This window comes from Nyctereutes procyonoides, unplaced genomic scaffold, assembly GCF_905146905.1.
Source record: "Nyctereutes procyonoides isolate TBG_1078 unplaced genomic scaffold, NYPRO_anot_genome, whole genome shotgun sequence".
Lineage (NCBI taxonomy): Eukaryota > Metazoa > Chordata > Mammalia > Carnivora > Canidae > Nyctereutes > Nyctereutes procyonoides.
Window position 1 is genome coordinate 1,868,544 of NW_026575118.1, and position 288,116 is coordinate 2,156,659.

At 40.0% G+C, this 288,116-nt stretch overlaps 1 protein-coding gene, 1 long non-coding RNA gene, 1 other non-coding gene and 1 pseudogene across 7 annotated transcripts; 2 read left to right on the forward strand and 2 right to left on the reverse strand.

Moving 5' to 3' along the window:
* Positions 1-59,816: 59,816 nt before the first annotated feature.
* LOC129515520 (ADP-ribose pyrophosphatase, mitochondrial-like) lies at positions 59,817-61,589 on the reverse strand (annotated as a pseudogene).
* A 209-nt stretch (positions 61,590-61,798) lies between these two features.
* LOC129515523 (uncharacterized) lies at positions 61,799-69,431 on the reverse strand. Its single transcript, XR_008665592.1, has 5 exons — positions 69,367-69,431; positions 64,015-64,210; positions 63,312-63,392; positions 62,524-62,553; positions 61,799-62,164 (listed from the first exon to the last, which is right to left on the reverse strand). It is a non-coding gene; the product is annotated as an uncharacterized LOC129515523 (long non-coding RNA).
* Positions 69,362-189,461, forward strand: PCGF5 (polycomb group ring finger 5). Of its 5 annotated transcripts, XM_055334412.1 has the most exons (11): positions 69,426-69,439; positions 119,603-119,648; positions 121,917-122,210; positions 140,225-140,321; positions 149,087-149,142; positions 149,256-149,315; positions 151,935-152,083; positions 167,261-167,359; positions 169,992-170,081; positions 177,734-177,793; positions 183,739-189,461. In XM_055334412.1, exons 3-11 carry the CDS (start codon positions 122,099-122,101, stop codon positions 183,784-183,786), a joined length of 771 nt encoding a protein of 256 aa, XP_055190387.1. In that variant the 5' UTR covers positions 69,426-69,439; positions 119,603-119,648; positions 121,917-122,098; the 3' UTR covers positions 183,787-189,461. The 5 variants fall into 5 exon arrangements, with proteins under 5 accessions (XP_055190388.1, XP_055190387.1, XP_055190389.1 ...); XM_055334413.1 differs by lacking the exon at positions 119,603-119,648 and having other exon boundaries at positions 69,362-69,439; XM_055334414.1 differs by lacking the exons at positions 69,426-69,439; positions 119,603-119,648 and adding an exon at positions 94,633-94,687.
* A 47,685-nt stretch (positions 189,462-237,146) lies between these two features.
* LOC129515551 (U6 spliceosomal RNA) lies at positions 237,147-237,253 on the forward strand. Its single transcript, XR_008665596.1, has one exon. It is a non-coding gene; the product is annotated as a U6 spliceosomal RNA (small nuclear RNA).
* Positions 237,254-288,116: the final 50,863 nt, after the last annotated feature.

The following is a 288,116-nucleotide window of genomic DNA, read 5'->3' on the forward strand; positions in this document are numbered from 1 at the left end:
TTACAGCTAGAGGCTCTGTCATATCACTCCTGGCAGCTGGGGCAACAAGTCCTTCTCTGAAGGTGGCTCTGGGTCATATATCACAGCATCCACCTAGATAGCTAGTCATCAGCAATGCCGAAGATTCAAGTAACTCAAGGGTGTGGAGATGTACGTTGCACTTGATGATGTTAGTTTGGTGACATCATGGGTTAGACTTTGATTTTCTAAGGGTTGGAGAATTACTGAAAGTGGAGTGATTCAGGAAGATATGTACACAACTCTTGTATTTGAAGGGGTGCTCAGCAATGAGGTAGAGGCTAGAAAATAGAATGTGGGATAAGTGAAGGATTTTTGTGGTGTTGTTTGTTATACTATAGAAGAGCTTCTTCCCTGCCACCCAGTGGCTTTCCCATCCTTGGGTTCCATGAGACATTCCCATATCCTTAAAAAAAATTATCCTTTAAATGCTTAGGCTATGTGAAGGTGATTTTTTTTACTACTTGCAACCAAAATATCTGTATCAGACAGGATTTTATCAGAGAGATACTACCATGAGTGCTATAGGGTAAGGGATTTATTATAGTATTTAGACTTTATATGATGGTAAGATGTGTTGGAGAATCTTATACAAGGCTATTGCCTCTCTGATGTTGGGTCAGAGCTGTAGATCAGCAGAGCTGGCAAGGAGGAAGGAAGAAAGGGAGGGAGGGCATAAGGGAAGGAGAGAGAAAAGAACAACAAGAAATGAGGAGAGCAAGGACAATCTAGAACCCCTGAAATGTAACCCATGAGGACAAACTACCTCAACTTTGATAACCTGAGTGACTATGAGAAAAGCCAATACCCTTTGTCATGGAGCTGCACACACACATGGCCTGAACCTCAGAGAAGCTAAAGGAGAAAATCGAGCAGTAAGTGGAGGAGCTGGAAGCCTGATGCTGCCCCATACCGACAAGGGAAGCACAAGTCCAGTGGCAACATGAAGGAGCTGCCAATGTACCCAGTGTAGAAATGGCTGAAGCTTCATTTGTCTTCAAAATCTCATCCAAATTTCTCTTGTGGCCAACTCCAATCTCAAATCATATGGAGAAGTAATTTGACTTCTCTAAATATACACAATAAAAAGACACAACAGAGCCTCAGATAACTCAAGGGTTATGATTTCCTTACAGAATTACTGTAAAGGTTTGGAGATACTACATATGTGTAAATCTCACAGAATGACAGGTGTCTAACTGGTCCTCAATAATGAGAAGGGAATGATAATGTTGTTAATGATACTAAAAAGATAACTCGTTAAAATGTTAATTTATGGATTCTTTTCTTCATATTTTCCCTTATATTTTAAGCAGATAGTCCTAATTGTCCCTAAAATATATCTTCTTAGTACTAGAATGGCCCCTCAATACTATTTTTCTTTTGCAGCCACAGGTAGTCTTATGAATTCATTCAATAAGTGGATTGAGAACTTCTCGATCATCTCCTAAAAGACAAGTTATAGGTCCTGGACTTCCTCTTTTTTCCCTTTTCAGTCAGCTTGGTCACAGACCTGGAGTTCAGCTAGCTCTGGTCGTGCAGATAAGGACAACATCCTGGGAAACTAGTGGAAGGAGAAGATAAAAGGAGCCTAGAGCCCTACAAGACTACATGGAGGAGATAAGCCTGTGGAAGAGATAAGCTGCCTTGACTTCTCACCTCCATGCTGCCATTCAAGTCACCATCATACATTTGTGTCTTTTATCATAATAACTGAGTCCATACCCTAACTAAAACACATTTTCTAGCATTTGAAGACCTAAAGCGAAATTGCTTGAAGTCTCTACCACTTTTAAGTAGCTAAACTCATTGAATAGATGTTTCCAGGAGATGAAGAAATACTGAGGGGCTTGAGAACAAGGGGAAAGAGTGCTCTTTTCTAGAAAAGAAAACTGGGGTCTTCAGGATCCATGAACAGTGGGAAGCCTCAGCCCACTCTCTGGTAGAGTCCCAGGAGGTAGCAAGTATGAGGGGGAATGACTGCATGCTGCCCCAGGGAGACTGGACCCTGGTTCACTGGCTCTGGATCTCATCATAGAATATCTTGATTGGGGCAACAGAGTTGCAGATGTCAAGAACCATTTGGACTGGGACAAAGAAGGTCTTAGCAGTAACCAGTCAATTAGCAAAGGGGTCATGCTAATGCTCTGCCATCAGAAGACCCAAGGACACATTACCCAATGGCAATCCAGGTGGAACCTAAGGAAAAACTAAGACGTATTTCCCATTAACTTGACAGGATGAGGACTCTGAGATAGATACAATATTATTTTAAAGAAAATACAGAAATGTGGATGTTTGTGGATACGGATTCAATTTGATACATCATAATTTTTTTTCATAATTTTTTATTGTTATCCAAGAGTCACACCAGATTTTGTGTTTATCCCAGAGTAACCCCTGGGACTAGCTTAGCTTCAGGGACTAGCTAAGGTTGATTTGCAGAGTGACAAAGACTGGGGGAGGCAGGGCAGGAGACACTGTCATGGTCTCAGGGACTGTGGCTCTAGAGCTAAGTAGTCTTTTCCTTAGTTCCTAATGCCTCTGAAGTCTACCGGTCTACCGGGTTACCCTTCTCTTGGTTACCCAAGTGCTGAGCTTGATGCAAACAAATAGAGAAAAAGTGGTTACTCAGAGTGTCCTCCATCTCAAGCTCCTCCTTGGAGCAGTGAGGTCCAGGGTATCAGCATTACCAGACATGTAGGGGTGGTCAGGGCCTTCCTTAGAATTACAGAAGTGCCATAGCCAGTAAAGACTCTAGAGACCCTACAGCATACCTTTCCCATTACCCAGATGAGCAACCAGGGCCTACAGGGAAGCCACTTGCCCACATGTACACAGCTAATTAGAGGCAGAGATAAGACAGAGACCAAGGCTCTTGATTCTCAGAGTAGTCCTTGGTTTTTATACATAGAAAGAACTTAAGGAGAATTTATTCCACTGATATTATTGGGGCAATAGAAAGGAGAATTAAATACACATATTCCCTTTCCATAATCCTGCCAAGGAGCTGTACACTTTCAGTATTCATTTCAGCCCTTGCAGTCTTAAGCCCTTAAGCTCTTATGTTGACATCATCAGGAGCAGAACTCCACAAGAATGTAGGAAGGGATGTGGAAGCTAAAAGATGCTGAAGGATGGACTTCCAGAGAACTCATAGGGAAGCAGACTTCCAGGATATCTCTCTCTCTCTCTCTCTCTCTCTCTCTCTCTCTCTCTCTCTCTCTCTCGCTTTTGTAGGCATACAAACCATCCCCAGCTAAGGAAGGCACAAGAAGGACTAGAAGTGCCAAGCATCAGACCAGCCTGGAGGGAAGAGATCCCTCTCAAGGTAAAATACTGAAACTTCCTAGTGGTCATTGCCACCTGAAAACCACTGAGATGCTTTGCAAGTTACAAAGGGCTAACAAATTGTGGAGAGTCTCACCAAAAGGGCCTGAGATTTTATAGCCCCAATGCAGGTGTAACAAACAGCTGGAGAAGACAAATAAAGCTGCTTCTTGGCAGCCAGGTGCACTGGTCCCAAGAAGCAGGGTGGCCAGCCCAGCTGTCTGTTCTTAAACCTCTCGCTCTCTCCCTTTCTGTCTTTCTCCCTTCTCTTTCTCCCTTCCTTCCTTTCCCATTACCATTCAATAACTAATCCAAAAACATGTATTTGCATTCCTTCTATGTGCCAGGTACCCTGCTTAGATGCTATGGTTACAAAGACAACCTTTAGTCTCTGCCCTAGAGGACATTGGACATTTTTATAGATTATTCATTCATTTATTCATTCACTCAGCACACATTTATGAGCTGCTGGGTTAGGAAAAATACAGCCCCCTGGGCCTGGAGCTTACACTGTTATATGCCCTACACAATTAGCAACTCTTTCCTACCAAGCATGTAAAGAAAATACATAGTTCTTCTAAAGATTGATTCTAGAATCATCTACCTTTCCCTTTCTTTATCCCTTTCTCAATTCCTTTATGTGTGTGTCCACTAATTTTTCTTCCCAAAAAGGGAAATAGCTTGTGCCTGAAATTCTAAACTCCCTGATTTCAGAAAAGGCCTGGGAGAGTATAAATAAGCATATGAATATTTAGCAAAAATGACTGCTATGTGAAGCTCGAAGCACTGTTGTCATAATGCAGAGCCTGCTTTAATCGCAGCCACAGGGAAAGCATTTGTTGCTGTCTTATCACACAGGAATGATTTTCCCATTGGCAATGGCAGCCTGCCAGCTGGCTGTGGAGCCAGTGCCTTCTTGGTCCTTTGGGTCACAATATCAGTTGGCATGCTCCACCACCGCCAGGCGCTGACATTTCTATTTTTGCAGGAGGTGCCAGGTCAGGAAGCAAAACTGCAGAATCACAGACTAATTCTTATTTACATTGAACATGAATCTCATTTTGGCTCAGAAGTGTATGAATTTCCAGCCATTATAGCTGAATACATCAGAGATGGCTTGGAGCTTTGCTGATTGAAGTCAGCTGATAGTCTTTGGATCTTATCATTCCCTTTAAATTCCCAAGGTGGGTGGTAGAGTGTCTCTATAAATCTACAGTAACTTGCCATTTCTAAATAAAGCAGCAGCTCTGCTGAGACACCACTTTCATCCAAGCCCAGCTCAGAATGAGTACAACAAAGCAATGGCTTGTGTAGAGAAATTGAGTCTTCTGAAAGAGGGGTTTGGAACCATCCTCAGTTGTCTTCCCCAAAGAATGCTGCCAAAGGCTCCTTCACACCTTTACCTGAGACAATTCATAGCCATGTAAACTCCATGATAACTGTGTCTTGGAAATATTTTAACATTAAATTGGAACTCCTGACTCTAGCCAAGACAGAATAACAGAGATAAGATTTATTTTCCCACATAAAACAAAAACTGGACAAAAATATATGAAGTAAGTCTTTAAGACACTGAACATCAGACAGTAAAGGATTCCTGAGAGCCAGGAAACAAACAAGGTAAGTACTATGATTGTGTCAGCTGATTCATTTGAGAGACTTCACAGGTTGCAATTCAGGAGTAAGGAAAACACAGGAAGAGTGCATTAGACTCCCTGAGTTGAAGGATGGGGCTGAGAATCTGCAAAACCAGGGCAGCAAGGGTTTGCATGATAGAATCCTGGGAAGGAGAAAGAAGCATGTAGAGAGTACTCTGAAAATCTGAAGAGAGTATCCTCTGAGTATTCAGCTGACTAATAATCAGTGCATGCATGTGAAGAAACTACATGAGGCTGAGGAAAGAAACACCCCAACAATCACGTACACATACGCATAATACCTGTTCCCACAAGCCAGATTGGAAAACTTCATGATTCATGAAGCATTGGGTAAAGTACACAAAAGATTCTTAATTCTGTAGTGGGTAAAAAATTAGCCCTTGACTGAGCATTGCTCCAGTCTTGCACAATAAGTCTTAAAAAGCAAGCCAAAAAGATGGAAATACATCTAATTGAATCCCAGGGACCAATTATTTCTTAACTGGATCCTAGGAAGAAAAAAAAAGTTTAGGAGTATTTATAGGGATACAAAAATATCCAGCACCCAACAAAATAAGTTTCAGAGTGTCTGGTATCCAATAAAAAAATAACCAACCATGAAAAGAAGCAGAAAAATATAACTTGTAATGAGGAGGATAAACAATCAATTAAAATCAACCTAGAGTTCACACAGGTGTTAGAATGAGTATACAAGGACATCAAAACAGCTATTATAACTACATTCCATATGTTTGAAGTTAACTAGAGACATAGAAGATTTTTTTTAAAAGGACTCCAATTTCTAGAGATGAAAAGTGCAACGTGAGAGATAAAAAAATACTTTGGATGTGATTAATGGCAGATCAGACATTGCAAAAGAAAAGATTAGTGAATTTGAAGATGAAACATAGAAACTATTCAGAATGAAGCACAGGGCAAAAAAAAAGATAATTTTAAAAATGAACAGAGCATCAATGAACTATAGACCAATTCAAATAGGATGATATAAGTGTAACTGAAGTCTGGAGAGGGACAGAAAAAAATTTAAAGAAATGATAACCAAAACATTCCAAATTTGATAAAAATTATAAGCCCACAAATCTAAGAAGGTCAACAAGAAATTTTCTTTCTTTCTTTCTTTCTTTCTTTCTTTCTTTCTTTCTTTCTTTCTTTCTTTCATTCTTCTTTTTTTAGAAAATTTTTTTAATAATAAATTTATTTTTTATTGGTGTTCAATTTGCCAACATACAGAATAACACCCAGTGCTCATCCTGTCAAGTGCCCCCCTCAGTGCCTGCCACCCAGTCACCCCCATCCTCCGCTCTCCTCCCCTTCCACCACCTCTAGTTCGTTTCCCAGAGTTAGGAGTCTTCCATGTTCTGTCTCCCTCTTTTAAAGTACATCACGGATCACTGTAATCAAATTGCTCAGAATCAGTGGTGCAGAGACAATCAGTGGAACAAAGAGAAGAATAACATCAGGTTTCTCTTCAGAAACAATGTACATGAGAAGACAAGGAAGTGACAGATTTGACATATCAAAAAAATATCTTTTAAATTAGAATTCTATACCCAGAAAACATATCTTTCATAAACAAAGGTAAAATAAAACCTTTTCCAGAAATAGAAAAGCTGAAAGAAAAAAGCACACCCACACTACAAGAAAACTTGGGAAAAATTATACCAGAGGGAAATATCCATGTACAAAAAAGAGAGCTTCAGGAATGGGTAACCACATGGGTCAACAAATAAGGTTTTTTTAATTATTATTTAAATCTCTTTTAATGGATAATTGTTTAAACAAAAAGCATAACAATATAGTATGGGGTTTATAATGTGTGTGTGTACACATGTAAAATGTATGACAATTGTATCATAAAATCTAGGAAAGGAGAAATGAAAGTATATTGTTGTAAGGTTCTTATAGAGGAGTGAGTTATGGAAACCAATACAGACTGAGCTCCTACAAAATGTCCTAAACTACATGAACTCATAGAACCATCACAACGATCTTGTGAGAGGGGCTCAAGACACCATTTCCGTACATGTGTATGTATGTGTGTTCACATGTGTGTGTTTATCTATCATTTAAACTAAGATGCGATTCACATGTTTAATAAAAAATTAAAATAATAAAGCAAGTTGGAAGACTTACACTACCAAACAATAAGACACATTAAGGTAAAGTAATCAAAAGAGTATGGCACTAACACAAAGATAAATGAAGCAAAGAAAACACAATCACACAATATAAGATTCTATTTAAGCTCTGAAAACAGAAAGCATACTGCCATTGTTCTTCCTACCACATAAATATAAAGCAATATGAAGGACCTAATTTCTAACATATCAGTCCTATCAACAATTGTAAATGGGTTAAAATCATCCATTAAAAGGTAAGAATATATTCAATTTTGCAACATACTGCAAATATTCAAAGGGATTATTCAATATTTGCAATATATTCAGAGCTATGGAGATAAGCAGTGGTGATGATGGCACACTCCACCCTCCTGACCTATGTACTTCCCAGAGGCACCTCCTAACACCATCGTATCAGCTATTGGGATTTCAACCTATGAAATGGGGCAGGTGGGGAGTCACAAACATTCAGATCAGAGTACAATTTTTTTTAAGTAGGCTCCACACCCCATGTGGAGCCCAATGTGGGGCTTGGACTCATGACCCTGAAATCAAGAACTGAGCTGAGATCAAGAGTCAGCCATCCAGGTACAAATTTAAGGACAAATCTAGAGTTGAGCAGTAAATTCAAGCCAACTCCCTACAACCCTCATAGGCTACCCAAGGACACCATTTGGCTTGAGCCTAGGTCTATTTAACACCCCAACCTGGGTTCTTATTACTCCACCCCCTCTCCCAGCCACTGGGTCCAATGGATGTATCACAAATACCTGCTACATGTCCTAATGTTACTCCTTGGTGGACATCACCACTTGATCATATTACTTTTTATGTTGAGCCCATACAGCTTAACTCTGCTTTAAGAGAGAGTGCAGAGATTTCAAAAGGTAGCAATATTCACAGTCCCAGCCAAGGGTGGATCTAGGTCTGGTTTCACCTGGGGTGGTATTGACCGTGGAGCCTGGGGTCTTCATTTACCCCTCTCCTGAATGTTCCATTTGTACTCACAATGCCAGTGCTCTCTGAGTGACACCCTTCTAAGTTCACTGCTTTTTCAGTGATGATGGAAAATGGCCAGTGATATGTTTTCATTTTATTTTTTTCCATCCCAGAAAAGCCCCTAAACTCTCCTGTCTATAGAACCCCTACCCACACACTAGGTTTCACTGCTTATAGGTATTTGTCCTGACCCAAGGTCAGCCTGGATTTATATTTGAAGTTTCCTAAAATGTAGAGAAGAGGAAGAGGAAGGAAAACGATATTATTGTTGTTGAATGCCTATCCAGGAGAACAGCAGAAGGACCCTTTTTGGCTTTGCCAGAATTAGCATCGCTAGATAAAATGGGAGATTTATATCCTGCCGGTTGCCAGGAGAGCATGCCAGCTAATTTTAGCCCACTGTGTAAATATAACCAGCACTGGTATGCAGTGGCCTTTAACATGCACAAGGGTCAGTGATGTCCTGCAGCAGCCAGAGACCGGCCTACAAAGCTCCAGCATCAACTGAACTTCCTGGGCCCAAGGACCCTGCTCCTCCTGGTGTGTGTATGGGGGTGGGGAGGCAGGGGGGAGAACAGGTACTGATTTTCCCCTCAGAAACAAGCTCAGAGATCCTGACCCCCACACCAAGCAATGGCCCCCTCTACTTCTCCAGGCAGAAAATGGCCCAGCAAAGGCTATTTTTAATAAGGTGGTGTCTTTAACAAGTTAATAGTTAAATGAGTTAATACATGTAGAACCTTTAAGAAGAGTTCCTGGAAGATGATTAGGGCTTAGTAAGTGTTAACTCTTCTTTCATTGTTGCTGGATGAATTGAAATCACAGCTTCACATTTACTAGTTGGATGACCTGAGGCGGGATCACCTAGCCTTGACTTTCTCATCTGCAAACGGGCACAAGGAAAAGCCCTACCTGATAGGGTTGCTGTTGGGATTAAATGAGTTGAAACACATCAAGATCATGGCTTCTGCATGGTGCCCAAGTGTATCTGGGGTGTGGTGGCCTCTGTTGTCATTTCTGCAAGATTTCAAGAATCTTTCCATCAGCAGTCACGCTGACAAACCTCTCAGCTTAGATGTTTCCAGAAGCAGTTTCAGGGTGGTTAAAGAAATGTAAGAGGGCTGTATTGTGTGTTCATTGAGGCTACTTTTTTTCTGTATGGCTCCTGAAATTAAGACAATGGCAAAGACAAAAAGAGTTCTAAAATATGTAAAAATGCATAAAACAACCCTAGGACCAGGTTCAGGGTTCAAGGAAAAACATTTCTAGATAGTTTTTTGTTTTTGCTTTTTTTTGTTTTTTGTTTTTGTTTGTTTTTTTGTTTTGTTTTGTTTTGTTTTGTTTTTTTTGCTTTTCTTTTCTTTCTTTATCTTGTTTCTGGGTGGGTTTGGTTTGGTTTGGTTTTGTCTGGAAGGTCAAAGAATAAGGACGGAGTTATTGGCGGAGGGGACCAGCCAGGCGCTGTCCTGCTCCAGGGGTGGGGCCGGCGCATGGTGAGTGAGGGAAGTGAGAACAGCAGGTTACTCGCCTGTGGATCCTGTGAACCCAAACCTGAAGAACGTGCTGACAGGGCTCAGATAAATGGATGGATGACCACCCGAGTTTTCCTCATTTGTTTAGGTGTACATCACATTTCTTTTTAGCAACCAGCTAATCCTGCTAGCTATGTTTCTGCTCTGCCTAATATTAGTTTGCATTTCCTGAGCCAGTCAAGCAATTGGTATCAGATAGTGACTGGGGAGGAAGTTGGCTCAGAGTTTTAAAACTGGCAACAGAACAATTGCAGAGTAAATCATCCTGTATTTAAATGTAGAATACTGCCAGGTTGTTTCCTTTTTATGGAGAAGCATTTCTTTTAGGTAAACTGTGTCTTGTATTAAAAAAATTATACTCCCAGGAGTATACCCTCATTTGTAGTTTCTTCTGGGGGCAAAGATCTCATTGTACTGATAGAATTACTATGTATGGTTTTTGGCAAACTCCTTTCACTGCGCCTCCCTCCTGCCTCCCAGGGACTCCCAGGCGTGCTGCGGTCACACTGTGTTCCTGTGTAATAATGGGCTCTGGCAAACAGGCACACAGTTCTCCTCTCTACCTGAAACTCCAGTATCAAGGGACTTAGCTTTATGGCTCTGATGGAAATAAGCACAGAAATCAGACAGACTGTTTAAAATCCTACTCTATTATTAGCAAGCTGTGTGACGTGAGGCAAGTTACTTCATCTCTCAGAACCTCTAAGTAGGAACATGGTCCTTGCTTTACATGCCAGCTTTTAGCTTAATAGATGTTAAGCCTCACAACACCTCTGTGAGGTGGGTATTATTATTAGTCATACTTTACAGATGAGCATACCAAAGCCAGTAAGTAATTCAAAAGTCAGGCCTAGTTGCTTACTAAAAGCTTCCATAATGCTGTCTGTGAACACAACCCAGGGCATGATGGATTGCCATCACTGAGAGGACACAGATGCATGGAAATTTGGTTCCACACTCCAAACACATGGCACCAGTACTCACCACTAGTGGGAGGGAGAAGGGGGGAGAAGAAGGGTTGCCTCCCTGCATCTGTCCTCTGACCTGTCTCCCTTCCTAACCCCTACTCTGTGTTGATGACAGTTTTTCTGAACTGTAGGTGATTTAGCTGACTAATGTAGCTATTCCTTGTAAAGTAGCAAATTTTTCATTTTATTTCTTCTGTGAGCAGGCCTTGCTGCTCACCCCCCACCCCCAGACTCGCACACACAGACACACGAACACATGCACTACTTCTCCCCACTCAGCTCCACCTCCCTGCACGCACACTCAGCCATGGCCATGGGGTGGATGAGAGAGCTTTCTTTGCAGTGATGCTAAATGGAGGTTTCTGAGGGCCCAGAGCCTGACACCTTGGGTTAGGCCCATCTGCAGTAGGAAGTTAAAAGCCCAACACAAAAAGAAGCAGAGATCAGCGGAAATGAAAGATGCACAGGAGGCAATCCAGGTCAAGTCAACCGATGGCCCCTCCTAAGTAAAAGGCCGCCAAGTCCCTGTGCCTGAGATCTCTGGTGTCTCCACACCATGCTCTCCTGAAGATTGCTTGTTTACTCCTTTTTCAGTTCTCTGAGCTTCCCATTGTCCCTCTCTACCAGCTACCTGTGCCAGTCTGGGAAAGCAAATTTGGGTTGAGTATTTGCACCCAAAGGATTCTATTTTCGTATACTCAAGTCTTAACATCAGAAAGTTGGGGGAAAAGGGAATCCTAGATGTAAATACGCTTTTCATTTCTCTAAGGACGACTCTACACTCATTCATTTGATGAACTTTTATCAAATGCCAGCTACATGCCAGGCATGGTGCTGAGTGAGAGCTGGCAATCCAAGGATGACAACATGGTTCCTGCCCTTATAGAACTTTTGGGCTAGAAGCATGAAAATGCATTCAATGTCACTAGTGCTTTGACAAGGGTCGCAGGAAACTCTAGGTGCAGGAAGAAAAAAAAAACAATTCTTCTGGGATTGTTTAGGAAAGGCTTCAGAGACATGGTAACCTTTCTCTGGGGTTTGAAAAACAGTTGGTTTAGGCTTCTGCTATTCAAGTGTGGTCCAGGGACCAGCAGCATCAGCATCTAGATATACAGAATCTGTGGCCATGCACCAGACCTAATGAATCAGTGTCCAATTTTTTAAAAGATTTTATTCATTTATTCATGATAGACATAGAAAGAGAGAGAGAGAGAGAGGGAGAGAGGCAGAGACACAGGCAGAGGGCCGGGAGCCCGACACGGGACTCGATCCCGGGACTCCAAGATCGTGCCCTGGGCCAAAGGCAGGCACCAAACCGCTAAGCCACCAGGGATCCCTCAGTGTCCAAATTTTAACACAATCCCCAAGTGACTGATGCCACAAGAAAGTCTGAGCAGTGCTGATGTAGGTAATGGATAGGTAGCAGAAGAGTAATTTCAGGCAGAGGGACCAGTTTGAACAGAGGCTGCCAGATATGGTAGAGCTTGATGTGTTCACAGGACTGTAAGCAACAGTAGAGAGTATGAGGGATGATATGGCATGAATGAAGGCAGGTCCAGACCACAGAGGGCCTTGCAGTCCACACACAGAGGGCTGGACTTTATCCTATCATCTGTGGGGAGTCAATAAAGTATGTAAAGTAAGAGTGTGACATCATTCTACTACACACTTAAAAATGAAGTAAGAGGGGGCACCTGAGTGGCTCAGTTGGTTAAGCATCTGCCTTCAGCTCACGTCATGATCTTGGGGTCCTTGGGGCCCACGTCGGGCTCCCTGCTCAGTGGCGAGTCTGCCTCTCCCTCTTCCTCTCCCTCTGTGATGTCTCTTACTCTCCCTTTTCTCTCCCAAGTAAATAACTAAAATATTTTTTAAAAAATAGAGTAAGAGACCTTGCTGGCACATGGGTAATAGATGAAGTTTGGACATGATCCCAAAAGGAGGGGAGCCACTGAGAGATTTCAGGAAAGAGAATAACATGATTTGATTGATTTGATGCAATGCAATCTATTTGAAGTCTGAGAGCTAAATGCCTGACAGGTGGAAGATAGATTGGAGAGAGGGTGACACCAAAGGCAGGGTGGCCAACTGGCATGCTCTTATCCTGGTAAGATATGATGATCTAAACTCGAGGTAGCAGTAAGGATAGAGAGGAAGAGATGGCTGTGACAGAGGAAAGGAGATGGAATCTGCAGAACTTACGCAGTGGCTGGAAACTGCCTGCTGGAGTTGGGTGGCTCGAGGATTCCTGGCTTATATGACAGGAGAGAAATGGTGGGAGTCAGCACCAGAACAATGCTAAGTTCTGTCGCAGTCTGTTGAGTTGGGACCCTGTGTGGGACATATACATGAAGAGAAACAGCACAACCCATTAAATTAAGCACAAAATACCTACCTTCATGTATGAGGTCTCTCTTGAAATTCCTCAATTAGAACCATCTTTACTTACTTAGAAAGCATTTAATTAATCCCATAAATAATTAGCTCTGCATAAAATTCAGTGGCTGTGAACTCAGACTCTACAGTGTAAAGCCAGTCTTCCTTCCACCTGTTACCTGTGCATACTGCCCACACAGCATGGGAAGTCATCAAAGGGTCAGCTGAACTCAGGATGTGATTCTGGGACAGAACAAGAGGACTTCTTTCTGTGCTTCCTCAATACTCCCAGATCCCTGAAGTCTTAAGTACAATTTAATTTAGCAAGTAATAATTGAGCATCTCCCATTAGCCAAGCACTGTGAGGGACTAGAGATACAACAATAAGCAAGAGACAATTTTCACACCCTCACTGGGCTTACTTCTAGCACAGGACACAACAGTTAAACTGAAAATAAATGTGTCATATGCAGAAATCTGCTCTGTTCCCCCTTCAAGAAAGGACTTGCTGCCCAGCTATTGGGAGTATGGTTAGCTGACAGCCTCCAGCACTTAGCACTTTCAGGTCCTCCTCAGCCTTCAAGCTAAGGTCACATTATTCTCAGGGTGGCTCCCAGACAATGGCTGAGTGAAGCAGTGGTAGCTGAGAGTGTGCACTTCCTGGGGTGACCCCAGCTAGAGTTGCCAGATTTAGCAAAGAAGAGCACAGGATACCCAGTTAAATTCGTATTTCAGATAAATAGTGGATTTTTTTTTAGATAAGAATTCCCCAAATATTGATGGGATATACTAAAAAAAAAAAATTCTTCACTGATCAGAGATATAAATTTAACTGAACATCTGGTTACCTACTCCCCAGCCAAGGACAGAGCAAGACCACTGTGCAAAGTTCTTCCCATTTTCATTTAAACTCAGACTGTATTCATAGGTGTCTTTGCTCCAAAACTCTTGCTGGGCTAGTGGAGCTTTACCCTGGTCTGATGGCTTTCTCTACACAATCATGATTTTTCTCTTGACAGGTATTACTCCCCAATAAATATTTTGCATTTCTAGCCCTATTTCAGCATTTACTTCCCAGAGAACTTAACTTGCAACAGTTGGTACCAAGAATGATCTGAGAAAGCCAGTGGTAAGATAAAGGTTTAGGGACTGAATCACTCCCACCCAGCTGATTATGAGGACCCCTCTATTCCCAGGGGTAGGTGGTTTGAAGGTAGCCTCTGGCATAAGATGGCAGTCCAGCTATTAAAAGTTTCACCCATGATGAGCTGGGAGGGCATGTAGACAGAGGAGAGCACCCTGATTCAAGCATTTGAAATGCACTTTGAGGCTTGTAAGTATAAAGATAACGGAATTGAATGGTTATCACTAAGTTGCGTTGATACCCAATAGGAGGATAGTGAAAAGTTGAGAATAGTTAGCAACTGAAACTAAGTAAGAAGGGAGTTCCTGCAAAGGAGCCCTTTTACTTGGGTGAGCAGGAATGCTGAAAGTGAAGTCCAAGATTTAATAGCTACTCAACTTCAAAGGCCATTCAATGCTCAATCAAGGCAGGGCTGTTATCCCAAAGTCAGGCCCTGGTTGGCAAAACCTGAGATCATGACATGACACATGGGATGTTCCCTAGACTCCCCTGAACCTTCAGGGGTGACTCGTTTCAATTAGTCAAGAGCTAGCACATTGCTTGTGCAGGAAAATGATACAGAGGGCTTTCCCCCAAAAGGCAACAGGTGGCTTCCCTCTTCCTCTCCTGGACATTGGGGCTACCATCAGGGTTAAGTCACAGCTCAACCCAGCCAGGGATAGGCTAGGCCTGTTAAGGGAAAAAAGCAATCGTAACCCCAAAGACACTGGAACATGAGATTAGGTGCTTGATCAGGGAGGCTGGAACATAAGTTTGAATGAAGGAGAGTATTTAGAATTGGGTCACTCTCTTGAGATACAAGAAACACTCCAAGAAGCAATACAAACTTGCTCTGGGGGTGGATTCTAGATGCCTGAAGAAAGTGATGGCCCATGCTGAAAGGCTAGAATGCCTGAGTGCCATGGCAGACATAGGGGAAGAAATTAAAAGGCTCAGGGAAGTGGACTTGCAGGAATGAGTGTATTGTGTGAGGCCAGAAGGCCAATCAGAAGACACACCATTTACCAGGGGCCCTGAGAATGTGTTGGCAAGAAGGACATGACCAGCATCACTAAGTGGTTCAGTGGTGGCACTCCTCTGGGGCTGACAATAGTAGAGTGTCACTGAACTTGGCTCACTGATAGCAGTGGGGATGTTGGGCGCCTCCAAAGTAATTAAGGCCAGGTGGTGGTAGTTAACCACCAGAAGCCAGGTGGTTGTAATTATCATCACAACTGACAAGAACAGAGTGGCAGCCTAGAGGGCCTAACCTATAGAGAGAGCATCATGGAGATTGTGACTGGAACTCAGCATTCCAAGGAACAAAATAGATAGGCAGCCAACAGAGTGCCTGTTAAATATACATAACCAAAAGGAGGAAAAATGAATAAGCAGAAGGCTGAGGGCCATTTCACCAATACAAAGTTAGGATAACCTTGCCAAGTTGCCACACCTGAGCCAGTTTTCAGATTTAAAGCCTGTTGGCTCACTAGTGGCTAACCCTCTAGGAAGAAGGACTCTACAATACTAGGGCAAGTATGCACTGTAACAATACTAAGTTCTTCCCCCAAAGTCTTATTGCCATTTACTTGATTGACTATGCATTGGAGAAGGAGAAATAGGCCTTCCAAAAACTGTTAGACACAGGATCTGAATTGTCATTGATGCCTAAAGACTGAAACACCATCACGGGCCCCTCCCTGTTTGCAATGGGAAAACATGAATATAAGGCAATAAAGGGACTTCTAACCAAAATATGGCTTAGAGTGAGTCCACTGGTCCATGGATCCACATAGTGGTCACTTTCCCTGTTCCCAGATGTATCATTAGGATTATTATACTTGACAGTTGATGTAATTCCTGTGTTAGGTCCTTGGTCTCTGGGTAAGCATTATCATGATGGAGAAGGTAAAGAGGAAGTCTCAAATTTCTAGTTATGATAAGTAAGTAAAAATGGTATCATACCCTGAAGGGTATAGTGGAGATTAAAGATCTCAGGATGCAGCAGGGATGGTGGTCTGTATCACATCTCCATTTAATTCCCCAGTCTGGCCCCTACAGAAGCCAAATGAATTCTAGACAATGACTATAGACAACTACAAGTGCAACCAATGGGAGCCCTGATTGTATCTGCTATACCAGATGTAGTACCATTGCTGGAGCAGGTAAGTATGGCCCCAGGTATGTGGTATGTAACCACTGACTTGGAAAATGCATGCTTTTCATTCTGAGTTTAAAAAGGCCGTTAGAAACAGTTCACATTCAAATGGAATGGACAACACTATACACTTACAGTTTTGCTCCAAGGTAAGACTAGCTCTCCTCCTTTCATAATAATACAGCCCAAAGGGATCTAGACCATCTGGATTATATGCAGAATATCACATTGATATTGATATATCAATATCCTATTGACCCATTAAACTGATGACATGTGGGCAGCCTGGGTGGCTCAGTGGTTTAGCGCCGCCTTCAGCCCAGGGCCTGATCCTGGAGACCCGGGATCGAGTCCCACGTCAGGCTCTCTGCATGGAGCCTGCTTCTCCCTCTGCCTGTGTCTCTGCCTCTCTCTCTCCGTGTATGTGTGTGTGTGTGTGTGTGTGTGTGTCTCATGAATAAATAAATAAAATCTTAAAAAAAAAAAAAACTGATGACATGTTAAGGAAGAGGTGACCACCACATTGGAAGCCTTGGTAAGACAGAAGTGTTTCAGAGTGACAGATAAATCCTGGTCGTTTTAGGAACTTGACACTTCAGTGAAGTTTTTAGGGATCCTGGTTTCAGACTGTGGTAGACATTCTCTCCAAAGCAAAAGATAAATTTCTGTGTCTTGCATCCCTACTAAAAACAAGAAAGCACAATGCCTGGGAGATTTCTTCAGCGTCGGGGGCAATATATTCCACACCTAGATATACTGCTCCAGCCCATAGAATGGGCCATCTTTAAGTAGGGCCTGGAACGGAAAAGGGCTTTGCAGCAGGTCCAGGCTACCTTTGGGTCCAAGCACAGGTTAGTTGCACAAACAAGTTTAAACAGGTATCCCAGAACTCATGCCACCCATTATAGTTGAGTAGATGCTCCTACCTCAGCTTATAACTATGGCTATGTAGGTGATCCCATAAGACCAGCTGAAGGAGGAAGGAAAAGCTTGACCTTTGTTTGTGGATGAGTTGGCTCAGTATGCAGGTACAAACGTGGGTACAAACCAAAAATGGATAGCAACGGAACTACAACCTCACTCAGCAGTAGCCTTGAATGACAATGGAAAGAGAGCTGCAAGCAGGGCACCTGGTCATCTGCTCTGGAAAGAGAATGGACCTGAGGTTAGAAGACATATAGACTCATGGGCAGTGCTGGGTAGGCTACCTAGACTAGGAAAGATGGCCGCTGGAGGCAAGGAGAATTCAGGATGGATCTTGAAAGAAGGGACAATGAGTACCAGGTGCAACCTGAGAACGAGCTGCGGCAATGACTTCCCTCTTTTAAGTTTCCTCTTGGGAAGAGAGGCCCACCAGAGCCTTGCAAAGGTGCCCCTTGCACAGCATAAGAGGTGGGTTGTGGCAGATTTGCACATGTGCCATTCAGACGTGCCCTTCAAGAGAGGACTCATTGTGTGGCTGTGAGGACTATGGTTAGTGGGCTACTCTCAGCTGTTAGCTCCTTTAGAGTCTACCTCAGCTTTCCAGTCAAGGCCAATCTTTTCTCAAGGCAGCCCCTAGCTGAGAACTGAGCAAATGCGGTAGCCATTTCCATGCAACATAGAACTCCTCTACTGGGTATTCTTCACCCCAGAGATCCCTGATGGCTGGCAGGGACTTTGTGAGATCTGTATCATGATCTGAAAGCCCTTCCTATCCAAACCTGCTTGCTCTCTGCAGTCCATGTATGTCCCCCCAAAAATACATGTTCCTATTCTGATTCCTGGAGTCTGTGAAAATTATTTGGGAAAAAAAGAGTCTTTGCTAATGTGAATAAATTAAGGAATTTTAAGACAAAGAGGAAGCCATTCTGGATGATCCAGATGGACCTGTGAGGGAGCAAAATTCACCACCCCAAAATGTATTTCTTTGGCATGTGAATTATTTTAGGCTGGGTATTTTTAAGAAAGAGCAGGCTCAAAAAGAACTTTTGACCTTCCCCCTAACTGCCTGAAAGAATGTAGATAGAGGACCTGCTCTAGAAAGGGAGCTGTCACCATAGACAACTGCATATGAACTAGGTGTGGTAGATAGGGAGGGATTTGGCAAAGCAGTGTTTGTTAAAATTCCTTCCTATGTCCTATTGTTGCTGTATGGCCCAGCAAACATTTGTTTACCAAACATTTCCTCTTTTTCATCTTGCTGTGAATGTCTTCCTTTCCTTTGAAGTCCCAGGCCCTACCCCCTTCTCCTTAGCTGTGGATGGCATATATGCCTTAAATGCCTGACTGCCTTTGGGGCTTATCGTCTCACGTACATAATTAAATTAAATTTTTTCCTGTTCATTGTCTCACACCAATTTTTTACTCCAGCCAAATGAAACTCGAAGGGTATAGAAAAATTCGTCTTCCCCAATAGACCCTAAATGTAATCACAGGTATCCTTATAAGAGTGAGACTCCAAGGAGAGAGACCAAGGCCATGTGAACCTGAAGGCAGAGATTAGATTAAGGCAGCTGCAAGCCAAGGATGTCTAGGGGGCTCCTAGAAGCTAGAAGATGACAGAAACAGATTCTCCCCTAGAGCCTTCAGAGGAATACCACCCTGCTGACACCTTATTTGTGAATTTCTGGCCTCTCAAACTGTGAGAGAATAAATTTCTGTTGTTTTAAGCCACCAAGTTTGTGGCATTTGCTATGGTAGCCACAGGAAATTCAAACACTCCCCTTTTCTGTCCATGGGTGTCCCTCCCCCAGCCTTTTCCATGCCTAACTACAGTGCTGCATCTGCTTCCTGGAGAACTCAACCTGCAACAGCATAATATGATACAATTAAACTATATGATTAGTGCACAGGGAGAGTACTTAGCCTAGTCCTGGGCAGTGGGAAGGGATGTGAAGAGCAAGGGCTTTAGGGAGGAAGTGACATCTCAAGTGGCCTACAGGATGGGTAGAAGGCAGCCAAATAAAGATACGCTAGAGAGAGTATAACATACTCAAAGTGTTAAAAAAAAATATTCAGTTTGAGGGAAAGGCCTAGTTGTGTGAGGTAAGGGCAGTGAGGCAAGCAGAGGCCAGACCTAACTGGTTGAGAGTGCTTTTAGGTCTTTGTACTTAATTCTAAAAGGATTTTAAAAGACAGTGCCATGGTCAGCATTTCACTAATAAAGATTAATTCCTTTGGCTTAAAAGAATTGCCAGAATACAACTATTCCTGAGAAAGACACCACAACAAAACCTTCTCATGTATCGATGCCTCTGTGTGAACAGTTGTACCAATCCTATCCTAAGCTCGTTTCCACTGGGGTCATTCTGATGACCTCAGGCAGCCCTCTCTTCAAAGTCTGATAAGAACAGCCTTTTTTTTTTAATTTTTTTCTTTTTACGATCTTTTCTCAATCTTGATATAAAGTGCTTTGCAAACGGAGTTTCAAGTCCCACCTTCCATCCAACCACACGGATGACGTTAGTCCCTTGTAAATAAACATTCTAGAGCTTTGGCCACGACCTGCAGGACAAGAAAGATTTTCTACCCAGACAGAAGTTAGAAGTGATGTAGAAAATGGCACAACCATCTGCAGTCTTGGAATCCTCCCCAGGGACTGGGGAGTCAGTCCCTGGACGGTTATCTCACAAGAACAGCTGTGGGATGTGACCGGCCCCCTTGGGGGAGAGACAGCACCCACTCCTGGAAGGCCCAGCCTACACAGGAAATTGTTATCTTACCTCCCTTGGGGAACAAAAAGGAAGCTTTGTTCGATGCAGACATCAAAAACGAGTGGCCTTAGGGCCACATCTGTGTATATTCTCTGGTCCTCCATGCTGCCGCTACTGGTTTGTAATCGAACGAACATTCAAATATCAGATGAGTTCAGGTAACAGCCCAGACTTCTGGGCTCTCTGGTCAAAAAGGATCCAGGCTCCAATTCACCTTCATCCCTGTAGCAGCCAGAATCCAGATGGGTGGTCAGCGGTCACCACCTCCACAAGGGACAAGCCTGCTTCTGTCTACATTATGCCACATCCTCCTGATGTTCTCCTCAACCAGAAGCCAAGGGTTTTGTTCTTCTAACACGAGTAGAAGAAATATTTACCTATAGCCATAGTCCCACCAAGAACAGGAAAATGAATGCTACATGGGGAGAGCCAGAACTTCCAGACAAGTGGGAAAGACTATACAGTATTTTTCCTCTGACGCCAGCCAGTCTCGGCCATTTAATTTATATGTCTTGGTTTAGGGATCCCTGGGTGGCGCAGTGGTTTAGCGCCTGCCTTTGGCCCAGGGCGCGATCCTGGAGACCTGGGATCGAATCCCACGTCGGGCTTCCGGTGCATGGAGCCTGCTTCTCCCTCTGCCTGTGTCTCTGCCTCCTCTCTCTCTCTCTCTCTCTCTGTGACTATCATAAATAAATAAATAATATATATATATGTCTTGGTTTAAATGGGTTTTTTTAAATTGAAGTTTAGTTGGCATACAATATTATATTAGTTTCAGGTGTACAACATCGTGATTCCACAATTCTATACATCACTCAGAGCTCACCATGGTAAGTGTTCTCCTGATACTGTGGACTCTATGCCCTTTGCTCTACTTTTCATCCCTGAGACTTACTTATTTCCTAACTGCAAGTTTGCATCTCGTAATCCGCTTCACCTGTTGGCCCCGCACCCCCGCACAACTCCCAGTTTGTTCTCTGTAATTCCGTTTTGTTGGTGAGATTTGTTTGGGGGCCTCGGCCCCTCCGCTCGCGTCCAGCTCCCCTGCTCTGCCGCCGCCTCCCCTCTGGGCCCCGGAGCGGAGCCTCCAGGCCTTGCTTCCCTGCGGGGCTGAGCTGCTCTGCAGAGCGTGATCGCGCCACGGATACCGCAAGGAAGACAGTTCTTGGGAAGCTGGGGACCCCCAAGCTTCTGGGAAGAAGCCACAGGCAGAAATGCTGGGGGACCTAAGGGAGAACTTGGCCGAAAGGCTCTGGCTGAAAAGGAGATTGCTTTGTTTCAGTTCTAGCGGGTCCTCCCCTGCCCTGACACGCCCGCGCGCCCGGGACACCCGGGACACCCAGCCTCGCGCCAGAGGGACGCGGGACTCCTCTGTCCTGTTGCTGGTCACTGTCCAGCAGGGCAAGTGACCGTCCATCCTGGGGAGCTCCACTCTGACGACTCCCGGGGGTCACCGTGTGGTTCCTCTCGCCTCTCCCAGCAGCCAGCCAGGGGCACCGCTTGGGGTGGCGAGAGCCAATTCCCCGGGCAGAGCGGCCTGCGGCCTGCGGCCCGGGTGGGGGCGGGGCAGGGTGTGGAGGGGAGCGGATCTCCCCAGCTAGGAGGACTCTTATCATTGACGGGGTTCGGAATTGCCAGCACGATTTGGTATTTGCTAATTCGGTTGGGCAACAATGCGGCTTAAATCCTCTACAGAAAGGCCACCGTCTTACTGCCTGGATGCGGGCCCGCGCCCCCCTGCAGTCCCCGCGCCCCCGCCCCCTTTGCCCTGAAGCCCGAGGCCAGCCTGGAGCCCCGAAGCACACCTCCACACCTCCGTAACTTCTGCCTTCGCTGACTGAATCCTCCCAACAGCCCTGACGGCCCTTGCAATCACGCTCACTTTGTGGACGTGGAACTGAGGCTTAGGGCGGGGAGGCGACTTTCCCAAAGTCACAATAAGGAAGTAGTGAATAGTGAAAGGGAATACAAGGGAAGGGAGAGAAATGGGTAGGAAATATCCGAAAGGGAGACAGAACATAAAGACTCCTAACTCTGGGAAACGAACTAGGGGTGGTGGAAGGGGAGGAGGGCAGGGGGTGGGGGTGACTGGGTGACGGGCACTGAGGGGGGCACTTGACGGGATGAAGCATTGGGTGTTATTCTGTATGTTGGCAAGCTGAACACCAATACAAATAAATTTATTATAAAAAAATAAAAAATAAACAAAAAAATAAAATAAAAAAAGGAAGTAGTGAAGGACAGATGCACCGGGTTCACAGGCCCTGGGTTCCTCGCGCTGTACCGTCCGCCGCGCGCTGCGCTTGTCTCCGGCCCGGCTCCTGACCTCGCTTGCTCCCGGCCGGGTGGCCACAGTTTTCTGTTTCAGCCTTGGCTCATCCATCGGCAGAATAGTGGGGCGCCTCTTCCCCGACTCAGACCTCTATTTTCCTTCTCAACCAAGTCAAGAATTCTGCCTCTTTCCATTCAGCCACTAGATTTCCCCAGGAAGATCCTCCACCTAATCCAACCTGGCTAGGAGGAGGTCCTGATATCTTGAGGGGGTTAGCCCCTCCTCTAGGACTAGGACTTGAGCAACATGGAAAGGCACCGGCGTGTATGCGGGTGTGAGTGTGCGGTATACATGTGGAGGTCTGGGGCTGTGAGTGGCAGGAAATGCATCTTACGGAGACAGAGGATGTAGGTAGAGAGGCAGGGAGAGACCTAGGAGTAACAGACCTGACTGGCTGCCCTTGCCCACTTTATGAACATTTCTTCCACATAGATTCCTGCCTGGAAGACCATTCCCTGAGTTAGTCTCTGCTTTTCCTGCCTGATGCTATTCAGGAATAGTTCCTTTGTTTTGCTGCTTGAATATTGTTGTGCTCCATCCTGCAATGCATTGTCCTCCATTAGCAGGATACAGAGGCACTCCTCCTCCATTCTTCACTTGGTCCTCTCTCCCTTGTCCCATACCCACGACCTTGGGGCAACAGGCCTGGGCACCTGCGACTCAGTGCGGGGAGGATGGCTCCTTGGGTACCAGGAGTGCCAGTGTTCTAATGTGAAAGAATGACCTGGGATAAAGGTATAATTTAAATGAACGATGCCATTTAAGTACTACAAAATGGTTTTAGAAATGGATTTTAATTTCGTAAGTAATGCATATTCATTGAAGAAGAATTAGAAAATCTATTTATGCAAAAAGATAAAATCTCACCACACATACAGGGAACCGTTGATAATCTCTGATCGCATATTCTCCAAGGCTTTTCTCATTAATATGATTATGTATGTTACATATGTGGTTTTATAACAAGCATAGCACATACATAGTTTTGGGGCACCTGGGTGGCTCTGTTGGTTAAGTGCCTGCCTTTGGCTTAATTCGTGATCCCAGGTGCCTGGGATCAAGTCCCATGTTAGGCTCCCTGCTCATCAAGGACTCTGCTTCTCCTTCTCACTCTCCCTCTGTGTTCTCTCTCCCTCTCTCTCTCCATCTCAAATAAATAAAATCTTTTTTTTTAAAAAAAGAAGTACATAGTTTTATAACCTGCTTTTCTAAGGAACTGTTTATTATGACTTTAGTATAGTTCAATCATTTTCCAGAAATACAGGTTTCCCTATTATGCTCTTTAAGCTTTTGTAATCTAATGCATCATTTACCAAATAACCATCAGGAGCAACAATTAATTTTTTAAATTTATGTTTCTGTCCTAAGAGTGGCCTATTACATGCTGGGTGCTATAAATGCACCATTTTATGTAATCCCTACATTAAATTGATTTCATCACTCTCATATAGCTAAGGACGCCTGGGTGTAGAGAGGTTAATTTACCCTCTCAAGATCACACAGCTGGAAACTGGGAGGTTCCACTCTCGTCTCTGACATCAAAATCAAGCTGTTTCCAAATTACCAATCTATCAGTGAACCATGACTTGACTTAGTCCCAGTAGAACATGTAGCAATACCGGTCCTATGATGTAGCTGGAAAAGCAAGTACCCACCATTCCCATGGGGCCCATCCCCAGCATCTGATGTGAATGTCTGTGACGGAGGCCCACGTGGAGGACCAACTTCAGTCTTTGCTGATAAGCCTTCTCTGTAGTATACTGGGGAAACTGAGGCAGATGAGCAGGCTTATTAAGAGGCAGAATCAGCTTTGCCCTGTTGTTATAGAAAAAAGTAGGGAGATGCTGTCATCAATTGGAGCTCCACTGACTAAAGTTGACTAGCAACTACAGCAGCCCTAAGAGAGGCTCCAGGGAGTCCTCGGTGAGCACCCTCTGGCTCTATTAATTCCAAGTTCTCCTTTGGAAACGTATCCCTTCTATTTCTTGTAAAACTTCACAAGAAAACAGGTGAATTTCCCAGTGGTTGCCCCTAGATGTGGTCTGACCACATTCTGAAAGAGCAGGATAGTTCCTCCATATTAAGAATCCTTTCTCTTCAATGAATGAAACCCAAGAACGTATGTGCCCACTTGCAGGCTTTGGTGTTTCTGTCATAAAGGTTAGAAGATTAGCACTCCATAACATTACCATCTCCTTGCAGGGGGAGTCATGACTTGCTAGAATGACAGTCATTTGTTTCCTTCAATGCTACAGTCAACTCTAAACTATTTTAACATCTTTGAAGAGAATTAATTAGCTCTTCTGTTGATACTTCTAAAGCACTTTAATGTAGGTCTGGTTTTAACTCAGCCTTTAAAAGAATTTCCATGGCAGCCATTTAACAGATAACAGACTTTTCAGGAAATGCCCAATGCTTTGTAGCATTTGAAAGGAATCATGTTTGATGGACAGTTGTGCAATTAAGAAATATAATTACTCATTGATAAAATGTACTGTTGGTGAAAAATCCTTTTAAAAAAATGAAAGGTAGTCTTATAATTGATTTTTTTTCTTAGTCAGAAATCATGCCAGGGCCAGTTTTTTTAATTATAAGGAAACTTTAAAGTATAGGGCAGTACTGAGTGCCAGGAAAATCACAAATTATTTAAAATCTCCTGAGTGAAACTCATGATTTCTCCTGATGGCAAATTCCTATGTCCAGCAGACATTTTCATTCCAAATCTTCTAGTTTATCCTTAAATCAGATGTATTGAAAGCCACTCGGTATCTTCTGTATACCAGGGTAATTTGGCTATCATTAATTTTAAATCTTCAAATCCAATTCCATATGACAGGTAGTATAGTAAAGCAGCAAAATACTCCCTACTTTCAGGTTGATAAAATTAAAGTTTGGGAAGAATTGACTGATCTGGGTAAAAATCACACAACTGTAAGAGCCAGAACTAGAATCTGAACCTGGGTCTTCAGCCTACACTCAAGCTGCTCCTGCTATGCTAATGGGCAGCTGTGAGAATGTAACCCGCTGCAGTCATACACACACCTGCCTCTTCTCTTATCCTTGTCTCTACAATGAGAGAATTGTTCATTTCAGGCCTCATTTCAGGAAACTGGGCCTGCAGTATGTATTACTCAATAATGATATTAAAAGCAAGATTACTGAGGCACCACTGTGCCTTATTTGATCGGAATGAATAATATATGGATATCTGTATTTTTAAAGCTTCCCAAGCCATCTACCAGTAGGAAAGAAGAGTTGAAAAACACACTTAAAATCTATGAACCCAATTCCATTGGCCTCTCCTCACAGATCTCATTTTCTGCAAACCATCTTCACTTTGCCTTTGCTGCCTTGGGACTCATCCCTCATAATTAACATGGAGTAGCCCCATAAGACACCACCAACTCCAGGATAGGACTGTGGCCTGTTTCCTTCCTGTCAAATCTCTTCAATGTCTTCTCACTCATTCAATATTTAGGTAAAAAAAAAAAATCTAATGACTTTTTCTAAGGCTAAGAGAGGTCTGTAGGTATAACTATGGAGGCAAAACACATCAGTGTAACTGAAAGAACATGAGACATCAACAGGCCTTTCCTTAAATCCTTGTGACTTGATTTTGGCTAAGCAATTCCCTCTCTCAGAATGTATAAAATAGGGCTAATCATAGATACATCTTGGAGCTGTTGGGAGACCATGAATGGGCATCAGGTAAAAATTGGACCTTCTTTTCACCCTGCCCAGTCAGTGTCACACTCAGAGGAAACAGAAATCATCTCCAAAATACCTTGAAAAGCAATGTATATTCGAATAGAGGTCTCTTTAAAGATGACAAACAGGCCAACAAAGGGCACTGCACGTCTGACTCAGCCATGGACTTGAAACCAGACTGCCTGCATGTAAATCCTGGCTCCCTCATTTCCTGATTGCGTGTCTTTGGACAAGGTTTTTTTAGTTCATGTCTATGCCTCAGTCTGTTTGTCTGTGAAATGAAGGTAATAATACTATTTACCTGACAGGACTAGAAACTTATGAGAAGTAGAACCACTGAGATAAAACAAGTCTTTTCGAGGCTGATTGTCTTGCTTCTTAGAAACCTATCTCCAGGCACCTGTTTACGGCTCAGGTCATGATCCCAGGGTCCTGGGATCGAGCCCTACATTGGGTTCCCTGCTCAATGGGGAAGAGTCTGCTTCTCCCTCTGCCTTTGCAGCTCCCTCTGTTTGTGCTATCTCTCTGCATGTCAAATAAATAAGTAAATAAAATACTAAAAAAAAAAAGAAAAGAAAATAGAAACCTATCTTGATTATAGGTAGGCTAGACAGCTTATGGAATTGAGATGCAGGGCCTGTGTCTGTCTCCTTCCTCCTTCCTCCCATCCTGATCACTGCCCTTGCCTCTGTCTTAATATCCAATTCCAGTGGTCTTGAAATTTGAGGGCTTATCCTCTCATATGGCCAGGGTCTAGGGTCTCAGGATTAAATGTATTACTAGATGTAAGGAACAGTGCCTGATGGGGCATCTAGGGGGCTCAGTGTACTTAAGCAACTGACTCTTGGTTTCGGCTCAAGTCACAGTTTCAGGGGCATGAGATTGAGCCCTGTATCAGGCTCTGTGCTCAGCGTGGAGTCTGCTTGTCCCTCTCCCCTCCTCCCCCTCTGTCATCTCCTTGCTCATACTTGCATTCTCTCTCTCTCTCTCTCTCTCTCTCTCTCTCACACACACACACACACACACACAAATAAAAATTTTTTAAAAAAATAAAAAAAAACAGTGCCTGGGACATAGTCTAGAAAGTGCCATGGTAATTATCCTTAAAACTCTTTACCCAAGTAAGTCTCCAAAATCCCACATCAGGTGACAGCTGCCCCAGTCCTTCATCTCTTTCCTTCCCTAAACCTCCTGCCATCTCATCTGTCTCTCAAACATCACATTCCCTCATCCCCATTGGCTCAAGCTTCTTCACAGGTAATGTGGTGTACCCCTTCCTCTACTTCCTTCATTTCTTCAACCAGCATCCCCAACCTGTATTTCTGTCAGCCTCATAGACATCGTCAAGGGCCTGGGGAGGCAGAAGGTTGTAGGATATTTTTGTCTCACACACACACAATATTATATATTTATGATGCCTGACACCAAGTGGGCACTCCATAAGTATGAGCTTCCTTCTCACTTTAATATCAATTACAGAACAGCAAGGGCAAAACGACTCATTTCAGGTGTTTCTGGAAAGTCTGATACCACCAATTTCTTCACATTCTCAGTGTTATTATACCTACCTGATGATTTTGGTTCTGAAAACCAGAAGCACAAACCTGTACAGGCTCAGGGCACCTGTCATCAGAGGAGTCAGAGTTGTGCTGTTGGAGTGGCAGCCCCTAACTGCAAGAGCCCATTTCAATTTAAATAATTAAAATCAAATAAAGTTAAAAATTCAGTTCCTCAGGCACATTAGGCATATTTCAAATGCCCACTGCCAGATATGACTAGTGGCTACTGCGTTGGACAGCACCACCAAGGAACCTTTCTGACACAGCCGCAGGTTCTGCTGGATGGCATCGATCTCTAGAGGGACAAGCAGAACATAACCTGGGTCCTCAGAGAACTTCATTTCAGGCTTCTAAACCTTTAGCCCTCAGCGGAGAAAAAAGCTGAGCCCTCAAAGGTCAAGACCATTGCGACTGGATATCAGGGCAGAGGCAAGGCCAGTGCTCAGGACGGTGGAAAGGAGAAAGAAGACAGGCTCTGCATCCAAGTTCTATAAGCTCTTAGTCTGCCTAAGGTCAAGATAGATTTCCAAGAAACAAGGCAATGTGCCTGGAAAAGATCTCTTCTACCTCAACCAGTCTACCTCTTGAGACTGAACCTCTTGGGACAGGAACTCTGAAATTATTTCTTGCCTTTTAAAGTAAAGCAGAAACAGGGAGCAATTACCAGGACATTTCAAAAAGGAAAATGTCTGAAATAAGTTATCGGCAAGGTTAATGCAAAAATAAGTTTTCTGCCCTGAATTATCCCGATTATTGCTTTGATTCTCATGCAGAAGCAGTCTGAGAATTTGTTGCCCACACTGGCTTGTGCTTTCTTCCTGCTGTGTAGTGCGAATCACTGGAGATGGGAATGGCAGTCAGCAAGGAAGCTGTGCGGGCAAAGGTGGGTCTGGCAGGTGGCGGAGGATGCTAAAGGGGATCTTGGTTTTCAAGAGGTTTGCAGGGTTCTTTAGAGGTTTGCAAGGCTGCTGAGACTGATTCTCAAAGGCATTCTGCCTTTCTGGGGCCCTCTGCCTCTGGGCCTTTCTTTACCACTGTCTCTGGAAGGTTTCCATATGCAGAACTGACCAAATGGGATTTCTAACTTTTTTCCCAAGGTATTTTTTAAATATTTTATTTATTTATTTGAGAGAGAGTGAGAGGAGAGAGCATGAGCTGGGGGAAAGGCAGAGGGAGGAGAGGGAGAGGCAAACTCCCTGCTAAGCAGGGAGCCCAATGCAGGGCTCAATCCCAGGACCCTGAGATCATGACTTGAGCCGAAGGCAGATGCTTAACCACCTGAGCCACCCAGGTGCCCTTCACAAGATGTTTTTGATCCAAGACTTCTACTCAGGGAGGATCAGAGCCCATACTCAATGGGTACTGGTGAAGCATCAGGGTACCTCTAGGTTGGGATAGCACCTGTCCAAAGCAGTCATGTGTCTGAGGAAGGATGAGGAGGGGATTTACTGCCCACGACCTCTGAGCAGAGCTGTGAGTGTACAGAGCAAGACAGCAGCCTCATTGCCAGCAGCTTAGGGAGACTTCTGAAGTCCCCGCCTCAGTTTCCCTCCTTTTTCTGACACTTTTCCTACTGCCCCACAGCACCAACACACAAGAGACACATCCTGACACTTATATAATATGCAAGGCCTTCTTTAGAAAAAAGGATTGAAAAACTGTGAAACACAAATTAGGAAGAAAAGCAAAAATTTATTTAGACTTCAAATTCCTAGAATTGTAGAAGTTCAAGGCCCTTCCTCTGGGATCTCTTCAGGCAATTTACCAGAAATGCTTACATAGAAATGCTTTCTAGTGGCAGTCTGGCTTTTCCTCTCTACCTAGAGCATTCTATAATGCCTGCAATAATCGGCACTCACAGGAGCCAGACAGGTGAGGGTTTGTGAAGTTCAAGCTTGATTAGCCTCACAGTAAATCCCCTCTGAGTATAGTTCAGAGGATTGTGGATGGTGCTGTAGGTGAGCCCAAGTATTGTAGTGCTCTGTTTTTTCTTTTACAAATGAGAAAATGACCCCAGAAAAGTAAAGTAGTTTCCCCACTCGCCTATCACTTTCAACATTAGGAATAAGAACCAAGTCTCCTGCTCTCTAGGCTGTGTTCTGGCCCCTAAACCACTTTGTTTGATAAGAGGTAGCATCGTGAAATGCGCAGAGCCTGATCTTAGAAGATTTGAGTTACAAATCCCTGACCTGCATCTCCCTAGCAGGGACACCCTGGGCAAATCACAGCTTCTCTCTGAACCTTCGTTTCTTTGTCTCTTGGGCCCATTGTTTGCAATAAGTGAAATGATATATTGCATGTCTATAAAACGTGCTTGGTGCTTAATAAACATTGATTGCCTTATCATTGCTAGTGCCCTTTCTTGGACTGTGCCTCTCTACTGAAGGGTGTGTGTTTACAGCAAGAGAATGCGAACTTAAATGATATACTGAAATGTCTTAAATTGTTTTTTGCACATCTAAATGGAAAGGAACCACATACAGCGTTATATCATTTTTGCAATTCAAACAACCCAGGTGTTGGGTTCCCACAGTAAAAACTGGCTATAAAATTAGCTCTAGCCATCTAGGAAAATAAAGTACAGTAGTAATTTACAATTAATACTTTCTCCATTCTGCTCCTGCTATCTTCATGGCTAGTTTAACGTGCTTAAAAATATGAATTCCAACCAATATTTAAAATACGGGGTATTGATTCTATTTCCTATTTTACCTCATGACAAAAGAGATTTCATGCTGTCATATACACACTCAAGCAGAAAGCCATTTTGCTTTTTCCATTTGTTTTCATTACTTTTTTTCTATATTTGTTCTTTGACACTGTTTGTATTGAAGCCAGGGTTTGCCTTCTTTTCACTTTATCTCTCCATGGCAACAGATAGATTGCAATGCCACACACAAAAATGCAGAATTACAACCTCCCTGCCAGATCAAGCAGAAAGAACTGTATACAGTGTAACCAGTAATGGAAACTCGGGATAGTTAATGAATAAGCCAAATCTTTCTTTTTCAGATAGAATATAAATCACAATTCCTTTTTATATCTTCTCTCTTCTCCCTAGGAAAGATCCCTAGTAGGCCCTCAATAAATATGTGTAGAATGAATGACTGATTGAATTAGGCTATCCCTAATTCTTTTTTCCAAGCATTCACCAGTCACCTGACTAATGATGTATTTGAAAAATCACAACTGTAACTATTATAATTTATTGAATGCTTCAAATCTACTATGCACTGTAGAGAATACTTTACATATATGTGTTTGTTACAGCATCTTCAAAGCTCCATGAAGTGGTCATTATCACCTCTGGTTTGCAGATGAAGAACCAGAGGCTCAGAGAGGTTAAATGCCACTTTCACAGCTAGAAAGTGGAGGAACTGAGATTGGCTCCTTTTAAGTCTATCCAATGCTAGAGCTCGGGTGCTTAGCCTCTCTCCTGGAGTGTGCACCCAGAATTTTGCTGGGAGATCAATGTCATTTCAACAGATCTATTTCTTCCATGAGCTACTGCTCCCACTACTATTTTAGAGGGGGTATACTTACTCATCTCTAATGTGTTCCTTGTGCTTTCTCAGAGATTTCTGACAGTGGCTGTATATTACAATTCCAATTTCCTTCAGTGTCTGGGATTTGTTCGATACAAACACCTGAACTCATCTGAAAATAGATACATGCCCTCTTTCTTTATAATATTTGCCACAGTCCTTTTCCACATTCTTTGCCTAAGATCATTCTCTTTTATGATTCATCCTCCAGAGGAGCCATACCTGCTCTTCTTCAGGATTTACTCCAAAGTCCTGCTGGTTTGTTTTCTCTGCCACCTCATTCAGACCCGCTCTCTCTATTCCAGTTCTGCAGCCTCTATCAGGTCAAGACACATGCACAACACCCCTAAATCACTGCAGCAGTCTCCTGTACATTCTCCTTTACCATCTCTATCCCACACAATTCTCCAACTAAAGCATTTGGGGTTCTTCTGTTTAGGAATTGACTGCAGCTTTATGCCTCTTCAGGACAGGTTCAAATCCCTTTGCTGTTCTTGAACCAGCCCATTTTCTCATTCTTCCAAAGATCAGAACCAGCAAATCTGTAGGTCTCTACCATGGGGCTTACTGATTTCTGTCCCTAAATTTCCTCTGCACCTCTCTTCCAACTGCAATTTCCTCTCTGCTCCTTTCTGTCCAAACTTATCCTTTCCTTCCATGATTAGAGACCTAGCTTCTCTCTACTTCTACCAGTAACTAGCTTGGGATTGTGGACAAGCCTCTTATAGTTCTTTTCAGGCAGTTAACCAGAAATGCTTACTTAGAAATGCTCCCCAAAAGATTGGCTGTCCTGGGCTTCATGGTGCCCTCCTCAATTAAGGCTTCCCTTTGGCTCAGTGTCCAGGAAGTTTTATGTCTTACAGCAAGGCACTCAAGTAAAATTGTAGGCGAACAAGGACCATGTCATCCTTTTGCAAGGTGGAAAAATGAGCCACTTCTCAGGCAGGTCAAATTTAATTTAAAAAAGATCAAGTTTAAATATAATAATGCAGAAGTTATGGATCTGAAAATAGATTCTCTTCAAATATCTATATGTAAGCACCCCTTGAAAAATCTTCCCATTACCCTAGAAATACAAGTGCTCCAGATTGAAGATCACTTCGACTAGAGCATACTTGAAGTTTTTCCTAATGATGAAGTTCCTTATGATTTGCATCTAAGCTTCTCTCTGGGCATCCTGTGAAGTGTAGATTCTGGAACCAAATGATCGGTGTTCAGATCTTTACACTCTATCACTTACTACCTGTGTGAGTAACATTACTCATCCATTCTTTGGCTAAATAGAAATAATAGTAGTATCTCTCTCATAGAGACATTGTGAAGAACAAACGAGTTAGTGCAAGGAAAGCACTTAGAACAGTGTCTGGCATGTATATTAAATATTTAATAAATAGTAACTACTGCTATACTTAGAGAGATGCCATAGCAAGAATTTGAGAAGTCGGTCTTATCTTTATGGTTAAGGAGGAGGTATCTGCACACAGGTGGTAATGTAAATTGCATGCAATGATGCTTCTAAGGAAATTCTTTTGTTCAACAAATGCCTATTGATCACCCACTAATTCTGGGCTACTGGTCCCTTGCCCTGCCAGAGCTAACAGCTTGGAAGGGAAAGTTAAGTCAATGCATGCTATCATGCAGTTAAGGGGCAAAATTATTGGTCGCCCATGCTTGCTACAGGAAGTCAGAAAAGAGGAGAGAAGTTGGGGTGGAGCCCTAAGGAACTGACTATGCTCTCAACGAGGATTTGATCTGAACAAATGTAGAGGAGGCTGAGCATTGTACCCATGCCCAGAGCATCACCGGAAGGAGAAGAGTTAGCACAGGAGGCTAGGTTGGTGAGAGAAAGAGAAAAGGCTCTCAGTCAGCCAACACTGAATCTTCATGAGAAAGAGATAATAATCCCAAGCCAACAAGATGGCAATTGATAGCAATAAATGCAAAGTCCTGTGTTCATGCCCCAAATGTCAGCTGCACAAGTCGAGGAGTAAAGTAATCCTAAACTGATGGTAGTTCATGTGAAAAAAATCAAAAAGAGGGAAATTAGAGGAGATGAGGGAAATGACTGATTGAAAGCTTAATATGGGTAGGAATTTTTCAGCCTGGGCTGAAATTCCTACCCCAGCCTAGGAGGCTAGGAGGCTATGACAAGATCAGGGAGATTTGAGGTTTTCTGTTGCCCTTGAAGTGATTTTTGAAGAGACTATTAGGAGGTTGACATTAGTTTTAAAATAATACAATACAACCATGAGAGACTCTTAACTCTGGGAAACGAACAAAGAGCTGCAGGAGGGGAGATGGGTGGGGGATGCAGTTAACTGGGTGACAGGCATTAAGGAGGGCACATGATGTGAAGAGCTCTGGGTGTTATACACAACTGATGGATTATTAAACACTACATCTGAAACTAACGATGTACTATATATTGGCTAATTGAATTTAAATAAAAAATAATAACACAATACTTTAAGATATGTATTTTAAAAATCTAGTTTGTAAGCTTTTAAGCTAACTTACAACACCTGCCATTCAATTCTAGTAAATTTAACTATCATTTTTAAAAGGACTTTGAATAATACTTGACCCTAATTATAAACTTAAAGATCTTAAAACATTTAAGCTGTTTATAAATTTAATATACTCTGTGATGTTTTAAAAAAATCTCTTTAGTGTCTCACTTAATGGAAGACAAAACCTCTCAAGTACTTAAGTAATTATTTTAAAAATAAATTGTATTTATAAATATGACTCAAATTCTCTTAAATATATTGGTAATATATATACACTTAGTAAGATTTTGCTTAAAATCATAGTCTACATCACATCCTCAGTTGCACATTTTAAACTGAAGTAATAAGGTTGCCCCTCAAAACAATGCTAAATATTTCAAATGTAAATACTAAATGTATGTCAATTTTTATGTGAAAATATTAATATCTTGGGTTTCAATTTCTTAAAACATGTTACAAAATTTTAAATCTTTCCAAAGTTGGGGATCCCTGGGTGGCGCAGCGGTTTAGCGCCTGCCTTTGGCCCAGGGCGCGATCCTGGAGACCCGGGATCGAATCCCACGTCGGGCTCCCCGTGCATGGAGCCTGCTTTTCCCTCTGCCTATGTCTCTGCCTCTCTCTCTCTCTCTGTGTGACTATCATAAATAAATAAATAAATAAATAAATAAATAAATAAATAAATAAATAAAATCTTTCCAAAGTTGGAATGGGTTTAACCCTTAAAGTTAACTATTGTACTATACTGCACAATTTGGAGGGTGACCTTCTAATGTAGTATGGGGAATGGCCTTTTCTGCATGAGATGACAAAATGACCAGAGATTTCAGTGAGGTGATCTACATTTTCTTCCTTGGAAAGCTTGATGGAATGATTTGAAACCAATTAACAATTAATTTTTATGGAGATTACTCTATAACTTCAAAGGGTCCATGGGGTAGAAGAAAGGGAAGAAGAGAGAACAGGAAACCTACTTTCTTGGATTCAAGTTTTATACATTACCTAGTTTTTATTCTTGTCAGGGATGCTTGCAATTCCTAGCCAAACTGACCACTGGACTGGATTTTGCATTTCTTTAGTTCTCAAGGGAAGTGTTTTGTTTTGTTTTGTTTTGTTTTGTTTCTTTTAACTCTAAAAGCCCTTGTACTTGATGGAACAGTCCAATTTTTTTTCACGTATTTGTGACTGATTTAGGATCACAAACAACTCTTGCAATCGGTAATAAGATACACAATTAGATTCTGGATATCTCTCCAGGTTTTGCCTTAATTTTTATCCCAACCTACAAGGCCAGGCTGAGAGCCCAAATCTGCCAAAATTGGTGCAGGGCAGACTGTGTCGATGTCCTCTGTCCAATGCTGCTCCAGGTGATTTTAAAAATCATGACAGCACAATGAACGCCTACCAAGGGCAGCCATCTGGACTGCAAGGTACTGGAAACCAACATTCACAAAGAAGGGTAGAAGGGAGACATGATGACTATCTGCAAAGGTGTGACCAACTATCCCATGGAAGAAGTAGTAGACTTCCTTTATTTGACTCCTGACTTCACTGGATAGATGTAACAGAGTAGCAAAGTCAGTTCAGCATAAGGAAGAATTTTCTAACAATGGAGTTTCTTCCAAGGGAAGAGATTACCTTGGGAGATAGGTACCCCCACTTACTGAAAGTATCCAAGTGAACCTGGGTATCCATCTGTCAAAGATGTACTAGAAGAGATTCTAATGATAGTCAAGAGGTTGACTTAAATGATTCATAAACTCTCTTCCACCTTTCAGAATCTCTGATCACAAAAAAACAGAGTTCACAAAGCTAGATAGCTCATAAAAGGCATCTAAATAGTGTCAAAAACGTATTGATGTCATTATATTGCCCCACTCATGGCCGCATGGGCACGTCAAACCTCCTGATGCTGAAAGCCTTCCATTTTCCTGGGACAGAAAGCCTTTTGAGTTTTACAGAGATTAGAAATGAGATGGTGGTGGAGGGAGGAGGGATGGGGGGGGGAGTTGCTGCAACAGCTGGAAGAAATTAGAGCCACAATAGAAATCAAATCAGTACCACTCTGCAGTTTGGGAGGGGAAGATGGTGGAAAAGAGCTTTACCTCAAGTTAAAGCCCTTGGAGACATAGCACATACGTATACGTATATGCTTGAGTGTTTGAATGCATGTGTGTGTAGAACAGGCAAAAGGAATTTGACCTGAGGATAAGTTAACTAGTTGCAGTTGATCAGGTATAGGACTAAATAAAGCATTTAGCCACTTCATTATTAATCATTATATTTTCCTAATAATATTAGCTAACATTTCTTGAATACCTGCTCAGTGACAGGGGCTATACCAGACATTTCCCGTGTTCTTTTCTGTTCCATATGAGGTACAGGATCGGCATGATAAAGTGATTGGAGAAGACAGGAAAGCCCAAAGAGCATTGCAGGGAGATGTCCATTGACCACTCTTCAGATCACACAATCAAACTTTCAGATTCACTGGCCAGATACCTGGTTTTGAAACTCAGCTCCACCATTTTACCAAGTATGAGAAACTTAACTTTGTAAAAACTTCAACTTTCCTAGATGTGAAATGAGGATAAGTGGCATACCCACTATTTCATAGTGTTAAGGACAAGGCTATAGGTCCAAAATGGAGTTACTTATGTAAGCCCCATGTCACCAAGTCAAGATTTAACTCCATTACAGTTTCAGCCCTCCCAGAAATGGAATCTTAAACCAGTCAGTCAGGAATTACCTGATTAGTACAAGTTAAGTCTACCTGCCTGAGAGACCCCTGGTATCCCATGAAGGAAAGTAACCTTACAATAACCAGCCTCCTTCTTTGCCTAGAATAAAGATCTTGTTCCTGCTCCCTCATGCCTATAAAAGTCTTTCATTTTGCACAGCAATTCAGAGCTCCTTTCTATCTGCTAGATTGGATGCTGCCAGATTCAAATTGATTTTTGCTCAAATAAACTCTTAAAAATTTTAAATATGGCTCAGTTTATCTTTTAACAATATGAAGAGTTGTCAAAATTAAATGAGGAAATGCATGTCAAGTGATTTCTATAGTACTTGGCACACAATAAGTATTCAAGAAATGGAAACTATTCTTTTCTCACTGGGGTGGGGCAAATTTTTTCTCTAATGGGCCACACAGCAAATATTTTAGGTTTTGGGGCCATATGGTTTCTGTCACAACTATTGACTACCCAGTGGCTTTATTTATGGATGCTGAAACTTGAATGGAATAAAACTTTCACATATCATACAATATTCCTCTTTTATTTTTTCAACTTAAAAGATTACAAAAAACATTTTTTTGCCCATGGCCTGTGGGCCATAGTTTATGATACCCACTCCAGCAATCAGAAAGCTCCTGCCTCTATTCCACAGTAGCCACAAGCAAGGCTGCTCAGGTCTCAGACCATGTCACCAGAAGAATACCCTTCCCTCTTGAACATATAATTTCTTCTCGTTGGCTACAAAATGAAAAATATCCTGAGGAAGTGCCCCCACTGTGCTAAATATTGCAAAGGAAGCAGGCTGTCCTTTGGTGCCTCCATCTCCAGCAGAGAGGCAAAGAGTAAACTCATGGAAAGCTGAGGGCCTCTGCCTCCTTACTCTCCCAACATAGCCGTCAAACCCTGTCTGCCTCCCAACTAGGGTGTCTTCATATTCCATTTCTTTCTTCCTACTGCCACAGATTCCCTTCCCAATCTAGATTCCATGTCAACTACTTAAAACTGACCTTTCATGTAACTGGGACTCCATGAATGTTTTTATTAAGTATACACAGATCAATATGAGGAAACACACAATGTGATGAAGCCCCCTTTGTGGACTTTCATGACCACCTTTTTTCCAAAACTATGTTAATATAAGACCTCTCAAATTAATATTTCTGTCCTACTGCAATTTGAAAAGGGATATGCCAGGAAGGCTTTTTACAAGGCATGGAGATGCGCACACACCTTTCCTGGAGAGTAACTTGGCAACATCTATCAAGATATTTAATGTTGCCAATGCTTTTGACTAGGTAATTGACCTTCTAGGAATGTGCCCTGAGGAAATAATCATAGTCATACACAAAAATTGATGAACAAGATATTCATTAACAGCCTGTGTCCCTCAGACCAAATTCTTGGGAAAGACTAATTACTTGCCATAGTTGGACCTCTGGTTCCCCATTCCCCCACCCCTATGCTCTGCCCTCCTGACAGGTGTCTACCTCTGGTCTAATCAGCTATGATGAAAAGGTTTGAGAGGAGAGCAGGATCATTTGATAATCAGGGCTATCCCCTCCAGGGATTGTGGATGGGAAGACAACACTTGTCATATAATATTTAAAAGACAGGAAAATAGTCACAATGTAATGGCAAGTGAAAAGAACAGAATATAAACTGTACATATGATAGATCTTAATTTTTTAAATATAAAATTATTTGAAAAGAAACAGATACTTACAAAAATGAATTATTTGGGAACCAAGCTATATATGTACATATAATCAAAACCTATTTGTGAAGAAACTCTTCAAGCTCTTTCTCTACCCCACAAATATTTGATAGGTGCACCCTATGCCATGCTACACCCATCAATTCTACAACCTGATTCATTTGTGCATATAACCAACAGTTCAGGTGACAGTCAGGATTTCTTCCTTTATTTCCCAAAGGCCATGAAGAAAAGTGGTAGCAATGTAATTTTTGACACAGGCCTACAAGTAGAAATTGCAAATATAACAAATACTATAATTCCTTCAATTATTTCCTAATTAACCTGTAGATATGTAACACAAACACACATATACACTTTAGCACATGGACATTAAAAAAAAAAAAAAACCACCAGAAGGACGTACACCAAAATGCAAATGGTCATTTATCTTTCAGTGATAGGATTACCACTGTGGTTTGTTTCCTTCTTTACATCTTTCTGTATTTTGTAGATTTTTTTCTGCAATAAAAGTGTCTTTCTTTTATAGTAATAAGTGGTAAACATTTTTTTTTAAATTCAAAGGAATTATTGAAGGGTAGCAGAATATGTCACACCAAAATGTGACTGAAGGAGTTCAGGACCCACCATCCCAAAATATGCCGCTCTGGCACATTGACTATTTTGAGCTATAGGCACTTGAAAGACAGCAGTGGTGGAGAGAGACTTTCTCTGAACTCCCCTTATCTGCCTGAAGACCGATTCTCCAAAAGCAATTCCATTGCCATAGGTCCCCACCTCTAGTTTCATCAACCAAGGAAGACTAACTCTTCTCATAGGAGAGGAGACCAGAAGTAGATACCACCCAGACAAACTTTATCCCAAACTATCATACTGTTCTATTCTTCTACGGACCTATTCATCTCTCCTAAATATCAGTTGCTCTCTCCTAAGAAGCCTACATGGCCCTTCCCCTTTCCCTATTAGAGGGTATTTAAATCTAAATTCTAAGCCACTTCAGGGAGTAAATTATTCTTGTCTAAAAATCTTCCATGTATACATAAGGTAAACATGTTGACAAACTTTTCTGCCTCTTGTTAATCTCTCTTTTATTATAGGAGCCTCAGCTAAGAACTCAGAAGGGTAGAATGAAAATGATTTTTCCTCCACCATGGTGGATTTTTCCTCCACTATGGTGGAGGAAAATGTTTCTTTTATAAAGAAACAAATAATGACCATGCCAGATACCATTCCTGAGCACATCCTTCTCTCCCCAACCCCAGTCTTCTCTCTGTTCTTCTGTGTGGGAGGTAGAGCCTCACTGCAGGAGGTAGATAAAGCCATGTTGATTAGCCTAGAAATAGTCTCTGTGCTGATATCTTCCATATACTTCTCCAGATCCACCTCTTCTTTCCTCTGCTCTGTGCTCTGATAGACTAATCTGTATGGGTCTAATCACCAGGCTCCTTTGTCCTCTGGAATCAGTTGGATTTGGCAAACCTCAAGGCAGGGCATTTGCCAGCAGGGAAAATGAGGATCCTCAGCAGGGTCTGCCAAAAGCCACAGCTCCCCAGCAGCTACCAGGCTACCCTCTCTGTTACTCCTCTTTCTGTATGTCCTGGTGATTGGTTTACCCCCTTTTCTCTTCAGGCCTGGTAGTGACAAGTCTCCCCACTGTTAATGCCCCAGAGCCCTGCACCCTTTCTATCACATTCCCTACAAAGTTAAAACCAATCTTTTGTCATCACATTGAAAAACAAACCAAGTGTTCAACTAAAATCCTGGTGGGAACTTTTGATCAGGATTTGACACACTTGCTATTCCACAGTCTGAAGATCTGCCTTGACTTGGACCCTTTCAGAGCATTCCACTCAGGAAAGCACCTGTCTACAATTTTATTCACTTTCTTTCTTTCTTTTTTTTTCTAAGATCTTATTTATTTGAGAGAGAATGAATGAGAGAGAACAAGCAAGCATGAGCTGGGGAAGGAGCCAAATGGAGAGGTAGAAGCCGACTCCCCACTGAGCAGGGAACCCAACATGGAGCTCCATCCCGGAACTCCAATATCATGACCTGAACCTCAGGCAAAATGCTTAATCAACTGAGCCACCCAAGTGCCCCTTTATTCAGTTTCTCCTTTGTGTTTGGCACTAGGAGCATTAAACTGTCTCTTCCGAACCTTCCCAGTTGAACTTCAGGTGTACCTTAGACCGATCTGACATTCTTTTCCTCAATTTGTAAAAGTTCGTCAACTCTTTATGAACCTAAAATATTTTAGAGAGCAATATGGGGATTGCCATCTTGGTGGAGAACATAACATAGGCACTGTGGAGTATGTAGATTATGTAGAGTATTAAAAGGGAATCTTCTAGCTAGTTATAATAATATGTGCATAGTGAGAAAGTTAAATAGTAAAATTTAGAAACAGCTCAAGAAGGTCCTCAAGGCAGGAATTATGCCCTCATTGCTAGGGCTGTCTCTACACAGAACATGGCATGTAGTGATAGTTACATAAATGTTACATAAAAGCACGAGGAAGCCTCCCAAAGTGCCCTCACAGTCAACCCCATAATGGTTCCACCACCTTCCTGGGTCTTCCTTGCCAACTTCAGCCCCATCCCATCACTTCCTCTCACCTGCTTTGGCTTCTTGTTTTCTCACCTGTCTTAATACGTTTGGCTTACTATCATAGATACCATAGCCTTGGTAGCTTAAAAAGTACACTTGTTATTTTTTTGCGTTCTGGAGGCTGAGCAGTCCGAGATCAAGGCACCAGCAGATTCAGTGTCTGGTGAGAGCCTGCTTTCTAGTTCATAGGTGTCCACCTCTTCACTATGTTCTCACATAGCAGAACAAAGCTCTGTCAAGGGATCTCTCTGGGATACATTTTATAAGGGCATTCATCCCTTGTGAAGACTACACTCGCATGACCTACTTACCTTCCCAAAGCCACACGTCCAAATAGTATCACATTGGGGATTAGGTGTCCAAATATGAGTTTGTGGAAGTCACAATCATCCAATCTATAACACCACACATGCTACTTTGCATAATCCACACAATTTAAGTCTTCCAGTTTTCCCTAAACCACAGAAAAGAGTATCACCTCAGGCAGCTTCTTAAGTACAGCACTGCAAGCACCCAAGGAGGCCAGGAACACCAAGGCAAACAATGGCAACAAACAAAGACTCCATAAATTACCCTGCCACACCAATGGGGGAAAAAAGGTCCTTCTATCCTGTTAGACTGAGATCCCACCGGTGGGCGCCCTGAGGGGGTGGGGTAAGGGGCAGCTCTTGGGTATAGGCCAGTGAGATCTAGCTCAGGGCTAGGACTAGATTCACCCAAGACTGGAGGATTTGGACCGTTGGTACCCCTCTCTTAGCTTTGGATTGTGTGTTTCCTTAGGGCACTTTTGATATTATTATCTTCTATTTCCATTCAGGTGTTGATTCTCATTCCCCTTGTTGTAGTTAGATTCCCTGCCACACCACCAGTGGTGCTCTAGTTCTTACAAGAGCAGGGACCTGGACATATACATCTTTCTATGACCCGCGGAACTCTACAGGCGCTTGATAAATACCCATCCAATTAAATCATGACTTTAAACTTTTAAACAAGCCCTCTCCTTATTTTTCCCAAAGTAAGATGCTAATTAATTCGTCTTTCTTCTCTGATAGGTTATCCCAACCCTGAATATTTAGTTACTAATCGCCAAGTAATCTTCCTTATGTGCAAAGAAAGGTATTTCAGCTACCAACGAGTCATGTTTTTAGAGGAGCAGATATTTCATTTTTTATGAAGTACTTTGTATATTATTTCCAATACTAGGCAGATGAAACAGAGCATTTTCTCTGCCATCTAAAGTGAGACGATGTATTCAGAGATCAGCTTTTAAGAATGTGGTTCTCAAATGTGGTACACAAACACTGGTGTCCCTGAGACCCTCTCAGAGGTTCAGCAAAGTAAAAAGTAATTCCATAATACCGAGAAATTGTTTGCCCTTGTTACTGCTGTGCTGGATTAGCACTGATGGTGCAGAGGTGGCTGTAGTCTCCTTAGCTCTAGTGCTCATTGTATTCTTCACTACCACACACTGGCAGTTAAAAAAAAATAGGGAAAAAGGGTAATTTCACTTAAGAATGTCCTGTATGACATAGTAAAAATTATTAACTTTATTAAGTTTTGACCCTTGGGAACATATGTTTTTAATATCCTGTGGGACAAAATGAAAACTACGTAAATAACTTCTGCCTTATAAATATGAAGGTTGTCTTGAGGAAAAACACTCATGCAATTGAATTATGAGCTATGCTCAATTTCTTCATGGAACATGTTACTTAAAAGAATGCCTCACAGAAAACAGCCATAGTTTTTGACAGATATTTTCTCTGAAATGAAGGAAGTGAGCCCATCTTCAAAGAAATAAAACTGACAGTATTTGTTGCCAAAGGTAAAGTTTGGGTTTTTTTTTAAAAAAATTACAATTTCAGGAAATTTGTATCACTCACTGTGAACTGTACAGCTTCTCTCAATGCCTAGAGACTTTGATGAGTTCCATGGTGATATTAACAATAGCATTATTTTATATTGTAGAACAAAATATCAACATTTGGAATATCTACAGGATTCAGCCAATCAATAATTTCTGAATGAATAATTCATTATGTTATATAAATTATGCATGAGTTTAAATTTAAAAAATTCAAAGTGCAAGCTAAATCAGTGGATTTTAGTATAACAGAGCATGAAAAGATAATATGGTTTCAGATTCCACAATGCAACTAACCTCTAAGAAACCACCACTGGGTGAGTTTTAGTGTAGTATCAAAGAAGAATATCCACAATTACCTTAAAAAGGCTATGAAAATATATTAATTTTCCAACTAGTTATTTGTGTGAGGCCAGATTTTCTTCATCTACTTCAATTAAAACAGTATTACAAGAGCTTGAATGCAAAAGCAAATAATCATCCACTCTTTTCTCCTAAATCATACATTAAAGAGATTTGCAAAAATACAAACACAAATCCATTCTTCTTTTTTAATTTAAGAAAATATATATAATTGTATATTTATTTATTTTTTAATTGAAGTTTGATTTGCCAACATATAGTATAACACCCAATGCTCATCCCATCAAGTGCCCTCCTCAGTGCCCATCACCCAGTTACCCAATCTCCCCGCCTGCCTCCCCTTCCACTTAATTCCATTCTCCTCACTAATTGTTTAATTTGGAAAATATAGTTAAAACTGTTTTATTTATATTGACATGCGATGGGCTTATTGTAATTTTAAAATGAACTAAATAGCTTTTTGGAACCCTCAATCATTTTTAATTTTTTGGTCTTGGGACCCAAAGGTTTGAGAACTCAACCTATAGGTGTTCTTCTTTGATCATAACTTACTAGCATAACTAACACGGAGTTACATCTTTAAAATATAAACTGGGTTATTTTTTTATCCATGTGTTTTATCTGACCCTTGCTTACACTGAGGCTCCTGGTTGGTGTTTATGGTGTCATTTCTGAAGCTCACATGGCATGATTGAAGAACATCCTGCATTTCCCTCTTCAGAGGAACGTAGTGCTATTTGAAAATTGGAAAGTTTTGCCTTTCCAGCTCATTCTAAAGATGTTGAATAGGAGTACCCTTCTAGCTTTGTATGTTTTCTGTGTCAAAGACAACTATCTGCCCTTGACTAAATGCTGCCCTCAGTTTCACAAGATTGCAACAATAGGACTGCCCGTGGAGTGGGGCTGATAATAGTCAACATCAACCACATCCATATGTTTCCTTCTCTCTAGATGTATGTAAGCCCTGGAGGATTCTGGGGGCATTTTTCAGGCATGATTTCTCTTTATAGAACAATTTCCCCAAATAGTTTATGCTTGATTCAGTATTCCTTGATCTTGTAGCTTGAGTGAATTGTTCTGTAGAGTCCTAGCCACTCAGAGAGGGTTCGTATTAAAATGGCATTCTCTAGTCTACATGATCCTTGAATTGCTGCCTAATTTCTGATAGGAATTTGAGCTGACAGAAGTCACGTGCTTTCCTGTTTCTGTCATTTGTGGAATGTTTCCCTTCTCCCATGAAACCCTTTTACCACAAGTGATTTCATTTATTGCTCTAGTGAACAGCATATGATTTTTCCTCCAACATCTAATTTGCAAAATTGGCGACATGCATTTCTCAAGAAGGTATTTTTAGAGTCTTTGTATTATTTTTTTTAATGAACTACAGGTATTTATTTCAATGTAACAATTTGGTTTTATTGCCCTTTTAAAATTAAGCATCTTGGTGGATTTTTGTTTCTTACTTTTCCTCTCCCTCTAGATTCTGAATTCAATCATGTTGTCACTGTTATGTCCAAAGTTCACCCACAGCTACTTTCTGTAGCTATTCCTGACCACCACTCAGGACAAAATATAATACATTTCTTTCCTTGCGGATTTAAAGGCTAACTTTTTAAAGAAATCATTTGTATTGTCTAAGACTCTTTATTTCTGTATCTGTCCCCAGTTCAAAAAGAACTGCTACAATTTGTATAAATCCTTCTTGGGGGTAAGTCTCTGGCTATTATCATTTGGCTTAATTTTGTAGCTTCCCTACTTATTACAAAATCTCAACTTTAGCTCATCATTCAATTCAATAAACATGGTTCAAGCACACAATAAATAAGTGCTTTGGGCATACAAATATGAAAGACAATATAAGATACTAGGCACACTGTGGTTTCTGAACTCCCCGGAATCCAGTCTAATGGGGGAGACAGAGGCTGACATGAGTAACTCCAATCAGTACCAACAAAGTGCTTTGGGAGGGCAGCCTGAACTCCAACTACCATAGGGGCATTAATGATGGCAACTATGCCTTAAGGTTTTTCATCACCCTCATTGTGTAGCCCCTGTATCCCTGAGCTACACCAATCTTGGCATCTATTAGGCTTAGGTAATAAGAGAAAGGGCATTTGTACCCACCCACCTCAAGAGGTCATATCTGACACCCTGTACTTCCCAGTGTATGCCTTTCTGGTGGGCTCTTCAACTGTGATCATTCTGCACTGCTTCTTCTAACATGTGCCTGAAATCTCACTCCGCCCCAACGCTGTGGCCATGCCTTCCAGTGCCTTTGGTGCTGGATGCTATTGCCCTTATCACCATTACTGAAGAAGTTCTAGAAGCTGGGACAATATTTTTACCCAGTCTTTGAGGTCTCAGAATGGTTGATTATAGTCATATTTAAGCTCTTATGAGGGCCTCTTTAGCTTAGTCCCCTCAGAGAGGGATTTCATGAAAACTCTGCAAAGTGGGGATGGAGGTGGGAGACATGACTTCAGAGTAACACCATCCGTGTACTCATACATATATTTTTTTTCTCTTCACGGTAAATACTTCACTTTCCTGGAGGAATACTGATCATAGAGGTTGAGAAGCTCTTTATTTCCTCTCTGTTGATCCAGGTATCCTAAAATCTGATTGTCACCTTCAAAGGCCCTTCACCATTTTTCCCAGGAATAGAATCCCCCATGCAAATGGGGGTCTTGATGGACTGCCAGCATTTCTGAGGTAAGTATTCAGATTAGTCCCTTCCACTCCCATCAATCCTCAATTCTCTTGCTAGTGCTTTTCTACCAAGACTTTTTAATTATCAAAGTAATACATATTCTTTTTCAAAAATTAAAATTGTACACAAAATATATATAAAGTAAAAAAGATCCCTATTGTACCCTCTCACTAATCTCACCTCTCAGAGATAATTATCATTTCAAGTTGGTGTCTTTTCTTTTTTCTTTTTTTTTTTGTCTTTTCTGTTTTCATGCACACATACTCTTTATTGTTCACATATAGATTTCTAACAGAATAGTATTATACTGTGCATATTATTTTAAAACTGAATTTTTTTACCAATAATAATATATCACTATCTTACCACATCAATTCATATAATTCTATTCTTTCATGGTATTCCGTAATATGAATATATCATAATTTATATCCATGTTTCCATTGTTTTGTTTTTTCAAATAATTCCACAACTAACACCTTGTATGACCAATTATGTATATGTACATTTTTTACAAATCATGCCAAAATAACATGATTTTAAAATTCTTTTTTTTTAATTTTTATTTATTATTTATGATAGTCACATAGAGAGAGAAAGAGAGAGAGAGAGAGAGAGAGAGACAGGCAGAGGGAGAAGCAGGCTCCATGCACCGGGAGCCCGACGTGGGATTCGATCCCGGGTCTCCAGGATCGCGCCCTGGGCCAAAGGCAGGCACTAAACCGCTGTGCCACCCAGAGATCCCTGAATTTAAAATTCTTACCAATCATGCTGCTCCTCACACAGATGCTTCACCCTCTTCTATATGATGTGTCAACCCTGTCCTTCATCAAGAATTTTTTGTAGCATGGTGATTCTCTGTCCCTTTGTTTGCCGAAATCTTGACTACTTGCCCAACTCTTAGCATAATGCCTAGCATATAATAAGTACCCTATGGGGATCCCAGGGTGGTTCAGCGGTTTGGCACCTGCCTTTGGCCCAGAGTGCGATCCTGAAGTCCCGGGATCGAGTCCGTCGGTCTCCCGGCATGGAGCCTACTTCTCCTCCTCCTGTGTCTCTGCCTCTCTATGTCTATCATTAATAAATAAATAAATCTTAAAAAAAGTAAGTACCCTATAAGCACTGGGGAGGGAGGAAGGAAGGAAAAAGGGAAAAAAGGACAAATGCTAAGCACTATAGAACATTTATTGTTTATTAGCTGATACCTGTATATTTTTAATATGACTTTTCTGGCACTCTCCATGGCAGTAGCTGCTTACAGAGGTCTTAGTTTCATTTATTTGCCAGGCTATAGGTGATGGAAAGTGATTGTAAGAAATTTTTGGTCCTTAGCCTTGAAAGTCCTAAAACCATTTCAGAATTAGGGAAGATTCAAGATGTGGTAGATTATTTGTTAAAAGGACCACCATAGGGGATCCCTGGGTGGCTCAGTGGTTTAGTGCCTGCCTTTGGCCCAGGGCGCAATCCTGGAGACCCGGGATCGAGTCCCACACTGGGATCCCTGCATGGAGCCTGCTTCTCCCTCTGCCTGTGTCTCTGCCTCTCTCTCTCTCTCTCTCTCTCTCTCTCTCTCTCCCTCTCTATCATAAATAAATAAATAAATCTTTAAAAAAAAAAAAAGGACCACCATAATAATTCTCATCCTTTTTGTTATCCTCTCATGTGTCTTTAGACTTGGCCATGTAACTTGTTTGGGCCAATGCAACAATAGTAAATGTGACACAGAGACTTGGAAAGTATTGGCATATTTGGGCTTATTTTTTCTTGTGCCTCTTGGAAACCCTGAAACTACCATGTGAAAAACTTACAATTTGAGCCAGCCTTTTAGAGGGTTCAAGACCATACAGAGTCGGGACAAACCTTCTCAACCAAGGCTTCCTAAATCAACCATTCTGCCAAGCACTAGACATGTCTGTTGCTATCTCAGATCATTCAGGCCCAGCCAAGCTGCCACTTGATTGACCTGATCAAAAAAAGTCACCCATAGCTGACATAGAATCATATAAAATAATAAATGTTTGTGTTTTAAGCAACTAAGTTTTGAAGTGGTTTTTTTTTTATTTGATGCAGCAAAAGCTAATTGATACACAAGAATTTACCAGAAAATGACAGTACAAGAAACAATCATTTGGGTAATATTACACCTTACCAAAATGCAAAACCTTACATAAAACATTAGCAAATTATGTACCATTTGTAAACAGGGTATCATGAACAACTTGAATTATCTCAAGAATATATGGGATTTGCCACTTAAATCATCCCATCAACAGAATAAAGGGAAAATGTTTCTAATTGTCTTAATAGATGCAGAGAAAATGCTCAATGAAATTCAACGATCATTTCTTTTTAAAAAGATTTTATTTATTTATTCATGAGAGACACAGAGAGAAAGGCAGAGACACAGACAGAGGGAGAAGCAGGCTCCCCGTGGGGACCCTGATGAGGGACTCGATCCGAGGACCTTGGGATCATGTGCTGAGCCAAAGGCAGATGCTTAACCACTGAGCCACCCAGGCATCCTTCAAAAGTAATTGCCTTTTTTTAATATATATTTTATTTATTTATTCATGAGAGAGAGAGAGAGGCAAAGACACAGGCAGAGAGAGAAGCAGGTTCCATGCAGGGAGCCGGACATGAGACTCAATCCCAGGTCTCAAGGATCACACCCTGGGCTAAAGGCGGCGGTAAACCGCTGAGCCACCCGGGCTGCCCCCAAAAGTAATTTCTAATAAAACTTTTTGCAATTCCTCGATTTCTCTTTCTTTAGCCTTCTATTAATACATAGAAATGCAACTAACTTCTGTGCATTGATTTTATATCCTGCAATTTTGCTGAATTCCTGTATGAGTTCTAGCCATTTTGGGGTGGAATCTTTTGGGTTTTCTACATAGAGTAACATGTCACCTGTGAAGAATGAAAGTTTGACTTCTTTGCCGATTTGGACTCTGTATATTTCTTTTTTGTTGCCTGATTGCTGAGGCTAGGACTTCTAGTACTATGCTGAACAACAGTGGTGATAGTGGATATCCCTGTTGTGTTCTCAACCCTAGAGGAAAAGTTCTGTTTTTCCCCACTGAGGATGACACTCATTGTGGGTTTTCTGTATATGGTGTTTATGATATTGAAGTATGTTCCTTTTATCCCTATATTACAGAGAGTTTTTATCACGAAAGGATGCTGCATTTTGTCAAATGCTTTTTCTGCATCTATTGAGAGGATCGTATGATGCTGAACTCTAGGAAACAAACTGAGGGTTGCTGGAGGGGAGATGGGTGAGGGGAAGAGATAACTGGGTGATGGACATTAAGGAGGACACTTAATGTGATGAGCACTGGATGTTATATGCAACTGGTGGATCACTAAATTCTACCTCTGAACCTAATGAAAAAAACTTACTAGCAAATAGGAACACAAAGAAACTTTAACTTTTTAATGATTATCTTCTTAAAAACACATCTAAGGGGCACTTGGGTGGCTTAATTTTAAGTGTCCAACTCTTGATTTTGGCTCAGGTTATGATCTCAGTGTCGTGAAACTGAGCCCTGTGTCAGGCTCCACACTAAGCATGGAGTCTGTTTAAGATTATCTCTCCTTCTCCCTCTGTGCTCTACCTCCTCTCTCACATCCACTCTTTCTCTCCCTCAAAAAAAAAAAAAAAACCTAATATCATAGTTAATGATAAAATGTAGAATTTTCCTTTTAAAATGAGGAACAAGATTGGGATGTCTGCTATCACTGCTTCTATTCAATAGCACTCTGGAAGTCCTAGTCAGTGCAATAAAATAAAAAAATAAGACGCAAAAAAATTAGAAAGAAAGAAATCAAATTTTCATCCACAGAAAATATGATTCTGTAATAGAGAAAATCCAAGAGAATCTAAATATGTTACAAGTTTAAGAGATTTAAGCATATTGGCAGGATACAAAACAATATACAGAAATCAATAGGACTTTCCTGCAGAACAGTGGTAACCAATTGGAAAATGAAATTTCAAAAATAAAAACAAAAAAAAAATGGTCAAAGCCCAGTCTACCTCTATCTGCTTACTCATCTTGGTTGTATTTCCATGTGATATGGATGACTAGCCACAGATTTCTAAGTTGCATGAAGGCAGGCACAGTGTGTGATTTGCTCAAGACTGTAATCTTAATACCTGACACATAGTGGGTCCTCAATAAACATTTTTGCCAAACAAACCTGATAGAGTAACCAACTATCTTAGTTTGCCCAGGGCTGAGGGTCTTCTGAGGATGTGGAAGTTTCAGTGCTAAAATCAGAACAGTTCTGAGCAAACTGGAACAGCTGGTCACCCTACATGTCAACAAACCCAAAAGGAAGAGAGAATTTGTGTGTCTGTGCGTACTGACAAATTAAATTCTGTCTGCCTCTGTTGCAGGGAAAAACACCACTCTTCCCTACTGTGTGTCTCTTCTCTGTGACTCTCTTTACTACTCACACAAAACAATTCACTTTTGGCCACCAAATACGTGATTTTTCTCCACACCAACCAAGTCTCTCCAACACCAGCTGGGTGTCCTAAAATTTAGCTCAATTCTGACACTATCTACCAGCAGACAACTCAGATCCTACAGGTTAAGGGCTCAGTCCCACAAGACTGCCCCACCCCCACCCTCATTCCCATCCCCCACTTCAGACTCCAGGCACAAGCCCAGGTTATTGCGTTTCTTCTGACCAACTGGCTATAGATTGAAGATTCCAACAATCCTCTCTTGGGGTTCAGTTCATTGCCCAAGCGACTCACAGAACTCAGAAAAAACACTTATGTTTACCAGTTTATTAAAAGATATGATAAAGGATACAGATGAACAGCCAGATGAAGAGATACATAGGAGAAATCTGGGAATGAATTGAGCACAGGAGCTTCTGTCTCCATGGAGTTAAGGCACATCACCCTCCTGGTGCATATATATTCACCCACCTGGAAGCTCCACAAACCCCATACTATTGGGATCTTATGGAGGCTTCCTCAGGTAGGCACAATCAATTATTAACTCCATTTCCAGCCCATCTCTCCTGTCTGGAAGATGAGGGGGTGGAACTGAAAATTCCAAGCTTCTAATCATGGTTCTGTCTTTCTGGTGAACAGCTCCCATCCAGGACCCCACCCAGAGTCACTTCATTAGAATAAAAGATGCTCCTAGTGCTCTTTTCACTTAAGAAATTACACAGGTTTTAGGAGTTCTGTGCCAAAAACTGGGCAGAGGTCAATATATATATTCTATTATTATACACCATGATTAACCAAGGAATAAGCTACTGTCTTCAGGGCTAAAAAAGAAAGTGAAAGAATTTTCAATGAGTTTGTTTTGGTAGGTTACTAACCAGATCAGGCTAAGCTAACGAAACAATGCCTCTCCATGCTAAAAATTATACAGTGATATTTTAGAATCTAAGACAAAGTTAAAATCACCAAGAGTTTATAGAACTTATACAATTCCCCCTACACCATGCCAACACAATCTAACAGCATCCCAAAGTGAGAAGCCATAAAAGAATTTTCATTAAATTGTAAGTAACTGCAATGTCTTTTTTCCCAAAAGTAATCTGAAAAATTCAAAAGGCCCTGTTGCTCTGGAAATGAAATAATAATGAAATAATACTCATCTGATAAAACAACTACTTCTGGTGAGAAATATAAGTTATGAATTTGCATTACATTCAATACTTGACAATTTTTCTAAAATATCCTAAACAACCACACAGATTTTTCTATTTCAAAGTAATATTCATTACCTTCAAAACACAGAGGAGGGGCATAGTGGCATAGATGATTTGATAAGTAAATAATATAATTTACCAAAGTGTTCTGTCATGGTCCATGATTTACCTGTCCACAAGTAAATGCAAATTCCTTCAGCATGCCTATGTAATTTGTCACATCCAATTGAAATTGTAGACTCCTGCATGGCTTCTGTCTTATTTTTCCTCCATGCCAGACAAGTTTTGATGATTCTGCCTTTGTGATACTTTTCTAATTCTTCTACCTGGTTGATCCTAGGTCTAACATAAGGGGAATAGAAATAGAAAACATATCAACCTATAGAGTTCTCAGATTGATTAGCCAAGCAGTAATGAAAAAGAGAGAACAATACATAAAGTACTTACGATGAATGTGCCAATAAATAAGTTGCCTCATTTAATCCTTAAAATAACTTGGAGAGGTTATTGGAGAGGTAGGTATTATTATCCCCATTTGCTTATGAGCAAACTGAGGCTCAGAGAGTTTGAATATACTGAACAAGTTCATTCAGCTACTGAACTGCAGGATTCAGATTTAATTCAGATTTAATTTGTCTGGGTGAACACACCCCAGTGGCTTGGGTAGTGAGTCTATGATAAATGAATCATTTGGACACACATAATTAGAAAGTGAATTTTCCTGGCTTTAACTAATAAGAAATGTAAGAAAACTAACTTCCATGAATGTGTAATTCTACTTTCAGAGTTTATTATATATATGATTTTATACCTCCAATTTTGGTTAAGCTGAACTAATAAACCATAGATAAAATAAATTTTTCCTGACCCCCTCCCAAAGTAATAAAACTCACCACTTTATGGATAAACGTATTTTCTTAATTTAGCTTCAATGTATATTAGTAGTTTAAGTCGAGATTTTATATTATTTCAAAAATATATCTAATTTAAGATATCTCATTTTGGATCAAATTATCTGATACACAATGCAATGGATTACCCATAAAGCCATAATTGCTAAATAATGTTTCTTTCATTAAATTTTTTTTAGTCTCAAATGCTTAGCTTTATTAAAGCTTACTTTATTCAAGTGATATTGTATTCTATGTTAGATTTAATAATGCTAATCTTATTTATTTTTAGATCATGAGATTTAAAATATGTCATTATAACAAGTTAACAATGCAGTTGTGTATAAAGAGAAATAGAATAGATGAAGTTAGAGAAATAGGCAGAGGTCAGTTTATATAGGGTCTTTTAGGTCAGACAAAGAGTTTGGACTTTATTTACATTCAGTAGGAAGCTATTAACAGATTTTAGGCAAGAGAATAACATGATATAATTTATATTTTAAGAAAAGCACTATGACTATTGTCTGAGGAGTATATCTTAAAAAGGGGCAGGAGTGGAATCCAGAAGGCCATTTGAGACATGTGGTCAAACCGTGTTTGAGGGAAAGACATTGATAACTGAATGGTGGGGAAATAGTGGGAATAGACACCAGGGTCATGGTATCTTATTGGTGGATTGGGTTGGGAGTGGGCTGGATAGAGAGTAAAGAGCCAAGGGTATCTCCCAGGTTTGAAGACTGAGCTGTGGATGGCAGCATTATCTGAAATGGAGGATAAGAGAGAAGTAGGGTGTGTTCCCTTGTTGCAAGGTTTCCATGTGTGTTTGTTTGAGGATGATGTCTCTTCAGAACTTCACCCTACTTTACTGTTCACATACCTTTTGTAATTTTCCAATTGTGGCAGATAGACTCCACAGTAGTCCCCTTGATCCCAACTTCGTTGTGGCCATGCTTTGTATCACTCCTTCCCCTTGGGTATTGATGGGACCTGTGACTTGCTTCTCACCAATGGAATACAGCAAATGCAACAGAATGTACATAAAAACATATATGTGACAACATTATGTAATACTGTTGCCATTTTTCTAGGAAATTCTCCTTGTTAGCTTTAGAGAAGCAAGCTATCATGCTGTGGGCTGGCCAAGAGGGGAGCTAAGTGGCAAGCTACTGAGGGCAGCACCTGGTTAATGGCCAGCAACATACCGAGTCCCTTAGTGCAACAATCTGGAGCAAATAGAATACTTCCAACAACTACATGAGCTTGGAAGCAGGTCCCTTCCCAGTCATGCCCCAGATAAGGCAGCAGCCCCAGTTGATACCTTGATTGTGGCCTTTTGATACCCTAAAACAGCTAAGCAGTGCTCAGATTCCTGGTCCACAGAAACCATGACATAATAAAATGTGTGTTGTCTTAAGCCCTGTATTTGAGGTAATACTGTTAAGTAGAAATAGATAACTAATAAATCAATCTTCTTCAACTATTTTTTGAAAGAAATTATAATCATAACAGGATTCAGGTTTCTCCCATAGAAAAATCCTTATTACTGTTTTGGAAAAGTTGCTTTTGATAAATGTATAATATTTATAAATGTGTAAGTCCATATATTCTCTCCAATAGCATACATAAAAGGGTTGCACATATCTGTCAATTTAACACTTATAGAATTCATAAGCTACAAGGAAATTTGGAGAAGTGAAGCAACTTACCCAAGTTCCTACAGCTAGTTAGTGACAAATTTGGGAGCAAAACTTGCCACATTGAAATGTGATTTTTAGCATTCACAGACCATGTAACCAGGAGGAAAGTCTTGACAATCTTCCATTTTTTAAAGTGTATATTATCAAAATCTTTCAAGAATTCTCCAAAGACAAAAATTTTCTCACCTAGAAAGTATACTGCCATATGTAAATTTAGCCTTAAAAAAAAAAAAACTCAGAGCTGAAGAAAATGGCTTTTATTTGTATTTGACTCCCTATTTCACTCTAGAGTATTTCATGATAAATGCTGTTTAGCTTTTATATTTTTATCCAGGATCCTATTAATACATATGAGCCTTAGTAGGTGCTAAAAATTGAAGACAGCCCAGACTCTGCTCTAGCAAAGCTGCTGGTTTGAAGTGGCATAGATAGATCTGTCTTGGCCTCCTAAAAGATTGTCTTAGAGTGTTTTATTTGATCCCAACAAGAAAGCATTAATGATGATGCATGCACAGTCCCTGGCACAGAGCAAATGTACCTGTTGTTATTAGACAGAAAAGAAATGGGAGGTGCAATGGGACAGTGTGCTCCAATCCTTTAGCAGATGATGAAGCAAATCTCCCCACCCTATTACTTTGTAATTCCCCATAATTTTACTTTCAATAGTTTGTCATCTTATTTGATAACAACCCTGATAGAGGGAAAAGAGAAATGTTCAGCAGAATGCTGAGAGCAACTGGAATGATTCATCAGAGTGAACAATTGCCCAACCATTGCCACGTGTAGAAAGGGGCTGAAAGTTGCACCAGTATAAACAAATACTTTTGGACCAAGACATGGCAATGGGTTAACTCCCAGGTTGAGCTGACAAAACCTGGCCTCTCTTCTTTTGGTAGCTATTTATTGAGCACCTACTGTCCATCAGACACTGTGCTAGATACTGGGAATATAAAAAATGAATAAAGCACAATGTTGGGCTTCAATAAAAATAAATTGTAATATAGTTCTGCAATAGAACAATATATACAAGGCCACACAGAGGAACAAATGATTAACTCTAGTATGGGAGTCAGAGAAAGCATCTCAGAGAAGGTACTGGGTTTCCTTACAGGGTGGCAAAAATATCCTAAAAGTGATTACATGGTGATGCTTGAACAACCTCATGAATATAGTAAGAACCATTGAATTATATACTTTAAATGGGTGAACTATATGGTGAATTACATCTCAATAAAACTGATAGATGGAAAAAACCATGCCAGATATAAGATCAGTGAGTGCTCAAATAGCCTCAATTTTTCACATGTCTCTATGTCCATGCCCTCTGACATGTGACTTTCCACTTCCTCTCATTAAAGAGGTAGATTCACTTCCCCACACATCAAATCTGGGTTGACCATATGACTTGACTTTCCTTTTTTTTTAATATATTTTATTTATTAATTAATGAGATATGGGGGCGGGGGGCAGTGCAGAGACACAGGCAGAGGGAGAAGCAGGCTCCATGCAGGGAGCCTGACATGGGACTTGATCCCCGTTCTCCAGCAACAGGCCTTGGGCTGAAGGCGGCGCTAAACTGCTGAGCCACCCGGGCTGCCCTGACTTACCTTCCCTAAGAGAATGTAGGGAAATGGCTCAGGGTCAGTTCTGAGCCTGAGACTCAAGAACCCTTCCATCTTTCCATTTGACCTTTGCTCCTCTGCCATTGCCATAAAAACATACCTGGATTAGCCTGATAGAAGATGAGAGACACCTGGTGAACAGAAGAGTCTCTTTAATCATCCTATTTGAGGTCATCCTAGATTAGACAAAAGCCAGCCAATTCCCAGACATGAATCCCAGTCATGACTAGAAAAAAAACTCCCTATCAAATCCAGCCCTGTCAACCTTCAAACTCATAAAATATGTGGGTTTCTTTGTTTTGTTTTAAGCTACAGTATTTCAGGATTGTTTGCCGAATTTTCTTGGTAGAAAGAGGTAACTGATAGAGTGGTAAACATTCAAGTGTCATCTCATGAACTTCAAGAAAGAGGATAAGGAATATAGTGAGTGAAATTCAGAGCTTCTTGGACATCTTCTCTTACAGAGAAGGAGAGGGAGGATTAGAATACATACATTCAATTGTATGTGTATGTGTGTGTGCATAAAAATATAAAAATGCTGGTTAAAAGTTGTACAAAATGGTTGGAAATTCTACAGTGACACTTTAAAATATACCATGTACTGGGATACCTGGCTGAGTCAGGATAGCATGCAACTTTTGATCTCAGGGTCATGAGTCCAAGCCCCATGTTGAACATGGAGACTACTTTTAAAAAAAAGTATGAGTAAAAAAGTATTTTATGAATAAAATATAGCATATACTATTTAGTATCTAGCAGTGATTACATTGCAAAATACACTTTAGTTTTTTCAGTATAAAATTTCAGCCAAACAATATCACATCTGTGGTATTTGAGCCAAAAATGTATAACCTTGACCTATTCCTAGAAAAAAATGTTAGAATAACCCAAATTGTGGGACATTCTATTCTAGTAAAACAACTGGCCAGCACCTTGAAAAGTGTCAAAGCCCTGAGAGACCAAAAAAAAAAAAAAAAAAAGAACTTTCCCAGATTTGGAGGGAATAAAGGAGACACGGCAATTAAGTGAAATATGGAATCCTTGGATCTTAGAACAGAAAAAGGACATTAGTGGTATGATTAGCAAATTTTGAACAAGACCTGTAGATTAGTTGATAATAAAAAATATTAAATCAAATGTTAACTTTCAGGTTTCAATAATTGTATTATGTAAATAAGTTCTCAACATTTGTAGAAACTTGGTGAAGGATTATACAAGAACTCTGTGTACTATCTTAGCAATATTTTTGTGAGTCTAAAATTATTTCAAGATAAACTGTTTTTTAAATCAGAAAGTTAGACCAAGGATAATGTGATCACATTTACACACACTTTTTTTTTTTTTAAAGACAAGAGTATATAGAAAACTGTTAGCAACAAATGATTTGTGGACATGCCAGACACTATTCTAGATATTGGTGGTACAGCAGTCAATAAGACAAAAAAAAAAAAAAAAAAAAAAAAAACCTAGACTCACTTGGAAGTAGACCGAAATGTACAAGATAATTTCAGCTGGTACTATTCTATGTAGAAAATAAAACAAGGTGAGAGGGTGAAAACAGATTGGGTAGGCTACTTTATTTTATTTTTTATTTTTTATTTTTTTTGGGGGTAGGCTACTTTAGATTAGGTGCCCAGGATAACTCTCTCTGAGGAAGTATTACTTGAATGAGACCTGACTAACCTAAGGGGCTCACTTTGTGAAGATATGGAAGGGACATTCCAGGCTGGGAAAAGCAAAGCAAAGGCTCTGAGGCAAAAGCAAATAGGAAGTTTGACAGGAAAAGAATGGCTAGACCAGGCCAGGGTGGAATGTGACTGGGTCAGATGATCAGACTGGACTGTATCCAGCACAGGCAGGCCTGGGTAAGGAGTTTGTGCTTTAGTTCATGTACAAAAAGAATTTACTGGATGGTTTTAAGAGAGATGGAACATGGTATGACTTACATTCTTTAAAATGCCATTTCAGGGACACCTGGGTGGCTCAGTGGTTGAGTGTCTGCCTTTGTCTCAGGGTATGCTCCCAGAGTCCTAGGATTGAATCCCATATTGGGCTTCCTGCATGGAGCCTGATTCTCCCTATGCCTATGTCTCTGCCTCTCTCTCTTTCCCTCTGTGTCTCTCATGAATAAATAAAATCTTTAAAAAACATAAAATAAAATGCCATTTCATTTTTTTTTTTTTTTTGTGGAAATTGACCTGCGAGAGGACAAGAGTAGAAGGAGGAAGGCCTGTGAGTACTGTGATTATGATAGGTCTAGAGAAGGAGGGATGGTGGTTTGACAGGGTGGTCAGTGAAGGTGGAAAGCAGGGAATGATTTGGGATATATATTTTGTTGGAAGTAGAGCAAAATTTTGCAGATGGATTGGCCGTGGGAAGTGAAGGAAAGCAAGGAATCTGGGATAATTCTTTGTTTTCTTGTCAAATTATATAGATTTTGGTGCCAGTTAACAGGGGAGATTAAACAGTTTTCTTGGGAGAAAAAAAATCAAGAGTATTGGGGAAAAAATCAAGAATTCTGTTCTAGCTATATTAAATTTGATACATCGGACCGTCATTATTTCAGAGGTTTTGGCAATAATTAGTGTGTGTGTATGCATGTGTGTGTGACAGTATAGTGTATTTTCTTTTAGGAGCTTACATTTGGAAAAAAAAATGAAATAGGTTGAGAGACATTCAAAATATGCTTGGCCAACCAGGTCCCTCAATTATTCAAATAGACAGGAAGCATATTTCACCTGGAAAAGTTACTGGAATGAGATTAATGTATAGGACAAATGGCTCCATCCTAAAAAAAAGCAAGCAGTTAGAGAATTCACAAAGAAAGGCAATGTATTAAATTTGTTCCTATCATGAACCAACCATGCGGGGCACCCATGCGTGAGCCTTCTATAATCACCATCACCCATGTAAATACAGTATCTTTCACGAGAAAAACAGTAGAGAACATGCACATGTCCTTCAGGTCAAGAAAAAGGAACTCTGACCAAATGTGCATGTGGGAGGAGCCAGAATAGTAATTTATTTTCTTTTTTAAAGGAACACTGCACAGGGGAAGCTGAGGACCACAAGAGTGTAGCTATAAGAGGGACTACAGTACAGCGGTCAAGGAGGTAAGGTCAAGGAGGTAAGGCACAGCACCTCCCAGGCTATGCTCCAGTTCCACCAACATTTACTGGTTGTACAAATTGGTTCAAGTTCTGTAACCTTCCCCTGCCTCAGTGATGTTATCTGTAAATCTGGGCTAAGGGCACATAGTAGACCCTGTAATGCCCACACCCTCCCCTTTCCCAGACTCCAGAAGATGGCCTTCGGCTGTCAGACCTCTTTGGGGATTGCCTTGGTTGAGGAAATTGTCTCCCCCAAGTTCATACCTCCTTCCAGGGCAGCCCACATCCAGTCATTAGTCAACAAGAGGTTTAAGGGCCTGAACTCCCACTTCAGAACAGCTGGAAGGGTCTTCCAGCTCCAGAGCTCCATGTGGAGTTGGCTGATGCCTTTGGTGGGCTTTGATTTCAATGCCTCACTCTACTCAATCTGGCTTCCTTCTCCTCCCTCCCCAAGGAATTGTCCCAAGATCTGTCCCTAAGAAACACCCTGCAGTGCTGATCTCTCCCCCTTAGACACTGCTCCCCAGGGAGCCCAATCTGTGACATAAGAGAACCCTCCTCAGAGAGTGACCCCTATGAATAAATAAGTCATGGGCCACCTGGGTGGCTCAGTGATTGAGTGTCTGCCTTTGGCTGGGGTTGTGATCCCAGAGTCCTGGGACTGAGTCTCGCATCAGGCTCCCCACAGGGGGCCTGCTTCTCCCTCTGCCTACGTCTCTGCCTCTCTCTGTGTGTCTTTCATGAATAAATAAAATCTTTTTAAAAATAAAGGAATAAATAAATCACTGTACAGAAAACACTTCAAAGAGTGTGTGTATTTAGTAAGTGGATAGAACCATTACCTATTGTTACTGAGGTGTTTTCTTACGATGTTATCAATGCCTGCAATGGTCTTCTCCCCCTTAGCCATAGAAGGCTCATTGCAATGGCTTGAGTTTATTTCCCATACATTGTATTACATATCAATAAAGTTAACTGGCTTGTCTTGGGTGACAATAAAGTAAAGAAATGTATTTCTGGCCTATTTTATGCTACTAGAATTCCTTATTCTTGATTGTCAGGGGAGCATCTCTGTGTTTGCAATTGGATTATAAAAAACCTTCTCTGTTTATATACATATTTTTAATTGAGTAAAGACAGATATGAACTGTATTTTATTTTATTTTTTTGAACTGTATTTTAATTAGGCTGGGATTACATATATGTCCTGACAAAGACTTCTTCACGACAGGAATTCACATTTATCGAGTCTTCTGAGATGAGAGGAAACACATATCCTCAGCTTAGTCCATCCTGTTCAGGAATAGTTCTGAAAACCAGAGGCATGGATATTAAGCTCTTTTTGTTACTGCATTTTATTTTTCTGGCTCATTCATTAGTACTTGATCCTTAAGAATAAAATAGAGGTGAAACGTTTCCCTTAAAACTAAAGATCCTAAAAACAAGAATAACCAAAGAGCTTTCATTCTAGACAGCAATGAATACAAGGCCACATAAAGTTCAATTTGAAAAACAAATGTGACCCCAAAAAATCAAGTTATACATTAGATTAGACCACACTCTAACACATCAGTAGAAAAAAAAAACCGAGCCTCAAATATAAGCCAGCTGAAAAGTAAAGGCTACGGCTGGTAAGAAGTTATCTTTGCATCACCTACAATTCTTCAAAGAGCATTAGTTGTATAATGCAGCTAAAAGCCACGTATACAACATATACAACAGCTGACTATATTCCTCTCCCAACTAGAAAACCAAAAAGTTTGTGATCCTGATCTCCTATATTTGTCTAATATTATTCCCTGACACAAAGTCTTCATACTAGGAACAGTTTTGTAAATAATCACCAAAAGAAGTTCCCTCTCTGTCCTGTTCAGTGGGAATTCTGGACTATTTGTTTTGTATACACACCCATGTCCACTTGAAGGCCTTAGGCTTTCATGAGACTCCAAGTCACTATTCATGGCAGTTGGAGTCTATGCCCTCCCCGCAGTGGGCACCTCATTTCTCAGCCACAAGTTGAATAAATTGGGAATGGCTGGCATAAAGCTTGAGTTGATCACTGATGTCCACCCATTTCACTTTCTTGGCATCATCACCAGTTTCCAGAGGAAGATGATCCATGATCTCACCTGTGTCATTGTGATAGTTCATAGCCCTGTCTCCATCCATGCATTATCTGTGTTTTGGGGATCATCCATGTAGCCTTTATAGACGACAAAGTGTTCCCGACTGAATAGTTTGTGCAGCTGTTTCTCCAACTCCTGTGTTTCTGCTCTGGGTTTCTATAAGGAGTTCATGGCTTCCTCAGCAAATTCTCTCTTCAATGTGGTACTAATTTTCTCTCCTGGCTCCACCATTCCACCTGCAATGGCCCATTCTCCACAGTCTTTCCTTTTGATGGCTACAAATTGTAAGACGTTTCTCTCAGAAACAGGACGGATCACTCTACTTCCGTTATCCTCTTTCTACCTGGTGAGGATGGGATCTGCAGCATGATTGGGACCCCACCGCCCAAAAAGCCCTCTGCCCACCAGCCCTGTCCAACTGCAGGGTTTCTAGGTCTGCCATTTTCAACCTCATACAAACCATTCTAGCTCCTTCTTTCAACATGCCCATCCTCCTCATTGAATTTGGGAGAGAAGTTCCTTTCTCCCACCAGAGGGTCTGCCCACATGGGCCCGACCAATTCACAACTGGCAGTGTACTCCACAGGCTTGTACTCTGGCCACTCAAGCAGCCAACGTACTTTCTTGTTGGGACCTGGCTTTGCTCCACTTTAGAGCCAGGGTATGGAGACGCAGTGCCATTTGAATGGGACTTGATGAAGCTTGGAGGAAACCCACATGAGGAAGACAGGCTCCAACCAGCCGAGATGTTGGGGCAGCTGCTGGGCCAGGGGGCAACAGAGGCCCCAGTCTTGGAGAGAGACACCGTTACTAACCCTTTTGCCAGGCGGTGTCCAGCCATCTGCTATTGGGCGGCTGGCAGAGATGTTGGTGGCACTCGGGAGTGCCTGATGCTCATGAAGCCAACCATGCAGCAGAGCCATGGGGTAGGAGTTGGGGAGGTAGGCACCCCACCCTTTGCCCCTCCAGGCCAAGTGTGCCTTTTCATTTTACACTGAAAGATTTTGACATCTGGAAGGGCTTCCAAATGCAGAGTGCTGGGGTTGAGACCATCGTCCAAACACCTCCAACAAAATTAGCACACAACCACCGAGGTACTAGCCACTATGGGTAGATTTAGTTCCCTAGGTCCAGAACCACAGTCTGTTTGCGAAAGGGCAAAATGAATGGCAGGGGGGACAGGTGGGACACAAAGTGCAGTGCCTTGTTTGGGATGATCAAAAGCCTGGTGAGTGTGACCTCCAAGGAGAAAGAGAACTCACTTGTTGCACAGAGCATGGTCCTTGTAGGAAATCCATGATGCAGGAGGTGTGGGAGATGCTTCGTATCTTGGGTCCACCATCTACTAGCTGAATGGCTTGGGTAAGTTGCTTAATCTTTCTCTTCAAAGGAGTATCTGCTACAGCATGCCAGGTGCTGTGTCAAGCACAGAAGATTCGATTGAGATCTGGACCCGTGGCCTCTGCTCTTTAAGGATTTCAGTCGGGAAGGCAGCACATACATTAAAAAGTAGGACTAACACTGGAAGAGCAGAGCCCTGGAATCCTTAAGAGTTGAACATAATCTGTTTCAATTCTTGCTTCCCCTCCTTCACTGGGACTATCTTGGGCAAAGTGACTTAAGCTCACTTCAGTTTCCTCAAGTGTAAAATGCAAGTAATATCTATCTCATAGGGCTGTGCTGACAATTAAGTGGGATGTTACATGTAAAGCTGTTAGCACAATATCTGGCCCACTGTACACACTCAGCAATGCTACTTACTATTACTTACTTACCATTATCCTTTTGCCGCTGCACCTTGAAAACTGTGTAGAAAAGAACAGGACAGTTGAAATAATTATGAGAATTGAGAGACTCAGATATGAGGTCAGAGTTAACCTATGATTTCTCTGTGTAGAAAAATTCAGGCTGAGAAATAACAGCATCTAGATCCTAAAGTGATAGAGAGGAGAAGAAGAGGCACTGGCTAAGTCATTATGTCTAAGAAAACAAATCCTAGGGAAGGGTATCTTAACATTTGAAATAAATAGTTTTAGAACAAATGGAGTACTATATACTATAATTGAAACCCAAAGGATAGTTAACATTTCCTAAAGGTTGTTCCATGTTAAAGCAGTCCCCTAAATTATTTTGATGGTCAAATATGTTTGGGAAATTCTACATATTTCACCAATTTCCCTTAGAAATCAAGGATTTACATTACTGTTTTAAAGATGCTGTGACTTCCAGTAAAAACAAACTGATCAACCCTAAACTATTTAATTCTGTTTTATTTAGTATTTTTCAGATTACCTGACCAGAGAATGCTTTGTTTATGCAATAGTTGGTATTATTTTAGGAACACACCTCCTCAAGTTTAGAAAAGTTTCAAAATGTATGTGGGTGTCCTGGGGGATAGATCTCTAACCATTTGAAATTATTACCCTCACAGTGAAAGGCAACCACTGAAAACTCACCCATCACCCTCATAAAGAACCCTAAGTTCAATGAACTACATTTCCAGAAGGCTTGAACCCCAGAAATAGCCAGAACTATAAAGAACAAAAAAGTGGAAAAAACTGACAGCATGGAAACGTGAGACCTGGTCGTCGTCATCGTCGCCGTCATCATCATCATCATCATCATCGAGAATTTGCCATGTGCACTGTACAAAGAACCACCAGAAAAGAAAGATGATTATTAAGGGACACAGTCCCAGGTCTTTAAGTCATGTCTTTTTTTTTTTAAGTCATACATTTTTTTTTCAACTGTGGAATTATTCTTCCTCTGGGCCCCCTGGAAATGCAGTGGGATATGCACTGATATGAAAAGGTAAACATGTTGGAAGAAGACACTTGTAAATTCCTTATTATTTCCAGGCATCATAATGTAATTCACAAGAAACAAATGAAGCAGGAGTCTTGGGCTTGGTTCTAGCTTTCCCCCATCATAGGCTGACAGTGGGCTTCTCAGGGTCTTGGTTTCTCACTATAAAAGGAATTGTTTGGCCTCTGTTATCTGCTAAAGTCCTTCCAGCTTTAACATTTTATGATTCTAGGATCTTTGAAAATTTCATTATTGGAAGGCCAAGGTTGATTTTTGCTATGAATCAAAAAAAAAAAAAAAAACACCACCCAAAAAACAACCAGATGTTCCAATATAAACGACCAGATGCCCAGGGGACAACAGACACTTGAGGAAAGAAAGCATGGGTGCAGGGAAGGGCTGGTATGTCAAGTACAGTACAGAAATACAGTGAGCCGAAGAAGACTTCATGGCATACCTACCTGAAAAGGGACATTAAAACCAGTAATGAGGGATGCCTCGGTGGCTCAGCGGTTGAGCGTCTGCCTTTCGCTCAGGTCATGATCCCCGGGGTCCAGGATCGAGTCCCACATTGGGCTCCCTGCAGGGAGCCTGCTTCTCCCTCTGCCTGTGTCTTCAGGCTCACTCTCTGTGTCTCTCATCAATAAATAAATAAATCTTTTAAAAAAAAAAACAGTAATGAGAGGTTTTGTTTGCTTTTTACCATCATCAAAGAGAAGACATTTAAATCAGACCATTTGATGATCATGGTGCAAAAGGTGCCCTAAGGGAAGGAAATGAAGTATTATAGCTGAGACCAAAAGAATTATTTGTGGGGAAGCCACTGGGGAGATTCTCCTTTCTAAATTGTCGTCCAAGACAGAAAAACAAACAGAGCTAGACACAGAGAATATTCTGGGTCATCCAGGAGAAAACCCTGAAGGAACTGATGTACAATCAGAGAACAAATCTTTGGTCTGTCACTATGAACTATTCTTGGGCCAGAGCTTGCTGGCATGATCCCCATTTTATCAAGAACATCATGGAGGGCAGAACGGGCATGGAGAGGACCAGGCTGATTTCAGGACCCCAGCAGTGCAATAACCCCTAACTATCCTTCCAGCCTCTCTTTGGGAAGCAGAAACAAGTGGTACCCAGAAAATTGGATTACCATGAGCTATCCATCTCTAAAGTGATGCTAAAGTTCAGGTTCCGAAAGAAATCTGGAAGGAAAGCAGAGAAGAGCTTTTCTCTTCTCTTTAAGATGATGATACTGATAAATGACCATAAGAAAATAACTACCATTTACTAAACGCTTTCTGTGTACCAGTCTGTGGCACACTGGTCATTGGTCTGGCTTTGAAATAAAAGAGAAAAATGGGACAGTGACTAACTTTTTTTTTTTAAGATTATAGAGAACTGTGCCTTTTCAGAAATGATTTAGGTAGTATAACTAATGCAACCATATATAAAATAGGGGCCATCTACAATTTCACCTAAGGAATCTGAAGTAAAATATCTAACAATGAAAGTCAAGTAGCCTTTATTTATAGGAGAGGTGAGTTGCAGTTCGTGTGGTGTGATCGAAGGTGTTAGGAAAGTCCAGCTGCTCAAAATATGTCTTCCTGACCCTCTTAAAATACTGCCTGGATTTACACCATCAAAATAATCCCTTTTCAATGTGGTTTGTATTGTAAAATGCACATTTACTTCACATTCAGCTGTTATCATGCTTCCTAGTGAATAGTGGAGCAGGCTGACAACTAGCTAAGGACATCAAGTGAGGAGACAAAGATTTGAAGGAGGAAGGGGAGGGATCCTGTCGGTAAGGGTGGCATTGCTCTAGTCAGTTCCACAGCATGTGGGCGCCTGATAGGTCCCAGATCCTGAGCTAGATCCAAGAGATTAGAAGGTAAGTAAATATGGTTCATTGCCTCAAGAAGCTTATAGTCCAGAGAGAGAAACTACACAAAGATCATGGGGCTGGGAGAGTTCTGGAAAGGGGAGCCAGAGACTCAGAGAGGAAAGGTAGAGGGACAAAGATTTTCTCCCATCACAATGTGTTGAAGGATTGGACACTGTTAAAGGCAGGCTTTTTCTTGGTCCATCGAAATTGAAGCTGGTAGGTTTCATACTCTGCAGGCTGCAGGATGACAGATCATTTAAACCCCTTTAACTCAACGACTTTTTTTTTTTTGTCCTTTGAAATTGAAATTCAGAAAATTTGACTCTATCAGAACTTATAAACTATATTGCTAATTGTGAAGTAGATGCCCCTTGCTAATTTTTCCTGCCCCCTCCTTCTGCCAGAACTCCACAGTGTGCAGTACTGATTGATTGTACAGTGGGGTTGCTGAGGCTGGTGTCCGAGCACGCCGCAAGGAGTGCAGAGGAAAGGCAGCCGGGAGGGGAACAGATAATTTATTTAAACAGCAGACCAGAGGAGAACCATGTTTGCAGACAGCATTCGACGAGCACCCTAAGACATAGTTTCTAGGAATGGACAGAACTCCCATTACCTCTTAAAAGGTTTGGACAAGTTCTTACTCTGGTATCTGCTAGCCGAATAGCCATGGGAAATTCTAATGATAGTCACCTCTATTTATTGAAGACAGACTACATGCCAGGCACCATGCTGTGCGTTTTACCCGGAAAAACATTTAATTCTCACCACAACCCACTGGGGTGGATTCTGTCATTTCCCTTCATTATAGATGAGGAATCTTAAACACAGATAAGTTCAAGGTCATATAACCTAACATTTGTCAAAGCAGGCATTTGAACACATGTGGTCAAATTCTAATGTCCACATTTAGCTACTGTCACACTCCAGTAACCTATGCCTGTTAGGCCTCAGGTCATTCACTTCAAAATGGACATGTCTTGCCTTCTTTCTGACTTTAAAACCTTATGACTCTAATTATATGAATTATACCCATACTTATTATTCTTCAGGTTAATCTGTGTTTCTGAGTAGTCTATCTTAGAGAATTGAAATCTAAAGGCAAATATCTGAAATACTGTCTTAGATCCTAGCTGTACCTTTTGGGTTCAGTCAAATTGGACCATATTACTGACTGTTTCACCAAGAAGGCCCTTCCTCAATCTCCATTTATCGAATTCTACCCATCCTTCACAAGCCAGCTGAAATGCCGAGTTAGAATTCAGATCTATTAGACTGTTGGAGGTGAAGATTTGGGAGAAATAGTTGAGCTAGTTGCAAGGAAAAAATGTAGAATAGGGAAAAGAAAGGGTGGAGAGAGACACTTAGAGAAGTGGAAAGTTAAGAGCAGAGATGTTGGTGACCTGCACCAGCAAAGCCTTCCCTCTTATGGGCAATAGTGAAGCCACCTAAGTTATATTTGCTGGTGCCCAGCTAGTAGACGAGGTGAAGGTGAAATGACATACCATATGTGAAATATCTAGCACAGTGTCTGGAGGGGGAGTGCACGATAGTTCCGAATTCCATGGCCTCCCATAGGAACCTGCTCATCTCCATGCTGAAGACGGTTGCCGTACTTCCCAGGAAGAAGTGTGACAAGGAGAGGTAAGCAGAGACTCCACGGAGAAAAGAGAAGTCAGGAGGGAGTATATTAGAACACAAAGAGAAAAGATGAGAGCTAGAGAATAAGAGAGAAAAAGGAAATATAAGGGAATGTTGGTAGAGAAGTGGACAAAAGGAGAAATGGAAGCAAAAGCATGAAAAGGGAACAGAAGGAAGAAGAGAGTTCTGGGGCCGGAAGAAAGTTTGTTCTGCCCTTGCAGAATCCTGTGCAGAGGAAGAGTGCCAGAGGTTAGGAGGTGTCAGCGGCTTGCCACTGTGCTCCTGACCCCTGCTCTGTCATCCTGTCCACTGGCTTCTGCTTTCTACCACTGGGTGGCCCTGGAGGGCGGGAGCAAAAAACTAGGGGATTTCTTCACTTTGGGAGGCACCTCCAGCAGTAGTTATAACTTCCTTCATGGTTCCAGCTCCCAATGGGCAAGACCTTCATGGTTCTGGCAGCCTCTTGCCTTTGTCCTTCCAGCCCTAGGGGAGGAGATGCATCTAGCAGTTTAATCTCAGGATTGCCTCACCTTCCCTTGGTTGCACTTCCAGTTCTTTCAACACCTTTGTAACTAATTCACTGCATTAAATCATCACTATTGAGTTGCCTGGGAAAGAAAACTTTCATTTGGATTTACCCTGAGTTCAAAGGCAGCTTTCCCAAAGGGACTAGAAGCAGTGGATCTAAAACCATCCCAAGAGTCAGGAAGGGTTTAGGTTTACTTCCCCACTGTTTGATTGGAGAGTGACTAATCCATTCTGTCAGAGTTGAGAGACTCTTAGCCTAGGAATTATCTGTAAAATGACTAGGTTCATGGCCATTAAAGTCTATTCTTTCATGATATTCTTCCATTAATCACCTTGAACCTTAGCTTAAGGAACATCTCAGTTTTATTCCCCCAAGGGTTATCAAGTGCCCATTATGAGTATGGATCGCACACATAGCTAGGTGTGGCGGGGGGGGGGGGGGGTAAACACAGAGGCACGGGGGAAATGGGGGGCATTCTTAGTTTTTAGAAGTATTTGCTTTTTGCAAGATGAGGTTTACAGACTATCAGGAGACCCTCTTGATAGAGTCTCTCTTGAGTTTTTCCAGTACCAGCAGAGCTGCAGACACTCCATGACAATTTTATTCTTACAGTGTTCATCTCTCCCATCCCCAGTGCCCTGTTAAAACCAGGATCCTGTTCTTAAGGAATCCACAGACTAGTGGGGGCACAGAGGAGGCACATGGCTGACCCTGAAGCCAGAGGGATGCCAACCATAGGGGGTGGATTCTGCACAGGGTTTGGGGAGACTGCACAGAGACAGCAGGAGATGCTAGACAAGCTGAGCCTAGGAGGGTTTGACAAGCTGAGGGACCTACTGGGTTTTCTGGGGTTTTGGCAGAGAACAGAGCTGGCTCAAAATCAGTCTCAAAAGAACAGAAGCATCTACGCTATAGTCTGTAGGCAAGGGTTTTGGGGATGAGGGTTGGGCAGTGGAGGGGACGGGGCTGACAGGCGGAGGCCTAGCTGTGGAAGACTCTGACACTAAGGAATTGGGGCTCGGGGCCATGGGGAGTCATCCGGGATCTCGGGCATCATGGGGCAAGGTCACTCCTGGGATGGCAACTTTGAACGCTGCGTGAGGACAGAAAACAATCAGAGAAGCTGGAAGCCGGGAAGAGACCGAGCTCCCAGGCATAGCTTATAGAGGAAGGCTGGGCTTGGCCGCCGCCGAAGGGGCACATTTGAGCTCCTGCTTTCTATGCAGTCAAGGGCAAGATCCCTCCGTCTGTGGGGTGGGGGTGGGGGTGGGGGTGGGGAGGGAAGTGCCCCTTCTACGCTGAACGCTCCGAAGTCTCCAGCCTCAGAAGTTTCGAATTTCTCCTTGCCAAGGTCGGGCCACTACAGGTGGGCGACTGCGAGCTCTGGGCCCACGCGCGCTCCACGTCCGCCCCGGCGGCCGCCGCGGCTCGTCCCCTCCAGGCCCGGGCGCTCCCGGAGCCGCGCGGCGGCTGCTCGAGGAGGCCCGGCGGGCGGCGGCGGCGAGAGGCTGTGCCCCAGTTTGTGTCCAATCAGGGAGTGCGGGCTGTGCCCCGAGCCGGGCAGCAATGCGTAAACAAACCCACGGCAACTCCTCCGCCCCCTCGGCGCGCTCGCCCCGCGCCCGCCGCCGCCGCGCCCGCCGCCGCCGCTCCGCTCTCCGCGCGCCCGCCCCCCGCCGGGCCGCCCCGGCCCCCCCGCCCGCGCCGCTCGCAGCCCCGCTGCCCCGCCCCGCCCCCGCCGGCGCGGGTTCCCTCACCTACCGCCCCACGCGCGCGCGCTCGCGCACCACGCGCCCCGCGCGGCCCGCCCGGATCGTGGCCTCCCGAGAGCAAGGTAAGGGCGATGCGCGGGGCGCGGGCGGCTTCCCCGGGCGGCTTCCCCGCTCGGCGCGGCGCGGCGCGGCCCGGGGAAGTTTCTGGCGTCGCCGCTTTCCGCTGGGCCGGGGGTGGGGGCGGGGGCGGGGGCGGCCTCCGGCGCGGGGCTCGCCCGGCGGGCGGGGGGGGGGCGCGCGGCGCCCGGGGGTCGCGGGTGGCCGGGGCTGGCGTCGGCGCGGGCGGGCGGGCGGGCGGCGCGCGGAGAGGGCCCGGCGGCGCGGGGGGCCGGGCGCCGTGCGGGCGCGGGGAGGGCCCCGAGGAACTTTCTCCTCCCCGAGGGGCTCCTTCCAGCCCCGGCCGCGGCCCCGCCTCGGGAGCAGCCGGCTGCCGGGCTGGAGGGAGACCGTGAGATGTGTTTGAAGAAGCTGACGCAGTTGGTGACGCTCGCGGCTTCCTGACGGGGACCGGCAGGAGCAGCGCCGCCTGCGAGGAGGGACGAGCCGGGGCGGCGCTCGGGCCCTTCCCCCGCCCCGGAGCCGCGCGCCCGGGCGCCTGGTTCGGGGGCCGCGGGCTCGGGGCGCGAGCACCTCGCCGGGGCCGGGAGACGGGCCCGGCAGCGCGCGTTGCTTCCGCTGTGATGAGCTCGGGTTATTATATAAGATGTCACGGAGAGGGAAGGGGCGAGCGGGAGGCGCGTCGGCGAGGGCGCGTGGCCCTGGTCGGGTGGCGGGTGGCGGGTGGCGGGCGGAGGCGGGAGGCTGGGCGGGCGGGACCCACCTGTGCGCCCTCCGCGCCCCCTGCGGGCGCCTGCGGGGGCCGCGGGGGCGGGGGGGGGGGCCCGGGGGGCCCGGGGGGCGGCCAGGGCGGGGGACTTGTCCGCCTCGCTCCTCCCGGCCCCGGGAACACTCGGGCAGCGGCCGAAACGTGCCGTTTCCTCTGCGCCGCCCGGCCTGGCTTCGGGCGTTTGTACTTCGAGACATTTGTTTAGTATTAAGGGAGCTGCGTGTGCGGCCGTCCTCGTACGCCCGGAACGCGTGGCCGTGAGCTCCAGGGCGGTGAATGAATCCTCGCCCGCGGACCGGGCGCCGATGATTCCTGCGGGGTACACCGCGCGCGTACTCGCCGTGCGCCTCCGGCCCAGGGACAGCGGCCCTTCTGCAGCGATGACGCCTGGAGGGGCGGGGGAGAGCCCATGCAAAAGAGCGGCGGCTCGTTTTTTCCCCCTTGCACAATTTTGGGGAACTTTAGGGTGTCAGGTTCCCCCACATTTCCCGAAGCTTGTTTCTCGTTTTGGGAAGGATTGCACGATTCCACCTGGCTGCGTGAGTCGGTGGAAGAGCGCTGATTCGCTGCGAGGCCGGGTCCTGTCTCATTGAGAATTTGGATAGTGTCAGCTGAGGTATTGGGTTCTGAAGCAGTCCTTTAAGTAATTGCCTGCGCCCAGGTACCGCTAAAGTAATTAGCAAGAACTTCAAAAGTCAGTACATCTTAAAAGAAAAACAAGTGGTTCCTAAGTAGGAGTCCTAGTTAAAGATTTAGAGGTGTGTGTTGCGTGTGTGTGTTAAGCCAAATCCAGAAAGGAACTTAGTTTGCCGTTGATACAGAACTTTTAACCACTGTCACCACCCTTAAAGACCAACTTGACTCATTCCCACCTCTCACTACATTCGTGGGATTAAGAATAAAATTTTCTTATCTTGCAGGACTCAAGTCGAAGGGCACCTACGCAGCAAAGTTCCTCTTGATCACCTTAAATAGCTTTTCACCCTTCACCCCAGGGACCACACCCAATTGTATTTTATTTCCCCCATAGCACTTGATCACTACCTGAAATGTTTCTACTTTTGTCTTTAAGCCCTGTTTGGACCAGAATGTAGGCTCCACTGTGGCAGGGATTTTTGCCTGTTTTGCTCACTGCTGTAACTCTACCACCTAGAACAGTACCTGGCATATATTAGGCACTCAGTATTTGTTGACTACTGAATGAATAAATTCTTTTTCCTGATTTCTTGGTAGGTCTGTCTTTGACAGTTGAAAGTCAGTGCCTTTTGTGAGCAAGGCACTAGAATGGTACAGTTTTTTCTTCCAGTTTTAATTGATTCATTTCCTCCTCTGTGCTGTTTAACTGACAGCACAAGCTGGGTTTGAGTATCACATCCTAAGATGCTGAGTGTGAAGAGAGATAAGGCATATAGAACCTTGTCAAAAGAAAATGTATTACTGTATAAGACTGTGGGTGATTAAAAATACCACCTGTGCTACTTGAAAAAGAAATGCAAGATATTGAAATGGAATCAACAAAGTCAAGTTCCCACAGTGTATTTTCACTCATCTTTGAAATACTGATAGTTCTCTATTCCTCCTTCCCCACTGTTTTCACCAACCTCAACTTTGGCTGAGGCTTGGGAAAGTCTTTAGTAAGTAGCACTTAATATGAAGTATTAATTTAGCTAAGTGAATACAAGAGGCCTTACCTCTGCTTTGTTCTTATGAATGTCAGTAACTCCACAAAAGAGTGGATAGAAAGAGTTACTTAAAATCATATTTTAAACATCTTAAATGTACTGTAAAGAATTAAAGCTATAATCAGTGATATAATGGAAGATTTCAAATATAGTGATGAATGCTACCTCCTTAGAGGATAAACTTTAGTATCCTTTTTATTATTATAAATAATAAACTTTGGAAAGTTACTAGTCAGCTTTACTCTTGTAGCAATGTTTTTACAACTCAGTACTTCCAAAGTTAAAGAAGAGTGGGCATCCAGCAGCACCCTTTCCCTACAGTAGTTGCAGTCATTTTCAAAAGCATAATCTGATTTCAAGAGTAAGCTCAGCCATCATGGAAAGTTAAAGCTAAAAGGGACCTTGAAACTACTTAACACAATTCATTCCTTTGTACCAGTCTCCTCCTTTGAGGAGACTGAGACACAGTGCGGTGACTTGTCAAGACTGCAGACAGAGCATGCTGAGATTAGGACTAAGCATTTTGACTTCTTGTTGGAAGTCCCTAAATTAGCCAGAGCTCCCATAAGTGGGGGAGATGTGATTCCTGTCAGCCCACTGCCTGCCTCCTGCATGTGAACTCTCAGGTTAAAACTTTGTTTTACTCAACTTTGTGCCCTCCCATGTACCTTGGACATCTAGGAGCTCAACAAATACTTGCTGATGGTGGTTGGGCAAATGTGTTTTAAGATGAGGAATATACTTAAGAATTGAAAAAAAAAAAGAATTGAAAAAGCATAAAAACGTATCTCTTTTCTAGATTAAAGAAGTTTTTGATAAGTGTCAGACTGTTGGCCTTAATCAACCTTAGAACGTTCTTAAGAATGAAGCTACTATTTCATTTTCACCACTTCAGTTTCAAACAAAATGGTTGTGAACCATACAACTGTGTGTGCTCACTTAGTTCGGATAATTATTCACTGGGAAAACAGTAGGAGACAGGAGTCAAAACATCTGGTAGGTCTTGCCTCTGCCACAGTGTCCAATTAGAAAAGCCTAGACTGGACAACCAAATAGAATTGGGGCTAAGCTCAGCTCTGCCCCCTAACAATAGGGTCCTCTGTAGCAAGTCACTTCACTTTTTTTTTTTTTTTTTTTTTAAGCATTCTCTCATCTCTAAGGTAGGGGTACTAGAGCCTACCTTTGAGGATTGTCCTGGGGCTGGGGTAACATTTGTCAAGTGTCTGGTGTACGCTAGGCCCATAATAAATGGTAATAGCTACAATTATGATTTCTGATTTATGTGACCTTGGGAACAGCTTCATCTCTCAAAGCTTTGGTTTTCTCAACTGGAGCATTGGTAGTTGGGATAGGACAAGGGAGGGTGGAGGAAGAGGGGAGGTTGGGAAGAATTAAATGATCCCTAAGAGCTGATCTATCTCTGTACATCTCCATAGTTTAAGGAATCAATAAAGAATGCACAATCCTCCTGCAGTATTTGTTTAAGTAAAATGAATCATATATATCCTTGAACTAACAGCAGAAATGGTTCATTTCGAGGCCTTCCTAACAATTTGGCATAATTAACTTTGATGATATTAAGTACAATTTCATTCTTTTATATGATGGATACCAATTAACTTGAATATTTCAGCCTCTCATTCAGCTTACTATAGGTTAGGACCGTGCTGTGATGGTGTTAATGCTGGGCTAAGAAGCCTATTTAGTAGGCAGTAGATCACCATCAAAGGTATTCTAAGTTTTGTGTGTTGGGGGGATGTGATTAAAGCTATGCTTTAAGATTAATCTGAGTCAGAGGAGCCATGGGTAGACCCAGTTAGGAAGCTATTAAGATACTCTCCAGAAGAGAAGCAATATAAATTAGGGTGGGAGCAGGTGGGTTAGGTGTGACACCGTAGAAATAAATGCAACTGAATTGTTGACTAATTAGATGAGGAAGTTGAGGGAGAAGTCAAAGATGGAAGCTGAGTGACTTTGGATGGCAATGGCAGGAATTGAAATGGTCGAGAAGAATCACCCGTAAAGGCACTTGCTGGTAGTGTGAGGTCAGTAAGTGTTTGTCTCATTAATGGAAGTCATGACAGGTTTTGATTTAGATATGTTCATATTTGTGTGCCTGTGGACCATCCAGATAGATGGGAGCCATTGCTGATAGAGGAAGATTGGGGCATCCTTATGAAGGGATTAAGTTGTGAGAAAGGTTCAAGATGTGGGTAAGAAGAATAAAGGGCTAGGGCAGGGCCTTGGAAAACCAATATTTGTGGGCTTGGAGGGAAACAGAAAGAGGCTGTCAGGATGCTGAGAAGAAAGAAAACAGGAGGACAGGGAAAAGGCTGGGTAAGGAAAGGCAAGAGAGGAGAATTAGTGGAGGTGGATAGGGTGGAAGACTGGGAAGAGATCTTCAGACTTCTCCAGAGACCATTGTCAGCAGCCTTTGACAATGGGGTTGGGCAGCAGAGATAAGTCAGAGACAAATCAGCCAGGTGCCTGAATGGGAAGGAAGTGGAGTGAGCATAAACCATGATTGCTCTGTGAAAAGCTGAGAGGCTAATGACTAAAAACAAAACAAAAACTAATGAGAGAGGCCTGAGAGTGTAGTGGGTGTTCATGTAGAGGGAGTGGGGAGGCAGCCCTTCGGCAGGCAAGTAGGAGGAGTAGGAACAAGAGAGAGTGGCCGTATGTCCTAATGGCCCAGAACAGTCTCTGGTTCACACCTGTGACCCCAGTTTATTTATGGGATAATGTCTGGGCAGATATTACAAATATCTGGAAAAATAATCCCTACTTTTATTCTAAAAGAAGGTCACTTTTTTGAATAATAAATTACTTGATCACTCAAGGTCATGGCACAGGTAAAGTTACTCATGGAAAAACAGGTATGACATGGAGGCAAAAAGACACAGATTTAGAAAGAGAAGTTGGTTGCTGGGAGGTAAGGTGGCTGCATCTGAAGTGGATCCGTTCCCTTCTGTTGGGAAACAAGAGCAACAACAGAGGAGACCAGCTGATTTGCTGAAAGTAAGTTGGGGATGAGGGGTAAAGTCGGGGAAGGGGAACATATCAGAAGGGGAAGAGTTTGGAGTCACTGCACATGTGAATGCCACAGGGAGCCAGAGGTGGCCAGGCCTAACAAGTGGTAGAAGGAATCTTCCCCATCTTCCTGACTCTGCAGCAATGCTCAGAAAATTGGAAGTGGGGGTGATGTATCACTGGCACTGCTGGTTCCATCTGGGTCCTTTATGGAGTAGGGAGGCAAATGAGACTAGTGCCGATGGGCTGGGAGAGGAGGCAGCAGACAGGAGGGTGGAATGTGTAGCGGTTGGTTCAGCGGGGACGGTGGAAAAGGAGAAATAGGAGAGGATGTGCAGGGGCTAGTAGCAAAGGGCACAGAGAACTTACCGGGTTGTTTATCATTATGGAGAGGTCAGTCATGAGTGACCATGAAAACTCAGAATGTCACTGAGCTTGAAAATGGTGCGGTGTCACAGCTATGAGGCAGACGGTCATTGATCTTCAGAAACTATGAGGACACAGTATACATTGTTATATATTAATTGCATATATATATTAAAGTCTGTTTTTTAAATTCTAGAATACATTTATTAAAGCCTTTCTGTACTTCAGAGTTGGAAAGTACCTTAAAAAATAGGGAAGTTGGCAGCCCCAGTGGCGCAGCGGTTTAGCGCCGCCTGCAGCCCAGGGCGTGATCCTGGAGACCCTGGATTGAGTCCCGAGTCAGGCTCTCTGCATGGAGCCTGCTTCTCCCTCTGCCTGTGTCTCTGCGCCTCTCTCTCTCTCTCCCTCTCTCTCTCTCTCTCTCTCTCTGCATCTCTATGAATAAATAAATAAAATCTTTTAAAAAATAGGGAAGTTATTCCTTCATTTAAAAAATGAGGAAGCTTAAGTTTTTTTTAAAGACTTTCCAGAAAGATTGTGACTTGCCTCATATCACAGACATGTTGGCAGAGCCAGCTCCAGAAAGGACCAGAATCATGAATCTAAGTTTAGTATTGCCCTCTAGAGCAGAAGAAGTAATTAAAAGTATCCACTGAACAAAATCTTAGAAAGCTTCCACTTGGCTTGCCTACTTATTGCAGCTAGAACACCAGTGTTTGTGGGCACAGAAACCCACAGAGGAGAGCTGTGGGGGATCAAGTCCATGTCCTCTGACTTCTAATGCAGCTGGTGGCATCTTTGAGGAGGACCCATGACAGGCAGCTGCTCTTCCCTGTGAATTAAAAAAAACAGATAAATGTCAACAGATAGACAAAATATTAGCTTAATTATTGACGAAGACTACATTGGAAGACAGAGCTTGCTACGAAGTTCAAAATGGTCTTGCGCACTTCCACCCTCATGTAGATTTTGGAACATGCAAGATGGAAGGTTTGAGGCTGTAGGGCAGAAATACCCAGATCTCTGGCTTCCATTGCCCAACTAGAGAAAAAGAGAAGGCAAGATCTCTTACACTTGGTGTCTTTCACTGAAAAACTCCATCCATTTGCAAACTGAGACTAACCAAGTTGTCCCACCTCTATAGGGAAGAATATGGTGTAGGGCAAGAAGTCTGGAATGGACAGGGAATATACCTCCTGTGGAAACCCTGTGAGTGGGAAAGAGGTGTTCTTCCCTTTGAACATAAGGTTATTGACCACTCCTAGGTTTCTTGTTTGCATTTGAGTTAAAGTAACTTCTGAGGCAGCAGGTGCATTTTTACACTAACTAGAAGTAAGCCAAATGACTAAGAATGGTCCTTCATTAGTCAGTTTCACAGCTGTACCTAGTGGAGCTCTGCTTCCTCCCTGGGGATCTCAGGAAACTCACAGACATCACAGCAGAGACCATCAGCTTTGATAACTTGTTTTTTTAATTCAGAACTTTGGAAAAATGGAAAGTTCTCTCTCCTTATAAAATGTTTAAGGAACCCTTAATTGGACATATGGCACTTGGAATTAGTGCTGATTCCATCACTATTAGTAACCTTCCTAATTACCTATTAAATTCCTCAGTTTCCTCATCTGAAAATGTCTATCGAAATTGGGTGAGACCCTGATTTAGGCACTGAGGGTAAATCATGATGACTTTTATCCCTTTATCCATGTCAGCCTGTGTAATAATTTGAGACAAGTAAGATCATAGCACTCTGTTTCATGACAAATGAAGTTTCTAACTTTCTATCCACTTCTCTTTTAACTGTTAAAACAGTAATTTTCATTATAAAATATAACACATAACTTTTGAAATCCAAAATGTGCAGTTCAATGAATTGTTAAAAAGTGAACATCCATGTAACTACTGACCAGCTTGAGAAGTAGAACGATGTAATTTTCCCCCCATGGGAATCTTTTTTGTATATGCTTGGTTTTCTTTTCAGGGAAGTCATGAGTAATAGCAGGAGGCAGTTATAACTCTTGAAAGGTCCAAAATATGTGTTCCTTTTGAGCAGAATTAGATAAAAAATGTAATTTAGTATTTTATTCTGTAGGTCTTTCTTATTTAACTATGAATTTTAATGTTTAGAACAAGTCTCCTGAGTTTTCAGCCTTAAAGATCAAAGTCTTCAGGTTAAGAGTCTTCAGATTTGTGTCTTTTGGATGGGAGTGAAAAGATTGTGATTATTTGGATGTGAGAAAAGTCCTCATGCTTAAATATGTTTTTAACTTTCCAATCATTCCTCCTTTGCTGCCTATCTTTAGCAGCAAAACAGCTAAGATTCCAGTATTGGTGATGACTGTGTGCAGTAGTCAAAGGGTCGTCTTGGAAAACACTTTACCATTATTGAGGTAAATACCTTTCAGTTCAGGCCATTGTAGGCTAGATTGAAGTAGCAAGAAGGAGTCCGTGAAAACAGCTTTATTGCATGAAACATCTGTATTTTCTTTGTTTAATCATAGTCTAGTATTCTGAATTCTTCTTTTAAGGCTAAATTAAAGAGTCAGTAAATAAAAAGTCTTTTGTGGTACACAGAAAAGGATTCTCTTGGACTAGACTTTTTATGATGAGAAAAAGAAAATGATGATAAACATTAAAATAACCAGAAAAGTGGGGATCCCTGGGTGACTCAGCGGTTTAGTGCCCGCCTTCAGCCCAGGGTGTGATCCTGGAGTTCCTGGGATCAAGTCCCACGTCGAAGCCTGCTTCTCCCTCGGCCTGTGTCTCTGCCTCTCTCTCTCTTCTGTCTCTCATGAGTAAATAAAATCTTTAAAATATAAATAAAATAAAATACAATAAAATAACCAGAAAAGTATCTCAGCTGATTTGGTGTATCTATAAAAACAGAAAATCTATTAGTGTTTGAAAAAAAATGATTAAGAAGGTTCCTCTTTTGGGGCAGTTTCTGTGGTGGTCAGATTTCGCTGTGGGGACTCCAGGTTAGCATTTGGTAGGCTGAATGTGTGTTTACATCAGCCCCTGCCCAAACCCCCTGTAATGGAGTGGATGTGAGAAGAGGTAGTAGCAGATGGGAGACATCAATAGGTTTTTGGAGGATGCAAAGCAAACAGATCTGTGCCAGTGGACTCAGAAAGTTGGGACTTAAGTGCCTCAGGGAAGTTAGGAATAGATGCTGGGAAGAAACAGCCAGTTTCTCTCCCAGAATCCCAGGAAGGCTCTGGAATGAGAGGCTCTCTTGCAGGGCTGAAGATCAGGAGGTTTGTGAAAGGGACTAGCCCCTGAGTTCACTCTCTCCATCCCATACAGTAAGATGAAGCCCTTGCTGGAGATGGGACATTTCTTTCTGGAGAAGTTGAAGTAAATTAGCTTTTCTGGATTTAGAGCTACCATGCACAAAAAAAAAAAAAAAAAAAGTAAAGGTGAAATGCTCAGTGAAAACAGGAATTTAATGAAACTCTGCATACTAAACAGTGAAACCCTGAGCTTTTTTCCTCCACCCAGTCCTAGGAGAGTGAGGTAATTACCCACCCAGGCAGGAGAGTGAAGGACTCTTCTCTGTGTATGAAGAGTGCTGAGCTCCAGAGGAAACACCTATGAATGCTGACATTTGAGGGCCCACACTGAAAAAACTGACTGACTACCCATTCTTCATAAAGTGAATCCACCAGGCCCTCTTCCCTCTTCCTCAACTCCATGAGGATGCAGCTTGCAAGTCAACTTTTTAGTACCATATTCTTGAATGCAGATAGACTCTTTCTAGTATGATGGAATGTAAGACTAATATGATGGAATGCCTCCTGGACTGATCCTCTGATGGTGTTTCTTCTCTTCCATCTTTTTGCTCATATTTCTGCTTTATCTTCTCCTTCCAATGATTTTTTTGGGCCACCTTACTTTTAATTTGTAATATCTATTTCTTATTCTCTAATGATTATTTTTATAGACTCATTCTTATTTTATGAATTATAGGTGGGCTTAGGAATATGAAATTTAATATCAGAAGAGATAGAAGTTTTAAAAGCAGTTTGCCTTTAGGAAGTGGGTGTGGGGATGGCAATGAGGCAAACCAGGCTGCTGCCGTATTTTCATGTTAAACATGGTAGTGTTCTATGTATTTTATTTATTTATTTTTAAAAATCTATTTATTTATTTATTCATGACAGAGAGAGAGATAGAGACACAGGCAGAGGGAGCTGCATGCTCCGTGCAGGGAGCCCCATGCGGGACTCGATCCCGGGTCTCCAGGATCACACTGAGCCACCCAGGGATCCCTGTGTTCTATGTATTTTAATGTAATCTGTATGAGTTAGGTTGACCGATATAAAATTAGTAAGAAAATAGTAAGCAGTGCTATTATGTGGATTAGGGAATGATTTATATGTTGCTAGAACTTTAAAAAATATACCTTAAAAGTTAAGAAGTGATGTTTTGATGTTAGACTCCTCCCTCACAACTGGGATTCCAACCCTCTGTCTCTCTCAGAATCATTTGAGGAAACTTTTTAAAAATTCAGATGACTCCCTCTGTACCAAGATTCTTGCTTACTTGGCTTTGGGGGGGTCCCTGGCAACCAGTAATTTTTAAAAGAATCCCATCAGCCTCTGATGCATGGCTCAGGCTAACTCCTAGCTAAATAGCTTGAACACCTTTGCTGCTATTATTATTATTATTATTATTATTATTATTATTATTATTCTTTAAAGATTTTGTTTATTCATGAGAGACACAGAAAGAGAGGCAGAGACCTAGGCAGAGGGAGAAGCAGGCTCCCTAAGGGGAGCCTGATGCAGGACTCGATCCCAGGACTCTGGGATCATGACCTGAGCCAAAGGCAGATACTCAACCATTGAGCCACCCAGGTGCCCCACTTTGCTGCTTCTTAAATGTTTCTTGTATTCTTCCCATTCTCTTCTATTTCTCTGCTTCTCTGTCTCTCGGCTTCTGCTGCAAATCAAATCTTTGCTCTCTCTCAGTTCTGAACTGATACACTCTATTTTAGGTCAGAAGAGTAGGAGAAAAGAAAGGGAGACATGGGAGAGGTCATTTGGATGACCATGAATAATGAGGGTGGCTACAGAGGGAGCCAATATTTGTTTCCTTTTGTTTTATAGAAACTACTTAAATTGATGACCTTATCTTGAATTGCCTCTGGAATAATTTTGGAGCTCCACTTCAAGTAAATTTGAACTTAATGTCATTTGGTTATTTCTTTACCTTCAGTGTTGCCTCTTGGGGCTAAATCAGCTGCACCCTCAGGTTGTCCTCAAGTTCTTTCACCTCCCTTGGGTTCTGTCCCTGCCTCTCCCAGCTGTAGTCTATCAGATGTTCACCAATAGCAGTATTTCCATTTTGTATCTGGGATCACCAGCAATTTTCATGGCTTTCTAGTTTTCTGTGAGGGAACTCTTGGGTGGTTATCAAGCAAGAGATGAAGGAATGTAAAAATTATATTATTTCCCAAGGGTGGGGGTCTTGTTGCATTGAACCTTTGACTACAGAGAATTTGTACATCTAAAAGAAGTGGTGTTGTTTGGAGAAGAGAAACATTTTAGACTCCAAGGGAAAAATTCTTTTAAAAAAAATCTGACAAACTTTAGGTTTATAAAAATATCAGTAATTATAGAGAGTTATTGTTTCCTCTGTACCTTTCCTCAGTCTCATTCCCTGCCTCCGTAGATTCAACTGCTTATGAATCAGGTGTGTCAGTGACTTGCTTATAGTCATTTCACATCAAGACAATGTCCTGCTCCATATAGCAATAGGACTTACCTCTAGCATTCTGTCCAGTGGTAGGGAGCTGTTTTGACTGGTGTCTGAGGGATTACTTCACATTTAGTACATTTATACAGCAAAGCCAAAGTATGATCTATAAGGTGAGGAATTGGTTCATCTCCTCAGTAAGTCTTATTTGGAGTTTGCCCACTTGATGCAAGACTCTCCTAGGCCAGTGCTTTTCACAGTTTACTGTGCACACAAATCACTGTGGATGGCATTAACTGCAGATTCCAATTCAGTCTATCTCAAGTGGGACCCGAGATTTGGCATTTCTAATAAGCTCCCAGGAGATGCAGCTGGCCTGCAGACCACACTTAAAGAAGCAAGGATCTGGCTAGTGGTTCTCAGCCTTTATTGCTTATTAGAATCATCTGGGTGCTTCTTGAACCTATCCTTTGTGATTCTGATTTATCTGGTCTAGGGTGAGGCCCTGACATGATATATACAAGTGTGCAAGTGTGTGTTTAACTCCCGAAGTGACACTAATGTGCAAATAAAGTTGAGAACTCTATTAGAATTAGAAGTTCTGCCCACATTTGTTGTGACTCATAGGTAAAGATTTTCAGGAGTGGACTTTGTAGCAATCTGGGAAACACCTGATATAGCCCTTATGATGTGGATACACTTGCTTTATGGATGTGGTCCATGGAGAAGAGACTCCTCTTGGATTGCTAGGTTCCTAAAGATGAAGTGGAGGTGGCTATCAGTGAGGGACATATCTAGGGGGAAAAAAAAGTGGCCTTTTCATTAAAATTGTCACCTGATACAGAATGAGATTTGAAGTGATGAACAAATACAAAGTTGGTGTCTCTTCATTCAGGGGATTCTATTTTCTACATCCTTTCAGTAAGAGATTATGGGAAAAGTATGTTATCAACTTTGATGCTTTATGTTTTCTCCAGAGAAGTCTATAAATTTGCTTCTTACTATTTCTATGTATATGTTTGTCTATAAATATATGTACTTGCAAAGTTTCTGCAGAACCAGAATTCTGGTATGTATTTATATTTTTCCTTTGCCAATTATTTAGAAAAGTTTATAGAGTATTTTATATGCATTTACTTTTGGGTCTTGTCCTAAAAATTTCAGTGACAGCATTCTGATGAAGGGACTGCTGTTCTCAGGAGCTTCCAATGCTAATGGCAGATTGATGATTCAATTTGCTCAAAAGTCATAGGCCTTAACCCAGTTCAAATGTTAATTGTTTTATTATTATCACAAGGATGATCCTAGAAGCAAATAATACAGTTTTATGTATATTAAAATTATGTGATTAAAATTTCTTGGAAAAAATAAGCTTTAAAATCAGTGGACTGAAGTTAAATATAATTATGCTGCTACGACATTGGAATCCTCCACCTCCCCACCTGATTCAGTCATAAAATAGGCCTTCGATTTTATTTCCTTAACATTATCTTGTCTGCTTTGTGACCACTGACTTCAGATTCTCATTACTTCTCATTCATCTTAATTTCCTCCCTGGACCTCACTCCTTCCAGTCCTGCCCCTTCCAGTTCCTCTGCCTGAGTCGTCTCTTATGGAGGTGAATCAATGGTTCTCCCTTGTATGAGGAGAAAATCCACATCTCTCGAGTGTCAGGTAGAGCCCCCAACCTGGCCCTCCCCTTTCTCCACCCTCATCACCTGTCACTTCTCTGGATAGCAGTATATTCATTCCTTAGCTGAGCTTGAGGATTGGGAGGAAGTATTGGAAGCTTGAAGAGAAAGGGAAAGGCATGAATGAGTGGTTTAGGAGAAGGGGACAGGAGATGGCCTGAGGGTTAGGTGTGACTGCTGGCAGAGGACATGGATGTAGAGTGAGGCCAGTTAGCGCGACTGCAGAATTATAGATGCAGTGGAGGTGGAGCTTCTCATTCTGCCAGGTTCTTGACTAAGCCACTCCACTTCTTGTCTTGACCTTTGTGCTGGGTCCTCCATCTACAACACTTCTTTTCTCTTCTTTGCCCAGAAAAGTCTTTCTCCTCCTTTGAGAAACCCCAATTGATACTTATCTCCTTTTTCCAGATATTCTGCCTTCATTCCTGTGGTATTTGATCATCTCCGTCCATTCTGCCCCCGTTCTTCCAATAACCAGCTGCTGGTACTGCACTTACCACACCATCTGATCACACCTGGGCCTGCTAGATTGTGAACTCAGTAAGGGCAGGAGCATGATCTTTTGATATTCCAGTTCACAATACAGAGACTGGGGCATAGTAGACACATAAAATAAATGCCATATACACTAACACAAGCTTTCTCTGTGAAGTGTTCAGAACCTACTCCTACTGGATTGCAGGTCATTTTAAAAATGAATTCCATAGTAGTATATGACATGAAAAATTTTATTGCTTTGATTTTGAATTGATCTACCTCTACTAAATATCCAAGTTAATAATTGTCCAAATATACACATATATGTACATGTGTGTATATATGTGTGTATACATACATATCCACATAAAAATAGAGGAAAGTTAGAGACCAAAGAGTATGAATAAATAGTAAATAAGACTTCATAGAGGTCTGCACAGTACACCTGGTTCATCTGTTCTCTTTCAGATGGGCCCCCTTGGCTAGTAGGGAATAGATTATAACCCTAAGAAACATATGAGTATTGAACAGATCTGTATTTTCAAGTTGTGTTGAAGTTATGAGTAGAAACATGTAGTTTTGAAAAGGTCTTTCAAATCATGTAGAAACATGGAGATGTTAACTGCCAAACAATTTCATATAGTTTGCAAATTAATAAAACCCCGAGAGAAATTGAGGGGTACCCTCTTCCTGAGGTAATGGTTTCACATTTTTTCCCCATGAGTATACAGGATGGGGGTGAGGGCTTGAGTTCTGTTGTTGTGATGTGTCATTAAAGGGTTGTGTTGTTAGATGATCTTCCCCACCTCTCTAAGCTTCAGTTTCTCTGTGGATAAAATATGAGATTTGGTCTAAATTATTACCAAGGTCATTTTGAATCATCTATGATTCTTTAAAGTTATGAAACATGGCCTGTAACCATGGTGAGGAAAGTTGATTGGTGATTCCAAAAATAGATTTATTTTCTCCTTCTGCATATTGATGCTCTCCCATTCAATAAGTCACTCCATACATTGCCATAATAAACCAATTTCTTGATTTTTCTTCTTAATGCCGAATGCTCAAAAGTGAATGAAACGTTGTCTGAAGAAATATCAAACAAGCTCTTGTCTCTTGTTTCAAATATAGATCTGAATTATCGTGCTCTTTTGTATTCCTGTTGTAGGTATTCAAAAAGCAGAAGGTGGTGATTTGGTAAATTAGAAACTATTTTGCACGAGTTCCTGCTGTCTTTTGTGTTTGTGTGAGACCCCCATTCAAAATAATGCTTTGCATTCGCCCCTTAAAATATACTTTCCTTCATTTTTACTTGTTCTACTGGCAACAAATCCATATCTGTAAAATACTTAGAGGTTTCTTCCAAGATCCTTAGATAACAGTTATTTTTATCCATTAACATATAGATAATCTCATCAGATATCATTACTTTTTCTCCCTTAGGTCCTTTGATTTCTTGATGTGTTGCATAAGAAGCCGGTCCTCAGTGCAGTGATGTCCAAAGGGCCCTCTTGGAATCACTCTGAGGTTGCAAGGTCTGTGGCCATACCATGCCCCTCAAGGACTGTCCCCACTCTGCAGCACTCAACCTGAACTGAGATCTCTTGACCTAGTTGGGCCAAATACAAGGCTGGTAGGCAGAATCTCCCTGTCTGTGAGCATCTGTGCTGGATCCAGCTCTTTGAAGCAGAGAATCAGCTCATTAAATGAACCTTTTAAATGCCTAGAGAGTTAACAGTCAAATTTTCACTCTGTTCTGTAATAATATATATCCAAAGTATCATATCTGTGTGACACTGACCCAGCTCTGTGTGATTAGATGAGTCACTTACCCTCTCTGAGCCTCAGTTTCCTCCTCTGTAATGTTTGGATTTGGTTTCTAAAATGTCTTTTTTTTTTTCCCCTTATGGCTTTGCTATCTCTCTAGCCCTAGACTGAGTGATGGCAATCAGTCACCTTAAACCCCAGGACACCTTAGTTCTTTCCAAGGTGCTTCCTCAAACCAATAATGTTCATTTTTCTACCCACAAGCCTTTGTAGAGATTTTTATTTTTTTTAATTTTTTATTTTTATTTTTAATTTTTTATTTATTTATGATAGTCAGAGAGAGAGAGAGAGAGAGAGAGAGAGAGAGAGAGAGAGAGGCAGAGGGAGAAGCAGGCTCCATGCACTGGGAGCCCGACGTGGGATTCAATCCCAGGTCTCCAGGATCATGCCCTGGGCCAAAGGCAGGCGCTAAACCTCTGCGCCACCCAGGGATCCCCTGTAGAGATTTTTAAAAGGCATCTATGAAGATTGTAGTCCATTTATTTTTTTGTACAGTTTGAGACCGGTGACTTCAACAACTCCATTGTTTTGCTTGTGTACCTGAATAATGGCATAAAAATAAGGCACACTTATTTTTGTAAAATAACCAACTTTTTATTTTTCAGCAAGCATTGCTGTGAGAACTGAGCTGGTTAGTGAGAACTGAGCTGGTTAGATACTGTTGACCTCAGCTATGAGGCAATATTAAGAAAGTTTTTGATATTTACCTATATTCCTCATTATCAGTCAAGAATCTTTGTTCTGATTAGTGTATTAAAACCACTGAAACTAAAAAACAATCTGTGGAAGTGTGGTTAGAGGATGTTTCACCTATCGATAGGATAAGTTTATTTATTCAAAAAGATAGTCACTGAGTACCTACCAGGTAGTCTTTGGATTATCAGGGAACAAAACAAACATCTTTGACCAAATTGAGTTTATTTCCTAGCAAGGGAAGAAAAAAAATAATAAACATGATAAATATTTGTTATATAGTTTATTATAAAATGATAAGAGCTATGGAAAATAGAAAAAGTTCAGCAGGAAAAAGACAATGAAAGGTGGGTGGGGAGAGTATAGATACCATGGTCAGGAAAGGAGGTGTGGAGGGCAGAATGGCCCTCAAAGACATCATGCCTTAATTCCTAGAATCTGTAGATGGGTTAAGTTACATGGCAAAAAGGACTTTCAACCTTTAATTAAAGTTACAGACCTTAAAATATGAAGACCATCCTGGACTATCTTGGGTGACCCAATCTAATCAGAGAGCCCTTGAAAGTAGAGTAATGGTTGGAATCAGAGAGATATGGCTGAGGTTGAAATGTGAGAGAGACTCAGCCCACAGCACTGGAGGGTGGAGGCATGGAAAGCATGAGGAGGAAGGAAGGAGCCTCCAGGAGCAAAGACTAGCCTCAACTGATAGTGAGGGAACAGGACCTAGGTACTACAGCTGCAAGAGACTGAATCTGGCCCTGGCCGATAATCTGGATAAGCCCGAAAGCAGGTTTTTCCTCAGAGACTTCATAAAGTAGTGCAGCCCTGCTGACACCTTGATTTTGGCCTTTTGAGACTGTGCAGTGGACCCAGCTGAGCCATGCTGTACCAGAACTTCTGAGCTACAGAACTATGAGATAATAAATAGATGTTGTTTTAAGCCACTGAATCTGTAGTAATGGCTCACAGTAGCAATAGAAAACTAATACAGGGAACAAGGAAGTTAGCCAGACTGATAATTGGGAAGAGAATCTTCCAGGCAGAGAGGACAATAAGAGCCAAGTTCTAAGGCTCTTAGAACTTGAGAGGTCAGCTTGGGGTGGTAGAGATGGAGCAGGTGGCAAGTGTGGCTGGAATTAAGAGAATAAGGGGGTGAGCAGTAGGAGATGAGGTCAGAAAGGCAACTGTGGCAGAGGGTGGAGACCATAAAGGGTTTTGGCTGTAATTCCAAATGAGCTTAGAGTCATTGCACCATTTTGATCAAAAAAGTGATATAATTTGATTTAATTGTTAAGAAGATCTTGCTGGCTACTCTGACAGTAGGCTGGAGGGGAGAAGCCAGAGACCAGTTAGGAAGTGATAGTAGAAATCCTGACACAAGATGGTGGTGGCTTAGACCAGTGGTAGCAGAGATGATGAGAAGTGGTCAGATTCTAGATCTATTTTAAAGACAAAGTGTATTTCTTTGTGACTTATATGTGAGATATGAGAGAGTAGTGAAAGATGATTCTGAATCTGGGACCTGAATAATAGGAAAGATGAAGGTGCTGTCAGCTGAGATGTGGAAAGCTGTGGGTGGAGGGAAGAATTAAAGTTCACTTTGAACATTCCATCAGTAGGTTGCCTTTTAGACATCCAATTGAAGATGCATAGTTTGGTAACAGAGTAATGACTTCCAAAGATGTCCACATCCTAACCCTCAGAACTTATGAATATATCTTAGTGTAGCAAGAGGGACTTTGCAAATGTGTTTAACTCAAGGACCTACGTGAATCCTCCTACCATTTTCTGTGGTGGTAGGAGGGAGATGTGGCTCTGGAAGAATGGTCAGAGAAATAAGGAATGTTGCTGGTTTTGAAGATGTTGGAAGGGGACCACTGGCCGAGGAATATGTAGATGGCCTCTAGAAGCTGAAGATGGAAGAGAAATGCCTTCTTTTCTAGAGCCTCGGGGGAAAAAAACAAAAAACAAACCACACAGCCTTGCCAGCATCTTGACTTTAGCCCAGTCAGGCCCATACCTGACCTACAGACTATAAGATAATAAATTTATGTTGTCTTAAGTCACTAAATTTGTGGTACTTCGTTACAGCAGCCATCGAAAACAAACAGGGTAAGCCATTGGATATAAGTCTGGAGGTGTTGAAAGCATAGAGATGGCGCTTAACACTGTGGGACTGGATGAGATCACCGATAGAATGAATAGAGACAGAGAAGAGGACAAAGCCCCAAACAGTTGGCACTCAGCTCAAGAGGTCAGGGAGAAAAAAAAGGAGTAGCAAAGCACACCAAGAATGACCAACCAAAGAGGTAAGGGCCAAATGAAGAGAGGGCAGTGTCCTGGAAAGCAAGTGAAGAAAACATATCAAAGAGGAAAGAGTGGTTGCTTATGACAAATGCCGCTGATAAGTTAGATTAAGAGTGTGGCAATGCTCACAAAAAGTTTAGTTGCAAAAGAGAGGAGCCGAGAAGGATGATCTGAGGGCACAGGTTGGCCGCCTCCTTCAGTGGGAGAGTGAGTTCTTTATGGTGCCGGGAGAGAAGGCAGAGAGTGCAGGGTGGGTAAATGTGGCCACAGGGTGTGTGGCTCCCATTGTCTCAAAGGAATGGGAAGCAGATGAGAATGAGGATGGGGAAGGTGGTTTGGGTGACTTAAGAGACCAGGGACACGGAGCAGGGTCACCTGGCAACATTAAAAGCCTGTTAGAAGTTTACGGTCATGAATTTAAAGGAGTAAATGCCACCACACACATTTGAGAAAAATGCCTCCTAATAACTATATACCTTCTCCCTCCAAAGTAAAAGAAAAAAAGCCGAATACTAAGGAAAATTTTGAGTGGAATTATACAAGAAAGCCCAGTATTTCATTTTTCTTATCATTTCTATCCCTTCCTAGATTCCTAGAAGATAGCTGGCCTTACAAGGTTATTAATATTCCTAAATTGTTGAATATGTCATATTTTTCTAAATCAAATTTAAATGCTATCCTACCTCTGAATATCAGAATGTGGAAAAATTTATAGACAATTCATTTATTTTGAGGGGGAATCCCAAAGAACAGGATTTGGACCTGGGAAGAGTTAAGAGGGGAAGAAGGAAACCCAATTTAGGGTTCATTCAGCAACTTGATCACCACTGTTGACAGCTGGGATGTGATCTCACAGGGGACTGATTGTCCAAGAACGTGCCTTAGAATTATCCAGTGGAAAGACAGAGTGAGGGAGAGGTAATTTACTTCCATGCACTTGATCCTGTTCCCTACCAGTCAGGTGTCACCCCCAGGGTGTGAAGTCCATCTCAGGACTGTGCTTATGTAGAATGCTCAGTAGGTTCCTAGAGATGAGACAAGGATACAGCTAAGGTTCCATGAGGGTGGCTTGACAGTAGTATCCTCAGGACCATGTGACTAAAGTCTATACTCATTGGATGTGTGACTTTCATCATCTTCTTGGTCACTTTTTTCCATGCTGCGTGGCTTATCTTGCCCAGTGAAGCCACCTCCTAGATGAGCAGCTGCTGAGGCTTTGTGATTCACTGGTGGGCAAGATGCAGGCCCTGCCTTCAAGTCTCATGGTCCGTTCAGGAGCTTCCAGGTTCTTCTTACCCTGTGCATGAGGAGGAGCCCTGCTTGAATCCTTTTTAAACAGAAGAATCAGATGGTACGGTTCCTGTATTAGAAGTGGACGAAGGAGTTGATTGGCAGTGTTCTGGTTATGTAATGCTGAGTGACAAGCCACTCAAAAACTTAACAGTTTAAAACAACAACAACCATCTGTCTCCCACACAGTTTCTTGTGTCGGGAACTTACAGTCTGGTTAGTGGTGTGGCCTCTCTTCATTTCACTTGGCATCAGGAGGACAAATTCAAGGGCTGGGGGCTGGGATCATCATGTATGTGGTGCCTGGTCTGGGACACCTGGTCTCCTTGAACATGTTCTTCACTCTGTGAGACCTCTCCATGTGGTCTCTCCAGCACACAGAGGCATCAAGGGAGCCAGATTTGTTAATGGCCCAAGGCGCACATCCTGAAAGAGAAAGAACCAGTGGAAAGCTATATCACCTTTTATGACCTAGTCTTGAAAGTCACATAGGATCACTTCTGCCTTAGTCACAGGCCTGCCCAGATTCAAGAGGAAGGATCATAGACCTACCTCCCACTTGAAGAGTGCCACACTGTAAATAGAGATGTGGAGTGGGACATATATGTTGGTACCACATCTTGGGAAAATAAAGTCTCACGGGTGGTATTACTATCACGACGACTGCTGACATTTATTGAGAGTTTAACCAAAGTCTAGGCATCATGCTAACTGCTGGAGGTATCCTATTATTTAACTCCTGGCAGGTGTGATTTGTAAGGTAGTCCCCTTTTACAATCAAACAGTGAGACCCAGCAAGGTTAAGTGACTAGTGTAAGCTCACAAAGAATTTTAGATTTAGTGATAAAAGGACAAATAGTTGTAAGGAGTATATTGTAGGATCTTACTTCCAGAGGGGAAACTTGCACCATTGATCCCTTGACTGACTCCTTCAGCAGTTCGGCACCACTCCTGTTCCCTCCTCCTCCTTCCCCACGTATCAGCCTGTTTTCATTTTTTTCACTAAATTTCAGTGATGTTTCCCTACACCTTTTTTCCCACTGTACATGCAAATCATTTTAGTTACATTTTTGAATCAGTGGATTGATCCTGAAATACAAGTATTATGAAAAGGCACACAAACTGATTAAAAAACAGCAATAACTTTCTGGGTCATAAATTATTGGTATGTTGAAAACCTTTACATATCAAAAGAATACATCATCTTAAACCAGTGAATCTCAAACATTTTTGTATCCTGCAGGTTGGGAACTAATATGGCTTGGAAATACTGTCTCCCCTGCCCCACACCTCTTCTTCCCTCCTGCCTTGAGAATGGCTGGCCTGTAGTACCCAGAAAGCCAAGAGTTCTGAAATCTTACTCATTTAAAACCTCATCATTGAGCACCTCACAAACACTACCACTCAATATGTATTTAATGAATGAATTCCATAAATATAAAACTTTCCAAATTACTGATGCTTCTGTCATCTTCTCCTGTATCTAGACATCCAGTTTTTAGAAATTAGAAACATACTTGGTTTTAAGGCCTTGCCTTGGTGCCTCAAAGACCTAATAATTTATTGTTTTGGCCTTACATGACTGATTTAAATATTCATCTTCCAGGGAAGCAGAAGCATTATTCTTTATTGCCTAGATTCATATTGCCAGTTATTCAGGGGCACCTGGGTGGCTCAGTCAGTTAAGTGTCTGACTTTTGATTTTGGCTCAGGTCCTAATCTGAGGATTGTGGGATCAAGCCCTGAGTTGGGCTCCATGCTCAGCAGGGAGTCTGCTTGAGATTCTCTCTCTTTCTCTTCCTCTGCCCCTCTCTGTGCTTGCATGCTCTCTCTCTCTCTCTCTCTCAAATAAATAAATCTTAAAAAAAAATAAAAGAATTCTTCAGGTTCTTCTCAAGATGATCCATTCATTCAATATATATTGATTATTAAGTGCATGACACTGGGTGAGGCCATGCGTTGGTGAGTCTATGGTAGTGAATCAAAGAGACAAAACTTGCCTGCCCTCATGGAGTTCACATTCTAGTGGGTTGAGACAGTCAATAAATATATAATTTGTCAGATAGTGAGAAGTGCTATGGAGAAAAATCAATCCAGAGAAGGGAATAGAAATATCAGTAAGCATATCACTGTATCTAGTTATGTTTCCATGGTTCCCATCTTCCCCAATTAGGAGGCCTTACAGTGGCACAGAAGGCCCTGTGTGGTCTGGCCTCTATTCTCTCTAACTTCAGCACCTGGTCTGTTCTCAGTCACCCTGGACTCCTTGCTGCTATTTGGACATCAGTATCATTCCTGTGTTTGGCCTTTCCATGTCCTTGTTCATCACCACTCTTCCTTCAGAGAACCAGAAGACTAACTCCTCATCTCTTTTTGGTCTTTGCTCAGATGTCAGCTTTCCTTGTTTGAAACTTTAGTCACCCTCCTGACCCACCCCTTGCGATCCTTACTCTCAAGAAGGTCACAGCCCAACAGAGAGGAGGTGACTGGATGCCACCAGTTTAGCAACACCGTAGGCAGTACAACATGATGGGCTTCTTCTCCAGAGGCAGTTGTGCCTGTGGTTGGGGAGACCTCTCCGACTTTCGGTGTTGCTGGGAGAATTCTCAGTAATGGCCCTGCCTACAGTCAGCACTGTGGGACTCTCCCTGGCCTCTTCAGGAGCAGTGATCCAACACTGAGCCTAATTAATGGGAATTCCCAGCATGGCACTTGTTTTTGTCATACCACAGCATAATACCTCTTATGGATTAGACATCTCTTGAGATAGAGGGCCCTCTTCTGGATTCTTTCTCCCCTGTGATTTTTGATGGGGTGTGTTTGCTTTGTTTGACCTGCTTCTGCTCCTTGGCAAGGCCATTCTTGTTTTGCTTCTCTCTCATCACCCACTGTGACTGCCGCATCTGAGTCCTCAGCTTCCAGTTTGAGTGACTCTGCTGACCTTTTATATATTTCTTGGTTTTGTCCAGAAACCGAAACTGCATCTCATACATGGCTGGTTTATATCTGCCTCATTTTATTCTATTTTTTTAAAATAGCTTTTTTACCCCTTGTCTCTACCACTTCCTGATCTTACAGCATGAACAAGAACATCCCTGCTTCCATGGGCCAAGTTCAAGAGTCTATGACTTTTGTGGCATAATAAATACCTTTTAAAACGGGATCATCACAGGTTGGGTTTTCTGGGAAGCCAACTCCAAGGTGTAGTTTAGCATTCAGCATGTTTATTGGGGGATGGGAAGGAAACAAGGGGAAGAAGGAGAAGTGGAACTGTGGTACAGGCCCTGGGATGACCTCAGTCAGCCCCAGAGGTGTCGCTGGAGCTAGCATGGCTCTTCAGAGTTGTCTTGACTTGAGTTCAGATGGCCAGGCCTTTACCCTCCAGCATCCCTAGGTCATTGCACATTGGGCCACCTTAGGAAACTATGTGACCTTGAGCAGAGAGGACCTTTGCGGCAAAGGTCATCTCTGTGGAGGCCAACAGCAGCCCCAGCAAATGTGACAAGAGGACCTCCCTGAAGGTGGGTCTAGGTGGTGCCTCTCCACTTCTTCCATGTTAACACAGATGCAGCAACAGCTCCCAGTGCTTTTGGTAAGAAGTCACTTCCGCTATTACTTTTAGTTCGTGAATGAAATTTGCTTGAAGTCACTGAAAGCATAGGCCCTTTGAGCCTGACGAGGCCACAGAGATCTTCTCTCCAGCCCTCTTATTTAATGGATGGAGAAATGGAATAATAAAGCATAGGGAAATCTCAATTTGGTTCCCCCAGAAACACCCTAAGACAAGGATTTGAAGAGTATGTGGCTCCTATGATAGGTTCTCCCCCGGAAATATCAGCAAAGAAGGGGGCAAGTGGGACAGGAAACAGAAGGAAGCCAACAAAGGTGCATTTGCAAAAGAAGTACTTCCGTGGGTACCTGGTGATCAGTCCCTTGGGTGGGGGGAGGGGGGATCTCAGGAAAACAGTGCACACACATTAAAGTAACACCATCCAAAGGGAGGGCAAAGAAGCTGGGCTATTTGTCCAGCAGCTTGCCCCATCCATCCTTGACTGAGGGCAATTTCTGGGATGCGCTAGCTTCCCTGCATCCCCAGCTCACTCAGTGATTGGGCCCAGCCTGTCCCCAGAGCCAGAGTAAAAGCCACAGGAACTCAGAAAGCCGCCTGCCCCATGGAGAGAGGAGAGCTTTGAGGATATAAGAGGGAGTGGGAGGCAGAGAGCTGGGATATAGTCCCTCTTTTTAAGAAACAGTCTGATTGGTGGGCCAGGCACACATACATGCCAGAAAGAACACAGAAGTTCATTCCCATTTGTAGCAGTTAGTGTGGATGATACAGTATTCAAAGCTGTGCCTTGCAAGAGTCAATGCTGAGATGCTGCTAAAAAGGGTTACCTCAGAAGGAAAGATGTCTTTTGTTTTGTTTTTCATTTTTAATGGCAAGTCTCAGTCAAAATTTTAAACATGGAATGATGTGGACTAAGAGGCAAGGTACGTACTGGTGATTGGTCGGGAGCCTTTGGAGTGGGCCGTCTAGTTTTTCATCCTGCTCCCATCACTCGTTGGTCATTGGATGGTGGGCATATTAAGCCTCAGTTTCCTCCTCTATAAAATGAGGACAGTAATAGAACCTAATTCATAGGATTGTTGAGAGCACTCATGAAGTAAATGATGTGAAATGGGAGGAGTTTGATAAACGTTAGCAGCAGTCATGATTATTCTTGACAGGAGAATGCTAAGGTGAGGTCAAGTGGGAACATTTTTAGGGCATGAGATTCAAGAAGCAAGAAGAGGAATGCTGTGAAGTACAACCTCTGGGAAGCTAGGGAAGCATTGGGGAAAGGCTTTATAAAGTTGCAAAAGGCTGCACACTCAGACCTAGTTCTCATGGGAGCCTGGGTCCCATCAGAATGAAAGTTTTTGGGGAAACCCAATATGTAAAAAATATAAACATAGCTACTCTTTTGAAGGTGGAGTGGGGAAGGAGAGTCCTGTCTTCTCCCCTCCTCCCTCAACCATCCACAACCCCTGAGGGAATTCTGAGAAACCCCAAAGTTGTGAGAACAAAAACAATTTCTGAAGAAGGGTTTTTAAAAAGCTACTGTAATACCTCATTTGTTCTGTATTAAGTTAGTTTTCCAGAAAAACATTTTTTTTAGAAACTCATCTTGGTTGAAATTTTAAGTGTGTTACTTTTTTTGCCTTCTTAACAAGGCTGAATGAAAACCTTTTAATCTGTTCTTGATGATTTTTGATTATAGTAATGAACATTTAGTTATGGTTCTGTGCTTTAATGTGGTGATTTCCAACCTCAGAGGTTCTGAAGAGTCAGGACTGTTTACTTACTTACACTATGCTTTTTAAATTGTTACAGGAAGCGGCATGGCTTCAAGGGAGGGTCTTGGAATTGGGAGCCAGACTATCCAGGTTTGTCCTTCAGCCTTGCATCTCATTAGTATAATGACTTTGGGCAACTACTTAACTTCTCTTTGCCTCTGTTTCTTCTTCTACAAATTGGGAACAGTCAGCCTATTTACCCCATAGGATTGTTGTGAGAAATAGGTAAGTTTTTGTACTCTCATTGCTTAGCATAGTGCCTGCATATAAAAAGTGCCACGTAAGTGCTCTTGTGATGATGATGATGATGGTGATGACAATATGACAATACCTGTTTTTCTAATTCTTCCATTGCTTCTCTGTTGTAGTTTAGTGGTTAAGCCTTTGGGCTGTCAAGCTAAATAAGCTGGATTTGACTACCACCACCACTGTGATTTGGGGAAAGTTCACTAATTCTCTGTGATTCAGTTTATTCATCTGAGAAGTGGGACTAATAATACAAACTAGTTCACAGGATTGATGTGAAGAGAAAATAGGATAAAATTTGTAAAGCCTTCAGCATGGTATCTGGAACATTGTGTTATAGCCATCATTATTATTAATTATTAAGGTTCTGGATGAGGGATACTATAACAGTAATACAATATAGAGCCGGCCACCAGCCACCAGTGTACGCCTTGGTACTCAGCATTTTAAGAGCTTTATTAGGGCTATAGAGTATGCCACTATCAAGACTAACTCATGCACGAGGGTTTTGTATAGCCAAGGTTTTTTTTGCAGTCAGCTGTTAAGAAAAATTAGCCAGTGCTTGAGAATAAGGCATGTCCTTGCAATGTTATGGTGGAGCATTATCAGACATACCCAGCCAAGGACCATGTTATTCTCTAGGGAAAGGACCTTTATTTAACTTACTATTTGCTATTGATTGAGACACAGATTTTATAAATTAGATGTTAATTGTAGATAACTTGCAGATTATTTCTGTCTGATGAAGAAGATACCCCCCCAAAGTTTAGAGTTTTATTGACCTATAGGACATTAACCAGTTCTATATTTAAACTGTCTACTTTTTTAAGCTTATTGTATTCTTTCATTGACTATATATTCTTCAGTCTTTCCTGTACTCAGTGAACCAGATGTATCATTCTGCTAGTTTTCTCATTAATGATTTAAATAAATATTTGATATGTACTCAATTTTTATCTGCATAAGAGGCACATTTTTAACTTCTTAAAAACTATATCCCAACAATCTATTAATGGAAATTTCCTTTCTTATCCTTTTCTACTTTCCCTAACATAGTTGTTTACTTTTCATTGTGATTTCAAAATTGAAATATATTTTATAGATTGGTTATTTATTTATTTATTTATTTAGGCATTCTGTGAAGAACAGAAGCAAGTATAGGTAGTTAAAAAATTTAAACCTTGGGATGCCTGGGTGGCTCAGTGGTTGAGCATCTGCTTTTAGCTCAGGGCATGATCCTGGAGATCCAAGTCCCTGCCCGCAGGGAGCCCACTTCTCCCTATGCCTTTGTCTCTGCCTCTCTGTGTGTCTCCCATGAATAAATGAATAAAAATCTTTTTAAAAAGTTTTTTTAACCTGAGTCTTTTAAGCTAGGTTTAATTGTGAACCTAATGATTTCAGTAAGACCCACATTTCTGAAATGTGTGTAAGCTAATATAACACTTTTACACGGTTTTCATGTGATTGTATAACTCATTGCTATTTGTTGTAGTTGATTGAGTTTGTGAAGCATGACATCAAAAATTGTAAAAATGTTCCAGTTTATGTAACCAGAACTACAAGTGAGATAGTGATACAATTTAAAGAATGTTTTACCTGCTTTTATAAAGAAATGTTTTAGAATTATGAGTATAATATTTAATTTGCATACATTTCTGCCCATTCTTTACTCATCATACAATATTCTGACAAATCTTGTGATAGGGAAGAGAGGTATTTATTAGAGACATCTTAAGACAAGATCCCAGCATTGGATCATAAATTTAACTTGTGACCTTTAAGGTTGCTTGAATTGTTAAAGTTATGTGATCCTCTGGAGACCCGGGATCGAATCCCACGTCGGGCTCCCGGTGCATGGAGCCTGCTTCTCCCTCTGCCTGTGTCTCTGCCTCTCTCTCTCTCTCTGTGACTATCATAAATAAATAAATAAAAAATTAAAAAAAAAGTTATGTGATCCTAAGATTTTCATGAAAGACTTCTTATATGAGTCTCTCTTCCTTTTGTTAGAAGTTTGCTTTCAACTGTCTTAGATACCTTAACTAATATTTACCTGATAGATAATTTCATACTTAATTCTCTTGGAATGGAAGTTCCACAAGGACAGGTCTGCTTAATTCACAATGTGTTCAGGCAGTACAGTAGGCCCACCCCATATTTCTGGGGTGAGTGAGTGACTACATGCTTGCCTTCACTCTGTTATGAAACAAGGAGCACTTTAGCACTTGATCACAGACAGATGATTTAGAATGTTGAATGTGGCTAGAGATTTAGTTCAGGGCTTTCCCCAGTGGTAAGAAGAGACACAGCATATCCCTCAAGTTCTCTTGTTTTCTTCTCTCTCAAACTCATTCTCTGCAGTGTTGGTTGTTGTTGTTTAATTAGCTAGTTTGGAAATTACCATGATGGGGAATAAATGGATGGGAAATGGTAGAGTCATTTCTATCCAGACAAACCTTTGGTTCTCAAAAGTCTTGGAAGATGATAAACATGAGAGCCCCCAAAATGCTAGGAGGGATAGCTCAGAGAATAAAAGCAGTTAGTTGTGTATAACAGAAGATCCTCTGCTCCCAATTCATGGTTGCTGTGTCCTTTTTCTCTTTCCTCTTTCTCTAATTCCTTCCCCACTTTAACTGTCTCAGTGTCTTGTTCTGAAAATGAGTACTTTTGCTTCTTGATTTAGTGCCATGTAGGCCACCAAGTTTAAGAAACATAATACACTGTCTATATCTGGGCACAGTGTTAAAAGTTTCCTAAGTGTTCAGGTTTTAGCTTCTTTCTCACAAAATGCCAAAAATGAAGATTTTTGTAAAATTCAAAGCATGTTTTCAGTGTATTTAAATTGAATATAGATATACACATATATAATTGAATATATTGTGTATTAAATTTGTAATTTTTATATAAACAACTCCTTAAAATTTTGTGAGCAAATCAAACTATGTGTAATACAGGTTTAGTGTCCTCACCCTTCTAACCCAGTGAGATTAGATCTGTAAATATACTCATTTTTAAAGCATCAAATTTATTTCTCTCACTAGAGTCACTAAATTGAACAAAATCTTCATCTCCTTGATTTTCTGTGTCATCCATTTTTGAGCACAGTTGCTCCCAGTTTGAAAGGATATTATTGAATTAATTTTCTATTTTCTGAATTTCCAAATTACATAAAGCGAATATCTGCCACCCCTCCCTGAATCAGCCCTCACCAACAGGGTGTGAGTAAAAACATACCTGTAGTTCCAGATAGCTATATTACAAGTGACACTATTATATCCAAAGTTAATTTATAAACTGATTGTCATGAACCAAACTCAAGGTACATTTTTTTCATCTAAAAAGTTTCTTATAAATATTATAAATAATGGATTTCACATTTCCTAACTGATGTGTGGTTGGTCACCCATCTAACCATCCCTCCATCCATCAAGTGCCTGTCAAGTCCCTAGTATGTGCCAAGCAGCTTGCACCGCATCAGACCACATCTGAATAGTTTATGATATATTTACAGTTAATAGAGATGAAAGGTATAATATTAATATTTTGGCAACCCTCATACCAAGCTTAACATGAAATTGGCCTTTTAATCTTTTACCTATAAAATAGTTCCACAGATATTTATAGAAGAACTTTTATATAGCAGATTTTGGGCTTGTCACTAGGAATAAAAGGGATAAAAGAGTGAATAGGGTGATCTTGGTCTTCAAGTAGCTTAACAGCAGAACTTTAAAAACAAACAAAACAACAGACTCGGTTAAAGGAAAATGGAGAGGTAGGTACAGTTTTCTGAGGCATTTCCTGGACATGTTCAAAGACTTTTTTATGCTAATGGCACTAGTGTGTTACTGTGCTCCAGTCTCCTTCAAAACTGCACATCCAGGAAGAGTTGATGACTTCTGTGAAAACCAGCACTGGAGATTATAAATATAACTCTTAAGCTTCTCAGCTATGATAGGGCTCATATTTTCTTTTAACCTCTCAACCCAAAGAGAACATATAGGAGACCTTTGAGGGTTAACAGAGAGTGGAAGGGAGAAAGGAATTAGAGATTATTTCCTTGAAAGCAGAAAAAATCACACAAGATGGAGAGGGGAGGCTTGCACAGAGCTTCATACACTGAGCAAAGCAAACTCCTAAGCTTCCCCACCATGGTCCCTTCCTTAGGGTACTGTATAGATGGCTGTCCAGAGTGCATGAGACATTTATTGGACAGATGGGAAAGGTGAGAGATAGCAATCAGTTTATCAGACTAAACAAGAAAGCCTCGATACTGGCCTGTGAGGGATACTGACCTCTGATCTCATCTTTTACGGTCTCCTTACCAGCATTGTGATTGTGCCTCCATGACTTTGCACACACTGTGCTCTCTGCCTGGATGCTCTTACCCAAGTTACTCACACAGGTTAGCCTCTCACATCACTCAGGTCTCTGCTCACTGTGACCTGGCTGTGGTCCTTCTCTGACCACCCTGGTTTTTTTTTTTTTTTTAATTGAAGTTCGATTTGCCAACATATAGTATAACACCCAGTGCTCATCCTGTCCAGTGCCCTCCTTATTGCCCATTAACCCAGTTACCCCAACCCCGCACCCACCTCCCCTTCCACAACTCTTCTTTTGTTTCCTAGAGTTAGGAGTCTCTCATGGTTTGTCTCCTTCTCTAATTTTTCCCACTCAGTTCCCCTCCTTTCCCATATAATCCTTTAAAAAAAATTATTGGAGTTCAATTTGCCTACATATAGTATAACACCCGGTGCTCATTCTGCCAAGTGCCCCCCTCAGTGCCCATCACCCAGTCACCCCAACCCCACCCACTTCCGCTTCCACTACCCATTGCTCATTTCCCAGAGCTGGTGTCTATCATGTTTTGTCACCCTCACTGATATTTTCACTCATTTTCTCTCCTTTCCCTTTATTCCCTTTCACTAATTTTTATATTCCCCAAATGAATGAGACCATATAATGTTTGTCCTTCTCCGATTGACTTATTTCACTCAGCATAATACCCTCCAGGTCCCTCCACATCAAAGCAAATGGTGGGCATTTGTCCTTTCTAATGGCTGAGTAATATCCCATTGTATACATAAACCACATCTTCTTTATCCATTCATCTTTTGATGGACACCGAGGCTCATTCCACAGTTTGGCTATTGTGGACATTGCTGCTAGAAACATCGGGGTGCAGGTGTCCCGGCGTTTCATTGCATCTGTATCTTTGGGGTAAATCCCTAACAGTGCAATTGCTGGGTCATAGGGCAGGTCTATTTTTAACTCTTTGAGGAACCTCCACACAGTTTTCCAGAGTGGCTGCACCAGTTCACATTCCCACCAACAGTGCAAGAGGGTTCCCCTTTCTCCACATCCTCTCCAACATTTGTGGTTTCCTGCCTTGTTAATTTTCCCCATTCTCACTGGTGTGAGGTGGTATCTCATTGTGGTTTTGATTTGTATTTCCCTGGTGACAAGTGATGTGGAGCATTTTCTCATGTGCTTGTTGGCCATGTCTATGTCTTCCTCTGTGAGATTTCTGTTCATGTCTTTTGCCCATTTCATGATTGTATTGTTTGTTTCTTTGCTGTTGAGTTTAATAAGTTTTTTATAAATCTTGGATACTAGTCCTTTATCTGATAGATCATTTGCAAATATCTTCTCCCATTCTGTAGGTTGTCTTTTAGTTTTGTTGACTGTTTCTTTTGCTGTGCAGAAGCTTCTTATCTTGAAGAAGTCCCAGTGATTCATTTTTGTTTTTGTTTCTCTTGCCTTCGTGGATGTATCTTGCAAGAAGTTGCTGTGGCCAAGTTCAAAAAGGGTGTTGCCTGTGTTCTCCTCTAGGATTTTGATGGAATCTTGTCTCATATTTAGATCTTTCATCCATTTTGAGTTTATCTTTGTGTATGGTGTAAGAGAATGGTCTAGTTTCATTCTTCTGCATGTGGATGTCCAGTTTTCCCAGCACCATTTTTTGAAGAGACTGTCTTTTTTCCAGTGGATAGTCTTTCCTGCTTTGTCGAATATTAGTTGACCATAAAGTTGAGGGTCCACTTCTGGATTCTCTATTCTGTTCCATTGATATATATATATGTCTGTTTTTGTGCCAGTACCACACTGTCTTGATGACCATAGCTTTGTAGTACCACCTGAAATCTGGCATTGTGATGCCCCAGCTATGGTTTTCTTTTTTAATATTCCCCTGGCTATTCGGGGTCTTTTCTGATTCCACAAAAATCTTAAAATGATTTGTTCCAACTTTCTGTTCCCTGTATTTCTGTTCCCTGGTATTTTGATAGGGATTGCATTAAACGTGTAAATTGCCCTGGGTAACATTGACATTTTCACAATATTAATTCTGCCAATCCATGAGCATGGAATATTTTTTCCATCTCTTTGTGTCTTCCTCAGTTTCTTTCAGAAGTGTTCTGTAGTTTTTAGGGTATAGATCCTTTACCTCTTTGGTTAGGTTTATTCCTAGGTATCTTATGCTTTTGGGTGCAATTGTAAATGGGATTGACTCCTTAATTTCTCTTTCTTCAGTCTCATTGTTAGTGTATAGAAATGCCACTGATTTTTGGGCATTGATTTTGTATCCTGCCACACTGCTGAACTGCTGTATGAGTTCCAGCAATCTTGGGGTGGAGTCTTTTTGGGTTTTCTATGTAGAGTATCATGTCATCTGCAAAGAGAGAGAGAGTTTGACTTCTTCTTTGCCAATTTGAATGCCTTTTATTTCTTTTTGTGGTCTGACTGCTGAAGCTGGGACTTCTAGTACTATGTTGAATAGCAGTGGTGAGAGTGGACATCCCTGTCTTGTTCCTGATCTTAGAGGAAAGGCTCCCAGTGTTTCCCCATTGAGAATGATATTTGCTGTGGGCTTTTTGTAGATGACTTTTAAGATGCTGAGGAATGTTCCCTCTATCCCTACACTCTCAAGAGACCATACCTATTCTACTAAAGCTGTTCAGAAATATAGAAAAAGATGGGGTACTTCCAAACTCGTTCTATGAAGCCAGCATCACCTTAATTCCAAAACCAGACAAAGACCCTACCAAAAAGGAGAATTATAGACCAATATCCCTGGTGAACACAGATTCAAAAATTCTCAACAAGATACTAGCCAATAGGATCCAACAAATACATCAAGAAGATTATTCATCATGACCAAGTGGGATTTATCCCCAGGATGCAAGGCTGGTTCAACACTCATAAAGCAATCAATGTGATTGATCACATCAGCAAGAGAAAAAACAAGAACCATATGATCCTCTCAATAGATGCAGAGAAAGCATTTGACAAAATACAGCATCCATTCCTGGCCCATATAATCCCTTTCACTATTTCTTACATTGCACATATGAGTGAAACAATATGTTGATGGTCTTTCTTTCTGATTGACTTACTTCACTCAGCATAATACGCTCCAGTTCTTTCCACATCCAAGCAAATGTTAGGTTTGCTAACATTACTCAGCCATCATCCCTTCTGATGGCTGAGTAATATTCCATTGTATATTTAGACCACATCTTCTTTATCCATTCATCTGTCGAAGGACATTGAGGCTCCTTCCACAGTTTGGCTATTGTGGACATTGCTGTTATAAACATTGGGGTGCAGTGACCATCCTGTTTTAAACAGTACTTTGACAGTCCATCTCAGCTTTATTTTTCTTCATAGCACTTCATTATTACCTGTCATTACTTGTTAATTGTCTGTCTCCTTATACTCAGATGTGTGCTCCAGAACGGGGTCTTTGTCTGCTTCACTTTTCTATTTTTTTGTGACAAAGGCCATGGCACATTGTGGAAGAATTATGAGGTCTTTTTTCAAAGTATGGGCTGTTAGCCCAAAAAAGTGCTTTTTCCTAAAAATCTTTTTTTTTTAAGATTATTTATTTGAGAGAGAGAAAGAGATCATGAGCAGGTGGGAAGGGTAGAGGGAGAAGCCGACTAACCGCTGAGCAGGAAGCCTAACGTGGGACTTGATCCCAGAATTCTGGGATTGTGACAGGAGCCAAAGGCAGGCATTTTACCAACTGAGCCACCCAGGAGCCTCCTAGAAATCTTTTAAAGAGGATTTTTTTTCAGCCTGCCATTTCATTTCATTATATTCAGTTTCAAGACCACTTTGGGTGGGGAAACGGTGCAGTTAATGATGGTATTCCATATTCTTCTACTAGGAGGTTAGTGGTATGGGGACCATTTGTGATTGCATTATTTTCCTTTCAGTGTTTTTTTTTTCTATCTCTTTCTATTTTGACAAATTTGAAAACTACCAAAAAGTAGTTCAGTGAACATCCATATACTTTTCACTTAGATTTACCATTTGTTAACATTTTGCCATATTTTCTTTATATCTCTACATACATAATTACAGTTCTCTCGGAACTACTTAGTATTTAAGAAAAAGTTGCAAAAAAAGAAAAATAAAAGAAAGAAAAAGAAAAAGTTGCAGATATGACCTTTCACCTCTAAATGCTTCAGTTTGTATCACCTAAAAAGGAGATACAGTTACCATATTCAGGACTGTAATATTGATATAGTAGTATTATCTAGAATGTGTAGACCTGTCTCAATGATGTCCTTTAGAACAGTATAAATATAACAGGAAAGAAGTTTTAATCCAGGAAACAGTATCAAATCACAGATTACATTGAGTTATGGAGCTTCTTTAACCTTTCTCAGTTTTCTTGTCTTTCATGACTTTAACATTTTTAAAAAGTACAGCCATTTGTTTTGTAAAATGTCCCTCAATGTGGGCTTATTTTATATTTCCTGATAATTAGAATCAGATTATGCATTTTTGGCAGAAGTACTATGCAGGTGATAGTGTATCCTCCTGAGTGTATTACCTCAGCAGGTACATGATGTTAGGTGGTCCCATTACTAATGATATTAAATTTGATCACGTTTGGGTAATGTCTAACAGATTTCTCCACTGCAAAAATACTTTTTTCCCTTTGTAATTCAGAAGTAATCTGCAGAGAGATACTGCAAAACTACGTAAATATCCTATTCCTAAACAAACTTTCACCTAATGGTTTTAGGATCTCTGGAGATTCTTAACTGAATCCATTACAGTAGTGGTGGTTGCAAAATGGTCATTTTCTGGCTCTTTTGTTCCTTATATATTTATAAATTGTAAATCCCATTGTATATTCCATTGTAAATTCCATTGTAAAGAAGGGCTTCCACTTTACCTACTTGTTTATTTCCTTATTACAAATATGGATTCATGGGTTCTTTCTTGATTCAGTGTGTTATAATCTATTACTATCATTCATTTTAATGTTCAGATTGTCCTAGAATTGGCCTAACATCTGGGGAGAGAAATACCTAATTCCAAGAGTAAGAAACATTTTTAGTAAATTCACAGCACTTCTGAAATTTTAATTGCATACAAATCACTTGGGGCCCCAGATTCTGCATTCCTAACAAGCTCCCTGGTGATGCTGATGCTGATGGTTTGTGGATGGCAGGTAAAGTAGCAAAGGTGTAGGAGTCTGTAGGCTGATCTGGAAGACTTAAAGACTCTTTTTTTTATTTGTTTATGATAGTCAGAGAGAGAGAGAGAGAAGCAGAGACATAGGCAGAGGGAGAAGCAGGCTCCATGCACCGGGAGCCCGACGTGGGATTCGATCCCGGGGTCTCCAGGATCGCGCCCTGGGCCAAAGGCAGGCGCCAAACCGCTGCGCCACCCAGGGATCCCTGATCTGGAAGACTTAAAATACATCTTGTTCTACCTGTGTTAGTATGAAAATTCACCTTGTTAACATGGAAGAGACTGATTAAAGAGTGTATGAGCTCTGGTAGGCATGGGGAGTGAAGAGCTACACAACAGCTACTTGATTCCCAGACATCATGATGATGTGGAACACTGTATTCCCCTCATTCATGCTTACTTTTGCATTTCTCTAGAAATCCTGACCTTTCGGAAAGCTGTCTTCAGCTCCAATAACTGGGATCAGGGGAAATAGTGACAACCTCAGTGGAGGATTTCTGGCACTTTCTGGCAGAAATCTGCTGTTAGACCTAACTTTATTGATATCAAATAAGTTAGGCGGTTTGAGCTCTTCTCAAAAAATAAATGTTCATTTATTTATTTATTTATTTATTTTGCTCCACAGAAGTTATGAGTTTCCTGTTATTGGCATATTGGCAGATTTCAGTGGCTTTGGTCAAATAGTTTCCTTTTCCCCTTAAAGTCATTTTTAGACAGATTGGTGTTGGCACAGTGGCCATCTGCAGTTTACGAGCACTACATACATAAAAATTTCAAATGTACATGGAATTTCATATTGCTTAGTCATCTTGTCTAATCTGTTTACATTTTTATCAGTAATCCTTTTTTTCTCCCTTGGCATAATTTCATTTACTCATCTGCCATCTGACTTTTCTATTTCCCCTTACTTCAGCCTATTAAGAATGGATGGGATCTTCCCTATAGAAGTAGAAAGCTGTATAGCTGAGGGAATCCCTGTATGGAGTAGAGGGAGCATCAGAAATCAGAGGACATCTAGTATGGACTGTTTGTGCTACTATTTAGCATTGGGAAATAAGTGAGTGTGGAACCCATGGGCACGTACCAGCGCATTTAACAGAATCCAGAGGGTTTCTAAAATGAATGTTTTGTTTCTGTTTGTTTGGATGTTTGTTTTTAATCTCTACCATTTGTATCTTCTGCTGTTTCTGGCATTTGAATACATAGCTGATAATAGTATTAGACTAAAGTAAAGCTTGGGCAAGTTTGACTTATGAATGATTCACAAGTTCATATGTCCCAATCAGTGCTTTTAGCTCCAACTTCCCTGTGAAGGGATGCCACGCACTCTCAACTTTGTTGCAAAGAATCTGTGTGCTCCTAGAGCCTCCATCTCTAACAGAAAATGCTATAGCCCTTGTGATCACTTTCTTTGTCATGGCACATAATAATATGTTCATTGAATTAGGTGGGTTTAGAAGGGATTTTATTTCCCCTCTCTAAGTAACATGTGTTACAGAGGGGGATTAATACCGCCACGCTATGATAGTATTACATACTTCTGAAAGCTAACCTGGAAATCTAGTAAGACACATAAACAAGTAAATACCTTTTATGTTTTCTTTGTTAGAGGATGCAACCTTAAGATTTCTTATATCAAGCTGTGTAATTGGTTTAGCCTGGTAATAGATGATTGTCCCTCAGAGGTTCAGGGGTTGCTATAGAAGCTCAGGGCCAGAAGAACTGTGCTCTGTGCAGGCCACTACTAGGGTATGCAGGGGCTTGGTCATGGCTGGGTGCCAAGGCCTGGTGGAAAGCAGAAAGGCTGCTTCAGTGCCTCAAGTGCTAGACACCTGGTACCAGTTAGACCACACCTGCTTTCTGCTGTTTGGCTTCTCCTTTTCTCTCTCCTGTGAGTTACTCTTTTAAAAAAAATCCCTGAAAATCAGAAATGTTTCAGATTCTGACTCAGATCTTTTTAACCTCTCACAACCATGTGAACTCTGGTGATGGTAGTAAAGTAAGAGGAAAGTTTCATCTATTCTCTCATTCAAATGTAGAAGAACATCTTATTCTAACATTGAAAAATTATCAGATAGGTGAGCTGCCTCACACACATACAAGAAAGAAAACTCAGCAGGACTTATGGCGGCATCCTTCACAGTATGCAAAAGAGTGTTATACCTAACGTGTAGGTACTGGAGGTGCTTGTTAAATGATCCAAAGCTAAAAAGCAACTGAGTGCCTTTTATTTTCATTTCCCAACTTACCAGCTTTTCCAAAACATCATTTTAATTCCAACACACTTGGATCCCTCATTATATTTCCAGTGCTGTATTTGAACAGTGCTCAAATGTCTGTCCCTGGCTGTTGATGCACACATATATGCATAGCCTGACTTGCTGTATCCAAACAAGGGAATGCCTACTTACTTGATGTGATTAGCTGGAGGAATTGGTTGTTAGGTTGAAGAATACCCTGAAAGTTATATGTGCCTTTAATTTTACCCAAAAAGCCTTGAGATGATTTCTTAGAGTGTTACTTTATGACAGTGAGCTGCATTAATTTTACTTACTATATTTTGCTAGAGAGGTTATTATAAATTCAGCCAACATTTACTAAGCATCTGCTAGGTTCACAGACCTATACTGGGCCCTATCTGTCCCCACCTTCAGGTTGTCCGCCATCTTACCTGATAGACTACATAAACACAAAACATAAATACTAATAATACTAAACTAGCTGAATACCAGATACATGGGTTTCCAGCAGTTTTCAGAAAAGAGAGACTCCAGTGAGGTGGAAGAGTTGGAAGAAGGAACAATTTGGAAAAAATTATGATTAAAATTGGCCTTAATGGTTGGGAAAAAGGAGGAGAAAGAGGGAGAGCATTTCATTTAGTGGTGAGCAGCATAACCAAAGGTTAGAGGTTGGCATTCACATCACTTTTGTGGGTCAGTGAGAGCTTGGTCCAGTTGTGGTATAGGGGTTCTATGTTGGAAAGAGTGGAGATTAGGTGGTAAGATTTGCCTGGTACTAAATCCCGGAGGCATTATGCTGCCACAGAGTAAAGTAGTCTGGAAGGTGGTTGAGCAGCACCAGGACAGTCTTGCAGCTGCTCCTCTGGGTTCCACTCCTGCCTCCATCCTTCCTGAGCTTTGTGATTCTCATTATGCCATAAACCCCGTGCCACTGTTTCCACATTTGTAAAATGAGGACAGTGAATTTATTTATCTCACAGGGTTGCTGTTTTGAGTATAAGAAATAATAACTACACAGACTGCTTGGCATCATTCTGGATACTTGGTAAGCCTCGTTGCATCATTAGTTATTAGCAAGGGAGATAAAGAGTGGCAGCTATGCCTTAGAAAGCTTTGATTCAGATAAGCTGATTGAAGCTTGAGGAGGCTTTGCAGAGATGCCTTTTGCCTGGATGGAGTTGAAGACAAAATTTTAGAAGTATTGCCACAATTTCCAGCCTCTACAGGAAGGCACAGGAAAGGGTACAGGGAGATGTGTTGCAAAAAGCCATTCTGTTTCCACTACATCTCCATTTCACAGAATTTAGAAATAATCATGCTTGATAGTCATCAGAAATGATTTGGTAAGAGTAATTGCCAGTGTTCCTTAATAGCCACAGAGAACTTAATGCTGGTCAGTTGGAGGAAGTGAATTGTTTGAGCCAGAAGGAACTGGAAGTTTATTTACTTGCTCTTTTTTTTAGTTAATATTTTATATTGTATATGCAGAGGCTGCTATGTTGACAAGGATAAGATAGATAATTGAATCTGAATAAATGAAAATGAAAAATAACTCTGAATATCCCCTACAAGAATTACAGTACCTAACTTCAATAATTCGAGTGTGCTAATTCTGTTTGTTGTACTTACACTTTGGGTGGACAAGAAATTGGAAACCCGTACTGTCTATAAAAACAGGAATCTGTTTCATACTTTTTCTTGAAGTTTTTTTTTTCTTTGAGCTATAGGATTTTTAGCTAGAAGTAAGTTTAATTCATCTAGTAGGAAGTTTGAATTTTTAATAAGCTTGTCTTTATAAAAATATGAATAAGCTGCACTTCAGTCCTATCTTCATGGTGGAAAGTTGTATGAAAAAAATTTATAGCATGAGCATTATGCTTTGTGAAGAAACAGCATCCTCAAAGGATAACAATACAAAATATGTACATTTTTGTTTATCACAGTTTTACTTCCTAAGTGCTACCTGTGTATATTTTGACTCTGAATATTTCAGATATTTCCATATCTGGTATGGAGTATTCTTATGTGCAATTTAAAAATGGTTTCAAGCATCAAAGCTTATAAATGCTAAAAGTTCTGGTATAGCGCTCCAGGTATAATGCCATGCATGTACTGATATCAACGGTCGTTAATTAGTGCCTTGTAAAACATAAAAGAGATAATCAACTAAAAACAGTGTGACTGTATGTTTAAAGAAGTACATCTCTCTAGTCCTTCATCTGTGAAGTTTTTAATATATACTATGCATATGTGTGTATATATGTATATGTTTAAGTATGTATCAAGTAATCTCTGTAACTCTTTATGTGTAGCACAGAGTAGTCCTATGCCAGGTATTGTAAGTATTAACCTGTATCAGATTCCTTTGAAGGGAGCCAAAAGAATGTCTAGAATTAAGTACAATATAAATTGATTTTAAAATAAGCATATTCTGGCTTCTATACTTGAAAATTACATTAATAAAAATGGGAATTCACTACCCCTCCCTTTCTGTGTAGTTCAGTCAACTTCTCTCTGGATCCCTTCTCTTCCTAGTCTTCTTCAGACCCCAATGTCATTGTCATCCTGACTTTTCTCTTAGCTCCTTTTTTCTACCCACTGTATCCACAATCCTTTATCCTTCTGGCCAGTCCATTTATCCATTTCTGCTGCTTTTCTACCAGCATGGCTCTCTGCAGATCATTACCACTAGAAACATTATCCAATTCAGCTGGGTTCTCAATATTGCTGGAGGTTTTTTTTTTTTTTTTGCGGGGGGGGGGGGGTTGTTTTATTCTTATGTATGTGCCTGGACAAATTCCCTCCCATCTCCCATAGCCATGATCCTAAATTTGATCAGTTTCCACAAATTCTTTAATCAAGAGGTAGTTGAGCTGTGGTTCTCTCTTCTGGCAGAAACCTCCCTGGAGGGAATTTCCATTCCCCTACCACATGTAGTTCTGGTGCTGCTTCCCCACTCTCTGCCTGTATCATCATATGGCCCTCTTTGCTGTGCATCATGGTATTCCTGGCTGTCTCCTGTTCTTATAAGGACACTAGCCCTTTGGATTCAATGCCCAGCTACTCTGGTATGACCTCATTGTAACTTCATCCTGTCTTTCAAGAATTTATTTCCCGAATAAAGTCACACTCACAGGTTTCAGGGGTTAGGATTTCAACATGTGTTTTTGAGAGACCTAGTTCAACCTATCACAGGCATTTAGAATAGACTATGTGTGTGTAATATGTAGCATGTAATACTTTACATATGTGTTGAGGGTTTTTGTTTAATGTGGCATATTAAAGTTCATTAAAGTAATGAAGTTAATGAACCAAGTACAGAAGTGTGAAACATCCACATGGTTGTTGAATATGGGTATTAATATCACACATGTCAACTTTTAAAAGTTAAATTCAATTTACTTGGTTTTATTAATGACTAGTTTATTGTTGAGTACTTCTAAAGTAACTTACATAGCATAAAGCCTTCATGTAAGAATTCATGCCTATGCTTATAAATTAAGTTTCTAATTACAGAAATTCCTTTTCCAGAGAAATGAGTACTACACTTGAAACTTCAGACCTCATTGGTAAAAAATGATTAAAGAATAAATTGTTCAGGAAATACTATAAAGGAAATGGTGATATACTAATTTATAACTATCAAGTTCCAATTAACTTCCTTGTCAGTGTTTTTGATAAGCATCATCCTTCTAAAATTTTTAGTGGGTGAAGTACCCCTGTAAGTTGTTCAAATCAAGAACAACAATTCTTAACAAACCTTATCTTTTGAAAGCACAACTGGGTCCATGTAATTACCTCTCTTCTTTGGATTTTTCTACAGTTTTCTTAATTTAGTAAATTAAAATGCCAGTATTCAAATGATCTAATATCAAAGCCTCTTTTTTATAATTTAGGAGTATAGTAGTGAATGGACCTAAGTTATGGTGACTTAAGTGAAGTTTACCCCTTGAAGCCCTATGTTTTCTCTTAGATCAGCACTCTAGAATCCCAGGTAGAATGGAGAAATACTTCCTCTTTAAATGTCACTGGGACTGTATGGTGTCTTGAAGTCAGAGGTGAAAGACAAAATATGCTCTTTAGCAAATAGGAAAGAATATTTTTATTAGAAATTCCTTTTCTCTTTGTTGGTAGACTTTCTCCATTATGATACAGGAGAAAGATCAGATTGTGGCAACCCTTTACAAAAAATAAAATATAGTTTCAGACTCTGAGCTATTTGATAACAGTGATGGTGGTGGTGATGGTGATGATACCACCACCACTTTTTGGTAGTTAAGCCATTGTGTTCTACTCATTGCCTGGAAAATAGAAATCACAAAATTAAGGTGTTACACTAAAACAAGATGTTTTGGGAATTGTGGACGTTTTCAACCCTGGGACACAGGAAAGCTTTTAATTGCTATCATCTATACATGTTCACAGAGATATCTATCCTCTAGATAAGGAATTGGCAAACAAAACCCCAAGGGCCGAATCTGGTTTGCTACCTGTTTTTGGCAGATTTAGCCTATTGGACGGAGTGGAGTTACAACAAAAACCATATGGTCCACAAAGCCTAAAATATTTACCATCTAACCCATTACAGATAGAATTTGCCAACCCCTATTCTAGGTAGTGCTTCCAAATTGCACAAACATATAATTGAACTTTAAGGGTCATTTGAGATATGTATTCCAAGTCTAAAGCAATTTTATAAATGGGCAGACCAAGGCTCATGAAGTGCTTTGCCAGCGATTGTAACTTGTTTGCTGTAATTTTCTTTTCCTTTTTTAAAAAAGGATGATTTTTTTCTCATAACATTTTTATAATGGCAAAATATACATAACATAAATGTTACCATTTCAACCATGTAAGCGTACAGTTCAGTGGCATTAAATACATTCCGATTGCTGTACAACCATCTCCACCATCCATCTCCAGAACTTTTTCACCATCCCAAACTGAAACTCTGTTCCTATTAACCTAACTCTCTACTTCCCCTCCGCCTAGTCCCTGGCAACCATCATTGTACTTTCTATCTCTATGAGTTTGACTGCTCTAGATATTTCAGATGAGTAGAATCATACAATAGTTGTTCTTTTGTAACTGGCTGATCCAACTTTTTTTAATTGAAGGAAATATTCTTTACAGAAACAAGAAAATTCTAGCCTTTTCCCTGACTTATTTAAGCACCTGACTTGACCCAAGGTAAGCTGATCAACTTTACTTAATACCCTCAGCTCTTAAAATGGCACATTTTAATATCTTTCTGTAAGGAATTCAATACAGTGTCGTGGTATTAGTTATGGTAAAAAATAAAGATCTTAAAATTTACAGTGGAATAGTCACAACTATTACTTTTGCAGTTCAGGTATTTGCTTCCAGCATTTTGGCATAAGGGAATATAAATGAATACTCAGAAAGTAATTTTGTGGGCATTGGAATCAGAGTCAAAGATGAAGGATGATAATTCAGGTCTCATGAGCCATGGATGGGCAGGATCAGAGGTGACTAGCTCAAGGTTTGCCAAATTCAGTGTGTCCTTATCCTAGATAATGCTGCCTATGCACAGCTCACATCTTGCCCTTTGCTCATCATTGTCTTTCTGTTAACATAAAGTTACTCCAGATGGGGTAAAATATAATTGATTATGAGTTAGTATACTAACTTTCACATTTCAGTTCTGCCTCCCTAAGACTATACCCAGATCACTCAGTTGAAATGTTGAGTGTTCATAAAACTCTTTAGACTCCTGTGTACATCCTATTTCTTGATTTCATCTTGAGTGATATAAACTGTAATTTTCATATTTTACTCATTTCCCACTTAAAGAGTAACCTTATTTTAAAATTCTTATAGGGCAAGGAAGGGCAACAGGCAGAAAAATTAGGTGACTAAGTGTTGCCTCCACATACATCCTCAAAGCAAGTAGATCATACTGAAGCATTTATTCTAAGTATTTGTCATCAGGCCTTAAATTAAATCTTCTGTTTTGTTGTTTTGTTCAAATAGCAGGGAAGGTATAGATGAGAAATTCATAAAATTAATTCAGTGTTTATTTGCTTACTGTGTACTAAGTGCATTGCTTGAATTACCTCCTACAATCCCTTTAAAGACTTCTGAAATATGTACTTTTATTATATCCATTTAAGTGATGAGGAAACTAAGACACAGAATTTTGCCCTATGACATAGCCAATAAGAGACTGTGCCAGAATTTGAATGCTGGCGATCTTGACTACAAAGTCAGATTTCATTTATTTGCTTGTTCATCTGTCCATTCATTCATTCCAACAAATATTTAATGAGAGCCTGTTATATTTTAGGATTGATTCAAGGAATACAGCAGTAATGATAAAAAAAAAAAAACTGTGTCCTCATGGAGCTTATGCTAGTAACCACTTTTCTGTGAACCATCTTGTATTCTCCTTCATCATCTAGTCTATGATACTGAGATTCTAGTGCTTTTTTTCAGCTTCTCATCAAGAAGCTATTAGGTTTTGGTAAGTGATAGGAGCTTTTCCTGTCAGCTCGGATAACCCCTGTCAACAGACAGAAATGAAGAAACCATTGAAGACAAACATCATTTCTTTCTTCTTGAACTAACAGACAGGTTATCATAGCTTCTGAAACTTCTGTGTGGTTTATCACCCTGAAGGTCAGGAATTAAGAGTATTTACCTTGTAGCTAATGCTGCCCTGCTTTAATGTAGGCCAGTGTTCTCTTAGTTTTCCCGAACACCTAAACACAGAGTTATCAGTATCTTAATCATTAAGCCTGAATAGTTGAAGACCATATGAACACACTAATTTGCCTTTTGTTTTCAGGAGTGTGTTTGGTTTTGTTTTTGATCCAAGACAGGGTTGTGAAGTACAAGAGAGAAGGTTTCTCTGGAGATTTGCTTTCCTCCTCCTTCAGTTAGGCTTTCCTTCCTCCTGCTGGTTTCTTCACCTCCCAGCCAGCAAACTTACAGTTAATACCCTGCTAAAGTGCTTAAGTCGTAACTAAAGCCTCCCATCCTTCCCTGCCCTTCCTCCCTTCCTTTGGACTAAGAAGTCTACTAATCTTGGTGAGCTTGGAACCCGTAGCTCAAGAGATGGCTCATGAGGACTTGACTGTGACCCCGCCTGGAGATTTTGCATTTTTATGGGAAATGTTTAGTCTCTGTTACCCCTTCATTTGAGGGGAGTAAATAAAGATTTCACACAAACACTTCTACAATGTTGAATTAACCAAATTATTAAACATTTGGCAGAGGAGGATTAGCTTTCTTTGTGTCTTTGAATTGCTTAGTGTGAAATATTTAGGTTTCCACATCTTGTTCTTAAAATTGGGTATGATGAATATTGAGTTCAGAGGAAGGAATACTTTGTGACCATTGATTGCATGCCTTACTTTATGCTGTGTCCTAGATCCATTGCCTTGCCTGCAGTGTCTCATTCATCCTATGAACTATCTCAACAACAGGACCTCTGCTGGGTGGTACAGAATTACCAAATACTATTCAATTGCTGGTAGTCCACAAGATTGTTACTTACACCTTATATTTTTACAATCCTTTACAGTTTATAACTTAAACGTTTTTCACTTATCATCTCATTTAATCTTCTATATGCTCATTATAATAACATGTAAATATATAAAGAAACAACCAGTGCTTAAGATAACATTAACCGCAGTTTTCATAGGAAGAAAATGAAGCCAAAGGAAGTTAAGTGACCTGCCCCCAGGTTCTATTGCTCAGTCCATTGTCCCTTCCTCTAAACCACAGCTACCTGTAAAATGAGGATGTTTTCAAATCATGTGCCTACTCAACTCTGGTATTTGAATATTTATGGCACTCAATTTTTATATTGCATTTGCTCCATTTGAATTTCATATCTTTTGGTAGGGTTTTTTTCCCCTAACTTTTCCATAATCACTCCTAACTTAGAAACATCTACATTCAGATTTGATGGAATATACTTAGTTTCTGCATGTCAGTTATTTGTCCATTTATGATCCTGAAGGATTTAATCTGACCTCCCAAAATAACAGTTGTGGTTTTGTCATGATGTTTTAAAATATCCATAGCCCTGATGATCAGAGTAAAAGCAGTTTTTTCTTACAGTCTGTACCTATTTTAGTTACATTCTCTGTTCTTCCAGTATAAATGGAACTTGCTCCAGCCAACTGTTGAAATTGCAGTAAAGAAAATACAGCTAGTTTTTTCTGCCTCTAAAAAGAGAGAAAAAAGTTTTGTTAGTCTCTCTCCTTAGCATAATGTATTTCAGGCACTTTAAAGTATTTATTTAGCTAGTTGCACAGTCTTTCATAGACTAATCTTGTCCCTATACCTAATGCTATTTATCTGTACTCACTTTTAGTATATTGACTTCATTTCTCTTTTTTTTCGCCTGGCTTTCTCATTTATTTTTCATATCCGTAGCTTTTGGCATTTTTCTTGCTGTCTTATATTACAGGCAGAGTCTTAAGCATGTAGGGCTAATTTCTTGACCACCAGTAGCACTCCTTTTTTCAGCTGGAGTTTTTGTCATTTAACACTTTATTAATAAATTTGATGTATTGCTCCATAATTGTTTCTTGTAGATAAGTCTCTACTCCCTGTTGTGATTTTAATTAGTAGTCCTGGATCACAGGGATTATGCCTAACATAACTTTGGAAAGATCCCTCCTAGAAGATAGCAGAGAAAGAATACACAGAGTATGTCTTAGAGTGCATGCAAATACTCAGCATTTCAGTCAGTATTTATTCGACTGCTTACCATTTTACCACCCGTTCTGCTAGTGAAGCAGTCAAGCAGTAGATCACCTGGGTTTACACAGTAGTAGGAGGTTCAACCAAAATAATCAGTTAATCCAAGTCAGTGTGATGGGACTTGAGAGAATAAGTTGAATTGTTATGTATATATGTGATATATGTTTATCAGGAAAGCTCTTCAGCAACTTCAAGGTGTCTAGGAAGGTCACCTTTGAGATCATCTGATACCTAAAGGATAAACAAGGTTTGACCAAATTTAGCAAAGGTGGGGAAGGGTGAAGGAATTGGGACGGGATGCTCATTTGAAAGGAAGAAGATCCATCTCTCTAGCTAGAGGGCAAAAATGTTTTTTAGGGCTGCAGTATAGAGTTCAAGGGAGAGGTTGTAGAAGTGATCTGGATCTGGGATGGGCTTCTTAGGTGTTTGGGCTTTAGCCTAAGAACAGGAGTTTTTTTGTTTTTGTTTTGTTTTTTGGGGTTTTTAAAAAAGATTTTATTTTTTTTAATTTTTTTAAAAAAAAGATTTTATTTATTCATGAGAAATACACAGAAAGAGAGGAGGCAGAGACACAGGCAGAGGGAGAAATCAGGCTCCTCGCAGGGAGCCCAATGTGGAACTCAGTCCCAGGACTCTGGGATCATGCCCTGAGCCAAAGGCAGACATTCACCCAGGCGTCCCAGAACAGGAGTTTTTTAAGGTGGGAAGCAACCTGATTCAGTTTGTAGTTAAGAGACTCCTCTGGCTATGCTGTGGGGAATGGTTTGACAGACGGGAGCTGTATCTAAGAGTTCACTGAAGTAATGGAGGGTAGAGATGATAGTAATCTCAACCAGGGTGGGTTAAGTGGAAGGATTCAAGAGACATTTAGTAGAGAGAGTCCTTGAGAATCATTGATTGCAGGGGAGGGGTGCATTAAGAGAAAAAGAGACATGGCTGAGGGTGATTGGAACTCCTTCAGTTCTGTTCTCACTCCTCCATCACTGATTTCAGGTAGTCATACATTTTGATCTGTGATATCCATGGCTATAAAAATAAATACATTTGGGCCCAGGGGGACTTTAGATTTTAATATTTTCTAACATCTCTGTAGGAAGACTTTTAGATTACAGAGGGTAGTTTTATGTTACAAATATTCTATATAAAAAGATTAAATAGCATACTTAGGTATATAAAATAATTTACAGTAATGAAAAAGCCATCTTACTTAATATCCCAGGGGAAATACAAAGTTCTAACCCTATTTTTAAACATTATGCTATTAAACATCAGTTCATTGATAGTATATTTATTAGCCAAGGACAGAATGTGAACTTTTCAGTACAGAATTACCTACCTATCCATTACCCGGCCTTAACTGAAATAAAAATCTAGACATAAAATATAAAGTAATGAAAATGTTTGTTAGGTATACAGATAGCTCCAAGTAGTTGCAAGGGTTATCAAGAGCCATTTGTAGTTCCCTGGAAGTCTGGATCAATGATCAAATGAAACAAGGTACTGCTTTGGGATTATGTACTTTGATAGGAATTTACCAGTTGCAGTTCCCTCCTAAATACCACATAGGCAAGTATTTCCCTCTCTCCCTCCATCCATTGTAGTCTCCCTTTGTTCCTTGTTTCTTTTAAGTTAGTTTCTTACCAAAACTCCTTTAAAATCTTGGACTTATGAAGTTTCCTTGAGAAGTATTCATGATATGGAACTGGTACCTTTGTTTTGGTCTTGGCTTTATCAAAAGTAGATCTGTGATTATGAACTTGTCACTTCTCAGGATCTTGGTTTCTACATTTGTAAAATGAGAAGGCTGAAGTAGATTTGTGATTAAGGGGAATCCGAGCGGTGATTCTTTATCTGCCTTTCCCCCCCCTAGACTTGTGTATCCAGTTGCTTCCAGGCCTTTGTTTATTTGAGGGTCCCACTGGTACTTAAGATTTGTTATCAGAGCCACCCCTCTCATATGGAGGCCTCTATGGTTTGTTCCAGCCCCACTATCAGAACCAAAGGACTTAAGAGGTAGGTTACTGGAAAGCATTCCCATGGGAAAAAGGGCAGCACAGCCCTTGAAAGTCGTATGCTTAGATGCTCGGTACCTATACATGTCAGGAAACTTGCCCCTTTATAGCATTCCCTTGTGCCATTTCTTTTGTTATTTTTTTGAACCAGACAAATGTTTGAGTTTTATTTATTTATTTTTTTTGTATGTGCTTCTTTTTCTTGGAATGGAAAAGGTAGGGTGGTTGCTGAAGAAGGAAAATGAGAAACTACTGAACGTTTTACTACAAAATATGCTACCTCCAGGGACACAAGGCAAAGATTTCCTTACAAAGGTTGTAATTCTCTCTCCCACTCTCAAGTCCACCATTTGCAGTTTTGGTTATAGCAGTGCCACCTCTATACCTATCTTCAGGCACTGCTCTAGCATATTCATCACCCCTCCTTCCATTGTTAACATATAAGCCTTCCCAATATCCATCCTCAAGCGCATTTCCTCAGGGAATGCTGATTAACCCCACTTAGCATTAATCACCACTCACATGTAAGCTCTCCCAGACCTTTGTTAAGTGTTATTCTTTAAAAATATATTTAAAGTAGATTCAGATAAAGTGGGAAAATACCAATATATAAAAGTATATACAGTAGAATCTTCCATTACATGTCACACATACACCTGAACCAGGGTGACTTTTCTCATATTGATCTGTTTTGTCTCCAAGATAAAAGATCTGAATGTATCCTTCCATCTGTGAAGTCATTTAACCAAACTTGTTTTCTGTGCTCATTTTTGATTGCTTGATTTATTGAAGTTGATCCTGGCTTAGAAATTGGCATGTGTGCTTTTGCAAAATGATTCTTATAAGGACTATAAAAATGTGGTCATTGAAAGCTGTTTGAGAAAATGTATTGCTCTTGCTGTGATATAAACAATGGTATTTTTAAAATGTTATGTCCAGTCTACATAAGTTTAATTATAAATTGGATATTTTTTGAAAGCTGTCTTCCTCTACTTCTTTGATGTATTCAAATTTGTAATAGATCTTTGAACACCAGTTGGTGTGGGGTTGTTGGTTTGCCACTAGAACCATCTCTACAATCTACCCTCTGATAATGACAGTGACTCCTATGAATAGGAAATAAAAGAAATACTTTGCATTAATCCCCCACCGCACCCTCAGTACCGTCAATTCCCTAGCCCCCACTGCTCTCACTTCGACAGAAGCAAAGACAATGTAATTACAACACTTTTTCCTCTAATACATAAATTGAAACCATCCTTTACTGATTCCCGTTGGGATGTTTGTTTTAACTTTTGTTTTACTGGTGGAGACCACACTGATTTTGATTTGCCTGCCACCCTAGGATTACTTGATTGCAGTCTTCTAAGAAGCAAAGAACCAGGTCTAATTTAATGTTTAGCAAAATAGTGGTTGTAGTAGAAATTTGTAAGTTTTTGGAATGCAGGAGAATAGGATTGAATGAGGTTAAGGAATCTTTAATGCTTGCTTTTGGATAAATCTTTTCAGTGAATGGTCTCTTGTGGATCTCAAAGCCACTAGGAAGAGAACTGGGGTATTTGTTTTGAACCTTGCAAATAGTAGTAACTCTTTACCTTTCTACTAATACCCCCACCCCCAGCACGCTCCAGCTTGCTCACGTTTGTCAGCGATCCCCACCCCACAGTAGCAAGTCCATTAGTGACTTTTACATAAGATGCAAATCAAGAAATGTCTCGGTCCTCGCTGCGGCGCAGGTGGGACTGGCTTGAGGAAGACGCAGCCTAGTAGACCGTTTCGCAGGGTGACTCATTATCAGCGCTGACCGTTGCTTTTAAACACACCAGGGAAAATGTACCAGGCGCTGTTACGATGCAGACAACCGGGAGGGGTGGTGGTGAGGACAAGAACCGAGATAAAATTTGGCCAAGGCTACGTGTCGCACCGAAGCCACAACGGCAGGGCGGGCGGGGAGGCCGGGCACCTGCGAGGAGCGCGGGCAGGCGGGCGTGGCGGGGGCGTGGCCTGCGGGCGGGGCGGGGCCCGCGGGAGGGGCGGGGCCTGTGGGCGGGGCGGGGCCGGGGCCGGGGCGGGGGCGCCGGCGGTTGGAAGGGGGTGGAGTTGCCCTTGGAGGCGGCACCGGCCCTGGGCCCCGAGGCCCGCCGCGCCCTATCGGGCCCGAGCCGAGTGGCTGGCCCAGCGGAGCCGGCGCGCTCCCGCCTGCAGGGGGAGGGCGGACGGGGCGCGGGGACCGGCCAGGCCGCGGCGGGCGCTGTTTCTCTTTCACTTTCCTTCCCTCCGAGGCCGGCGCGCTGGCGGGCGAGGAGCGGCGGCGGCGGCGGCCGCGGGGTAGGTACCGGGCGGGCTTGAGAGGCGGCGGAGGAGCCCCGGCCGCCCCCGCGCCCCCCGCGCCCCCCGCGCCCAGGCTGCGCCCGCGGCGGGAGCGGCACCTCCAGGCACCTGCCGCGGCCGGCCTCGCCTGGAGCGCGGAGAGCCCCTCGGGCCGGGCCGGGCAGGGCCGGGGCGGGGCCGGGGGCGGCTGGGGGTCGGGAGGGTGTCTGGGGGCTTGGGAGCCGCGTCCCGCCCTGGGGCGCGGGGAGGGCGGCGGGCTGCCGGGCTCGGCCCCGGGAGAGGCGGCGCGTCTGCCCCGGCGCAGCCCCGGCCTGGCCCTGCCCGAGCGGCGCGTCCTCCCGGCCCGGGCCCGCGCACCTGCCGGAGCGGCGGGGGGACTCGTGCCTGGACCCACCGGAGGACGCGGGAAAGTTCCGTGCCGCCCCGTCCCTGCCGCCGCTTGCTTCCTTCCTTCCTTCCTTCCTTCCTTCCTTCCTTCCTTCCTTCCTTCCTTCCTTCCTTCCACTGTCGTGACGGGACTCGGGGGCTCACGCTCTCCGCACCGCCCGAGGCCGGGAGCCTGCATTTCCTCTCTCAGAGGACTTTCTCCGAACTCTGGAGCTTCGTGGCAAACCTGTGGAGAAGGCAGGGCCGCTAGTCCCGAGGTAGAGGAGAAGCCTAGACCCAGGCACGGATGCCGCACTCAAGGTCCTACCGGCGAAGGACCGAAGCCCGGACCCCCGGCTCTTACTCATGCTCCCTTTGTGCCCCCCTCGTACCACGCAAAACCTGTTCCGTGCACATTCTTTAGGGCGATGTGTCTGTCCATGGAAGGTTGGCTTTTGCCTCTCCGGTCGCTTTATACCTGTGAGCTAACAGCTAAGATAGGAGAAAAGTTGCTGTTTTTAGGGTTAACTTAGGAAGTCAGTGCCCTCTTTCATGCTGTATTTTCTCAGAACACATTTGTTTGTAAGAGACCTTTTTAGACTTTTTTTTTCTTTAGCGACCCCATGTACCAGCCAACAATGGTAAACATTTCTGGAAATAAGTTAATGACATTTAGCTTTTACCGTGTGCTAGCTTTATGTGTATGGTCTCATTTAATTAATCCTTGTCACTCTAGGGAGCTGGCACCCTTATTTTTATTTTATAGTTTAAAAAAAAACAGATTGAGAGGTGATAAGTAACATTGCCCAGGTTACACACTTACTAAATGTGATCGGTTTCTTTTTTTAAAAATTTTTTTATTATTATTTATTTATGATAGTCACAGAGAGAGCGAGAGGCAGAGACACAGGCAGAGGGGGGAGAAGCAGGCTCCATGCACCAGGAGTCTGATGTGGGATTCGATCCCGGGTCTCCAGGATCACGCCCTGGGCCAAAGGCAGGCGCCAAACCGCTGTGCCACCCAGGGATCCCTGTGATCGGTTTCTATCAAAGACTGTCTAATAGAGGACATGAAGAATGAATGTATCTATAAATCAAAGGAAAACGTAACAGAAGAGAGGGTACCCTGAGGATAACTTTGGAGAAGGGTTTCCAAGGATATAGGTAGGATTTAGAAAAGAGGAAGGGTTTGTTTGGACAGCCGGTATACAGAGGCTGCAGAATGGACTGTGAAAGAGTGATCCTTTAAGTTTGCCTAAAGAAAAGTGTTGGAAAAGTATGCTAAGGTCAGCCTGTGGAAGGTCTTATATGGAAAGCTAAGGAGTTTAAATGTCTGTTTATAAAGAGGAGACACTGTCAGTCTTTGAGAAGAAGACCCAAATGTGATAGAATAAAATAACGCTGGTAGAATGTAAGATGGAGTGCAGGTGGAGAAGATAGTAGTCAAGTAGGATCGCTATGGATGCAATGGGAAAGGACGTCAACTTGATTTCATTGACTGGATAAGGGACACAAAATGGAAATAGGAAGTAAGTATATTGGTAGAGAGGATAGTGACTTCAACGTTCAATCTTTTAACTTGTATTGGCAAGAACTCCTAATAGAGCAGGCGAGCAGATAGCTAAGATGCATTACTGAAGAGGTAAAGATACCAAAACTAGAGTTTGTCACTTTAGGTCTCATTTGTATGGAGTTGATAGTTAAGACTCCAGGATTGGATGAATTTGTCATTATCCTGAGTTAAATCAAAGCAGGTTTACAAATTAATTTGACAGTGAGAGACATGTTCTATGTACCCATCCACCCAATTTGGAGTAACACTTGCTGTTATTAATACCGTATTAGGAATTTGACACTTTTTTTTCCCCTCTCATCTTTTTAAAACTATTGTGGAAACAGACATGGGAAAGCAGAACCACCGAAAGTAGTGATGACCAGCGATCTCATGATAAATCTGGATGTTAGTTCTCATGCCTCAGGACATCCAGTTGGGAACTCCACACCAGCTCCTGGGCTCAGACTTCATCCACTTACTACCCCTCTTTGCCTGAACTACTAAAGCCAGTCCTAGCTAACCACGAATGGCTACCCAAAGGAAACACTTGGTGAAAGATTTCAATCCTCACATCACCTGCTACATCTGTAAAGGGTACCTGATCAAGCCAACCACAGTGACGGAATGTCTCCATACCTGTAAGTATTCTTTTAAAACTACTGCATTTGGGCTTTATATCTAGATTTTAGCTTTCAAAATGGTAAGTAACTCCAAGAATCATCCTAACTTTGAATTTATTTTCAGGATTGAATTTGTCATTGGGATACCAGTGGCATGAAATTTTTCCTCTGTTATTATGTAATAGTTGACTTTTATCTAATTTTAATGTTTTAAAACATATTATTGATTATAGTTTTTTTAAATGAACTATTTTAGGTTTTTTATTTTAAAAAGTTATATTGAAGGAATTAATCTGCTCACAGGTTTTGTTGGAGTATACATTCTTTCATTCATTGGCTTTTTTAGACCACTTTATTGAGGTATGGTTGACATACATAGATATTCAAAGTATACAACTTGATGAGTTTAGAAATAAGTATAGACCCATGAAACCACCATCACGTCTATGCCATAAACCTATTACCTCCAGAAGTCTTCTTGACTATTATTAATAGTATTATTGTGATATGAACACTTAACATAAAATCTACTCTCTTAGGAAATTTTAAGCATGCAACACTGTAATAGTAACTATAGGCACTATGCTGTGCAGTAGATCTCTAGGACTTACTTACCTGTTTAACTGAAATTTTGTATCCTTTGGCCAAAAAGCCCACAGTTTGTGCATCACCTAGGAACTTTTGTTAGGTGTACATTATCAGGCCTCCACTCCAGAAGTCCTGAATCAGAAACTCTGGGAGTGCCCAACAATCCATGGTTGTCAGCAAGCCTTCTAGGTGATTCTGAAGCATGATTGAGTTTGAAAATCTCTGTTCTAATATGATCATATCTGTGGAACTCCTATCAAGTTTCTTTCTCACCTTGCCTATCAGTAGAAGGTTCATTTTTATAGTCACTTATGCCAGAGTTCCACATACTTTTTGTGTTTCTGCCTGTATGAAATTATTTGCCTATTTCGATGAAAGTAATTCCAGTAAGTTCTAGATTAATGCCTATTATGTGCACTAAATAGATATTTTATATACTTGATTACAATTAGCTTTACTATAACCGTGAAATAGTTTGGAGTAGTTATTGGGAGAGAGAGAGAGTATAGAGATTATCTTCATTTTGTGGGTGTGGAAACCATGAGTTAAGAAACTTGCCCAGTAGTGGTGAACCTATATTCCAACTCCAAAGCTCATGCTCTTTTTAAGATAACATGGTGCTTTTTTTTTTTTTAATCCTCCCCTTTCTCTGTTCTCCTGCTACTGAACTGACATAATATTATATCAGGAGTCTTAAAGAGGGGTGCAGAATAGAGAATTACCTGGAAATGGCTAAAATGGCAAATTGTATGGTATATATTATACCCAATAAGAAAATAGAATCACCTAGAAAACTGTTTAAACATACATATGCTCAGAATTCCACTTAGACAGATTTGGTAGATCATTTGTGGTGAGGTCCATGCATGTGTGTTTTGGAAAACCTTTCCAAAGTGATGATATATATTACCTTTGGATGGCCTCTGCTATCCAATTAGCAATTTGCTATGAACTATCTTGAAATACTAATTTACTGCTGCCCTGTATCATTGCTTAACTTGAACAATTACCAGTTAAAAATCATTGAACAAATATTTATTGAATACCTACCGTGTGCCAGGTACCATCTATTCCAGACAGAACAGATACAATAATGAACAAGATAGTAAAAAAAAAAAAAAAAAAAAAAAAATCTGTGCTCTTGATAAGTTGAACATTCTAGTGGGTGAAACTAATAAACGTGTGCCATGTTAAGTAGTGATCAGTGATATGAAGCGAACCAAAGAAGGGTTGTAGATGGGAGAGATGGGGTTATTTTACATAGAATGTCAGGGTGTTAAACTCTTTGATATTATTACATTTGAACACAAACTGAAGGAACTGAGCTCTGGATATATGGGAAGAGCATTCTAGGGAAAAGAAAGTATTACGCCTTAAGGCAGAATGCGCTTAGAAAGTTTATGGAACAGCAGTCACTGCAGGTCAGCTGAAAAATTATAGAGTCTTCAACCAGAGTAATTAGGTGTGAAATGGAGATGGGGAAGAGTGATTGGATTATGGATGTATTTTGGAAAAAGGGCCAATGGATGTGGCTACTCTAGGGCAAGGACTTTGTCTTATACTTCCATGTTTCCTGCTACAACAAAGATGATACCTGGACATGGTCCACAGTCTGTTTTATTTTGCTTCTTGAAACATTTGTATACTATTTTTTTCCCTTTTTTAAAAAAAAAAAAAGTTTTTTTTTTTTTTTTTTTTTTTGAGAGAAAAAGAGAGCACAAGCGAGCAGAGGGAGAGAGAGAAATAGACTCGCTACTGAGCATAGAGCTTAATGCAGGGCTCAATCCCAGGACCCCAGGATCATGACCTGAGCCAAAGGCAGATGCTTAACCTACTAAACCACCAGGCACCTCTGTGCATTATTTTCATATTTGGATTTCTCCAGCAAAAACTGCCAACTCTGGAAGATAAGAAGAAAGCCCAAATTCTCCAATATCTGCCTTTCTAACATATTTTATGTTTTTCTGAAAGAAAATTTTCTCTGGGACATAATGAAATCTCAATTTGTATGCCACTGTTTTGGAAGAAAAACAAAGGATTCCAGAAGTATAAATTGTGTCAGGATATAAGCAAGGGCTGTGTTTATGTTTGCAACAGCAGTTTAAAGTCTAAAAGGGTAAGTGACAGTTTAACTGTACAAGTCATTCTAGCCTGAAAAACTGCTTCGCTGTATCAAGCCCTTTACTAAGAGAGAATGAATGTACATGGCAGAAGTGGAATTAAAAGGCAGTGATAAACCATAAATGTGACTTTTATCATCAGCAGGAAACAGAATAGTGGAGTAAATGATGAAGGAGTCAGGTACTCAACCTGGTGTCTCTGGAGATCCAAGGATCCTGTAGTACTCACCTTCTACTTCCTGGTCCTTGGATTTCTGAGTATTGTTTTGTTTGTGTTTATATTGGGGCTTGTAGCCAAAAACTACCCCATTTGCAAAGTATCCTATTATTTGTAATGATAAAATTAACAGTACTGCAAAGCAGTGTTCCTCAATCATTGTTTGGGTCTTCGATCTTACACAGTTTTCTTATTATAATGTGGGTCAGATATAGTGATACCATGATTTGAGATAGTATGAAATAAAAAAGTCAGCCAAATGGGATAGGAGGAAAGTGAGAAATGCTAAGTGACATTGTAGTATATATACCATAGTATTTTTATCTTGATTTAGGCAAATAAAAAGAATATCTTACTAAAATAACTTTGTACAAAGACTGTGATTTTGTGAGTCTTTATTGTAAGTAAAGAATAGGTGAAACATAGTTCTTGTTACAAAAATTTATAATAAAATATAAAGGTTTTAGTGTCTCTGTTCAAATTTGAAATATATAAATGAATATATAAATGGAACATTATTACTGTTGAGCAAAACCGGACATGGAATCCACACTTCTGGACTTTCTGGTCAAATGAAGAAAGAGTAATCAAGTTAAGAAATATATGAAATAAATGTGGATGTCAATAAGTACCATGAAACTAATGAACAGAATGATAAAATAGCAGGTATGGGTCAGGATATTGCAGCAGAATGCCATGCAAGAGAAGAAACTGGAGGTTTTCTTTTTTTTTTTTTTTTTAATTCCTAAGCCATAGGCCTTGGCCTTCTCACACAAGGATATGAGTGTGCTTGGGCCTGGCTATGGTAGAGTTGCGGAGGGTGGGAAGGAGGGATCATGAGTGGTTCTCCCTGCTTTGTAGGGATAAATGAAGTTAGTTTATTCTTCTTTCAAAATACTCTGCAAATGCATTTCACCTTTCTTTCTCCTCATATCAGATAGGTTGATCCTCTCTCATTCTTCAGTTGAAAAATTCTAGAGCTAACACTGCCTGGCTTCCCTATCAATGTAGAGAGAAGGGCCAACAGGACCAGCAGGATGACTGATTACAGTAGCCCTTGATGTCGCTAGTACTACAGCTGTGTGGAAGAAAGAGAAAGGGGCAAGCTGGCAGAAGGATAGGAGAGGCAGGGATGGCAGGGCAGGCTGAGTCCCAGGCTCCTGGGAAGGAGTTGCAAAAAAAATTAAAAAAGCTTATAAAAGCCCCATCTTTAGGTGGGCTCATAACTCACCTAATGACACCACTTATCTTCAGCAGGCCAAGGACACTTGATAAAAATAAAATATTAAAATGAAGTAGAAAAGTAAAACAAATGAATTTGAGCTTTACATGGTCACTTCGTGATAGATGAATCAAATCCACATTAACCATTGTTAAAGGTCTGAGATTATTTTTTTCTTTTTTTTAATAATAAATTTATTTATTTATTTATTTATTTATTTATTTATTTATTTATTTATTTATTTATTTATTTTTGGTGTTCAATTTGCCAACATACAGAATAACACCAAGTGCTCATCCCGTCAAGTGCCCCCCTTGGTCTGAGATTATTTTAACTCAAACCAAAAACCTAAGGAAATAAACATGTCCACCCAAATAATTACTGAATTACTTAGGATAATTAGTTGTCAGGTATTTTGTTAGCCACCAGGGTAGAGTGGTAAAAAAGATAAATTTGGAACTTTAACTCGATCAAGCAAAACTTTTCATAAGCTAAGAAGAAATTTCTGCATGTGTATTTGGGCCTTTTTCTTTTCTGTGTGAAGTCATCTACTCTGGGACTTCAACTGCATGTGCTGGTGTCTCCCAAATCTTTATTTCTGGCATAGACCTTTTTTCTCAGTTTCAGAATCCTACTGGATGTGCACTTGAATGTCCTAAAGCCACCTGGGGCTCAGCGTGTCTAAAAATGAATGAATGGGATGCCATCACTCAGTTATCCCAGAAGGAAATAAGCTCCACACTTGACTTTGTTTATCTTCCCTAACACAAAATAGGGACCAAGTCCTGTCTGGTGTGTCTTTAATATCTCTTAAATCTTTGCCTTAACTTCTGCCCCGCTGTGACTGTTCTGTTCAGGCTGTCATTACTTCTCACCAGTCACTGCAGCCCACTTCTAACCTGTGTCAAAGTGTGATCATTTAAAACAGCTCTTTTCATCGCTCACTCTTCAACCAACCCAGAATTTCCTAGAGATCTCTTAGTGCCCTCAGGATAAATTAAAGCTACTTAGCTATACCCACCCCTTCCTCCCTCACCACCTACTGCACACACATATGCATACTTGGTTCAGCTGTATGCTCTGCTTAGAATGTACTTTTGCTTGTAAGCCCACCTAGCCATTACCCATCCTTTAAAACTCTTCTCCAAGATATGCCACCCACCTGTGACTGCAGGCAGATTTGGGTTACATGTATCCTTGGTACCTGGTATTTGAATGCTTAATAAATGATTAAATGAATAAATAAACGGCCAATTTGTTGATTATTCTTCCTTTTATAGATTCACATGCAGTAATAGGTAGCTTGAAAGGCATGTAGGCAATGTCGGTTAGGAATTACATATTTTGAGAAACTATGTTCTACAATATAGGTGGAAGCCATGTGGGTCTTAGAGAGGGAGAGATGCTGGGTTGGGGACCAGAGATCGTCAGTTATAGATTCAAGGATGCTCTGCCTCTTGCACTTAGATCCTCAGAAACATTTTGAGGTTGCTTAGAGTGTATTTGCTTGTTGTTGACTTAAAATGACTTTTCACTTATCCTAAAAACAAAGGAGCTTTGTTCCAGCAGCTAACATGGAAGAATACAGTGCATTGGTTCTTAACTCTTTTGTGGTTAGAGGCCCCCCCTTAAGAGTTTAATGACTCTTTCCTCAGGAAAAGAAAGAGGGTGATAGACATAGAAATCGGTGGTACCGGAAAGAAACGCTTTCTTCTCTGTGCCCTTTCAGAGATCGTAGCTATAATCCCTTCACTAAGAATGAATTCTTTAGAAAAACATTACTGTACTTAGTTTTTAACTTCTGCGAAGAAGATTGATAATTTAGTTGATGCGACAGTTAAGGAACTTGGTGATTTTACGTGATAATAAGTAAAAATGAAGGAGCAACTTAGAAGGTGATAAAATTTAAGCATGACCAACCATTGATTGATTCGGAACAAGTATTATAACTGCAGAAGTATTTTAAGGTACAGAGATCTCTTGATACGTTGTTATTCAATTTTTAAAAACCTTAGGCTACATACACTTGGCTATTCAAATTGCAGTCTCCAGACTAGCAGCATCCACCAGCAGCAACATCATCTGAGAATTTGTTACAAGTGCACATTCTTGGGTCTTATCATAGACCTGCTGAATCAAAATCTCCAGGGAGAAGGCCAGAAATTCTTATAATAAGAAGGTCCTCAGGTGATTCTGTGGTGTACAAGTTTGAAAAGCACAGCTCATGACCAGATGTTTATAATACTAGCATATTTCAACTAGGCAGTTTATAATCAGTAATTAAATCATACCGTAATTAAAATAAATGCTAATAAAAGGTTAATAGCTGTTATTTATTGAATGTTTGTTGTATTTGTGGTCATAAGCTTTACATTTATCATCTTATTTAATCTTCCCAAGAACCCTTCTAGTTAGGTGGTATTATTTAATCATTCAGCAGATGTTTATTAGCATCTATGTTGTGCCAGTCATTACTCTAGCCAGTGGAAACATGGCAGTAAACAAGACAGGCATAGCCTATGCCCTCCTAGAACTTATATTCTAATAGGAGAGACAGGCAATAAGCAAGTAAATGCTATAAGAAAAAATAAAACAGAGGAAGGTCTTTCTTGGGAGTTGCCATTTGAACAGAAACCAAAATAATAGGAAAGAGCTGTGAGAAGGTCTGAGGGAAGAGCATTTCAGATTTTTTCCAGTATTTTTCACAGAGACAGGACTCAGGTTAAGTAACAAAGCTAAAAATGCTGGAACTGGGCTCTAAATCCTGGACATCTGACTCTGGCATATTTTCATAATATATTATGACATTTTCCTAATTTTATTTTTTCTTCTTTCTGCTTCACTTTCTTTTCTGAAATTTCTTCAAGCAAATGGATAAATTCAAATATATATATTTTTAAAAATATTTTATATATTTATGTATAACAACAAAATTTTATTTAAAATTTATATAAATTTTATAATTTATAAATTGTGTTATATAATTGTCATAATTTATCATTTACTATTTTTATTGTAATTAATATATATTTAGAATTTATAAATTACCTTTTTTTTTAAAAGATTTTATTTATTTATTCATGAGAGACAAGAAAGAGAGGCAGAGACATAGACAGAGGGAGAAGCAGGCTCCATGCAGGGAGCCCAATGAGAGACTTCATCCCAGAATTCCAGAATCATGCCCTGAGCCAAAGGCAGGCATTTAACTGCTGAGCCACCCAGGCATCCCTTTATTTTAAATTTATATATATATTAATATACTTTATAATATATATTCTCTTCTAGCTATGTTTGCATGACAATATACTTGTCATTACTTACCCAGTCATGATCTGAACTTACTAAATGTGAATAAATAGCCATTATAATGGAGAAAAGATATAAATTGAATTTTCCAACAACTTATTCTTAATAAAATTCAGTTTTTAGGGTCAAGACTTGTTTTTAGACTAAAAATCAAAGGCCTAATTAGAAATTATATTTAAAGTTTCAATAGGTTGCAAATACAGTGTTTTAGCGTTGTATTAGAAGTGAGGTCATTTGTATACTGATGTTACAGGTTTCAAACTATTCTGGCAGAAACTAGTCATTTATTCATGAAAATGATAGCATTCATTTTGATGATTCTTTTTAAATAAGAATAGTTATAGATCTTAAACATTCTAGGTATCATCTATTATTAGCAATAATGCTAAAGAAAAATTATATTAAACTTATTCTTTTAGCTTTTGAAATCGCATTAGATAGTAAAGAGTGTTTAAACAGATGAACAAAGCATTGTTGTGGACACTAAAGGGCAAAACTAGAGGATAAGAAATTTAAAAATGAAATTGTCTTCTATTGGCTTCTGAGAATATATCATTTGGAACTGATACCACTTATGGGTTAAGAAAAAATATGTACCCCAAAATACGTAATTATTCAGAGTTAGAAATCATGGTTAGTATATAAGTATGTTTAAGAGTGTAGCACAGAGGCACCTAGTGACTCAGTTAAGCATACAACTCTTGATTTTGGTTCAGGTCATGATCTCAGGATTGTGAGATCGAGCCACACATTGGGCCCCATGCTGAGTGTGGAACCTACTTAAGATTCTCCCTCTCCCTCTGCCTCACCTCCACCCCCACCAGCATTCTCTTTCTATACCTATATAAGTAGAGTTTGTTAAAAATAAGTAAATAAGCCTAGCACAAGAGTTGAATGTAAACATTGTGAATAAGTACAGTTCAAACATGTAGAAAAGACAGAAGATAACTTTTGTTTGGATACTGTGAAGACTTTTTATAACTACTGATACTTTATAACATACTGGCTTTTACCAGACTACTATATAGTGTCAGAATTTAAAAACCAGTGGACAAAGCTGTGTTCTCTCAGAATGCTCAACCACTAACATTTCTTCACTTAGTTAACAGAAAATTATCATTGTAATTTAAAAAACTAAAACAGATTTTAATTTGTGTTGAATTAACTTTTTTTAATTGCCAAAAAAATTACTAGTAAACTCAAAATCTCTTCCCTTACTTAAGTTGAAAATGTATGCTGATTTCCGATTTGATTATATTAGGACATGGTAGGCCCTAAAATCCTGCCTCCATCTATGATTCCTAACCCTTGTGTCCTCATTTATTCCATAAATATTTACTGAGTACCACCTCCTCCAAGTACTATACTGGGCTCCTGGGACACATGAGGCAGCATAGTGGGCAATAGATAAATCATGGTGTATAGTGGAAGGTGATAAAAGCTATAGAAAAAAAAGTCAAGCTGGGTAAAGGGAATTGGCAGTCAGTGAGATGTTAAAATTTAAGCCTGTGTTCATGTCTATATCTTATTAAGTGACATTTGAACAGGTTTAAGGAGGTGAAGGAGTTAGCTAATCACATATCCAAGGGAAAAATATTTCAGGTAGAGATATGTCATGTTGAGAAATGGTCAGGAGGCCAGTGCAGCTGGAGAACGATGAGTAAAGAAGAGTTAGGAAAGGTGATGGGGTGGATGTGGGTCACAGGCACAATGCACAGTTCTTATAAGGCCATGTTAAGGGTTTTGGTTTTTAGTCTGAGAGAAATGAAGACCCATTTCAGCAGAGTTTTGAGTAGGGGAATGACATGATCTTACTTATATTTAAAAGCATCTTTCAAACTACTATTGAAGGTGGACCTGAGCTGTTAGGAATGATTGCAGTAAGCCAAGCAGGAGTTGGTGATGACTTTACATCAACGTGGTGTTGGTGGTAGTGGTAAAAGTGGTCAGATTCTGGTTATATTTTGAAGATAGAGCTGTTTTTGCTAATGAACTACAGGTGGATCATACAAGAGAAAAGAGTCAAGAGTATCTTCCAAGATTTTTGGCCTCAGGAATTGGAAGGATAAAGATATCATCAAATCATATAGGAAAAACAAGGTGGAAGATGAGGTGGTTATTTTTTGAAAATTTAATGTAAACTATGATACATCCAAACAGAGATGCCTAGTTGGAAAGTGTACATATGAGTCTGGAGTTTATCAGTGTGTAGTTTGTCAACAATGGAAGCACCAAGGGAATGAGTGTAGATAGAGAAGATGAAGAACTGACCTTGGGACTTTAAGAAGGAGAGGAGGAGGCATGAGTCAGGAGGACAACTGCATATCATGTCAAGGAGGAGGAGTCAAATCAGCTGTGAGTAAGATGGGACTGAGACTAGACCTCTAGGCTTAGCTATGTATGTGGAGGTCACAGATAATCTCATGGAGCAGTTTCAGTGGAGTGATCAGGAGCGAAAGTGTGGATAGGTGTGAATGGATGGAAATTTCTTAATTTCCTGTTTTTTTTTTAAAGATTTATTTATTCATGATAGACATAGCAAGAGAGAGAGAGAGAGAGAGAGAGAGAGGCATAGACACAGGCAGAGGGACAAGTAGGCTCCATGCCGGGAGCCCAACGTGGGACTCAGTCCGGGGACTCGAGGATCGCGCCCTGAGCCAAAGGCAGGCACTAAACCACTGAGCCACCCAGGGATCCCCAATTTCCTGGTTTTGATAATTGTACTATGATTATATAAATAACCTTATTGAAGGTAAAGATTGAAAAATTGGGAAGAGAGCTGTTGGGGAATGAGTGTAAGTACCTCTGAAATGTAGTGATAGCTCACAAGGGAAGTAGGGTCAACAGAAGGTTTTTTTTGTTTTTTTCATTTTTGTTTTTTAAGATGGAAAAATAATGTTTTAATCTTGATAGGAATCTCAGCAAAAGACTAACATAGGTGAAAGAGGAGAAGCACTGGAGCAGTGTTCTTGGGTCATTGGGAGATGATATAATGCACAGGCAGAGATCGGCTTTAGATAGGCACATGAATGTTTTGGAGATAGGCAAGAGCACAAAGTATAGATGGTAGTAAGGAAATAGACATGGTAGTATGAATTCTCTCTGTTTCAGTTTTTTTCTTTTTTTCTTTTTGCTTTTAGTAAAAAAGTGAGGTCATCAGTGGAAAGTGAGGTTGGGGAGGCAGTGTTTGGGGATTTGAGGAGGGGTGAAAGTATGAAGTATTAGCAAAGAGCATAATGGACTTGGGACATTGAGTGTGACTGCCTGGCAGATGCAAGACCCACTGACATTCATGATCAAGAATTTAAGGTGAGGAATCCCTGGGTGGCGCAGTGGTTTAGCGCCTGTCTTTGGCCCAGGGCGCGATCCTGGAGACCCGGGATCGAATCCCACATCGGGCTCCCGGTGCATGGAGCCTGCTTCTCCCTCTGCCTGTGTCTCTGCCTCTCTCTCTCTCTCTCTCTTTCTCTCTCTCTCTCTCTGTGACTATCATAAATAAATAAAAATTTAAAAAAAAATAAAATAAATATTTAAAAAAAAAAGAATTTAAGGTGAGAGACCAATCTGCGTGGTGCTTGTGTTTCTCCCAGTGTTCTGTTGTAATCCTGTGGAAGCAGAGTGTGTAGAGAGTGGGATTTAGCTGGCGTATACTAGTTTAAATGAGCCAATAGTTTAAATATGCTAAAAGAAGAGAGAAACAAAAGAGGTGAAATAGAAAACAGCACAGCTATTCAAGAACATGTGTGAGGAAGTGATTATTTTGATCACAAACTATCTGTTGATAAGGAGAGGAATAAGGGTGACCCTGCACTGACTGAGCTACCAGACTCTACCTTAACCTTGGAGTCATACTCGATTCCTTAAACCTGTCTGTGGAAGTAGGGCAGCCTTTCTAGCCTTTCTACACCTTTTGGTCTCCTGGCCTACATGGTGTAAGATCCCCCTACCATGCTTAAATCTCGATTCAATTCCAACCCTGTTCGAAAAACCCTGATTTACTGCCTGTTCCTCTGTCCTGTAGGGACAATACTAAAGCATCCTACTCAGTAGAAAAGAACGCTGTCCTTAGTGTTCTCCATGAAATTGCAACTCATATAAGCCTTTGAAAGAAATATGTCGTGTATACATAAGAGAAAGATGTCCATTAGTTCCTTATGTAAGAAAAACCAGAAGATAGTGTCTCATGAAAGCAAATTACAGCTACTCTGGAAAACTTTTTTTAAGATGTCGGTTTCACACATAGGAATATGTAATAAAAGCAGGAAACTGATGCCTCTTCTTTTTGCAGATGACCACAGTTTGCTTACATACTGTTAGATAATAAATGTTCCAAAGGCAAACTATCAAGTGAGTGCTATCAAGATCCCTGGGTGGCGCAGCGGTTTAGCGCCTGCCTTTGGCCCAGGGCGCGATCCTGGAGACCCGGATCGAATCCCACGTCGGGCTCCCGGTGCATGGAGCCTGCTTCTCCCTCTGCCTGTGTCTCTGCCTCTCTCTCTCTCACTGTGTGCCTACCATAAATAAATAAAAATTAAAAAAAATTTAAAAAAAAAGACAGGCATATAAAGATAGTGATGTGCTTAAGGGAAGAAGAAAAAGCATGCTTCTATGTTAACAGATAAAACTAACACATTCAGATTTTAACAAAGGAAGTCAGCATTTGATCACTTTCAATAAATAGGGCTTTACTAATGAATGACTCTACCAAGGACACGAAAGAAAAGAATATTATTGTTTTATTATCAGTGATAGCAGAATTAGTGCCCATGAAGAGAAATTTGTGTAGATTACTTTGGGTCATCAAAACTGGGAAGCTAGCTCTCTATGATACATAAGAGACTGGGGCAGACCATACATCCAAGACAGCAACAAAAAATGGTCCTTGTACCTGTTATGAAGAACCCCCTACACCAAGAATTTGAAAATAAGGGTGTCTGGGTTACTCAGTTGGTTTAGCATTCAACTCTTGATTTTGGCTCAGGTCATGATCTCTGGGTCATGTCATCGAGCCCCACTTTCTGGGTTCCACCGTGGGCATGGAGCCTGCTTACGAATATCTCTTCCCTCTCCCCTGCCTCTCTCTCTCTCTTTCTATTTCCCTCCCCCCTTCCCTTTTTTTCTCTTTCCCTCTTTTTTTTCTCTCCCCCCCCCAAAATAAAATAAGGTAGGATAGATAGCCCTTGAATAGTTAAAATATGAAATCAATAGATGATCATGCTTCAGAGCAGGTATGTGCAGAACATAAAGTGATCAGAAGAGACAATACGGTAAAGCCTAGACCCATGGGACTGTGTTGGAATTATATTAAACATATAAAGTTAAGGAAGGAATGTATAATGGAGAAATGTCAGTCAATCTTGGACCCTCCTCCCCAGAAAAAGAAATATCACACATGTAGAGATAGGCAGTTTCCATTTGGGTGAAGCAGTGTGTCATAAATATCATACTTGAATTTACAAGACTATCTCTAGGGTGAACATGGCTGCACACGGCTGCAGAGGCCTAATACCAATATATGATATACATTTCAAATTCCATTAGCAAGATCATCTGTTATTTAAGGTGGACACATGAAACTAACCATAATCTGATGTCATTCAATATTCAGTTACTCCAATTCTCATCATCATTTTATGCCCATCCAGTGATCTAATATATAGTGATAGCTCACATATACTGAATATTTACAAATTCTCCAACACTCATTTGCACATGTTACATATACTATCTCATTTAATCTTCACAGGAAGCCTATGAGATAGGAACCTTTGCTATCTCCATTGTACATAAAAACACAAAGTAAGTAATTTGCCTAATGAGAGAACTGGGATCCAGATCCAGGCAATCCACTGCAAGATTATTTTTTTCTGGAATAACTTTTCTGTACTACCTGGTTTCTCATGTAAATTTGCATTATAGGGAAAGAGTACATTAATCCCATATTCTTTTGATTATGTTTTATCCTGTGGCAGTGATTTCCTAATGGTGAATAATAAAGTGACTTCTGATGGAATCCTTGGTTGGGATTTCCCAGTTCTTTTTTGGCTGCCTTGGTGAGAGAGCTTTGCAAAGTTAGAGTCCTGGTGCTAATCTCCCAGAGATTCAGATTTAATTGGTCTCAGATGTGGTCCACAAATTTGTTTAAAAAAAAATCTCACTGGTGATTGCAGTGATTTGAGAACTGCTTTTTTATAAAACATACATTTTTATTGAAGAATAATTGACATACAATATTGTATTAGTTTCAGGTTATACAACATAGTGTTTGATATTTATATACATTACAAAATGGCCACCACAATAAGCCCAGTTACCATCTGTCACCATATAAAGTTGTTACAATAATATTGACTATACTCCTGCCATGTCTTATTTATTTTATAACTGGAAGATTACACTTCTTAATCCCCTTCACGTAGTTCATCCATCCCCCTCCTCCTTCCCCTCTGGCAACTATCAGTTTGTTCTACAACTATGAGTCTGTTTGTTTTGTTTATTCCTTTTTCTTTTTAGATTCTACATATAAGTGAAGTCATATGGTATTTGTTTTTGTCTTATTTCACATAACCCTGTAGGTCCATCAGTGTTGTTGTAAAGGGCAAGACTTCATTCTTTTTTGCGGATGAGTAATGTTCTATTTTGTGTGAGACCCACTGCTTTAGATGACACAGTGACTCTTACTGTGTATTAATTTGTGCAACAACCTAGTTCAAATATAAGAAGTGGTCAAAGGAAAGATTTTGCTTGGTAAGCTTTAGGCAGAAGCTTAAATGCTGTTTGCGATGGGCTAAATATAAGCATCAATTAAAAATACGAAATCTTAATGCCAGGGACCAAGTGTTATTAATGTTAAGACGTGTTGCATAGTGGTATGGATTTTAGGTCTGGAGCTGCATAGCCTGAGGATGGATATTGCATCTACTACACAGTTGGCCAGCTGTGGGCAGCCTGCTTAGGCTCTCTACTACTGGATTTCTCATTTGCCAAAGGGGGTAGTAGAAGTTCATCCTATAATCCACACAAAGACTTGAGCCCAGAGCCTGATATTTGGTTAGGGCTCAGTAAATGTTAGCACTTGTTGCTATTTAAGTGTTTTTCCAACTAGGGATATCTTTGGTGAGCCTAACTCCATTTTTGACCAGGTATTTCTTGTGGCTACAGCATGTGTCTGTTGGGTAGCTGGTGAGAGTGAAAATGCTAGTTGGTCTCCATACATAGCCTTAACCACAATCGGGAACTTTTTTCAACATCTTTCTTGGTCATTTGAGTTAACCTGTAGAGCAGTTTCTGTACCAAGAAAGCTTGCTATTAAACCTTTAAGATATTTTCAAAATTTATTTTCCAGTTAGTATAAATAATTATAAACTAAGAATCAAAAGTCAGTTTTATAATGATGGGTTTTTTAAGTGTCTAAGGGAAAAGAAAATCCTCCTTTTACTCTTTTCAGTTTCACTGAAATTCTAGCCTGGGTTTTTTTTTTTTGTTTGTTTGTTTTTTAGCCTGGGTTTTCTCAGGCTCCAATTCATTTTAGGTTGCGTTTTACTTACTTAATAGCTTTTAAAAGTATGTGGGAAATGTATTTTCTAGAGTTTTTTTTTTTTTGAAAGGAATAAATAAGCTGCTTAAAGGGACTATTTTGTGCAAAATATTTAGCTTAAAAGATCTGATTCTATAAACAGACATTTTTAAGGTTCCCAAATTAAGATGTAGGGCATTCTTTTTCTATGTATTATAGGCCTATAGAAATAAAATTAGAAGAAAATGTATCACTTATGCATGCATTAGTTAAGAAAATAGACCTTTGATTCAAACCCCAGCTTTTCCCACTTACTCTATGATTTTTGGCAAATTACTAAAGTTATTCTCAGTTTCTTCAGCTGTAAGAGACCTAATATTACCTAATAGGTTTGTAATGAGGATTAAATTGTTAAATGGCATTGAATTAAATAAATGTTGAAGCATCAGGGTGGTGCCTGATACAGCTGGTATTTTTACATAACATTCTTTTCCTTTGTAAAGTTCAAAAATCTTTAAAATTTGAAATAAAATTTGTGATTCAAGTCTCTGTGCTGCCATTCATCAGAGTAGGCAGGTAACCTAGCCTGTGGAAACCTCTTCTTCATATTCAGGAGTAGAAAAGTAGCATATCTCAGATGTTGTGAAAAACAGATTCATCTCCTGATGGGGCTTTCTGGATCCCTCTAAAACAGCACTCATTCAGTAGAAATAAAATATGAGCCACTGGTGTAGTTTTAAATTATCCAGCAGCCACATTTTAAAACAAGAAACAAATGAAATGAATTTTGATATATTTTAGTGAATTCAGAATGTCTAACATACCATTTCAACATGTGATTTAGTGCTCAGCCACATGTGGCTAAGTGGCTGCCATATTGGACAGTCCAGATCTAGATACAGATTAATATTCTCCATAAGCATCCTTGGGCACTGGTGCTGGCTTCACCTTAAGCAGTGAACACAGCCTTATTCTTGAAACTGTATGCATGCCTGGGTGAATAAGCCTTACATTTCGTCCTTTAGCTGCCTAGATTAGTATCTTAGCCTCTGGAAAGACAGGCTTCTACCCTTAGCCTTTTGGCTGACCTAGAGGACTTGCTCTGGGCATGTCACGTGCCTTTATTTGGGCCAAGGCTGATAGACAGCCAGGAATTCCTGAATGCTTTGAGTATGATAAACCTTTTGAACCACAAAGATCAGAGCTCCAGGGTCAGATCAGAGATTCAGGATAGGATCAGGCTTTGTAATACTCTTCATTCTTGCCTCTTATCTGTCCTTTTTTGGCCTTCTTTCCCAAATTTCAGAGACTTATCTAGTGTCCCTGAGAAAAAAGCAAATACCAACAATCTTTTAAAAGAATTTAGTTTCTGTTCTCCACTTCAGTGTGGCTTACCAAGAAAGTCCTCCCTTCCCAAACAGTAACTTTTGAAAAGTCATTTAGAACCTTTTTGGGCCAAGAGATTTGGAAGACAGATGAAGTATTCATATCTAAGCCCTTTTATGTTTTTAAGGTTTTCTGATACCATCTTTCGTCCAAATTTAGAGAGAATTTTGGTGAAGGGGTACTGTCCTTAAAGCTGTATGTAATGGTAAAAAGGTAGAAAAATGGGATTCAGGTGTATTTATCAAAAACAAAAACAAAAGCAAATCTGCTCATACGTCCTACCCTGGCCACTCTAAAACTGCCAATGCTTTAACACTCTATCTACCTTTTTTGTGTGTGCGTGAATATCATGTGTTACTAAAATTCTTGTTTGCCTTTCCAAATAGAAGTTCCATAAAAGTATGGACTTTGTTTGCCTTTACATCTGCAGCTCCTAGTACAGTGCATGGCATTCAGTGTCTTTTGAATCAATGCATAAGTGAAAGGAAATACCAAGATACTATTCTGTATATGTACTAATGACTTTAAAATCAGGTACCGAGTAGAATTCTTCCTTGACCATGGTTAACTCTAACCAGTGTATATGTTATGCTTGAATTTTCAGACCTAATCTCAGTGGGAGAAGTCTAGTTTTTACTTTTGATCAATTGTTTAGATAAACTTTTTTACTTCTTTTGGAGAGTGTGGGGCATGAGGAGGGGAAAAGGAAGTAGTTTGTAGGGGAGTTACGGGAGTTGATCCTAACAGGTAGCAGGTGAAAATTTCAGATTATACAGAATAGCAGGTGAAAATTTCAGATTATACAGAGTATAATAAAATAGAGGGGGGGTATTGGCATAGGAAATTAGATAAAAAATTCTTTATAGTTCAGGTGTTGTAAAAATGTTTAAGGTTTTTGGGCAAGACATTTGACATAGGAGATAATAAAAACCTAGGGAAAAGGTGAGAGAGATTCACAGCCAGAAAGTTTCCCCTACTGGGGGAAATGTAGGCCATATGGGCTAGTGGCCAAGATCCACAAATTATATTTCTGTTATCTTTGTTTAGAATGTTTATTTAAAATCTTACCCTAGTCAGTTTCTCAGTGGTTCTTCACTTTACCTCTCATGCCTTTGTATGAGCTTGATGCTGCTACCCATACTTTGTGCTCTGTGGAATTATGGTATTTGTGAGCACAGACTGATCATGCTCTGCAAAAGCCAGAAGTTTCATTGTAACTCCTCATTTGTCCCAGGAGCACCTTGCCAAAAGAAAGTAATCCAAACATGTTGAACACTCTCAAGTTTTATTAGGAACTATTTATGTCGCATTCAAAAGAAGTCATTACAGGCTTACTAAGTTTATACCTTTCTTTGTACTTCTTTAAATGAGAACTGTTGTTTTATATAAATGCACCAGCTTTTTCCATAGTAATATGAACAAATTATTTGGTTTGTGAATATATTTAAGAAAGCAATTAGCGGAGTAACATATACTTTTTATATCATTCACTATAAGCTTTGTTTCAGTTGGGTCTTTTTTTTTTTTTTTTTACACTGTTAGAATTTTAAGGTTTTATAAAGTTTGGTTAAAGAATACTATTCTACCTATAATAGGCAATTCTTAAGGACTATTTTTAATTACATTTAGTTTAAGTTCACATGATGCATTTTAATCTAACATCTTCTTTCTTCTTAGTCTGTAAGACTTGTATTGTACAGCACTTTGAAGATAGCAATGACTGTCCAAGGTGTGGCATCCAAGTCCATGAGACAAATCCATTAGAAATGTTGAGGTAAGTAAATGTATTTTATAGTTCATCTAACTTAAATTATATGAACTCTTAATATGTTTTATTATGCATCAAAATATTTGTTAGCACCTTGACTCAGTTAATACAGGTTTTATGAAGTTTTTTATTTTCACTTTAAAGCATTTTATTAATAGAAATTTAAAAATAAGTCTGTAGATGTTAAACATTAAATATTTAAGAAATTTATTTCCAAATTTAAAATTATAGCTTTATCTCAGAGCTACTTTAGTTGCAATTATTTTAGGTATTTTAACATTTGACACATAACAGTGCTTTCATGGAACAACATGGCAGTAGAAGGAGAGGACAGGCCTAACAGTAAGGGAGGCTGACCTTGGTACTATTAATTTTTTCTTATATCAAAAGAGTATATAAACATTTATGTAAAACTTAAAGAATTTTTTTAAAATAACTACCATTCACTTAAGTGTAATTCTGTACTTTTAAAGTTAGAAGTAGTCAGATAAAGGGTTAGTTTCCAAGATCTATAAAGAACTTATTAAACTCAACAGCAAAGAAACAAACAATCCAATCATGAAATGGACAAAAGACATGAACAGAAATCTCACAGAGGAAGACATAGACATGGCCAACACGCACATGAGAAAATGCTCCGCATCACTTGCCATCAGGGAAATACAAATCAAAACCACAATGAGATACCACCTCACACCAGTGAGAATGGGGAAAATTAACAAGGCAGGAAACCACAAATGCTGGAGAGGATGTGGAGAAAGGGGAACCCTCTTGCACTGTTGGTGGGAATGTGAACTGGTGCAGCCACTCTGGAAAACTGTGTGGAGGTTCCTCAAAGAGTTAAAAATAGATCTGCCCTATGACCCAGCAATTGCACTGCTGGAGATTTACCCCAAAGATGCAGATGCAGTGAAACGCCGGGACACCTGCACCCCGATGTTTCTAGCAGCCATGTCCACAATAGCCAAACTGTGTAAGGAGCCTCGGTGTCCATCGAAAGATGAATGGATAAAAAAGATGGGGTTTATGTATACAATGGAATATTCCTCAGCCTTTAGAAACAACAAGTACCCACCATTTGCTTCAACGTGGATGGAACTGGAGGGTATTATACTGAGTGAAATAAGTCAATCGGAGAAGGACAAACATTATATGGTCTAATTCATTTGGAGAATATAAAAAATAGTGAAAGGGAATAAAGGGGAAAGGAGAAAAATGAGTGGGAAATATCAGAAAAGGAGACAGAACATGAGAGACTCCTAACTCTGGGAAATGAACTAGGGTTGGTGGAAGGGGAGGTGGGCAGGAAGTGGGGGTGACTGGGTGATAGGCACTGAGTGGGGCACTTGATGGGATGAGCACTGGGTGTTATTCTATATGTTGGCAAATTGAACACCAATAAAAAATAAATTTATAAGAAAATAAAAAATAAAAAAATAAAGTTAGAAGTAGTCTGTCACCTCCTAATCTAAACCCTTTTTCTCCAGATTAGGAAACTGAAATTTATAGAAGTGACACAGCTTTGCTTAGAACTTTAACACACACATGTCATTTTGCAGCTACAAGCCAGATATCCTTACCAGTAAACCCATTTTCTTCCTACTTTTCCTATCAGAGCTCCACCACCAATCAACTGTGTGGTCTTAGGGAAGTACATATCTAAAAACAACTAGATAGTCTCTAGATAGCCTCTATGTAACCCTCATAATCTGTGTAATGTTTGCCATCATTCTATAAATCTGGATTTGCAAGTCTTACATTTCAGACATTTTTATTTTAATTTTAGTGCCTGTCATTGTAGTAATTTTTCTGTAGGTAAATGTCAAGCCCAGTGATTTTCAAAGTGTGGTCCCTGAACCAATAGTATCTTGTTAGAAATGACAATTCTTGACCCCACCTCAGATCTGCTGATTGAGGAACATGAGAGTGGAGCCCATCTTAGTCAGCAAGCTTTCCAGGTGTTTCTGACATAAGCTAACATTTGAGAACCACTGTTCTACTATAGTCTATAGCCCTGAGCAGGACTTCTCCTAGTTGGATTTATATCAGTGCTTCTCAACCACTGGTGATTTTGCGCCCACCCCGCCCCACCGTGTACTTTTAGCAACATCTGGAGACATTTTTGATTGTCAGGTCTGGGTGGGTGTTGATGGCATCTAGTAGGATAGATGGCTGGACACCACTGAGCATCCTGTGATTCACAGGAAGCCTCCTCCCACACCAGAGAGCCAGCCCCAAATGTCAATAGTATGGAGGTCAAGAAACTCTGATTTAAGTCACTCAGAGAACAATGTGAACTCTTCCTCTAAAATTTTTTTCTAATGCTTTCATCAAAAACCATACCAAACAGTTAATAATTATTACCTACTCCATTTTAAAGTGCTATGTTGGAAGAAAAATTCTTGGTTTTGACTGTTAGATACCTGAAGGGATCCAATCACCATTTAATCAAATGTCCTCCCTTGGCTAAAGTATGACATCAACGTTTTTTTTTAAACTTTTTGTTTGAAAATAATTTAAAACTCAAAAAAAATCCCAAAATACAAGAAACACTTGTATTCTCCTTACCCAGATTAGTTTATTGTTAACATTTTATCTCATTTACTTTATCATATGCATGCATACCTGCTCTCTGTTTTTTCTGAACCATTACAGAGTAAGTCACATACTTAATGGCTCCTTACCCCCAACTACTTTAGTGTGTATTTCCTACAACTAGAGATATTATCTTACATAACTAGAGTGTGATCACATTGGTACAATATTTAAACTATCCTCCATATTCCAGTGTTGTCAGTTTATCTAATGATATCCTTTGTAGTTTTTTTTCCTCCTGTCCCACTAAAGTTATTCTACAAAAGAATAACTTTTAAAGACAAACAGACATAAGAACAAGAACTTCAATATTCTTGGCACCTGGAGATAACTCCTGGAATACAATGGGTTCTCAGTAAATTCTTGTTGAAAGGAAAAGAAGTGATGGGAGCAAAAATGGGAATTGGAAACTATACGGTTGGTAGTGATAGCTGAGCAGCCTCAGGAGACCAGGTTTGCTGGGAGATGGCAGGCAGAAGACCTTCACCAAAGGGTCCCGCAGCAGGGTTTCACTTACTAGTCCAAATTAGGTCACATGCAAACCCTAGGTAAAGGGGTAGTATGGGGTCTAGAGGTGCCTTAGCAAATTTTGATTTTTGCCTAAAGCTGGACATATTGCCAGAACATAATCAGATTTTGTTAGCAAAAAAACAAGGGGAGTCAAGGTTTATTCAGTAGATAATATTGTGTTGCTATACAGGTATCAACAGAATTTCCTTCTACATTCTTTCTCAGGAGGCTACTGGAGGATTCCTAGAGCATAAACCAAGGAGGAAGGGAATCTAACATGGGAGAGAGATGGAGGATGGCAGCTGTGTAGTAGGCCCAGAAAACAGCCTGTGTCATGCTGTTCAGTCTGATAGCCATTAGCCACGGTGGCTGTTAAATACTTGTGATGTTGCTGCTAGTACACCAGAGGAGTGGAATTTTAAATTTAATTTAAATGAAAATGTGAAACAGTATTTAATTTAATTTAATTTAAATGAAAACCTGAAACCTTTTCATTAAATAGAATCTTAAGTAAATTAAAATTACTAAACAAATGCATTGTTAAATATTTTAATGCATAAACTAGATATTAGAATTTTATACAAAACATGTAAAACACTTTTGTTAATGTGCCCACTAGAAGGTTTAAAATTACATATTTGACTCACATTATATTTCTGCTGGACATCGCTGATACAGATAATAGAAGGAGGATGGAAAACTCTATGAGGAATCATTCATTCATTCAAATATTTACTGAATGCCTGCTGTATTCAAGGCATCATACCAGGTGCTTTAGTGGGAAAAATAGATTAGGTAAGACTTTTGCCCTTATAGGGTTAATATTTTTGTGGGGAGAGATAGACAACAAACTGTAAAATAAGTTACTCATGTGGTATATTAGAAAGTACAAAGGGGAGAAAGGAGAAGATGCTGGTGAGGAGGCTCAGGAGTGTGAAGGGAGGGACAGACTGCAATTTTAAATGAAATGGTGAGGATAGGCCTCATGAGAAGGTGAACTTTGAGCAAAAAATTAATGGCCATTAGGGGGTTAGCCATCTATAATCCAGGGAAAGTTTTCCAGTTCCAGATAAAAGGAGCAGCCAGTGCAAAGGAACTAAGTCAGGAGTACACCTGAAACTTGTTTGAGGAACAGCAAGGAGACCAATGTGGCCAGACAACAGTGAAGAAGGGAGAGAATAGTGGGAGGTGAGGGCAGAGAGGTAATGCGAGGCATGTAGGCCACTATAAAAAAAAAAAAAAGTAAAATGGGAAACCACAGCAAGGTTTTGGTTAGAGGATAGACCTGACCTGGCTTAAAAAGGATCATTCTGATGACCATATTGAGAATACACTGTACATTGCAAGGTAAAGGTAGAAGCAGGGAGACCAGTTAAGGTAATTGTGGTGATCCAGATAAGAGATGGTTATATCCTAGATACAGTTTAAAGGAAGATCCAGCAGGATTTGCTGGTAGATTGGATATACAGTATGAGAGAATAAGTAGACCCTGACCTGAGATTCCTGACTGAGCAACCAGAATAACGGAGTTGTCATTAACTGAGACAGGGAAGACTAAGGATAGAGCAGCGTTGGGGGAGGGGTAGTTGGGAGTTTGGTTTTGGACATGTTGAGTCTGTTAGTCATTTCAGAGAAGAGAACATTGGCAGATGGATATACAAGTCTATGGTTCAAGGAAGAGGTCTGGCTGGAGATAAATATTTGGTAGTGTTCAGCATATAGAAGGTATTTAAACTGTGAGACAGGATGAGCACTTGAAAAAGAAGAGAAGAGGACCAAGGATCAAGCCTTGGAGCATTTCCATGTTGAGAGATCGAGAGGCAAAGGAAGCTGAAAAGGTTCAGTGACGTAGAAGGAAAATCCAGGAGTGTGGCTTGGAAGCCAAGTGAAGAATGTGTATCAAAAGACAGTGATCGACTGTGTCAGATATTGTTCCTGGAAGTCAAGTAAGGTAAAGACAAAACTGATGCTTGGGTTTAACATGGAGGTCATCAGCCTTGACAAGAGTACTTCCAGTAGAGCCAAGAGGCAAAAACCTAACTGGATTGTTTCAAGAAGGAAGGGGAGAAAGAGTAATTAGAAACAGTGAGTATAGACAAGTCTTTCAAAGTTTTGCCACAAATGGGAGCAAAGAAACAGGATAGTAGCTGGTAGGGGAAATAGGGTCAAAAGGTTTCTGTTTCATTTGATACAGGACCAAAGAAATGGCATGTTTGAAGGGAATGGTCCAATAGAGAGCAGAAAGTTAATAATGTAGGAGAGTGGAGTGGAGGGGGGATTGGTGAAACAATGTCTTTGGGTAGATGAGAGGGAATGGAATCTTATAGAATGAGAGAGGAGAATGGCTTTATATAGACTGACAGATCATCTGTAGCAATGAATAGGAGGGTGGAGTATATGTAAGTGCATGCACTGTACATATGGTGGTCAGAGTCTGTGGAAGTTTTTCATTGAGGAGAAAAATGTTTATAAGCCAAGAGTAAGGATTGGAAGAGGAGATGTAATGATTTGAGGAGAGAAGAAATTGTGTCATTTAGGAAAGTGAGAATAAATTGGGGAAGTATAGTTGGATTCTTAGCAACTTTAAAGGCACATGGGGGTTGTAGTTAGGAATTTGTAAGGCTGTGGTTGTGTTCTTCCTAGCTGTGGATGCAGGTGTGGTTAATGGAGAACCACACCTGCATCTAATTGGATTTAGCCAGTGTTGTGGTTGTGCCAAATAATTTTGAGCAAATGAGAGAGGGACAAACAAGGGAATCAGAGGTGTGGTTTTAATGACAGACCTTGGTGTCAGTCAGTCCTAAACTGGATAGGAGGACAGAGGACTTTAATTTGGTGAGGGATGTCTCAGAGAAACAGAAATGAAACTTGTCAACTCCTGATCTGTTTGAGAACAGAACAAATTCTTTCAAGGAATTTGGAAATAGGTATATAGAAAATGAAGAAAAGAAAGCAACTACTAACTCTAAAGAAAGAAAAAAGTTGAATGCATGGATGTCTACTAATGTCTGTAAATATTTATATAATTATAACCATGTAAACACTGGTTATTAAGCCAAAAAAATGTAATAAAAGTATATCAGAAAGATATGGTAATAAGAGTATATCCGAAAGATGAGAATAGTGTATGTTGGGAAGAAGCGGGCCTGGCAAGATGAAATCAGAGAACCAAATCTTTATTTTCCATAAAAGGAAGTCAGAAGAATGTAGACAGCAGAAAAAGTGTGGCTACCAGAACGAAACAGGTTGGATTTGAAAGGGGCTGCCTCTGGGGTTGTAAGAATCAGGAATGGGGAGGGTGGGGCGTGAAAATTTTGTATTTGAACATGAGTTTTATGGGGAAGTTGGATCTGTAAATTTTGTGTGTGTGTGTGTGTATATAGATATACACACACATTACATATATGTGTGTATATATATATTCCTCTGAAAGAATATTAAAAATATTTCTCTTAAGTACTACTAGTATTAAATCTGGGGAAAACTTTGTGAATGAGTTAGTATTTGAATGAAGTCTTAAAGGGTAAGATGATATTGGTTAGGTTGGAGAGCAAGAAAAGAGTATATGAGTCAGGATGAAGAGAATGAGGAAGAAAAACAGATCGGAAAATGACAAGGCATTCTTAGGGACAATTGAATAAGGCAGTTAGCTAGAGAAGAGAGACAGTAGCACCAGTTATAGTTTTAGGTTGCACTTAGGTTATATAAACACTCAAAGCCAGGTGGTGGGAAGAAATTAGTTCTTGAGCAGGCAGATAATGAACAAATTAGTGCTTAAGGAAGATTCACTATGGGCATGTCAACTTAAAGGGAAGTAGCTGTGCTGTCCTGTAAGTGTGGCAATTGATGGAGCAGAAGCATGAAAGGTATGGGAAGACTAGGTGGGAGAAATATGGAGAAGGCATGATCAGTGGGGTTTTATGAGTAAATGTGTGAATTGAGGTGGGGGAAGGCTCAGGTAATTCTTGCATTTTGATTTTATTTGGGAGAGATATGGTATCATTTCTAAATTTAATTTTTAAAACGAAAGAAATGGAGAAAGGTATTCAGTGTTTTGTTGAAGGATAAATGAGACAGTCTTGACGGTGATGAGCCAAAGGACGTGCTTGAGATCTTCTGCATCAGTTAGAAATACAGAATTGAGCTCAGCAGAGAAGTGTAATGTATATGTATGTGTGTGTACATATGTACACACACGCACATATGATCTGCCTGTATGTTTTCAAGCCACAAAAGTAGATGCGATCATCAAGGCAGGCAGCCTGTAGAAGAGCTCAAGAAAGTGTAGAGTCATAACAATGGAGAATACTCAATTTTTGAGGTAGTTGGAAAATTAAGAATACTTAGGGATAAAGAAAAGTAGACAGGAAAAAGGAAAAACCAGGAAGGGGAATTTTCAAGGAGCAGTGTTAGGGCAACACTGTCAAACTGCTGTAGAGCAATATAGGAGAAAAAATGATTTTTAAAAATAATCTACAATTTTTAAACTGTAATTCTAAGGCAATTTATTATTTTTTTTCTAAGGGAAGAATTTAAATCTATTCAGTGTGGAAGTTCTGATGATTTCAGGAATACAGTAGAGTAAAAGAAGCAAAACCCAGAGTGTGTGGCAGAAATAATGTCAATCATGCTTTCAGACTTTTCTAGTTGGAAGAAAAGGTTGAGAAACTGCTAACAGCTTGAAAAGACATAGGTTCAGCAAAAGTTTTGGGGTTTTTTAGATGTGAGAACATTGTACATGTTTGTATTCTAGAAGAGTAATGCTGCTGAGCAGGGCAAGGGGGATTGAGAGAGCAGAGGGGCTGTGGGAACAGGAGACCGAAGGAACAGCCACGAAAAGCAGCATTTCACTCCTCCATGGCAGGAAAAGGAAATGGGAAAAATGGCAAAGTAAATATTTACACATTTCTTACCTAGGAAGATAGAATGACTAAAAGGTCTAAATTGCTTAGAAGGAATGGACATTATTTCCTTTACAGGAAAGAGCCAGAGTGGTGGTAGAGAGTTTGAGAGCAGGTGTATCCGCTATTGCTGCATAACAAACCAGTCCTAAATTTCATGTTTAAAACAGTAATAAAAGCATTTTATTCCTCACAGTTCTGTGTGGTTCACAGATCTAGGTGGTGGTTCTTCTGGTCTTGGCTGGACTCACTCAGGAGACTACAGTGAATGAGTCTAAGATGGCCTCAGCAGGGCAACTTGGCACTTCTACATGGTGTCCCATCATCCAGACTTGCTGTCTGGTGGCAGTATTCTAAGAGAGTGCACAGAAGCTTGGGAGGCCTCTTAAGGCTTTGTCTCAGAGCCTAGCATGGTGTCATTTGTGCCATTTTCTGTTGTCCTAAGCATGTTTCAAGGCTAGCTCATAGATATTCTTGAAGGGAGGAAATAGATGCCATCCTTTACTTGAGGGAGGAATTTCAAAGTCCTACTTAGGGAATAGAGATGTAGAGAGAGCTGGGGACTGGGACCATTTTTGTAATACTGCAGGAAAGGCTAGAAATGGGTGCACTCTGCATGCAGAGAAGTTTGATATCGTGGATATGCTGAAATTGTCTATGTCCTGCATTTTGTAATACATGCAAGATACAGATCTCTTAACCGTTTAAATACTGGATTTTGTTATCTTCTTTATTAGTATATTCTCTTTTTCCCCCCTTTGGAAGGTTGGATAATACATTAGAGGAAATTATATTTAAGCTGGTCCCTGGACTACGAGAACGTAAGTTGCTTTTCGGCTTCTTGCAGATTTTTGTGTTCTATGAAGTCAACATTTCTACTAAAGATTTTATAATTGTTTCTATTATTTTATACTTCCTTTTTCTTTTAAATTAGAGGAACTTGAGCGTGAATCTGAATTTTGGAAGAAAAATAAGCCTCAAGAAAATGGACAAGGTGACTTTCTTACGTCTATATCTGATACTCTCTTAAAGTGGTTAACTTTTTGTAGATTTGGTGAATTAATATCACGTTAAGCTCAGATTTCTCTTGTATAAAATTCATGTAGCCCTTTTTTTACATTATGATCCTTTTGTATAAAATCATGTGATTTTATATACATCTGTGTAAATCTGGAGTCACACCAATTGAAAGCAATTGGAAATAGAAAAAATTAGAATTGGGAAAGAAAAAAAAGAGAAAACTGACTACTCATTATAACAATATTTGCTGGAGAGCTAAAGGAAATTGAAGTAAGAAATAGCCAGGGTCTGCAGCTAAACCCTGAGGGGGTTTTCTATTTATTTTATTTTGTATGTTTGCCTTATTGGAGAAGGAACCAAGATGTAGCTGAGTGCCAGATCAGGAGATCTGTCTATGCTATGATAATCTGGAATTATATTTTTATATGTGGAACTCAGACTATACAAATTTATATGTCCTGGGAAATGAAAAATATTTCTAGATTCTTATGGGAATTTTCTCCATCACTTAAACTGAGTGTCCATATTTCTCTTCTGGGTCCCAGGAGACTCCACCATCAGTAATTTTTAATAGTCTCAGCAAAGTGGCAAACATTACTGGGCAGAGAAAAGGCTTTTAGTATGTATAATTCACACAATAGAAAAAAAAGTACAACATATCTGAAATAATAAAGAAGAATATGCTTTTCCTACTGTTACTTAATATGAGATTTATTTCGGGATAGCCTAAATACCATTGAAATCTTTTAAGGATGTATACATGTTTTTATAGGCTCATTGTGAGCTCAGTCTTCACCCTTAAGATCATAGGATTATCAGTTATAAATCAAGATGCTGTCTCTTTTCATCTGTAAACTAAGGATGATAGTTTTAACTAGTTCAACTTAACAGTTCAAGGCTGGCTTCTAATAGCAGGGGAAGTTTGAGAATAGTTTTCAATTATTGGAATAAGGTAGTTAGGGATTATCTTTTTATCTATGACAACAAACAAAATGGGCAAAGAAGCCAAGCCTGACAAAAAAATGATTTCACTAAAGACTTGTTTTACCCAAGTGTAAGTTGCAATTTAGACAGTAGTGCTATAATTTTATGTATAGATAATATAAAGTTTACTGTATGTTCCAATTTTTTACTGTCTTTTCAAGAGAACAGGAAACCAAGAAATTGTCAGTAGAAAATATATAGTAGGTTTAGTCCATGACTCTGTGTATCGTATAGATGGACTCATGAAGGAGTATAGCCTACTTTGTGTGTATCTCTCTTTAACCATATTTCTCCCTTTTTAAAGTATTTTATAATGTTTAGTTTGGGTAGAGAATTTGAATCTTTTCTTGGTGCTGGGAGTTTGGTTCATAAAAGGAAGCTCCTGTCTATGTGGATTCTATATAAATATATAGAAGAAAGAAATCAGGGACCCCTGGGTGGCTCAGTGGTTGAGTGTCTGCCTTTGGCTCAGGTCATGATCCTGGGGACCTGCGATCAAGTCCCGCATCAGGTTCCCTGCAGGATCCTGCTTCTCCCTCTGCCTATGTCTCTGTGTCTCTTATGAATAAATAAATAAAATCTTAAAAAAAAAAACGCACAAGAAAGAGAACCCACCTGCCCTCTATAATACAACTGTAATGCTTTTATTAGGCATTAAAGAGGAGCTAACCTGTCATTCCTTTTTTCTGGGATTTTCTGTACCATAATGCTTGACTGGCTAGTTCTTTCAAGTTTCAGCTTAGAGATATTCTATCTGAAAATCTTCCCTGAATCTCTGCTTCACCGAGAGTTTGGATACCTCTCTTATATGTGCCCACATAGTCTATTTTTACCTCTTCCATCAGAGTCCTTATTATACTTCCCATCGGTCTGTTTTCTTTACTTGCCTGTATCTCCCTCCTCCTGTATCCTGACCACTGTGAGGATGAGGGTGATAACCCTCTAGTTTCAGTATTCCCTCAAGTGTATCACAATGCATATCAAACACAGAGTTAAAGGGACTCCATAAATAAATGAATCAGCACATGGAGTTGTATTATACATAGGCTGCAGGTATTTTGTAGGTTAAATACATTCGTACATAACAAAGCATGTGATTCAGATTTCTTTAATGGATTTAACATGTTACATAGCTACATACAGGTTTGAAAAGCTAATTCTCATATTTCACTAGCTGATTTTGTGAATATATAATAATTTGAAATTTTGAGAACTCAGTATTTGATACTTTAAAAAGAGTACTTGGTTTCCAATTTGAATATATATAGAATTTGGAATATTTTTATATCCTGTCTACTTTCTAAGTGGTCTAATCACTAATTGCAATCATTTTTGTGGCCAGATATAGCTAGTCCTGAATCATTCATTGGCCAGTGAGCCTAGAAATTTTAGGTTATGTTAGTAAGTCACTGATGGCTTTTTAAAAATATTTCCATTATTGAGTTGGTTGGAACATTTTAAAGATACTAAAATTTTCATTTATTCTTCATCAAACCAAAAATGTTTAAAATTCTTAACTTGATGATTTGCTCGATGATTAATATACTGTTGCTTAACCTTAAAATCTACTTTGAGTTACATCTAACTTAGTTCCGTTTAAATTATACAGATGATACTTCAAAAGTTGACAAACCTAAAGTAGATGAAGAAGGTGATGAAAATCAAGATGATAAGGACTATCACAGAAGTGACCCACAAATTGCTATATGTCTAGATTGTTTACGAAATAATGGACAATCAGGGGACAATGTAGTAAAGGTGAGTGGACAAGCACAGTTATATTTTTTATAATCACTTCATAGTAAATTTTTGATAATTTGTTGATGAATTTTAGCTAGTGTTGGCTTTCAAAATTTTTATTAACATAATCAAGTAGAATGCTATTCTCTGACAGCCCTGTAGCTACGAATGACCAGTTACTGACACCTGATTTCCAGCCCCCACAACTGAACAGTCCTGGGCCAATGCCACCACCTAGTGGCTAATTCCAAGAATCACCCCATCCATTTTTCTGTCACCTTTTATACCTTTGTTGGGAATTCATATACATTGTTTCTCCCTGTTTATGTGTGATAACCAGTTCAGACTCACATCATTACATCACATGATGGGCAGTGTCTCCCAACTGTTTCATTCCTCCTCTCCTCATTTTTGTTTTTCTATTTTTATTTGCAACTCAAAAAACTGTCCATGTCATGGCTAATACAGTTTATAAATAACTGGTTTTGAAGTAAAATTAAGTGTCCTAAAGTACCTCTAACTTCAAAAGTCTTGAAGTCTCCCACATATTTCCTGTAGAATCCCCACTTCTAATCCTGTTTCCCTTTGTATGTACTTGCTATTTCAACCTTATTGTGAACAATCTATATAATAGTTTAAAACACCTTGTTCACTTTAATTTATCCTCTTTGGTCTCTAAATGGTGTTATTTAAATAATGTTTTCTGCCTTTTTTATTGCAAGCAGCTTCCCTTTTCATTATAAATGTTCACAACTTTAGCTCTTGAATGAAATTTTTGTCAACGATTGAAAATATTGTTTTTCTCTCTATATTCCATGTTTTATATAAATACCCATACTCAGTGTCTCTTATTTTCTTTTACTTCCCTTGTAAAATATGTGAGTGGGTTGAATTTTTCACTAATACATTTAATGATATTTTCCTATTAGGAAATTAAGAACAAATAATTTTTCAACTCAGAATAAGTTTTCCTAGCATCTTACAACAAAGAATATAAAGGAGTATAGTGATTCAGTAAAGAGATAAGTAATAAGAAAGAATTTACTCACTCAAGGAACTTTAAGCAGGATTTTTCCATAAAACAGTTATGAAAAAAAGTAATTTAGTTAAGAGGTGGTTAGACAAGGCGTGTAATAAACTGCAGCAGTCTTTAGAGACATGGCCATGGGACCTATTTGTTTTTCCAGGCTTCTCTTGTTTTTTTTTTTTTTTTTTTTTATGCTCTTTCCTTTTTGTCTTTTTTCAGTGTCTTTAAAAATCTTAATCTCTTATTGCCAGTCATTTCTGTAATCCTCTTTCTAAGAGATTGTTCTTAATGGAGATTGTGATCATCCTTTAGCTCTCTGATACATGAGTTACTATCTTATAAATTGTATGTTGTATCTTGAAAATTCAGTCAGTAGAAAAGCTGAATATCTTTTCATAAATAAATATGAAGTCTCCTTCCTGTAGAATTTCTAGTATTAAAGTTATGATTCTGAAAAATTACTGCTTCCTTGATATTCTCTTGACCTTTCTGATGCTTCACCATTCCAGTTGACCTTTTATCCATTCACTCTTTCCTTTATAAACTTTTCTTCATCCTTGTGCCTTCTATTCATAAAACAATTTTCATAGCTTTTAGACTTCTACTTTGCTACCCTGTTTCTCACCTTTTTTCTCTGGCCATTCCTGTGCTGTCTCTCCTTCTTCCCGGCTTCTACTTGATATATGTGAATATCTCATAATACCTAGCCTTCCACTCAATTATTCTCTCTCTGGATTTATCCTAGGAGGTCGCTTCTATTTTCTGTGACTTAAACTCTGCAAAGAACTTTTTAATTTTTTCTTATTTTTTAGTGTTCTTCTTTTTTTCTTTTTTTTTGTTTTTTGTATTTTTTTTATTGGAGTTCAATTTGCCAACATATAGTATAACACCCAGTGCTCATCCCATCAAGTGCCCCACTCAGTGACTGTCACCCAGTCACCCCATCTCCCCGCCCACCTCCCCTTCCCCCTACCCCTTGTTCGTTTCCCAGTTAGGAGTCTCTCATGTTTTGTCACCCTCTCTGATTTTTTCCACTCATTTTCTCTCCTTTCCCCTATGATCCCTTTCACTAATTTTTATATTCCCCATATGAGTGAAACCATATGATGATTGTCTGCAAAGAACTTTTAAGTCCCCATTTCCAACGCTGCCATCACGCCCAAGTTGAAGAAACCTACTTTTTAAAGATCTTAGTTGGAAGTTTTAGTAACACCTGAAACTTAACATGTTTAAAGACAAATTCATTATACTTTTACCTAACTGTACTCCAAACTTGCTATTTTGTGGTTATCACTACAATCTTTGTACCAATCGTACAAGTTCAAAACCTTGGAGTCATCTTTGACCTTTTACTGTTTTTCTCCAACTAGCCGTAAGTCCTGAAAACTTCCCCTCAGTCTAGTGCTGCTCACCTTGTACAGATTTTTCTGAGCAGTCTCTTTATTATCCAAGGCTGAGGCTACAGCCTGAATGTATGGGCCAGAGTCATGGCCAACATCAGGGACAGATAGTAAATATTTCAGGCCCTATGGAACTCCCAACAAAGGTATAAAAAGAGAGATGAAATATGGTCACTGTTGCAACTACTCCATTTACTCATTATAGTGCTAATGCAGCCTTAGATAGTAGTGAATGAACTGGCTTGTGTTTCAATAAAACTTTACTTACAAAAATAGGTAATTCTGTCTTGAGGGCTGTGGCTGTAGTTTGCCACCTTCTGGCCTATAGAATCAAATCTTATGTTAGCATTCAGGGCCTTCCACTAACTAGCCCTATCTTGATAAGTTTATCTCCCATTATACCCATTGTTCTTGCCTCTTCTCTCCCACCATTTTGCTATGTATCTGTCAAAACTCAAGCAGAGACCTATTCTTTGTGATGCTTTTTCAAACCTAGTAAATCCCTTCTCTGAAATTCTGTAGGATTTGCATTTATACCTCAGGTGGTTATTAAGTCAGCATTATTGTATTTCTGAAGGTAGCAGGTACTGATACCGTCTTTTATCTTTTGGGGATATGTCTTATCCTTGAAACTAGATTGCAGACCTCTTCAAGGCAATGAAACCATGTCTGTGTTTCATTACAGCCTTTTCAGGCATCTCAATTCTCTGCAGTAGGGTGTGATTCTCAAATGTGGTGGTGTACTTGCATGTACAGTTTATACAGTGTACTTACTACTTTTGTAATTCCAAAAATCAAAATCAGAAGAGGAAGGCAGTGAAAATAGTACCATAAAGCCCTTCAAAAATTCACTCCTCCATAAAAGCAATGAAAAAAAAAAAAAAACCCACCTCTCAGAATCAACTTTTTCAGAAATTGGGTAATTAATCAAAGACCTGCAGGGATCCCTGGGTGGCACAGCGGTTTAGCGCCTGCCTTTGGCCCAGGGCGCGATCCTGGAGACCCGGGATCGAATCCCACGTCGGGCTCCCGGTGCATGGGGCCTGCTTCTCCCTCTGCCTGTGTCTCTGCCTCTCTCTCTCTCTCTCTCTGTGACTATCATAAATAAATAAAAATTAAAAAAAAAAAAGACCTGCAGAAACCCATAGAGCATTTGATCAAGAAAATGGTGTGAACGGTGAGGTTTGTGGCATTTTAACTTGCCTTAGTCCAATCTCCCACTCTCCAGCTCTGGAGTAACCTTGAAAAAGAACAGCCAACTTTCCCACTATAGCCTTTCAGGCACCGAAGGGCATAACAGGTGGAACTATTTCAAAGCTTAATTGGCCAAATAATTATTTTTATTTGACCTGTCTGGTAGTCTTTGGAACACCTCACTTATGAGCTGGCTGTATTAGACCTGACATGGAGATTGACCAGTAGAAAAAGATTCTGTCAGCTGGGAAGGGCAGAACATTTTTCAGAGCCAATTACAAATATTTGAACTCCATGGCTGTCTGAGGTATAGATAATATTTCGGGCAAACAGTAGAAACAGTAGACAACCAAAAAGCTTAAAAGGAAAAGCTGGTGAAAAAGATGTCTGTAGATATCAAAGTCTGTAGGGGCTTTGAAAAGCTCTAACATATTGCTGGGAATCTCCAATTCCAAGAATATACATAGGACTGTGTACGTGCTCAGGAAAGACCTAAGTACGCCTTAAGCTCTCACCTCTTGCTGACCTTGAGGTTCTGCATAAGCAGGATATGAGATTAAGGCAGAGTTGTCAATAACCTGTTTGAGTGTTGGAGGTGTGCCCCAAAATACATTGTCTCTTAGCAAAGACTGGGAGATTTATTGGTTCCAAATGTACAAGGAAATCTCTGTTCAGTCACTTGCCAACCAGTGGGTGGAAACTTCAGTGGCCACATATTGTAAAGAATGCAGGCTTCATAGAATTAGTTTAGAAAAGTCACTAAACAAAGAAGAACAACAAGATACAGCCACAGTAACAAGCCCTAAGAGGCATGTGGGAACCTGATTTCCATTGCTGCCACATTATATTATTTTAAATGTCAAGTTTCAACAAAAAAATTATGAGAAAAATCGAATTAAAGTATAGCTCATAAACAGGAAAAATAGTCAATTAAAACTGTCCCTGAAGAAGTCTAGACATTGGACCTATACAGATTTTAAATCCTCCATTTTAAATGTGTGCAGAGAACGAAAAGAAACCATATGTAAACTTTTAAATGAAAGTGTAAGAACAGAAGAGAGATGAAGGCCATACAGGATCCTGAGCTCACCATGTCCCACAGAACACACCAAAGCAGCAACTACATCTGTTGCAACTAACTCTAAAAATGACCTCAAGAGGGATCCCTGGGTGGCGCAGCGGTTTGGCGCCTGCCTTTGGCCCAGGGCGCGATCCTGGAGACCCGGGATCGAATCCCACGTCAGGCTCCCGGTGCATGGAGCCTGCTTCTCCCTCTGCCTGTGTCTCTGCCTCTCTCTCTCTCTCTGTGACTATCATAAATAAATAAAAAAAATTAAAAAAAAAAAAAAAAAAGAAAAAGAAAAAAAAAAAAAAAAAAATGACCTCAAGACTGGCAGAACAGATTTTCCACAGCTTGTCATAGAAAGGCTACATCAAAAAGGGTGAAAAGAGGAGCGCTTGGGTGGCTCAGCCGGCTAAGCGTCTGCCTTCAGCTCAAGTCACAATCCTGGAGTCCTGTGATCAAGCCCCACATTGGGCTCCCTGTTCAGTGGAGAGTCTTCTTCTCCCTCTGCTGTTCCTCCTGCCTATGCTCTCTCACTTGCTCTCTCTCAAGTAAATAAACAAAATCTTTAAAAAAAAAAAAAAAAAAGGTAAAAGGAGTGAAGATGTAGTTGGAAAGCATAGTAACCACAAACAGGAGGGACATCACAGGCACAGAGGAGCAAGGAGATCAGACCCCATACCAGTCACTTCCAGTCCTGGGGACCCGTACTGGGAAAATGAGTTCCTATTATGTCTGGTTTTGAAAACCAGTGTTGCTTAACTCTAGGAGAGCTGAATGGTGATAGGAAACCAAAGTACCTACCCTCAGAGAGCCAGCACACTAACTTGGCCTGAAACACAGCAGCAACAATTTGAAAAGCACTTGAGGTATATGTGAAGGATATCAACTAATCTTAGAACCTGTACCAGTGGGGCAGGGATCTGCAGATTTCTCCAGGAACAAAACTGTTTGCAGATGCTATTTTTCTTGCCCTCCCCCAGCCTAGGTAGCTGGATGCTTGCAGGAACCAGTTCGGACACTCTCCATCTACCTTGCTAACACCACATAGCCCACACTCCTGGATTCCCCTGCATATTTACCTCACTGAACACATTCAGTTCTGCGGATATCCCTCCTAAGTAGCTCCTGCTCTGCCATGCCCAATAGGCAGTCCTAGCCAGACCTGACACCATTCCAAAGTGACTCCTGTCCTGGGGAGGAGAACATTTAATCCCACACACCGCCATACCCTTAGTTCCTGCATCCAGGCCTTTTAGCTAGCTACACAGGGCAAGCCCTGCCCTTCAGTGTGTCTGCAGCTGTTGCAGAGGTTAATTACAGACAGCTAGACTAAGTACCAGCCCCACTCATCAATGAGCCCATGGCAGGTGCATCCAAGCCTCTCAGGAAGGAGGCAAGCCCAGCCCATCATTGCATCCACACCTTCCTAGCAGCTAAGCAAGAATGCTAGGCTGTGTGCCAGCCCCTGCCCACAAGCAAGCCATGGCAGCTTCAGCCAGACCTCTTAACAGCATGGGGAACAAACCCTGCCCAGTGTGCCCACAGCAGGTGAAGCAGGTCATTGTGGCCAACTGGGCTGAAGGCCAGGTTCACTCACCAGCATGTCCACAGCAATCACAACTCAGCCACAATAGGAAGGTACAGGCAGCCCACACGGGACACACCTGGAGCACCTTGTTCTGGTGACCAGAGGTATTTCACTACAGGACCTCTTCTACATAAGGCCAGTTATTTCAAAACGAGGAGATATAGCTGACTTACTTAATATATAGAAAGAGAGACAAAATGAGACAGGAATATGTCCCAAATGAAAGAAAAAGACAAAATTACAGAAGAGCTAAATGAAATGGAAGTAAGCAATATGCCTAATAAAGAGTTCAAAGTAATGGTCATAAAGATATTCACCATACTTAGGGTGCCTGGGTGGTTCAGTTGGTTAAGCATCTGCCTTTGGCTCAGGTCATGATCTCAGGGTCCAATGTTGGGGTTCCTACTCAATGAGGAATCTGCTTCTCCCTCTCCCTGTGCCCACCCCCCTGCTCATGCTCTCTTTCTCTCAAATAAATAAAAATATTTTTTAAAAAAGATACACACCAGACATAAGAGTCAAAGAACTCACTGAGAACTTTTAACAAAGAGATAGATAAAAAAAGAACTAGTCAGAACTGAAGTGTATAATAACTGAAATGAAGAATATACTAGAGAGAATCAACAGATTAGTGGATCAAGAAGGGATTAGCATACTGGAAGACGGGATAATGGAAAGCAATGAAGCTGAACCACAAAAAAAATAGTAATAAATAAAAATTAAGGTGAAGTGAATTTAAAACATCATCAAGCATAAAAACATTCACATTATAGAGATTCCAGAAGCAAAAGAGAGAAGGGCACAGGGCACAGAAAACTTATTTACAGAAATAATAGCTGAAAATTTTCCTAATCTGGAAGGAAACAGACATCCAGGTCCAGGAATCACAGAGTTCCTCATGAGGTGAACCCAAGGAAGTTCATGCTGAGACACATAATAAAATACCAAAAAGTAATGACGAAGAGAGACTCTTAAAAGCAGTGAAGAAACAGAGTTACATATAAGGGAAATCCCTTTAAGAATATCAGCTGATGGGACGCCTGGGTGGCTTAGCAGTTGAGTGTCTACCTTTGGCTTAGGGTGTGGGCCTGGGTCCAGGGATCAAGTCCCGCATTGGGCTCCCTGCAAGGAGCCTGCTTCTTCCTCTGCCTATGTCTCTGCCTCTTTCTCTGTGTCTCTCATGAATAAATAAAATCTTAAAAAAAAAAAAAAGAATATCAGGTAATTTTTCAGCAGAAATATTGCAGGCCAGAAGTGCTGAAAGGAAAAAATGTGTAACTTACAAACAAGGATAACTTACTGTTCAAAAATGAGAGAAATATAAGAGATTTCCAGATAAAAAAGCTAAAAGAGTTCATCACTATACTAGCCTTATAAGAAATACTAATGGAAACTAAGTGAAGAGACTGTAAGTAGAAATAAAATTATGAAAGGAGAAAAATTTCACAGGTAAAAATAAACGTAGTAAAGATATTAGAACACTTATAAAGCCAGTATGGAGGTTAAAACACAAAGTAGTAAAATCAGTTATGTCCACAAATATTAGTCATGGGGATACCCAAAATAAAAAGATATAAAGTACATAAAACATTGAGGAGGGAGTAAAAATTTAATTCTTCTAGAATGTGTTTAAATTTAAGAGATCATGAAATTAATACAGACTGCTGTTATAGACATAGGATGCTATATATGAGCCCAGTGGTAAGCACAAATCAAAAACCTATAATATACAAAAAAATAAGAAAAGAATCCAAGCTTAACACTAAAGAGAGCCATCAAACCACAAGGAAGAAGAAGAAAGGAACAGAGAAGAACTACAAAACAACCAGAAAACAATTAACAAAATGGCAATACAAGGATACATACCTATCAATGATTGCTTTAAATGTAAGTGGAATAAATGCTTCAATCAAAAGATTTAGGGTAACCAATGGGTAAGAAATAAATAAAAGAATAAAAAATAAGTTAAAAAGGCCATTTACATGATACCTACAAGAGACTCACTCTAGTCCTAAAGACACATATAGACTGAAAGTAAAGGGGTAGAAAGATTTTTCCATGCAAATGGAAGCAAGGAAAAAAATAGCACAGGGTAGTAATACTTATATCAGACAAAATAGACTTTAAAACAAAGACTGTAGCAAGAGACAAAGAAGGGCACTACATAATGATAAAGGGATCTAGCCAACAAAAGTATTTAACAATTGATTGTAAATATCTGTGCATCCAAAATCAGCGAACCTAAATACATAAAGTAAATATTAACAGACATAAAGGGAGAAATTAACAATAATACAATAATAGTTGAACACTTTAACACTGCTCTTAACATTGACAGATCATCCAGACAGAAAATCAACGAGGGCGGCCCAGGTGGCTCAGCGGTTTAGTGCCGCCTTCAGCCCGGGGCGTGATCTTGGAGACACGAGATTGAGTCCCGCGTCAGGCCCCCACCGTGGAGCCTGCTTCTCCCTCTACCTGTGTCTCTGCCTATCTCTCTCTCTCTCTCTCTCATAAATAAATAAAATCTTGAAAAAAAAATCAAGAAGGAAACAATGGCTCTGAATGACACATTAGGCCAGATATATAGAGAACTTAACAGATTTAAGTCTGGAAAGTCTGGACTTAACAAATATATATAGAATATCTCATCCCAAAACAATACACATTCTGTTCAAGTGTACATAGAACATTGTTTAGGATAGACTACATATTAGGCCACAAAACAAGTCTCAGTAAATTTAAGAAGACAAATCATAAAAAGCATCTATACCAATCATAATGGTATGAAACTAGAGATCAGTTACAAGAAAAATACTGAAAAAAACAACATAAACACATGGAGGCTAAACAACATATTACCAAACAACCAATGGGTCAATGAAGAAATCAAAGAGGAAATAAAAAAAATACATGAAGACAGATAAAAATGGAAATGCAACCATCCAAAGTCTTTGGAATGTAGCAAAAGCTGTTCTAGGAGGGAAGTTCAGGGGGCACCTTGGTGGCTCAGTTGGTTAAGCATGTGACTTGATTTCAGCTCAGTTCATGATCTCCAGGTTGTGAGACTGTGCCCTGTGTCAGGCTCAGCACTGGCCATAGAATCTGCTTGAGATTATTTCTCCCTCTCCCTCTGGTCTCCACCCCGCTGCTTGCACACACATTCTTTTTTTTTTTTTTTTTTTTAAGATTTTATTTATGAGAGACACAGAGAGAGAAGCAGAGATATAGGCAGAGGGAGAAGCGGGCTCCCTGAAAGGAGCCTGATGTGGAACTCAATCCTGGATCCAGGGATCATGTCCTGAGCCAAAGGCAGACGCTCAACCACTGAGCCTCTCAGCTGTCCCGCACACACACTCTCAAAATTAAATGAGAAAAATCTATGGCAATACAGGATTATCTTAAGAAATAAGAAAAAAATCTCTAACCTATACTTAAAGGAACTAGAAAAAAAAAGTCTAAAGTTAGCAAAAGGAAGAAAATGATAAAGATTAGAGTAGAAGTAAATGGTAACTAAAAAAAAAGAAAAAGAAAAGAAAACATCAATGAAACCAAGAGCTAGTGGGCACTTGGGTGGCTCAGTTAAGTGTCCAACTGTTGGCTTCAGCTTAGGTCATGGTCTTGGGGTCAAGTGGTTGAAGCCCTCATCAGGCTCTGTACCCTGTGCAGCCTGGTTCATATTCTCTCTCCCTTTTCCTCCACCTTTCCCCCTCCGCCTTTCTCCCCCCTCACACACATGCACTCTCTAAAATTAATAATTAAAATATTTTCAAAGAACCAGTTCTTGGCGATCCCCAGGTGGCTCAGTGGTTTGGCTCCTGCCTTTGGCCCAGCACGTGATCCTGGAGTCCCAGGATCAAGTCCGACATCGGGCTCCTTGCATGGAGCCTGCTTCTCCCTCTGCCTGTGTCTCTGCCTGCCCCCCGTACCCCTCTGTGTGTGTGTGTGTGTGTGTGTGTGTGTGTGTGTCTCATGAATAAATAAAATCTTTAAAAAAAAAAAAAAGATCCAGTTCTTTTTTTTTTAAGATCAGCAAAATTGATAAACCTTTAGCTAAATTCAAAAAGAAAAAAAAGACTCAAATAATACCAGAAATGAAAGAAGAGAAATTGGGGTAGACTAGAAGAAATGAATACATTTCTAGAAGCATACAATCTTCCAAAACTGAATCAGGAAAAAATAGAAAATTTGAACAGACTGGTTTCTAGTAACAAAATTAAATCAGTAATCAAAAACTCCCAACAAACAAAAGTCTAGGATCTCATTGCTTCAGAGGTGAATTCTACAAAACATTTAAAGAAGAGTTAACACCTATTCTTTTCAACTATTAGAAAAGACAGAAGCAGAAGGAAATCTTCAAAATTCATTCTACAAGGCCAGCATTACTGAAACCAGAAAGACACTACAAAAAAAAAAAAAAAACTATAGGCAAACAACCCTGATGAACAAAGATGCAAAATTCCTCAATAAAATATTAGCAAGCTCAATTCAAAGATACAAGAATTATATACAAGGTAAAAGAATCATTTACCCCAATCAAGTGGAATTTATTCCAGGGATGAAAGGGTGAGTCAGTATTGGCAAATCAGTATGTTACATCACATTAACAAGAGGAAGGACAAAAACCATGCAATTTTCTCAAAAGATTTAGAAAAAACATTTGATAAAATACAACATCTGTTCATGATAAAAACTCTAAACAAAGTAGGTTTAGAGGGAACATACTTCAAAATAAAAAGGGCCATATATGAAAGACCCACAGCTAACATACTCAATGGTGAAAAACAGCTTTTCCTTTGAGAACAGGAACAAGACAAAAATGTCCATTCTTGCTGCTTTTATTCAACATACTACTGGAAGTCTTAGCTAAGCAGATAAAAAGAAATTCTCAAACAAAAAGAAAAATCATCTAACTTGGTAAAAAGTAGTTAATCTCATTATTTGCAGATGATATGATACCACATTTTGAATACCCTAACAACTACCAAAAAACAACTGATACATGAAGTCAGTAAAGTTGCAGGATATAAAATTAAGGAAATCTGTTAGATTTCTATACACTAATAACAAAGTAGTAGAGAAATTAGGCATACAATTTCATTTATAATTACACCAAAAATAATATATCTTCTAGTATGTGTAAAGAGGGGGAAGACCTGTACTCTGAAAATGAGAAGAAATTATGGAAGAAATTGAAGATGACACAAGATATGCTCATGGATTGGAGGAATTAATATTGCTAAAATGTCCATACTTCTCAAAGCAGTCTGCAGATTAAATGCAATTCCTATCAAAATACAAATAACATTTTTCATAAAACTGGAACAAATAATCCTAAATTTTGTATGAAACCACAAAAGATTTGAATATTCAAAGCAATTTTGAGAATAACAAAGCGGAAGCACCACAATCCCTGATTTCAGGATCTACTATAAAGCTATAGTAATCAAAACAGTAAGATACTGGCACAAAAACGGACATGTAGATCAGTGGAATAGAGTGGGAAGTCCAGAAATAAACCCTTAATTATATGATCAATTAACCTATAACAAAGAGGCAAGAATATACAATCAGGACAAGACAGTCTTTTCAATAAGTGGTGCTGAGAAAACTGTACAGCTACATGCAAAAGAAAGAAACTGGACCAATTTATTACATCATACACAAAAATAAACTCAAAATGGTTTAAAGACTTAAATGTGAGATCTGAAACCATAAAATTCCTTTAAAAGAAAAAATAGGCAGTAATCTCTTGGATACCCCCCTTGCAACATATTTATGGATATGTCTCCTTGAACAAGGGAAACAAAAAGCAAAAATAAATTATTGGGGCTACACCAAAATTAAAAGCTTTGGCACAGCAAAGGAAGCTACCAGCAAACAAAAAGGCAACCTACTGAATAAGAGAAGGTATTTGCAAATGATCTATCTGATAAGGGGTTATATAAACTATAAGCTAGAATCAAATACTAATACATGCTACAACATGAATAAACCTTGAAAACATGACAAGTGAAAAGCCAGACACAAAGGCCACATAGTGTATGCTTATTCTCTCTCTCCCTCTCTCTCTCTCAAATAAATAAAATCTTTAAAAAAAAATAAAAACCTCAAATAACCATTATCATAAGAACTAAAGTTAGTTGAATTGTATCCTACAAGTAGAAGACTGTGTAACCAACGATAATGACCGCTAGCTGATTTCAGATATAGTCTCTTAACTCTTCTAAAAGAAAGGGATAGATGCCTGGGTGCCTCAGTGGTTGAGCGTCTGCCTTTGGCTCAGGGTGTGATCCCGGAGTCCTGGGATCAGGTCTCACATCGTGCTCCCTGCATGGAGCCTGCTTCTCCCTCTCCCCGTGTCTCTGCCTCTCTCTCTCTCATGAATAAATAAAATCTTTTTTCAAAAAAATTAAAAAAGGAATAAAGCGTGAAAATGCCTCCAGAAAGGAGCCTTTTTTGAACTCTTCCTCTCCTGGCCTGAGAGGGCATTGTGCCATGAAAGGAAAGGTAACCTTCTGGTAACACAAAATAAGTCTTTATTCCATATAATATTTCTTCAGATATACGGGGTAGCCTGAAATGTTAATCCCACCAGAGGAGCTGGCAGGGCCTGGGCTGTGTAGCCATTGTCCCAGGCAGCAGTTTCCCCTTAACACCCTGTGTATAGTACAAATGTTTCTATATTCTGTGTGTGTGTTATGAAATGAAATGGCAGGAAAGAAGCGCTGCTCTTCTGGTCATCAAAGTTTCTCCCCACCATCCTTGTCATCTCTGCTGAGCACTCTTAATTGTCATTGCCTCTCTTAAAACGTGTTGATTACTTTTCAGAGATCTGTATAGCAATTCCAGGATATATCTAGCTAGGAAATAGCAAGGTTTCTTTGGTATAATTGTAAACTGTTTCTATAGAAAGAAAATGCATAATTGTTATATTGTCATTTTTCTGAGTACTTACAAATCAAGTAATTCAGGCCAGAATTTCATTAGAGATTCATGTCAAACTTTATTAAATCATAAATTCCAGAAACAGATTTTGCCTAGTTTTAAAATCTTAAACTTAACTCTACTGACACTTCTGTCCTTATTAACAATTTCTGAAAAGTTACGGGTAGTGATGCCCATAACTTAACTTATGACACTTAACTCTACTGACACTTCTATCCTTATTAACAATTTCTGAAAAGTTATGGGTAGTGATGCCATGGTCATTTCTATAGATTCTTGTAACACCTGGGATTTCTTTGCAGAGGGGGATACATTTAAAGGGTCTTCCAGTACTCCACATTATACTCTAACTTAAATATAGAAAATGTGCTAAGAATTCTCTATAAACTGTTTGGAACAAGAAAATAGACAAGAAACCTTGGGGTAGTTGAAATGATGAAAATAGACAACAGGGAAGATCTGTGTTCGTATTTATCCCTTTGTTTCCATGCTGTCTAGAATATCAGGCTTCCCATTTGAAATGGCTAGAGTATGTTTGGCTTTAGATGTAACTTCTGACTTCTTTCAATGGATACTTTATCATCTGAATAGTGACCAACTATCATTTGTAAATTTGTTTCTGCTGGTCTTGGCTAGGAAATGTATTTTCCCGGGAACACATTTACTAATAGATACTAGCTGGATAGCTCTATTTTTTTTCTTTCTTTCTTTTTTTTTTTTTTTTTTTTTTTTGAGAGAGAGCATGCGTGTGTTTGTGGGGAGGGATGGAGAGGGAGACTCTTAAGCAGACTCCACCCAGCATGGAGCCCAAGGTGGAGCTTGATTTTATAACCCTGAGATCATGACCTGATCCAAAATCAAGAGTCCAACACTAACTGACTAAGCCACCCAGGTTCCCTACAAATGGCTCTACTTTTGCCTTGGTTAATTTAAGAACAATTCTGCTTTCTGACCTAATATCATGTACATTAGAAGTAGAAGTAATACTTTATATCTTCAAAAGATTGAATTACTGGTTTTTGTTTTACTATTGATAACTTTTAAGGTTTGGAAATGTAATTTTGTTTCAGAAATTAGTTCATGTTTATCATGTCTACAAACCTCATTCTGACTAATTTTCAGTTTGAGCATTCATTTGGATTGGTTTTTATATTTTAGTGATATTCATGCTTAAAGAGTAAATTAGTAATTAGTATTGCTAATAAAATGAGAAAAATCAAGGCACACAGAACATTGTTCTTCCAGTAAAATACTGCCACAGCACATCAGATACTGACTGGGGCATGTTTCTCCCCAACCAGAGTCCATTACACCTGACTATTATTTGTAGGGGATCTTGTAGCCTAACTGGCCTCTGTTGAACCCTGGAGGTCCTTAGAGCCCCATTTGAAATCACTGCTCTTTTAAAAGATATTTTCAAGTTCTGAGACTTTTTAAAAAATATTCCTAATAGGGATCCCTGGGTGGCGCAGTGGTTTGGCGCCTGCCTTTGGCCCAGGGCGCGATCCTGGAGACCCGGGATCAAATCCCACATCAGACTCCCGGTGCATGGAGCCTGCTTCTCCCTCTGCCTGTGTCTCTGCCTCTCTCTCTCTCTCTGTGTGACTATCATAAATAAATTAAAAAAAAATATTCCTAATACTTTTAGAAGTAATATTATATATTTTATATGCTTTTTGTGACCTTAATTTTTTATTAAACTCATAATGTGTTGTTAACCAAATTGTCTAAAGGTATGAAGATTATCGATTTCCTAGGATTTTCCTAGTATACATGATAGTACATTCTTCAAGAACATCATGTAAGTATCCAAGAATTGGGAACAGTTTTTACTCACTAGTACTAAAGAACTATAATTTGAAATGTTTTTATAATATATTTTGAAAATACTTAAAATAATAGTGGAAGTAACACCTCTGGTTTCACTAAAATAAGGTAGAATGTTTTAATTAGTAATCTGTATTTCCTTTAGGGTTTAATGAAGAAATTCATTCGATGTTCTACGCGTGTAACTGTGGGAACTATTAAAAAATTTTTAAGTTTAAAACTAAAACTTCCAAGTTCTTATGAGGTAAGTTAATAATCTCATCTTGATCATTTTGATAATTCTGATCTGAAGTAAAATTCTAACAAAAGAAGTAAATATTAACTGAGAATACATTAAATTTTTGTGGAAACTTAGGTTATTTTCATGTTAAACATTTAATTTTGAGAATATAGTATTCTCTGTATATAATCTGTAATTTTTAATTTAACATCTGACTAAAACACGATACTAAAAGCATTTAGTGGTTTACAATTAGAAGAGATACTTAAATAAGTTATGTGTTCCCCAAATAAATACCACAGCTAACTGGATTTTTTTACTTTTTTTTTACTGCCAACATGCTTTTAGCCTTATTGTTTTTGTTTTTGTTTTTTAGCAAGACCTTTGAGATCCATTTTTACTAGGTCCTTATAGACTTCTTTTTCAGAATGTAAAACATTGTCTTTTTATGTAAAAGGATTTTGTAAATAATGTTCCTTTAATTCTGTGCTATGCAAAAATGATACCGTTTAGCAGTAGGTAAAACCAACATAATGGCATCCGCATAAATGCAATTTACCAGTTTCCTTACAGGAGAGAGAAATTGCCCTCATGTTGATCACAGCACAGCTTGTAAGGTGTTCAATGTTTAGTGATCCTAGGAGTATAGATACAACGTAAAGAGGAGATTTGTCTACTATTTCTCACCTGCTCAAATGGCAGTCTTAACAACTTATATTAATTTCTCTTCTTCCCCTTTGGGTTTTGATAGTAGCTTCTGAAGCAACGAAAAAACCAAGACTAATTTCCTGTATAAACCAAGATATCAAAGGCAACATTAGTTCTTCATTATGTACATTAATCTTAATATGAGCAGTTTGTCATAGGAGAAATAAAATAGGATTTGAACACAGGCATTGACAAATATTAAGTCTGTATTTTGAGGAAGCCTCTGATCCTAAATTTATTTAAAAACTTCTCTCAGACAATTAATTAACCTATGAATTAAAAATTCTTACTGTGGTTTGTTCCTACAAATATCAAAACATTTCCAGAGACATCAACTTTTACCTTGAGAAAAAAATTATAGAAGTTAATCAAAACCATATGGACTTGATAAAATAAAAGATAACAACTTAGGTAACAGTGAAAATAGAAAATGAAATTGTTTTTATTATTTGGTTTTTGTACTTAATTCTCTTCTTAAAAATACCACATGCAGTTTTATTTCCTTACTTTTAAGTGTGACCCATTGAGTTATTTTCTAGTTTCCAGGAACTTGTTAGAGCTGCGAGGATCTTTTCTCTTATACAGTCTCACTGCTGGCACATATTATATCTCTCCATAGAAAACAACAGGGATAGGACTTTTCCTATGATTTTTAGGAAAATTCACTGGTCCTCCCCTTATTTTGCTGTCTAACGCATAAGGTGATATTTTAATGAAATACCTAACAGCTGAAACTTTTACAACAGCCTTGCTAATTGGGCAAGATAGTTTTTTAAAATGACAGCAGAAGCACTATACCTAATTAGGTGTTGCATCCTAAATCTCTTTGCTTATGAATTTATTTTGCATGCAAGATAAAAAAATAAAATTATCTACTTTGTCCTTTTAAAAATGTCTAAAAAAAACATTTTGAGGTCCATGGAAGTCAAGATAAGTCATCAAAAAGCATCAGTTTAATTTCGCTAAAAATTCGTCTAATGCAATTTGAACACTACTCATTTTAGACTTAAAGTTCAAAACTCTCTAGTCTCTGTCTAACCAGACACAGAATTATTTAAAACCCATTCTTTTTCCCCTTCTCACACTTTAAACTCTATCATAGTTTGCCTTTAATAGCTAGAGAATTGAAATGTTTTATTTATAGGGACCTATGATAAACATTTAACTATGTTTCATTGAATTGATAAATCACAGTTCCTGGGGCCTTCTTAATTACGTATTTTGAAGGGTTGTTTGGTTCCTGCAACTTTAAAGCAAAAGTGAGCTTTAGAAAGCACAGCCTTTTTTGAAGTTTGATGAAAGGTGAGAAGAGGGTCTTGTAAGTATTATACAAATTACCAACTGAGCAAAACAGGCCAGAAAGCCCTAGAAGATACAGGCCTGTGGCATGGTCCTAATTGTTCTATCAACTTAGCTGCAGGCAGTTACCAGAAATTCTCAAATGCCTTGAAGTCCCCATAAATTTTCTATTCACATTCATTCATTTATCTTCTTTGAATACAAAATAACAAGAGGAAAGCAAGTCCTCTAATCTTGAGAAGGTGAAAGCATTCTGAGAAGTGAATTCATAAGCCAAAGGTGCTGTGAGATCTCACAGTTCCTTCTCATTCTGTAAGAGACAATCACAGAAATATGTCTAAACCTTTAAGGTTGCAGAGACATGGAGTGAGAAAGCTTACCCTGCGTTCTAAAATTATATGTATAGACTTGAGTGACCGGTATGTGGGACAAGACCAGCACTGCTTTATGTTACTTATATCTGAATTGTTAATAGTTATGAGATGGATCAAGTGCTTTAAATAAAAATATTCAGTGTTCTTTTTGAATAATGGTTAATACTTCTATTTTGTTATACCTATTTGAATCTTTTTTGAAATTTGGGGGAAAAGTATAAGAAGCTAAAAAATTAAAAATTATGTTAATGGATCTGTAACTATTCTTTTTAAAGTTGGATGTGCTGTGCAATGGTGAAATTATGGGGAAGGATCACACTATGGAATTCATCTACATGACAAGATGGCGACTAAGAGGCGAAAACGTAATTTGCTTTTATATTTATCTACGTGTATAGTTATGTGCCATTTTGTTACTCATATTTAACAGTATTTCTTAGAAACAAACAAACAAAACTAGCTTGGGAAAGAGAAGAAACTGATTCCTTTTACTGTTTATCCCAGCTATTCCATGATAATTGGTCCCAAGTACAAGACCAAGATCTGAGTTAAATGTGGTTTTGTTATATTTAAGGTGAGTTAAAAACCCATCTAAATATGTTCAGAACTCTACTAACCTCAAGACAGAGAAGATGGCACTTACATTTTTTTTAAACCCCTATAAAATATGGGAACTTCTAACTACATGGAGTCAAGTGGGGAGACTTAAGTTTTGCCCTGATTAGTACATTTAATGGTTGATACTACTTTTTGATTATGGCAGAGGGGACAGATAGGGTAGAATGTAGGTAAATTTTTTTTTCAGGTACCTCCTTTATATGAAAGTGTAAAATTGGACCAAAGGGTAAGTGAGTTTGCAGTGGTTTTCTGACATCAGAATTAGATTGTGGCTTAGGCCCTAGATAATTTGGGAGAAATGATGTAAAAGGAGAAAACCTGAGAAAATAAAAAAAAAAAAAACCCATATGGTATTTTGTACCATATGTCTGCTTAGGGTTAATGAGAAGGTTCAAGCATATCTTTTCAGAGTTATGTATAACATTGATAGTAAGGAAATCTGAGGGACTAGGGTTTATAAAGCTGAGTGAGGAATGTAGTAGTAATGCTACCAGAAATTCTCTTTATAATCTGATTACATGAATACACATTGAGATTGACTAGAAGGTTGTACTAGATGACTTCCAAGGTCCTGTTGGACATTAAGATTCTATGGTGTTTATGGTACAATATGTCATACTTCTAAACTATGTGTATTTTAATCTCTCTAATAAGCTAGGTCTTACTACATTTTCTTATGAAAATATAAATTAACTATAAAGACAAAATTAAGAAATGTAATCTCAAAGACAGGTAATACAGAATCTGAATACAATGACAGTTGCCATGTTACAGTGCTTCAAAAACATATTTCTATGGAATGTGAACATCTGTGGAATGGAATAAAACCTCAAAACATTTTTATTGTGTTGTATTCAATGGACAGGAAAATTAGCTATGTTTTTCAGAAATGTCTTGATATAACAGCAAATGAAGCACCTAACTTCTAAAGTCAGATTTTTTTTTTTTTTCTTGAGTCCCACTTGCATAAAGCCTTCCTTATGAGGCTGAATCCTCATGACCAGGAAGAAAAAATTATGTTGTAGTACCAGTTACCTCCTAGTCGTGTGCCATGGAAGAACATATTAGATCTCTCTAAGCCTCATTTTAAAAAAAAACAAATCTAATTATCTTTGTATTTGGTACACTACTATCTGCCTTTTTAGGACGTTATTTATAGTTTTTTGAAATGGTTCTACATTACCCTCACTGAATCCTTCAACCAAAATGTTTCAGGTACCAGGTGCAGATCAGAGTACAGAGGTAGTCCGTTCTCCCTTATTCAGCCCACTTGGGGCCTTGATACTGTGATATTACATATAATATCATAATGATATTCTTTTAGCTTTCTTTGATAAGTCATTGGGCATTTTAATATGTGTTAATGATTTTCAAGTGCTAGGACTAAGTTTGCTGTAAGAAACCTAGTTTGTTTGTTGAAGAGATGCAAAAAGTCATCTATTGCAAGACCTCTGCTAGCACTCGCTTGTCCTTCACACAATCCCTTCTTAGAGGTCACCCACACTGCCAGTTATTTTAAAGTCAAAGCATGAAAGAGCTAATTTGTAGAAACTGTTGTTGACTATCCGTTAAGTCAGTCTTTACTTCATTATGTTTCTGGTTACACATATCTGATAGTTTAAATTCCTGTTGTTTAAGGCATATTTTAATAAAAGTTGGTTGGGAGAATGGTTCAGTACCTTACGATTTTTCATTAGGTAAAAACTAAATCAATAGAAAAATGATCACATTTTATATTTAGTACAATGGTAAGTAATATATTAGTCCATTTAATTTTTTCAGCATGACAAACCTGTTTTTCTATTTGTTCTCCTCCAAAACCGTTTCCAGCTTCAGTCTTTACAATCTCAGTAGTCCCAAGATTTAGAGTTGCAGTTTTCCAGTTTCCAAGGCCAAAATCCCTAATCAGTCCAGATTAGTTTCTTTTTCTTTCATCTATTCTTAGCATATTCTACGACCTCTCGTATCAGAATTCTATGATCAGAATCCAGTTATCTCCTACTATTTCCACTTCTACCACTCTGGGCCCAACTACTGTCACCATTCTCCAGAACTTCTATAAAAATCTCCTACCTAGGCTCCATGCTTCCACTCTTGCCTCTACCTGGGGCTCCCCTGTTGTCTTTGCCCAGCACAGCAGCCAAAGCAATCCTCCTGAAACAAGTTAGAACATGTTACTTCTCTGCTTTGAACTCCCCAGTGACATCTCCTATCATGTAGATAAGAACCATGGTCCTTCCATGAACCTATAGATACAGACCCCCATAATTTTCCCCAGACACTTCTGTGATCTTACTCTTTACTCTTCTTTGGCTCACCACATTCTGGCCCCACTCACTTCTGTTTCCTCTAACACACTGGGCTTTCCCCTGCCTCCCTAAGTCACCACCAGAATCCTTTTCTTCACCCTCTTCCCTCAAAGAATTTTGCTTCTATGTCACCTTCTCAGTGAGGCCGCCAGCTTTTCTTAATAACACAACCCCCACTCCCAATATGGCATTCTCCCAATCTGTTTTCATGTTTGATTGTTTTCTGTGGTATTTTTTTTCATATCACCTGGCATACAATGCCACTTATTTATGTTTATTGTTTGTCCGCCAATTAAAATGTAGTCTGAGGACAGGGATTATTATTTGTTTACTCCTGAGTCTCTAGTACCTAGGGCAGTACCTAGTACAAATATGCAATAAATATTTGTTCACAGAATAAACCAAATGAAAAATTTCTTTTATAAGATCAAAGCTATGCAAGATATATCTTAAAGATCATGCCGTTTATTTAAATCTCCATTTCCCATTTGTTTTTGGTTAAATTTTAAAATTTTTGCTCATGTTCCAACTAATTATGAATTATTATAATAGTAATTGGTGAATTCTGATACCTAGAGTGAATGGACAAATTAGCAACAGTCATTTCTTGATCAAGCCCCTAATAGTGTACTTGTTGCAATTCCATCCCTCCCCACCTCTACTCTCCACTGCCGGCAGGATGCCAGGATGTCTGAAAAGCTCACATTACTCTGCCTTACTGCTATTGCTACCTGGCTGTGCCTTGGGCTGGGGTCAGTTGATTTCCTAAACTCATGACCACCTTGTGGTTCTTTTACTTGCTTCTAGTACTTTTTTTACATTAAACATTTTGATTTGCCTATGATTGATTTGTTTACTTACATACACATGCCTACAACAAGACTAAGAGTCTAACTTATTCTAAGATTTTTTTTGCCAAAAATATAATTTATTGAATAAGCCATACTTTATCTCAGTGTTTTGTCACCATTATTTATGCATATGTATCTATACACATGTGTACACACACAGATATGTACATGCATGTTCCTGGACATTTTGTTTTGATCTTCTCGGCAGATCTTATCTCCACATCATGTTATTCATTATGTATAGTTTTTATAAAAATTCAGTCACTTACCACTCACAATTTAAAGCCCCTCATAGTTGTCCATTTTCTTTGGGATAAGTTTGAATAAATTTCAACTAATTTACAAGGCAGATAGGCCTTCTAGATTGCTTTAGGATATATATTAATAGGGGATCCCTGGGTGGCCTTTGGCCCAGGGCGCGATCCTGGAGTCCTGGGATCGAATCCCACGTCGGGCTCCCGGTGCATGGAGCCTGCTTCTCCCTCTGCCTGTGTCTCTGCCTCTCTCTCTGTGACTATCATAAATAAATAAAAATTTTTTAAAAAAGGATATATATTAATATATTTTTTAAGATTTTATTTATTCATGAGAGACAGAGAGAGAGAGGCAGAGACATAGTCAGAGGGGGAGAAGCAGGCTCCATGCAGGAAGCCCAATGTGGGACTCGATCCCTGGAATCTGGGATCATGCCCTGAACCAAAGGCAGATGCTCAACCGCTGAGCCACCCAGGTGTCCCTATATTAATATTTGTTAAGGCTAAGGTCATTATTCTTTTTAAAATTGTGTTGGCTAGTTTTACCTGTTTATTTTTTCAGATGAACTTGAGAATGGGATTGTGATTGGCATTGGAATAAATTTTTAGATTGATCTGCCTGGAATTGGAATCTTTGCAGTTTTTTTTTTCATCTCTTCAGTGTGCAGGGGTGTCCTCCTTGTATGGTCTGCACTCTCCTACATCTCTGAGTAAACCCTGTGGCTCTCTTCCCTCTTCCTCTGGATGCTGCCTCTGTAGCCTGGGTCTTCTGCCTTAGGCAAGGCCACTCTATATTCTGATCACCTTACCTTGTCCAATGTTTAGATTCCTAGGAGGGATCTTGGAGAAGTCAGTTTTGCCTGTTTCTCAAGAGCAGCAGCACATCTTCCTGTGCCACACAGCATCTGTGCTACTTTTCTTTATCCTGGGGCAGTTCCACTTCAGGCTCAGCCTGTTTTCTGTAGTCCTTGCAATTTCTGGATTCTTGTCTTCATTGTGATGCATTTTTGAAAGGTTTTTATCTTTAGGAACCAAACCTCTGGTTAAACTTAGCTAACCCTTAGAGATTTTTCAGTTTGTAACAATATTGCCACCTGAAGATGTTATACTCAGAAAGATGTTGTATCCTTTGCTTATTAATGGGAGAAAATGTACCTTAAAACCAGTGCTTCTCAAACTTTAATGTCAGTAGAAATCACCTGGGGATCTTGGTAAAATACAGATTCTGACTCAGTAGGTCTGGGGGTGGGGCCTAAGATTCTGCATTTCTAACATACTCCCAGGGAATGCCAGTGCATCTAATCTTTGGACCATCTTTTGAGTAATAGGATTTTAGGAAATGTGATCCATGACCACTGGCTTACCCTGTGGCTTCCATATCTGTTAGTTGAGGGTGTAGAATTACAGAATTAGATCTCAGTATGGAAGGTGTTTAGTTATCTAGACTAATCACAATACATGATCCTGTTTATATCCACGCAGTGTTCATCACATTTTTGAAACATAAATAGAATGATTTGTACTGTTGTGCAACTTCCTTTTTTTCATTTGATGGTATGTCATGGTAAATAAACAAACTTGATATGTAGCTGCAGCATAATTTGATTCACACACTCCTTTGTGGAAATTTAGATTTTTTTCAAGTTTAACATTATAAATAATGCTATATTCTAATATAAAATACATCCGCTTGCACATGTGCAAGCATATTCATTGGCTAGATTCCAGATGTGGATTTACAGCAGAGTAACATGTTTTAAATATTGATAGACATTGACAAATTACCCTCTTAAAATATTTTAGCAGTGTCTAATTCTACCAGTAACATGAGAGTGCCCATTTTCTGACATCCTCATCAACCCTGCATATTATCAATTTTTTGTTTCTTCTGTGAAATTTATTTTCCTGTCTGTTGCCATGCTGTTGTTTTTCCATTGTGATGTTTGTCTTTTTCTCACTAACTTCTAGGAGCTCTTTATGTATTCTGGGTATGAATCTTTGGTTGTATATGTTATAGCTATTTCCCCCCAGTTGTGTTCTGCTTCCTAGTTTTTTGAGTTTAATTTTTTACTTACTCGTTTGAGAGAGAGCATGCACAAGCAGGGGGATGGGCAGAGGGAAAGGGAAAGACAGACTTCCCACTGAGCAGGGAACCTGAAGCAGGGCCTGATCCCAGGACCCTAGGATGGTGACCTGAGCACAAGACAGATGCATAACTGATTGAGCCATCCAGGTGCCCCTCTGCTTCCTAGTTTTTACTTTATCCTTAACATTTGTGTAATAATACTTGTCTTGAAATTTTTTAATAAGAATGAAATATTATATAATAAAGAACCTAGCAGAATACCTGACATAGTAAATGTTAGTAAGTTTATGAATAACTTATATATATTATATCTTGTTATTATAATTCTCTAACTTCCTCTTATTTCTGGGAGCTTACTGTTAATATTATTCCATTTGGCCCAAGCTTTCATCATGAGCTCATGCTCTTTCTGCTCATCTTTTTTCGGGGTAGGTTAAGTACTAACTCTCAGTACAGCCCACCCCTCTTTCCCAGATACCCCTTCTAAACAAACCCCTGCTGGGACATACCTGAAATTACTGTATCACATTTGTCTCACTTTGCTTTAATCTGCATTATTAAGTAATTTTGGGCAAAGCAAACATCCTTCTTGACTGATACCAAAGAGATTAATAGGAAAAAATAATAATCACTTCGTGAAATAGCTTCTTTCACCTTAACTCTTCACTCTTAAATGCTTTTTGGGACTTGGCATTGTTTAGGACTTGCATAGTCTGCTAGACCAGAGCATGGGACTCTTCAGAGAGAAAAGGGAAGGTTGCTAAAGGTAGCAGTGCTGAGCATGTCCTATAGCATGTGATGAGCCCTGTACAGAAAGGCAAAGACTCACTTCTGGAAAAAATTGCTAGTCTTTTGGGGAAATGGAAATTTTCTAAAATTTTACTGAAAAAGGCTATATTTGTTTTAATCATTGCTTCCTTTAATGTTCTTTCAGGGTATACCTTTTAAAAAACTACTTGCTCTTGGATGTTAGATTTATCCTGGTTAATTTACACCTATTTTTTATGTATTTTTTGCCATTTTGAAGAAACCTATAATGTTGAATTCATATATACATAATTTTAAAGTATATATTTCATTGTTTATAATCATGTTACAATTAAAATAATGTTCATATTTAATAAGTATTTAGCCCAGCATTGAAAAATCAAAATTTGGGAATAATTTTCTTTAATCTGAACAGTTAAACTGCCAAAAATTAGTGGGTTTACAACTGAATCTACTCAATATTTTTAAATGTGTTCATTCATTGATTTACTCATGAAACATTTTTGAGAAGCTGCTATGTGCCATTTCTGGGCCTTAGTTATTAAGATAATACATATGAATAAGATACAGACTCAAGGAGTTCACATTATCATGCTATTAAAATAGATGTGGAAACTGAAAATTTAACCTGAGCAATATAAAAAACTTAATCTAAAACAGAAAATGGACCCATTACAGCTTGGGGCAAGCTGCTTAACCCTTTCAGAGCTCTGAGGTCCGTAAACAGTATCACTTTCATGGATAGTGAAAGGGAGAGTTCAGAGAGATTAATCACAGTAAAGGGTGGAAGAAAGAGGGTACCCCTCTCCTTGATTGAAGAGATGAGAGTTTTCCCAAGAATTATTATCTGAAGAGGAGATGGAAAGGTTAGCCACCATTTTGATTAATATTTACAGAATGTTAACAAAACTGATATTTAGATACTAAAGTTGTTTTCAGGCTACATTTTACCAGTCACAAGTTAATAAAATCTTTGAAAAACAGCAACAACAACAAATCAACAACCATAGTTTGGAGAGTGTTTACTTAAAATTATGTTGACTCATGTTTGACGTTAAGATAGTTTAATCAGTTTTAAATATGTATCCAGTTGTGGATGCCTCTTATCTGATGAGTTCATCTCCTCCGCAGTTTCGGTGTCTGAACTGCTCAGCTTCGCAAGTCTGCTCTCAGGATGGCCCTTTGTATCAGGTAAGAGGCACTCACGACTGTACATATTACTACCCTCATGATGCCTGCCAAGATGGTGACTGCTTTCATTCCAAACTCAAGTTTAAGTCATGTAACTTTGCAGAACTAATATTTGAACTACAAAACTTCATTTTTCAATTTATGTCCCCAAAGTTTCCCATTATTTGAGCTCTCTTGCATTTACCTATTTCATTTCACTGAATTATAAATGTTAAGGCCATTTATGAGTCAGAAATTTTTAATAATTACTAGTTTCAGCCCTTGAGAAATCTCCATTTTGGATATCTGCTCCCTACTTAACACTTCTTTGTATAAATTTTTTTTTGTGTGTGTGTGTGTGTGTGTGTGTGTTTTAAATCAGTCACCCACAAGTGAAAGATAAAATACCAGATTAGAGTGAGCTCAGTGACAGCAACAACCCAGTGGCACCCTGAGTCTGCTTACTAGACCCCACCCTGTCCTTTACTTGGGTCGCTCTTTGAATACAGAAACAGTAGTGGACTACATTTTAATTGGGATGATAAATTGTAGTGATGCTTCTGCCTTTAACTATAACTCATACATACATGGTTTTTTGCTTTCACTCTTGGCACTGATGTCTGTTTCCTTAGAAATAAAGATGTTCATAAACTCTGATCTAAAGTATTAGAGAACAACTGGAATAAGACCAGATTTTTAAAAATCCTCACAAATTCCCTTTTCTTTCTTCAACACTTCATAATGGATTATAGTTTTTTCACAGAGTTGAACTTAAAATTAATAAGAATGTACCTTTAGCCAAAATTCAGCTAGAAATTTTCAAGGAAAAAGCTACCACTTTTTTATTTCAAGAAAACATTATGTACATAGCTTTATACTATTTAATCTTTAAATTTAAAATGTTTTTAGACTCCATGAAATGAAAAACTTTCTAGGAAACTACCAGTGGACTAAATTTATCCATGAAGAAAGAAAATTTAAATGACTAAGTCATGAAAGAAAATATTAAAGAAATATTTTCTCAAAAAATTATTTTTCTCAGAGGATACATAAATTGTTTTATGGTAATGCTGTCTCAGATTTTCAAGCAATAGATTTTCCCATTCTAAATTGTTTTAAATTATTGAAAAAGGTGGAATTCTTCCAAGCTTATTTTACAAAAGTAACATAATCAGTAACATAAACTGATTAGAAACATAAGAGTAACATAAACTGATAGAGAACCCCCAACTAGAAAACAAGTTTCAAACTCATTTTGTATACAAAGATGATGAATAATATACCAAAATCATATACTAAAAGAATAAGCCAAGACCAAACAATATTTTTATCAGAAATACAAGAATGGCTTAATATTGGGGGGACAGAAATAATATATATAGTAGAAACATTCTATACACACACAGAGACATTTCAAAACTGTTAGTAGATACTGAAAAGGCATTTGATAAAATTCATTATTAAGTCCCAATTTTCCCTACCAACTTCTTGTGAAAATTTTCCAAAAAACAAGTAAATTGAAATAGTACAAAGGAATATTCTTTACTTTTACTTAGAATTTTACCAATTAACATTCTGCTACATTTTCTCCCCCTTTGTTCCTTCTCTTCCCTTCTCTTCCCTTCTCATCTTACTAATCTCTTTATAATTCTGTCTGTTGTTTCTTTGTGAAACCGTTTGAAAGTAAATTGCAAGTATCATGACAGTTGACCACTAATTATTTCAACATATATTTCCTAAGATCAAAGGCTTCCTCATAAATAACCAAAATACCACTTCACACACAAGAAATTTAAATAGTATGTGAAATATTATAAAGATGTCACTTCTCCCCATAATTAGATTATGGAGTTTGATATAGGTTTCAAGCACACTTTTAGCAGATTCTTACTGAACTGAACAGAATCAGTCATTCTAAAGTTCACCAGGAAGTATAAACCAGTATTTTTTTTTTTTAAACCAGAACTTCTGATCAGTCTCATTTGTCAGTAATCAGGCAGGGAAGTTGGGGGGTGGGGGTTGCTGACACGCACACTGCCCCATGCTAAAATGTATCTTAAAGCTGAAGTAGTTAAAATAGGGACTGACTTAAAGCATAGACACAGGAATAAAAAGAACAGCTCAGGAACAGACTCTCTAGTACATATGAATCTATAAAGAGTATTTCAAGTCAGTGGAAGAAAGAAAAGATTCACTTAGCAAATACCGATTGAGCACTTAACTGTGCACTGGTCACTTTTTTAGGCCCTGGGGAGACAGAAGTAAAAATAAGCAAAATTCTTCTTCCTCATAGAACTTATGCTGTAATGATGGTTAACAGATGAAAAATAAATGAGCAAAATTTGTAGTGTGAGAAGAAAAAGTAGATAAATAGAATATTTTAGATAAGATAGCTAAGGGAAGACTTATTTGAGGTGGTGATTCTAGATCAAAAGGAAGTGAGAGAAGTAGACATGCGTATATCTGGGATAGATGCCTTCGGCGAAGGGAATACAGTGGAAAGATCCAGAGGAGCGGTCTGTCTAGTTGCTTGAGGGTTGCAAGGAGGCCAGTGAGGCTGGACCAGAAACAGGAGTTGGTGGGTGGTGGCAGGGGTAATCAGTGAAGTTGGAATATAGATGTTGGGGGTAGGGTAGTAGGTTTTGTTTTCAATAAATTCTACTGCAACTTTTGGTGGTGGTGATGGAGATTCAATCCATACCTCACATTATAGGAGATTTTCGTGGCTTAAAGTGGTAAATATTCAAATTGATAGGAAGAAATATAAGACTGAATAATCTCCACATGGGGATGGCCTTTCTCATTGTATATGTAAAAGGAAACAAAGACAAACCAAGTTGACTGTTAATGTTGAAAAGTACATGGCAAAAATACCACAACTAAGGAAATATTTGCAATATAGGACAGAAATAAAGAATTCATACAAATCTGTAAGACAAAATTCACCTTTCCTTAGAAAAATGAACAAAAGACATGCTAAGAGTCACGAAAGAGGGAAACAAAACTGACTCATCAGCATACAAAAATGGTTAATTTCTTTAGAATAAATAAAATTCTATTTTATGCTTATTAAATTGCCATATTAGGGGGGAAGAAATGATAGTATTCATTATTCCTGAGGCCACTAAAGAAGTATATTCATAGTTCTTTTGGAAATGTAAAGATAGAATAACTTTCTTGAAGCCCAGGGTGACATTTATTGAAAAGGCTTTAAAAATGTATATGCTGTTTGAACTAGCAGTTCCACTTCTAAGAATCAGCCCTGATCACTGGGTCAAGATTAATTTAAAATCCCAAAAACAAAACAAAAGGAATAAACTAAAACATATGACAAAAGATTTATTGATAACTTAGGATGATTCTCCATAAAAGCATTATATTCATCCTTTTAAATAGTATAGAAATAAGTCATGGAATTTTTTTTAAAAGATTTTATTTATTTATTCATGATAGTCACAGAGAGAGAGAGAGAGAGGCAGAGACATAGGCAGAGGGAGAAGCAGGCTCCATGCAGGGAGCTCGACGTGGGATTCGATCCCGGGTCTCCAGGATCGCGCCCTGGGCCAAAGGCAGGCGCTAAACCACTGCACCACCCAGGGATCCCAGTCATGAAATTTTTTAATGAAAATTAAAATTTTACATGGACAAAATTATTTTCTAAATACGTGTAGCATGATTACAGTCTTGGAAAAAATACATACATAGACAAAAAGACTAGAAGGATATATACTAAAATAATTATGGTAGTTCTCTTTGGATGGTGGTTATTTGAATGATTTTGCTCCTGGTGCCTTTCTATATTTTCAAAATCTATTGTGAAACCATGTTACTTTTACAATAAAAATTTTTAAAGAAAAGCAGTATATCAATGAAGATCAATGTTAACCATTTTCTAAAGTTATCACATTTGAGATATATACTGTAGAAGTATCTTTTTTTATTTTAGTACATGATAAGAATGAGGACTAGCAACTCTACATCAAGTAGATCCGTTGAGGGCAATCACTGAACTCTAGCAGAGTGATGTGCCACATTTCATGATAGTACGTGCAGCACCATTTTACTTCAGAAAGCAAATTGAAATACAAATAGAACTTAAAAGTATACCTTTCAGTTCCCAGAATTGTAAAACTTTTCAGTAAACTTCATGTGTCGTCATAGAACAAACACAAATGGTTACTTGGAGAAAACCAAACCATTTTCAGCCAAAACCAGAGAATCCTGACCACTGATAACTAAGCCATTTTACTTCACTCTCTACCTTCGTCCCAGTAGAATTGGTGATGGATTCTTCTATATATTATGGATTCTAGACCAAGTGACTTATTTGCCAAAAGTATGCAGATTCAACAGAATCCAAATTAGAAAGTAAAGCTAGGAGAGTGTTGTGACAGTGGGCAAGCTGCCACTTGGGCCAGGGAGAATGGGAAGTAGGAAAGTTAGGTAGGATGTCTGGGCAGCAGTCTACAGCTAGCTGAGCTTCAGAAGACCCAGGGAGTGGCAGCCCAGGTGGTTCAGCGGTTCAGCGCCACCTTCAACCCAGAGCCTGATCCTGGAGACCGGGGATGGAGTCCCACATCGGGCTCCCTGCATGGAGCCTGCTTCTCCCTCTGCCTGTGTCTCTGCCCCCTCCCACCCCCTGCATCTCTCATGAATAAATAAAATCTTTAAAAAAAAAAAAAAAGACGACCCAGGGAGTTTTAATAAAATGCAGATTCCTGTGCCCCACTCCCAGATACTCTGATTCAGAAGGAACAAAATTTAAACCAAAATAGATTTAGACCATGGAAATCTTGAGAGACCATGACTTTTACTCCAGCCCTCAGAACTGGTGGTGGCATCACCTCAAGTCCTCAACTGAGAAGGGCAAGACCTAGAAATTATTTCCACCCTCCAGTCCCATCCTAAGCTGAATGGAAAAAGACTCCAACGACAAGTCTTCTCACTATACAGCCTAGCTATGTATGATCAGTATAGAACCTCAGTCCGTCTCCCTCCTCTATATGAAAGAGTTCACAATTTCCTGTCCTGGATTTTTACATTCACCTACATCAAGATGAAGAGGAACTGTCAGTGACAGTTTCTGCACTTTCTTGGTTTTGTAAAAGGAGCTCCTCAAAATTTCATTTAATCTGCAGCCTTCAGAAAAGCAAAACCATTGGTTCTCCAGACCTTTCTGACTCTGTGATGTTTAGGTTCTTAATGATACAGTCAAACTATAGGGGAAAACAGCTAAGGAAGTGGTGGGGTGGCCTGTGCTTCTCATCAGCAGGAAGCACTTCCCTCTCCAGTGTGCTGTTGTAGGATCCCTTTGCAATAGTCAAGCAATGAAGGACCATCGGAACCTTTCAATCATGTAAGAGTCCACAGTGAACATAACAGTATCAATGGACTGTTGAAAGGAGGTTCCACGTAGCATCTACTTGTTTTTCAGTTTTTAAAGGACCATTAGAGTGTAAATGTTAAAAAGAAAAAGGTGTCAAGCTTAACTTAAAATTGTGATTTGTGAAAACTACCCCAGTTTCATAGATTCACAGCAAGACATCTCTGTTAACTTGTGACTCAATGGCTGTCAAACGGCAGCTCTGGATAGAGTCCGGCCCCCTCTCCCCCCAAGTTTCATGACTGACTGAATGAATGCCTTTATGCAGAGTCAGAGTCTTCAGGCCTCCCCTGGCCCTGGCCCTCCCTATGTGTTACGGTAGTAAGTCACACACCCAGCTAGTGACATCAGCGAGACTTTGAACTTGACTTTGTTACATATTACGGAAAACTTGACTGATTCTGAAAAAATAGCAATTTAAAATTAATTTTAATGGTAACTATCTCTATTTAATTGTCATAATCACTAGTACCAGGAAGTAAGTATTGTAAGTTATAACCCTGCATTCTTAATATCTCATATGTAATCTTTATTGTTTTCATATAAACACAGTCTTATTCATCATCATGTTTTTATTTTATAGTCCTACCCCATGGTATTGCAGTATCGACCAAGAATTGATTTCGGTTAGACCAAGGGGCCTTGATCCCACTGAGATGAATCCTGCACTTTGTTTACTCATCAACAGATCGCACAGTGAACGGTGTGTGGACGAGAGGGACACAACCAGATTTTCAGCATGCAAATAAGGCCATTGTCTGTCTCTAAGTTGTCAGTTGCATTTATGTTGTTTCTATTAAGAGTGAACCAAGTGCCATTCTGCTACTGAACCACCCGCATAAGGTATCTGTGCTGTCTCACCATGTACCATACAAGCCAGGGTTGAAATCAGCTAGTTGTGCAGCCATGATTCAGCCTCCCGCATATCTTGCTTGCTTGTCCTGAGACTGTTCTGATGTTTGATTACACTAGTACTATGACTCAATCTGTGTGGTGTTGCAGTTTTCACATACTTAATATTTTATTAATTTTTGTTTAAAATAGAGTACTGTACAAGAAATAATTATTGTATCTTGAAGTTATTTTGTATGGGAAAGTATTTAGAAGAGTGGTTTGTGAGCCACTGTCCTGTTCTCAGTAAGCTTTTTGTGTGCAAAATAGTTCACTCTTGAGTGTTCAAGTCTTTGGGGAAGAATTCCAATTATTCTTATCATTAGAGCACATTATAGCTGTAGACATTTTAAGTCCTCCAGCGGTGTAGTCTACCAGTTGCACAGGAGGGCACATTAGCCCTCCAGGTTGAACATGTGTGTGACTCCGTGGAGACCTGAAGTTCGATTCATACCCATTCGAGACATTAACAGCTGGTCACATTTACTCTAACAAAACGGATGCATCAGTAAGGTCAATCTTTCATAATGCCTTATGAAAGCAGGTGCTGCTTCATGAAACGTCACTGTGTAGCCCTTTTTGTATATGCATCCTTATATTGTGGCTCCCATTTAACAAGTAGTGTCTCTCTTTTTAAGTTGGCCTTAGGTGAGTGTCATTGTGGCATGCAGAGGGTTATGATGATTTTAAATATTAGGATTTTTAGAGAAGATAACATTAGCCATTTTATGGATTTCAGAAGTCTCAAGGCAATTATTAATTAAAACTGTTAGTTACCTGTCACATTTCCAAACCATATGCATAAAATAGAATAAATGCAGTGTAGTAGGTAATATGCTAACCAAAACTAATGGTTTGAGGATATTTCATTTTAGATCCTGTAGTAATCAGGGGGAAACGGGATTGTTTTATACATAAATTCATTAAGGTCAGAGCTGTGATAATGTCCTTGATTTTGCAGTTTTGTTAATAAGTCTTCCATTCATTTTGAGATTAGTCTGCAAGTCAAAGAAAGTCTTGTTACCTTAAATTACATGAAGAATTTCATTTTAAACCTTTTAAAATTTACAGTTTTCAGAAAACTTCTTTGGAAATTAAGTTTTATTACTTGCTTCAAAATAAACAAGTTAACCTCTGAAACTTAGGAAAAATCTTGAAAGTTAGGAAAACTCTGTTTTAGAAATCTGACACGAGCACAATCTGTGTGGTACACACATAGTTTTTATACTGTATACATTGTAGATGTGCTACATTTTCCAGTAAAATGTATCACAGATAATGCCTTCTGAATATCAAAATGCTTCTTAGAAATAACATTGTTTAACTCTAAAAAACATAAAATACAGCTAAATCTTGATGCATTTCACAACATATAAAAGTCTGAAACTTCCTAATTACCTTTTCCATGTGTCTTTGTTTCAAGTTAGAAAGTTAGTATTAAAGTCTTCTACTGTTTTTGTTTTGATGTCTGTGAAAAAGGTTATGGCAATGCTTTCTGAATTTTATTTTGTTAGATTGTGTTTGTGCCTGGAAGGACTCAAAAGTAGAACTTAAAAGGCAGATTTTTGTTAACACTTTAAAAATGGTTAGAACAGATCATTATATTCAACCAAAAACAATTTACTCTCCAGATGCAGAAATTATTTTGCTGTGTTATGAAACCCAATTCCCTGACATCCCTAAGAAATTTTAAAATTATGAATCTGTCACATCTAGGTCAGTGATTAAAATAGTGCTTTACATGTAGAAGTTAATTAACTCAAAATTAAGTGAGAGTGCATTTTTAAAAACCACAAATGAGACCTGCGTGTTTTTGGGTCCCCAGCCAAAACTTACAGCTTTAAATGAGTTTTGTATACCTGATCTCTTTAATTTTGGCCTGTTGCTGCCTCCACTCCTTTAATTTCACTATTTTCCAAGGAAATATATAGGAAGCAATTATGGGATTGAGAATAGTTTTATATAAAATTCCTTTATTCAATGTTAACACGCTAACATTTTTATTGAAATGCAATGGAATATGTGCCAAAACATGTGAAAGATAACCTTACATAAAGAAGGGCATCAGTTACAAGTTAGGGAAAGGTACACATTTTATGATGGTCCCAAGTAATACAGTGTTACTATTAAGAACCATAGACTTCAACAAACCTCTTTTGGTATATTCAACTATAATTTTCTAAGTATGGGACTACTTTCATGTCAAGCAATACACTAATTATCCCCTAAGCCAGATTATGGAATTTGCAAGAAACCAGATGCAGAAAAAATATACAGGCAACTTTTGTGGTCCATTTTATAAACTTAGGGTGCTAATAAATCTCTTTATATAAACAACCTATAGAAATAATCATCTGAATCTGCAAAATTGGAGAATCAAACTAAATTTTTTTTAATCTGTTGTTCAAAAGAACTTTACTTCCATAAAAGATTTTATAATCTGCTTTCTCTGCCTTAGATATCAGAGACATCAGAGGGTCAAGGAACCTCAGATATAAAGGACTGTGGTCCATAGATACCACTTTAGCTGGAGTGAACAGACCCATTAATAGAAAAATCAGAATATGGCCCTTTCTCTAGATTAACCAAAACACTGTTAAGAAGTATAAGAAAATAAACTAAAAGGCTCATTGATGAGGTAATATAAGGTCATTCAGTCTGGGGTACAGGTACCTTGGGTAATGTCTTTTAATTACTTTCCTAAAAGTGTATTTCTTTAGTCTCTTTATTCATTGGAAATATGTCCCATACAAATATGCCACATTTTATAAATGTAATGAGTTTGCTCTACTACATTTATATACTCTAATCTAAATTTAAGCAACTCTATAAGAGGGAAAAGTGTGTTATATAATATTGTGAACTGTTTAGCTTTATTGAAATATTTAAGAGAAAGTGCCTCATTGCTGAAGTGCATTTCTGTTTAGATTTACTGCATAAATTTTGAGTTATCTGTTCCTGTCTCTTATGAATGGTTTTGTATCTAACTAGGCACTCATAAGTTTGAGTAATCTCTTTTTGAAAGATTTTCATAAGAAATAGAGATCACCAAAGACCTTCTACTGTTCATTAATAACCATGGTAAGATAGAGAATTTTAACAGTTTGGAGGTTGGAATCTTTTAGGTTGCAATTTAATTTTATATAGTTAGGCAATAACCTTGAGTAACTGCTAAAATATCACCAAAGAAAGATTTGAAGCTGATTTTTGTGATGAGATCAATCAAATGGAGGTTTTTCTTGCAATAATCAGAACACAATTCCTTTCAAATATGTCCCTTGTTTTCCCAGCACCACTTGATAGGTCTTAGGAAATCCTCAAAGATGAGAAAGAGATAAACACCACAATTGGCTTTCCCTTGGATGCAAGTGGAAGAAATGGATCCTTTGAAAAGAAAACTGAAATGGATATTTTAATTCTAATTTGAGAAGCTCTTTAATTCATTTCGTGCAGCCCATATAAACTAAAATTATGCTTATTTAGTTCCTGGATTCTTAATAACATTAGAAATTTTATTAAAGGCAGACTTTGGTAGAAATGCTGACCATGCTTACATGTATAGAAAATAGTACATTCTATTGGATTTACATAAGTAAATGCTTTTTTTTTTTTTTGTATTCAAAAGCAAATTTTTCATAAAGGCTTTTTTTTTTTTCCTTAAAAAGTAACTCTTTGGCCTATTTCTCAGTGATTACTTTGTAATTAGAATTTAGCCATATAGCCAAACTTTGACAAAATGGGTCCCAGATCAAGAGCGTATACATCAAGTTAAGCATTGCCTTCCCACCGTTCTCCTTGGGAGCTTACCCTGTCACCATCTTGGAGGTAAGGCTCACATGATGCAGTCCTTCTGGTAGCTGGGTAAGCTTCTCGGATGCACTCTGCTACATACTCTGGTTTATCATAAGGAATCGTCCAGCAGGCTAAGCTTTATACCAAGATGTTAGTTACAGGAATTACAAAAATGAATGAGTTTGCCATAACTTTAATGTTTGGGACTAGAAACAAAAACATGAAAATGTTAGTAATACTTTTAAGATATAGATATATATCCCTGCAATAAGGAACATAACATGTATGCCACATCTGGTCTATGAAAAACTGAAAAATATTAAAGAAGAGCTCAGAAACCCCTTTGAAAGCACAAAATAACCAACCGGTTTTGGATTTACTTGATATACCTAGTTCTACCTGTAGTATTTCAGTGGAAAAACATCAGGTTGAAAGTTCATTAAAATGTACTTAAATATACATTATAAGATTTTCATGGTTTTCTTTTTCTCAAAGCAAAGGCATTTTCCCAATAATTTAAAATGATTCTCTTCCTTGTGTAGTCTTCACAAGTAGTGTGTTTACTATCCTTACTGTATTTGCAAATAGAATTAAAATGCTTGAGTACTTTCTTTTCAGAAAGTTATGAAATTAAACAAATATAATTTATTTTAAATGCTCATTCAAATATGTATACCCATTATGCCCCTTTTTCTAGGATTCAATACTGAGACATTGATCTGAAATGCCTTTATCTTTAAATATAGAATCAAGTGAAACAGAGATGTTAAAATACTGGGTCTAGTTTGCTTCTATCTTTCAGAGCTTCGTGGCGTAAGAAACTAACCTAGAACAAATGAAGATTAAATATTCCTGGGCAATGTAGAGCTAGTAAACAGATTATCTATCCCTAGACTTCACCTCAGGCCACTGGAGCAGAAGTTCTACACACTAGAAATGTAATGGGATCAGCTTAACATTTTGGGGGTTCGGTTTTCTTTTGCTGTATTTTTTAGAATGGGGATGGGGGCCTAAGTGTCCTTACGAAGCTGCGGCCCATGACAAGAGCTTGTGGGAGGGCGCCAGCCTTCCGCTGCGCTCCTGCACCTGGCAGCGCAACAGCAAAGCACCAGTTTTTAATCGAGCAGCCCTCACATTAAATAAAACCATCATAGAATCTATTGTACAGTTATGTTGCTAATTTTCCTTTGAAATATAAAATATTTTAAGCTTTTTTTGTCAAAAGTGGTAACATCTTAATACAAATAAAAACCTTTTTGTGGTTGTAAGATTTAGCTTATAAATCATTCAAATTGAAGTGAAAGATTACCAGGTCATTGTTAATGACTTAGTCTATTAAGAATATATGTATTTTTGTAAAGGAAAAGCACTTGTAGATATTTAATCAGTACAAGATATATGTCTGTTTTGCAGAAAATAAAATGCTGCTTAGAGATTCTCTTTAAATATTTTTTATTTTTGTGCTCAAATGTATTTTCTGTTGATCAATGGAATGTTCTGTATAAAAGCTGTATGGTTGTACCGTTGGGCTAGATTCTTTTGTTTTTTAAAATCTGGACTTAGCCAAGTATATTTGACCATGTTAAAAATAGTATCTTTGTTAATAAAATTTTGATTGCATAATTTATTGTTGTCTGTCATCCTCAATATTAGTTGTAGATTGCAGCCTCAATTTCTACTGTAGCAAATTTTATTAAAATTTGTTGAATATTTGAGATCATAGCTACTCTCTCAAGACTCTTGAGCTGCTTAGTTTTAAGACAGTAGGCTGCCCCTCAAGGAATACTTGAGGTCTGCACACACACATATGCTTTAGAACAATTTCTTGTTTTGTTAGCTTAATCAAGTCTAAATAACCCTTTGAAAGTAACTGAGTATCAAAAAAAGGCCCAAGTGAATTGAAAGCCAGACTGCTTTCTTCGGCCCGTTAGAGAACAGTTCTGTGTTATTACCCCTCTGTGTTCCTGCCCCAGGAGTTCAAACTAGGCTAACGTCAGGGCTTGGAGTCGGGGTGTGACAGTGATTCAGCTCTCTCCCCCATCGTCCCGTTGGCACCGGAGCTCTGTCTGATATTACTAGCTAGAAGTGGAGGTGGCTCGAAACCCCAGGCCATGGAAGGAGCGGTGGAAGGTAGCAGCCTCTGGGCATGGTTTGCCTCTCTTCCTTTTAGCCTCACCCTGTTCAAGGCCATTGCAAGATGGGGAAAAAAAACGGAGGACCGTGCATGGGAAGTGCGCAGAAAGGCAGCACACATTACTTTTGTCACGTGTCATTGGCCAGGACTCAGGCACATGGCCTCCCCTACCTGCTGCGCCAGTCTCCAGAGAAACCTGGAGGACAGTAGAGTCAACCCCATGCTCCGAGGACAAGAAAGAATGGGTTTGTGACCTCATCAGTTTCTGTCAAACCTCCACTCAAGAAAGGGGGTCACAGTCCCCCAGTTCTGACAAGTGTCTTGTCAACACAGGCTCTTCACTGATCTTCTCACTAGTGTAGAACTGAGATGTGGAGGAGTCCTGTGCTCCCTCAAGGCCTGAAAAGATGGGGCCAGCCTCCGCTTTCTGTGTGGCCAGGGGGTTTTGCAGGCAGTATTTTGCCGGAAGCCACATAGAAGTCCACTGGATGACTGAACCCCTGCCATGGATTTGGGTTGCCAGCATTGCCATCATAACAGTCCAGTGGAGAATCATGTCCAGAAAAGAGAAAAACCGGCAACAAACCATCACCACCAGTTCCTGCCACCACCAGTTCCTGCAGACCAAAGCCTTGCTCCTTTCACACAGCCCAGTTCAGATCCCAGCAACTCAAGCAGGCTTATCCAGACTCTTCCTCTTCTGGAACACTCATTACTTCTATCAAAAGCACAGGAACTGATGTTTGTCCTCCCATTAGATCCTGAGCTCTAGGAGGGGTGTTGACAGTCATCCTTGCATATCCTCACCCTCACACAACACATCTGCATCTTCACTGGTACCCATCAAACACCAGGGAAAGAATCCGGATTCCAGGAAGCGGAGGCAGTGCTGGCAGTAGTGGCCAGGTGTCGCTCCCCGTCATATAAGGACACAGGCCATACTGGATTAGGCCCTGCTCTCAGCACCTTATCTAACTTAATCACCCCTTTAATTAAGACCTTATCTCGGGGATCCCTGGGTGGCGCAGCGGTTTGGCGCCTGCCTTTGGCCCAGGGCGCGATCCTGGAGACCCGGGATCGAATCCCACTTCGGGCTCCCGGTGCATGGAGTCTGCTTCTCCCTCTGCCTATGTCCCAGCCTCTCTCTCTCTGTGTGTGTGACTATCATAAAAATAAAAAAATAAAAATAAAAAAAAGACCTTATCTCAAAGATCATCACCGTCTAAGGTACTGGGAAGTTAGGGCGTCAACATAAATCTGGGAAGACAGTATTCAGCCCATAACAGGCATGGGGTGCCCCATAAAGTGCAGTTCATTCTGTTGTGTAACTTCTGACAGTTTACTTAACCAGCTGAGTCTGTTTCCTCGTGGTAAAGCAGAACAGTGACAACCGACTCCATGGGCTCGTGGGGGAATGAGATGGCCCAGAAAGTGCTCAGCAGTGCCAGAGGAAACAAAGGGACAGCCCGTTGTTTCTTCTCATCTGCTCGTCTGCAGATCAACCCAGTGTTCCATCAGTGTTCTCCCTCACTTGCTGGGAGCTAAATGCCATCAAATAACTCAAACCTTACTGACTGAGAGCTGCTCCAATCATGGTGGCTCCCAAAACTTGTTCCCACTGAACGTGCTAATATATAAAGGACCCAGGACAGGGTCTCGCACACTTTACAGATGTCCTTCCTCCCATTTAATCAGCAGAACAAACCTATTTTAGCCTAATTTTGATGCTGTAAAAGGGAGTCTAAATAACTCACAATCACCAGAATGTATTTGGGTCTCCAACACAGGCCTTTCTTTGTTCAAGGGTGACTCTGCTCTCAGAAGCATCAGCTCTTGGGGTCTGAAAGTGGAGGCATCCAGACAAGATTGTGCTCAGGCCCTCCAGGCTCCTCACTTGCTGGCCAGAGCGTGCCTGAGACGACGCAGCAGGCAGGTTACCCCTATGGTCAACACACTACTTTGAGCGCCCACCAGATTTTGAGCAGGCACTGTGCCAGGCTCAGAGAATGTAGGTGGCAAGCCAGAGTGCCACCCCTAACACTGATGGAGCTTCCAGTACAGGCAAGAGAGAGAAGTTGAACACAAGAAATACATAACACAGTGGTAAATAATCTTAAGAATGGGAGGTCCAGACCTTTCTGAGAAAATGATGCTTAAGCCAAGACCGAAAGCTAAGCCAGGGTGAGCCAGGTAAAGAACGGGTTGAAGCATGTTCCCCAGAGCAAGAAGGAGCATGGAGAGCTCCCTGCAGCCCAGCCGCCTGCAGGAAGCCGTGTGGCCAGCGAGGGGTGACAAAACAGCAACAGGAGGATTCTGAAAAGAAGGCGGCAGAAGTCAGGGCCCAGAGGTACTTTCTGGCCCTATTTAGAAACTTGTATTTTACTCTGAGCACAATAGGAGGATTTTTTTTAAGATAGATAGATAGATAGACAGACAGTTATTTTAGACAGAGAGAGGCAGAGACACAGGCAGAGGAAGAAGCAGGCTCCATGCAGGGAGCCAGACGCAGGACTTGATCCCTGGTCTCCAGGATCAGGCCCTGGGCCAAAGGCAGGCACCAAACCGCTGAGCCACCCAGTGATCCCCAACAGGAGGATTTTAAATGGGGGATTAACACCTTTTTTATATTTTAAAATTGTCTCCCTGGGAGCTTTGCAGAGACTAGGTTGTTAAGTGTATGGGGCCTAGAACAGAAAGGGGAGCGGCTCAAAGCCTAGAGCAGGAGTGTAGGTCAGAGCGACAGAAGGCACCGGCGGCCACTGGCCGTGCTGCTCCAAGTGAACTCCGGCGGGTTTCCCTACACACACCGGCCCTCCTCCAGCCCCAGCGAAGGGAGCAGCAGTGGAGCAGAGCACAGTGACCGCCGAGCTCCCACTGTCCTGCAGGAACACTGGGGTGGGGGACAGGGAGGCAGGGCAGGGCGACCTCCTATATGGAGGGAAGGGGAGAAAGGATCCTGAAAAGCCTCCAGCCTTGTCCAGGGCCCTCGCCAGAGCTCCTACAGGACCTGCCCCCTGCCCAGCACCCAGCCTTCCCAGTGCCGCCCCCTGCCCTCGACCCTCTCGGCCCTGCCCCCAGCACCCGCCCTGACACCATCCCCAGGAGCTGCCCATCCTCCCTTCCCAGGGAAGGAAGTAGAAGAGAGGCAAAAGGAGGAGTCTGCTCATAACCAGGGTGGGCATGCAAAGCCTGTGTGCCCTGCCCTCCCCCCCACCCCAGCCTTACACAACCCTGTCCTGCCACAGGTGTCCAGAACAATGCAAGGACACACAGCCCGATGCCAGCTCAGCTTCCACTGATCAACTGAAGGAGGGGAAAACACATCATATCCTCCCAGAGGTCAACGAGACCTTGATGCAAATGTGACATTCAACTAGCAGAACTCCCAAGATGTAATTAAAACACCTACTTATTTGTGTTGCTCACAGTCCCCTTCCACTGGATGAAAACATCAGCAGTCCCCAGGATGTTCTCAGCACATTTGAAATCCAGAACACCATCTCAATTCAGAAATCAGAATGGCCACTTAAGTATATTCATCAGCGCTTCAACATTCATTGCAAGATTACACTCCTACCCTGCTCCTCACTGGGCCCGGTAGAGGGTCACCTTCCTTCCAAAAATAGAAGGTGGTCCGTCTCCCTCCTTTCCTTCCTTCTTGGGTTTGGGTCCCCCATCTGGGAGTGGGAAACTCAGCACAGCAGAGCAGGTTGTAAGCCCGGCTCCAAGCAAGCTGGACCTGACATTTAAAGCTCCCCCTCCTGGCGATCTTTCTGGGTTCTTTGCAGGATCCCTCATATCCTTCAGCCACCACTCACTTTGCCACAGGCCATGCCTTGATTTCAGTGGGCTGCTCCCGGTGACCCTCACTTTCCATGCTGGCTGGTTCTCTCCTTCCACAGGAGGTGGTCTTGTGCAGGATCCCTGTTCGTGGCTCCTCACCGATATTCCTAGTGCAGGTCCCTCAGAGGGTCCCGAGCAGGCATGCAGCATCGACTCACTGTCAAAGTGGAGTTTGTGTTTCTTATCAGCCTGGCAGTAGCTTGCTCTCTCGTTCCTGTCCTGATGCCTTAGGCCTGAGAGAGACATGGCCTCTGGCCCTTGGATTCCTCTGAGTGTGTCAACTCAAGGCAACATGTCCTCATGGCTACAGTAGCACAGAGTGAGCCTTCCAAGGGTGCTATGGACACCCCACCCTCACTAGACCTGGATGGAAGGGGCAGCACCGTCCACATCTCCACCTTGAATGAGGTTCACAGCCCAGCTCACTCCCCAGAAAAACCTCTGCATAAATCCTTCCTCCTTAACTCCTATAGCATGGGAAGGATGGCCCACCAGGTAACAGAAACCTTGAGTAGTTTATGATCACTGGTTATGAGCAGACTCCTCCTTTTGCCTCTCTTCTACTTCATGCCTTTCATGTCCCAAGGAACAAGAGGCCGTCCAGGCTCCCAGGAGAACACGGATCTCTTCATGGTCACCGTGTCTACAGGCAAGGTGACACACAGCCCATCAGTCATGATGCAGCTCCTGATGGCACCAACAGAGGAAAAAAGCCCCTACCTGCACCCCACCTTGCATTGCAAGGCTCAGCACAGACTGAGGGATCAGCCCTGATACCAGCCTAGGCCAGACTCTCCAATAACTGCCCCCCACCCCCACCCCGAGAGCAGAGGGCATGCCTAAGGGAAGAAAGAGCAAAATCCTGTCTGAACCACCAGAGTCCAGGAGCAGAATGCCTCACACAGGGACCAGGATGGAATAAGCAAGGGCTGCAACAGTTTGCATATAATGCAGAGGGTTCTGCTCCCTGATGGTGGAGTTGGTGCCAGCTGTTCTGGGCTGCTCAGTACAATCTACTGGCATCAACCTGCCTTTATTTCTTAACTCTTCATGTAGAAGCAGTTGGGTGAAAAGTTGACAGGCTGAGGTGTTCTAGAAATTTTTCCCACCGCGCTGACCAAGAAGTGAGGTGGAAACAACCCAAGGACAGTATCTCCTGATTCTTAAAAATGTGCTCACTGAAGAGGATCTCAGAGCTGCCACTGGGGGGTTTCCATCTGAGGCAGCCCCAAACCCTGGGGTTGAGTGGGCTGGTGACAAGGAAATAAGCAGGGATCCTGGAGGAGAACCAAGGGGACTTCATTCCCACTTCCACACTTACTAGCTGTGTGCTGGGCACACTTCCCCTCTCTGGCGTCTGCTACTTTACCCTGTGCCTCCCTTCCTGTAACGCTAATCTCAACAATATGACCTGTGTAGCATCTGTCTTCCTAGCCAGGCTGCAAGCGCCCTGAGCAGTCAAGCCAGTCTGTGTAGCTCGGCTGTGGCCCAGCCCCTAGCATAGGTGAACAATAGTAGTGACTTTCCTACACTATGAACTTACAGATCCTGGGTTGTTTGGGGTCTTTTTTAATATTTTCTCTTTTAAGATTTTATTTTAAGTAATCTCTATACTCAGAGTGGGCCTCACACTCACAACCCCAAGATCAAGAGTGCTTTCCTGCCTGGGCCAGCCACATGCCCCTCCAAATGCTATTCTTAATGGAAAACCGGTTGCACTCCTATAAGGCCCCCTAGGTTGGGGCAAGAGGGGGTCAGCCCTGCACCTGCCTTTTAGTTGGCCCCACACATCACAAGCTCCACAATGTGTTTTTCCCCCACTTTTGGTCTTTTAGGAAACTGTATTGTAAGTTCAATAACCAATTAAGTGAACAAGAATTAGGGGAAAGGAATAGGTCACCTAGTTGGGTCCCTTTGGGCCACAAGATGTTGCCATTGAGGGGAAGAGAAGGGTCATGGTCTTTGTCCTAAGAACTATAGAACAGGGAGCTGTTTGGTTAAGATCACATGTCCCAGATCGCTCCCAAGTAAATATCCAGACAGCTGCACCCTCTCTCTCACCTCTGCTTGGGTCAAATAATTTTGGGAGGCTCTGGCTTCCTGGGGATCCTGACAAATCCACCCTGGGTTCAGGTAGGTTCCAGTGGGCGCTGATGATGTAGGAGCCGGGGCCAATACCCCTATCCTGTCCCCCCTGCCCCAGGGGGCACATGAAACCACTAGCTCATAGCAGGACTGCCCTGGGGGAACTATGCCTCTTCTATCCTCTGGGGATCAGTCTGCTGAATCCTGAGTGAGAACAGAGGTTTGAGTGGTAAGGCTTTATAAAGAACTAAAATCTTTAAGGCTCATGCTATGTGGCCTCCATCTGTATTCTTGCTTCAGACCTTGCAAATCAAGGCGTGTGTCTGCGTGGCTGCTCAATGCTCACGGTTACTTAGCCCTGAGCCATCATTCCTTCTGTGCTATGACTAGGTCCTTCAAAGATTTCAATGTCCGGTGAAGTCAACAGATATACAGGTAAGTCGATTATGATGCTGTGTGCCCAGAGCAATGGTAGAGATGCATGCAGGCTATTTGGGGAGCACAGAGAAAAGGGTCTCCTATAGGAAGGAAGCAGATTATTCTAGACTTCACTGCCTCCCGCCGCTATAGATTGAGGACAAATTAGGCTGCCAGTCTGGAATCCGAGTGCCTCCTGGAGAAGCTAGAAGAATCCAATAACCAAAAATCAAATACGAGTAGTAACAGTAGCAGTAGAAAATGTCATGTGATTCTGAAGTGCTGACTGTGTGCCCGGCACTGGGCTGGGCCCTTACACGCAGCATCTCGGAATCCTCACTATGACTTTCCGAGGTTTGGTTATGGGCCTCATGAAGAAACTGTGGCTCAGCTCAGAGAAGTTAAGTACTTTGCCTAAAATCACAAAGCTGGTGATGGAGCTGGGATTTGAAAACCCATCTGTCAGATTCTGGAGACTATGCCTTTAACCATGGTGGTTTCCAATAAGCAACAATCGTGCACCTTCTGTGTGCTGGCTCACTTGAAGAAAAATGACTAAGGCGTGAGGGTAAGTGGAGGCTGCTTTGGCGGGGGGAGGGGTGGGAGTGGGGGAGGTATAGGCAATTAGGACTGCTCCATCTGGATGGTGAAGAAAGACAAGGGCACTCAGGGAATCTAGGAAAGAGTGGAAAGCCAAAATGAGGGGCTCTTCAACACATTTGTCTCTCTGTCTCACACAGGACATAACACCTAGGCACACAGGAAAAGCCAAACATTTTTGGGGTGTCTTGATGATCTGTCCCCTTAGCAGAATTCAATGATGGTGACCATTGCTCCCTTCTTGGAAAAATTCTTTTTCTGGCTTTCACTTTACAACTTTCCGATTTTTATTCCTCCTCTCGGCCAGCAAGAAAAGGACTAGGTAGAGGCAAGTGCAATGTCTGGGTTGCAATTTTTAAGAAGGTGCTTACTCCCAGGGTTCTACGAATGCCTCCCTCTTCTACTAGATCTTTGATTACGGACAGTCCTCCAGACTAGGCCTGGCTTCTCTCCTCAACCTAACTAACTTCCCTGGTGATCTCACCCAGGCCCACGCTTCAATGACCACATCTACTCCAAGGACCTGCAGATTGATCTTTGCAAAGCCCATCATTCCTCTGAGCTCCTGAGCTAAATATCCAACAGCCTACCCAGAAGTAGGTTGGTTTCAAAGATACCTCAAACTAAGCCCCTCTCGATTGTTTCAAAGATACCTCAAAGCAGAATTTAAAGTCCACTCTCCCCAAACTATCTTTTCCAGGACTCCCAGACTCAGTGAATATCTCTACCAACTATCCAGTCCCCCATACCTGAAACCTTGGGATCATCCTTGACACAATTGTCTTCCATCAAATCCACTCAGCCCAGGAGGTCTACCTCCTTAAGATCTCTCCACGTGGCTGGCACAGTCCAATCTGCCATGTTCTCCACTGGATAGCTGTAAAAGCCTTGTTTTTGGTTCCCTGTCTGCATTCTCATCAACACCCCACCCCCGCCTTATGCCCATTCTGTGTTTTCACAACACCATTTTCAAATTGTAAATCTGGTTATGTTTCCTCATGCTCTACCCCTATCCCTCTTTTGCTGAGAACCTCTTAAAGGCTTCCCATTGCTCTCAGGATACATCAAAAGTCTTAACATGGTCCCTGGGGACCTTCATGTTCTGAGCTCTGCCTATCTTCCCAGCTTCATCATGTCTCATGCTTGCTCATTTATGATTCTTTGCCCAATTCTGATGTGCATGCATGGGTGGGAAAGGGGTTCCCCACATCAACAAATTATCTGTAACACTAGCTAGCTGTCCTACAGTTCAACTCATTTGTGACAACTCTACCTGGAGATAGTGTCAGATCCCACAAGTTAAGAGTTCAGTCCTATTAGACTGCACCCTCACCTCAGTTGCCAATCACAAGTTCAGGTTGTCACCTGTGCTTCTGACAGACTGGCCATAGATTGGAGGTTTCAACAACCCCCTCCTTGGGTTCAATTAATTTGCTTGAGTGACTTACAGAACTCAGAGAAACATTTTGCTTATGAAATCATCAGTTCATTATAAAAAGAATGAACTCAGGAACAGCCAGATAGAAGAGATACATAGGACAGAGTATGGGAAAGGGCACAGAGCTTCCATGTGCTGAGGTCTACCCAAATCTCTACCTGTTCACCAATCTGGATGCTTTCTGAACCCCACCCTTTTAGGGTTTTATGGAGGCTTCATTACATAGGCACGATTGATTAATCATTGACCAATGGTGATCAACTCAACCACCAGCCCCTTTCTCAGGGAGGGGGTGGAGGGTGGGACTGAAAATTCCATCCCTCCAAACACATGATTTGTTGCCCTGGCAACCGCCCCCATCTTAAGGTGCTTTCCAAAAGTCACCTGGTTAACATAAACTCAGATATGGTTTGAAAGGATAAGGAATATTAAGACACCTTTATCATTCCTGTCATTTAGGAAATTCCAAGAGTTTTAAGGGCTCTGTGCCAAAAACAGGGATGAAGACCAAATATACAAATTGTGCTATTACAGTCATGATCTGCGAGTTTCATCCAGACACCTGCTTTCTCATGCCCCTTAGCCTTGCTAGTTTCTCCCCATTACTGAGGCCTTGTTCCTATCCCCCCTCCCTTAAGTAACTCCAAACTACCCATCGTCACTCAGCTTAGTCAGCATTACCTAATGAACCAACTCAACTTAACTCGGGAGACCTGTCTTCAGGGACATCTTTCCTGACTTCCATGACTGGTCTCTTCCATTAGAGATCTGGTAGGTATCAGATATCTTATGTAACAGTGGCAAATTTACGTTGGTGGGATGAGATTAATAGCTATCTCCCATGCTAGCCTGTTGAGTTTGATGTTGTCTGTTGGATTCACTGTGGAATCTCCAGGGCCCACCTCAGTGCCTGACACATAGCAGGCACTCCAGGAATATTTACTGAATGACTGAATGAACAAATTGAATGTAATGTATGATAGAATTCAATACACATCTGATGGTTTGAATTTGGCAATGTTTATTGGGCTTCCACAAAACATGTAAAATTGACCCTTGAACACCACAGGGGATAGGGGCACTAATACCCCACACAGTAAAAAAATCTGTATCTTTCGACTCCCCAAAACTTAACTACTAATTTAACTACTAACTGTTCCAGTGTATTGTTGAATGGAAACCTTACCCATAGTACAGATGATGGACATGTTTTGTATGTTATATGTATTATATACTACATTCTTACAATAATGTGCTAGAGAAAAGAAGATATTATTAAGAAAATCGTAAGGAGGTACTACTGGTGATGGATGGTAACTGCATTTGTGGTGGACATAGCATAATGTGTAAACTTGTTGAATCACTATGTCATACCCCTATAACTAGTATAACCTTGTGTATTAACAATACTCAATTTTTTCAATGCTCACTTAAAAAAAAGCATTACAGGGATGCATTCACAAAAATGAAATGCACATGTTATTTTGCATAAGTAAAACTTCATATTTTCATTTTGAAATACACAGACATGTGATGAAGCATGTACTCTTGTAGAACTAGAATAAAAAACACATTTCAGGTAATAACTACTTGCAAGCAAAGTTGGGGTGCATAGTTTTCAATCGTTTCAGTAATATTTTATTTTGTGTAAATGTTCTGAAGAAAACATAGAAGATTTATTATCAGACTTGATAAAACTGGATGATAGCTAAACAAATGTTAGGTTTATTATACACATGAATTTTCTATAATATTAAAATATTTTATAATGTCAAAAAGAAAATCATAAGGAAAATATGGTACTGTTAAAAAAATCTGCATATAAAGTGGACCTCTGCAGTTCAAACCCATATTGGATTGATCTACAGTTGATCAAGGATCAACTATAGTCTGAGTGAGGGCAAATAGCCATCTGATACCACAGTTGACTCCAGAACACCATGTGTACAAATCACTTATACACAGATTTTTTTCAATAAATGTACTGGAAAAATTTTTTGGATGCTCATAACAAATTGAAAGCACTTACAGACAAATAATAATAAGCTTAGAAATATCCAAAAAAAAAATAGGAAAAGGGTATTATTGTAAGAAAAAGCACACAATATGTGTGCTTACATTCAAAATGTGTGTTCATTGACTGTTTATGTGATCTATAAGGCTTTGGGTCAACAATAAGCTATTAATAGTTATGCTTGGGGGGAGTTGAAAGTTATACATGGGTTTTTGACTGTATGAGGAGATTGGTGCCCCTAACCCTCATGTTGCTCAAGGGTCAACTATAATTTCAAGGTGCTCAGATCAGATAACTTGGTCCAACTGTGGAATTTATGAGGAACTCATGAGAGGCTGCCAAGGAGATTAGAAAATTATGTTCTGTGGTTAATCATACTGTCATCTTGTTCTGTTTACATTCTTCACTAAGAGATGCTTTTCCGGATATTCTGTTTTTATGAATATCCTTCACCCATCCTCCCCTTTCTCTCTCCTGACTTTCAAATGACTTCACTATCAGAAAAGTCAATCTAATATGCATGCCCTTTGATCCAGAAATCCTGGCTGAAGGATCCTAGCTAAAGGAATATTATTACCATTGCAAATGATGTAACACAAAAGAACATTCACCGTGGCATTTTTTGTGATGAGGTGGTGGTGGATAGAAACAATATAAACACCCACCAGTAGAGGAATGGATTAATAAATCCCTACTGTTGCATTATAAAGAATGTAGTAGGTTCTGATGAGGAGAGTTGCATGTAAATATCTTGATAAGGAGGGAAAAAATTAGAGCACCATGTATATTATGATCCCTCACCCACAATAAATATAAGAGTAGGTGTATGTCTAAGCTTGGGAAAAATCTGGAAGGATACACATTAAATTACAACAGTGGTTATGTCTCAGGAAGGCATTGGAGGAACGTTGGAAGGAGATCTCATTTCCTTCTTTCTACTCCCCTGCCTTATCTAAATTTGTGACAAAAGCATGCTGTATTTCTAACTTTAAAACCCCAGTAATAGAACAGCAAAGAAACAAACAATCCAATCATGAAATGGGCAAAAGACATGAAGAGAAATCTCACAGAGGAAGACATAGACATGGCCAACAAGCACATGAGAAAATGCTCCACATCACTTGCCATCAGGGAAATACAAATCAAAACCACAATGAGATACCACCTCACACCAGTGAGAATGGGGAAAATTAACCAGGCAGGAAAACACAAATGGTGGAGAGGATGTGGAGAAAGGGGAACCCTCTTACACTGTTGGTGGGAATGTGAACTGGTGCAGCCACTCTGGAAAACTGTGTGGAGGTTCCTCAAAGAGTTAAAAATAGACCTGCCCTATGACCCAGCAATTACACTGCTGGGGATTTACCCCAAAGATGCAGATGCAATGAAACGCCGGGACACCTGCACCCCAATGTTTCTAGCAGCAATGTCCACAATAGCCAAACTGTGGAGGGAGCCTCAGTGTCCATGGAAAGATGAATGGATAAAGAAGATGTGGTTTATGTACACAATGGGATATTACTCAGCCATTAGAAATGACAAATACCCACCATTTGCTTCGATGTGGATGGAACTAGAGGGTATTATGCTGAGTGAAATAAGTCAATTGGAGAAGGACAAACATTATATGGTCTCATTCATTTGGGGAATATAAAAAACAGTCGGGAATAAAGAGGAAAGGAGAAAAATGAGTGGGAAATATCAGAAAGGGAGACAGAAAATGAAAGACTCCTAACTCTGGGAAACAAACTAGGGTTGGTGGAAGGGGAGGTGGGCGGGGGGTGGGGGTGAGTGGGTGATGGGCACTGAGGTGGGCACTTGACGGGATGATGAGCACTGGGTGTTATTCTATATGTTGGCAAATTGAACACCAATAAAAAATAAATTTATTAAAAAAAACAACAACAACAGTAATAGGGCAGCCCCAGTGGCCCAGTGGTTTAGCGCCGCCGCCTTCGGCCCAGGGTGTGATCCTGGAGACCTGGGATTGAGTCCCACATCGGGCTCCCTGCATGGAGCCTGCTTCTCCCTCTGCCTGTGTCTCTGCCTCTCTCCCTCTGTGTGTCTCTCATGAATAAATAAAATCTTAAACGCACACACACACACACAAAACCCAATAATACAAATAACATATTTACTTGTTTATTATCTGCCTCTTCTTGCTAATAAGTAAACTACATGTGATCAGGGATTTTGTCCATCTTTTCTCACCACAGTACACACCCCCATGTCTAGAACAGTACCTGACACATGGTAAGTGCTCAACGCCTATTTTTTATGAAAGACAAATCTATTTTTTAAAAAAGAAAATTGTAGTTTAACAATAGCTGCCTTCCACATATCCTCCTGCTGTGTGTCCTTATCTGTAAAAGCAATCGTGTCCTGAGGAAACTGAAATTCTCTGCATCCCTGTGATAAGCCCTGCACTGAGGTTGGCCTCTTCCTCACACAGGAGTTGAAAACCCACAATGTCCCCTGAGTTACAAGTGTGGAAAACCCTGACACACTCAAGGTTCTCAAGCGATGACACTTCAAGTAACAAAGAATGAGTACTTTTAAGAGAAACTTTGATATTGGAACAAAGTTGATCCATTAAAAAAAAATAGGAGTTAGGAAAGAACACATACCCTGTGACAAAGAAGATTGTGCTGTCATGTTGCATGCTCAGTCATTGCAAGATTACAGCTGCTAAACCACCACATAGTTTAAGCTAGCTAGAAGAGTTGAAACAAACCACAGAAGTAGAACAGATTACAGTTTAGGAAGAGATCTGCAAAAATATGCACTGAACATCATTCTGTGGTTACAGTTTCTTTTTAACTTTGCTTTGGCTTTACTGCAGAACACACACACAGCAGTGCAAAGGAGATGCATGATCTCAAGGACACATGGCTGTCTCCCCTTTTCTTCATGGAGGTACTCCTAAAGTCTGTGGGCCACAGCATAGAGAAATTGGTCAGGTCAAACTACCCAAAACTTAGGGGATCTACCTTTTGGGCAAGCAGGGAGGGGAAAGTTGGGATATATTTGCCCCTATCACTGGACCTACTAGTTTTGGGTCTTGTACACCAGATTTATATGACCCATGACTTCTGTGTTTTTGATTTTTCCTTCCTGCATCAAAGGCTACTGGAGAGGTCAGTACAGTACACAGTCTGACTGTGGCCAAGCAGAGAGATACTCAATGAATTCTTAACGGGAGAATGCAGGCACACTTGATCCTCACTTAAGAAGAGCTACAGAAAAATGTAATTTCCTAATTTAATTTCTAGGAGCTAATGGAAATAAAATGCTAATGCCTTTTAGGAATTTCCATCTCAGTCTCTGATTATTTTTGCCAGTGATCTTTATTTATAAGAGAAAAATCTGTTGTCTTTCCCTGCAACTGCAGCATAATGCAATCTCATCCCATATGGGTGAAAGTTAAATGTTCTCTAAAAACTAAGTTCATAAGAGTAAGTCCCAGGAGTAGAAAAGGATGTGAATGAAGTTTATTGGAAGAGAGATATTTACAGAAAAATTAAATGAGGTGATTTGAGGTGGGGAGAGAGCAAGAGAGGAACTTTGCCTTTTAGCTCCATTCTGTTCTGTATTGTTTGAATTTGTGGCAAGGATCAGGAAATAAATAGCAATTATAAAGGAATAAAAAGTGAATGCATATAGGATAAAATGTACAGTTTCCTCCAAGTGTGATAGCTACCACTGCCCCATATGACACTTGGAGTTTTTTCCAAGGTGTCACTTCTCTGACCCATCAGCACCAACCACCATATGTGGCCTCCCCCACAAGGGATCCATAACACTCAACTCAAAGTGTGACCACAGCTCAAGTGTGATCTCTCCCAGCAGACTGGGCAGTTTACAGTGCACATTTGTACTGACCAGAGAGCAAAACTCTAAGCCACAGGCAAGAAACTATAGGGAATGAATTGTAGACTATGGAAAAATTATTGAGATGGGTGTAGGGGATGATATTTATTCAACTTCAAACAAAATGCTGTTTTGATAAGAGAATATGTGTGATTAAGGACATAGGCGTGGTGGTCAGAGAGATCTGGGTACAAATGTTTCTCTGCCGTTTGCTTTGGGCTAAGACTCAGTTTTCTTATCTACCAATTAGGTATAATGAAAAGACAGTGTATTTCTGAGGAATACATGCAAGTGCTCAGTAAAAGGTAGCCCTTAACCCAAAGCCATCTACAGGTCCAATGCAATCCCTAGCAAAATTCCAATGGCATTTTTTCACAGACTTGGAACAATTCTAAAATGGTATGGCCACCACAAAAAATAAATAAATAAATAAATAAATAAATAAATAAATAAATAAATAATAACCAAAGCATTTTGAGAAGGAGAACCAAAGTGGGAGGCATTATGCTCCCTGATTTCAAACTATATTACAAAGCTGTAGTAATCAAAACAGTATGGTTTTAGCATAAAAACAGACACATGGGTCAATGGAACAGAGAGCTCAGAAATAAACCCATGCATATATGGTCAATTAATAATGACAAAGAAAAAACAGTGAATATGCAATTAGGATTTATAATTGTATATTTTTGAAGCAAGAATATACAATGGGGAAAGGATAATCTCTTCAACCTAAGTATTCATCAATAGATGAATGGATAAAGAAAATGTGGTGTACATACATAAATATGTATGTACATAAATACACATATTTATGTATATATATAAACTCTATACCAGCTTTTTGTCTTATTTTACAGAATGCTGCAATACAGGGCTCTTCAAACTTGTTTGATATAAAATACATTTTCCTTTGTTTAAGCATTTATTTTTAAACACTAACAAGTTTTTTGGACATCTATTCAAAGTCAGGAAGTCAGGTTTGGGGTTTTTTGTTTTTTGTTGTTTTTTTTTTTTTTGGTAAGTCTATTACATTTTAATAGTTTCTGGAGATAATCTAGGTTAAGCAAGAGCAAAGTGCCATTGCTTGCCTTTAAGGGGGGGAGGAGGTATTCTCTACACATTTTCTTTTTTAACTTTGCACTTTCTTTATATAATAGTTTGCATTTTGGTTATTTGCTACCCTGGATACTTTCAGGAAGAATGAATTAAATATTCAGGATGAGTGAGTTAGGTATAAGATCTGAAGTTTTCAGCTGTGAAAACAGGAAAAATATATAACACTTTAACTTGACTGTGGAAAATGACGGTTGCATGTTTCCAATTTGTGTTTCCATTTTTGTGATAAGATGCTTTAATAAATCTCTTAAATATGTATATACATAAAATGGAATATTATTCAGCTATAAGAAAGAAGGAAATCTTGCCATTTGTCAACAATATGGATGGATCTTGAGAGCATTATGCTAAGTGAAATAAGTCATAGAAAGCCAAATACTGTATGAGCTCTCTTATATATGAAACCTAAATTAATTAATTAAAATAAATAAGCTGAACTCATAGATACAGAGAACAGATTGGTGGTGCCAGAGTCAGGGATTGAGGGTGGGGAGTAAAATGGGTGAAGGTACTCAAAAAGTATAAGCTTCTGGTTATAAAATAAAGAAGTCCTGGGGATGTAATATATAGCATGGTAACCATAGATAAGAATATTGTATTATATATCTGAGAGTTGCTATGACAGTAAATCTTAAAATTTCTCATCATAAGGAAAAAAATGTGTAAGTACCACCTGGTGAATGATGTTAACCAGACTTATTGTGGTCACTTCACATATATACAAATACTGAATTATGCTATGCACCTGCAACTAATATTACATGTCAATTATTTCTCAAGAAAAAGGTAGTCATTACTTTTTAGCTTTATGAGAGGCATATGCTATTTAGAGTCAAAGAAATGTATGCAAAATGTACATACATAAAATTTGTTTATTTGGCAAAAATTCTGGATTGTATTTACGTTGTCTAAGGAATTTTACTACGAGTGATTCAAAAACGGAATCAGCACTAGGCCAGCATTAAATGTAACCCAGGGTATGCACACGTTCCCAGCTGTTGGTGAGAGGGTGAGGGTCCCCTCAAATGCCCATAACTTGTAGGAGTTGCTTGTTTTTTCTGTCCTCTCTCAGAGCTCTTCTGCTTCTCCTGACTGCCGGGGGGTGGGGGTGGGGGGCCGCTGCCATGGAATCCTGGGAGTACGGTGACTAATAGTCCCAGTGTTCCCAGGACTGTCCCAGTTTCAGCACTTAAGCCCCCGCAACAAGGAAACCCTCCATCCTGTGTACCAGGATGGCTGTTCCCTCCACCCGGAGCCTGCACAGTGGCACCCGCATCAGGCCCTGTGGGATGATTTCTTTGCACTCAATTTCACCTCAAGCCAGTACCATTTTTCCCCCTTAGTAATCTCACTAACACTTCTGTGAGCCTTGTCAGATGTGATTAGAGTTCAATGTGGGCAACATAAATGGAATGAAGAAAGGGAGATGGATTTTTTTTCTCCCTGAAATAACTGGTTACCTGCTGCGATGATTTAAGGGATTAAAGGGGGAGTGCATGGCTCTAGATGCACATACATGTGAAAGAGAGAGAGGAGAGTGTGTGTTTGTGACACACTCGAGAAGAGACAGAAGAGTCAGGGCCTCTGATCCTGGAAGGGGAGGGAAGGCCTCTGTGGTTGCCAAGCCGGGTCACACAATCCCTCATGCTGGCCTCGAGGGGGTGCCACCCACCTACAAGAGTTTTGTGTTGCCTTGGGGGCAAGTTGGGAGGAAGCCCCCGACCTTGAAGGTGAAGAATGAGAGGATGCACCCCACCAGCTTTAAGGGCGGGGTGTACAAGAATGGGATGTTTACAGGGCAGAGAAGTGCCTACTTTCCTTCTCATTAACCTTCACGGAAATAAGCACATCCACCTCATAAGAGTCCAGTTCTTTCCAACTTTAATTTGCTGGCTTCCTTCACTTTGGAAAGAATGAGAAACCTCACCCCAACCATCTCAGGAATTTGTACCCTCAAAAGAAAGTAAGCCTGTTACAGCACGTAGTGGAGAGGCCAGACCTCCCACCCTCCCACATGGTGTCCCTGCCACCCAGCTGCTTTTACAGGGAACCGTGGCAGGGAGGCGGGGGAGCCTCTGGGTCACCAGCCTGAATGAATAGGGAGCTGATTGCTGATTGCCACTCCACACTGATGTATATTTATTCCATTTGAAATGTTCTGAGAAAAGAACTGTACTTAAAAGGAGAAATTTGTGTGAGCACATTGAACATTACAGAGAGATTCCAAAACCACCAGGGCTTCAGCCTTCTCGCTATGCAAGGATATACCACAGAGCCCAATGCGGGGCTTAAACTCCCGACCTGAGATCAAGACCTGAGCTGAGATCAAGAGTCAGACACCAAATGCCCAACCGACTGAGTGCCCTGGGTGCCCCAAGGATGTGCCACAGAAAGCAGAAGGGGTTTCTAGCAACCCCGGGTAATCTAGGAACACCTGTGAGAAAGACCTGCTATCGTCTCCTATCTTAAACCCATCAGTAAAAATTGTTTAAAAAAAAAAAAAAGCAAAAAGGCCAAAAATGGAGTCTCTCCTGCTAGGTCCCATGGTACCAAACTGAGGCACCTCAATTACAGTTTCCCAGAAATGGAATCATAAACCAGTCCATCAGGAATTGTCTGATCACCACTAGTTCGGAAACCTGCCTGAATCCTGCCATTTCCTGAAGGAAAGCAGCCTTGCAATAGACAACCTGCCTTTTTTTGCCTGGTATAACCACCTTGTTCCAGCTCATTTCTGCCTATGAAAGTCTTTCACGTTGTACAGCTCCTCAGAGCTCCTTTCTGTTTGCCACGTTGGAATGCTGTTCGAAACACATCCATATGTTCAAATAAACTCTTAAAATGTTTAATATGCCTCAACATGTCTTTTAATAGAATCAAAAAAGTATAGAACGTGGCCCAGTGCTAGTTCTGGTGTCGCCCTTTGTGTGACCTCTAGGCAAGAGCATGAAAGATGGACCTCAGTTTCCTCATCTTTATTTTATTTTATTTTTTTCCTCATCTTTAAAATGATGGAGCTGGGCTGGATGGTACCCAAGAGTCCCCCAAGTTGACACTTCATGCATGTGATCTTATTTACCACAGAAGTAGTACCAGTTCTCAAACTTTTTGCTCTTAGGACTCCATCACAACTCTTAAAAGTATTGAGAACCTCAAGGAGCTTTTGTTTATATAGTCTATATCAACATTTATCATATTAGAAATTAAAATTGAGAAAAAGATTTTAAAGATTTTGAGAGAGAGAGAGAGAGCACAAGCAGGGGGAGGGGCAGAAGGAAAGGGAAAAGCAGACTCCCCACTGAGCAGGGAGCCTGACCTGGGGCTCACTGCCAGGACTCTGGGATCATGACCTGAGCTGAAGATAAGAGCTTAATCGACTGAGCCACTAGGTGCCCCAAAATTGAGAAAATTTTAGAACAGGAATATAAAACTAAGTTCTCATCACCCATCATATATTCTCTGGAAGTTCCTCTGTAAGAATGAAAGTGAAATGTAATAACTTGTTAGTGTTATGGTGAAAGTTTTGATCTCGTTTGTCCCCCATAAGGGTCTCAAAGACCCCAGGGGTCCCCAGATCACACTGCTGTGAGCCCTGCTGAGGTAGTGGAAGCCCCAGGAGCCAGAACTTGCCTTTGAATCTTGGTTTTGCTACTTGCTAAATATGTGACCTTGGACATGTTACTTAACCACTTTGGGCTTCAATTTCCTGTAAAACAGTAATAATAAGAGTACCTAGTTCACAGGCCTTTAGAAGGGTTAAGTAAAACAATGCAGGAAACGTACCTCAACACACGTAAGAGCGCCATAGATGTTTGAGAGACATTTTCATCAAAGAAGTACATTTGGAAATTTAAAAAGAAAAAAAAAAAAAACTTAACCATTAACCAAGTGGCTACGTTTTCAGGCCAGAATACCAGGCTTAGGCAGGGCCTGGAGGCCGAGCCCCGGGGTCTCTTGACGCTGGAGCCGAGTCTGCATTCACCGAGGCCAGGGGAGGGCCTAAGACCCGCCAGGGCTCTGTCCTCACTGGCGTCTAGTGGTAACTGTGGCCCACACAGGCTCTTCCCAGTTACGCCCAAGCGTCTTCACTGACGGCATCCTCCACACTGCATGTGCCCAGCACATATTAAGAAACTACCTAATAGAACAATCTCCTTACCTTCAACACCTGAGCCCCCACAGCGACATGGGGGCGTCTTTCACTGTCTGGCAGTCAGCACTCATCACGGCTGACAAATGCACGTGGAAGGATTTCAGTTTATACTCCCGGGATGCAAGGTTCTCTCCAGGCCCTATCCCTGCCCCTTCAATGTTCCATTTGTCTTCACTGATGCAATGCACGCTTACAACCCCAGATGCACAGTAGAATCAGCTGGAGGGCTGAAAAACAGCCTGGGACCCACTTCCTGAGATTCTGATTTGTCTCTGCCGGGGCTCCCGGGTGATTCTCATGTAGAGACAGGCCTGAGAACCACTGCTCTAATAGCCTTGTGGTTCTCGAAGTGTGGTCCCGGGCCAGCTACCTCAGTATCACCTGGACACTTGTGAGAAATACAGATTCTCAGACTCCGCCCCCCACCCAGACCTACCAAGGTGAGCCCAGCAATCTGTGTTTTACCAAGCCCTCTAGGTGATTCTAATGCACGCCCAAATTTAAGACCCAGCGTTCTTGCTTGCCACATCTCCATGACTTCCATGCCCACCATCACCCCTGTCAACTAGACAAGCCCTCGAAAGGAAAGTTTCAGGGTCCTGTCTTCCAACACGTGATACCCACGTGGCCTGGGGTAGCAGAGTTCGGATGACATTGTTGGCATTTGTGCACCGTCCTTCTGCAGCGCTGCCGGGCTCCTATTTGAGAGAAGGATCCAGAGGTCGCTAAGGGTCGTACACACAGATTCAGTTCAGCAAATAATAATTGTACAGATATTTAGTGAGGCATCAGGCTATTGCTGAGGGCATTAGAAAGACGGGGAAATCTCAGCCCCTGCCCTAAAGAGCACATCATCCAACAGACACAAGTCCACATACTAACAGAAAGGCAGAGTACCAGGGCCTTCAGGGAGACACAGAGTTAACAGCAGCGCTAAGATCATGTGGTAGCTGATACCAATCGAGGGCCCTCTATGTGCCAGTCAAGTGCAGAGAGCCACATGTGTAAATCCTCCCAAAACCCTGCTTAATCCTCACAATGACCTGAGATGTTGTAGGTTCTAGAATTACTCTTATTTTATAGATAAGGAAATAGGCTGACAAAGAGTGAATGCATCCCTAGGTGACAGTTAGCAAGTGGGGAACCAAGACTTAAAGCCAGTATGTCCCCCAATCCTAGTAACCATGTCCCTACATGCGCTATTGGTAACAGGCAAAAGGTGTAAAAGAGGCTTGGTGAACATTTCCTAGCCAATTCTGAAAAGAGAAACTTTACTTAAGTAGGGTTTGATTAAATTGGTTGAGATGATGACAGGATTCAAGCAGTTTCTGGTTAAACGGAGAAAACTGGGTGTTGAATTTTCATCCCCTGATCACCTGCAGAGTGCTTGGCGCATAGACGATGCTTCAGAAATGCTATTAAAGAATCCTCAGCCATTCCATTATGCACAGGAATCAGGCTTCAGACCTGCTCGAGAGGCTCTCATCCTGAGGAATCCCAAAGAACAAAGGTCTCTCTGCTGGCAGGACAACCAAAAAGAAAACACAACCACAGCCTATGCCTATGCCTGCCTCCTCAGCAAGTTTGCTAAAAAGAATGGGAAATATTCGCAAATATGAAACATTATTTGAATATTGAATAATGAATCCTAATTCTTAGTAGTTCTTTATAGAAATTCCCATTTTGTTGTGGAATTAATAAGGCTAAGAGTAATAGTGAAGGTCTATAGGACTCTATAGCCCAGCACTCACCATACTTGTTTTGCTCGGGTAGCCTGCTTCTCCCTCTGCCTGTGTCGCTGCCAGTCTCTCTCTCTCTCTCTCTCTCTCTCTCTCTCTCTCTCTCTCTCTCTCTCATAAATAAATAAGTAAAATCTTAAAAAAAAAAAAAAAAAAAAAGAGTTGACACCCCGCCCAAAGCAGGCTACTAGCTCCCTTTCGCTTGGGAAGTTTTGGACTCCATGCCAACAGTCTCCCTCTGGTGACTGAAGTTGGAAGGTACACCACCCAGAGTTGGATGTTTTTTCCAGCCACATGGAATTATCTAGTCTGCAAGGAAAGAGAAGAAAGCTGACAACATCCAGCCAGAGCAGCAGAGATGAGGAAGTGTCCTCATGCTCTTTGAGAACCTGGCTTGGGTCATTCCTGAGACCCATCTGCATCCCTGCTCTTTCCCAGGCTTGGTGTTTCAACATTTCCTTAGATTTTTGTCACTCAGTCAAATCCCCTTTGAAACACAGCTAAGTGGAATTCTCTCACTTGTAATAACAGCCCTGACCAAAACAGGTGTTTAAACAGCTTTAGAGTGAATAAAATGAATACAAAAGAGAAATCAAGCAGTAGCTCTACTCATTTTCCACTGCCTCATGTTTTTCTTAATCTAAACATATGGATTTCAGTAGACATCCTCTAAGGGTGAGTTTTGTAATTTTTTTTAGCAAAGCTTTGATTGCATTATAACACACACACACACACACACAGAGAGAGAGAGAGAGAGAGAAACTCCAAAGTACTGTGCAATCATGCCTTCCCACAAAATACATACACCCATGGAACCAACAGCCTGATCGGGCATCAGATCATTTCCAGCAACCCAGAAGGCTTCCTTGCACCCCCCGGCACAGTACGTCCCCACGTCAAGGTAGCCAGGCACCATCCTGACTTCCCACATCAAGATTCCTATTGTCAGGGCAGCCTGGGTGGCTCAGCGGTTTAGTGCTGCCTCCTGCCCAGGGTGTGATCCTGGAGACCTGGGATCAAGTCCCATGTCAGGCTCTGTGCATGGAGCCTGCTTCTCCCTCTGCCTGTGTCTCTGCCTCCCTCTCTCTGTGTATCTTTAAAAAACTAGGATTTTATTTTATGAATAAATAAATAAAATCTTAAAAAAAAACAAAGAAGATTCCTGTTGTTGGCTTTGGTACTTTAAGGGATTACACAGTACGTTCTCTTTTGTGTCTGGCTTCTTTCTCACTTACAAGACATATCCACGTTGCTGAAAGTGGTTGTGGTTCATTCCCTCTGCTGAGTAGTATCCCCTGCTTTGAATTTTAAATCTGATTTTTACTTACATCAAGTAGGCTGGAAATCAGTAGTGGGAGCCTAGCAGAAGTGGCTGTTTGTGCTCCCAACGATATATGGATTGTGATGGTGAAAGATCTAATTCAGGCAAGCTGCCTGGAACTTTGCAGCGGAGAGAAATTGCTCTTAAGAAATTGGAAGTTTTATTGAGATTATTATCCTGCTCAGCTCAAGGGAGGACGCAGCCTGCTTCCTTCTTATGGAGGAGGCAAAACCAACAAATGACCTGCTTCTATCCTCCTTGTTTGGAAAAGAACTTCTGAAAGAAAAACATGGCACAGAGCTCCTCAGAAGGGACCCTTCCAAAACCCTAATCAGACCCCGTATTGTTTATTTCAGAAATGGCATTCAGTGACTCTAAAGACAAATAACCCTTCACTGCAATTTGTATGATAACTTCTGGAAGACAACACTATTCTTCCCATTTCTACCAAGCAAGGAACCAGTAATTTACCTACAGGGCTCTTCTGTCAGACTTTCCCTCACTAGCCCTGAGACACAGATTCTGAATAGAATTGCCATCCATCCTATAGTTTTTCTTCTTTATGCTCCATGGGAATTAGAATGCAAATAATTATAAGTCCTAATTCAGCTGGTTTTAAAAATAAAAAAAATTATTATTTTTCATCACAAGAAATATGGAGTTATATGCAGAAATAACAACTCCCAGAAGCTGTGTTCTCTCTCTCTCTCTCTTTTCCTCTCCCCCTCTTTGTCTCTGAAGAAACCTTCCTCAGAAACATGCTACTCCTCATCAGCCAGAATTAAATTCAGACCCATTGGTAAAACCAACCAATGGCAGAGGGCAGAGGGAAAAGGATTATTACATTTAGTGTATAACAATAGTGTTGTGCCTAATTGCCTGAGTCACTTTCAAGCCAAACAATGTTTCAAGCCAAACATTGCCCTGCTGGCAAGAAAGAAAAGGAGAAAAATCACTGGTCTGACACCTACCCCACTATTGTCTTCCACAGTCCATGTCTTTGGCTTTCCAACATCCATCCATATCCCATGTTCAACACATTATTCAAAACATGTATCCTACCACAAAATGTGAAGAGTCCTTCCATGAGTAAAAATAATCTAAAGTCTCATCAAGAAAAAAAAAACAAGATAAATCCAATAAAAACTGTCACCACTGGTCACCACACATATTATTTCCTGCAGGACAGAAATAGCAAGTACAATTCCCATGACCAAGCCAATCCAGCCATCCCTGCTCCTGCTCTCTTGGAGGACCTCTCCTGCCTCTCCTGTCTCCTTGCCTCCTTGCCTCTGAGGTGACCATTGAAGAAACTGTCCACCTGAAGCCTGCTGGATTTAGCTGCTCACTTCCTCCAGGTACAAGCCCTTAGGACCGCCTTAGGGCTTGAATGTCCCAGACTTCTGTCAGCCAAGTCTGGAATTCATTTCTGGTCGATTCCAGGGATCATTACTGGTCATCAATCTTGTCTGAATCAGGTCTCTGTGTCTCACAATCCCTGTCTCCTCACAATGCTTCTCTATGCTCTCCCACCTCAAGCCAGAACTTGCATGGCCTCCAATTTGAGACAATTGATACAGTAGCCCTGTGTGGGGATGGGAGACTCCGAGGGACTCCCAGTCTTCTCAAGCTCACCCAAGACACACTGTGCCTCTTTTCTTATGAAGATGTGACAAGAGCTATTAAAGGGAGGTGTGGAGAATCACATTTGCTTTTGTCTCAACCTTTGCAGTCTTACCTCCTGCTACATTTCTTTCTTCCCTACCTCTTTTGGGAGGGAGAGGGAATCAATTTTGAACAAAATTGGGATTCTAGCCTTGAAATATCTGAATTATGGGACTTGAAGTCAATTTAGATTGTAGATTACAAACAGAAAGAGTGTATTAGAAAACTCTCTTTTCTTCCCTTTCTGCATTCAAGCAAGCCTCTTTTCATCTAAATTTGTCCCCAAGACTTCCCTTTCTGGAAGGTTGCAAGAAATAAGCAGCACATGCCAGTATCCCCAGTTTTCCTACCATTCCCTCTAATCCTACAGTCTGTGCAGGGAGATGATCAGGGGCCTGAGGGCCAACATGTGACAGTTTGATCAAAGGTCTCAGGCTCAAAGATTCTGAAATATGCCTTTTGCCATATTTCAGAATGTCTAAGTACTACATATAGGAAGAAGGGAAGGGGCGGACCACCAGCAGCAGCCAGGTACTACTGAACCTCAGTTCTTAAATTATCGGTTTCATATTTTCTTTCTTGCCCACAAGTAACCACACTTCTGAAAAAATATTTGAATACACAGTTTACTTTTATTTTCTTTTGTATATTTTTTATTGGACTTCAATTTGCCAACATATAGTATATCACTCAGTGCTCATCCTGTCAAGTGCCCCCGTCAGTGCCGTCACCCAGTCACCCCATTCCCCCCACCCACCTCCCTTTCCACTCCCTTGTTCCTTTCCCAGAGTTAGGGGTTTCTCATGTTCTGTTACCCTCACTGATATTTCCCATTCATTTTCTCTCCTTTCCCCTATAATCCCTTTCACTATTTTTTATATTCCCCGTATGAGTGAAACCATATAATGTTTGTCCTTCTCCAACTGACTTCTTCACTCAGCGTAATACCCTCCAGTTCCATCCACGTTGAAGCAAATGGTGGGTATTTGTCATTTCTAATGGCTGAGGAATATCCCATTGTATACATAGACCACATCTTCTTTATCCATTCATCTTTCGATGGACACCGAGGCTCCTTCCACAGTTTGGCTATTGTGGACATTGCTGCTAGAAACATTGGGGTGCAGGTGTCCTGGTGTTTCACTGCATCTGTATCTTTGGGGTAAATCCCCAGCAGTGTACTTGCTGGGTCGTAGGGCAGGTCTATTTTTAACTCTTTGAGGACCCTCCACACAGTTTTCCAGAGTGTCTGCACCAGTTCACATTCCCACCAACAGTCAAGAGGGCTCCCCTTTCTCCACGTCCTCTCCAACATTTTTTGTTTCCTGTCTTAATTTTCATCATTCTCACTGGTGCGAGGTGGTATCTCATTGTGGTTTTGATTTGTGTTTCCCTGATGCCAAGGAATGCAGAACATTTTCTCATGTGCTTCTTGGCCACGTCTATGTCTTCCTCCGTGAGATTTCTGTTCATGTCTTTTGCCCATTTCACAATTGGATTGTTTGTTTCTTGGGTGTTGAGTTTAATAAGTTCTTTATAGATCTTGGAAACTAGCCCTTTATCTGATAGGTCATTTGCAAATATCTTCTCCCATTCTGTAGCTTGTCTTTTAGTTTTATTGACTGTTTCTTTTGCTGTGCAGAAGCTTTTTATCTTAATTAAGTTCCAATAGTTCATTTTTGCTTTTGTTTCCCTTGCCTTCATAGATGTATCTTGCAAGAAGTTACTGTGGCCAAGTTCAACAAGGGTGTTGCCTATGTTTTCCTCTTGGATTTTGATGGATTTTTGTCTCACATTTAGATCTTTCATCCACTTTGAGTTTATCTTTGTGTATGGTGTAAGAAAATGGTCTAGTTTCATTCTTTTGCACGTGACTGTCTAATTTTCCCAGCACCATTTATTGAAGAGACTGACCTTTTTCCATTGGATTGTCCTTCCTGCTTTGTTGAAGATGAGTTGACCATAAGAGTTGAGGGCCCATTTCTGGGTTCTCTATTCTGTTCCATTGATCTATGTGTCTGTTTTTGTGCCAGTACCACACTGTCTTGATGATCACAGCTTTGTAGTACAACTTGATCTGGCATTGTAATGCCCTCAGCTCTGGTTTTCTTTTTCAATATTCCCCTGGCTATTCGGGGAACAAAGATGATTTGTTCTAACTCTCTGAAGAAAGTCCATGGTATTTTGATAGGGATTGCATTAAATGTGTAAATTGCCCTGGGCAGCATAGACATTTTCGCAATATTAATTCTTCCAATCCATGAGCATGGAATGTTTTTCCATCTCTTTGTGTCTTCCTCAATTTCTTTCAGAACAGTTCTGTAGTTTTTAGGGTATAGATCCTTTACCTCTTTGGTTAGGTTTATTCCTAGGTATCTTATGCTTTTGGATGCAATTGCAAATGGGATTGACTCCTTAATTTCTCTTTCTTCAGTTTCATTGTTAGTGTATAGAAATGCCACTGATTTCTGGGCATTGATTTTGTATCCTGCCACGCTGCCAAATTGCTGTATGAGTTCTAGCAATCTTGGGGTGGAGGCTTTTGGGTTTTCTATGTAGAGTATCATGTCATCGGCGAAGAGGGAGAGTTTGACTTCTTCTTTGCCAATTTGAATGCCTTTTATTTCTTTTTGTGGTCTGACTGCTGAAGCTGGGACTTCTGGTACTATGTTGAATAGCAGTGGTGAGAGTGGACATGCCTGTCCTGTTCCTGATCTTAGGGGAAAGGCTCTCAGTTTTTCCCCACTGAGAATATTTGCTGTGGGCTACTCATAGATGCTGAGGAATGTTCCCTCTATGCCTACACTCTGAAGAGTTTTGATCAGGAATAGATGCTGTATTTTGTCAAATGCTTTCTCTGCATCAATTGAGAAGATCATATGGTTCTTGTTTTTTTTTTTTATCTCTTGTTGATGTGGTCTACCACGTTGATTGTTTTATGAGTGTTGAACCAACCTTGCATCCCGTGGATAAATCCCACTTGGTCATGGTGAGTAATCTTCTTAATGTACTGTTGGATCCTATTAGCTAGTATCTTACTGAGAATTTTTGCATCGTGTTCATCAGGGATATTGGCCTATAATTCTCCTTTTTGATGGGGTCTATATCTGGTTTTGGAATTAAGGTGATGCTGGCCTCATAAAACAAGTTTGGAGGTGTTCCATCCCTTTCCATCCTTTAGAACAGCTTTAGTAGAATAGGTATTGTTTCTTCTTTAAACATTTGATAGAATTCCCCAGGGAAGCCATCTGGCCCTGGACTTTTGTGTCTTGGGAGGTGTTGGATGACTGTTTCAATTTCCTCCCTGGTTATTGGCCTGTTCAGTTTTTCTATTTCTTCCTGTTCCAGTTTTGGTAGTTTGTGGTTTTCCAGAAATGCATCCATTTCTTCTAGATTGCCTAATTTATTGGCCTATAGCTGCTCAAAATATGCTTTAAAATCGTATGTATTTCCTTGAAATTGGTTGTGATCTCTCCTCTTTCATTCACAATCTTATTAATTTGAATCTTTTCTCTTTTTTAAATAATGCTGGCTAATGGTTAATCTATCTTATTAATTCTTTCAAAGAATCAACTCCTGGTTTTGTTTATTTGTTCTACAGTTCTTCTGGTCTCTATTTCATTGAGTTCTGCTCAAATCTTTATTATCTCTCTTCTTCTGCTTGGTGTAAGTTTTTTATTTTTAAATAATAAATTTATTTGTTATTGGTGTTCAATTTGCCAACATACAGAATAACACCCAGTGCTCATCCCGGAACGTGCCCCCCTCAGTGCCCGTCACTCATTCTCCCCCACCCTCCACCCTCCTCCCGTTCCACCATGCCTAGTTCGTTTCCCAGAGTTAGGAGTCTTTATGTTCTGTCTCCCTTTCTGATATTTCCTACCCATTTCTTCTCCCTTCCCTTCTATTCCCTTTCACTATTATTTATATTCCCCAAATGAATGAGAACATATAATGTTTGTCCTTCTCCAACTGACTTACTTCACTCAGCATAATACCCTCCAGTTTCATCCACATGGAAGCAAATGGTGGGTATTTGTCATTTCTAATGGCTGAGGAATATCCCATTGTATACATAGACCACATCTTCTTTATCCATTCATCTTTTGATGGACACCGAGGCTCCTTCCACAGTTTGGCTATTGTGGACATGGCTGCTATAAACATCAGGGTGCAGGTGTCCCAGCGTTTCATTGCATCTGCATCTTTGGGGTAAATCCCCGCAGTGCAATTGCTGGGTCATAGGGCAGGTCTATTTTTCACTCTTTGAGGAACCTCCACACAGTTTTCCAGAGTGGCTGTACCAGTTCACATTCCCACCAACAGTGCAAGAGGGTTCCCTTTTCTCCACATCCTCTCCACCATTTGTGGTTTCCTGCCTTGTTAATTTTCCCCATTCTCACTGGTGTGAGGTGGTATCTCATTGTGGTTTTGATTTGTATTTCCCTGATGGCAAGTGATGCGGAGCATTTTCTCATGAGCTGTTGGCCATGTCTATGTCTTCCTCTGTGAGATTTCTGTTCATGTCTTTTGCCCATTTCATGATTGGATTGTTTGTTTCTTTGGTGTTGAGTTTAATAAGTTCTTTATAGATCTTGGATACTAGTCCTTTATCTGATACGTCATTTGCAAATATCTTCTCCCATTCTTTAGGTTCTCTTTGAGTTTTGTTGACTGTATCCTTTGCTGTGCAAAAGCTTCTTATCTTGATGAAGTCCCAATAGTTCATTTTTGCTTTTGTTTCTTTTGCCTTCGTGGATGTATCTTGCAAGAAGTTACTGTGGCTGAGTTCAAAAAGGGTGTTGCCTGTGTTCTCCTCTAGGATTTTGATGGAATCTTGTCTCACATTTAGATCTTTCATCCATTTTGAGTTTATCTTTGTGTATGGTGCAAGGGAGTGGTCTAGTCTCATTCTTCTGCATGTGGATGTCCAGTTTTCCCAGCACCATTTATTGAAGAGACTGTTTTTCTTCCAGTGGATAGTCTTTCCTCCTTTATCGAATATTAGTTGACCATAAAGTTGAGGGTCCACTTCTGGATTCTCTATTCTGTTCCACTGATCTATGTGTCTGTTTTTGTGCCAGTACCACACTGTCTTGATGATCACAGCTTTGTAGTACAACCTGAAATCTGGCATTGTGATGCCCCCAGATATGGTTTTCTTTTTTAAAATTCCCCTGGCTATTCAGGGTCTTTTCTGATTCCACACAAATCTTAAAATGATTTGTTCTAACTCTCTGAAGAAAGTCCATGGTATTTTGATAGGGATTGCATTGAACGTGTAAATTGCCCTGGGTAACATTGACATTTTCACAATATTAATTCTGCCAATCCATGAGCATGGAATATTTTTCCATCTCTTTGTGTCTTCCTCAGTTTCTTTCAGAAGTGTTCTATAGTTTTTAGGGTATAGATCCTTTACCTCTTTGGTTAGGTTTATTCCTAGGTATCTTATGCTTTTGGGTGCAACTGTAAATGGGACTGACTCCTTAATTTCTCTTTCTTCTGTCTCATTGTTAGTGTATAGAAATGCCACTGACTTCTGGGCATTGATTTTGTATCCTGCCACGCTGCCAAATTGCTGTATGAGTTCTAGCAATCTTGGGGTGGAGACTTTTGGGTTTTCTATGTAGAGTATCATGTCATCGGCAAGACGGAGAGTTTGATTCTTCTTTGCCAATTTGAATGCCTTTAATGTCTTTTTGTTGTCTGATTGCTGAGGCTAGGACTTCCAGTACTGTGTTGAATAGCAGTGGTGAGAGTGGACATCCCTGTCTTGTTCCTGATCTTAGGGGAAAGGCTCCCAGTGCTTCCCCATTAAGAATGATATTTGCTGTGGGCTTTTCGTAGATGGCTTTTAAGATGTCGAGGAAAGTTCCCTCAATCCCTACACTCTGAAGAGTTTTGATCAGGAATGGATGCTGTATTTTGTCAAATGCTTTCTCTGCATCTAATGAGAGGATCATATGGTTCTTGGTTTTTCTCTTGCTGATATGATGAATCACATTGATTGTTTTACGAGTGTTGAACCAGCCTTGTGTCCCGGGGATAATTCCTACTTGGTCATGGTGAATAATTTTCTTAATGTACTGTTGGATCCTATTGGCTAGTATCTTGTTGAGAATTTTTGCATCCATGTTCATCAGGGATATTGGTCTGTAATTCTCCTTTTTGGTGGGGTCTTTGTCTGGTTTTGGAATTAAGGTGATGCTGGCCTCATAGAACGAATTTGGAAGTACTCCAATGGGTGTATTCCAATGGGAAGTACTCCAATGGGTGACGGGCACTGAGGGGGACACTTGACGGGATGAGCACTGGGTGTTATTCTGTATGTTGGTAAATTGAACACCAATAAAAATTAATTTATTAAAAAAATAAATAAATAAACATTTGATAGAATTCCCCAGGGAAGCCATCTGGCCCTGGACTTTTGTGTCTTGGGAGGTTTTTGATGACTGCTTCAATTTCCTCCCTGGTTATTGGCCTGTTCAGGTTTTCTATTTCTTCCATTCCAGTTTTGGTAGTTTGTGGCTTTCCAGAAATGCGTCCATTTCTTCTAGATTGCCTAATTTGTTGGCATATAGCTGCTCATAATACGTTCTTAAAATCATTTGTATTTCCTTGGTATTGATTGTGATCTCTCCTCTTTCATTTGTGATTTTATTAATTTGAGTCTTTTCTCTTTTCTTTTTAATGAGGGTGCCTAGGGGTTTATCTATCTTATTAATTCTTTCAAAGAACCAACACATGGTTTTGTTGATCTGTTCTGTAGTTCTTCTGGTCTCTATTTCATTGAGTTCTGCTCAGATCATTATTATCTCTCTTATTCTGCTTGGTGTAAGTTTTATTTGCTGTTCTTTCTCCATTTCCTTTAGGTGCAAGATTAGCTTGTGTATTTGAGTTTTTTTCTAATTTTTTTGAGGGATGCTTGTATTGCAATGTATTTCCCTCTTAGGACTGCTTTTGCTGTATCCCAAAGACTTTGAACAGTTGTATCTTCATTTTAATTAGTTTCCCTGAATCTTTTTTTAACTCTTCTCTAATTTCCTGGTTGACCCATTCATCTTTTAGTAAGATGCTCTTTAACCTCCATGTGTTTGAGTTTCTTCCAAATTTCTTCTTGTGCTTGAGTTCTAGTTTCAAAGCATTGTGGTCTGAAAATATGCAGGGGACAATACCAATTTTTTGGTATCAGTTGAGACCTGTTTTGTGACCTAGTATGTGGTCTATTCTGTAGAAAGTTCCATGTGCACTTGAGAAGAATGTGTATTCAATTGTGTTTGGATGCAAAGTTCTGTATATATCTGTGAAATCCATCTGCTCAGGTGAGTTGAGGACCCCTACTCCTCTGCTATCTTGCCCCACCTTATAACATAGTCTGAATACACATTTTAAAAACAAGGTAAGGGGCAGCCCGGGTGGCTTAGGGGTTTAGTGCCGCCTTTGGCCTAAGGTGTGATCCTCAAGACCCGGAATTGAGTCCCATGTCAGGCTCACTGCATGGAGCCTGCTTTCTCCTTCTGCCTGTGTCTCTGCCTCTCTCTCTCTCTCTCTCTCTCTGTCTCTATGAATAAATAAATAAAATCTTTAAAAAATAAGAAATAAATTAAAGAAATAAAAAATAAAAACAAGGTAAGTCACGGGGTCCCTGGGTGGCTCAGTCAGTTAGGTGTGTGCCTTTAGCTCAGGTCATGATCCCAGGGTCCTGGGATGGAGTCCTGTATGCTGTCCAGCTCCCTGCTCAGTGGGGAGCCCATTTCTACCTCTCTCTCTGCTATTCCCCCTGCTTGTGTTCTCTCTCTGTCAAATAAATAAGTAAATAAAATCTTTAAAAAAATAAAACAAGGTGAGTCATAGCAAACAATGTAAAATACACATCTGAAAATAGACTAAGATACACTTCTTACAACAAGAGAGAGGAATTGTTATTTTGATCAGAAGAACAAAGGAGAATACAACTTTGAGGGCTCCTTTGTTCACTGAGATTTTTCTCTTTTAGAAAATATGACATGACGTGTAATTTAGCTTTTGTTTTAAGAAAGATGCTTGTCTTCATCAGTGTTCCACTGATGGCCAGCTGATTTTCCTCCATGACCCTTAGAAGAGAGATTGGGGCTGGTGCACCATGGTGCTTTCTGCTCTCTACACTCTCATCAATGTCAGCATCTAAGCTGGCCACAAGCTACTCATACAGGGAACTCACACTGAATCCCAGGAGACTTGAAAAGTCTCAGTGGTTCCAGCATTAGCACCAGCATCCTAGGACTTACCACATGGGTCTAAAGGTGGTGTCCTCACCATGCGCAGGTTTGACAATTTTTGACATTTAAACTAAGCCAAATTCCCTCTAGAAGTGAATACTCCCACCTGGTTTTGAGTTGAATATTAATCATTTCTAGTACTTTTCCCAAGTTCAGATCTGACACATTTGACCAAAAGAGAGCCACGTTCCAAAAGCAAGGTTGCTACAGTATATTATGTTCACCAATTCATCCTTTATGGTTAGCATGTTCCTGGCACATGGCAGGAGTTCAGCAATACTTACTACATCAACGAATACATGAAAAGAGACATCCCATTTAGATGTTTCACTGGTCACATTGAGTTGTTTGCAATTTACTAACAATGCAAAGAGGAGCCAGACATGGCAAAGTCAGATTTTTGTATATATGAAATATTTTATAGCTTCATTAGACTTTGAGTCTCATGTTTCTTGTCGAATATTGTCTATTGACATCCATTCCCTCCCACGTAGACCATAGGCAGAGAGCAGAAAGTAAAAAATACCTGAATGAATCTCTTCCTACAGGTGGGTATGAGGTCCAGGCCTGAGAAGCACCAGAGATTGGGTCCCACTGAGACTCCTTAAACCCTTCCTCTACTTCCTTCTTCCCTCAATCTCAAAAATAACTGCTGCCTCCCAATTCCCACTACATCATTCTCATCACTGGAATAGCCTTTATCATTGCAAGTTGCATACACAGAACTGAAAATGTGTGGCTCTAGTTCTCACTCTGCCACAAGGGGCATTCCTGGAGGGTGGCACCCATTTGTAGTTCCAGCTCCTAGTATAATACTAAGCACATAATACACATTTGTCACATGAAAGAATAAGTAGATAAATAGCAGAGATATATTTTTTGCTCTCTGTGAACTGAGAATTTAAAGGTAAAAAAAGAAAACCTGCATAAAATGTCTTGTGTAGGACAAAGGGAAATATAAGCAAAAATTCAGGACTTAATTAGCTGGAAAATCAATGGAAGGGAGGAGTAGTCGAATTCCCTTGGAGCTGTTATTCCAGAGAATGTGGGTAGCATATGAAAATCTCTTGACACTCTTCTTATCAAAGTGTGGGGGTCTGTGTTCCTTCCCCTTGAACTTGAGCCCATCTTAGTGACTCAGTTATAAGGAGTAGGTTGCAGTGGAAGTGATGGAGCAGACCTTCTGCGGCTAGGCCAGAAAAGGCAATGAAGCTTCCTCCTAGTTCTCTTATGATACTCACCCTGGAGAAGCCTGTCCCTGCCACCCCGCAGAAGTCTGACTGCTTCGGACCACCATGCTGGAGAAGCCACGTGGGGGCCTGTGGTCAGCCCAGCTGAGTTCCCAGTCAACAGCCTGGGAACTTTAGGAGTTATCAGCTGTGTGTGTGTGCGTGCGCATGCACACGTGCATGTGCATGTGTGTGTGTGTGTGCGTGACCTCATTGTAGCCTTGGGATGGCAGCAGCCCTTGTAGACATCTGAGAGCAACCACTTGAGAGGGCCCATCAAGAACTGCTGTACCATTTCTAAATCTGACTCACAAAATCATAAGCAAAATAATATGGTTGTTTTAAACCACCAAATTTGGGGACGATTTGTTACACATTGAAGATTACTACTGGAGAAAACTCCTGAATTTTCCCCCTATTCCTGAAGGGGGAGCTGAGCCCTCTGTGGATGTTCAGACCAAAGACAGACCAGTGTACCATTTATCAGTGACTGTCTGAGTCTGTAAACAAAAACAACATCAGAGCTGGCAAATGCAGATTCCATCAAAATGTAAATTAAAATCACAAAGTGTTTCTGAAATGGAAGCATCCTCCATTAAGAAATGCAAAACCTGTCTAAGATGAGAGTCATAAGAATAATTTTTAGAGGCTGCTGCAAAGTGATGTTTCTTAGCTACTGAACAAAGACTTGGTTACTAGAAAGGCTCAGAAATTATACTCCTCTGAAAGGAAATGAAGGGAAAAAATACTCACGGAAATATGTCATGATTGAAGCCAGCTCTGCCCCCATGGAGGGCCTGGTGCTGACTTCATCCCCCACAATATTCCAGAGCTGAATCTCTGATGATTAGTCCAAATTTATTGATACTCCTTCCCTCCAAGGCAGCAGTAGGGAACCTTGGCCCAGGTCTGCAGGATTCACACAATAGACCTTTCACTTGCACAAAAACAAAGAATTACCCATATGACCCATTGTTTCCTCCCTTTATTCCCCTTCCCATCCTTGTGTGGCAGATGAGGACATTTCTTCTGGGGCTGTACCCTTCCCTGTCTGGTCAGTCCTTCGGTGTGCCCCACATTTGGGAAGGATTAGACCCCTCTGGCCTGAAGGGCAGCTTACAGATAGCTCACGATCCTCACAGCCTGGCCGTCCAGGACCAGAGTGGCCCAAGGCGCAGAGCCTGAGGCAGGAGTTTGGTTCCCAGGATGCTCCTGCGCAGCAGGCAGCTCCCTGTGGTTGTCCCTGATCCCAACAACTGAAAGCATTCACCTGCTCCCAGCTCGAGCACCCTCCTTTTAAGGATCCCTCAGCCATCCAGAGATGCAGTCATCTGCCCACTGCTCAGAAAAGCCACCTTGGACAACGCAGGGATTATCACCAGGAGGAACAGAGGGTAGGAGACTGAGGTGAGTCTCTGAGCGCCCCCCACAGGACTGCTGGATGTCCCCACATTTCTGTTTGATGTATTTGGCTCAAAATGTTTCATTTTTAGAAAAAATAATGTGCTGCACTTGAAAATTATTTGGGGGATCCCTGGATGGCGCAGCGGTTTAGCACCTGCCTTTGGCTCAGGGCACGATCCTGGAGACCCGGGATCGAATCCCACGTCGGGCTCCCTGTAGGGAGCCTGCTTCTCTCTCTGCCTGTGTCTCTGCCTCTCTATTTGTCTCTCTCTCTCTCTCTCTCTCTCTCTCTCTCTCTCTCTGACTATCGTAAATAAATAAAAATTAAAAAAAAAAGAAAGAAAATTATTTGGAAACCATTACAGAATAATAGAAAGATGGTGAGCTTTGGAATCAGGGCTATGGGTTTATTTTTTTATTTTTATTTTTTAAATATTTTATTTATTTATTCATGAGAGACACACACAGAGAGAGAGATGCAGAGACACAGGCAGAGGGAGAAGCAGGCTCCATGCAGGGAGCCCGACATGGGACTCGATCCCGGGTTTCCAGGATCACACCTTGGGCTGCAGGCGGTGCTAAACCGCTGTGCCACCGGGGCTGCCCCAGGCTATGGGTTTAAATCCCAGTTCCATCCCTTACTGATACTCACTGAATATCTCTGACCTCAATTCTGTAAATTCGGGATAACAAATTCACAGGTATAGTGAGGATGGGATGAGAAGATGCAATCAGAGAGCCTGGCATATGATAGCTGCTCAATAAATGATGAAGTTTGGGGCTTTAAAGGATCAGTAAGTAACTCTATTCATTTTTCTGTCTACTTTGTGAGTCCATTGAGAAAAGACTTGAGAATCAGAAAGATAAAGGCCAAAGGAGCAAGCTGTTCAGAGAGTGAGGTTTATTCTGTGGCAAAAGAGGGCTTTCTAAACTGCATCCCAGAATTAAACTTACTTATTTTATCTTTGGTAGAGCTGGAAATCTGCAGACATCTGGCGAAAGGAGAGCTCCCTTGTATAATTTACAAGATAGAGGATCTCTACAGAAACGCAGATCCCAAATAAGTAGGAGAACGGGGCGAAGTTACACATACTAGGTTACTTCTCTCAAACTCACTAACAAATAATCACCCAGGGCCATCATGTACACTGCATATGTTGTTCACTGCACAAGTGTACACAATAACATTTATTATGTATTTTGATGTGCTTTCTAACCATAAATCCAAAAGCTTCCACAGGTCACAGCCTCACTGATTTCTCAAGATTTTGTAAGCTAGCTAGTGAAGAGCAAAGTATCCACTGGAAAAGTATCCAAAGAGATAAATCATCAGATTTAATCTTGGTCATCCCTTAATAAGTAGTTTTGTGCAAAATGAAGGATGGATGAATCCCATTGTAGTCAAAATGGACAACACTGTTCATTGCCTGAAAAACATGAATCTAAGACCTGTGGGTTGCCATTGGTTTCTTCATCTGGTATGATTCCCCTAGGATGTGACAGACTTCACACACCTGCTGGGCCATATGTCACAAGCCCTGTTATGTATTTGTTGTCTGGGCAACCTTTGGAGTAATTTTCCAGGGGTACTTGTTAGCTGTTGTTAGTGATATTTGTTGGTACATTTAACTTCTGTGGTCATACAAAGACTTGCTCTCTGCCCCCTGACTCAGAGTATTATTTCTATTAACCCACAGGGTGTATCTTGCCTGGAATTTATGCAGATTTTTTTTTAAAAAGGCTTCTTAACTCCTCAGCCTCTTTTAACAAGAAGGCAATTGTTGGGAGAGTACCAGCAGCTCACCCTAATGTCACAGGGTTTAATGTGTATCTACCCTAGTGAGATGAAAATTTCAACTCAGTGTGAAGATAAGCATTTCCCTGTATCTCTGAATGCGCTCAGTTTAACTAGCATTAACACTCATCCTGAGTTGCCAGAAATACTTGGAAGGGAGACAAAGGTTGTTTAGTTTATTTTGGTCTTACTCCCTTCCAACCCTTCTTCCTAGCTCTCTGCTGGAAATATTTTGCCATATTTGATTACAAGAAATGGAGAAGGGTCTTATTTGTGGGATACAAGTGGAAAGACATTACTGCAATTTATTTGGCAAAACAGTCGTATAAGAATTGCAAAAAATGGAAGTTTAAAAGACTTGGTGATAGTTCTCTGTAACTATGGAATTTCTCTGAACAAGAAGCCAATGAAAACAATAGCTCCCATCTGCTGAGCTTCTACTGCATTGTGTGCCTCAGAGCGTGCTGTTTCACCCCAATATTCCTCTGACCCTCACCACACCTCTATGAAATCAGTTCTAATCTCCATTTTATAGAGGAGACAGAGATTTTAAAAACTCATCACAAGAGTTGCTAAGTTCCAGAGATGTACTTGGACGCAGGCAGCCTGACTCCTGAGGTTGTGCAGAATAGATGGAAAGTATTGTTGCTCTCAAAAAGGTTCAGGTAAATACAACTAGTGTTGATTTTTCTATAGAAAAGCCATTCAGCTGGAGTTGAGGTGTTTAGCCAGCAACAGAATTCTATGAAAAATTTTCTTCCTTATCACTAGAAGCAAAAGGTCTCCTTGATTTGTGGAATAAACCTGATTGGAAAGGTATGTCCAGATAAGGAGCCCTGTGAAAGAAAATTGTCTCTGGGGCATACAATGGGTTATGGACAACGGCAAAAATCACTTTTGTGTTAATGTGCTGAAAATGGCCCATTCCTGAGCTTCTTCCCCAGTTCTTAGCTAGGAAGATATTCTATACAATCAGAGTTGAGGTAAACCTCTGATTTCAGTTAATGCAAAATACTGGGGCACCTGGATGGCTCAGTTGGTTAAGTATCTGCCTTTGGCTCAGGTCATGATCTCAGGGTCCTGGGAGCAAGCCCCACATTGGGCTCCCTGCTCAGTGGGGAGTCCGTTTCTCCCTCTGCCCCTCTCCTTATGCTGGAGCTCTGTCACTCTCTTTCCCTTAAATAAATAAATAAGATCTTTTTTAAAAATGCAAAATAGGGGATCCCTGGGTGGCTCAGCGGTTTAGTGCCTGCCTTTGGCCGGTTTAGTGCCTGCCTTTGGCCGGGGACATGATCCTGGGGTCCCAGGATCAAGTCCCATGTCGGGCTCCCTGCATGAAGCCTGCTTCTCCCTCTGCCTGTGTTTCTGCCTCTCTCTCTCTCTCTCTCTCTCTCTGTGTGTGTGTGTGTGTGTGTATCTCTCATGAATAAATTTAAATAAAATCTTTAAAAAAATAAAAAAATAAAAATGCAAAATACCGGGGTGCCTGGGTGGCTCCGTCAGCTAAGTGTCTGACTCTCCATCTCAGCTAAGGTCCTGATCTCAGGGTCTTGAGTTCAGACCCCACACTGGGCTCCACACTAGGGTGAGCCTACTTAAAATTAACAAAACAAAAGAAAAAATGCAAAAATACTTGAGGGGCATGGAGACAACTCAATTCCTATAGTCTTGACACACATATGAATGAGGCGTCTGAGAATAAGAATAGGATAAAACCTGGGGTAAAGTTTTGTGAAAATAAAACAAAACTAACACGAATCATCTTAAAAGTTCAAGACAAAATTTCAGAAGTTTCAAGACAAAAATCTCTTACTGCATTTTTATTAGGGCTATTTACCTTTTAAAGGAACTGGGACGCTGTAGTAAGGAAACTTACTGAAATCTTTTTAAATTGCATTGTACTGGTTTTCCAGTTATGTTTTAAAGTCAACAATATATATATATATATATATTTTAAATCAAGCAAGATTTGGAACCCTCATTATCCAAGGGTTCAATTGCTCAGCCCCTTTTAGTTCTCTGGCTACAAAGCTTTCTAAATAAGCCTCAAGTGTTTGAAAGTTGCCTATTACTTCATCACAAACAATCTTCCCATGTGAGGTTCCGGGAATGGGAGACTGGCATTGGCAACAATGTAGGAAATATTGTATGAGGAACTCAAACACATGGCTCTGCCTCACGTCCCACTGAAATAGAAAACAATCCTAGAGCTAAAAGGAACTCAGGAAGAATTCTCTCTGTTTGACTCAACTAGAATCAAGCTTGGACAATCCAAGGACTTCCTAAGGAGTTAATTCTATATATTATGCATCAATGCCAGTCATCACCATTATCATTCAAAACTCAGTAAACTGTTGAGCACAAAGTGGGCGTGTAAAGATAAACACATTTGGTTCCTACAATAAGGAAATCACAGTAAAATTGAGGAGACAGGCCATATCCATATCAAGATAGATCACCATTCAAACCAACATTTGACAGTTGATATATAATAGTTGGGGAGGAGTATACTTCAGTATGCAGATGTAAGATGAGTGAAATCCTGGGGGTTAGGGAGGCAGCTAGATCTGTAAAAGGGAGTAAGGATTCTAAGAAAGGTTTAAGAAAAAAGCTTTCTGGATCCCTGGGTGGCTCAGCGGTTTAGGTCTGCATTTGGCCCAGGGCGTGATCTTGGAGTCCCGGGATTCATCGGGCTCCCAGCGTGGAGCCTGCTTCTCCCTCTGCCTGTGTCTCTGCCTGTGTGTGTTTGTGTGTGTGTGTGTGTGTGTGTGTGTGTCTCATGAATAATAAAAAAAAATATTTAAAAAAAAGGCTTTCAAAGTTTAGATGAGCCAACTCAAATCTGGTTAAAACATGAATGTAGTTTTACTTAATAAACTCAAGAATTCATTAATGAGAATTTATTGAGATGTATACTAGTGACTTGTGCACTTTTCTGCATATGCTATACTTCAAAGAAAACTTTAATTTTTTAAAAAAATTAAAATGCAAAATAATGGGGTAAAGTCTTTTCATTTTTTTAAAGACTTTAACTTTAACTTAAAAAAATTTAAAGAAATGCTTACCTGTAAGATAATCAAGGAGCACAGAAAATTTTTAAATAGAAAGTGAAAGCTTCCCAGGTAATCCTCTCACTAGCTCTCCCTCCCTTCCTTCCTCTAGTCACATTGTTTCTCCCCTTCCCCACAGCTGGAAAGTCATCTGCCCTCAGACCACACTGTTCAATCAGTGGCTCTCTTAACTCCACCATAGCTTTAGCTGACAACTGAAACATGCTCTGAGAACTCTCCTACAATGTGAACTGGGAAGGCTTTTCTGTTCCTTGAAGTACCAGAACTTGTATTGATTGTGAGTAGGATTGCAAGATTTAGCAAGAATAAACAAAACTCTGAATTCTCAGTTGTATTTGAATTATAGATAAATAACTAATGAAATATTAGTATAATTGTATCCCATTTGATATTTGGGTCATACTTATACTAAAATGTTATTTGCGTTTATGGGAAAGTCAATTCTACTGGGAATCCTATATTTCAGCTGAAAACTCTATATTTGGGACACATGGATCCACAACCACCCACTTAGACATTAGACTTTGTTCTCTACCCCCAACATACATAGAAAGAGAAACAATATTTATAAGATCCTATAACTTTGCCAACGTTTATTTTATGTTTTTATTTGCTTTATTTGATGTACTATTTGTTTTTATTTTAAAATCTATACATTTATGGATTTTAAAAAATTTTAAACACTACAAAAGACAACTTCAGCAGGAATGGTAGGGTAAGAACATCCAAAAATTTGCTCTTTCATAAAAGAAACAAGAACACTGGCAAAAATTGTCACAATCAACATTTTCAAAACTCCGGAAATTAACCAAAGACTGGCAACAACACAAAAAGTGTTCTTTCAAAATAAACGGCTGCATCTCAGTAACAACAGTAAGATTTGTGATGTTTTATTTTGTCCTATTCCCATTCTCCTCTGCAAAACTCTTAGAAGTCTTGAAGAGAAAGAGCTGCTTCAAACACAGTGAAAACCAGCAGCTTGGCAACTCCTGGAGGAGTCAGAATGGGTTTGGCTCCCCAAAAACACCTTTCTTAGAGAATTGTCATTATTTGATCTGTCTGGTAGTTCCCCAGAAATACTCAGTTGCAAGGCTTGTCTTTATTTGACATTTTATTTTACTCAGACCTCACTCATCTCAAATATCCTTTTTCCTAAGAGTGTTTGTTGAAAAAAAATCCATCACAGTTCTTTAACAACACAGTTGCTGGAGAAAATAATAGTAGTTGGAGCTAAGAAGAAGCTGATCAAAAAAGTTAAAGGGAAAAGATGGGGAATGAGATGTCCATTGGGGCCTTTGAAAACTCTTACACATTCTTAGGAATCAAGAAAGCCATGCACATGGGTAAAGTTGTGTTTATACCAACGCTGTGTATATACCCAGGAAAAACATAGGAAGACCCCACCCTAAGCTTGCATAACTAGCTGATCTTGAGGCTCTTTGTAAGCAGGAAGTAAAGACTAAGGAAGAGTTATAAATTACTTGCCTGAACATTAAAATTATTCTTCAAAACACACACAGACCCCACTGGCAAAAATTGGGAGACTTATTTCCAGACACTTAAAGAAATTTCTGATTAAGAAATTAATCAGAAATTGGGAGAGAATAAGTCTCCCAATAAGCTAACCAAAGGAAGATATCACTGGCTAAAGATGACAAAGAATACAGACTTTACAAGATTTATTCAGGAAAGTTACTATACAAGCAAACAACTACAACAACAAACCCTAGGGAAGGATAAAATGTGATATCAGGTGTTGCCATATTATATTATTTTAAATGTCCAGTTTTAAGCAGCAAACTTATCAGGCATGCAAAGAAATAAAGAAAGTTTGGACCATACACAGAGGGAAAAAATGCATTCAACACAAAGTGTTGCTAAATAAGCTTAAATATTGGAACCTGTAGACAAAATATCTAAATCAGCTATTAAAAATATGTCCAAAAAAGTAAATGAAATTATGTTTGAAGAGCTAAAGGAAAGCATGAGAAGGATGTCTTATTAAATATCAATAGAAATAGATAACACTAATTAAATATATAGAAATTATTAAAAAGAAACACATAGATATCCTGGCATTGAAAAGTACAATAACTGAAATGAAAAATTGGTTAGACAGGCTTAACAAATTTGAGCTGTTATGATAAAGAATCAACAACCTTGAAAATAGGCTTATTCAGATGATACAGTCTGAGGAACATAAAGAAAAGAATAAAAGAAAAACACACACACACACACAAGAGTCTCAGAGATCTATGTGACAGCATCAGGCATAACATCAAATGTTTAATAAAGTGCCAGAAGGAGAGAAGAGAAATAAAGGGACTGGAACAATATTTGAAACGTTTCCTAAATTCAATGGAAAAATATTAATCCATATATCTAAGAATAAACATATTACAAGTAGGATAAACTCACAGAGATCTATATATAGACATATTATAATCAAACTGTCAAAAGACAAGAAAATATTAAAGGCAGCAAGAGGGAAGTGACTCAATTTATACAGGAGATCCTCAATAATATTAGAAACTAATTTCTCATCAGAAACCATGGAGGTCAGAGGCAGTCACTTGATATTTTCAAGGTGCTGAAAAAGACTGTCAACCAAGAATTCTATACCCAACAAGATGATCCTCTAAAAATGAAGGAGAATATAAAATGGATCACCTCCTTCAGAAAACAGTTTGGCAGTTCCTCAAAAAGTTTGACATGGAGTTATCACATGACCCAGCAATTCCATCCCTAGATATGCTCAAGAGAATTAGAAATATATGTCCACACAAAACTTGTGCACAGATGTTCATAGCAGCATTATTTATGACAGATAAATGGAAACAACTCAAACATCCATCTACTGATGAATACATAAATAAATTGTGGTATATACACATACACATAATAAAGGAATATTATTCACCTATAAAAGGAAATGAAATATTGATAATACTACAATGTGGATGAACTTGAAAACATTACAGTAAGTGAAAGAAGCCAGACACGAAAACCCACATACTTTATAATTCTATTTATATAAAATACCTATAATATAAAAATTCTTACAGACAAAAAGTAGATCAGTTGTTGCCAGGGTTGGGGATATGAGGGAGTATAGAGTGAGTGCTAATGGTATGCCCTTCTTGGGGTGATGAAAACTTTCTGAAATTAACATTAAATAAGTATAATGGCTTCACAACCCTGCAGATATACTAAAACCAACTGAATTGTACACTGTAAATGTGTGAAGTTTATGGTATGTGAAATATATCTCAAAAAAAAAGAAAGAAGAAAGAAAATTAAAAAATTTTAAAAAGGAGGAAGAAAGAAGAAATATACCTATAAAAAATGTTTCAAGTAGAAACGAATACACCATGACTACCACTCCTTCCAGTACCTAGTACTAGCCATTATTTTCTTTTACATTCCTATGGAAATGTTTTGTGTATAGGTAAATATATACATTTGAAATATGCCTAAAAAGGAACACGCTATGCACAATGTTGTAATGAGTTTGTTTTTGTTTTTGTTTTTTACAATTTATCTTGGATATTCCCCCCCCCCTTTTAATACAGGGAGGATTGTCCTTGTTTTTAAAAAATTGCCATAAAGCATTCTACTCTGTGGATGTGCCATAATTCATTTAATGATTCTCCTATTGAAGGACATTTGAGTTGCTTTTACTTTTTTCCACTGAAAAACCCTGCAGCAAATGTCCTAGAGAAATCTTTGTGCATGTATGGTGGTATATGGCTAAATTCCTAGCAGTGGAATTCCGCACATTTTAAAGTACAAAAATAGACAGAGGGTAGTGGAAAGAAATGGACTTGGTCGTCAACTGGACCTTGATTTCTGGTCCTGCCACTTATTAAATGTATGCTCTTAGCCAAACTATTCAGCATTTCTGAGCCTCATTTTCCTTGTGTGTAAACTGAATTATGTTTAAGAAACACCTCCCCAATTTTAAAGTTTTCCTCCTACTTGGGGGAGCTCAAGTGACAATGTGTTTCTGGCCTTTCTCTAACTCTTTAATCAGTCCATCTCAGGGGAGGTGAAGTGACTGACCCATCTGAGTAAACTTGGTAAGAAATAAATGGCTCGGATTCTCCATTTTCCTTCTTGGGAGTGAACTCTTCTCTGCAGTAAGTCTTGTTTGGACAGCTTCCACGTTGGGAGGTCTGCATTGGTTCAGCATCCAATTTACTAGATGGGTTCAGTAAAGGAGGCATTTGTGCCTCCTACTAATCTAAAATCATCTGACTTAGTCTTTTACAAAAAAAGTGATGCTTGTCTTCTATCTTCTTTTTTTTCTTATTTCTCAGGTTATTTCGAACTGAGGTGAAGAAGAGAGGTGCTATTTATTTGACCCCTTCAAGATTACTACCAATGATTACTACCTACCTTGAAGTATGGTTTTGAAGATTTTTTAAAAGATTTTATTTATTTATTCATGACACACACACACACAGAGGCAGAGACTAGGCAGAGGGAGAAGCAGGCTCCATCCAGGGAACCCAATGCGAGACTCAATCCCAGTACTCCGGGATCATGCCCTGAGCCAAAGGCAGACACTCAATCTTTGAGCCACCCAGGCATCCCTGGTTTTGAGGATTGAAAGAGATATAATGTTTGAAAATATTTGAAAGATCTAGGTGCTTTAAAAATGATAACTATTAATACTATGTCTGAAAACAAAAAATAAAAGACAATGGTTTACATTAGGCTCTCACCCCATTATGTGTATCTCCACTAGCTGAGATCTTTTTTTTTTTTTTTAAACTCCACTTTCTGTGTTTTGTATTACAAGAAAAGGGTATATACTTAACATACCATTTCCAACTACATGTGCCCTTTTTATACTCTTGCCAGGATACTTTCCCACCCTCTATATTGGTCAGTCTGTAACATGCAAGAAATAGAAACAAAATTCAGTCTTTAGCAAAAGAAAAAAATCTCATGACTTTATGTGACTGGGAAAAGCAAAATGGATGTGATCTCAAATAGGACTAGATATAAGATCTCAATGTCACTTAGACGTTTCCTTTCTTTATTCATCATCAAGTATGCTGCTCCCTGCTTGTTCACTGCTGTACTCCCAACACTTAGACCAGTAACTGACACATAGTAAAAATACAATAAAATATATATACAATGAGATAAGTGAATGTATAAGTTATTTCCTAATGTCCTCATAGTTTCTCCATACAACTATCCATAGTTAAAATTTGGATTATAAAATCAAGCTATTGACCTGAGAAGCAAGGGAGGCCTTCTTTCATCAGTATGCCTTTATATCTCTGTCTATCCACATTCAAGTTTATATTTAAATCTCCTAGGGATGAGTTTTGGTTGCCTGAGTCTTGTATCAACCTCACCGAACACTGACCATGAAAAGTGATAGGGCACTACAAGTGGCTAGCTTTGGTTGAGATACCCCTATGGCTAAGAAAATGTGACTGGCAGTATTACCACAACCTCATGAATGGGTAACCACAAAGACAAAGATTCTCCAAAGGAGGGGACACTGTAACAAAAAAGGAATAAGGGACATTGGGCAGATATAGACAATGGAGATTAACTACATCATTCCATACTAAGGGTCTGTACTGCATTGAAAATTACTGCAGTCTAAATCAAATCCTAAAATTGAGAGTTTATAGACTCAATAACAAGAATTGATCACAATGACTCTTCTCCTAACACTTACAAAGGTCTAGTACTGAGCAGCCCCAGTGGCTCAGCAGTTTAATGCCACCTTCAGCCCAGGGCATGATCCTGGAGACCGGGGTTTGAGTCCCATGTCCCTGCATGGAGCCTGCTTCTCCCTCTGCCTGTGTCTCTTCCTCTCTCTCTCCTCTCTCTCTCTCTCTCTCTCTCTCTCTCTCTCTCTATCTCTCATTAATAAATAAATAATCTTAAAAAATAAAAAATCTTAAAAAAAAGAAACTTAAAAAAAAGAAACCAAAAACAAAGGTTTAGTACTTCTCCAAATACTATGACATTTTTTAAAAGTTTTATTGAGGTATAATTGACATATAACAAACTATACACGTTTAAAGTGTATAATTTGATAAATGTTTAAATCTGTAAGACTATCACAATGATCAGGATACTATTTACATCCATCACCCTCCAAGTGTGTCCTCACACCCTTTTGTTTTCCCCATTCCTTTCTAACATTCCCCAAATGTTTTCCCCATTCCTTTCTAATCTCCCCACTTTTCAAAGGCAGACTCACCCATCCATACACAGTTTGTCATTTTGTGCCAAAAAAAAACCCTGCTGAGATGCTTATTTCAATTACACTGAATCTCTGAATCAATTTAGGAAGAATTGAATCCTTATCAATATTGAATATTCCAACTTCATGATATATCTCTCAACTTATTTAGATCTTCTTTATCTCAAGATATTTTGCATTTTTTATTTTATAGGTCTTGCCTATCTTTTGCCAGACATTTTTATATATTTATGCTACTGTGAATGGTATTGCTTTATCCTTTCAATTTTCAATTGTTTGTTGCCAGTATATAGAAATACAGTTGACTTTTGCATATTGATCTTGCTAAACTCACTTATTAATTCTAGTAGCATTTTTGTATATTCCATTGGATTTTGTAGAGACAGTAATGTCTTCTGTGAACAAAATTTTATTTCTTTGTTTCCAATCTGGATTCCTTTTATGTATTATTATTGGCTTACTATACTGGCCAGAATTTAATTTTTGCTTTATGGATTTTGAACTTCTGTTACCAGGTTCTTTTTTTTTTTATTTAAGATTTTAATTATTTACTCATGAAAGACACACAGAGAGAGGAAAAGACACGGGCAGAGGGAGAAGCAGGCTCCATGCAGGGAGCCCAGTGTGGGACTTGATCCCAGGACTCCAGGATCACGCCCTGAGCAGAAGGCAGATGCTCAACTGCCGAGCCACCCAGGTATCCCTGTTACCAGGTTCTTAAGCATATCATGCCCCTTGATAAGTTGACCTCTTTGTCATTATGAAAAGACATTCTTATCCCTGGTAATATATTCTGCCCTAAAAAATCTTCTCTGCTGGATACAAATATAACCACTTCAACTTTCTTTTTATTAATGCTAGAATTAAACATCCTTTTATCATTCAAGTGTTTATATTTAAAGTGGGTTTCTTGTGCTCATTTAGGCAACACATGTACTAAAATTGGAATAATACAGAGAAGATTAGCATGGCCCCTGAACAAGGATGACACACAAATTCGTGAAGTGTTCCATATTTTTATGAAATATTACTCAGCTATCAGAAAGGATGAAAACCTACCACTTACATCGACATGGATGAAACTGGAGGGTATTATGCTGAGTGAAATAAGTCAATCAGAGAAAGACAATTATCATTAGGTTTCATTCATATATGGAATATAAGAAATAGTGAAAGGGATCAAAAAGGAAGGGGGGAAACTGAATGGTGAAAAATTAGAAAGGCAAACCATGAGAGACTCCTAACTCTGGGAAACAATGAGTTGCAGAAGGGGAGGTGGGTGAGGGGATAGGGTAACTGGGTGACCAGCATTAAGGAGGGCACATAATAAGATGAGCACTGGGTGTTATACTATATGTTGGCAAATTGAATTTAAATAAAATTTTAAAAAATTATAAATAAATTAAAAAATAAAGTGGCTTTCTACAAGCATATGGTTAAGTTTTGCTTTTTTATACAGTCTGATAATCTTTGATTTTTAATTGGGGTATTGAGGACACTTACATTTTTAAAAAAGATTTTTCATTTATTCATGACAGAGGCAGAGAGAGAGGCAGAGATCTAGGCAGAGAGAGAAGCAGGCTCCCAGCAGGGAGACTGATGTGGGACTCTATCCTCGATCCCAGGATCATGCCCTGAGCTGAGGGCAGACGCTCAACCACTGAGCCACCCAGGTGTCCCAAAGCCATTTACATTTAATGTGATCATTACTATAGATGAGTTAAAAACCACCATCTTGTTATTTGTCCTCTGTGTTTTTTGGACTTTTTTCTTCTTTTCCTATCTTTCTTTTAGATTATTTGCATATTTGAGAACTATAATTTGAGAACTCTTTTCTTAACTTACTAGCTATCATTCTTTGTTGTGTTTTCAGTAGTTGTTTTAGGACTTATAAGATAAATATTTGACTTATTAAGTCTATCTTTAAGTGATATTATACTATTTTATGTGTGGTATAAGAACTTTATAACAGTATACTTTTTCCTCTCTCAGTCTTTGTGCTATTATTGTCTTACATTTTACTTCTTCATGTGTTGCAAACTCCACAATATATTGTTATTATTTGAGTTTTAAACAGATTATTTGATATTTTAAATATTAATAATAAAGAGTCTTTTCATTTACTAATATAGTTATTTCCAGTGTTTTTCATTCCTTTTTCGCAGATCCAGGTTTCAAGCTGATATCATTTCCCTTCTGCCTAAAGAATTACTTTTAACATCTTTTATAATGCAGGTCTTTTAGTGATAAAATCTTTCAGCTTTTGTGTGTTTAACAAGTTATTTTACCTTCACTGCAGATATTTCCAGTGAACAAAGAACTGTACTTTTAAAGCTTTTCTTCTTGCAGCACTTGCTGGTATTGCTTCATTGTTTTATTGCATGCATTTTTTAACAAGAAGTGTGTTGGCATCCTTATCTTTGTTCCTCTGTATATGTGTCTTTTTTTTAATCTCTTACTGCTTTTGAGATTTTTTTTTCCCTTATCGCTCGTCTTAAGCAATATGGCTCTAACTCTTTTACTGTATTTTTCTTCCTGTTTCTTGTACTTGGGGTTTGTTGAGTTTCTTGGATATAAGGGTTTATTGTTTCATCAAATGTGGAACATTTTTCAGCCATTATGTCTTCAAATACTTTTCTGTCTTCCTTCCTTCAAAGACTATAATTACACAAATATTTGGCTGCTTTATCTTGTCCAATAGCTCACTTATTTTCTCAATTTTACCAATCTCTCTCTGTCTTTCATTCTGATATGTGTATTGCTGTGGGCTCAGGTCCACTAATCTATGTTTGATGTGCCATTATTACTACCTGGTGCATTTTTTTTTGCCCAGTGATGATCATTTTCACTTCTAAAACCTTGATTTGGGCATCTTTTATATCCTTCGTTTCTCTACTTATGTTCAGTATTCCCTCTATTTTTTTTTTTAAGATTTTATTTATTTATTCATGAGAGACACAGAGAATGAGAGAGGCAGAGACACAGGCAGAGGGAGATGCAGGCTCCATGCAGGGAGCCCGACATGGGACTCGATCCTGGGTCTCCAGCATCACGCCCCGGGCCGAAGGCAGGCACTAAACCCGCTGAGCCACTCAGGGATCCCAGTATTCCCTCTATTTTTTTTCAACAGATGGAATACAGTTATAATAAGTGTTTAAATGTTCTTGTCTACTGATTCTATCATGTATGCCATTTCCATGTCATTTCTGGGTGCCTTCATTACCCAATCATTTAGCTCCAAATCCAGGCCAGTGTGAATTTGCTAAAATAAAACAGATGAATAAAAAGTCTGCTTTTGCCCTCTGCTGGCAGCCTCAGGAAGTAATCCTACTGGAGATGGTACCCAGGCTCATTAACCTGGCAGCTTCAATGGAGACATAAGTAGGATGGAAAGAAAACTTACCCAAGTTCTCTGAAAACTGACTAATTGAATGCATTTTGTTTCCTCCTTTGGAAATCAAATTACATGTACCTGTGTTGAACTCTATGATGTGTATACAAATATTTGGGACAACTTCAAAAGACATGTAGGGATTTTGCAGACCAAGGGTTTGGGGCCTTGAGCCAAATCCAGTCACACTTGTTTGTTTAAATAATGTCTATGGCCTTTTAATACTATAATGACAGAGTTGTGTGGCTGTAACAAAGATGACAATATACCTAAAAACAGAAATATTTACTACATGACCTTTTACAGAAAAATTTTGCTTATCTCTGATCTAGGCCAGTGGTTTTCCCAACTTTCTTTTTAAAGTTGGAGCAATTCTATAGGGTGCTCTGGGGTTTCATGGGGAGTGAAGGGAAGAAGACAGCACCCATGATTATCACAACCGCAGCCTCCACTTGGATATAGCAACTCTCTTTTTATCTATTAGGTTATCTTTTAAAGTTTCTTTGGAAGACAGCATTTTAGAAAATTTAAATCTATTTCACATCTTTTTTTTTTCAAATATGAAAGTGAAGATTGGAGAAAGAAGGTAAATTTCTTACTCAGCCTAACATAGCTCCTTATAACCCAAATTTCATGATTCCCAGGTCTAAGAGTTCTTTATACCTTCTGAATTGAAATTAAGAGAGGGCTCTCCTGAAGGGCCTCTAACTTAAAAAGAAAAAAAAAAAAAAAGGACAGTGTCCAGGCTATGACTGGAGAAAATCTGCCTTGGGCTGGCATTCCCAGAACCATATCACCCACCTCTTGGCAGTCCTGCCCTTGATTTATAGGATTCTTGTGAAACTGTCACACTCATGAAAAGTTATTTATTCCGTCCCATACAGAGTAACAGGAAAAAGTAATATGAACTTGAAAGGGTTGAGAGACTCAGAAATAGAAATCAGAGAGTCATAAAAAATAGAAAAGAAAAGCAAATATGGATATAATAAAGCGATTAGCTAAGAACACAGGAAAGAAAGGGCCTGTGACAGGAGAAATATAACATCAAAAGAGAATCCCTGGGTTGCTCAGTGGTTTAGCGCCTGCCTTCAGCCCAGGGCGTGATCCTGGGGTCCCGGGATCGAGTCCCATGTCAGGTTCCCTGCATGGAGCCTGCTTCTCCCTTTGCCTGTGTCTCTGCCTCTCTCTCCCTCTCTCTGTGTATCTCATGAATAAATAAATAAAATCTTAAAAAAATAATGTCAAAAGAGAACTGGATAGAAAAATGCAGATTCTCCATATAGGCTAAAAAATACTTGATGCTACTGCAAACTCTACTTTTATTTAAAGAAAAGGATCAGTAAAATATGGGCAAAAGGCAGGGAAGGACCACAAGAATAACTCTTAGTCTCTCTTCAGCTCTGGCCCCAAACTTAAAACTCTACTCAACCATACCAAATACCTGTTAAGACCTCTCCTTAAAAGGCAGTATGGTATTTATTCTTTCTCAAGCATAAACTTTGGGGTCTCACGATCCCCCCCTAAGTAGTGTATTGTTATGGACTGATGTTTGTGTCCCCCACCCACCAAATTCATATGTTCATGTGCCATACCCCCAGTATGACAGCATTAGGAGGTAGGATCCTTGGGAGATCATTGGTTTAGATGAGATGGTGACAGTGAAACCCCCATGATGGGGCTAGTGCCCTTCTAAAAAGAGGAAGAGACATCAGAGTTTCCTCTCTCCATAATGTGAACATATAGGAAGAAGGTAGCCGTCCCAAACCAGGAAGAGAGGCTTCACCAAGAACTGAATCAATTGGGCAGCCTGGGTGACTCAGCGGTTTAGTGCTGCCTTCAGCCCAGGGCCTGATCCTGGAGACCTGGGATTGAGTCCCACCTCGGGCTCCCTGCATGGAGCCTGCTTCTCCCTCTGCCTGTGTCTCTGCCTCTCTCTCTCTCTCTCTCTCTCTCTCTCTCTCTCTTTCTCTCTCTCTCTCTCTGTGTCTCATGAATAAATAAATAAAATCTTAAAAAAAAAACAAAAACACTGAATCAATTGGTACCTTGATCTTGGACTTCTCAGCCTCCAGAACTGTGAGAAATAAATGTTAATTTTGCCACCCAGCCCATGGTATTTTGTTATAGCAGGTCAAGCTAAGATTTATATCAAAATACTTCTTTCAACTTCCCTCTCACATTAGCTCTCCTTACTTATTAGTACCCCGAGCTTCAGTTGATCCACTTACTTGCCCTTATCTCTTAAGTCACTGTGAAATGTGTAACCGATTTTGTTTTCCTCTTTGAGTTAGCTATTGGATCACTTAGAGACAAACTTAGGTCCCTTCCATAGCAGGAGTGTGAAGACTTCTATGTATGTATTCTTGCAAAAACCTCATTCCTAGCCCCATTTTCGTCCCTGACTTCTTTTTCTCTCTGTATGTGAAGGATATGTGACCTAGAAATGCATGGAGGACAGCACCCACCTGCTAAGTCAGCATGGTGGTAGCAACAGAAACTAGCAAAGCAAAGGAACTCTCTTGGAACTTTAATTATAAGCTTCCAAATCCCCCCCCCCCCCAATGTGGACATTCTTCCTCCACTGCTTAACATTAGATAATTTGCTTGCTCTTGCCACTACTGACTATAATTGGGCCAGCATCTCTTAAAACTCAGTGAATAGAAGAAGGCTTTATCATGAAAATCAAGGTTGGAAGGACACCTGGGTGGCTCGGGCGAATGTGTGCCTTTGGCTCAGGGCATGATCCCGGGGTCCAGGGATGCAGTCCCACATTGGGCATCCTGCATGAAGCCTGGTTCTCTCTCTGCCTGTGTCTCTGTCTCACTCTCTCTTTCTCTCTCATGAATACATAAATAAAATCTTTAAAAAAAAAAAAAAGAAAATCAAGGTTGGAAATTTTGGTTTATCTGCATGATTCATTCCCATATTACGATAGCAGGTGAAAGGTAGAATTTGTATAGAGATCTGTGGAAGGTTATTGGCAAATTAAGTCATAGTAACAGGTCTGAGTTTTGTTTGTTTGGTTTTTGTTTTTTTAAGAACTAATTTTCAAAGCCTATGTGTGTGGGAAGCTCATATGAAGAAAGACTGGAAACATGCCTTTAGCAAAACAAGCTGAGAAGGACACCTGGGTGGCTCAGTAGTTGAGCATCTACCTTCCACTCAGGGCATGATCCTGGGGTCCTGGGATCGAGTCCCGCATCAGGCTTCCCATAGGGAGCCTGCTTCTCCCTCTGCCTATGTCTCTGCCTCTCTCTGTGTCTCTCACGAAAAATTAAATAAAATCTTTAAAAAAAACAAGCTGAGAAATTTGAAAAACTATCATAAAAATGAGGCTAGAAAAGCCCCCATCCAGCTAGCCTTGGAAAGTGTCCACAGATCTTGAAGATAACCAGGATTCTGGGTGGAAAACTTTTACATATATCAGGAGATATCAAAGTTCATACACATACCTAAGATACAAGGTCCAAATTTTCACTACCCATACTTTGCAGGAAATCATGGTTTAAACATTACAATTTGGTCTAGGACTTGTGAAACCAACAGGACTGAAACATAAGCAAGCTCAAACTAGTTCGTAGGAATAATTCTACAACTCAGAGCACACAGGAATCACCACCTCCAAACAAACTAAGATAACTTCACAGTAAAGACATTACAAACTGTACAAGGAAAAATTCTACCATGAGGGAGAATTGGCAGATGCGACAAACAGGAGAAGCAGCGTTTTCAAGGTCTGGAGAAAGTGCAGATCTTCCTCAAATTATGATGAATTACATTCCACTAAACCAATCATAAGTTGAAAATATCCAAGTCATAAATGCATTTAATACGCCTCACCTACCAAACATCAGAGCTTAGCTGAGCGCACCTTGAATGTACTCAGAACGCTTACATGAGCCTACAGTTGGGCAAAATCATCTAACACAAAGCATATTTCATAATAAAGTGTTGGGTATCTCAGGTAATTTATTGAATTCTACTAAAAATGATAAACAGAACGGCTGTATGGATGAAGAACATTTCTAAGTGTGTCAGTTGTTTACCTTCACAATTGAGAGACTGACTGGGAATTGAGTTCACTGCCCCTGCTCAGCATTTCAAGAATCATAGAGCATAGCACCAGGCCAGGAAAAGGTGCAAATTCCAAATTCAAAGTATAGTTTCTACTGAATGCATATCATTCTGTGCCATCATAAAGTCAAAAGATCATTAAGCCAAATCATCTTAAGTTGAGGGCCATCTGTAGATCCTCTATAAGACTATAATAGTAAAACAAAGACATCATAATGAAAGAACACAACAGGATGTGAAAAGAATAGGCAGAGAACTATTAGAAATGAAACCTGTTTAAATATCAGATCAGACACTGTATGAAGAACTAATGAGCTAGTGGATAGATTTGAACAAATTGCTAATAATGCAGTACAGACAAATAAAGGGGTAGAAATTATGAAATAGAAGTAGAAATATGGAGAGGTAAGTAAGAACATTAATCCTACGTGTATCTAACATATTGAAAACAAAGTGAACTGGAAAATACAGGAGATGATTTTAAATAGGATTTTGCAATAAATGAATGTTCATAGATTGGGAATGTCTCAATGAAAAGGAAGAGGACCTGAGCCTTTAAAGAGGCAGGTAAATAAGAGACTCATGGAGAGTCTTGTAGGGATCACGAGGAAGAACAGTCAGGTCTCATATCAGGGGATACAAGGGCAGGGTGGTCCTTCAAGGTTAGCTGTTTCCAGAACACAAAAGAATTGGAGGTGGGTGATTCTTAACCACCCTGCTTTCCAGAAACACGGATCTCAGATAAAGTTCAATATTGCCACACAGAAGTTCTGAAGGACTAAGTAGAAAGAATAAGGAGGGAATTTGCAAAAAATAAAGTCTAAGAATTTTCCAGAATTGAAAAAAAGACATAAACCCTCAAATTTTTGGAGTATGCTTAGTCCCAAATAAAAATAAACAAAAGCCATACCTAGACACATGGTAGTGAAACTGCAAATATGAAGAAATATTATTAATTAGGAACATTTTTCTTGCTCTCTTTTTCTTTCATCTTTCCACATTTCTGTATTACTGGTTTCATACAGCTGAAATTATACTTTCTCTTATTGCTTTCTGAAATTGAGAATGTAAGCAAGATCTAAATCAGTTATTAAACTAGGAAGATTTAGATCACCTCTACACCAATGGCCCTTCTCTGTCTTGGGAATTTCTCTTTAGGACTTATTTTGCCACTGGCTTGGACCTTTTCCTTCTCTCCTTACATTCACTTTCCTTCTCCAAGACTGCTCCCAAAAAACCCCACAAATTTCCTTCATTTTTTTGGCAAAAAAAATTTAGCCTTCTCTTCCTCTCCTTCTCTCTCTCTCTCTTTTTCTCTGTTTTCTCCCTCTTTTTAGACCAAACCCATTCCCAAAAAGAGCTTCAATAAATTTTCTTGAGCAAAACAGCTCCTCTCATACAAACTACATCACTACTCCGGTAGATGGAAGTTGCTGCCTTTGGAGGATTTTTTAATAATAAATAGCAATTCCCACCCCCCCAGAAACAATCATTTGTCCCCCTTAATTTTCTAGTTCTGTATGTAGTACATACATAATAGCCTTTTAATTCACCTTTGACTCCTAATCTTCCATGCTGGGCCAGGGCAGAGTGGGATGCAGGAATAGGATAAAGATTCTCATATACATGTTGCTTTAAAGTGGAAAAAAAATATAAAGGATTTGTTATTTTTTAGGCCACATGAAAATGGCTAAGCTAAAGCAGCCACATCAAAACTATTCAGTCAAAATGTCATGTACACACATCATAGTAATAATCCTATCCTACAGATGGGTAAAGTGAAGCTCCAAGCATCCAAACTGAGTTCTCCAAACACATAGCTGGTAAGTGGTTGAGTTGGGCCTTCAGCCCACATCTTCTGACTCAAAATACCATTCTTTTTTAGTGACACTTTGCAGCCTAGAATTTCTTTCTCAATTTAATAAGTTTCCTTTTAACCCAAGGAAAAAAAACTGAAAGTTATTGTAACTACATGTACTTTATATATTCTCCTAAGTGTCATGATTTGGGTAAAACTGGGAGTTCAATTCCTCTTCACAATGGAAGCTCCCAGCCAGTAAACAGGGAAAGAACTTACGCAATTCCTCCAGCAGAGCTTTATTTTTTTTCTACATATAAATCAGCATGCAAAATCCCAGAGCAGTGTTGTGACTTTCATACTTATGGAAATCAGATTGGCCTCCTGCACTTCGAATAAAGTGGGTATCTTGATGGGTTGTATTATTTCCTGCATGTGGTGTTCCGTCTATGCTGTGAGCCAACAGCACCACCTTATCAGGACAGAAGAGTGACTTTCTAAAGCATTGCCATAAAAACTGCTGCTATGAGACCCACCATCTTCCAAATCATCTACCTTGCAATTTGCCCTGGAGAACTTGGGCAAAGGGACAAAAACACATTGTCTTCTAGACTTCAACTGGAGATCAGAAGTTGTATGAAGCCATCAAGTGTAGTCATTCATTTGTATATTCAGTCATCCAACAAGTATTTAAATACCTATTATGTGCCAACACTGTGCTAGGTGTTGGGGATATGCCAAAGAGGAGACACAATTCCAGTCTTCTTGGAGCTTATAGATTAGGCAGAGAAACAGGCATGAAAAAAATACTGTAACTAACGCAAGTAACTCAAATGTCACTATCCCCACAAGCAGCTGCTCTTTTAGCCTCCTGTTAATCTTGATACTGGACACAGCATTGCTCTTCTTTCTAGTAAATAGATAGAAAATCCTCTCCACGTTGAAAGCATTAACAAGCAATGTAAACATTGACCAAGATTCTGTATAGGAGATGAAGAAGGAGTTTGGTTTCTGTGGTTACACACCTCAATGGAATACTCCAAATTCTCTTCGGAAGTGTCTGATCTCTGACCTGCATTTTTCCTCTGTCCTTTGTGAAGCAGTTCTGGACCTTGCTGTATTGTGATCTCTGTCTTTCTGTATGTTCACCCTGGAACTTTCTTTTCCGCCCCCTACTTTCCCACCCCCACCATGGCGAGCAATTCAGCTCTGCTTTTGAGTTTGCCTACGGCCTCTCTTACTGGCAGCATCTCTGGGTGTAGAAAAGACAATGTTGTCCCCTGGCTAGAATCCACTTCCTCAAAAGAGTGTGTGTGTTGGGGTGGGGTGGATATAACATAAAAAAAAAATAAAAAAAAAATCTGGTTGTGCTACTCTTAAATAGGTAGTAATTATAATTGGGATAATTGGCTACAGAGAGAAAAACAGGTGTGAGGAGACTGAGTAAGAGGCTAGCCTGGCACGATGGCCAGGAACAGCTGTGCAATAGCACCCCACCATCCTCCTGCCATGTTAAGACCCTGCCTCCTGAGTCAGCCTGCATCTAATTGGGAGCAGCTACAATCACTGTCTGAATAATTCTCTGGAATAGAGTTTCTTCCTGAATGACTCGATTCACACGGGATGAGAAACTGTCTCTCTCCACCAGGAAGTGGAATAAAACAACTGACTCACATTTCACGCTTCTGTTTTTGCCAAGCATAGATGATAATGTCTGTTATTCAGATGTGGGCTAGAGCTGAATCTGCTTTGTATAACTGACGGATCTGGCTTGGAAGTTAAAATCCAGGTAGCAGGCAGCCAAGAAAGGCATATTGAGTTAAGTTCCTAGGTCCTAGATTCCAGTCAAATCCTGGAGTGTGGCCATTCCTCGGTCTGGTGACCTGGACCCATCTTGCATCTTGGACAAGGCCTGAGATGATCCTATCAATTCAGAAGTTTCCCCCCACCAAGCCATCTTCCCATTATGTCTCCTGGAGAAAGTACAAATCCCAGATACCCTTTGAACATGTCTGATATCCTAGACCTAAAGTATGGAGCATCAGGCTTCAGAGACCAAAGGTGGATGACACTTGTAGATGCTAGGGATGTCAGTATTGAGAACATATGGCAGAAATCAAGCTCAGGGACTAAGTGGAAGTAAACACAACCACCAAAAACAAGAACAGTCCCCAGGTGTAGACTGCTGGACAGACACCAGGTCTATAGGCCCAGTACCCATGAGCTACACTTTATTTGGAGGAATGCAGGGGCTCTGACCTGAATTTATGTGCCTCCTAATCACTGTTAATGATTAAGGGAGTCAGCCAGTAGGACCCTAATTTTTCCCTTTTAATATCATTTCCTAATCATTTCTGTATGTAATTACATACTGGAGACATGATAGGTCTCCCAACTATCACACACAAAAAAAAGACCTGTGATTTATATGCATGTAATTATGCCATAGTGGGTATTACTCACCGTGTTCTGGGATATGTCCACACAATATCTAACATCACAGTAAGTCTGTTGTACTATACTGGGTGAAAAAGTTTCTTCTGCTGTACCACCATCACCACTAGGGAGTTCACACATTCTCTCCACCCACATGGTTACAAGGCATGATCCTATTGTTTTAAAGACTACCTCACTTTTGACACTTTCTCTTGATACTAAAAAAACTAAGAATTGACAAATTAAATTCTTTACTGGATAGATTCTGTAAAGCTGACATTTACTGAGCTTGGAACACATATTAATAAATCCTTACAATAACCACACAATATAAACACCTTTATTATCCTATTTTATAGAGAAAGAAACTAAATCTTAAAAAAAAGATTAAACAACTTAGTCATTCAATAAATAAATCATTGAAAGTCATTCAATAAACAGGGTCATTCAATAAACCAGGACTCAAACCAAAGTCTAGGCTGGTGCCAAGCCCACATGTATAACCACCTTAATTGTTCTGGAAATGCATGTCAGATACTTTTATGAACTTTTTTCTGGTGTCTCTTGGGTTCATAGTGTGTTGATACTGCTCGTTGGTTAGTCTCTCCTCCACAGATGTTATCATAACAATTGTTCCCATAGTTGGGAGACTCTTCATCTGTCTAATTTCATCATGACCACTCTCTTCCCTGACCCTCCTGTCCTTGATCAAGTCAAGCTAGATTATTACGAAATAGTGGGTTCTGATTTTAAATTGATCATCTCCAGGAAATGCAAAACTCTTGATCAGTTTAGATGATCCAAGGCTGACCAAACCTGAACCTGAGTTTCATAGATGTGCAGCCAGTCAGCTTCCTGAGGTAGTGATCACTAACAATCACTAAGACATCACGAGAATCAGTCAGAAGTCTGCGTCAGGTTTGCCACTGAAATCAAAGTGCCCTCAAGTGGAAAAAAAGTCAAAGTGCCCTCAAGTGGAAAAAAAGAAATATTTATCACACAAGAGGTCGTCCGTGCTGGTTATTTTTGTGATATTCTCTGGAACTTGAAAATTCATAGCTGTGCCACCAACCCTGGGACCTGCCTGGTAATAATGCCTGTGGGTCAGCTGAAATTCTTAAACTAAAAGGTGGTTTATTATTATCTCAATTTTATATTCAATATAAGCCTTTTATATTCCAATAAGTTGTCCCTCTCTCCAAAAAAATCAAAAATTAAAGGTGAAAGTAATATTATAGAAAAGTTGAAAATTTTCTGAGCAATACAAAAGTCCAAAAAAGAAACTTTAAACATAATTTGAAGAGTATCTGTGATTATATGCCTATGAATTATGCCTATTCATTAGGACTATGAATGACTTATGACACTGAATTGTAAGTAATGGGAAAATAGTGATATGAAAGACCATTTCAAATAGGTTAAAATATCATATTAGATCAGGGAAGCCAGATTTCTCAAGGTTTAAAGAAGGGAGTTAAAAAAAATGGAAGTAAAGAATGCTAGAATCAACATGGTGCCTCCTGAGGTTGAGAAGGTAATCTCACTCAAAGTATCCTGCTACAGATTAGGCATTAATTATACAGGGTGGACACAGTAACTGGACAGAGAATTAACATCATCAATAATGGGACCAGCTGACTGCATGCCTCTTGGCATAATGCACAGAAGAGGACACAATATCATATTTGTGGTGTTTCTGCCCAAAAATACATGACCCAAATTGAATCACAAGGAAACTACAAAGTAAGACAGAAAAATCTCCTATAAAATAGCTAACCTGTACTCTTCACGAGTATCGAAAACATGAAAGACAAGGGAAGATAAAGGAACAGTTCCAGATTACAAGAGACCAAACAGACATGACAACTAATGCCATATGTGCTCCTGGACTGGGTCCTGGACCAGGGAAAATAATCACCACAAAAACAGCACTGGGACCATTGGAGCAATATAGATAGGAATTTTAGGTTATAGTATTACATCAAAGTTATATGATTCTGGTCATTGTGGTGTAGTGACGTAAGAGAACTCCCTCCCTACTTTTAAGGAAATACACAGTAAAGAATTTATGGATAGAGAATCATAGTAACTGTAAGAAAGACATTTTTTAAAAATTTTTAATAGAGAGGGAAAGAATAAGAGCAAATAATAAGCAAATAGAGCAAAATACTGACCATTGGTAAATCTTGGTAAAGGGAATACAGGTATCTTTTGACTTCTGTGAAAGCTTGAAATTGTATTAAAATAAAAATGTTTAAATGACATATTCTATTTAGAGTATTTAATTAATCTTTTAAAAAACATAGATAAAGAGTATATCACTCTCCTATTGATTTCCTATAGAAGCAAATTACCACAAATGTGGCTTAAAACCACATTAATTTATCATCTTACATGCCTGTTCTGGCTTCTAGAGGCTGCCTGCTTTCCATACCATTTAACCTCATCCCAACTTCTGTTTTCATCCTCTTGTCTCCTTTCCTGACACTGGTGCTATTGCCTTCTCCTAAAAACCTTTTGTGATTACGTTGGCCACCCCCTAGATAGTCCATAATCTTCCCATCTCAGGTCCTTAATCATATCTACAAAATTCCTCTTGTCACAAATCCCAGGGTTAGGGTGTCTTTGGGAGGCCATTATTCTGTCCACCACAGAGTAATTCAGTTTTTAGTATAAAGAGAAACAATTCTATCCCCCTCCCAAATAAATGTTAAAGAATATTCAAAGAATTTTGGTTTGAAGAGGCAAACTCAGGCCTGGGAAGGGGAAGAGATGCCATGAAAACACAGCATACCAAAGGCACTATAATATTCGAGATCTTAAATCTGTTTTATTATTCTTATTTAGACTATGCTTATTCTTATTTAGACTGTGCATTAATCTGTTATATGATTTCATTCATAATTATTTTTAAAAACACATGGAATTAAATAAAATGATAGATATTCCAAACTGATAAGGCTTACTTTCATCTATTAAGGCCTAGAGTATTTTGAAAACTTTCTACTTAAATGTTTTTGAAAAAAAAATTTTAATAATTTATCTTCTTATTAGCGTTAATTACAGGGAAACATGATCTTAGTTAGCAGACCTAGCAACTAATGCCTTGAACCTATCTATGACAGAGTAATTATTACTTTGTCAATCAATCAAAGTGAACAAATAGAAGTTGTTACCATCAAAAATTGTGCCGAACCAAGTCAGTGGTTGTCAGGTGTTATGGGTGGGAGGGTGAGAGTGAATATGAATATAAAGAGACACCATGACAAAGTTACTTGGCATGATAGACTGTTTTGTAAGCTGAGTAGAGCAATGGCTATATGAATCTTTAAAATTCATAGAACTGTGCGCCAAAATAAAAATGTCAATTTTACTTTATGATAATGTAAAAAGTAAGAGCTTAGTGTGTAATATTCAGGAAAAAAACTGCTATTTTGATCCAATAGTTTTAAATCTAGGAATTTAGCCCATGAAACATATCCATACACACACTCACATGTTCACAAATACAATGAGTATATTCACTGAAGCAATAGCAAGAACCTGGACCCTGTCTAAATGTTTATCAGCAGAGGACTAGTTAAACACATTATAATGCTTTCATGTATGCAAGTCATTAAAATAGACTTTAAGTAAACTAACATGTAATGAGATGTTCTTCCAGAATTGGCTAGAGATTGGGGTGATAAATAACCCACATACTAAAGGGAGTCTAAAGTAATCAGAGGTCACATACCTCTTCAGGACAGATAAGAAACAGCTAGATTGGCTCAGCTACTCAGCTGTCAGTACATAATTGGCTCCAATGCATACATATATATGCAGACCACTTTGGAAAACAAATCTAAGGAAAATTTTCTGTCTTCAGATGTCAGCCTTGTGGTGAATGCTATGGTTTCTTTTTCCTTCCTCATGAGAGAACTATCCCTCAAAAGAATTAAGTGGGGAAAAATGCACAGAAATTAGAGGTGCAGGCAAGACAGGGGTCCTCACATTTACTCCCTGCTTCCATACCTGCTTTTTCAGTAGAACTGCTCATCTGTCCTCTGTGTCTATCTGAGCAGGAAATAAAAGGAGACAAAGCCAGGCAGAGGCCACAGCCATGGAGCAGTCCCTCCATCCATTCTTGGGTGTGACAAGGACACGTGGGTTTCCTGAGCATGAAGCGATCTTTGGAATATAGCTTACTGGGTACCCTATCCAAGAGGCTTGGTCACCAGGAGAGAGGACCCCATCCCCCTGCCCCTGTGAACATGAGACAGTAGCATGAACTGTTCTGGGAAGGAGCTGAGAGGGAATTGGAGAAAGTTAAATCCTGGCATATTTTCTATACCAAAGAACTATGCCCTGAGGAGAATTTTCTGGGATCTCCCTGAAGAAGCCACACATGTGACCCATGAACAAAGCAGCCTTTAGGATTCAGTGAGCACCATCTGAACTCCCTAACAATCATCACCATATTCCTCTGCTTGGGCTGCCAAAACAAAATGCCACACTGGCTTAAACAACAGAAATTTATTTTCTCACAGTTCTGGAGGTTGGAAGTCCAAGATCAAGGTGCCAACAGGGTTGGTTTTATAAGGCCTCTCTCCGGGGATCCCTGGGTGGTGCAGCAGTTTGGCGCTTGCCTTTGGCCCAGGGCGTGATCCTGGAGACCCGGGATCGAATCCCACGTCAGGCTCCCGGTGCATGGAACCTGCTTCTCCCTCTGCCTATATCTCTGCCTCTCTCTCTCTGTCTCTCTGTGACTATCATAAATAAATAAAAATTTAAAAAAATTTTTTTAAAAAAATAAGGCCTCTCTCCTTGGCTTTGCCTGGTCATCCCTCTGTACATGAGAGCTGCTGCTGTCTCTCTGTATGTCCAAATTTCCTCTTCTTATAAGGACATCAGTGAGACTAGATTAGGGCCTACACAAATGGCCTCATTTTAACTGAATCACCTCTTTCAAGACCTTATCACAAAATACAGTCACATTCTGAGGTACTAGGGGTTAGGGCTTCGACATATGATTCTTGAAGAGGGACACAATCCAGCCCATTACAATCCTATTAATAAGAGACACTTGCCTCTCTGTCCCTCCATCTCATCCCAATGAAAGAAGTACAAGAAGAGGGCAGAAGAGTGAAAGGTGACCCACACCCTTCTCTACTCCAAATCCTCTCACTGAGGTCTGCTCTACACTGGCCAATTTGAGGAGGAGAATGAACATTAAACTGGAAATAAAGGGCACCTGAGTGCTCAGCCAGATGAGCATCCAACTCTTGGTTTCAGCTCAGGTCATGGTCTCAGGGTCGTGAGATTGAGCCGAGCCCCATGTCGGGCTCTGCACTCAGCAAGGAGTCTGCTCAAGATTCTCCCTCTCCCTCTGCCTCTGCCCCTCCTCCCCCACTCCCACACACTCTCTCTCTAAAAAATAAATAAATAAATAAATTGGATGTGAAAAAAAATTGGAGGTGAAATTTAGTTTTAGACTACTCTAGAGATTTTAATAATAAAAAGTGGCCAGAAAGCTATGAGACCTACCCAAGATATCATTTCGTTCAATGAAGATTTCATGCAATACGATGGAAAGACATGATTGGAGAGAAAACAGTTTTATATTTCTGTTCTATTGAATACAACCTGTTTGTAAGCTAATCATAATATACAATGAGATGGAAAGAAGTCCATGATATATAATATACTGACTAAAACAGACTAGAGAATAGATTGCATGTTAGGCTCCAGCTTGAATTAAAACATAACAGGTGTCTGTTGTTCTTGGTTGCCCAGTATCCTTTCCCTTGACTTTTCTAGTAACAGACACATTCCCCAACAATGGGTTGTGCACGTGACTCCAGCTGAGCCTCTTGTAATACCTCATGCCTTTCCTAGAATGATTGATTAATCAACAGATTGAACCAAGTAGAAACATGTCCTGGAATTTTTCAAGCCAGAAGAACAAAGCCCCTTTCGATTCTGGTCACAAAGTTATAAGGCTTAGAGTGGGGAGCTGCTAATGGTCATATCACCTGACTTACAGAGAACCTAGTGATGTGGAAGATTAAGCTAACATGCAGAAAGAAGTAGAGATGAAGGACAAAAAAGAGTGATTCCTGATGATGATCTAGTCCTGGTTTCAATCATCCTGAAGGCCAATTCTACTCTTGTCTTTCCAAAATTTGAAGTATCTGTGCCCATTAGGTCTTTTCTTTTCCTTAAGCCAGTTTGCTTTTATTCTTATCCCTTGAAACCAAAGAATCTCAAAAATAAAAATATATGTTTATGTGGTATAGTTAATATCCCATGGAAAATATCTAAAAAGATATACATAAAATTGTTAACAGTTGTTAATTCTGGTACATGGCATACTTCTTGTACTATTTTAACTCCTTTGCATCAACTATTTGTTACTTTTGCAATAAAACACATTTAGAAGGGGCACCTAGGTGGCTCAGTCAGTTAAGTGTCTGCTTTTGGCTCAGGTTGTGATCCCAGCCCTGTGTCAGGCTCCCTACTCAGTGGGGAGTCTGCTTCTCCCTCTGCCGCTCCCCACCTCATGCTCGCTCTCTCTCTCTCTCAAATAAATAAATAAATAAAATATTTTTAAAATTTAAAAGATAAAATAAAACACACTTAGGAAATAGAGAACACAAAATAGTATGGCACCGATGATAACCAAGAATAATGTGTGGCTACACATTGAATAAAATTGGGAGATATATTTAGAATAATGGACTTTAGCTTAACATTCTATTTGCCCCCTTTCCATCTAAAATTGCTTAAACTCTTAATACAATTTTAAAAAGTAAACTTCCGGACGCCTGGGTGGCTCAGCGGTTGAATGCCTGCCTTTGGCCCAGGGAGTGATCCTGGAGTCTCAGGATCGAGTCCCACACCGGGCTTCCTGCATGGAGCCTGCTTCTCTCTCTGCCTACCTCTTTGCCTCTGTGTGTGTCTCTCATGAATATAAAATAGAATCATAAATAAATAAATAAATAAATAAATAAATAAATAAATAAACCTTAGCCCTACAAAGAGTAAAGAGAATGTTAATTTTAAGATCGTACATATACAAAGAGCAGTAAATGTGCTCAGGACAACCAAGCAATACATGTGGAATGGACCTAATGCAACAGGTGCGAATGTGGAAAAGAAAAGAGAAGAAAAGAATAACCATAGACACCTTCAGATCTGCCCTGTGGGGTCACCTCTGAGTTATGCATCCTTTCTGAGCTGAGACTCGCCCTCACTCATCTGCTTCCCAATGCAGCACCCAATATATTGTTTCATACGTTGCTGGTCCATGTCCTAGGTATCTATCCCTGCCTGACAAGTTTTCACAAAACTTAGCAGCTTCAAAGAACAGTATTTATATCTCAGAGTTTCTGCAGGGTGCAGGAGCCTGAGCATGGCTTGGCTGGGTGCTTCTGACTCAGGGTGACTCACAAAGCTGTGATCCAGGGATTGCCTAGGGCTGCGGTTACTTCAAAGATCAACTGAGGGTCGATCCTCTTCCAAGTTCACTCACTTGGCTTCAGGCTGGCCTCAGGTTCTTGTTGGCTGTTCGCTGGAGACATTAGTTCCTTGCCATCTGGGCTCTTGCTAATGGGGAAGTTTGCTTTCCCCAAACTGAGAGGGTCAGGGAGTGAAGGAGGGAAGGGGAGAAGTGGGGAGAGGGAGAGAGAGAGAGAAAGAAAGGAGAGCAAGATAGAAGTCACAGTCAACCCAGGAGGTAGGGTACTACTGACATCTAGTTTGTAGAGACAAGGGATGCTGCTAAGCATCCTAAAATGCACCAGACAGCCCCCCCACAACAAATATTTATCTGGCCAAAATACCAAAAGTGCTGAGCTTGAGAACTTCTGACCTTGAGTGTTGAATGTTCACAGAGCATTTTATGTATATTTCCTCAATCTTCACACAACCGTACCAGGTAAAGAGGTATCATGTCTCCATTTTATTGCTGAGGAGACTAAGGCTTTGAGAAAGTTCAGTGCTTTGCCACCTAGCAAGTGGTAGAGGGACCGGATTAGAACAGAGGTCGGTCTCACTTCATCACCAGGCTCCTACCACAGAGGGAAGAAAGGGAAACAAGGCCTGGGAGAGAGGAGGAGGAAACACCCTCTGTGCCAGGAAATGTTCCAGACACCACTCCTGACACCTCATCTGAAATTTGTGATGAGGTAGGAACATAAACCTGAGCAGACTCTGTTCTCTGAGAACAGACAGCTTAGCAAGGTTCCGGCTTGCGTCAGCATTGAGTTGGAGCTGGGGGTATCTGTGGTCTTGGGAACCCACAGTGTTCACGCAGACTGCATCCTCTGCTTTTCTACTCTGGGCCCCAGCTGTGCCTCCAGATGAATCACTGATGACTGCTCAGAGAGCCGTGCCAAGCTCCCCTTCATCCTGCTTCCAATATGGTAGGCCTAGCCTCTTTCAGGCCCAGAAACACGCCACCAATTAGATCACATGATGAAACATCCAATACATACATTTTACATTTCTTATCATTTCTATCTGAATGTGTTCCCCAACCTATCCCCCTTTTAAGACTTTAGGACTTATTTCCTACTGGCCCCGTTCATCATTTTCCAAAGAATCATGTCCTCCTGAGATAGATTCTCTGGCCTTAATCATGCCTTCTCAAAATGCCTTTCCATCTAGGGAGTCACCCCTTTATTCCCCTTTCGGATGCTCTGCATTTTAATAGGATTTGCTCTTTCTGAGATGGAACATGCAAATCCAGTTTGCAGTGGCTCTCAAACAACATGAAAGGCTGTTAGTACCACAAACTTTTGTAGTATTTGAATTAAACATTTCTAGGTTTGTGGACATTATGATAGCTTGCTGTTCTTATTGGTAGTTTAACATAAAAAAAAATGTGGCAAGGATTTTCTCCATCATGGGGCTGCAAGAACAGATGAAATCTTTCATCAGCTGATAATCTGTAGGTGTGCACCTGCTGGGATTTCAAAGGGGCACACATTCTCTGGCCAAACAGGGCCTTGGCACATGAGCCAGCTTGCAGGAGCCTCGGTTGCTGCAGCTTCAGTCTGTGACTGAGTGACATATGTCATTTTACCTTGTTCACATCATGACCTAAACTGTTGGGTGGGGGAGGAGAAGTGGGGAACAGGACTCTCCCTTTGGGCCCCTGGTGGAGCAACTGCAAAGTTGCATGGCCTGACTCATTCTCCTACTCAGTTGTATCACACACCTATGTCTAAAGACAGAACAACTTCCAGGCTGGAAATGGCAGCTACCAAGCAACAAAAATGCACAAGGCCTTTCAAAGTCAATAGAAAAACATAGTAAGGGCATCCCGGGTGGCTCAGTGGTTTAGCACCACCTTCAGCCCAGGGCATGATCCTGGAGACCCTGGATCAAGACCCACATCGGGCTCCCTGCAAGGAGCCTGTTTCTCCCTCTGCCTAGGCCTCTGCCTCTCTCTCTGTGTCTCTCATGAATAAATAAATAAAATCTTAAAAAAAAAAAAAGAGGGATCCCTGGGGGTGCAGCGGTTTGGTGCCTGCCTTGGCCCAGGGCGCGATCCTGGAGACCCAGGATCGAATCCCACATCGGGCTCCCGGTGCATGGAGCCTGCTTCTCCCTCTGCCTGTGTCTCTGCCTCTCTCTCTCTCTCTCTCTCTCTCTCTGTGACTATCATAAAATAAATTAAAAAAAGAAAAAGAAAAACATAGTAAGCAAAACTAATGAGGGAAACAAAGGCACAAGAAATGTAGTTTAAGTTAAATTTCTTTGGGGCACCTGGGTGGCTCATTCAGTTAAGCGTCCAACTCTTGGTTGGGGCTTAGGTCATGAGCTCAGGGTGGTGAGATTGAGCCCCTGTGGGGGTCCCCTCTCAGTGAGGAGTCTGCTTGGGATTCACTCTCCCTCTGCCTCTCCCCCAACATGCACATTCTCTCTCTCTCTCTCTCTAATAAATAAATAATTTTTAAAAAAGAATTTCCTTAAAGCTTACAGCCCCCTGATAGATCCCTGAAACATCCAGAGCATGACCTCCTTCAGGGAACCCATGGCTGGGGTACCTGAGTGGCTCAGTGGTTGAACGTCTGCCTTCATTTGGCTCAGGTCATAATCCTGGAGACCTGAGAATGAGTCTCCCATCAGGCTCTCCACAGAGAGCCTGCTTCTCCCTCTGCCTATGTCTCTGCCTGTCTCTATGTGTGTCTCATGAATAAGTAAATAAAATCTTTAAAAAAGTAAAAGGAACCCATGGCTGCCTCATTGTTCTAATGCTACATTTTATTAAAAACTAAAAGTAACCTAATCTTAACAGCAGCTAGCCCCTTGAGGCCCTGAAAGCTTTGCTTCCAAATTCTTAAGAGATTTACTCTATCCCTAACCACCACTAATTAAAAACTATATAATGAGTCACTCCTCACAATTCCAATGCAGCTCCTGCCCACAGGTCCTTTCCCCATGCTATAATAAAATCACTTTTTTGTACCAAAAAGTCTCTAGAATTCTTTCTTAGCCATTTGCTCATGAATCCCAAACTTCAAATCACATCATCTCCTCAGAATCACACAGAAAGAACAACAGATCAGGTGACACCTAGGAGCCTCTTCCTTCTGTCTGTTATGTCTGATTTCTGACTAGCTGGCACAGTTTAATTTTAGTGATCTGATTCAGGTGACCAGTTGTTGGAAATTAGTTGGAGAGAAATTTTCATTGAGTTATCTTGTTCTTTTCCCCCTTGAGGTTTTTTTATTATTATTATTTATATGTTGTACATACAAATTTCATTACCTAGGGCTTTTCAAACTTTTTAAGCAATGACCACAGTAAGAAATTGATCTTCACATTGTTGACACAGCACACACACACACATGCAAAACAAAAAGCTCTACAAAAAAAATTCACTCTCACTATGTATGATTTGCTTTAATATTTTCATTATATTCTGTTCCAATTTAGTCTAACCTATTAAAAATGCATTTTGCTGCCCATTAAGTTAATTTCGCAATCTATTAAAGGAACATGACCGTCAGCTTTAAAATATCATATTACTTAAACTATGCTTTAAAGAATGACAATTGGGCAGCCCCGGTGGCTCAACGGTTCAGCGCCTCCTTCAGCCTAGGGCGTGATCCTGGAGTCCCGGGATCGAGTCCCACGTCGGGCTCCATGCATGGAGCCTGCTTCTCCCTCTGCTTGTGTCTCTGCCTCACTCTCTCTCTCTCTCTCTCTCTGTTCTCTCATGAATAAATAAATAAAATCTTTTAAAAAATTAAAATAAAGAATGACAATTTATAGCATCTGGATGAAATACAAACTATAAGAAAGTGAATTTAATTAGCATTTTCTAGGATTTTTTTTTCTGTGGAATCAGTAATATTGCTCACCCAACTCTTTGGTGGAATTGTAATGTACCCATAATTTCACACTTTTCCAATTCTGATGATCAGTTGTAAAAAACTGCATAATTAAATCAGACTTTTCTACATTCTCAGGGTCTTTTGGGAGCTCTTTTCAAAGTGTTACACTCATGAGGCTTGGCAAGACTAGGGAGAGGGAGAAGCAGACTTCCTGCTGAGTAGGAGCCCGACATGCTTGATCCTAGGATCCTGGGATCATGACCTGAGCCAAAGGCACCAGCTTAATTGACTGAGCCACCCAGGTGCCCCGGAAGCTGTGAAAATTATGAACAGAAGGAAAAGAAGCAGGGCGTGAGGCAATTCCCAAACTAAAGAGTAAAAAGCTGTAGGGGTTCCTGACCCTCTTCTTATGCCCTTGATTAGGAACATGCTACAAAGGCAGTTACAGTGACATTTTATCATTTCATCCATCAATAAGTCCATATGTATTTAAAACAAAACCAAATTCTATCATCACACTTAAATTTTTTAATGTCTTAATATTATTCAATATTCAATTATCCACAATTGCCCTAATTGTCCCATCATTTTTTGTTTGTTTTTATATTTTTTTCTAATCAAGATCCAAATAATTAGAGTCATACATTTTAATTGGTTTTATGTCTCATAATTCTTTTCATTTATAAGGTCCTCCATTTTTTTTAATGGTAACAAATTAAAATCCAAGACCTCTTTATAATTGAGTCTTCCCACATGAAGACTCCTAACTCTGGGAAACGAACTAGAGGTGGTGGAAGGGGAGGAGGGCTGGGGCTGGGGGTGAATGGGTGACAGGTACTGGGGGGGGCACTTGACGGGATGAGCACTGGGTTCTGTATGTTGGCAAATTGAACACCAATAAAAAATAAATTTATTATTAAAAAAATAAAAATAAAAAATAAAATAAAATAAAAAATAATTAAGTCTTCCCAAGAAAATAGAAATTGTTGGCTGAGAAAAATAACTGCAGGCCTACAGGGCAGGGGAGAAAAGCTTGCTTCAGTGGATATGGTTGATACTAAGGGAGATGAAGACTGGTGCCACTTCACATCCCCAACATTCCCAGATCTCCTCCATTAGACACACTTCCTTATATTTCTAAAAGCCCTCCTTTAAAACACAACTGCATTAAATCCCCTTGATTGTCACATTTTATAAACAGGGAATCTGTTAGTCTCTGATATTAATCTCTGAGTTCTTTGCCAGCACAATGTTTATAAATGAGGGCCCAGGGGAGGACAAGCCTGGTGAGCTATCAAAAAGCCAACTCTAATCAGCAGAGTTTTAGCACTGAATGCGTTTAGATGCCTCCTGATTCTCAGAAAAGTGACATTCCGTGTACTTACTGGGTTTTGTGTGATGATACATACCAGGATACGATGTTTTTCTATTTCCAAGATGAGTTTTCTCACATTCACTTGAATAACTTCTCCATCACTGCTGAATGGCTGTTTCCTACCCTTCAAAAATTATAAAACATGTCTTTGCATTTTTAAGCTAGCAGACATTTAGAAACCATAAACCTATAGTTTTTCATTTTTTCTTTTTCCTTTGTCATGTTGCTACTCCTTTATCTTTGCCTGGATTTGTGGGTGATATCAGTACTAAAGAAATTGTCCAAGAGTAGAAGTGCCATGTGACAGCAGCCCACAGTACAGCGACCATGTCAATTGCTAAATCTTTATTGAGGTAATAATTTACATAACATAAACTGCTCCCATATTAAGGGCACTTTTTAAAAAGATTTTATTTATTTATTCATGGGAGACACACAGAGAGGCAGAGGGAGAAGCGGGCTCCCCTTGGAGAGCCTGATGAAGGACTCAATCCCAGGACCCAGAATCATTACCTGAGCTGAAAGTAGATGCTCAACCGCTGAGCCACCCAGGTGCCCCTTAAGGATACATTTCAATGAGATCTGATAAATACAGACACTAGTGTAACCTCCACCCTAGTCAAGACAGAAAATAGAACATTTTCACCATCCGTAAATGTTCCCTTATGTCACTTTGCAGTCATCTCCCTTTTCCCGGTTTCCAAGCAAACACTGTTCTGTTTTCCATCAATAGAGATTAATTATGCCTCTTCTAGAATTTCATAGAGATGGAATATACAGGATATATCTTTTGTGCCTGGCTTCTTTAACTCAACCTAAGTTTTTGAGATTCACCCCTGTTTTTCCATGGATTAATACTTGTTCTTTTTTTACTGCTGCAAAGGATTTTATGATATAGATACACCGTAATTTGTTTATCCATTCACCTTTTCATAAACATTTGAATTATTTCCAGTTTTTGGCTACTTTGAATAAAGCTGCTAAAACTAATGCGTACAATTCTGTGTGGACATGTGCTTTCAGTTCTCTTGGTAAATACCTAGGAGAGGAATTGCTGGTAAGTGTGTGAATAATTTTATAAGAAACTGCCAAAGTGTTTCCCAAGGAGATTGTGTCATTTTATATTCCCATCAGCAATGTATGAGAATTCCAGTTGCTCTAGCTCCTCACCAGCATTTGCTGTTGTCAATCTTCTTAATTATAGTCATGCTAGTGCATTTATAAAAGGATCTCACTGTAGCAGTAGTTTGAGCATGTTTGCATGGGCCTATTGGCTTATTTGTGTATTTTTTTTTGTGAGATATCCAAATCTTTTGCTTATTTTTATTGGGTTGCTCTTATTATCGCCCTATAAGAGTTCTTTCTATATTCTGGATATAATCCTTTGACAGATATATGCATTATGAATTATTTCTCTGAGTCTGTGACTTCCCTTTTTATTTTCTTAATGGAATCTTCCAAAGGGAAAATTTTTAAATTTTTTATGAAATCCATGTATCATTTTTAAAAATTTTATAATTCATTCTCTTCAAGTCCTAAGAAATCTTTGTCTATACCAAGATCAGATAGTCTCCTAATGTTTTCTGTGAGAAGCTTCATAGTTTTGGCATTTATATTTAGAAATATGATCCATTTAAAATGAATATTTGTGTGTGGCATGAAGTAATGGTAGTTCATTTTTGTCCATATGAATACCCCAATTGTTTCAGTACCATTTGTTGAAAAGAATATTCTTTATTTTGCCTTCGTTGAAAATCAATACATGTGTGGGTCTATTTCTTTTTTTTTAAATATTTTATTTTTTATTCATGAGAGACAGAGAGAGAGAGAGAGGCAGAGACACAGGCAGAGGGAGAAGCAGGCTCCCTGCAGGGAGTGGGATGTGGGACTCAATCCCAGGACTCCAGGATCACATCCTGAGCCCAAGGCAGGCGCTCAATCGCTGAGCCACCCAGGGATCCCCGAGTGGGTCTATTTCTGATCTCGATTCTATTCCATTTAAATGTTTATGCCAATACCATACTCTCTTGATCACTACAGCTTTGTAAACAAGTCTTGAAATTGAACAGTATAAGTCCTCCAACTTTACTCTTTGTCTAAAAAAATTGACTATTCCAGCTCATTTGCATTTCCATATAACTCTAGATTAGCTGTGTACAATAGAAAGCTTCCCAGTAATCCAAAGGAGTGAAATATTGATACACATGAGAATATTGGTAACTCTAAATAATGACGCTGAGAGAAACCAAGCAAAAAAGGATACATACTATTTGAATCCATTTATATAAAATTCTTAAAAATGCAGAAGAATCTATACTGATAAAAAGCAGATAAGTGGTTTTCTGGAGAGGAGGCATGGAAGGTAGCTAGCAAAAGAGACCCTACAAGGGCATGAGAAAACTTTGTATGTTCCAATCTGATGTATCCAAACTGATGGATGTGTTCCTTAGTGTGGTTATAGTGTCGTGAATATCCATAAGTAGTAACATCAGTTTCTACATTTTTAATTTTCACAGTTCTTTGCATGTCAATTATACTCCAAAAAAAGCTGTTGGATATTTTTTTAAGCAGATCTTGCCCAAAAATGGAGCTTTCAAAAAAAGTTTTCAAAGAATACTAACAGGATGAAAATTGGGATGTTGGGGGCTTCTCAACAGCAACACTGGACTGGAGACTAGAATACAATAGAGAAATGCCTTCAAAAGTCCAGACTGAAATTATTTCCAACCTAAAATTCTATATTCTGCTAAGCAATAAAGCAAGAAGATGGGATAAAAGGTACAGATATGTGCAATTCAAGCAAAGTTACTTATGATTTGTTCTTTCTCAGGATGCCTCTGTAGTGTCCACACCATCAAAACAGAAAAGCAAATAAAGGATGAGATTTTAATTTCCTAGGATCCAACACACAAGCGAGGAGAAAGGAATTTTCTGGAGGATGTGAAAGAGAAACCCCAGAATGGCAGTAGGGAGTGCAGCATTCTAAAGAGCAGGAGTTGCAAATGAATATAAGCTCCAGGAGAGGTTTCCTTTTTAAAAAAAACCAACAGGAAACTATTTCCTACATTTTAAAATGTAGGAAATTGTTTTGAGAAGCTGGTGGAGCAAGTGGGAAGCATTAGCAATAGAGAACAAAACCCATAAGAATTGGACAATTATTAATGCTGGAGCTAATAAAATGTCTGAAAGAGAGAAGCAAAACCATAGTATACTCTGATTATGGTTCATTATTAAATGACATTTGTTTAGTCATAACACTAAAAATACTGAATATTCTTTTATTTATTTTATTTTTTATCTACTTATTTGAGAGAGAGAAAGAACATGAGTAGGGGGCAGAAGCAGAGGAGAGAGAATCTTAAGCAGGCTCCATACTCATCAGCATGGAGCTTGATGCAAGGATTGATCTTTTTTGCTTGATTTAGTTCCATCACTTTAAATATGCCATTTTTATTTATTTATCCTATTCTATTTCATTTTATGTAATATGCTTTTTGTCTCTAGTTGCTTTCAAGATGTTTTACCTTTGATTTTCAGCAGTTTGTTATGTCTAAGTGTGATCTGCCTTGTATTTACACTTCTTTGAGTTTGCTTCTTTCCTAGGTCTTTAAGCCCGTGATTGTCATTAAATTTTGGGACTTTCAGGCCACTATTTACTCAAATATTTTTTCTGTGCCTTTCTTTATGTCTTTTTCTTTTTTTAAAAGATTTTATTCATTTATTCATGAGAGACACACAGAGAGAGGCAGAGGCCTAGGCAGAGGGAGAAGCAGGCTCCTCGCAGGGAGCCCTATGAAGGATTCAATCCTGGACCCGGGATCACACCCTGAGCTGAAGGCAGACACTCAACTGCTGAGCCATCCAGGCATCCCTTTATGTCTTCTTCTGATGTTTCTATTACATGTATATTACACCATTTGTTCCTTAGGTCCCTAAGGATTTTTTCTATTCACATTTTTTTTGCAGGTGCTTCATATTAAAGAAGTTATGCACTTTTCAATTCTAGAATTTCTATGTGAATATTTATATATCCTTTTCTCTGCTGAAATTCCCTATTTGCTCATTAAGACATAATTTTCTTTAACATATTCTACATCCAGTTTTCCAACTCTGTAATATTCATTTTATGGCCCATAGTTTAATATCTTAAACTTGGAAAACTAAGCCAGTTAGACTGACTCAGCCATTGCAAACACTGTGCTGCTCTGAGATTGGCCATCAAGACTGAATAAGTAAGTAGTCAATAGCCCTTCTATACCACCACTGCTCACATAGTACATTTGAATTTGGACCTTAATTTATTGGATGGCTTATAGGGTCTGTTTGAACTTTGCATAATGGAAGAGTCTAGATAGAAAAAGAAAATATATTTGGGTCTATAAGAGGATGCACCTAGGGTGGCACAGCCTCAAATTGCCTATTATTTGTGTAGAACAGAATAGTTAATGGTCTATCAAAATGTCAAGGAGAATAAACAAAAGGATAAAACTACCTCATATTTGAATAGTGAATACCTCATTTGGGCCCCTCACTAACCCTCTGAAAACGGCAATAAGATCTTATTCCCATTTTACAAATGAGGAAACTATGACTCAAATAAGTTCATTGGCTTGTCCAACATCTGTCAGAATTCAGAAAGGCAAAATCACTGTGAGGAAATTTACTGCTTATGCCCTAATACATAGGCACCTCAGGCCAGCCTTCCAAATGGACAGAAATCATAGCTAACTATGAGGTGTAATTTGAGAGATTTTTCACCCTCTAACTTATCACAGAGCCTAAAATTTCAGCATTAGTCATTCATTTTAGCTTGAGCCATCAATGGCCTGTTAAAATGAAAATCTAATTACCTTGCATTTCTATAGCAATTCACAATTTTCCAAATGTGATGTACCTTTGAAAAAAATAACATTTATTATGAGCAGTCTGTAATGGTAGGCACTATTTTAAGTGTTTTTGTGTATTTGGAATATTTTTATCTATACAATAATTCTAAGAGAAGGGTACTATAAATATAGGGTACTAGAAGGGTACTATAAATATGAAGGAATGTCTAGGTTGCTCAGTCAGTTAAGCATCTGACTCTTGGTTTTGCCTCAGGTCATGATCTTATGGTCATGAGATGGAACCCCATATCAGGCTCCATGCTAAACACGGAGCCTATTTGACATACTCTTTCTTTCTCTCTGCTCCTCCTGTGTTCTCTCTCTCTCTAAAATAAATAATAATTTTTTAAAAAAATTATAAATAGGGATCCCTGGGTGGTGCAGCGGTTTAGCGCCTGCCTTTGGCCCAGAACATGATCCTGGAGACCCGGGATCGAATCCCACGTCGGGCTCCCAGTGCATGGAGCCTGCTTCTCCCTCTGCCTGTGTCTCTGCCTCTCTCTCTCTCTCTGTAGCTATCATAAATAAATAAATAAATAAATAAATAAATAAATAAATAAATATTAAAAAAATAAAAATAAAAATAATAAATAAATAATAACTAAAGTATAAAAAGATTAAATGTCTTGCCTAAGGTCGTACAATTAGAAAGTAGAAAGTTAGAATTTGAGTCTAGATTCAGAGTTCTTGCTTTTGACCATTAAACTATTTGTTATGCTATTAGATCCAAACCAAAGTCCTGCAAGTTAAAAGCATTACTAAACCACCTTTCACAGATGAACCAGTGGAAACCTAGAAAATTTAAGTGACTTATTCAAGATTCACAACTAATTATTAGTTGATTCTTAACTAAGTCTGATAATCACTACTCCTAATCAACTCATAATATATTAAGATAGAAGATTACTGGCCAAGTCCTTATCAGCAAAAAGAGAGATTGAGGCAAATATAGTTTCATTTTTATGAAATCTAAAGTAAGATATCCTTAGGAGCTAAAAAAAGCAGGTTGAGAATTTTTGAACCCCCAGATGGTGATGAGAAATATTCACTTTATTCTACAAATGCTTAAAGATTCCCTAACTGTGGGCACCTTGGTAGCTCAGTAAGTTAAGCATTTGTCTTTGGCTTGGGTTGTGATCCTGGAGTCCTGGGATTGAGCCCTGCACCCTGCATCAGCTTCCTGCTCACTAGGGAGTCTGGTTCTCCCTCTCCTTCTGCCCCTCCCCACCTCTGCTCACTCACACACTCCTTCTGTCTCTCTCTCATTTGCTCTTTCTCTCTCTCTCAAGTAAACAAATAAAATCTGAAAAAAAAGAAAAAAAAGATTCACTAACTATGTTAGGCACTGTTCTTGGTACAGGACTCTACCTATGAATAAAACAAATAAAAATCTCCACTTTCATAGAATTTACATTCTATAGAATATTAAAAAAATTGATGATACAGAAGAATTATTTTGAAAATAAGGAGGAACAATATAAAGCAGATAAGTGAATTCAACTGAATTTTTTTTTCGAATCTACTCCTTCTTCAGTAACTCATTTGTTTTCCACATGCTTTTTCTCAGAAACAGCCCACTAATACATAAAATGTTGGCAACTTGAGATTTTTCAAAATACATCACTTTGTTGCTGGTATAAATTACAGACAGATTATCAAAGAAGTGTGAAGTCCCTCCCTCAATAATAATATAGGATCAGATGTAAAGACACAGATTTTACAAAATTTTAGAGCACATAAAATCTTTGAGAAACTTGCCCCACCTTAAAACAAATCTCCTAAGATTTTTTTCTTTTTAAAGTCCTCTTTTGGGGCACCTCAGTGACTCAATTCATTAGGTATTTGCCTTTGGCTCAGGTTATGATCCCAGGGTACTGGGATCAAGCCTGGTGTCAGGCTCCCTGCTCAGCAAGGGTCTGCTTCTTTCTCTCCTTCTGTGCTTTCTCTCTCTCTCTCAAGTAAATAAATAAAATTTTAAAATAAATAAATAAAGTCCTCTTTTAGGGATGCCTGGCTGGCTCAGTTGGTACAGAATGTAACTCTTAATCTCAGAGTTATAAATTCAAGCCCTGCGATGAGCATAGAAATTACTTAAAAATAAAACCTTTAAAAAAAAAAACCTTTAAAATAAATAAAGTCCTCTTTTAGGTTATTGGAGATTCTTACTACTAAAAAGTGGGATGCTGGCAGCTAGAACTAGTGAGGACCACTGAAGGGAAGGAGGGCTGAGAAACTACCTCTAGTCCTGTGCAAACTCTCTTCACCATCATCGCTTTAACAGAGGTCTATCGTCTCTAGCTCTCTACTGGGGTTTACTTTAACAAACTCATCAGAACTGACAAGGGACAAATTCTCAGTTCACTGTAGAAAAACCTCTGCTTTGATTCTTTATCCCAAGTTGCTAGGCAGCAGCTGTTCCCACGCTAAGGGAGCCAGCTCTTGCTTTTATCAGTAGTTGTCAGTCATGTGCACCAAGCAAGCACCTCCAAGAAAAGCTTATTTTTCTCCTCTCTTTTGCTGGCCACATCCACATCAGTTTTGTGGGATCTCTTTGGGACCATGTTTAACTTTCAGGGATCGATGATGACTACCGAAACCATTTCATTCCTATAGCTCAGAAAGACATTCTCCTTTCTCCAAAATGCCTCTGCTCAATCAAGACAGCTTGAAATTTTCAGAGAGCTTTACTCATTGGGGCCAAAGATTCTATTTTACATTGAAATGCAAATCCAGTCCCTGTCATTGACAGGTTTGTGAATGAATTTCTCAAATCACTTCCATGGGAAAGGGGGTATGGTAGAGGTAAGAGGAGATGAGCAGAATAACAGCAAAGGAGGAGCAGGGAGAGGAAGAGGTATTGACAAAAGGAGCAAGGAATCCAGGAAGGGAAGCTGGGATCACTGATGACGAATCAGTCAGTTCCCTGGTTTTCCCAAGGGCTGGTCTTGTGCTTGGCAACTAAATCATAGTATCTCACTAAACAGAGCCTAAGCAGCATCCTAACTATGCAACCATGTAAATCAGAAATGGAAACTATAGGTCAAGATGGAGGTTCATGTGGGGGATGCTGGGATGTGCTGCCAAGATCCCCAATTACTCCCAGCAGCTGGGACTCTACACTCAGCCATCAGTCCCCTTCAGGGATTGCCTTGGCTAAAGGAAACTGCCTGACCAAGATCACCTCTCCTTCCCAAGGGATCCTACATCTAACGACTGTTTAACATGATGGACCAAAGGCCCCACCTGTGACACTTCTGTAGTTTCATTCCATCTTCATAACTCCCCACTTGATTGGCTGAGGCATCTGTTAAGACTACATCACTGCTCAACTTTTCTCTCTCCCCAGTCTGTTTCCTTTCCTTCTTTTCCAAAAGAGTTGATTTCAAAAGTATGCCCTAAAAAATCTGCATGCCAATATCCATTCAAGTTCTGCTTCCTGGAAACCCCAAACAACAATAACCAGTCTGAGAAGCTTCAGTTTCCCAGATGAAGATAACCACAACCTACACTGTTACATAGGTGAAAAGAGTAGGATGTCTTGGGCTGCTGTACATGGCTGCCTACCACATTGTTTCAACTAAAACTGGGTAATTTGTTTCAATGACATTAAGGCATCCAAATGGGCCTAGAGAAGTCTTCCTTTTTCCCTGAGGGAGTCCTGGAAGCTTAGCTCCTCAGAAATTAGACAACAACAAAAAACAGGTGATCCATCTCATTCAATAAGCATTCACTGAGTATGAACTCTTCATCGAGCACAAAATTATTGCTGCCTTCACTGTCACTGTCATCACTATCGTCTTTGTCATCTGTCCTTATTGCTGTTACTAATTGGTATTTTGAGGAAATCTCCTGACCTGGCACTTCAGAAACTGGAAAATAAATCACTCTCCATTCAGGGTCCCATTAGGGTTTCACAGACAAAGATGATATACCCTTTCGGTTTCCATATTTGCTGATAGAACTATACTTGGTTTTCAAACTGTCCACCTGGAGACATTTCCCCATCTTCTTGGTTGTCCCAGTTGCCTTTCTTTGAACTTGCTTCACTTCTGCCAGAAATTTTTGAGTCTTAATGACCCATATGTTTCCTATAGCAACTAGAATTTTGAACCCAGGTAAGATTATATGCTTTTAGTTTGCCTCGAGTGATCTTACTGAAGCTATCCAGGCAGCCTCCATGGTAATAAAGCTATTCACTGGGCACTGACACTCAGCTGCTCACTTTCTTGTGAGACCTCTATGATGACCTTGGCTGGTTGACACTTCACTTCCTCCAGCAATTTAATATCTCCTATAAAGTTTGAAGCTTGACTACAGATGTTTTTTTGTTTTGTTTTGCTAGGAATGTCCTGATCATGAGAAATAACTAGTTCTGCTCTGATTCCTACAGGATTCCATTATTTAGGTCTCCATTATGTGCCCATATCCTTACCTTTTGTTTCTTGCTTTTAATGTATGTTATTTTTCCTTCACAAAATAGTTCCACAAATTCCATGATGATGCATATTGGGGACTGACAGTGCAGTTGCAATGATAGGGCTACATTAAGATATACACTGATCCAGATATTCCATGGAAGTACAATGCCAGTCATTGCTTTATTGGTCCTTGGGTAAGAGAACCTGGGAAGGCCTAGGTAATAACATGACTAAAGCAGAGTCCACATCTTCCTTTGGTCCTGGAATGGATTCTAAAGTCCTTCACTGTTCCTAAACCTACTCCACTTTCTGGTTGTGACCTGACCAATTTCAACATCCTGGGTATGACCTCTTTAGCCTTCCTCAGGTTGAATTCACTCCGTAGTGATCCAAATAGACTCAGAATAACCACAGGCTACAAAGTTTCTTGTGAAATTACCATCTTTGAGATGTGGGCAAGTTATCTTAGGAACAATAAGATCAATAACTTCCACTGTAGACAGGAATAACACTGTGTAAAATATCATCACTGCATGAAGATGTGACAAGTTAGTAAATCCAGTGTTACCTTTCAAACATACTTTGGACAAAATCTTGGAATTCTACTACTTACTAGAGACTGTGAGTATCACAAGAAACAAAAGCATCTATTCTTTCATATTGATCCATGAAAACTGGGAAAGGGGGCATTTTATAAGGTATGAATATACAATCTCTATTCTTCCTGATTATGAATCATATCTCTAAATATAGATTTGCATGTATGTGCATGCACACAATTATGGCATCTTCCCCATTGACTCAAAGGATTTTATTTCAAGTTCTCATTTCTAGGATGTCACTGTTCTTCCCTATTCTCACATGCCTGAGTCACACACCCTTCTTTTGCCCCCTGTAGAGTAATAGAGACAGATTTACACAACCAAAGTATAGGGTATTTTTAGGAACAAACTACTAAGGTTGGCCCTCTTGAATCAAAACCAATCATATCATATTTCAGGACAAAGCTTCTCATCCAATGACTACCTATAAGGCAGCATGTAATTCATGCATCTTGAATCATAGGTATTAAAGACTTAACTGGGATTCAGTGCCTTGTTCTTGTAAATCTCTAGATATACTATACATTTATTCAAGCCATTGGTAAAAATAAATAGGTACATAAATAGGTAAATAGATGGATAGAGACAGGTGAACCCTTATGGATTCTAGTTTATATATGTTTAGGTGCTTTCTCTTCAGTCACTCTAAATATTTGACTTGACACTCTACCTACACTTAAAATAGACCGTCATCTACTTTTTCTTTCTTTCTTTCTTTCTTTCTTTCTTTCTTTCTTCCTTTCTTTCTTCCTTTCTTTCTTCCTTTCTTTCTTTTTAAAGAGATGAAGAGAGAGCATGCAAAAGCGAGGGTAGGAGGTACAAAGGGAGGGGGAGAAGGAGATGGAGAGAGAGAATCTTAAGCAGGCTCCATCTCACGGAGCTCAATCTCACAACTCTGAGATCATGACCTGAGCAGAAATCAAGAGTCAGACACTGACTGAGTTACCCAGGAACCCTCATCTATTTTTATTTTATTTTATTATTAATATTATTCCATAGGACATACAGTGCTCCATCACCCAGCCATGTGGCTGAGTGTGGAAAGCTTGAAGTTCAACTACTTAGCATATAGCAACATATACAGTAGTAGAGTAACAAGAAAAGTTTTGAATTTAATCAAGTCTACAGACAGGGAGTTTTTGGATCTATGAGTAAAAAGGATGTCCTGCTGGCCTATGAGATTAACTTCCCTACTAAGACCAAGTAGTGAACACTTACAAGAACTGGGCATTAACACCCTGTTATAGATGGTAGCACTAAATCCTCTCTACTCTAGGCAAATCCAGTCCTACTCCACCCCCATTCTGGCAAAATAATGAGCAGCATAGATTCATAAGGTTGTATCAGTGAGTGGTAGGATTAAAAACAGAACTTGGGTCTGGGAATTCTTAACTTTCTATTAAAGTACAAGGGTCATTATTTCTTCCTTGTTCTTTCCCAAGAAATAAAATTTCAAAGAAATGGTAATTAATTAGGACTGAATCTATGATTATTCATTATCAATAACATTACAATGGGATTGTGCCATTAATATTTCATTCCACTTCATGCCATTTAGAAGTTTCAAATGATCATTTCTGATATTTTCCAGTGTCATATACTAAGTGATAAGATTTCTTTTTCTACTTTTTTCTTCTTCCCTCTCTTTTACTGAAACTTATGTAATTTTTATATGACTTTTCTTGCTAATTCTATATAAGAGCTACAAAGAGAAAACTTTGTTCAAACATGAAATTTTTTGTTACACTCAGAGCTGTTTGTTCTTTTGGCATTTTCTGAATACAGCTGAAGAGACAGTGTGTCTACCAGCATGTGGTCTGTAGCAGACTGCCAGACTACAATGTTATTCCAAGCATTTGGAGATTTGAGTAAATGAAAGAGTTTTCCCTTTTTAGTTTCATGTATTACCTTAATTATTTGGATGGAAGAATGCAGTTGCCATATGCCAGTCACTTTCACATGCAATAAGATTCTCTTTATCACCTTTGTCTGCTGCTTGGCTATTTATATGCTCTTGCTTTGAGAACTGAAAATTGATTTGTAAAAGCCAAATATTATTAAATTATTTCAAGCTTCCAAAGTTATCCTATTTAAACTATAATACCCCTAAGTATAATCACAAAAACCTTTTCTCTCACTCACAATTTTGAGACTCATTCTGTATATGCTGTTAACAAAAACATCCCTTAAGTGTCCAGCTTTAGACAGGGAGACATGTTTCATTTTATAGGTATGAGGAGCCAGGGGCAGGAGCGCTTTGTGTACAGAGTGCATATCCCATCAAAGGAAATCAGTTTGTTGAGGCTCAAAGAATGCAGACCAGTGGTCAACAGATTTAGGTTCTAGGCTGGACTCTGCCGCTCTCTTACTATGTGATATTGGACAAGTAAATTCCCTTGCCAAGTTTCACTTGTTTCATCATATATTAAAGCTCTTAGATCTACAGTGGTTTTGTAAATTTCTGTTTGTATTCATTCAAAATTTTGTTGTAAACATTCATTGAATGTCATAAAGACCAATGCCTAAATCTTCACTGAGGAAATTACATATGATCAAGATAAAAGTATTCAGTGGGTTTTTTTTTACCATTTATTGCATTTTCTCTTGAATTCTACATTAGTATTACAATCACTTCTTTCTTTTTCTTAAACATTTTGATTGAGGTTTTTGACTCATTGCAGGTATAAACATGGAACAGCTTTATTATACAAATAACCATTATTGGCTAAGCTCAAGAGACTCTATAATATTTCAGTCTGATCTCATAACTTTCACTGTCCATTAGGTTAATGAAGTTCCCCAATTATAATATTAATCTCTTCTCCTCCAGGCCCAGGCTAGAGTTGAGCTTGCGGTAGGTTGGTGAGAAAGGGTCCATGAAAATGGAAGAAGGAGGAGCAGAGATCCACAAAACCAGAGTAATGCCCTCTTCCTAATTCCTGTGGCTGTTCCTCAGCTGATTAAAAGGAAAATGATTTTTCCTTGAGTGACTGTGCAAGAGAAGGTGGAGGGCCTCTGATTTGTTGGCTGTAAATGTCATTCTTTTTTGAGAGCAACCATCAGTCAATGGTGACAAGGCAGCTGACTCTATTTTTTCTCATCCTGGCTGAACCAGCTCATTAACTATTGACTTGCTGAGTGTGCCCAGTGGTGATAGTTGAAATCCCAAGAACCTCCCCTGAACACAGGTGAGCCCTTATAGATTCAAATGAACTTTGAGTTTACAGTTTTCTCAGTAAAATTTTCAGTTAAAAAAGATTCACTAGGATTTGTATAGGTCTTGGTAACTTTATAAAAACATTTCCTTTATACCACTATGAATGAATCACTTTCATTTGCAAACTTTAGTCAAGCTTCAAATCATATATTTTTGAAACTGTTGTTTCAGTTCCACTAGCTTTTTTTTTTTCTTTTCTGTATCTTCAGATCTCTCTTCTTTACTCTCCACACCTGTCATTCTTTTTTATCGCATTCTCTGAGTACTTTTCCTCTGTATCCTAAAAGACTTTGACATTGGCTCTCTAGTGTCTACATATGGATTTGATTTCCTGTAGTGTTAATTCTTTAGTATGGATTCTGATTATTTTGTATCTTATATTTACATTTTTACTTCATTTGGACATTTTTCTTAATCCAAGGCCTTTTCTGTTTATTATTCAATAAGCTCCTTTTCCATTTTAGTGTTTTAACTTCCCATCTTCGATCTTTTGCTTTGTGTAGTCCACAGTTTTCAGACTTTTAAGCGTATAAGTGATTCCTAAAATTAACTAGCTCCTGGAAGTAAATCTTTATCCAAAGTAAGTTCTTTTTCAGACAGTAGTGCATTATGTTATCATTTTTAATGCTAGAGACACATTTAGTTTTGTTTCATATTATTTTAACCTTACTCATCCCTGAAAGAGGAGAGTTTCTTCTGAGTCCCAGCATTTGTCCATAAACCAAGTATGTAGTTTCTCTTAGTCTCTTTTTATTATTCACCTAGCTACCATCAAAATCTTTCTCTTTGCTCATAACCTGAAAGGCCATTTCTAGATAACTTTCTAGATTTTTGTGCCTTTTACTTGGTATAAATTTGCAATCCTTAGGAAATGTTTTTTGATCTTTTTTGCTTGATTATCTTTCCATGAGGAGTGGTGTTCATTCCAGAATTCTTTGAAATCTTTTATGTTTTGTTCCCTTCCAGAAATCATTCTTTCAGATTCAGTCCCTTGCCACTACCAAATTCACAACCCACATGTCAGTGCTCCTGGCCACTTTACATTACCCAGAGCCTTATTCCAAATAATATTAGTTAATAAGCTGGGGTACCTGGGTGGCTCGGTTGGTTAAGCATCTGTCTTTGAGCCTTAGGCTCAGGTCATGATCTCAGGATCCTGGGTTTGAGCCCCACATGGGGCTCTCTGCTCAGCAGGGAGCTTGCTTCTCCCTCTCTCTCTGCCTGCTGCTCCCCCTACTTGTGCTCTCTCTCTCTCCATCAAATAAAATCTTTTTAAAATACATTAGTTGATAAATTTATAGTGCTATTAATTTATCTGGATTACTTTCTATGTTTTTCAAAACAGTGGTGAATAATCCAGAAATACCCACTATGCATTGTAAGCAAGGGAATAACATGACTTGATTAATGTTTTTAAAAGACCACTCATCGGAGAAGGACAAACATTATATGGTCTCATTCATTTGGGGAATATAAAAAATAGTGAAAGGGAATAAAGGGGAAAGGAGAGAAAATGAGTGGGATATCAGTGAGGGTGACAGAACATGAGAGATACCTAACTCTGGGAAACGAACAAGGGGTAGTGGAAGGGGAGGTGGGTGGGGGATTGGGGTGACTGGGTGATGGGCACTGAGGGGGGCACTTGGTGGGATGAACACTGGGTGTTATGCTATATGTTGGCAAATCGAACTCCAATAAAAAAAATATATACAAAAAAAAAAAAAGACCACTCAGACAACATTGTGGGAAAAAAGTTTGAAATGAATTAGAAGTGAAAGCTGAAAGTCAAATTAGGAGGGTATTGTAAGAGTGCAAGAAAGCAATGTTAAGACTTGGACCAGGGAAGCAGGAGTGGAGACTGAGGAAGCAGAGATCCATAGAGGTTTATAAGGTAGAATTGACCTGAATGACTCACCTGTGGTAAGCGGGTTAGTTCAAGATAAACAGAGGTAACTGTGCTAAATGGAGAAATCGGAAGCTCCTATGTAACTTCTGGTGAGTATGTTAAAATGTTAAACTAATTTATTGGGGAAAGGATGCTAATACCAACAACCCTTCCTAAAGGTATATACAGGGGTTTTTTTCTCCCCTGTTTGTTATCAATTCTAGAATATTATGTTTATTTAACTCTTATTTTGTGATACAGAGTCAATATCATTAGCTTGTCCTATGGGTAATCAAACCTGAAGAAATCACAGGATCTTTTGGTGCTGTTGTCTGGGGTGCCATCTAGTGACCAAAATTCTGCACAGCAGACAAGGAGGCCCGAGAATGTCCCAGCAAGGAATCATCCTGCTACTTGAAATTCATGTAGATTGATAGCCTCACATAGCCAGTCCAGAAAGTGAATGCTTGCCAAATACAATTCAATTTACCATCTGTGAGATTTTAAGTCACTTTATCTCAATTGGTCTGTTTCCAAATCCATAAAATGTAAGGTAAATGCTAGCTCATTTCTAAGGCACTAAAAAAGTTTAATACTTCCAGGTCTTGTCTTTTTTTATTTTTTTCAAACAGGTCAAAACAACAATCCAGGATGACACATATATATTTTTGCTTTAATTTATTCACCAAAATCACGTATTGTATAGCTAGCTTAAGGTCCCCTGAATGGCCTCAAATTTTAAGAGTTCATATTCAGCCATTTCATCTCATTTCAGGTCCTTCACTGCCTCAAGTAATTGTCCATATTGCTAACCCTAGTGATTTTTCTAAGAGCCAAATCAAATAATAAAATAATATCATATCACCATTTGAAACACTCCAATTGATCTTAATATGCCACAGCAATCATCTCCAAGATTTTAAGCATTCATCCTTATCTGAAAAAAATGTGAGCATGCAACTCCTATGTATAATATATAATAGTGAAGTATTATTACCTTTCCATGTTATACATGCCTACTACACTAACATAAAACCAGAGGTGTTCAAAGGATAAGATAAAGATGAAATAAAATGTTATTTTTGATTTCAGGGGGAAAAAAGTGTTTTCATTAAAATATCCTGACACTTTTATTTTATTTTATTTTATTTTATTTTAAAGATTTTATGTATTTATTTATTTGTGAAAGACACACAGAGAGAGGCAGAAACATAGGCAGAAGGAGAAGCAGGTTCCCCCTGGGGAACCACCAGGCTTCCCATGGGAAGCCTGATGCAGAACTTGATCCCAGGACCCTGGGATCACACCCTGAGCCAAAGGCAGATGCTCAACCACAAAACCACCCAGGTGCCCCCATCCTGGCACTTTTAAAAGGTATTTTTTTAAGATTTATTTATTTATTCATGAGAGACAGAGAGAGAGAGAGGCAGAGGACACAGGCAGAGGGAGAAGCAGACTCTTCTCAGGAGCCCAATGTGGTACTCTGGTACTCAATCCTGGTACTCTGGGATCACAACCTGAGCCACCCAAACACTGAGCAACCCAGGGTCCCAAAAGATATTTTAAAATAAGAAAAAAAAAAGAGTCTTTTGTATTAGCTAACATATTTCCCATTTTAAGTGCTCTTCACTGCTTTATAAAAACCCAGATTTCTATCTAGTTCCATTTTCATTTTACATTAAAGTCCATCTTTGAGATTTCTTGTAGTAATGGTCTGCTGTCAGTGAATTTCTTCAGCTTTCATATGCCTGGAAAAAAAATCTTTGTGTTGGTTTCATTTTTGAAGGATATTTTTGCTGGGTATAGAATTCTAAATCCACAGAGGTTTTTTTCTTTCAATACAGATGTTGCTCCACTCTCTTTTTTGTTGTTTTTTTACGCACATTGTTTCCAACAAGAAGTCTGCTGTCCTTCATATTTTTGTTCCCCTGTGTTTGTGTTTTTACTCTAGTTTCTTTAAAAGATTTTTCTCTTTATCACTTATTTTAATCAATTTGATTAGAATGTGTCTTGGTGTAGTATTCATTTTTCATCTGCTTGTAGTTCTTTGAGATTCTTGAATCTGTAGATACATAGTTTTCATCACATTGGGAATCTTTTCAGACATAATTTCTTCAAAAATCTTTACCCCCAACATTTCCACTCCTTTTGAAACTCCAGTTATGGACATATTTCCAAAGCTTTCTGATAATCTTTAGTATTTTAATGGAATAATTTCCATGCTGTATTCAAGTTCACTATTGTTTTCTTCTGAAGTATCCAATCTATTATTACTCTAATTCAGTGTATTTTTCGTCTTAGACACTGTGTTTTTTATTTCCAGAAGTTCAATATGAGTCTTTTTGATATCATCTCGATCTCTCCTAAAACTGCTAATGTTTCCATGTACATGCTTGAACATATGGAATATATTAATCATAGCTATTTTAACATTCTTCTCTCTTAATTTTATCATCTGTGCTGTTCCTGAATCTGTTTCTAATTGATCATTTTCCTCCTCACTGAAGTTTATCTTTTCTGCTTTTTTGCATGTCTGGAATTTTTTGATCAGATGTCAGACATGGTGAATTTTATATTTTGGCACACTAGATTGTTTGTGTTTTCAATATGCCTCAACTTTGTTCTAGAGTGCAGCAGAGTTCCTTAGAAATAATGTAATTCTTTTGTGACTTGCTTTTAAGCTCCATTAGGCAGAACCAGAGCCACTTTTCATCTCAGCAACTAATATCAACCAGAGACAATTCTGACTCTAAGGAAGGGTGCATTGGCAATGTATGGAGATACTTTCAGTTGTCACAACTAGTGGAGTAGGTAGGCAACTGGCATCTAGCAGGTAAAGGCTAGGGATGCTGCTAAACATCCTATGACACATAGGCAGCGCTCCATGATAAAGAACTATTTGACCCAAAATATCAATAGTTTCAAGATTGAGAAACTATTGTCTAGACTATTTGGGCTCCACTATTGAAATAGTACCCTTCTCTTTTTTTTTAAGTTTTTAATTTATTCATTCATGAGAGACTCAGAGAGAGAGGCAGAGACATAGGTAGAGGGAGAAGCAAGCTCCCTTTGGGGAGCCCAATGTGGGACTCAATTCCAGGACCCTGGGATCACAACATGAGCCGAAGGCAGATGCTCAACCAATGAGCCAGCCAGATGCCCCTGAAGTAGTACTCTCCTGAGTGCTCTATGTGATGCCTCCATTTATTAAGAGATTTCTCCATTCTGGTTGTTGGGAAGGCAAACTATTCCAAGTTCTTTGGGATATCTGGGAATTGTTTTCCCTACTCCTTTCTGGTGGCTTTGGGTCATTTCTTCATATATACATGCCAATCAGTTTTTTAGTTGAATAGTGAAAGAGGACCCCTGTCTCTGTGATGCATCTCTTCTCCAGTACTTTGCCTGGTAGATTCTAGCCACTTTGGCCTCTCCAAATTCTCAACTCTTTTTCCTAAACACAGAGGCCTGCAAGCATTGGTTTGGGATTTCCTTCCCTGTGTTTTGGCCTGGAAACTCTCTGTGAGTAGTAAACTGGTCAGGCTCGATTCATTCATTTCCTTCTTTTCAGGGATCACTGTTCCACACCAGCTGCCATTCAATGTCTGAAAGCCACTCTTTTATATGTTCTGGCTGTTTTTTTAGTCAAATGATTTTTAAAACAGGTGAATTATATGAAGCAGTGGCTTTGATCCTTGAGTAGTGGTTAATATCCTAAGGCACAATATGCAGTTAGACCAGGATTCATCTTTAAACATATTTCAAATAGTCCTGGTAACTGAGATTTTTCCCAGCTTCATGTCAGCTCTAATTATCATTGTTTTTATCTCATTAGATGGCTGATAAAAGGCTTACAGTAGGAGGAATATGTCAGCTCTGCTATTTTGTTGTTGGTATGTGCAGTATTTGTATTCTCTTCAATCTGTCTTATCTGTAAAAATCTATTTTATTTTTATGATAGAAAAATCCAATCATATACAAAGGTAAAGAGGATAGGATAATGAATCTTGATCTGCCCTTCAGTCAGCTTCAACAATTATCAACTCACAGCCAATCTTGTTTCATCTACATTCCCACCCACTTCTCAGAGCATTGTCCTAACCCTGGATTACTCTGAAATAAATCCCAGGTATCATATCATTTTATCTATAATTATTTCAGTGTGTATATATAAAAAAGCAAAGCATAGTTCTATTGCCATACTTAAAAATGTAACAATAACTCTTTAATACCACAAATATATAATCCAGACTCAAACTTCTCTGATTATTTCAAACTTCTTGTTTGTGTGTGTGTGTGTTTATTTATTTGACTCGTCATCCAAATAACACTCATACATTGTGATTGGTTATATGTCTCTAAAGTTGCTTTTAATTTAGTTTCTTCTCCATCTTTACCCATCCCCTCCAAGTTATATGTTAAAGAAATAGAGTCATTTGTCCTGTAGGGTGTCAGGTATCATTTAACAAATTGCTCAGTTCCCTGTATTTCCCACAATTGGTAATTATATGTAGAGATTTTATCAAATTCAGGTTCAATTTATTTGGGTAAACTACTTCATGGATGGTGTGTGATTCTGTCAGGAAGCACATTTGGGGATGCTAGCAACTCTGGATAATCATTGTATAAATCCACTAATTCATTAGGGATATAGTATCTAATATTATCATTCTTTCTTCATTATTAGCTGGAATAAATATATAAAGGCAATCTTTTCTTCATGGTTATACCTAATTCTATCATGCCTTCTTTACTTAGTAAATTGAATACTGCTACAAAGTTAATACTTCTTAACTTCAACCATTTCTTTTCCCAAGGGATAGAAATTGTATAGGAAAAGAATAAATGCTAATCCTTTCCCTTTAGTCACTAGTTTGTTAAATAATAATTATTTTCCTATCGTTCTCCAAAGGTAGCCAAAGCTTTCTGCATCATTATGAGCTCATTGATTTAAATATATTTGATGTATATCAATCCATTGCACTTTATTCTTGTTAATGCTTGATTTGTCCCATCTTTCACCACTGGGAGCCTATTCAAGTTAACTCTTGTGGCCTTTGATGACCTCAGTAGTCTCATGGCTTCCTTGCTACTTGGTTTCACAAGATATTTCAGGAATATGTGATTTTGCTAAATAGTATCAAGTTCTCTCCATTGGCATGGTACCATATTGCATCCCCACTCCCCTCCAACCCCTACAATGTGATAGCACTGGTTTCCCCACAGCCTCACCAATTGAGTGTTAAGTCAAACTTGAATATTTGCAAATCTGATAGGTGACAAATAATATCCTTGTGTGGTTTTAATTTCCATTTATTGCCATGAGTTAGACTGATCATCTTTACCATGGTTAAAAGCCATTTGCTGTAAGCTGTCTGTATTTCAGCCCATTACACAAAAAGCGTCTTAGTAATCTATAGTTTCTTTGTAAGACTATCTCAAGCCATGTGTCTGTCCATCTTGTAAAGTCAATTTAATCAAAATGTAATAAAATCTATCAGTCCATTTAACGAGGCAATATAAATTTGAATATGTGGTGTATGCTAAGAGGAAACAAAAACTGAAGGCCCAAGTGATAGACACTGAACTATAAAGCTCCCATCTTGCTCCGTCCTCCTGATACTTCATGCTCCATCTGTGATACATTGGACAGCTGGACCAAGTGAAGGGGCCATGGTCAATCTACACAGTATAGTTGAGAACCATCTATTTTTAAATTTTTAGATTAAAAATGTAATACAATTACCCCAATAAAGTTAATTTTTTTAGTGAATATAAGTAGGTCTAGATTTTCTTTCCACCCTCCAGTAGCTCACTTTGCACATCCCCAATGCGCAGACAGAGCCCACTTTGGATAGCACTGACTACAAGATAAACTTTAAGCCTTCTGGCTTGGCAGAACAGAAAGACTATCAGAAGGTGGCCCCTGCCCATGTTCCAGCCCGTCCCATGCCTCTAGTCCCCTTGCTCTAGCTCTGTCTACCTTTTTGTAGTTCTCCCTAAACTGTTGTTCTCTGTTTCTGGCACACTACATCCTTCTCCCCTCTAACTAGCAAGCTCCTACTATGGGCTGCCACATAACCTGCACAAATATGCCAAGAGCTCTACTCCTATTCCACCAGGGACAGACAGTTCCTCTGGGAAACCATTCTGACTTTTTCAGTCTGACTTAGGTCTTATCTTCCTCTAGACTCACCATGAACACTGTGGCAAAACCACTGACATCTTTGTGGAGAAGCTAGCAAGCAAGCACTATTGGGTCTCTTCCCTTGACTTGAGAATCACTCTCCAACTCTCCTCCACTGGGAAGGCAACTTCAGAGGAGGCATAAGAAGAGGTGCCTGAGAATGAGATCCAGCCTGCTCCTGACTTTCTCGCAACTCCCCCCATTGATAGTGATCTGCCCAGAGAAATGCCTGAGGGGTCAGAACTTGGGTATGGTTACTCAAAGGCAGGCCATAGGCAGAAGTCCTCACTGAACACAGTGGGAGAGACTTAGCTGAAAGAAAGAACTAAGCCAAAAACTGGGCTTGATAGGTGAGGTCAAAATTCATGGAAAAGCCTGGTGGAGTCCAACTGAGAGTAGCTCAAGGAAACAGAATAGCAAGCTATTCAAACATTGAATAGCAATGTAATTCTAGAAGGGAACTCTTCTGTCAGCACCTGCCTTCTCAGGGAGAGGTTGAGAAGAAAGAGGGACTCACTACTCACATCTGTCTACCAGGCAGAGTTACCATTTTCCAGCAGAGCCCTAACTTATCTCTTGAATCCTCTGAACCTGCCCAAATGTACCAGAACCTGTCCCCATTCTCCATGCACAAAGGTCTCCTTGTCAGGGCCTCCCTGCCATTCTCCATTTCAGACTTCAGCCCCCAAATCTAAGATCTAATAGAGAGCTGGGAGGTCCCAGCCCATCTGTCCACCTAAGCCTGACCAGAGAGGACAAAATATAACCAGCACTTAGATCCCCATTTGACTTCTTAAACTGATTATTCAATGAATCAGAACCCAGAGAGGAGGAGAGATGAGCTCCTGGCTTCCTAGACATCACACAATAAGTTTAACTGAGCAAACCCAATCAACCAAGTGGACTTCACTTAAAGACTGAAAAGAAAGTGAATGATCAACCTAAAACTATGTTTAGGTTTTATACATCCTAGGGAGAATTGATCAAATGCACATTCAAGGTCCTTCCCTTGAGATTTTGATTGAGAAGTCTCAGATGATACCTGAGAATCTGAATATTTAAGTTCCCTGGTGAATTTGGATGCAGGTATTTTCAGACCAGACCCTGAGAAACAGTGGTCCAGATGATAAAACAGGGAAATTTAAAGCATCTAAAGCAGCTAGGGTCATCGAAGTCACTGCCCAGGGGCTAGTCATTCTGTGTCGCTGCATCCTGGTTGTGAATTACATAGCAAACTACCCTTGTTCTGGTTGCAGGCTCATCTGCAACCTTTTGGCCACCATTTGACTTCCCTAGTCCCTTGCCTGCGGGAAGATAACCTACAGATCTGCACACATGAACGTTCTGCTCCGTCCACAGCTGTCTTTCTCATTACAAATCGATACATGGGCATTTGCTTCTATTTTCATTTCTGTGGCTTTGCTCACTGCGGGTCCCTCCTGAAAAGCAGAGCTTCTCTCCCGGTACAGATGGAAACCATTTTCCGCCAGTACAGACACGGAGCCTCACCATGAGCTAGCTGATGAGTCTCGCACCCTGACACGTCCAGAAGAACGTGCAGAACACTAACTTGCTGCTGGAACCATCTGCTCTAATTCCGACAGCGAGGACCGCGCGCAGAGCTCCGCCCCCGCCCCCCCCCCCGCCCCGGCCTTTGTTCTCTACTGCGGGGCCACCCACACTGTCGCTCCTCTCCCAGGGCCCGGGGGAGCCCCCGCCCTTACCGAGTGCTTCTAGTTCCCCACCACCTGTCGTCTTTTAAATTCCTCGGTCCCTGGCTCTCTGATCTTATCTCTTCCCCGCCTCGGCTTTTTGGTCTGTGTTGTCAATCATTCCTTTCCTTCTGCTTTTTGTTCTCTTCTTCCCCGAGGATGGAGCTACGGAGTTTCCCCATCCCTGCTGGCGGCGGAAGTTCTGGCACAACAAAAGAACCTTCTCGGTTGTCCTGGCCCAGCGCGCCCGGGCCCAGTGCCGAGCGGGGTGTGTGCCAGGCCCGGGGCACAGGGGAGGGGGGAACTCGTCTGCCAATCGGATTCAACCAGCCCCTTGGCTGTGCTCAATTCACTACAGTGAATGTCACCCTGCGCTGTGTCTTGGCAGCCAGCTGGCTTTCCTGGGCCATTCCCCCTGCGAAGTGCCTGAACTGCACGTATTAGCATTCACACTGCATCACCATTCAAGGAAAAGAACCGATGAAAAGCTCAACTAGATTAGACCAATCTTCCTTCCCAGGCACTCCTGGGCTCCTGACAGAGGCCCTGAATGACAGACAGGCTGCCCTCCAAGCTATTTACCTCAATAGAGGAGGGACAGCCCCACACAGCTTCTCTCCTTTGGTAACTTGTTATTTAAGCCTCTCCTTTATTCCCTCTATCAAATTTGTCATCATGCCCTGCCAATTTCTGTTGCCACCATCGTCGTTCTCTCATATCCTGGCTCCAGCGGGGGTCTGATTTCGTGATGTCTTCCCACACCGCCCACTGAAGCCATCTTCAGGACTTTCATCATCTCACTTGGTGGCAGAGTCCTACTGGGAATAGGCGGATCAGACTCCCCTTCCCACATCTCAACCGCCTGGCTCTACCTAATTGGCCCCTCTTCCCAGCACATAATCCCTCTTCGTTCCAGGCCATGCTGGTCCAGTATCCCCAAGACTTCACATTCCTGTCTGCCCGCAGTGCCCCCACCTGTGTTTTCTTTGAAATCTACCACTTTTGAAAATGCCCACCTCAACCCTTGCTATTTCAAGTGGGTAAAGGGGCTACGATGAGGTGGCACTGGGCCTGTGAGCTTGGGATGGGGGCCGGAGGCTAGGGCGGTGAAAGGACTCACCCAAGGCAGAGCAAAAGAGAAAGAAATTTATTGAATACACCCACAAGGGAGTGGTGAGCAGGATGGCAAAGGAGAGAATGTCTGTGGTGAGAAGGGGTGGTGAGAGGCCACAGTTCCTGGGCGAGTGAGGGAGTATGGGGAAGGTATGGAGTTCTCCCTTTTTGGTAATCTTAGGAACTGTGCCTGGGTGTAATTGGTCAGTTAGGTGGGTTTTGAGGTGGGTTGCTTCATGAACCTGTTTGCATTAAGCTCCGTGGTGTTTTGGTCGCTGTGACCCCTTTAGCCTTGATCAGGTTTCCATTGCTCAAGCCTGTTGCCTAAAAGCAGCCTCCACAGGCTGGTAACTTAATGTCTCTGAACAGCATTGTTATTAGACAATAATCATACTGCACAGGAGTTCTGTACTCTCTGTTAACCACCTGAACTTGATGAAGGATACATAGGACCTGGTTTTCCTCCAGGTTCTTGCCTTCTGCCAGGTTATATAATTCTCCTCTCCTGGTCCTTGACCAACAGGTTTCTGGAAACTTTGGGTTGTAAGAGCAAATCTCACTTCCAAATATTAAAAAGTCCAGTCCAACCCAAACACAAACCTAAAAGCTTCTCCTTTGCCCTCACTCTTTCCCCTCCCCATCAACTCAGCTTGACTCATGGCTCAGGGACCTGCTGGCATCTACTGTTTTTTCATGCTCTTCTACTCCTTTTCTGCCTGCTTCTGGATCTTCCAGAGTCAGAAACAAAAGAAAAATGGCAGTCTTTTTACTTTGCTGGTGCTGCCTCAACCAACGGTGCCCTCTGTCGTGATGGACAGCTGAAGCCTGGCTCTCCCCGTGGCAGATGTGTGTGTTCTTTGAGGCCCCCCAGGGACCTCTGCACTGCACAGCTCTATGATCATTTAGATGGACCTTCTAGGCATTTTCTTCTGTTGTAGCAAGCACAGTGTTACACATCATCAGCACAGGACGTTGGAGGGACTGGAGGAGAAAGAGGCTTCTCTTCCTACTTCCAAGATACTTTCATTTGCTTCTTTTTGATCCTACTGCAAAGCCATGGGTGCTGTGGAGTGTAGAACATCCAGTGGTGCTCCAACCCCAGCCAAGTGCCCCGACATGCAACGCCTTGGCATATTTGCACCCCTGGCCTGGTGACCACCTCATTGTGGCCCTCCTGATGGAGTACATGGGGTGTGTTTTACTCATACAACATATATCCACATGCAGAGGGTGTGTGCACCTGTTAGCAATCACCATCTCTGTGCTGTGGCTGTATGGGTAATTTTTATTTAATTGTTATGTATACATCAGGAAGCAAGGCCAAAGAAAAGATAAACAAATTCTCAAATTTTAAAATATAACTGACTTTCTCCTGTCTTTTAGAAAGAAAAATTCTCTAAGCTAAACTGGTATATATCAGTAGGTTAGTTTTCCTTATGTAAGTGCACAGAACTATTACCTTGAGCTCTTTTATTGGTTTGGGCTCCATAGAAATATACAAAAATAGAGCAATCACTCCAAGTCTATTCACCTGCTACCAAGGACAATGGCAGCGCACCTGGGAGGGATATTTTACCTAGAAAAATACATCTTGTATTTCTTTCTTTAAACTTGGGAAGTAGGAGAAATTGAAAGGAATAAGGAATGTAATCAAATATGAGTAATTACATGTGCAAATGTGTAGTTACCTGTTCATTTTGGGTGTTTCGTTTTGCTCTGGCAGCAAATATATATCCTGAAACCTACAGGATGAGTAGTATATATCCTGAACTTCTACCTTAATTGCTGTATTGATTTGGGGGTTCCAGGAAGGAAAGCCCCAGGAAAGACAGAGGGGTAGTATGCTGGGGGTGGGGAGGTGGTTGCATTTGCAATGATAATTCTGTTATAATACTTGAGAAGCCCAAACTGTCTGTCCTCTTCTCTGTGGGTTAAAAATGTTCGTCTCTAATATCAAAATAAATCTATTCCTTGGCATTTAGAAGAAACACTCAAGTAACATAATCTCAATGTGTTAAATCAATTTCAATTTCTGGGAGGTGAAGGAGTGTGTGTGTGTGTGTGTGTGTGTATTAATTCTTTTCCAAGTCTCTTGGATTGTGCTGACACCATTGTTATTTCTTGAAAATAGATCCTTCCGAAGTCACCCACTCATATTTTGAAACTTGCCAGGATTTGAAATAATTTGATGCATTTTCAGTGCTAAAATTATCCTTGGAGGAAAAGTTCTACACACCAAACCTTCACCCAGAAAAAGGACTTCTAAAAATGCTAATGGCGGGGAGGGGGTGGTCATGCCAAGAAACAAGGCAGGAGAAGTGAATTCATCCCTGCACAAGTTAGGGAGGGGGGAAAAAATATCTGCTGTGCCTCTCGAAACACAACTCCTTCACCATCACGGCTTGGAAGCCTGCTCACCATGCTGCTGCGTGTGCTCCTTTACCTCACTATTGGCATTCTGATTTTTTTTAACTCAGCAAGATGAGGAGTGAATCCAAGATGTCCACATTCGGTGAGTAGCTGGGGTACAGGGGTGGAATGCACAGAGTGAATAAATCATGTTGTTGGCTAAGAAAATTTTCCTTCTTTTTAAGGCGGTTGTTGTAGTCTAGAAAATCCAGGAGTTTCTTGAGGAAAAAATACATCACACGAATATTAATGTATATGAAATAGTACTGGCACCATGATTTCGTGAATAATTATTGCTACTCTGACTAGGACTAGAGACACTGCGGTGTAACTAGTAGCTTTGATCTGGCGTCAACTAGCCCGTGGAGGAGTTATTTCAGGTACAGGAACCTGTTTTTCCAAGAAGCTTCAGTTACCTGGGCTACAAAACCCATTCATTTCACCATCTCACATTCACCAGGCACATAAATAGATGACCAAAATACAATGATCTAGAAGGTTCATTTGATCACAAATATGGATTTTGTTCTTCTAGCCTCAATAATCTGTGCTTTCTCTTTCTGGAAAAGTCCTCTCTCTCCATCTTCACCACTTTCTGTCCCCTCTCCCATCTTCCTACCCACCCACCCAACCTCCATGCATACTTCCTTTCATTTCCCACAGGAGAAACTATTATCCTTCCTGATTCACTTCAAGTGGAGAGCCCACTTCAATCCAAACACCAGCTTAAATTAGATGCCCTTCCTCTGGGCTCATTTAGCACCCCCACCCAGATCACCCACAGCACTTACTAAGATGAATTGTAGCTGATTTTCTCATCTGCCTCCTTGCACCTGACTAAAGGGCCTCTGCAGGGTAGCAATGGATGCTTTCATCCCAACGTTTTATTTGGCATAGAGTAGACCTTCAATAAATGATGGGCAAGAGATGTTACAATGCTGTGCTTCACAGGGTTGGCTGCCGATCCAATGAAGTGAGGCAAAGAAGATTGAGTTTCAAATGGCAAGGCCCTTTTTAAATGTTAGGTAGCTTTGACAAAATGCAAATACACAAA

What these genes read in the sequence shown, in the direction of transcription:
- PCGF5 (XM_055334413.1), top strand. Translation starts at nt 122,099, where the DNA reads ATGGCTACCCAAAGGAAACACTTGGTGAAAGATTTCAATCCTCACATC. An exon ending in AATCCATTAGAAATGTTGAG is followed by an intron (nt 140,322 to 149,086) that starts GTAAGTAAATGT and finishes CCCCTTTGGAAG; the next exon opens with GTTGGATAATACATTAGAGG. An exon ending in GGCGACTAAGAGGCGAAAAC is followed by an intron (nt 170,082 to 177,733) that starts GTAATTTGCTTT and finishes TCTCCTCCGCAG; the next exon opens with TTTCGGTGTCTGAACTGCTC.